This window comes from Canis lupus, chromosome 35 (genome assembly GCF_003254725.2).
Source record: "Canis lupus dingo isolate Sandy chromosome 35, ASM325472v2, whole genome shotgun sequence".
NCBI lineage: Eukaryota > Metazoa > Chordata > Mammalia > Carnivora > Canidae > Canis > Canis lupus.
In genome coordinates this window covers 25,044,732-25,331,192 of record NC_064277.1, presented here as the reverse complement: position 1 = coordinate 25,331,192, position 286,461 = coordinate 25,044,732, and the positions used below count along the sequence as shown (strand labels likewise).

Genomic DNA, 286,461 nt, shown 5'->3' with positions numbered 1-286,461 from the left:
TCTGACACTGTCTGCCTGGAGTTAAGGGTCAGATTCCATAAGTTAAAGGCTCAGTCCTACTAGACTACCCCACTTCAGACACAAATTGCAAGTTTCAAGCTATTGTCCGTGCTTCTGACTGGCTAATTATAAATCAGGGTTCCAATAGCCCCACCTCATATTCCATAATTTGCTAGAAGACTCAAGAACTCAGGAAAACAGATATGCTTACCAATTTATTACATAATAAAGGATATGGAAAAGGATACAGATAAACAACCAGATGAAGAGATACATAGGGCAAAGTCTAGAAGGGTTCCAGCACAGGAGCTTCTATCTGTCCCTGTGCAGTTGAGGATACACCAGCGTCCCAGCACCTGCATGGGTTCACCAACCCAGAAGCTCCCCCAAACTCATATGTCAGTGATCTTTATTGAGGTTTCATTAATCAATTATTAAGTCAATCTTAAGCCCCCTCCTTTCCCTGGAGGATGGGTGGTGAGGTAGAAAAGTTCCACGCTTGTAGTCATTGCTCAGTATTTCTGGTGGCCAGCTCCCATCTAAAGCCACTGTGGAGCCCACACTTGTCTCATTAGAACTAAAGTCCTAGGAAATTCCAAAGGATTTTAGAACTCTGTGTCAGGGACTGGGTTCAAGTCCAAGCATTAGAATAAAAGATATTCCTTGTACCTCTATCACTCAGGAAATTACAAAAATTTGGGGGAGCTTTGGCCAGAAGTCAGGGACAAAGATTTTAAAATATGTATTTCTGGGATGCCTGGGTGGCTCAGCGGTTGAGCATCTGGCTTTGGCTCAGGGCATGATCCCACAGTCCCCGGATTGAGTCCCACATCCAGCTCCCTGCATGGAGCCTGCTTCTCCCTCTTCCTACGTCTCTGCCTCTCTCTCTGTGTCTCTCATAAATAAATAAAATCTTTTTTAAAAAAGAGTATATTTTAAAAATAAAAATATGTATTTATTATATTATAGTATCATGTTAATAAATATGATTACAAAAATATGATTACATTGCTTTATGCACTCAGTACAAAAAATACTTTATTAATAAAAGCTTTAAAAAGAACTACAACAGGAGAAAATATATACAGTAAAATAAACCTGAAACACCTGGGTGGCTCAGTCACTTGACTGACTCTTGGTTTCAGCTCAAGTCATGGTCTCATGGGTCATGAGATCAAGTCCTGCCTGGGGCTCTGTGCTCAGTGGAAAGTCTGCTTGAAGATTCTCTCTCTTCCTCTCCATCTGCCCCTCTCCCCACTTGCATGCACTTTTTTTCTAAAATAAATAAATAAATCTTTAAAAAAATGTATGGAGTTTAGAATCCTGAATATGTAACCAATCAATTCAGCAGGAAAAAAACAAATATCAATGGAAATGGAAAAATATATTAATTGTGATTCACAGATAAGAAAATTCTATTAGCCAATAAAATATTTGAAGATTCTCAAATTCAAAGTTAGTCAATGTGATGCAAATTCAAACAATAACTTACCATATTTCACCTATGAAAATGAATTGCACTGGCACTGTGGGGTATATTTTAGAAGGGATTGCATGTTAACATCATGTAGAAGGCAGAGTTCAGTCTTCCTGTTGACATATGGTATGAAGTAATCAATAAATGGGAATAAAAGAAAAGGGACAGTCTAAGAGATATTTCAACAATATAATTGAAAATCCTTGATGTGTGCTGGTAATAGAGAAGACAGAATAGTTAATTGTTGCATAATAAAAGAAATGCTGTTCTCCAACATCTAACTTAGCTATTCAATGGTTAACTTGCAGTAATATAGGAAGAAAGTGTATTTTTCCAGAAGAGAAGTAACCTACCTCATGGTACTCTACATGGAAAATATAATGAGCTTCAATATACTCCAGAGAAGTATTACAAAGATTATTCATTTGAAACTAAAAGAAAATATAATAATTGAGCTTAAATATACTCCAGAGAAGTATGGGAAAGATTTAGTCATTTGAAACTAAAAGAAATAATGTACACACACTAAAGGAAAGCCCAGGAAGAGATGAGAGTTGACAAAACTGAAAAAGCAAAAAAATAAAAAAAGCAGAGTGATCCTAGAAATGAAGAATAAAATATGATCTTACTACTTCTTCCTTAGCTATTTGAAACTATGAATTTCATGTAAGCACTGATTTAGAAAAATCCCAGAAAATAATATTTAGTATCTTGTCAGTAGTTTCTACATGTTTTATAATTGGTAAAATGAATACATTCATAGCCTTTGTAGAAAATTCTAGCCACGGCTTATGTCTGTTTGCTTTTAAAATTTGCTATTAGGTTTTACTTCTGATCGTGATCAGAAAATTATGCCTTTAATATTCCTGCTTTTTAGAATTAATTGAAATGTTCTTTCTGGTCTAAGACATGGGCACTTCTGGCAAATGCTCTGTTTTAACCTGTAAATTTTTAAATAAATTTTCATTTAGAACAGTTTTAGATTTACAGAAATATTGTAAAGATATTACAGAGAGTTTCCAAATAGCTAATATCCTGTTTCCCCTATTACAAACATATTAGTATGGTATATTTGTCCCAATTAAGAAGCCCATATTGATACATTGTTATTATCTAATGTCCATGTTTTCCTTAGTTTTACCTAATGTCCTTTTTCGGGTCTGTGATCTTATCCGGCACACCACACTATTTAGTGGTATGTTTATATCTAGTCATCATATTGCCTTAGGACTTTTTTTGGCTCTGAATTTCTCAGATTTTCCTTGTTTTTGATGACCTTCATAGTTTGGAGGGCTTCTGTCCCTCAATTTATATTTGTCTGTTTTTTTCCTTATAATTAGACTGAGATTATATGTTTCTGGGAGGAAACACATTCAGATAAAGTGCCATTCTCACAAAATCCTATCAAGGGCACATACTATTGACATGACTTACTCTGTCAATGTTGCTCTGAATCACCTGGCTGAAGTGTATTTGTCAGATTTCTCCACTATAAAGTTATCCTTTTTACCACTGTTTGCATAACTTCCGTACACTTTGGGAGGAGATCATGATGTGAATATCAGAGTTAGAGTTGTGGATCCACCTCCTTGAGGGTGGAGTATTTACATAAACTATTCAGAATTTTTCTGCATGACACCTATGTCTATTCTCCTCATGTATTTACTGCTCATTTATTTATATCAATATGGATCACATATTTATTTTATACTTTGGTTTATAACTCAGTACATTTTATTTATTTTTTTGCTCAAATTGCTACAGCATTGGCCACTAGGAGTTCTTTCAGTTGCCTGCCATGTCACTTTGATACACTCCTCCCATCATTGTCTTGTCTTTAAGTACTTCTTTACTTTCTGGTACTATAAAATGCTCCAAGGTTATCTTGTATATTCCCTTCCTTAGTTCCAAAATTGGCTATTTTCTTCAGAAATCTCAGGTTCCTTTTATTGAAGACAAGTGTTAGGAATCAGGACGTGAGTGAGTTTTGCTCACAGTCCTTGGGACATTAATGCTTCTAGACACTCTGAGTTGAGAGAACAAATATATGTGTGTTATTATCTGGTTTTGGTATGAGGGTAATGCTGGCCTTATAGAATGAGTTAGGAAGTTTTTCTACTTCTTATAATTTTCTAGAGGAGGTTGTGGAAGATGAGTATGAGTTTGTTAAGTGTTTTGTAGAATTTACCATGTAGCTAGTGGGGTCTGGTGCTTTATTCTTTAGGAAAGTATTAATCATTGATTCGATTGTATTAATAGAAATAGTTATTCTTTAGAAATTACCTATTTATCCATATCTGAGTTTTGTTAATTTGTTCTTTCAAGGAATTGGTCCATTTCATCTAGTTTATCAAATTCATGGCTAAGTCTTAATTCATAGGGGAGAATCCACGGTGGCAGAAGAGTTGGAGACTCTTAGTTTTATCTGGTCCCAGGAACACAGCCAGATAGCTATTAAATCATTCTGAACACCTGTGAACTCAACCATAGGTCTAAGAAAAGAATAGCTGCAACTTTACAAAAAGAAAAATGACCACTTTCCCACTTTCTGAAAGGTAGGAGGTCCTGAGAAGTTAATCTGAGGCAATATATAGGAAGATAATAGGGTGTGAGAGGGGGCCTCCATAAGCTGGCTATGGAAAGTGATATAGCAGTGAAGCACAAAATCAGAACTTTTAAAAGTCTGCTCCAATTAGAGACATCCCAGCCTGAAAGGTGCTCAGGCAGTGAAGCAGGGACAGAACCCTATGTGGGACATTGTGGTCTCAGGATCCTTGGAGTCACAGGACAGAGGGTACCTGAGTGTGGCAGAGGTCCGAAGCATCAGAGTTCCCAGGCATTGGAGCAGGGAAGCTAGCTGCAATCAGCCAGCCCAGGAGTGGGCTCTCAGCTCGGGGTTGCCACAAACCTCGAACTTCAGGACAGTTGGCACAACTGCTCTCGGAGCGGAAGCCCAACAAGTGGCAGAACTGGTGAGACACCCCCTTCCTTCCTGGAGAGAAACAGCGAAGGAGTGGGTCACAGAAGTCTGCAGGGTTTGGAAACTCCAAACAGGATAGCATGCCTTAGATAGAAATGCTCAGTCACAAGCTGGGTGAGCATGGAGTGCAGATGGAGACCAGGGAGACAGGAGTGACTGATTGCTTTCTCCTGAGGGTGCTCTGAGGAGTGGGGCCCAGAGCTTTTGGTTCTGGGGCTGGAGCTTGGGAGGCCGCCATTTTCAGTCCCATCCTCTAAAGCTGCATGGAAACCCTTCAGAGAACAAAAGCCACATAAAGCAATCCAGAGCAGATTATTAGCCTGGCTCACTGGCAAGGGTGGTGTAATTCTGCCCAGGGCAAAGACACTTGAGAATCAGTGCGACAGGACCCTCCCCCAGAAGATCAGCAAGAATATTCAGCCAAAACTAAGTTTACCAATCAGAGAGAACTGCAAAACTCCAGTTCTAGGGGAATACAGCAAATACAATTCATGATTTTTCCCTCCATGGTTCTTTAGTCTTTCAATTTTAAATATTTTTTCTTACCTTTTATTATTTATTTCAACTCTTTAAAAAATCATTTTTAATGTTCATTTTTACAGTTACATTCTATCCTTTCATAGTATTTATTTTGGTATATATAAGTTTTTCTTTATTTTTAATTTTGGGATACAGTTTCTTCTAAGAGACCAAAATATACCCAGAATCTAGTATATGACTCTGTTCTCTTCACCTGTTTGATCATATTTGCTCCTTTTTCTTCTCTTTTTTGTTTTGTTTCTTCTATTAGTTTTTTTGATTTTCACCTTTACAGTTACATGTTATTTTTTCAATGTATTTAATTTTATTTTTGTATATATTTTTCTTTCTGTACAATTTTGAGAAGAGTTTCTACTAAAAAAATGACCAATATACACTCAATATATAGTGTATTCCTCTGTTGTCTTCACATGTATGTTTATATTCTTTTTTCTCTTTTAATTTTCATTTTTACAGTTATATTCTATTGTTTCATTGTATTTAACTTTTATATAAATTTTTCTTTTGTAACAATTTTGATATTTAGTTTTCTTTTTTAAAGATTTTATTCATTTATTCATGAGAGACACACACAGAGAGAGAGGAAAAAACACAGGCAGAGGGAGAAACAGGCTCCATGCAGGGAGCCCAACATGGGACTCAATCCTGGGTCTCCAAGATCAGGCCCTGGGCTGAAGGCGACATTAAACCGCTGAGCTACTCGGGCTGCCCGATATTTAGTTTTCTAACAAATAAACCAAAATACACACAAGATCTAGTGTATTGCTCTGTTCTGTTCACCTGTCTGATTATATTCTCTTTTTTAAAAATTGTGTTCGTTTCAAGTCTCTTCTTATTTGTTTAGAGTATATTTCTTTGGGCTTGATGTTGCCATTTTACTATTTTGTTCTCTTGTTCATCTGTTCTTCTCTAGACAGAATGACAAGGTGGCAAAACTCACCTCATAAAGGAGAACAAGTGTCAACATTGACTATCAGGGAACTAATCAGTATGGATATAAGTAAGATGTCAGAACTAGAGTTCAGAATAATGATTATAAAGATACTAGCTGTGTTTGAAAAAAGCATAGAACACACTAGAAAACATTTTTCTAGAGAAATAAAAGAACTAAAGTCTAATCAAGTCAAAATCAAAAAGGCTATTAATGAGATGCAATCAAAATGGAGGCTCTAACTGCTAGGATAAATGAGGGAGAAGAGATAATTAGTGATACAGAAGACAAAATGATCAAGAATAAAGAAGCTGGGATCCCTGGGTGGTGCAGCGGTTTAGTGCCTGCCTTTGGCCCAGGGCGCGATCCTGGAGACCCGGGATCGAATCCCACGTCGGGCTCCCGGTGCATGGAGCCTGCTTCTCCCTCTGCCTGTGTCTCTGCCTCTCTCTCTCTCTCTGTGACTATCATAAAAAAAAAAAAAAGAATAAAGAAGCTGACAGAAGGAGAGATAAACAACTATGGGATCATGAGGGAAGAATTTGAGAGATAAGTGATACCATAAAGTGAAATAATATTAGAATAATTAGGATCTCAGAAGAAGAGGAAACAGAGAGAGAGAGAGAGAGAGAGAGAGAAGGTATTTTGGAGGATATTATAGCAGAGAACTTCTCTAATCTGGGGAAGCAAACAGACATTCAAGTCCAGGAAGCATAGAGAACCCCCCTCAAAATCAACACCTCAACATATAATAGTGAAATTTGCAAATGTCAGAGACAAAGAGAAAATCCTGAAAGCCTGTTGGGACAAGAGGTTCATAACCTACAAGGATAGAAACATTAGACTGGCAGCAGACCTAACCACAGAGACCTGGAAGGCCAGAAAGGACTGGCGTAGATTAGATATAGATATAGATGATATAGATAGATATAGATATAGATATAGATATAGATATAGATATAGATATAGATAGTTAGAGTGTTAATGAGAAAAATACGCAGTCAAGAGTATTTTATCCAGCTAGGATGTCATTAAAAATAGAAGGAGAGATAAAAAGCTTCCAAGACAAACAGAAACTAAAAGAATTTGTGATCACTAAACCAGCCCTGCAAGAAATATTGAAAGGGACACTTTAAGTGAAGAGAGAGCCCAAAAGTAACATAGAACAGAAAGAAACAGAGACAATCTACAGAAACAGTGACTCTACAGATAATACAATGACACTAAATTCATATCTTTCAATAGTTACTCTGAATATAAATGGACTAAATGCCCCAATCAAAAGACACAGGGTATCAGACTGGCTAAAAAAAGCAAGACCCATTGATATGCTGTCTGCAAGAGACTCATTTTAGACCCAAAGCACCTCTGGATTGAAAGTGAGGGGGTGGAAAATCATTTTTCATGCTTATGGACAGAAAGTTGGGGTAGCAATCATATCAGATATATTTTAAACCAAGACTATATTAAGAGATGAAGAAGGACACTATATCATAATTAAAGGGTCTGTCCAACAGGAAGATCTAACAACTGTAAATATTTATGCCTCTAACATGGAAACAGCCAATTCTATAAGCCAATTAATAACCAAATTAAAGAAATACATCAATAATAATACAGTAATAGTAGGAGACTTTAGCACCCCACTCATAGCAATGGACAGGGCTTCCAAGCAGATGATCAACAAGGAAACAAGGGCTATGAATCACATACTGAATCAGATGGACTTCACAGATATATTCAGAGCATTCCATCCTAAAGCAACAGAATACACATTCTTCTTGAGTGCACATGGAACAGTCTCCAGAATAGATCATATTCTGGGTCACAAACCAGGTCTCCACTAGTATCAAAAGACTAGGATCGGGGATCCCTGGGTGGCACAGTGGTTTAGCGCCTGCCTTTGGCCCAGGGCGTGATCCTGGAGACCCGGGATCGAGTCCCACGTCGGGCTCCTGGTGTATGGAGCCTGATTCTCCCTCTGCCTGTGTCTCTGCCTCTCTCTCTCTCTCTCTCTCTCTGTGACTATCATAAATAAATAATAAAAAAATTAAAAAAAAGACTAGGATCATTCTCTGCATATTTTTGGACCACAATGCTTTGAAACTGGACCTTAATCACATGAGGAAATTTGGAAAGAACTCAAATACATGGAGTGGAGGCTAAAGAGCATCCTACTAAAGAATGAATGGGTCAACCAGGAAATTAAAGAATTTAAAATGTCATGGAAACAAATGAAAATGAAAACACAACTATTCAAAATCTTTGGGATGCAGCAAAGGCGGTCCTAAGAGGGAATTATATGACAATACAAGCCATTCTCAAGAAACAAGAAGGGTCTCAAACACACAACCTAACCTTACATTTAAAGGAGCTGGAGATAGAACAGCAAATAAAGCCTAAACCCAGCAGGAGAAGAGAATTCATAAAGATTAGAGCATCAATCAATGAAATAGAAACCAAAAGAAGAGTAAAACAGATCAATGAAACTAGGAACTGGTTCTTTGAAAGAATTAGTAAGATCCACAAACCTCTGGCCAGACTTATCAAAAAAGAAAAGAGAAATGATCCAAATAAATAAAATCACAAATAAAAGAGGAGAGATCACAACCGACACTGAAGAAATACATATGATTAGCAACTATGTGCCAACAAATAGGTAATCTGGAAGAAATGGATGCATTCCTAGAGATGTATAAACTTCCAAAACTAAAACAGCAAAAAATAGAAAGCCCGAACAGCTCATAATCAGCAAGGAAATTGAGGCCATAATAAAAAATCTCCCAACAAATAAGAGTCCAAGGCCAGAGGGCACCTGGGTGGATCAGTGGTTGAGTGTCAGCCTTTAGCTCAGGTCTTGATCCTGGGGTCCTAGGATCAGACTCCCTGTGGGAAGCCCACTTCTCCCTCTGCCTATGTCACTACCTCTTTCTCTCTGTGTGTCTTTCATCAATCAATCAATCAATCAATCAATCAATAAAATCTTAAAAAAAAATGTCCAAGGCCAAATGGCTTCCCAAGGGAATTCTACCAAACATTTATTTTAAAAAATATTTTATTTATTTATTTATTTATTTATTTATTTATTTATTTATTTGAGACAGAGAGAGACAGAGACACGGGCAGAGGGAGAAGCAGGCTCCATCCAGGGAGGCTGACGTGGGGCTCGACCCCTGGTCCCCAGGATCAGGCACTGGGCTGAAGGTAGCGCCAAACCGCTAAGCCACTGGGGCTGCCCCTCTACCAAACATTTAAAGAAGAATTAATACCTATTCTTCTGAAGCTGTGTAAAAATAGAAATGGAAGGAAAACTTCCAAACTTGTTCTCTGAGACCAGTATTACCTTGATACCCAAAACAGACAAAGACCCCATCATAAAAGAGCATTACAGACCAATATTCCTGACAAACATGGGTGCCAAAATTCTCACCAAGATACTAGCCAATAGAATGCAACGATACATTAAAGGGATTATTCACTGTGACCAGGTGGAATTTATTCCTGGGCTGCAATGGAGGTTCAATATCTGCAAATCAATTAATGTGATACCTCACATTAATAAAAAGAAAGGACAGGAGCCACATGATTCTCTCAATTGATGCAGAAAAAGTATTTGACAAACTACAGCATCCTTTCTTGATTAAAGCTGTCCACAGTGTAGGGATAAAGGGAAGATACTTCAATATCATAAAGCCATCTATGAAAAACTCATATGGGATATCATTCTCAATGGGGAAAAACTGAGAACTTTTCCCTTAAGGTTAGGAACACAGCAGGAATGTCCACTATCACCAATGTTATTCAACATAAAACTAGAAGTCCTAGCCTCAGCAATCAGACAACAAAAGAAATAAAATCATCCAAATTGGCAAAGAAGAAGTCAAACTCTCACTCTTTGCAGATGACATGAAACTCTATTTGGAAAACCCAAGAGACTCCACCCCAAACTTGCTGGAACTCAAACAAGAATTCAGCAAAGTGGGATCCCTGGGTGGCGCAGCGGTTTGGCGCCTGCCTTTGGCCCAGGGCGTGATCCTGGAGACCCGGGATCGAATCCCATATCAGGCTCCCGATGCATGGAGCCTGCTTCTCCCTCTGCCTGTGTCTCTGCCTCTCTCTCTCTCTCTCTCTCTCTGACTATCATAAGTAAATAAATAAAAATTAAAAAAAAGAAAAAAAAAGAATTCAGCAAAGTGGCAGGATATATATCAAAGCACAGAAATTAGTTGCATTTCTGTACACTGAGACAGAAGAAAGAGAAATTAAGGAGTCAGTACCATTTACGATTCCACCCAAAACCACAAGATATCTAGGAATAAACCTAATCAAAGAGGCAAAGGATCTGCACTCAGAGAACTATAGAACCCTCATGAAAGAAACTGAGGAAGACACAAAAAAGTGGAATAATATTCCATAGTCATGGATTGGAAGAACAAATATTGTTGAAATGTCTATGCTACCCAGAGCAATCTATACATTCAATGCAATTCCTATTAAAATACTATTAGTTTATTTCCCAGAGTTGGAACAAATAATCCTAAAATTTTCATGGAACCAGAAAAGACTGGGAATAGCAAAAAAAAAAAAATGTTGAAAAAGAAAATCAAACTAGTGGCATCACAACTTCAGATTCAAGTTCTATTACAAAGCTGTAATCATCAAGACAGTGTGGTACTAGCACCAAAACAGACAAATAGATCAATGGAACAGAATAGAGAACCCAGAAATGGACCTTCAATTCTATGGTCAACTAATCTTTAATGGTCAACTAATCTTTAACAAAATAGGAAAGAACATCCAGTGGAAAAAAGACAGAGTCCTCAACAAATGGTGTTGGGAAAATTGGACAGCCACACGCAGAAGAGTGGAACTGGACCATTCTCTTATACCATACATAAAAAATAAACACAAAATGAATGAAAGACCTAAATGTGAGACCAGAACCCATTAAAATCCTAGAGGAGAACACAGGCATCAACCTTTGTGACCTTGGTCACAGCAACTTATTAGACATGTCTCCAAAGGCAAGGGAAACAGGCAAAAATGAACTATTGGGACTTCATCAGGATAAAAAGCTTTTGCACGGCAAAGAAAACAGTCAATAAAACGAAATGATTATGGACAGAATGGGAAAAGATATTTGCAAATGACATATCAGATAAAGAGCTAATATACATGATCTGTAATGAGCATATCAAACTCAACATCCAAGGAATGAATAATTCAATCAAGAAATGAGCACGAGACATGAACAGACATTTCTCCAAAGAGGACATACAAATCACCAACAGACACATGAAAAAATGCTCCACATAAATGCTCCAAAGCAGGGAAATACAAACCAAAACCACAATTAGATACCACCTCACACCAGTCAGAATGGCTAAAATTAACAAATCAAGAAATTACAGATGTTGGCAAGGAGGTGGAAAAAGGGGAACCCTCTTACACTGTTGGTGGGAATGCAAGGTGGTGCAGCCACTCTGGAAAACAGCATGGAGGTTCCTCAAAAAGTTGAAAATAGAGCTATTCTATGACCCAATTGTACTACTGGATCTTTTCCCTAAAGAAGCAAATCTGATCAGAACAGGCACATGTACCCCAACATCTTTGGCAACAATATCCATAGTCGGACTATGGAAAGAACCCAAATGTCCAACAACAGATGAATGCATAAAGAAGATGTTGTATATATACACACAATGGAATGCTACTCAACCATCAAAAAAAAAAAATCTTGCCATTTGCAATGACATTGATGGAACTAGAGAATATTATGTGAAAATTAGAAAAAGTGAAATTAGAGAAAGATAGTTATATAATCTCACTTACATGTGGAATTCAAGAAAAAAAGAGGAAAAAATAAAGCAAGTTGAAATCAGAAAGGGAGACAAATCATAAGAGACTCTTAATCATAGGAAACAAACAGGGTTGCTGGAAAGGAGTGGGGTGGAAGGACGGGGTAACTAGGTGATGAGCATTAAGGAGGGCCTGTGATGTGATGAGCACTTGATATTATATAAGGTATAAGACTGAGGAATCACTGACCTCTACCTCTGAAAACAATAATACATTGTATATTAATTAATTGAATTTAAATAAAAATAAATATTTTTTTTAAAAAAAGACTTGTTCATAGTATTCCTTTATTACCCATTTAAGGTCCCTGAGGTCAGTGCTCATGACCCCTCTTTCATTTCTGATTTTGGCAACTCATTTTTCTCTCTCTCTCTCTTTCTGTGTAGTCTGACAGGAAGTTCATCAATTTTATTGATTCAGGCTTTGATTTCATTAATCTTTCTGCATTGTTTTCGTGTTTTCAATTTCCTTGGTTTGTACTCTAATTTTTCTTTTCTGCTGGTTGCTTTTAGCCTGTAGCATTTAAACTTATAAATTGGATCCACATTTTATTTTATTTAAAGAGTTATTTATTTTAGAGAGAGCATGAGTAGGAGGGGCAGAGGAATAAGGAGAGAGAATCTCAAGCAGACTCCATGTTAAGCATGGAGCCTGACACAGGATTCAATCTCATGATCCTGAGATCATGGCCTGAGTTTAAATCAAAAGTTGGTTGCTTAACCAAATGTGCCACCTAGGTGCCCCTGGATCCACATTTTAAATTATTGGATATCTCTCTTTACTTAGTTTTGTCTGTTTAATTTGTTAATGACTGTGCAAGTTCAATTTAATTTTCTTACTGAAAATGTTTTCATATTACTTTCTTTTAAATTCTTGTAGTGTAGCTAATGATAGATTGATGCTAAATAATTTCATGGGACATCTGTATTGTATATAGAAAATATATACAATATACACTCATTATGGGATGGCTGGGTGGCATGGTTGATCAAGTGCCTGACTCTTGGTTTTTGCTCAGGTCATTATCTCAGGGTCATGAGATCAAGCCCTATGTGGGGCTCCACGCTCAGTGGGAAGTCTGCTTGAGATTCTTTCCCTCCCTCCTTTCCCTCCCCCTGTTTTCTGTCTCTAAAATAAATAAATAAACCTTTAAAAAAAGAAAGAAAGAAAATCCCTTTGTTATCTTGTTCAATATTTTGAATCTTTTTTTTTAAGATTTTATTTTATTTGTTCATGAGAGACACACACACAGACAGAGAGAGGCAGAGACATAGGCAGAGGGAGAAGCGAGCCTGATGTGGGACTTGATCCCAGACTCCGGGATCATGCTCTGAGCCGAAGACAGATGCTCAACTGCTGAGCCACCCATGTGTCCCAATATTTTGAATCTTAATTTAAACTTCTCTGCAGCAATATTTGAACTCATTATAAATTTTGCATATGTTTGATGTGCCTTTGAAATGGTTTAAGGTCAATCTGTGTCATTTCATTGAGAAACTGGAGAAGATTCATGGAAAGTTATTAGTTTAACATCTTATCTCTGTACTTTTTTTTAAAAAGATTTTATTTATTTATTTATGAGAGACAGAGAGGCAGAGACACAGGCAGAGGGAGAACCAGGCTCCATGTAGGGAGCCTGATGTGGGACTCGATTCTGGGACTACAGGATCACAACCTGAGCCAAAGGCAGATGCCTAACCACTGAGCCACCCAGGCATCCCTTATCTCTGTTCTTAACCTCAAAATATTCATCCTACCTGCCAGAGCTAACTTTTGGAACCAGCAGACAGATGGCTTGAGTGAGATTTTAGGCTCTCTTAGAAATCCAGATCATGTACCTTGAGGGCTTTGTCTCTAGAAGTCAGTAAAATGAGAAAAAATTTAGTGACCCCTAGATCCGATCCTAAAAAGATGTCAACTCTCAGATATAAATTTACTGGTGCTCAAACCCATATGTTAGGAGTGTCTCCACACTGCAATTGAAGTGATATTTACAGATGCATTATTATCATGTTATCCCTGGGCAGATAGCATCTCACGGCTTTCTGTTATACTTGAAATATAAACTCCTTAACATGTCTTCTGAGTCCTGTGTGTTGTGATTCTTACCTACTCCCCCAACGTCACCTCTCTCCCCACTGCATCCACACTACCAATGTCCAAGTTCTTTGACAAGTAAACCTTTTTCCCTCCTCCTCTTCTTGAAACCTATTTTTCTCTAAAACTGTACTCATTTTCTGTCTGCTTCTTTAGCTGAATGATACCACCTTATCCTTTAAGGACTTATGAAGAGAACTCACAGACCCAGAGCACAATGGTGTTTAGGAATGTGAACTCTAGATCCAGGTGGCATGGAGTCAAATACATCTCTGCCACCTAGTTGTGGGGTCATGGTATACTTAACCTTTCTATGCCAGTTTTTCCACCTGCAAAAATATAAATAAGAGGAACTAAGTCATATATTTTTTTTGTGAGGATTAAATAATTCAATATATGAAGAGCTTAGAACAATTCCTGGCATGTAGTACACTCACATGTTAGCTATTAGTACTATTGTTGTTATGGTAAATTGTACCTATGGACTTGTATGTGAATTTGTGCTTACTGTTTTCTCCCATACTGCTCTAGTAGTTCCCAGAGAGCAGAGAATGTGATCATTGCTCTGGAGTGTCTTTAGCAGCATCTAATAAATTAATAGTTGCTAAATGACTTAATTAACATTAGAGTCATGAAATGATTTTGGCTTTCCTACATCAGTTAATATTCTGCAAGATAACTGTTATGAGACTATGCGAGGTGAAAAGTTGTAGACGATGACAAGGATGAAATTACTGGGGATTTTTCTACTTAACACCAAATAATTTATTCAATCTGGTAAGAGGTTATTAATTAAAACACTGGCTTTCAGCTATTAAACCAGAAGGACTAATAGGATCAGTACTTTTCAGGAATATGGTGGAGATATGGTTCTCTCAGTTACACCTGAGTGTGATCCTGCAGGCACTTCAGAAACTATAAAGGGATTGGGATTAATTACAATTTGGCTTCAAAATAAGAAATGTAGAGTTAAAAAATTCCCATTTACTAAGACTGATTACTTCTTACAACCTGAAATATATATGACATTTAGAGAGGCACTGTCAAAAAAAGACACTTCTGTGACCCCACTAGTCAATAGCAAGCTGCTTTACATCCTCATTCTCACTGACTAATATCAGAACACCAAAAACTATTTGTGCGGGAAGTACCAAAGCCATAATTTTCTGTTCCTGCATTAAACTGGGTCCAGACACACTTTGCACCCCCATTTTATTTATTTTATTTTGTTGTTGTTGTTTAGGTTTTCTTTTCATATCACAAATCTAACTCTGCAATCTTGCTAGACTTGTAGAGGAGTAAAGAAAATATGGTTATATTTTCTTGTGTTAGAAATAACACAAAGGATATAGGATGTTTCAAGGAGATGGAGATGAAGGGGTGCTCTCCTGAGCTACAGAAGGAATAGTCTGGTGGTCGAGATAAAACACAAGTCAAATTTATTTGGTTTGTCCACAGTCAGTAATGGTGATCTTCTTGCTGATCTTGCCATTCCTGGACCCAAAGCACTCCACGGCTTCCACAATATTTCTGCCATCTCATACCTTGCCAAAGACCACACACTTGCCATCACACTTAGTCTTGGCAATACAGGTGAGAAACTGGGAGACATTCATGTTGGGTCCAATGTCGGTGATGGACAAGATGCCAAGACCGTAGGCTTCAAGATGGAATTCTCATCATTAACTTCTCCCCACAGATGGAGTTGCTGCCAGTGCCATTATGGTGTGTGAAGTCACCACCCTGGCACATAAATCCTGAAATAATCCTGTGAAAGCAGTAATCTTTACAGTCAAATCCTTTCTCTCCAGTGCTCAGAGCACAAAAGTTTTCTTTTCTTTTCTTTTTTTTAAAGATTTTATTTATTTATTTGAGAGAGAGAAAGCATGAGTAGAGGGGAGGGGCAGAAGGAGAGGGAGCAACAGTCTCCCAGCTGAGTATGGAGCCCCACTGGAGACTCCTCCCAGGGCCCTGAGATCATGACCTAAGCCAAAGTCAGACAATTAACAGACTGAGCCACCTAGGTGCCCCAAAGCACAAAAGTTTTCTGCTGTTTTTGGAATTTATCTGTTAACGAACAGCAGCATCTGCAAGGCTCCAATCCTTATTTTAAACAACACCGAGACCAAGCAATAATAAGTTAGCTGCTTGATCCAGGAAATAACAACTAAACAGCTTACTTATCAAGGTTTCCTTCAAGACTTTTGCCTTGCTATGCGCACCAATCCAAAGCTACTATTTTTAAGCTCTGCCCAAACTCAACCCACTCTCTGTTTTGCAAAGTTCACCTCATAATCACATCCCAGGCCTGAAAACTTTATAAATATCCCCCCTAATTTTTCCCTTTTGAGACACCAATAGCACTGTCAAGAGAGTATTTTCCATTTCTTTGATGGGTGTGATAAGTTCAGCTTACTTGATCAGCAGCTGTGAATGGTGGTCTTTCAGGGATTTGACACTGAGTAGATACAGTGTAAGTTTTTGGTGAGCAGACACATTAATTCTTATTGAATATATGCCTAGGGATAAATTTTGTGGTCAGAGAATAGGCATATGATATCTTGTCAAGTAATGGCCTCCTCCCTAAATCCATGTCTTATAGTTCCCCCACATATTAGCTATGTGAGTAGCTTCGGCCAGTGGGACATTATAAACATGACATTAGTGGAAATTTGAAAAGTGAGTGTCCTTTTGTAACACAGATGCCATATGAAGAAGCCTGGGTTAGTTTGTTGAAGACATATAATCAACAGCCATCACTAGACATATGAGTGAAATCATTTTAGAATATCTGGTCCCAGATGAGCCATAATACTGTAGTGTCATTACCCAGTCTTGTCTTCCCTGAACAAGGCTAGTTGGAAGAATCATCTGGCTGAACTCAGCTCAGGTAGCTGATGCAGGAAATCATAAACAAAGAATTACTGTTTTAAGCCACTAAACTTTGAGATGGTTAGTTAATATGGCAATAGATAACTGATATGGTATATACTAACTTTAATGGAAACTGCCAAACAGCTTTCTGAAACGGTTGTACCATTTCAACACTCTCATTTAGCATTAGAGGAGAGTTCAAGTTGCTTCACATTCTCACCAACACTTGGTGTTGTTCTCCTTGTGTTTTTAGCCATTATTCGTAGGATCTTATTGCACTTTTTTGGATGAGTACTGAGTTGAGCACCTCTTCATACATTTGCTAGCCATTTAGATCTCTTTCTGTGAAGTTCTTGTTCAGGTTAATTGCCCATTGAAAAAAATGTCAATATTTTTCTTTTTAGTATTGATGCTGGAGTTCTTTCTAGTTTAGGAGTCTATCAGGTACATGGAAGGGAAGTATTTTCTCCAGTACTCAGTGGCATGCCCTTCGCTGTTCTCAACAGTGTCTTTTAATGATCGGAAGTTTTAAATTTTGATGAATTCTAACTTATTTTTTTCATATATTGTTAGTACTTCTTATATCCTGTTGAAGTCTTCATTTACCAAGGCTATGAAGACATTTTTCTATGTTCTCTTTTCCAAGCTTGTAGTAGGGTGTCATCATGATGTTCACCAATTTTTTCTTCCCCATGTACATATAATGCCATTCCCCTAATAATATATGCACATACTGCCATTTCCCCCCTTGAATCTGGATTGGCTGGCCTACTGGCTCACCTGACCAGTAGTATGCTGTGAAAGTAGACATTCTGGAACTTTGGAGTTTTGGTCATAAAAAGTTTTAAAGCTTACACCATTTTTTTAAAAAAGATTTTATTTATTTATTCCTGAGAGACACAGAGAGAAAGAGGCAGAGACAAGGGAGAGGGAGAAGCAGGCTCCATTCAGGGAGTCCGACGTGGGACTGGATCCTGGGTCTCCAGGATCACGCTGAAGGCGGCGCTAAACCGCTGAGCCACCCGGACTGCCCCCACCATGTTTTTTTTTTTTGGAACATTCACACTAGAGGAAGCCAGCAGGCATGTTAGAAGTCTACCCTGAGACTACTTGGTAGAGAAGGAGCGCTCCCAGTATTTCAACCATTGCAGACAAAACACCGGGCAGGAAAGTGAAACGGCATATTGAATATTTTGTCCCCGAAAGATGCTACATGAAGAAGAAAAGAGGCTCCACATATGGTCCCATTTGAGCTGTGACAGCCATTTCTTACCTTTTAAGCCATCCCCACTGAGGTCCCACACATCATAAAACAGAAATGAGTGTTCCTGGAAGTCCTGTCTCAACCAAAACTGACAAGTGGCTGTGGCTCAGGGCTACTCTAGAGTGGTGTTGCATTTAGGGTGGGTTATTACTGGGTCATTCGTGGTATCACCTTTTATATTTGTTACTATATTCTTGTTGAACCCTAGGGAAAATTTGGGCAGGGCCTATTGTGTCTTGTGCCTCTCCCACTGGACTTACAAGTCTAGTATTTCTATTTTTTTTCACAGAACTGATATTACACTAATAAAGATAATGTAGTATGAGTTTTCAGAAAAGAAGACTTTCCTCAAAAATGTACAGCACCCGGTGGCTTAGTTGGTTAAGCATCCAGTTTCAGCTCAGGTTGTAATCTCAGGGTCTTGAGATCAAGTCTTGCCTCAGGATCTCCTCTCAGGGAGGAGTATGCTTCTCCCCCTTTCCTGCTATCCTCCCCCATGCTCTCTTTCTAAATAAATAAGTATATCTCTTAACAAGAAATGTGCTGTTCCTCAAACAAAGATAATATTTGTTATTCCTCAAATAATCCAGGAAGTTTCCAGGGCTCAAATGTTTCTAATGATTAATTTAGTCTGACTGTATTGTTTCCTGACACTATTATGATATGATCATGTTGGGATGTTTGCTATCAGTCCATAGTATGAAAGGCACCTTACCACATTTTATAGAATTTTTATGTGGAGATTAAAACAGGAAAACTAAATTAGCTAATATCATTACTGTTAAATAATATTAGTAAAGTTTATAAACAAGTATAGATTCAAAGTGGAAATAATTTGGCAATAACTTTGAATCCTTCCAAAGCCATTTTAGGGCAACTTAACCATTTGTTCAGAGTTTTGATGATTTAAGGAGGAAGAGTCAAAATCTGGGAGTTACCCCTGTTCTGTGAGGCCAAACAACTGCACACCCTGGGGGGCGATAGGCCCACAGTCAGCCCTCCATCCTGGGGTGACTCACTCTCCCTTCCCACTACACATGGTCCTCCCTCACTGGCTGCTCTTTTCAACCACATACACTTTCAAACATCTGCACAATCAGCTTGCCTTTTAACAGTTAAAGCAAGCTATTACATTAATGCAAATACAGTATTAATAACTGTTTAAACAACCCCCTTAAATTTATAGAATAATTCATATTTTACAGCTAAATAACTAGGAGTCAAATAGGTTAAGTAGCATAAGCAAGGATACACATTTAAACTATGACAGAGTTGGGATTCAATTCTAACTTTCAGTAACTAGTCTATGCTCTTTCCACTGCTCTTTATTGAAGGAAAAAAAAAGTTAAAGACTTGAAGGGAAAGGAAAAGGGTATTTTCTGAAATCCAGGGCTAAGTCTGGATCCTAACAATTACTGTATACACCATGAGAAATTAATGATTAGTGTCTATTCAGAAGGCGAAATGTTTTCCTAATTTTTAGGACATCTGATAATTTCATGGAAACCTGTATCCAACCTCTGAAAAGGGTATCACTGCATACAAATGGGGAATCAAACTGAGGTATTTATTCTATGTTAACTAACTGGAATTAAAATAAAAACTTAAAAAGATCGAAAAAATAAACTAAGGTGTCTAAAGATTAAACAGCTTAATCATAAGATGTTTGAATCGAATATAAAATTAATTCCATCTGGACTAATGTTTGCAGTGATTCGGAAGTCACTTTTGGGCATAATGTGTAGATTAGATTATGCTTCTAAGTCAGAAAATGTTATAGTGATGAAATCTTTATATACTCTTGGATAACACAGGTTTGACCTATATGGGTTCACTCACACAGATTTTTTTTTATAAATACAATTCAGTGCTGCTAATGTATTTTCTCTTCCTTAAGATTTTCTTTTTTTTCCTTAAGATTTTCTTAATAATATTTTCTTTTCTTTAGCTTATTTTACTGTGAGAATAAGTATAAAATACATGTAACATACAAGATATGTGTTAATGGACTATTTATATTATTGGTAAGGTTTCTGGTTAGCAGTATACTATTCATAGTCAGCTTTTAAGGAAGTCAAAAGTTATGCGCAGATTTTCAACTCCATCAGGGTGTCGGTGGTCCTAAGCCCCACATTGTTCAAGGGTCGACTGTATTGTCTACTCACAGTCTGAGAGGTTTCTGCACTAACAGGGTCAGAAATTCTCATTTGTGCATCATAACATATCGATAATTACTCCCTTGACGGAATTAATTTGTTCAGCCTCAAAAGAATTAGGGCTAGCGCTAATATTTTACATGGGATTCAGGATCCTACAGTATAATACATTTCAAATATATATGATTTGCAGTTATTAACCAACATTCATCAGCAAATGAATGCAATAAATTTATTTTGCCAAAATATATCAAGCAACGTTTTTTATTCACCTGTACAAGAATAAATATATCATCTGTGTCTTGTTTTTAAGCAAAAGTTGATGAAATTAAAGAGAAACATAGTTTCACAGTCGTAGCTGTATATTTTCATATATATATTAATTGCTTTCTCAGTATTTGGTAGAAATAGAAAAAAAAAACAGTAATGACACAGATGTTCTGAACACTATCAACCATCTTGACCTAAATGATACTGATGTCACAGGCCACCTTGGCAGAGAATTGTCCTCAGAACGTAACTGCAGCTTGTTTTCACTACGGCAAGTTTCAAGGGGAGGTCTCTGGGAAGAAGAAAGGCCTCGTAGCACCTTCAAACCTGCACAACGGACACCTTCCTTTCCTGCAACAGTTGTCAAAAGAAATGGCAACCTCAGTGGGCACACTGTCTGGTGGGTGGTAACCATCCAGAACTTTCATGAAGATGCCTGTGTGAAGTCTCTAAGAAATCATCTGACTAAAAATTTTCATAGGAATTCAACATTTTTGTTATCTTGGGTAAGCACATATTTGATGTCATAGAATAATGAAACTTCTCATTTTACTTTTCTATGATTGTCTCTATCGGGACTCTTTAGATAACGTTTATAAAGAAGCTTGCCATATTCCCCTAACATAAGGCATAATTTGCATGGCAATAACACTAGTTAACACATTAAAAATTATCGCAGAAAAAATATGGTAGAAAGATTATGGTAGAGACAGATTTTTTGCTTTTCAGATAGCCAATCAATTCTGGACTTTCAGAACTATCAATTACACAAAGCAAAATAAAAAAAATGTTTTCTTCATAAAGAAGAAAATACTGGCATTGTTAACAAAAAGAATTGGAAAGAAGTTACTTTTTAGGCTTACAAAGTAAGTATATTTTTTAACTTAAATTTTATTATCAACTGCAACTGATAATTTCACACAAAATGGATGTGAAAAGTCTTTGGAGTTTTGTAAGCCCTCCCTACATTGATAAATATTATTTTTAATAAGCTGATATTCTTCTATTATGAATTCACTGTTTTGAATGGTTATTTTTTAAATTATCCTCTAAGACAATAAAATACATAAATGAAAAGAAATTTGAATTTATCTTAAAAAAAAAACCCACTTCTAAAGATAGTAAAAACTGAGATCCAACAGAAGAATTACTTTGGTATCAAAAGTATATTGTGGTACCAAAAGATAGTATATTGTGATAGAGTATGTGGTTTCTTGTGAAAAATCTTGAATATGTCTACAGGGAGTACACCAGGAATGAGAGGAAGATCATACATGATAAAAAAATTCATATAATTTATTTTATAATCAGTGTATGACACTCATTCCATATTCACATTTGTTCTGTTATACCTCTTTAAATTACTTCAGCTGGATGTTGGACCTCTCGAAACAAAATAAGCCTTTTTCTTTTTGATTCTGTCTTAAGAATACTCCCAATAAATTATGTCAAGACAGGGACTCCTGTGTAGCTCAGTCGGTTAAGTGTCTGCCTTCAGCTCAGGCCATGATCTCAGGGTCCTGGGATGGAGGTCTGCTTCAGCTCCCTGCTCAGCAGGGAGTCTGCTTCTCCCTCTCCCTCTGCCCACCCTCCTTTCCCTCTCTTTTCCCCTCCCTGTGCTCATGCTCTGTCTCAAATAAATAAATAAAAATTAAAAAAAATTATGTCAAGACCAATATTGTGTACAATACAGATTATGCAAAATAAATGTGCCTTTTAAGATATTAAGTCACCATTGATATTTTCTTAAATACAAAAGAAAAAGAAGTATAGAAGTGGAGGCTATTTTTTAATCACCAGATCTGTAACACATATTATGGGATGCTACAGCACCACAAGAGTAGAATTCTAAGCATTACCTAACTTAAATCTCCAGTGTTGAGAAATGATGTATGCAACTCTGCACCAAAGGCAAAAGTAATATTCATTTAAGGTATTTCTTACCTGCATATTGTTAAAAGTAATTTCCACTTTCAATGTAAAATTCCTATTCTATAAATATAATCCTTCCCACTCACATTCACAAAGATCATCTTATAACTTTCCAGCATATCTATGATTTGTAAACATTTTATTACACTCATATTTACAGAAGCTTTAAAAAAATACTGTCACTGGTGGAGCACCAACCAGTTGGTTAAGTGCCAACTCTTGATTCTGGCTCCGGTCATGATCTCAGAGTCCTGAGACTGAGCTCTGTGCTGGGTGTGGAGCCTGTTTAAGATTCTCTTTCTCCCTCTGCCACTTCCCCACTTGTGTGTGTGTGTGTGTGCGCCACGCGCACACACTCTCTTTCTCTTAAAAATGTATTTTCACTGGTTTTGATAGTCTATTAACAATTGGAAATGAATAACAAATAAGCAATAATGAAATGGGGCCTTTGAAGGCATTGTACAGAAGAAAATCAATTCAATGAGGAGGGGAAAGATACCTTTGTTAAGTCAATCTAAAGAGGTTTAAAATTCTGAACTGTTGTTACTGTCCAAACTCTAGACCATGGCAGAATGCATGGTAATTCCCCTCAAGTTTATGATTCCTATGTAGGAAAAGAAAATATTTTCTTCTCTAAAAGTTGGGGATGATTTTTGATACATATAGAGATTTCTCAATGGCTTTTTCTCATCTCTTACCATAGAGCTTACATTGAATTAAGAAAAAAATTATAGGGGCAGCCTGGGTGGCTCAGCGGTTTAGCGCAGCCTCCAGCCCAGGGCGTGATCCTGGAGATCTGGGATCGAGTCCCACGTCGGGCTCCCTGCATGGTGCCTGCTTCTCCCTCTCCCTGTGTCTCTGCCTCTCTCTCTCACTCTCTCTCTCTCTCTGTGTCTCTCATAAATGAATGAATAAAATCTTTAAAAAAAATTATAAAACATTTGACAACAAATGTAAATTCAGGCAGTATGTTGTGATAGATCCACTTGTAATGTTGAAGAACAGACAGAACTAGTGCATCAAAGTGAAGGATTGATTTCTGAATGTAATTAATCAGTTAAAATTAATAAGCATCCGAAACTATTACTGCTTGCTTACTATCTACAAGGCATTTTAATAACAACTTAATACATGAAATGGTGCTAAAAAAGGATTAAAAATATAGTAGCCTTGTGATCAAGGAACTTACATACTAATAGACATATAAATATAGTAATATTAACTAGAAAAACTGTCATTTCAGTGTATAAAAATGCAACTGGTAAAGAGGAGGGACAGAACATTTTTAAATCAAGGAGACTCAGATAATTTTACAAATATTATGTGAATTTAAGCTAACCACTGGAGCATGGGACATATTTGGACAGAGGATTTGCATGAGCACTGTGGAAAGGGGTGATGTCATGGTATTAACGGTCAAAGAAAAATGAGTTTCTGAAAGGTAGAATTCTCTTATAGGGTCTACAGCATCTCCAGCATGCTGGGAGGACTATACAAGTAGATAAAGAAAACAGGGCTGGGGTTGATTATTAATTAGGTGACCTGTACATGCATTATACATTCAGTAGCAAAAGCTGCGTTATTCAGTGGATAACAGCTAAGGTGCAGACTTGTACACACCACTTCTGAACCCCACTTATCTTCCGTGTGACCTGGATTAATTTACATGGGATCTATACCATAGTTTTGTCACATAAAAAAATCAATATGAAAATATTTATATCCTTTTATTAAGAGTTTTGAGACTATAGACTTAGTTTTATAACATAAATAAGATATATGGTTTACTTTGTAGGGGAAAATATATGCTTCAGTAGAAAATTATGCATTGTCTAGACTCTAGAGGTACCTTTGAGTTATCTGATTCTTATTCTGTGTAAATGATATATATTATTATTAATTGTAAATTATAGATGATAAGCTGAAAGCAATAGAAAATAACTCTTGTCAATGACATGTGAACTCAGTTCTGTTAAGTTGAAATGGAACTGGTTTCTCTCCCCATAGCAAAAGAAGCAATTTTTTTGTCTCCTTTTGCACATTCATTTCAACATTCCTTCACTTCTTACAAATTTATTCTTTTTGACTTTTAATTTTTATAAGGTTTAAAAAAAATAATCTCCACACTCAACTTGGGATTCCAACTCCCAACCTTGAGATCAAGAATTATAGGCTCCACTGACTGAGCCAGCCAGATATCCCTTGACTTTTTTTTAAAGCTGGTTATTAAGTTTGCCTGATTCCTTTATTAATTGAGCCGAATAAAATATTTAACACATGTTTATTTTATATCTACATGAAAATCTTTTCACTGTTCTTCTAAGACTTAATTCTTTTTTACTAAATATTATTTTGCTAAGATAGGTCCATATTTTGCGTGGCTATGGTTGGTTCCTGTTGACTCTGGATACACTTCAGGGCATTTATCCATATTTTTAAAAACCCAAGCATTTGACACATGGGTTAATTTTATTATAAGCACTAAAAAAAAAAAAAAAAAAAAAAAAAAAAGCACTAAGTAAATAGCAGTGTTTGAAAAAAAAAAATCACCTAGGACTGCATAACTAGTAGCACATTGTTGCTCCTGCTCATTGTTGCCTCCCCAAAACCTTTTTCAGTGCCCCTTTTACCTCTTTATTCCTTAAGGTGTATATGAGTGGATTCAACATAGGAGTCACTAGGTTGTAGAAGAGGGTGAGAAACTTGCCTTGGTCCTGAGAGGAGCTGTTTCCTGGCTGCATGTACATATAAATGATGCTCCCATAGAATAAGGAGACCACGGTGAGGTGGGAGCTGCAGGTATTGAATGCCTTCCAGCGGCCAGCAGCAGACTTGATCTTCAGCACTGCTGCAGTGATATAGCCATAGGACAGGAGAATAAGAACGAGGGGCAGGAGGACGATGAGAATGGCAAAGGTAAAGGCCAGCATTTCTACTGCACGGGCGTCCACACAAGCCATCTTAATCAGTGCTGGCATTTCACAGAGGAAGTGATTGATCCGGAGCCGGCCACATCTGGGAAGAGTCATTGTGAGTGGGGACATGACGATGGCATTGACCAGTCCGCTCCCCCAGGCCACAGCCACCAGTCGTAAACACAGCTGGGGGTGCATAATGACCAGATAGTGGAGGGGTTTGCAGACTGCAGCATAGCGGTCATAGGCCATCACAGCCAGGAGGATGCACTCAATGCTCCCCACAGAAAGGAAGGAGAAAAGCTGGACCACACAGCCAGCATAGCTGATGGTCTTGTCAGGGCCCCAGAGGTTCACCAGCATCTGTGGGATACAACTAGTACTGAAGCAGAGATCTAGAAAGGAAAGATTGGCCAGAAAGAAGTACATTGGGGTATGAAGTCGAGAGTCTAATATACACACAAGGATTATGGTTGAATTTCCCAACACAGCTACTGTATACAGAGTAAAATTTACTATGAAGAGCACTAGCTCCAGCTTGGGACGATCAGAGAAGCCCACTAAAATAAAACCATACTCTGAGCTGCCATTGGATTTTTCCATGGTCTTCCTTTCACATCGTCTGTATACCTGGTAAGAATAAAATGAATACTTGATCTATATTTTATGAAAGCCAATGAATGTTAGGAATATTAAGGAACAGATAAGCCATCAAGTCTAGCAACCCATTCTATACTAGGATAGCTTCTGCCCAGCTACATAAACCATTCATCATTTGTTCAAACACAAAACACAAATTATTTTACTGTTGGGAAATTCCAACTTATAATCATCATCCTTTTTATTAAGTAGGAATTTTTTCCTTCATTCATAAGTATTTCAACTTTATTGACTATACATCATTTCTAATCTCTCTTTATGCAACAGCCATTTAAATATTTTCAACTCAACTAAACTAAATTTTCTTTAGGCCAAGAAGTTGAATTTCCCACAACGATTCTCCCTATAACAGGTTATCAAGTCTGTTTTCAGCTTGTAATTATCTTCCACATACCCTCAATGTTGACAAATGACCTTCTGGAACTGCGACAACCAGGGCTAAGTTCAGTATCCAAGATGAGATTTGAAAAACACAAAATACAGGGAAACCAGTGCCTATCATGAGTTGGATATTTTTTTTCAAAGATTTTATATGTTTATTAGAGAGAGAGAGCACAAGCAGGGGGAGGTACAGAGGAAGAGGGAGAAGCAGACTCCCCACTGAGCACATAGCTGGATGTGGGCTCCATCCAAGGACCCTGAGATCATGACCCGACCTGAAGTCAGACATTCAACCAACTGAGCCACCCACATGCTCTGGATGTTATATTCTTACTAAGATGCCAAAAGTTGGGATGCCTGGGTGGCTCAGGCGTGGCTCTCTGCCTTCGGTTGAGGGTGCGGCCTGGAGTCCCGGATGGAGTGCCACATCTGGCTCCCTGCATGGAGCCTGCTTCTCCCTCTGCCTATGTCTCTGCCTCTCTCTGTGTGTGTCTGTAATGAATAAATAAATAAAATCTTAAAAAAAATAAATAAATAAAATCTTAAAAAGAAAAAAGATGCCAAAAGTCTGCAGTTACTTCATAGTGTCAATGTTATCTTTTTACTTAGGTTATAATTGGATCTACTAAATATTCACTTATTCCTATGAAATGCTGTCAACTCGGATCTCTTTCATTCATTTCTTTGAAAGAAAAAGACCTTCTGAAGTGTAGAATTCCAGGATCAGGGAAGATATTGTGTCCAGTAATAAAATGGCAACTTTGGGTATATTTGTCTTCTGGTAGTCTTTTAGAAACATCAAAACAACATGATTAGCTTGCAGAAGAGAGATGGGTAGCAATAGGAAGGAATGGAGAAAGAAGGAAGGAGACTGTAGCACGCAGAAAAAAATTAAATAGTAAATTGAAAAAGATTGACCCTAATATGGCTAACAAGAATAAGGAGATAAGGTTCATAAAAAACAGACTCATAGTTGGAATAGAAGATCCTAGGATAATTATGACCCAACAATGAAAGGGAGACAAGTATGAAAATAGCAGAATAGCAGAAGGAAGGAAATAAATGGAATTCAGACCACATTGACTGAAGCAAAAATAAGAAGACTAAAATTATTAAATGGACATGATAAAATATCTACTCTGTTGTGTGATCTAGAGAATCTAGGGCTGCTTCAATTAGTAATAATATATTCAACTAGTAAGCTGGAAAAAAATAAAGAGTAGAACACAAATTGTGTGTTGTTGTCACAAATGTTTTAATTTTCAAATAAAATACTTACCTTGGGTGAAAACTTCTCAACTTTAAAGTTCTTACAGTAAATTTATTTTCCACAGCCAAATACATTATACCAGAGTAAAAGAAAGTTTTCTTAGTTTTCTCTAATCATTTAGGCTTACCTGGCTGTAACTTTCCCAAGGGATTTAGGGAGAATACGTAGTAATGTTTTTTCCTCAGCTTGGGATTTGTTACTTGGGATTTTGTGGAAGATTGTGCAGTTAATATAAGTGGAAAATAACAATGGGGTGATGTGAGACGAATGCACCAGAAATCATAGAGAAGTAGTTACAAAGATCTCAAGTTGTCCAGAGAAGGGATGACATGCAAGCCCTGAACTGATTTGCATGTGTTACATTCTAGTTTCTTCCTGAAGAGATGTAAAAGCTGTGTGATTTTTTTCCCAATGATTTGACTAAAGTGATAGAATAATGGTATATCCTTGCCTCAGAGGAAAAGTAAAATGGAGTAATTTCCATAGGGTAGTTAAATTATAGAGAAAAGAGGCAATTGCAATAGGAAACTAGCATTAGCATCCTTTCCTCTCTGCCCACCATTTGGGGAAAATACCCAGCCTTCAGAAGACTTTCAGGAGCCTTTAACCAAAACCCAAGGCAAAGACTTCCTGCTGACCCCAGAAGATAACCAACACAGATTTGAATGCTCTTATAGATCCAGATAGAAAAAAAATGGAGGACTAATTTCTTAGCATCAAATACAGTGCCTAGAGGTTGGCATAGCATGTTTCCTTGTTGAGATCACAGGGACTGCGTACTCCTTTGGGTAATTAGCAGGGCTGCAGAAGACACTAGAATATATTCTTAGGAGAAATCTTGGAATAACACCAGATGATTAGAAATCAAAACTCTTAGATTATTTTCTTGGTTTCTATTTGGAGTCATATCCTCAAAATTTGATCTTTTATTTTTGTAGTTAACTATTTCTGATGTTTAGTGGGGCAAAAAAACTTCAGGTTTGGCAATATAGAGCAATTATGAGCAGCTTTTGAACACCTCTTTATCCTTAAAGTGAGATTTAGTCTGTTTTCTGAGGAAAAAAAATTTAAAGTCTAATTTCTTTCCATCTTAATATAATTTTCAAAAGGATAACACAAAAGAGTATGTCAAGTTTCCCTCTGTCACTTGATTTGTAATTTTTATTTTCACTTAGATTGGTTAAAGTTCTTGGAATATAGTAAACATAAAATAAATATTTGGAATTTGATCAATTGATACTCTTTAAATTATATTCAAACAAAAAATAGAAACCACACAGATTACCCTTGGGAGAAAGTAAAATTGCCCCCAAGAAACTCCAAAATGATAACATCACCTCTTGCAACCAGTGAAATCAAGGACTAGAGAGAGTCTTCTAAGAGTGATGATAGCCTAAGAGTAACCATGAATCATATTCCCTGATGTGACGTATTCCAGCTTATACATTTTCCCCAAACTGCTGTTATTTGAAACTCATGACTAACCCTTAAAAACTCACTTCCAAAGCAAAACAGAGATATAAGTTATCTGGGTTTAAAATGGTATTTTATAGTTATAAAAATAATAATGATGTAAAAAAAATGTAAGAACCAAGTGTTAGAGCTGATGGACCAGCCGCAATGATAAGTCCTAGACTAGGCCTGCTAATCGTTTTTGAAAACAGAGCAAAATAGCCACAACACATATTTGGAACAAAGCAAATATTTTTAGTATCAAAGGGCTTTTCCAACAAATAACTTTTTCAGATGAGATGATATTTGACTGCATAAGACAATGGGAAAAGGCTGAGATAAAATGTAGTAAAATTGTAATTCACACAATCCCAAAATACATAAAACTTTTTCAACCTTATTTATAACTAAATAAATACAAATGAAAATAATGAGATATTTTCAGTTTGGTAGTATTCTATCAGTGAGGATGTGAGAAGATGGCACTCATATGCTCTATGTGGGAATGTAAATCAGGCTTAAATTTTTGGAGGACAGTTTTACGAAATTTAAATTTGGCAAATGCAACAAAAGTCTTTGACTCACTAATTCCAATTCCAATCCTAATTTATTATTAGGATTGCTTCCATAGATGTGTAAAGATATATAGCTACATCTATCTATATATATATCAGTTACCTTGTGGCTAAAAAAGGAAACAGACAAAATCTCCATTGACTGAATTAAATAAATGTTTGCACTGTTGTAAAATAAATAACATAAAAATTACACACAAAATGTGGTGTGTGTGTTGATATTACTATCAATATAGAATTGATATGAAGTTGATATGGAAACAAAAATAAAATATATAAAGTGTATTCCAAGTATATGTTAAATATTTTAAATATATTTATTAAGTATATTGACTATATAGAATTATATTAAATATAAAATCTATTTTAAGACATGTTAAAATTAATAAAATTATTAAAATATAATTATGTTAAATATAGGAAATATATTACACTTAAATTTTTTTTTCAGAATTTCAGAAATAGTGCATTCTCACTTCTATGCTTCCATAAATATGCAAAGATAATTGGTGTTTGAGGAGATGGATTTTCAATCTTCATTTTTTAAAATAAAAAAATGTTAACATGTAACTATATAACTGCATGAAAATGTAACATATAATCATGGTTATGTTCTTTTAAACATTTAAAAGAGTTAAATAAAATTTTGGAAGTGAATAAAAATAATTCAATTTGAGTTTAATATTTAGGTTTGACTCCAGAACAATCTTAACCTCACAAAGAATACGTATCTTTGCCTTTCACTCCTAAAGCATGAACATTATTGTGATTGGCTGCATGCCCATTTTACAGACCTCGTGATTCCATCTTTGTGACACAGAATCACACAGACCCAGGGCACTCCAGCTGCTGAGATTTATGACTCGCAGTAATGTAGCTGTATAATTACATTTAGCTCTCCATCATTCCTTACAGCACCCTGGAATTTGGTAGGAGATAAATTATTTTGCCTCTTTCACAAGTTGACATTTAGGTAGAGAAAACAAATATTTTTCAAAATCAAAGCAACAAAAATGATTTGTAGCACTGAGACCAAATCATAATTCAGATAAAATCTAGCAGTTTCTACTGGATATTTGCCTAATCCCTCTAAATTAAATTTCACTTTGCTTCTGCGGGCTCAGATGGAACCTGGAAACATAGCATTACCGTAAGTGTTTTTGTACAAACTAGTAGTTTTTTAAAAACACAAATTTCTATTTTTTCAGGGTAATAACGTGAATAAATATGGAAGAAATCAGACATAATAATAATACATTGTTTCCATAAATATTTTACAGGTCTTTATAGGAACATAAAACTGATGAATCTAAATAACTAAGAAGAAAATGCAGGGTTTTTAGTCTTCTGGTTTTTTTCTCTTTTCCCTGTCTTCTAAGCAAAAATAAACTATAATTGCCTACTATTTCACTGAGCAAGTGACTTTTTTACTGTGATAGTTATGTTCTAAAGGGGATGAGAAAGAAAGATTGAATTGTAGACTGGGAGAACTGAAGAATGGAGAATGTTTGAATCTGTTGAAAAAAGCGGTTTTTCTTAGTCCATTTCTGCTTTCTGGTAAAATTGAAATATGGCTACATTTACTCATGTGATTCCCTCTGGACGACTGGAGAATCTTAAGGGATTCTGGATGATGAGGTCCATGAACAACATTTAAAACTAGAGCGGGTGGGAGAGCAATTTTCAACTTCTATAGTTTTTATAAAAGTTAGAAGGAAGAACAAGACCCTGGAGAGCTCATTACAAAGATCCTTAGACTAGGGTGACAATGATATCATCTCTAGGCCTTCAGGGATCAGCTCTTGGAGAATAGAACTGATTGTCATGTTCTCCCCCATGCTGTGTGCAGCTATTAAAAAGTTTCCAATGAGTTTCATTATAATTCACAGAATGGAGCAATCTCTAGGGTTATCTGCCTTAGCGGAGAAACAATCAAGAACTGTCTGCAGTGGAGAGCTAAGCTGAGTCAGCCCCTGTCCCCGTGGGGTTCCTAGTTGTACAGTTGCTGCTCAGAGCTACTCGGCAGCCCCAGGGATTTGCTTAACAATGTTATTCACACTTGAACTTTCAAAACACCAAATCTCAACTTTCCCAACATAACTGGAATAATCATCCCCTCACTTCTGGATGGCATTTTGTTGAGCAGAGATTTACTAGGAGTATCTAGGAGAGCTTTCTCTATCAGTGACTTTTTTGTTGTTCTATAATTACTCTTCTGTTGTTCTATAATTTAAGTTCCCATAAAAACTTGTAATGCAGGATTACTCTGGGAATGCAATAAACTTTTATTTATCAAACATTTGTAGTCATTGTGAAAGACACATGGTGTATGAATAAATTTTATGCATCTGCCCTTAAGGAGACTACAATCCAAAGGAAGGTAAGAATGAGGAAGTTATAATATTGTGTCAAAGTTATTATCCTATTCAAGACAGAAAAAAAGATAAACATTGGCTTATTGATTCTATTGTGTTGTTAATTGCTCATTATTTTCCCATTCTACCATATTTCTCTTTCCTTTGGTATTATATTCACTGCCTCCTTCCCAATGCCTAGCAAAGTGTTAGCACGTAATAGTAATTCAATAAATAATATGTAAATATATCAATTAGTCTATAAGGTGATAGTAAATATAATATGTTGAAGACTTGCTGTCTTTTACAATGAACATTTTGTAACAACAAAAAAAGCACAGGTAGGGCAACCTGGGTGGCTCAGCAGTTGAGCTCTGCCTTCAGCCCAGGGCCTGATCCTGGAGACCCGGGATCGAGTCCCATGGCGGGCTCCCTTTATGGAGCCTGCTTCTCCCTCTGCCTGTGTCTCGGCCTCTCTCTCTCTCTGTCTCTCATGAAGAAATAAATAAAATCGGGGTCCCTGGGTGGCGCAGCGGTTTAGCGCCTGTCTTTGGCCCAGGGCGTGATCCTGGAGACCCAGGATCGAATCCCACATCCGGCTCCTGGTGCATGGAGCCTGCTTCTCCCTCTGCCTGTGTCTTTGCCTCTCTCTCTCTTTCTCTGTGACTATCATAAATAAATGAAAATTTAAAAAAAATTAAAAATAAAATCTTAAAAAAAAAGCACAGGTAGTTTTTGATAGAGTAGATTAGAAATGGTGACATCTGATTGTCTTTTACCTTCATGCATCTCCATTTACCATAAGTAAATATTTCTGTTTATTTACAACTATGTACATGTAGTTAAATAATAATAAATAACATATAGTTAAATAATAAAAATGGTAAGTGGAAACAGATGATATGTATAGTAAAATTGAAGATTCACATATATAAAGTCCCAGAAATTCCATAACTATGGAATTGCACCTATGCTCAAGAGATAGATACAACAATGTTGATAACAGCTTTATTTGTCACAGATGATTGAACAGCATTTAATTGAATATCAATTGGAGATTAATACATGGCAGTCCACTCATACAAAGGAATATACCACAGTATAGAAAACGAATCAAAATGGAGGAATCTCATGTGACATTAAATGAAAGTGAAGAAAGTTTTGGTATTGGTTGATTATTGATTGCATGTAAACAGTAGAAAAAGAACTGACTTGTGGGTGCTGCTTGAAATTCTGGTTTGACCAACTGAATCTTCTCTATAATCTCAGTTTCAAACATCTCCCTCATAAGCAAAACCTCTTATTTTTCCAGCTGACTTTATCTTGAAATCTACTTCTAATTATCCTTCAACCACTCCAATCCTTTGGTCTACTTTTTTTTTCTTCTTCCTTCCTGTCCTCTTTCTTTCTTCACCAAAATTTGCAATATCAAAACTTTGGTTATGTTCAACTCTCTACCAACTGCCTACCTCTCTTAATGTAGTTCAGTATGACTGGAGAAAACTCTATCTTGCTTCTAATCCACAACGACACTGATGATTTACTTCAAGTCAATCCTCAGTGCTGCTGGGAGATTGTGCCCTACTTCCTTAATCCTGTACCTCCCACTGACACATCTCCTAGTTCCTCAAACCACCAACGCCTCCTCGCTCACTCTCACTCTCATAGTTTATGAACTTTGCATGTAGTTTTCCTGAAAAAAAAATCAAGGCAATCAGTAGAGAACTTTAGATTTCTCTTTAGTGACCGCCTCTAACACCTGCTGACGTCATGCCCTCCTTCCTGTAACTGCAAATGAACACTAATTGTCAAAGCAAAGCCAGCCCCTCCATGAGTTCATTATGTTCCATTCTGCCACATCTGCTCAGGAGTATAACTCCAGAAATTTGCTTATCCTTCTATATCATCAAGTTCTCACTTTTTACTATGTCATTCCCAGGAAGAAACCAATATACCATTAATTCTAACACCTTAAAAAAAACTTCAGCCCCACTTTCCCCACCAGGTACATTTTTATATGACTTATTCCTCTTCACAGAAAAATTTCTCAAACTCTATTTATCCCATTCTTTTTAAAACCTACTGTAGTGAGGATGCCTAGAAAGGGGAACCCTCTTACACTGTGGTGGGAATGCAAGCTGGTACAGCCACTCAGGAAAACGGTATGGAGTTTCCTCAAAAAGTTGAAAACAGAGCTACCCAACTACCCAGCAATTGCACTACTGGGTATTTACTCCAAAGATACAAATGTAGTGATCTGAAGGAGCACCTACACCCCAATGTTTATAGCAGCAATGTCCACTGTGGAAAGAGCCCAGATGTCTGTTGACAGATGAACAGATCAAGAAGATATGGTACATATACACAATGGAAAGCTACTCAGCCCCCAGGAAAACATGAAATCTTTCCATTGCAACAATGTGGTGGAACTCAAGGGTATTATTCCAAGTGAAATAAGTCAATCAGAGAAAGACAATGATCATATGATCTCACTCATTTGTGGAATTTAGGAAACAAAACAGAGGATCATAGGGGAAGAGAGGAAAAAACAAGACGAAATCAGAGGGAGACAAACCATAAGACTCTTAATCATAGGAAACAAACCGAGGATTGCTGGAGGGGAGAAGGGAGGGAATGGATTAACTGGGTGATGGGCATGAAGGAGGGTACGTGATGTGATGAGCACTGGGTATTACATAAGACTGATGAATCACCGAACTCTACCTCTGAAACTAATAATACATTACAATACAATGTTAATTAATTGAATTTAAATATAAAAAAGGAACAAAAAAGAACAAAGAAAAAAATGTTTTTAAAGAGATTCATTATATTTGAGAAATAAAGTTTAAAAATATTTTATAATTGGATATATATTTTATTGAGATATAATTTATATGTAATAAAGTTACAAATCTCAAATGAAAAAAAAAACCTGTAGTCTGAAATTGGACCCCACTGCTATACAGAAACCGTTTTTGTGAATGCCCCAAATTGCCTCCAATTTGCCAAATACAATGGTGAATTTTGATCCTTTTTTTTTTTTAAATCTAGGAATTTTTATTTTATTTTTAATTTTTTATTTATTTATGATAGTCACAGAGAGAGAGAGAGGCACAGAGACACAGGCAGAGGGAGAAGCAGGCTCCATGCACCGGGAGCCCGATGTGGGATTCGATCCTGGGTCTCCAGGATCGCGCCCTGGGCCAAAGGCAGACGCCAAACCGCTGCACCACCCAGGGATCCCAATTTTGATCCTTATTTGGGCTAATGTTATCTCTCTCCTTTTTATACATTTGATTGGCACCAGAGAACAGATACATGAGTAATAAGGGTCACTGGGAAGAATGCAATAATTCAATTTAAAAATGTGCAGAGGATCTGAATAGACATTTCTCCAAAGAAGACATCCAGCTGACAGACATATGAAAAGATGCTCAACATCACTAATCCTCAGGAAAATGCAAATCAAACCCACAATGAGATACCACCTCATGCCTGTCAGAATGGCTAAAATCCAGGAGACAAGAAATAAGAAGTGTTGGTGAGGTTGTGGAGAAAAAGGAACACTTGTGCACTGTTGCGGGGAATGTAAATTGATGCAACCACTCTGGAAAACAGTATGGGAGTTCCTCAAAAAGTTAGAAATACCGTATGATTCAATAATGCCACTGTTGGGTATTTACACAGGGAAAATGAAAACACTGACTCAAAAAGATATATGCACCCTTATGTTTATTGAAACATTATTTACAACAACCAAGACATGGAAGCAACCTAAGTGTGTATCAGTAGATGAATGGATAGGAAAATGTGATACATATACACAATGGAATATTACACAGTCATAAAAAGATGAGATCATGCCATTTGAGACAATATGGAGGGACTTAGAGGGTATTTATGCTAGATGAAATAAATCAGACTGAGAAAGACAAATACCATATGATTCCATTCATAAATGGAATCTTAAAAAGTGAATAAACAAATAAAAAGCAGAATCAGAATAATAAATACAGAGAATAAACTGGTGGTTTCCAGAGGGGAGGGTTGGGGGTTGGGCAAAATGGGAGAAGGGGAGTAGGAGATACAGGCTTCCAGTTATAGAGTAAGTCACGGGAATAAAGAGTAGAGAATAAGGAGTACAGTCAGTGATACTATAATAATCATGTACTGGGACAGATGGCAGCTACTTTATGGTGAACATAACATAATGTATACACTTGTCAAATCACTAAGTTGTACACCTGAAACTAGTGTAACATTGTGTGTCAACTATACTCAAATAAAAAAGAAAACAAAGAACCCCAAACTACATTTTCCTTAAAAATGGTTGGGATTACAAAATTAATTTCTCAGAATTGTAAAAACAAAAACAAACAAATAAACAGGAGATGAAGTTAGTTTAATACGTTTAATTCTAATTAAATCCATATTCTAAATGAATACACATAAAGAGTTATATATATTTTTAATAATAGCCTATGGAATTTCCCTATAAATCATTTTCTACCAGTACAAAATTATATGACAGGATAAAATCAAATTTCAATTTTGATTTCTTTTCTATGTCCTTATAATTTATCAAGTTTCACTGACATTGGCTTTGAAACACATATTTGCTTCTAGTTATTTGACATATCCTTTATTAGGACCTTTTGAAATGAATTCATTTTCACTGAGGAAAGTATTATGTGTTCAATATACTCTATTAGTATTTTGCTTCCATTTACTCTTTTAATGATATTTATTTCTAATAGAAAAGAGAGAACTGAAATTGGAACTTGCCAATAATGCAGGTTTATTTCTTTCATCAGGTAGCATTATATTATGGCAAAAATATATGCTGTTACTGCAAGCTTTTTTTTGTTGTTGTTGTTACTGCAAGTTTTAAGAAGAAACAAACAAATGTATTTTTCAGTTACTGTATTCCTCATATGTATAATGTATTGGTGGAAGAAAACAAGGAGAAAAGCAACATAATTAAATAACTATAATGTAAATGAATCACTCAACCACCAAGAAACCCAACTAAAAATGTAAGCACATGCTACTTCCCTGGCACATGGATGAACGTCTCAAGGAGACATGATGAACATGCAATGAGATGGTTATTGTGCAAAGTGTATGAAATAAGAAATCATTAAAATAACCACAAGCCATGCTATTTTAAAATCTAGGCTGTAAGTGTTTTGGGGTTTAAGAGATAATAATAAAGGGGTGGGCATGATGGCGGAGGAGTAGGGTCCCCAAAGCACCTGTCCCCACCAACTTACCTAGATAACTTACAAATCATCCTGAAAACCTATGAATTCGACCTGAGATTTAAAGAGAGAACAGTTGGAACGCTACAGACAGAAGGGTTTTCGCTTTTAACAAGGTAGGAAGGCAGAAAAAACAGAAAAAAAAGAATCAAGTGGGGGAAGGACCCCATGAGGAGCTGGGCTAAGACCAGGCAGTGAAAGCCTCTGGGACAGGAAAGCCCAGGCCCGGAGAAGCAGGAACTTTAAAAATCCGCATCAGATTCTTCCTGGATGGAAAGGCGCTTAGCAAGGAATTCGAGCCGAATCGCAGGAGGGGCAGTGGAGCCTCCAGGTTCCCAGGGTCACTAACAGAGGAAGCGCGCCCCCCGGGGGAGAGCGCACCACAGACCCGGGCGGATCTCGGTAAAGGGCCGCAGCGTGCACCCGGCGGGGCCTCGGGAGAAGCTCAGGTGGCGGCTCCGGGAGGAGGGGGCTGCGCCCTGCTGCCTTCGGGAGCTACAGCTGGGAGCGCGATTCCAACAGCACAGGCCCTGGATCCCAGGGTGCCGGGGAAACAGTCGGCAATCCTGCGCTCCCCCCGGGACAGGCAGAGACAGGGAGGGCACAGGAAAGCGAGGACTCTCCTGCTGCCCAGGGCCCTGCGGGCTATACAGATCAGCACCCCCTGCCCCTGCAGCATCTAGGCCCCTGCGGACTGGGAGACTGCGGTAGTTACTGCAGAAGCTGACTCCAGAGCTGGAGAGCTGGCCGCCCGGAGTGGTGGTGTTCCTCCTTGTGTCACCTGTGCCTGGGACAGATCGGGGCCACCAGGGAACAGAGGCCTCACAGGATAAACAGCTCCCACTGAGTCCGGCACCAGCGGGGGGCAGGGCAGCTCCCCCAGGTGCACACACCTGAGAATCAACACAGCAGGCCCCTCCCCCAGAAGGCCAGTTGGAAGGAACTGGGGAAGAGCAACTTCTTGACCGAGCACCGCTGGAAAGCTCCAGGGGAAGTCGAGGGATTTACAGTATATAGAACCAGAGGGTACCCCTCCTTTTTTTTTTTCTTCCTTTTTCCAGTACAACTCGTTTTTATATCAGACTGTAAATTTCCAATTTTTTTCTCTTTTCCCACCTTAACTACAATATTTTACCACCTCTTCATTTTTAAGATTCTTCCTTTTTGACTTTCATATTTCTACAGGTCCTAAATATATTTTTCACTTCTAGATTCCCTTCAACATACTCAACTTAATTTTGGGAGATATACAAGATATGTTTTTTGTTTGTTTGTTTTGTGTTTTTTGTTTTCTCTGCCTCATTTTGTTCTACAATGGCAGAAGTTACTACCTTCTAAAACATGACCAGCATGCACCCAGAACCAAGTGGTATACCATGCAAGTTCATTCTGTGAGATTCCTCATTCCCATTCTGCCCTCCTCTTTTATCTCATTTATGTTTTGGTGGTCAATGTTGGGGCTTCTACAAGTATTTCTGGTTTATATAAATTTGGGGCTGAGCATCTTCAATATACAGAACTTAATATACTCAGAAACAAGAGGATCACCCTCTAGAGCCCCTTGGGTAGACTACTTTCTTCCTCCACTACAACTTCTTCACCACCATCTCTCAGTACCCCCCCTTTTTTTCTTTTCTTCTCCTTTTTTTCCCTTTTTTTTTTCCTCTTCTTCTTTAGGATTCCTGGACTTTTATTTTTTAATAAAATTTGTTTGTTTTATTTTTTAAATAAAATTTGTTGTTTTATTTTTTTAATAAAATGTGTTTATTTTATTGTTTAGTAAAATTTGTTTTAAATTTGTTTTTCACTTTAGTGGTCCTTTTGTTTTATTTTGTTCTGATCTTTTTTTTCAATTTCTGGTCTCTGACCTCAACAGAATCCTCTAGGTTGAAATTTACTTAGGTCTTGGTTGATAGTCTTGATGCAACCTACTCATACAGCCACTCTGCACTGAGAAAAATGACTAGAAAGAAGAACTCACCACAAAAGAAAGAATCGAAACAGTACTCTCTGTCACAGAGTTACAGAGTTAGGATTACAATTCAATGTCAGAAAGCCAATTCAGAAACACAATTATAAAGCTACTGGTGGCTCTGGAAAAAAGCATAAAGGAATCAAGAGACTTCATGACTGCAGAATTTAGATGTAATGAGGCTGGAATTAAATATCAATTAAATGAGATGCAATCCAAACTGGAGGTCCTAACGATGAGGGTTAATGAAGTAGAAGAAAGAGTGAGTGACATAGAAGACAAGTTGATGGCAAGGAAGGAAGCTGAGGAAAAAAGAGGAAAACAATTAAAAGACCATGAGGAAAGGATAAGGGAAATACATGACAGCCTCAGAAGGAAAAATCTACATATAATTGGGGTTCCACAGGGCACTGAGAGGGACAGAGGGCCACAAAGCATATTTGAACAAATCATAGCTGACAACTTCCCTAATTTGGGTAGGGAAACAGGCATTCAGATCCAGGAGATAGAGAGGTCCCCACCTAAAATCAATAAAAACTATTCAACACCTCAACATTTAATAGTGAAACCTGCAAATTCCAAAGATAAAGAGAAAATCCTTAAAACAGCAAGAGACAAGAGATCCCTAACTTATATGGGGAGAAATATTAGATTAACAGCAGACCTCTCCACAGAGACCTGGCAGGCCAGAAAGGGCTGGCAGGATATATTCAGGGTCCTAAATGAGAAGAACATGTAGCCAAGAATACTTTATCCAGGAAAGCTCTTATTCAGAATGAGGCAGAAACTGAAACTGAAAGAATATGTGACCACCAAACCAGCTTTGCAAGAAATATTAAGGGGGACTCTGTAAGAGAAAGAGGAAGCCCAGGGCAGCCCTGGTGGCTCAGTGGTTTGGTGCTGCCTTTGGTCCAGGGCATGATCATGGAGACCTGGGATTGAGTCCCACATCAGGCTTCCTGCATGGAGCCTGCTTCTCTCCCTCTCCCTCTGCCTGTGTCTCTGCCTGTCTCTCTCTCTCTCTCTCTCTCTGTCTGTCTTTCTCTCTGTCTGTCATGAATAAATAAATAAAATCTTAAAAAAGAAAAAGAGGAAGCCCAAAGAAATAATCCACAAAAAGCGGACTGAATAGGGATTATGATGACACTAAATTCATATCTTTCAGTAGTAACTCTGAATGTGAATGGGCTAAATGAGCCCATAAAAAGACGCAGGGTTTCAGACTGGATAAAAAACCAAGACCCATCTATTTGCTGTCTACAAGAGACTCATTTTAGACAGAAGGACACCTACAGCCTGAAAATGAAAGGGTGAGAACATTTACCATTCAAATGGTCCTCAAAAGAAAGCTGGGACAGCAATCCTCATATCAGATGAATTAAAGTCTATCCCAAAGACTGTAGTAAGACATGAAGAGGGACACTATATCATACTTAAAGGATCTATCCAACAAGAGGACATAATAATCATGAATATTTATGCCCCTAATGTGGGAGCTGCCAAGTATATCAATCAATTAATAACCAAAAACCTGGAAGCCTGGAAAGTAAAGACATACTTAGATAATAATACACTAATACTGGGGGACTTCAACACAGCACTTTCTGCAAATGACAGATATCCTAAGCACAGCATCTCCAAAGAAACAAGAGCCTTTTTTTTTTTTTTTTTAGATTTTATTTATTTATTCATGAGAGGCACAGAGAGAGAGGCAGAGAAACAGGCAGAGGGAGAAGCAGACTCCATGCAGGGAGCCTGACGTGGGACTCGATCCTGGGTCTCCAGTGTCATACCCTGGGCTGAAGGCGGACCGCTGGGCCACTGGGACTGCCCGAAACAACAGCTTTAAATGATACACTGGACCAGATGGCTTTTACAGATATTTACAGGACTTTACATCCAAAAGCAATTGAATACACATTCTTCTCAAGTGCACATGGAACTTTTTCCAGAAGAGACCACATACCAGATCACAAATCAGATCTCAACTGATACCAAAGGACTGGGATTGTCCCCTGCATATTTTCACACCATAATGCTTTGAAGCTTGAACTCAATCCCAAGAAGAAATTTGGAAGAAACAAAAACAAGTGGAGGTTAAAGAGCATCTTGCTAAAAGATGAAAGGGTCAACCAGGAAATTAGAGAATAATTAAAAAGATTCATGGAAACTAGTGAAAATGAAGACACAACCGTTCAAAATCTTTGGGATAGAGCAAAAGCAGTCCTAAGAGGGACATGGCAATACAAGCATCCCTCAAAAAATTGGAAAAAACTCAAATACACAAGCTAACCTTGCATCTAAAGGAACTGGAGAATGAACAGCAAATAAAATCTACACCAAGCAGAAGAAGAGAGTTGATAAGAATTCAAGCAGAAATCCATGAAATAGAGACCAGAAGAACTGTAGAACAGATCAACAAAACCAGGAGATGGTTTTTTGAGGAAATTAATAAGATAGATAAAACATTAGCCAGTCTTATTAAAAACAAAAGGAAACTCAAAGTAATTAAACCACGAATGAAAAAGGAGAGATCATAACCAATACCAAGGAAATACAAACGATTTAAAAAACACATTATGAGCACCTATACACCAATAAATTAGGCAATCTAGAAGAAATGGACACATATTTGGAAAACCACAAACTATCAAAACTGGAATAGGAAGAAATAGAAAACCCGAACAGGCCAATAACCAGGGAGGAAATGGAAGGAGACATCAAAAACCTCCCAAGACACAAAAGTCCAGGGCCAGATGGCTTTCCAGGGGAATTCTATCAAATGTTTAAAGAAGAAACTGTACCTATTCTACTAAAGCTGTTCTGAAAGATAGAAAGGGAGGGAATACCTCCAAACTCATTTTATGAGGCCAGCATCGCCTTAATTCCAAAACCAGACAAAGACCCCACCAAAAGGGAGGATTATGAGACCAATATCCCTGATGAACGCAGATGTAAAAATTCTCAACAAGTTACTAGCCAATAGGATCCAACAGTACATTAAGATTATTCACCATGACCAAGTGGGATTTATCCCTGGGATGCAAGGCTGGTTCAACACTTGTAAAGCAATCACCGTGATAAATCATATCAACAAGTGAAAAAACAAGAACCATATGATCCTCTCAATAGATGCAGAGAAAACATTTGACAAAATACAGCATCCATTCCTGGTCAAAACTCTTCAGAGTGTAGGAATAGAGGAAACATTCCTCAGCATCTTAAAAGCCATCTATGAAAAGCCTACAGCAAATATCATTCTCAGTGGGGAAACACTGAGAGCCTTTCCCCTAAGATCAAGAAGACAGGGATGTCCACTGTCACCACTGCTATTCAACATAGTACTAGAAGTCCTAGCCTCAGCAATCAGACAACAAAAAGAAATAAAATCATCCAAATTGGCAAAGAAGAAGTCAAACTCTCCCTCTTCGCCGATGACATGATCCTGTACCTAGAAAACTCAAAAGAGTCCACCCCAAGATTGCTAGAACTCTTACAGCAATTCAGCAGTGTGGCAGGATACAAAATCAATGCCCAGAAATCAGTGGCTTTTCTATACACTAACAATGAAACTGAAGAAAGAGAAATAAGGAATCAATCGCATTTGAAATTGCATCCAAAAGCATAAGATATGTAGGAGTAAACCTAACCAAAGAGGTAAAGGATCTATACCCTAGAAACTACAGAACACTTCTTAAAGAAATTGAAGAAAACACAAAGAGATGGAAAAATATTCCATGCTCATGGATTGGAAGAATTAATATTGTGAAAATGTCCATGCTATCCAGGGCAATTTACACATTCGATGCAATCCCTATCAAAATACCATGGACTTTCTTCAGAGTTGGAACAAATCATCTTAAGATTTGTGTGGAATCAGAAAAGACCCTGAATAGCCAGGGGAATACTGGAAAAGAAAACCAGAGCCGGGGTTATCACAATGCCGGATTTCAAGTTGTACTACAAAGCTGTGATCATCAAGACAGTGTGGTACTGGCACAAAAACAGACACATAGATCAATGGGACAGAATAGAGACCCCCAATGGGACAATGGGCCCTCGACTCTATGGTCAACTAATATTTGACAAAGCAGGAAAAACTATCCACTGGGAAAAGGATAGTCTCTTCAATAAATGGTGCTGGGAAAATTGGTCAGCCACGTGCAGAAGAATGAAACTAGACCATTCCTTTACACCATACACAGAGATAAACTCAAAACGGATGAACAATCTAAATATGAGACAAGAATACATCAAAATCCTAGAGGAGAACACAGGCAACACCCTTTTTGAACTTGGCCACAGCAACTTCTTGCAAGACACATCTATGAAGGGAAGGGAAACAAAAGCAAAAATGAATTATTGGAACTTAATCCAGATAAAGAGTTTCTGCATAGCAAAGGAAACAGTCAACAAGACTAAAAGACAACCTACAGAATGGGAGACGATATTTGCAAATGACGTATCAGATAAAGGGCTAGTATCCAAGATCTATAAAGAACTTCTCAAACTCCACAGCAAAGAAACAAACAATCCAATCATGAAATAGGCAAAAGACATGAACAGAAATTTCACCAAGGAAAACATAGACATGGCCAACAAGCACATGACAAATGCTCCACATCACTTGCCATCAGGGAAATACAAATCAAAACCACAATGAGATCCCACCTCATACCAATGAAAATGGGGAAAATTAACAAGACAGGAAACAACAAATGTTGGAGAGGATGTGGAGAAAGGGGAACCCTCTTGCACTGTTGGTGGGAATGTGAACTGGTACAGTCACTCTGGAAAACTGTGTGGAGGTTCCTCAAAGAGTTAAAAATAGATCTGCCCTACGACCCAGCAATTGCACTGCTGGGGATTTACCCCAAAGATACAGATGCAGTAAAATGGCAGGACACCTGCACCCCAATGTTTATAGCAGCAATGTCCACAATAACCAAACTGTGGAAGGAGCCTCCGGTGTCCCTTGCAAAATGAATGGATAAAGACGATGTAGTCTATATATATATATATACACAATGGAATATTACTCCGCCATTAGAAACGCCAAATACCCACCATTTGCTTCAACGTGGATGGAACTGGAGGGTATTATGCTGAGTAAAGTAAGTCAATCGGAGAAGGACAAATATTATATGGTCTCATTCATTTGGGGAATATAAAAAATAGTGAAAGGAAATAAAAGCGAAAGGAGAGAAAATGAGTGGGAAATATCAGTGAGGGTGACAGAACATGAGAGACTCCTAACTCTGGGAAATAAACAAGGGGTAGTGGAAAGGGAAGTGGGCAGGGGGATGGGGTGACTGGGTGACGGGCGTTGAGGAAGGCACTTGATGGGATGGGCACTGGTGTTATGCTATATGTTGGCAAATTGAACTCCAATAAAAACATATACAGAAAAAAGAGATAATAATACTGTTGATAATTGGGAGAATTATGAAAAAAAGTTTTCAAAGAAGTAAAAATTAACTAGGCCTGACAATACCTAGGATTTTTGATCTATAAAGGAAATAAAAATGGATGGTTTAATTTAGGAGGAAAACATGAATATAGAAACATAGCAAGTGAATGGAAGTCTGGGTGCAATTCCAGAAGAAAAATTATTGTGATTTTTATTATGTTGGTGCAGGAATGGTAGTGAAAATTTAAAGATAGGGTTGTGAGCCTCAGATCCAACTTTAAAGTGTTGTTTTGGGGGGTTTCAGTAAACTTCCTTTAACTATGTGGAAAAAAATAGTTTGTGTGTACTTGTGATATTTCCACAGCAAGGATTTCTGGCTTTTACCACATTCTCAGAAAGGCCTAGGTTCACCAAATTACACAAACATTAATGTAAAGTTTGAAGAAGTTGAAGTTACACAGTTTCTGGTCAACTGGAAGTCTAGTTCAATGAGTGTGTTTAGGCAACAGAACACTATTGTAACTTTCTGTCAAGGACATTTTATTTGAGGAAGATCATCATATACTGTCTGTGTAGGAATAATGAAAACAGGGCAACTTGAAGAGAAGTAAATTAGTAAGCCAAGAAAATATTAAGGGCTTACAAAGCTTATCATTTGTTTATCCCTTATTTCTTGATTAAGAAGACTCTGGCAATTAACCTTTTAAAGGCCTCCTTTACCTCTTTATTCCTAAGTGTGTATATAAGGGGATTCAGCATGGGTGCAATGATCCCTTAGAAGCGGGACACCATCTCTTCCCGGTCCTTGGAGTGATGGTGGTTGCAGGTACATGGAGATAGCTGTACCATAGAACAGTGACACCACAATCAGATGGGGACCACATGTCCCAAATGCTTTTTGTCTATCTTCAGCAGACTAGATTCTCAACACTACTTGTGCAATAAAAGCATGTGATAAAGGATGAGCGTCAGGGGTATCAGATAGAATAACACACTTACAAAGAATAGTTCACCCTCATTTACTGTCGTATCTACACAGGACAACTTGAGAAGAGCAGGGACTTCACAGAGAAAGTGATCAGCTGCCTCTGCCAGCTGGAGGCACAGCCTTTGGTGCATGATAACTGAATAATGGAGAGGCTGACAGATAGCCACAAACCTATCAAAGGACATGACAGCCACCAGAACACATTTAGTGGCCCCCAAAGCTAGAAACATGAAGAGTTGGGCCACACCTACCGTAACTAATTCCCTTTCTAGTGCTGTATAAATTTACCAGCATCTATGGAACTGTACTTGTGGTGTAGCTAAGGTCCAGGAGTGACAGATTGGCAAGAAATAAGTACATGGGGGTATGGAGTTTGGGGTTCAGCCATGACACTAGAATAATGGTCAGATTCCCAAAGATAGTCACTATGTAAGAAATGAAGAAGACCACAAAGAGTGGGAGCTTTAGCCATGGTTGATCTGAGAAACTTAAGAGGATGAACTCTTATTTACCCAATTCATGATCAATGCTTCAACTCTTCGTTTCCTGAAACACGAAAATTCAGGAAGTCAATGAACCCATATTTACTGACTATTTCAACTATTTCCAATCACTTTACTATATGTTTGAAGATATTTACAGAATAGAGATTGCTTGAAATGTGAAAAATATATAGTTAGAGATATTCATGATTAGGTATTTCTACAATTTAATCTTTCTATATCTGTATAGGCACTTCAAAGTGAAAGCCCAGGTGCACCTTGGGTAGTTCAGCCAGTTAATCCTCCAACTCTTTTTTTTTTTAATTTTTATTTATTTATGATAGTCACACACAGAGAGAAAGAGGCAGAGACACAGTCAGAGGGAGAAGCAGGCTCCATGCACTGGAAGCCCGACGTGGGATTCGATCCCGAGTCTCCAGGATCGAGCGCCCTGGGCCAAAGGCAGGCGCTAAACCGCTGCGCCACCCAGGGATCCCTCCTCCAACTCTTGATCTCAGCTCAGGTCTTGATCTTAGGATGCTGAGTTCAAGCCCCACATTGGGCTCTGCAGGTGCAGAGTCTACTTAAAAAAAAAAGAAGGAAGAAAAAAAAGAAAAGAAAAGAAGGCCAAAATTTAAGAATAAATACCCGATTTAAACAACTTAAATAAAATGTGTTCTTTGATTTTTTGGTCATTTTTGTTAATCTTTGTTTCCACCTCAATAGCTATTTTTACAAAGATTTGGTTATAATTCCTTCCATCCTATCTTTGCATTCTAATTTCTCCTCAATGCCATCGAGATAGCCTTATCACTGAAATAGTTAAAATTATTCAGACCATCCCCTAAAACTATGTAAGTAGGTTCTAGCAAGTCATCAGACATATTTTAAAAAAATGTCTATTTCATTTTAACACCTCACAGAATCAGAATAAAAAGACAATAACATGGAGTTTGCAGCCAGACAAACTTGCATTCAAGTCTCTACTAAATAAAGTCATTAGTTATATCATCACTGTTACCTCTGGTGAGTGAGAATGGAGAGAAAGTAAATCAGACTTTAATATTTATCTTTACTCCTGTTAATTTTTAGTAAACAAGTATATTAATACCTTTTATTAATAAAAATTGTTGTGTTATATAATAACTTTAAATGTCTCACTTACACTCTGGTTTTAGTATAAGGACCAACATTGCTTTAGACTTTAATACCATTAAAAATGTCTTAAATGAATTGAATCTTTTATTTATTAGTAGATCTTTAAAACTACTGAAAACTACTGAGTCTGAATTCAGGCTCTATATGAAGATTTTCTAAAGGCTGAGTATGGGGATAGTGGGCATCTTATTGGCAATAAATAAATAAATAAATAGCTCCTAATTATAGGAATTCTGAAAGAGGGCAAATGGAATCAGTAGAGATTTCATGACTTCACAATTTCCTTGAGTTACTCAAGTGTTGGAAAAAATTACCTCAGGTCCCTATAATTAAGGACAGCTTATGGCCTTGTGTACTGAGGGCTATTGCTGAGGTTTCTGTACCGGCAAGATTGCTAAGAGAACCCTTCCGTTCTCAGAAGTGTTCTTGTTTGGATGATCAGATTAGAAGGCCTCCCCAACTATAAGACTTAAGAGTAAATGTCTGTCTGTTCTTTAGGAGGAGTTTCTCCGAGGGCGCTGCATGTGTTTTCTCCTCTAGCCCAGACCAATGGACTTTCCTGACCGGCTGTCCATCTTGAATTCTCTCCCAAAACTCAGCGGAAACACTGCCTCTCCCGGAAGTCATCACTGAGCATGATAGCAGAGAGGGGAGTTCAATGCACTTCTCACCCTTTCACTCTGAGATACAGTAACTATAAAAGTAATAAATGTGTTTCTGTTATAATTGATAGAATGCATTGGTTGGTGTGTACTGTCACAGACAACGTCTCTCCATTGTCCTCAGCAGTAAGGACATGAGGAAGGAGTAGTAAAATACTGGAGAAGGCAGGATGGGGTAAGGATGGTGAGCAGAGGGCCATGCAGGAGAACAAAAGTGCTTGGGAGATTGTGATTCACCTAATTTGCACGTTCTGCTTTGCTCATTTTGGGGGCAAATTTTGTTCCGTTTCAAACTCCTGGTAACCTTGAAATATATCCATTCTAGAAGAGAGGGCTTCCTTTTTTAAAAAGTTGAAATATCATTTTGTATCTTAAGAAGTTCAGTAATTTGAATCGTTATTCTTTCCGCTAACATTAGATTGGAAGAATTTATTAGCAATGGAAACAATGAAGAAGTCCTCTGTGTCTCTGAAATCCTAGCAGGGAGGACACGACACAGAGCCAGAGATTCCTAGTCATGGCTGAAGCCTCAGAAGACCTCACAACCCGTGTCTCTGCTCCTGGGTGTGATTCTTCTTGCAGCATCTTCAGAGGACATTACTCTCATTTTGAGGAACAAATATTCATTCCCTTGGTCAACATAGAACATATTTAAACAATGTGAGACACAAAAGTAATCAACTACATTGGCTTTAAAAAGCCAATCAGGCTTTTTAAAAAGCAGCAGTTTAAAGGGGGCTGTTTTGACCCATAGAGCATTTGTCTATATGTTGCTCAGAATATTTCCCTTTATTTTGCTGAGATAAATATAAACTATTACCATCTGCTTGCCTGTGTATCGGTTGATGTTACATCCCTGGCTAAATGCTGGATTTTCTCACTCTGTGACTGCCCTGTGGGGATTCAGAATGATGAGGTTCAACAAAATCTTGGAAACCTTTTTTGAAATTGTGATGGTGGAGAGAGCATTGAAATAAGAAAGGTGATAAGAGTAGCTCAGTTGGTTGAGCATCTGCCTCTTGATTTTGGCTCAGGTCCTGATCTCAGGGTCATGAGTTCGAGTCCAGTCTCAGGGGTATGAGTCTGAGCCCCACATCGAGCTTTGCACTCACCTGGGGAGCCTGCTTCTCTCACCCCCTCAGTTCCTCCACCCACCTCATGTGCCTGCTCTCTCTCTAAAATAAATACATCTTAAAAGAAAAAAAAGAAAGAAAGATGACAAGAGTTGTCATTCTGATCCTACCACAAAGTCACTGAAAACTTAGCCAGCTGTTCAGTGGTTTTGGAAAGCAATTTATTTTTTATTTATTTATTTATTATTTTTTGGAAAGCAATTTAATTTGCAACATGGGCTTTTTCTGTTTTCCATGTAAAGTAAAAACTGTTGGGGTCTAAGTGCCCTCAAGTTATCATGCCTCTGTGGAAAGCTTGTACGGACTATACTGAACTGTCTTGCTACTAGAGTGTGAGGATAAATAATAGGAATAATTTATCAGGGCAACCTAGGGGCTCAGCAGTTTAGCGCCACCTTCAGCCCAGGTTGTGATCCTGGAGACCCGGGACTGAGTCCCGCGTTGGGCTCCCTGCGTGGAGCCTGCTTCTCCCTCTGCCTGTGTCTCTGCCTCTCTCTCTTGTGCTAGGTGTCTCTAATGAATAAATAAATAAAATCTTTAAAAAAATTATTTAAAGAAAGAATAAATTATTCACACAACATTGCAATCTGGTTTAGAATAGAGAGGAAAGTTTGTCATTCCCCTCTCCCTGCTCATTTCATGAAAGATTGACTCGGCAAAACACAAGTTAGGAAGCTCAGAGGACTTCTTTTCCTGAGCTAGTACATAGCACATTGAGGATTAGAACCAAGGACTGCTGTGCTCCAAAGTTTTAGTTTTCCATAGAGGTAACAAACATATGCAAAGTAGCACTATAAGCAAATAAATGGAATGAAGAAAGGGAGGCTTAGTCAGACTTTTGCAGTATAATGATAAAGTCCTTAAGATGAGTTTTCAGAACACTCAAATTGCAGCATGTTTTATAGAATAATTTCCAGAAAAGTGTTCTACATACCTCTGTATTAAGCATTAGAGATAGGATGACATGTGGGAGTGCTTGTCCAAAAAGCTTTGAATCCAAATAAAACCAAGTAGAAGCATGAGAGTCAAGCTCTTCATAAGCTCTTCATTTGTAAAGTGGGTATGACGAAGTTTGTCCAAGTCCTTCTCCTTCTTTTCCAGCAGTGAATTATGAGATCTCCATTAGGGATTAACTCAGAAAACATGAGAAAAGCAATAAAATATTGCAGGCAAGCAGATTGTGTTTTTCTGGCATCACAATGCAAAGTATTAAGCATTAACTGCTATTTTCAGAATTCTCCTCACCAGATTTGCAACATAAATGAGGATAGAGAATTTTATTGTTGGTGTGTGCTCTGGTTTATGAGGGAAGGCAACCCTATTCTTTGCTTTATGGTAATTGACCATGCAGCTAATGGGCAGAGAGGGAGAGCTCAGTGAAGCCAGTTCCATTTTTAGCTTAGATTTGCTCCACCATTACCCTCTCTCTGGAGACTATCTCCTAAGCTTTTTCCAAGATGAAAGAGAATGACGATGGGGACTAAACTACCTTATCAGATAGGCTTGAGTTTTGTGCCCTGAAACCTGGGGTTAATTTGCTTTTGTAAGCTACCAAGTGAGTTCTGTGAAGCAGCATGGAAAAGAAAACCATCTATTTGCTCTGAAATTCTGAGATCAGTAAAATAGACTTCTATTTAATCTACCACAGAAATACTTTTATTACCTTGATTTACATAAAGCAGTTTTATTTATCATACACCCAAATATTTCTACCTCTTCTTTCATAGATTTTTGCACTGGGTGTTGTATAGTGATGAATCACTGAATTCGGCACCTGAAACTAATTTTTTTCCACCTACAACTAATATTATACTGTATGTTAACTAGGTGGAATTTAAATAAAAGCTTGGAACTAAAAAGAGAAAAGATTTTTGCATTTCTAGGCTTAGTGAAGAAGTTCTCCCTCTGTTTAGTATAGTTTTATAGATTTGTTTTTGTAAGATTTAAAAAATGATTTATATTTTTCTATAGTGCCATCTATCCAGGATTTATTCTTATATGTTCTACTAAGTAGCTACATATCAATTTGTCAGAGGAGTAGACATTAAGTATTAAAATATAATTATGAAAAGTTTAGTACTTTAAAAAATTTTACAAAATCCATGAAGACATACAAATAACACAATAGAAAAAATACCAAATAATTTGAACATATAATTCAGAATAGCAAATCTATATGAGAAGATTTTAAATTCCCAAACAATCAGAGAAATATGTTGAAGTAATAGTAAGTCATTTACCAAATTGAAAAAAAAAAAAGTGTAACCAGTAGGAACTCCTATTCCTAATCCTGCTAAAAGGAAAAGGCTACTCTCACAAATTATGGGTAGAAATGTAAAGTATTACTAGATTTTTAGAAATAAATAGGACAGTTAATCTTGAAAATACACATACATTTATCTACCTAACAATATTAATCATGGAAATCTACTTGATGAAATAAAATTATCAGTATATAAAAGCATAGGAACAAGAACTTTTATTGTTGCAATGTTTGCAATAGCCAAAGATGGAGAAAAAAATTAGTTCCTCAATAGAGAATGGACTAATAATAAATCTGCACTAACACAATTCTAACTATATAAAACAATGGCTAAAATGCTCTAAATACAATTGTATGTATCGTATCCCTGTATGGGATTACATGAGAATGAGAATTCCTTCTTTCTGTTGAGGAAGGAAGAGGCATCAGGTAAAACAGGAAAGGAAAAAAAATAAGATTTAATTCACCAAAAATAATGGATAATAACTTAAATTCCTCAAACTAATAGCAGTGTTTACCTCTGAAAGTGAGAATGGGCATGAGGGTGGAATCATTTGGGGAAAAATAATGCTCATAATGCAGGCTATCCTTTTTCTTCCTACAAGTTCTTATAATAGTTAAGTAATTTAAATAAAGAAAATAGTATTTTATTTTTTTAAAAATTTTAAAGATTTTTATTTACTTATTTTCAAGATAGAGAGAGAGAGAGAGTGAGAGAGAGAGAGTGGGGGGGGGGCAGAGGGAGAGAGAGAATCTCCAACAGACCCATGCTGAACTTAGAGCCTACCATGGGGTTCAGTTTCACAACCCTGAGATCACAACCTGAGACAAAACCGAGAGTTCTATGCTTAACCAACTGAACCACCCACACACCCCAAGAGAATAGTATTTTAAAAAGAAAATTGAGGGCTAAACCAGTAAGAAAATCTGAATAAAAACAAATCTTTGGTTTACAGAATAGGCCAAGATAAATAAACTTAAAAATTTCAGTAGTCCTTAACAGGAAAATTATGAAATAATACCTATTTATCAAGGGCCTGGAAATAGAGAAGACCTGCAGAGTTTACTACTAACAAGAGTAGTATCTGGTGGGTGCTCACTGTCCTCACCAAAGCCCTCTAAAATAGCTACACCTTCATCTTTAGTTTGGTAATGTGGAAATAGAGAAGTTAAACAAACTTCCCCCAAGTTATGGAATCTGTTAGGAAACAAGAGATAAACAATGAAACATAACTGTGGTTCATTGAAATTTAGTTTCTCTTCTTGGCTAGTGCCAATCTCTCTCTCCACCTTTTGTTACCTTTATGTCCCAGAGGGCTGTTAATTGGCATAGTTCTCGCTCTCTTTTTTTTTAAGGAAAGAGTTCCCAGAATGCCATAATTTAGTGTATTAATTTCTGTCTATTCACTCTGTATGAGAATGGAACAGACCTGTGCACAGGGATACTCCAGTGACAGCCGACGTGAGTGAGATCCTTCAGTGCTAGATCCCAGGAAGAAGCAACCATGTTCAGGGGAATTGAGTACTGAGAATGGCAAACCTGTCATAGTGTATTAGGGAGCACCAAGTATTCAGTACCCCAGAGTCTCAGTAAGCACCTCAAGGCTTATGGGTCAGAGGCAGTTTCAAACTTAGAGATAATAAACTCAAAGCTCATTGCCAGGTGGTTATGGATTCTGAAGAACAGCATATGAGAAAAACATAGGGAGGTTCCTGCACTATTGCCACAATATGCATGGGTTTATGCTTGAATTAACGGTGGCTAGAAACATGCACATGATGGCAGGGGCTAGTTTAAAGTGTAAATCAAAGTAGGATATCCAAACTTCTTTCTTAAAGTTTCCTTTTTTAAGATGGAAAGGTCTTAGGATATCCTTAGGTTCAGCATGTAAAAGGCTCAGATTAAATTTGGAATATCTTTGCATTAGGTGGGTTCCCATGAACTAATATTACGACTCAAGCAAATCTTAATTACTGCCCTTGGGGTTATTGTTGGTTTGGCTCTGGTAGGGTTCAGGTGTGTAATCCTGGCATCTTATACAGGATGCTGGGTGTATGTAGGGTTAAGGGAGGGTATAGCTAGGCCTCCAAAAAAGTAAGGATTCAAGAATAGAGGCTAGATACAAATGCAGAGAAGAATTTGGAAGTAGTGTGAGAATGAGAACCTTACAGAGCTTAATGGCCTTAGAAACAGTATTCTATTCCAAAAAGTGGAAGCAGGAAAGGTCTTTCTTTAGTATATTCTATGTTACAAAAACACAACAAACACTTAGCACTCACTACATGCCAGGAACTGTTCTAGATGCTTTCAGGTATTAACTCATTTAAAATTAAAATAGTCCTTTGAGAATGGCAATATTACTATCCACATTTTACAAGTAAAGAAACTATGGTACAAAGAAGTTAACTCCACCATGGAGATGGGATTCCATTAATTCAAGAAGTCCATGTTCTTAAACACTTGACTGGGGAATCCACATAACCTCAAAATTAAGTTTACCTTTGACATATGTATACCAGATTTGAGGGAAGACAGAATACCATGGAGCAGCATATGTTTGAGAATTTATATATACCTTGTCCCAAATGGAGACTATCTGGTGCCAGTAGGCTACATGCTATGATACCATAGCAAAGGGCCATGGGGAAAATGCATGGTAACTGGCACAAGCCCTCCAGGACACCAGAACTTACCAGTGCTGACTGCTCTTTATTGGACATAGGCTATTATGATGATAGGAAAGGAGTCAACTAGAAGGAGCTTTTGAAAGCATAGACCACATGAAGAGGAGTTTTGTAAATCTTTCTTGGTGACTAGCATGAAGCTTCTATGTTCTCCTGAGTCTTTAATCTTTACTTCACTCCTGCAGAAGGCTACCACTGAATGAGAAGGGATTTAGGATGTATTTGGGGGGTTAATTCCAGCATATCTGGAATTGGCTTCAACTGTTTTACTGAAAAAAAGAGATGTACTACATGGCACTGACCCTGACCAAGACAGGAAATGTGTTGATTAAGAATGTTGCTATGCAATCATTGATAAAAGGAGAAACATAAGAACGAGAATGAGTTAGAAAAAGCAGGAAAGAATGTTCCAGCTAAAATGACAAAGACAAAGACAGTGAACAGTTGACCTGTATCAAAGAGAGAAAGATTAAATTGCAACAAGTCCCATAATATATTCCTTTCAGGTATTTAAGTGGTAGCTTATTCTATTAATTTAACATATTTGCAGTGTTAATAATAAGGTTGCAATGCCTTCTTCCTATTTCAGACTGAAAAGAAAAGCAGTCAGAAAACTTGCACAAGCCCCTGGCTCAAAGCTACCTGACATCAGCATCTGTGCTCATGCCCTTTGCCTTCCCTCAGACTGCTGTAAACTCTTGCTCCCATTCATGCCCAACTGTCCCCTTCTGTTCCTTTCCGCATCCTGTTCCTTTCCACCTATTCAAGGTAATCACTGTTGCATTTTTCTGTCTTCTAAATTTTACTGCTAGATCATTCCCTTTCCTGCAGTTTATAAACTTGTTTATAATTACTCTCTTTTCAAAAATAATTCTGGGAATCAAATAACTCTTTCATCCCTATGACTAACATCTGTTTCTCTATTTCTCTTCATTATTAGACTCCTAGGAGGATTTGACTGTGCTCATTGCCTGTATTTCACATCCATCTTTGTCTCTCATGGGAACTCTAACCAGAATCCCATCCCATCGCTCCACTGAAATATCTTTTTGCAGGTTTGCCCAGGAGGCCCGCATCACTACATTTGTTGGTCAATTTTCATTCCTAGTTTCACGTGACCATTTGCTGTATGTTAGATAGTTGACCAGTCATCCCTCTGGAAACACCTTCCGTTCTTACCAGGGTCACCAGTGCTCTTGATGTCTGTCCCACTCACTGTATATCCCTTTCTCTGGTTACTCTTCACCCTCCTGACTACATGTGCCTGCTGCTCCCTCTGCTGGAAGCCCTTTTCCCCAGAGAAGTGCATTGCTTCTCCACCAGGTCTTTGCCTAAACATATTTTCCAAGGTCTCCCCTCATCCTCCCCAATGAAAACTGTAGCCCTGCTGTGTTTCCCAGCTTCTGCCCCTGTCATGCTTATCTTCCTAACATTTAGAAATGTCATTATCGTTATGAGGTTTCGCAAATTTGTCCATTTTCTCTCTCATCCAGTAGAATGCAAGCTCAATACAGTGTGAATTTTTCATGTGTTTTGTTCCAGGACCCAGAACATTGCCTGGCACGATATATATTTGCAGAATAGGTGAATGAGAAGGAAAAATGTGAACAGTCAAAATATACAATAGGTTAAGGTTGTCTTCAGGGTCCCTGTACCACCCATCAAGACAGCAAGATGGAAAATGATCTGATAATCTGATAGATAAGCATTTATTGACCTATGATCTCCTAGCTCTTAATTTTTCTTAAAAGATTTTACTTCAAAAAAAAAAAGATTTTACTTATTTATTCATGAAAGACACAGAGATAGAGAGAGGCAGAGAGAGAGCAAGATTCTTTCAGGGAGCCCAATGCAGGACTCCATTCCAGGATACCTGGATCACAACCTGAGCCAAAGGCAGATGCTCAACTGCTGAACCACCCAGGTGCCTCCATAGCTCTTAATTTAATATCACAGTGGGTTTAAATACACACACACACACACACACACACACACACACAGAGGCATATATGCAATGTCTTTCTTTGGAGAAATTTTAAGCTCTAAGAGATATACAACTACATGGGGAACTGAATCCTGATGCTCATTTCTATCTAAACCTCTATCTACTTAGTGTAAAAGATCAGTCTGTAAGGATGAAGCATTAATTAGTGAAAGGAAGCATCTGTAGGTAATAAAAATGAAATATTTCTGTGTTTTTTATTATGGGGGGGTATTCTGTTATTCTCCTTCTATGGTAGGATAGGTAGAATATATTTGATTCTTCTAACTTTATGCCTAAATAAATAAATTAATGAAACCTTATAAAGTACTTCAAAAATTAGGTAACAGGTGGTGCTGGGCCATGACAATATTAATAAGGACATAGTCACCTTTATTTCCTCTTGAGGTCTGATGCTTATCATTCCCCATAACTGTAATAGTGATTTAAATTTTTTTTAGAGAAGAGTGTGAAGAAAACCATTTTGGGAGGGAAAGGGAAATTTTGAAGAGAATTAGTTGGAAATTCCATAGGTTGCTTCCAAAATTGCTATTTCTATAGTGATTTATACTCTCTCTATCTCTTGCCCCCATCCCAAGAGGTTATTGATTCTAAAATAACAAATATCTAAACAGCATAGAATTACATAAAAATTATTATAATCTTTTTCACCAGAGATTGATTTTTTAAAAGATTTTGTTTATTCATGAGAGACACAGAGAAAGAGAGAGAGAGAGGCAGAGACACACGAAGAGGGAGAAGCAGGCTCCATGGAGGGAGCCTGATGTGGGACTCCATCCCGGATCTCTAAATTGCTGAGCCACCGGGGCTGCCCCACCAGAGATTGATTTTAAAAGAGTTTTTGTTTACTTATAAGTACATAGAATGTTTTTGTGCCACTAGGACACATACTACAAATTGTTTTTTAGTGGAAGAAATGGAAAATGCCAAGCCATGGGTCTCCAGATTCTTTACTTCAGCTGTATTAATAATGCCCTTGACAAACATCATCATGGCTCAGTATCACCTTTTACTTAATTCATAAAGTAGGAAAAATCAACTATATTCTAATTATTCTACCTTCTTATGGGATTAACAGAATATTGTCTATAATCAAAACTCAGCCCATCCTAACCCATTCTAACAAGCCCTTATCTAAAATAAAATCTAGAGGAGGGGCAAGATGGCTGAAGAGTAGGGTCCCCAAGTCACCTGTCCCCACCAAATTACCTAGATAACCTTCACATCATCCTGAAAATCTACGAATTCGGCCTGAGATTTAAAGAGAGACCAGCTGGAATGCTACAGTGAGAAGAGTTCGCGATTCTATCAAAGTAGGAAGACGGGGGAAAAGAAATAAAGAAACAAAAGGCCTCCACGGGGGAGGGGCCCCGCGAGGAGCCGGGCTGAGGCCGGGGCGAGTGTCCCCAGGACAGGAGAGCCCCGTCCTGGAGGAGCAGGAGCTGCACCAACCTCCCCGGGGGAAAGGGGCTCCAGGGAGGTGGAGCAGGACCCAGGAGGGCGGGGATGCCCTCGGGCTCCCGGGGACACTAACAGACACCTGCGCCCCGGGAGAGTGCGCCGAGCTCCCTAAGGGCTGCAGCGCGCACGGCGGGACCCGGAGCAGCTCGGGGGGCTCGGGGGCGGCTCCGCGGAGGGGGCTGTGGGGCGGGAGCGCGAATCCACCAGCGCAGGCTCCGGAGCACAGGGCGCCGGGACACAGCCCAGGATCCGGCCTCCCCCCGGGACAGGCAGAGGCCGGGAGGGCCCAGGACAGCGAGGACGCTCCTGCCCCGAGCTGAGCAGATCAGCGGCCCCGCCCCGGAGCCTCCAGGCCCTGCAGACGGAGAGCTCCGGAGTTCCTGCGGGGGCTGAATCCAGGGCTCCAGAGCTGCAGCCGCCACTGGGGTTGGTCCTCCTGGGGCCTCACGGGGTAAACAACCCCCACTGAGCCCTGCAGCAGGCAGGGGCACAGCAGCTCCCCCAAGTGCTAACACCTGAAAATCAGCACAACAGGCCCCTCCCCCAGAAGACCAGCTAGAAGGACAAGTTCCAGGGGAAGTCAAGGGATTTAAAGTATACAGAAAAAGAAGATACTCCCCCGTGTTTTTTTTTTTCTTTTTCTTTTTCTTTTTTTCGTTTTTTTTGCTTTTTGATTTCTGTTTGCTTCCCCCACCCTTTTTTTCCTTATTTCTTTTTCTCTCTTTTTCTTCTCTTTTCTTTTTTTCTTCCTTTTTTCCTTTTTCTTTTTCTCTTTTCTTTCCTTCTTTCTCTCCTCTCTTTTTCTCCTTTTCCCAATACAACTTGTTTTTGGCCACTCTGCACTGAGCAAAATGACTAGAAGGAAAACCTCACCTCAAAAGAAAGAATCAGAAACAGTCCTCTCTCCCACAGAGTTACAAAATCTGGATTACAGTTCAATGTCAGAAAGCCAATTCAGAAGCACTATTATACAGCTACTGGTGGCTCTAGAAAAAAGCATAAAGGACTCAAGAGACTTCATGACTGCAGAATTTAGATCTAATCAGGCAGAAATTAAAAATCAATTGAAGGAGATGCAATCCAAACTAGAAGTCCTAACGACGAGGGTTAACGAGGTGGAAGAACAAGTGAGTGACATAGAAGACAAGTTGACGGCAAAGAGGGAAACTGAGGAAAAAAGAGACAAACAATTAAAAGACCCTGAGGATAGATTAAGGGAAATAAACGACAGCCTGAGGAAGAAAAACCTACGTTTAATTGGGGTTCCCGAGGGCGCCGAAAGGGACAGAGGGCCAGAATATGTATTTGAACAAATCATAGCTGAAAACTTTCCTAATCTGGGAAGGGAAACAGGCATTCAGATCCAGGAAATAGATCTCCCCCTAAAATCAATAAAAACCGTTCAACACCTCGACATCCAATAGTTAAGCTTGCAAATTCCAAAGATAAGGAGAAGATCCTTAAAGCAGCAAGAGACAAGAAATCCCTCACCTTTATGGGGAGGAGTATTAGGGTAACAGCAGACCTCTCCACAGAGACCTGGTAGGCCAGAAAGGGCTGGCAGGGTATATTCAGGGTCCTAAATGAGAAGAACATGCAACCAAGAATACTTTATCCAGCAAGGCTCTCATTCAAAATGGAAAGAGAGATAAAGAGCTTCCAAGACAGGCAGGAACTGAAAGAATATGTGACCTCCAAACCAGCTCTGCAAGAAATTGTAAGGGGGACTCTTAAAATTCCCCTTTAAGAAGAAGTTCAGTGGAACAATCCACAAAAACAAGGACTGAATAGATATCATGATGACCCTAAACTCATATATTTCAATAGTAACTCTGAACGTGAACAGGCTTAATGACCCCATCTTAAGGTGCAGGGTTTCAGACTGGATAAAAAGCAGGACCCATCTATTTGCTGTGTACAAGAGACTCATTCTAGACAGAAGGACACCTACAACCTGAAAATAAAAGGCTGGAGAACCATTTACCATTCAAATGGTCCTCAAAAGAAAGCAGGGGTAGCCATCCTTATATCAGATAAACTAAAATTTACCCAGAAGACTGTAGTGAGAGATGAAGAGGGACACTATCTCATACTTAAAGGATCTATCCAACAAGAGGACTTGACAATCCTCAATATATATGCCCCGAATGTGGGAGATGCCAAATATATAAACCAATTAATAACCAAAGAGAAGAAATACTTAGATAATAATACACTTATACTTGGTGACTTCAATCTAGCTCTTTCTATACTAGATAGGTCTTCTAAGCACAACATCTCCAAAGAAATGAGAGCTTTAAATGATACACTGGACCAGATGGATTTCACAGATATCTACAGAACTTTACATCCAAACTCAACTGAATACACATTCTGCTCAAGTGCACATGGAACTTTCTCCAGAATCGACCACATACTGGGTCACAAATCGGGTCTGAACCGATACCAAAAGATTGGGATCCTCCCCTGCATATTCTCAGACCATAATGCCTTGAAATTAGAACTAAATCACAACAAGAAGTTTGGAAAGACCTCAAACACGTGGAGGTTAAGGACTATCCCGGTAAAAGATGAAAGGGTCAACCAGGAAATTAAGGAAGAATTAAAAAGATTCATGGAAACTAATGAGAATGAAGATACAACCGTTCAAAATCTTTGGAATGCAGCAAAAGCAGTCCTAAGGGGAAAATACATCGCAATACAAGCATCCATTCAAAAACTGGAAAGAACTCAAATACAAAAGCTAACCTTACACATAAAGAAGCTAGAGAAAAAACAGTAAATAGATCCTACACCCAGCAGAAGAAGAGACTTAATTAAGATTCGAGCAGAACTCAACGAAATCAAGACCAGAAGAACTGTGGAACAGATCAACAGAACCAGGAGTTGGTTCTTTGAAAGAATTAATAAGATAGATAAACCATTAGCCAGCCTTATTAAAAAGGAGAGAGAAGACTCAAATTAATAAAATCATGAATGAGAAAGGAGAGATCACTACCAACACCAAGGAAATACAAACGATTTTAAAAACATATTATGAAGAGCTATACGCCAATAAATTAGGCAATCTAGAAGAAATGGACGCATTCCTGGAAAGCCACAAACTACCAAAACTGGAACAGGAAGAAATAGAAAACCTGAACAGGCCAATAACCAGGGAGGAAATTGAAGCAGTCATCAAAAACCTCCCAAGACACAAAAGTCCAGGGCCAGATGGCTTCCCAGGGGAATTCTATCAAACGTTTAAAGAAGAAACCATACCTATTCTACTAAAGCTGTTTGGAAAGGAAGAAAGAGATGGAGTACTTCCAAATTCGTTCTATGAGGCCAGCATCACCTTAATTCCAAAACCAGACAAAGACACCACCAAAAAGGAGAATTACAGACCAATATCCCTGATGAACATGGATGCAAAAATTCTCAACAAGATACTAGCCAATAGGATCCAACAGTACATTAAGAAAATTATTCACCATGACCAAGTAGGATTTATTCCCGGGACACAGGGCTGGTTCAACACCTTGTAAAACAATCAATGTGATTCATCATATCAGCAAGAGAAAAACCAAGAACCATATGATCCTCTCATTAGATGCAGAGAAAGCATTTGACAAAATACAGCATCCATTCCTGGTCAAAACTCTTCAGAGTGTAGGGATAGAGGGAACATTCCTCAACATCTTAAAAGCCATCTACCAAAAGCCCACAGCAAATATCATTCTCAATGGGGAAGCACTGGGAGCCTTTCCCCTAAGATCAGGAACAAGACAGGGATGTCCACTCTCACCACTGCTATTCAACATAGTACTGGAAGTCCTAGCCTCAGCAATCAGACAACAAAAAGACATTAAAGGCATTCAAATTGGCAAAGAAGAAGTCAAACTCTCCCTCTTCGCCGATGACATGATACTCTACATAGTAAACCCAAAAGCCTCCACCCCAAGATTGCTAGAACTCATACAGCAATTTGGTAGCGTGGCAGGATACAAAATCAATGCCCAGAAATCAGTGGCATTTCTATACACTAACAATGAGACTGAAGAAAGAGAAATTAAGGAGTCAATCCCATTTACAACTGCACCCAAAAGCATAAGCTACCTAGGAATAAACTTAACCAAAGAGGTAAAGGATCTATACCCTAAACACTATAGAACACTTCTGAAAGAAATTGAGGAAGACACAAAGAGATGGAAAAATATTCCATGCTCATGGATTGGCAGAATTAATATTGTGAAAATGTCAATGTTACCCAGGGCAATTTACGCATTTAATGCAATCCCTATCAAAATAACATGGACTTTCTTCAGAAAGTTAGAACAAATTATTTTTATATTTGTGTGGAATCAGAAAAGACCTCGAATAGCCAGGGGAATTTTAAAGAAGAAAACCATAACTGGGGGCATCACAATGCCAGATTTCAGGTTGTACTACAAAGCTGTAGTCATCAAGACAGTGTGGTACTGGCTCAAAAACAGACACATAGATCAATGGAACAGAAGAGAGAACCCAGAAGTGGACCCTGAACTTTATGGTCAACTAATATTCAATAAAGGAGGAAAGACTATCCATTGGAAGAAAGACAGTCTTTTCAATAAACGGTGTTGGGAAAATTGGACATCCACATGCAGAAGAATGTAGTGCTAGACCACTCTCTTGCACCATACACAAAGATAAACTCAAAATGGATGAAAGATCTAAAAAATGTGAGACAAGATTCCATCAAAATCCTAGAGGAGAACACAGGCAACACCCTTTTTGAACTCAGCCACAGTAACTTCTTGCAAGATACATCCACAAATGCAAAAGAAACAAAAGCAAAAATGAACTATTGGGACTTCATCAAGCTAAGAAGCTTTTGCACAGCAAAGGATACAGTCGACAAAACTACAAGACAACCTATCGAATGGGAGAAGATATTTGCAAATGACATATCAGATAAAGGGCTAGTTTCCAAGATCTATAAAGAACTTATTAAACTCAACACCCAAGAAACAAACAATCCAATCATGAAATGGGCAAAAGACATGAACAGAAATCTCACAGAGGAAGACATAGACATGGCCAACATGCACATGAGAAAATGCTCTGCATCACTTGCCATCAGGGAAATACAAATCAAAACCACAATGAGATCCCACCTCACACCAGTGCGAATGGGGAAAATTAACAAGGCAGGAAACCACAAATGTTGGAGAGGATGCGGAGAAAAGGGAACCCTCTTACACTGTTGGTGGGAATGTGAACTGGTGCAGCCACTCTGGAAAACTGTGTGGAGGTTCCTCAAAGAGTTAAAAATAGACCTGCCCTATGACCCAGCAATTGCACTGTTGGGGATTTACCCCAAAGATTCAGATGCAATGAAACGCCGGGACACCTGCACCCCGATGTTTATAGCAGCAATATCCACAGTAGCCAAACTGTGGAAGGAGCCTCGGTGTCCATCGAAAGATGAATGGATAAAGAAGATGTGGTTTATGTATACAATGGAATATTACTCAGCCATTAGAAATGACAAATACCCACCATTTGCTTCAACGTGGATGGAACTGGAGGGTATTATGCTGAGTGAATGAAGTAAGTCAATCAGAGAAGGACAAACATTGTATGTTCTCATTCATTTGGGGAATATAAATAATAGTGAAAGGGAATATAAGGGAAGGGAGAAGAAATGTGTGGGAAATACCAGAAAGGAAGACAGAACATAAAGACTGCTAACTCTGGGAAACGAACTAGGGGTGGTGTAAGGGGAGGAGGGCGGGGGGTGCGGGTGACTGGATGACGGGCACTGAGGGGGGCACTTGACGGAATGAGCACTGGGTGTTATTCTGTATGTTGGTAAATTGAACACCAATAAAAAATAAATGTATTATTAAAAAAATAAAATAAAATAGGATAATAAAATAAAATAAAATCTAATCTATCTGGACAAAGTACAAGAATTAGTGCTTACAAATAGGAAAATATGCACATTGTGTTTGAAAATGGTATTTTTTAGAACAATTTATGTAAGTATTTATTTAGGTATTTAGGTATTTGGTATTTTTTTCTGGAGCCTCTAGAGTAATTTGAACTTTATTAAAGATTTGAGAGAGCTTTAAAAAAAAATCAGTAAACCTATCTTTTATCCAATCCCTAATGATGCCACTGGCAACATCCCCACATTAAAAGTCCTTATTCACCACATTAAAAGTCCTTATTCATTAAAATTTATTCAAAAATTTTAACGTAACGTGTTTTCCCAGGTTATGAGATGGAATTTGTCCAATTGGTAATATTTCAGGTCTGAAGAAACCTGCCTGCCTTTAGGATTCATTCATTTAATACAAACTGTTCCAATCAACTCCCATTAGGCTGGCGAGAGACTGCAGTCATTGATATAAATGTGATTAAATCAACACACAAAGAACATCCAATCATAAAGACTCCAACAGTTCCCCAGAATTCATGTCATTTCCTCTCTGCCTCTGTCCATGATTATCCCGGTGACAGATGGGGAAAGTAGAGATTAATAAGTTTCAAACATTTTAAACAAAAGACCTTTGTCCGATTCATAGAAACTGAAAGTCAGATGGTGTTTCCAGAGGATGGGAGGAGGGGAGAATGAAGAGTTACCACTAATGGAATACAGCGTTTCAGTTTGGGAAGACAATATAATTCAGAAGATAGATGGTGGTGATGGCTGTACAACACTGTGAATGTACTTAATGCTACTGATGATGCCCTTAAGAAATGTTAAAATTATAAGCTTGATTTTGTGTATATTTTACTGAAATTAAAAAAAAGAAAACTAAAAAAAAGACCTTTTAGCTTTTTTTTTTTTTTTTTTTACAAATAAAGTACTAACAAGTATCGAATATGAGCAAGAAATTCTTCCACATAAAGCCTGCATCCTGATAGTCTGGCTGCATAACCTTCTTTATTCTCTTTTACCTGGAAGGTCAAACATAAATATCACTAAACTCAGTTATATCAATGATTAAAAATATGCAAGAGCCTGTTATGGATCCATATTGCAGTTTGGAGATACTAAGAGCTAGAAAATTGAACAATTTATTTTGTCTCTCATTCAGAAATTTGGCACCTAAATGTACATTTGAACTTTCTAGAAAAAAAAAAATACTTCTTTTTCACTTTTATGCTCATTCATTTCATATATGTTGAGGACTAACAATGTATACAGAAAATGGGTCAAAAGAAAATCCCAAAACTTTTGCTATACTTCTGTACCCCCCTTCCCTAGCACCTTCTTCATGGCTTCTTTAACATCCTTGTTTCTCAGTGTGTAGATCAGGGGGTTAACACTGGGAGTGACGATTGTGTAGAAGAGAGTGAGGAACTTGCCCTGGTGCTGGGAATAAGTGTTTGCTGGCTGGAGGTACATGTATATGATTGTGCCATAGAAGAGAGAGACAACAATTAGGTGGGAGCTGCACGTGTTAAAGGCTTTCTTTCGCCCTGTAGCTGACTTGATCCTAAATACCGCTCGTGCAATATACCCATAAGAGATGAGGATGAGGATGAGTGGTGTCAGGATGATAAAGATGGCCAAGGCAAATGCCAGTGCCTCGAGGCTCATGGTATCTACACAGGCCATGCCAATTAGTGCTGGCATCTCACAGAGAAAGTGGTTCACCCGCCTGTGCCCACAGCGGGGTAGCATCAATGTCTGGGGTGCCATTATGAGAGAATTGCCAAAGCCACTCAACCATGCCACTGAAGCCAGCTGCCCACAGAGTCGGGGGTGCATGATGACTGTGTAGTGCAGGGGTCTGCAGATTGCAGCATAGCGGTCATACGCCATCACAGCCAGGAGGACACACTCCACCCCTCCTAGAGCCAGGACGAAGTAGAGCTGGATGGCACAACCCAGATAGCTGATAGTCTTATCTGAGCCCCAAAGGTTGTAGAGCATCTGAGGGATGGTGCCCATGGTGAAACACAGGTCCAGGAATGAGAGGTTGGCCAAAAAGAAATACATCGGTGTGTGCAGCCGGGAATCCAGAGCAGAAAGTAAGATGATGGTCATATTGCCAAGAAGAGTCAGCCCGTAAAAAGTGAGGATGACCACAAAGAGGATTAGCTCTAGGTGGGGATGGTCAGAGAAGCCCACCAGGATGAAGCCTTCAAAAGAGCTTGTGTTGTGATTCTCCATCACCTCTCACCACGTATTACCTGTTAGGAGAAAGATGAGCATCTTTGAAGAGTATAGAGTGGTCCCTGGGGGGCTCAGTCAGTTAAGCGTCAGACTCTTGATTGCAACTCAGGTCATGATCTCAGGGTCATGGGATCGACCCCTGGACCTCCCTTCCTTGGGCTCCTTACTGGGCATGGAGCCTGCTTAAGATTTTCTCTCTCTCCCTCTGTCCCTCATCACCCCTTCCCCACTTGTATGAGCTCACTCACTCTCTCTTTCAAAAAGAGTGTAGCTATACTCCCTCAAAGTGGAATGACTGGTAAAATGGTAGAATGGAAGTGCTGAATATTTGGTTTAGGATTTCAATAAGTATTAAGTCATTATTTGCTCTGAGGAGTACGGTACTTAGAAGTTTTTCAGACTCATGGCTGTGATTATTTACTAACAGTTTGCATCACTCATTTCAGGTTTGCAAGATGTAAAAATTGCTTTCAAAATCTCATTATTTTACAAGGAAATAAAATTATCTACTTTTTCTTTTGTTAACGGAGAAGCATTGCGTGTAAACGATGGATAGGAAAAGTGGCTTGTATCTCTGCATCAGAGAACCAGGCTTGCTGTTAGGTAAAACCTTTCTTAACATTGTCTCATTAATACTGGGAAATCTAGAGTCCTATCCATGTGATCAAGCAAAATCTTAGGAAGAAGATGACCTTGTTACTATATATAGCTATACCTCTGATTCCATTGTATTCACTGGAGAATGACCCTAGCATATCTTCTGCCCCTCTACCCAATCCTATCCCCAACCTCTGTGATAGAATTATGTTTTGTATTACCAGGATATATTTTAACTCTGGGACTGGGTAACTTCTCTGAAGTTGGCCATGCTTCCTCTAAGGATGAGAAAGATAGACATAAACAATTGCCAGAACTCAATCCCAATGGAACTAATATCCAATTTTTTTTGATAGCCTCTTCTCTTATTCACTTTGTTCTCACAAAGAACTCACCTTCCAGAAAGCCTACATTGATTATTTTATTTATGTGTCTCTTACAATCCCATAAAACTGAAAGATACATCTTCTAGTACACTTCCAGTTATTAGGCAGTGGTTTCATGTACTAGGATGAGTGTATTGTTATAACGTAAGTTAACCAAAGGGAAGTCTCATTCTGACATGTTTGCACATTTTCCTAAGCAGTTAGTAAGAAGTGATGGAGTTATGACTCATTAAAAGGGACTGCATTATATCTCTCAGTTGCATCAGGGTGTAAAATACGGCCCCACTGTTCTAAGAACACTTTATCAAAATTAAATCATGAGTTCACCTGTTTTTCCAACAGCTTTAAGGTTGTGTACACTAAAACTTTGGCAGTGATTGGAAGTTGTAGGATTGTCAAGGCCATCACTCCAGAGGATGCAAGAAGCATCTCCAGTGGTCATGAGTGGATAGGATAACATGTAGGTGGATACACAATCCACTGATTAGATGACTGACAACCAACATTTAGAATCCAGCCAGCAATGGGGGCTCTTCTTCCACCTTCTGTAAATGGAAATTTAAAACATGCAATAGTTAAGAAAGAACATATATGTATATACAACTGAACAGGGTGGTGGGGTACTAACTGATAATAATGAAAGTCTCTAGAGAGGAAATTAGGTTAAAAACTGGCTTTCTCTGTAATGTTTTATTTCTTTAAAAATAGCTGGAAAGAAATATGACTATAAGGAATAGTGATTAATTGTGAATGATGAAGTATGTGTATTTCTTCTACTAGTCCTTGCAAATTTCTATGTATTTAAAATTTCACAAATTATGAGAAAAAATAAAATAACAGCGTGAACTACAAATCACTTAAATATTAATGTAGCTAATATATGGACCGCCTGAGCTAGGCACTAATGTTAATTACTTGACATTGTTTACCTCATCTTATTCTTAACACAGCTTCAAGAAGTTAGCAAGTTCATTATTCAATGTTACAGATTAAGCCACAGAGGCCAGGAGGGTGAAAAAACAAGCTGCTCCAGATGACACAGCTCGTGCATGGAGCCACCAGAACCCCGGTGGTTTCACACGGGAAATCACGCCATTACCTGGGCTCTAACTGTAGAGGTAGGCAACACAAAATTATGCCAAATCTGTCTATGAAAAAACTAAATAAGTTGTAAAATTGAGTGTGTAACTCAATTTTTTTTGGTTTGTTGCACAAAGTTTAATATAAAGAGTTTCATTGCTCATAAATTGAATAAGGCAGATAGCTGTCAAGGTATTACAGGCAAAACATAGACAAACAAGGCAATTTTTATTCAGAAAATGAGGAATAGTATTAAAAATGCCTGCCAAGATGTTTAATACTGCATATACTGGGCACAGAAACTGTCAGAATGAGCCTCCGCCTGGTGTCCTCTGTCCCTACTGGAAGGGAACGCAGGTGCCTGTGGTTGACACTGCCTGTCCCATAGCATGATTAAGATACTCAGCACTGTCCCTATGTCTGTGTAAATGTATACACCTGTATGTACGTGTATGAATGTCAACTATAAAATGGAGTACAAACCCAAGTTATTTTTTTTCTTGTTTCTCAAATCAACCAAACGACCCACAAAGCATGACATTATTCAATTAGGATTATTCTCACAAATTTTTCATTCTGATTCAAAGCTTTTTCGGTGGCTAAACCCTCCATTCATTGTCTGCCTTTATCACATCAATATTCAATGACATCTTTTTTTCCCCAAACTTTCCCTGCGTGAGGACTGCATTCCTACATTTCTGAACTTTAAATAACTAATGGCTGAGTCCTGTTTGCCAAGATTATTCTTTTACATGATATGTGAGTGTGTCTGTTCTTATTTAAACCTAGAAGAATGGCTTCTAAATACACAGCCATGATAGTTTTTCCCAAGAGCTATATGCATTAATTATTTAATTGTATAATGCAACGTATCACTTGTTGCATTTAAGTAAGTTTCCATCGTTATGGGAAACAAGATGAATTTGTATATCTTCTGTGACTTCTGGATCCTTGACCAGATAATTTCAGTTTCATAAGATTTTTAAAAATTGAACCAAATAATGCCCAATATCAACTGTTACCTAATTTGTTTATAAGGAGTCAGAATGGGGATTCATTGCTTATATTGTTTGGAGGGATAAATGGGCATGTCTCAGGGTTAAAAGAAGTGTTGGCACTTCATAGCTAGACAAGCTGCTTGTTCTGTGCCAAATGGAAGAGGAGGTAAATGCAAAGGACAAAAGCCCAGAAGAACATTTTAGAAATTTCCTACATTGACTCTCCATTTGGAGTTCAAAGTTTCAGTGTTAATATTCAACACTCACAATTACTGAGAGCTCATTATTCAATAGACTCTCGTGCAATGCAGGACCATTATCAGTATTTTTAGTCTCAAGATTTTCTAATTCAGTAGATTCGACTACTTTAAGGGTAAAAACTCCATTAGCTCTCTTTAGCTTCCTCATAGAATGAGTGAGGTTAAACCACAATCTTTAAGATTTGATCAAGTCTATGTAAAATATATAGACATTTATGCTGTGAATATTGGCATAATAACTCGAATTGCATGTGATTCAGTTGTAGTCTAAGGTGAAAAAAATAAACCAGACTGACTAGCTGGAGGCCAAGGTCACATTTCTTTCTGCACAGGATCATGAACTTACCAAATTTGGCTGCAGCCTCAAAAATGCCCTGTCCATGTTTCCTTGTCTTTCTTGGGACTTCACTTGGAAGACCAAGTGGGATGACCAGAGTGAAAATGAGAAGGAAAGATAGATGACATTTAGGAAATCTACAGGAAAGGGAAGCCAATAAAAGAGGTAAGACTCAAGCAGCAGGGAATCCTGATGGACCAAGAGAGGATGTGGATGAGCACACGGTCGTTATGCCACCTGAGGGCCCCCCAAATCCACATTCCCCCTCCCACCCAGATAAGGAGTACCTTGAAAGGAACTGGCTTGTCTCTGATGTACATTCGGTGTGGGAGCACTTAACGACCAAAGGATTCAAGTTTGAAAAGGAAGAAATTACAGGTTTCAGAGTTGTTATAGGATTGGGTACTTCCTTTTCTGCCTTACACTATGGAGTTAAACTTTCTTTAAAAAAAAAAAATCCCTTAACCAATTACCTCTAACAAGGGTTGGGAGAGCGTATGGTCTCAGAGGAAATACGCTTCCCAGTAACTCCTGCACCCCCCCCCCACACACACACCAGATTCACCCAAGGGACAGACTGAGAGGGGGTATCAAGTCTTCCTTGCTGCGTCTTATGATAATAAACATGAAGGCTCAGAGAGTGACCAGTTCACACTTTATTCAGAAAGGAACCTAGAATCAGTGAAAAGATGTGCCAGGATCTGTACGTGCCTCATTTGACTTTTGTGATATTTCTTGGTGCATGCAGTGTACAGATGTGCTACTCATAGTCCTTTACCATTTTGTTTATTCAAGATTAACTTTCTATGCAGTTATAAGGTCCATAACAATACAACTTATTTTGAGTATTTTTCATTTAAGACAGATCTATTAAGAGAAAGAAAAAAATTGTTTTTGACATGTAAAATTAACACAAAAACAAAAAAAGACCAAAAATATTAGAATAATTTCATTTCATTTTGCCTAATTTCGTGTAAAATTATTAAAATATCTCAAGAAAGTTACTATCTAACTGACAAATGATTTAACCGAATCATTAGACTAAATAGGTTTTGGTTTTTAAAAAAGACAAAAAATAGTAGTATGCATGTGCCATTTCAGATCCCTTTCCTATCTGTTACAGTCACAAGGTGAACAATATAGAAACAACTGCATTTCTATATTTAGCTGTCAAAGACTTCAAAGGAAGAGATTTTAATTGATCCACACGAGATACATTTAAAATAGCACTTATATTTTAATAACCATTACTATTAATATCTTATGGCTGACTATAGCCATCAATCACTTCTGAACACTCTGTCAAGTAGAAACAGAATGTAACTGGTCATTACCATGTCAAATACTATGTTTTAAATAAAAACTTTATTAAAGTCATATAGTATAATCTTAATACTTTTATCAGTAGAGATGGAATATGTTAGCTAGAAACAATGATAGCATTATCATCTTCATTAATTTATTACAAAGGGCATACAGTGATTTTTTTCTGTTAACAAATATTGAAATGCCTAGATAAGCAATCAAATCTAATCAATATTAATTCTATATTTGAGCAAACTTCTTGGCACAGTCAGATGAGCCATCCCCTGAGAGTTGCTTCTTAGTCTCAGATTCAGTTACTAGTTTGTACTACCATCTCAGTCAAAGACTGTCTCATGGAAACTGGGGAGAAGTATCTAGAGAATTTGATGCTGTCAAGAATTTCTTACCCTAAATAATGAGTCCCTCTGAGAAATGAAGGAGATGAGATCCTCAAAGGGTACTTAACTCCATGGGGGATGTGAAATTGTTAACGTTTTAGAAACAACCTTTAAATTTTTTTTTGCCACCTCACTTTTTTTTTCAAGTATACCCTTTTTTTTTTTTAAGATTTTTATTTATTTATTCATAAGAATACATAGAGAGGAGAGAGAGAGGCAGAGGGAGAAGCAGGCTCCATGCAGGGAGCCCGACATGGGACTCTATCCCAGGTCTCCAAGATCACACCCTGAGCTGTAGGCAGCACTAAACCGCTGAGCCACCAGGGCTGCCCTGCCACCTCACTTCTATTCCTTTACCTCACATCTGGCCAATCGCTACCTTTAACCATTACAAATACATTTAAATTTGTAGCTGACAGAAATGTTGTAGTTAAGGAAAGCCTTTTTCTATGAGATAAAATAATACAATCCAAGTATTATAAAAGACTAGAAGAGATGCTTCCCAGCATATTACCGTATGATGTAATATGTTCTAATATGACACCATAGAAAAAAGACTATAAGTCTATGTCAGTTATTTCCACCAAATGCAAGTACCTTTTTAAAAGTAATCTCTACACCCAACATGGGGCTTGAACTGATCACCCCAAGATTAAGAGTCACATGCTCTTCCGACTGAGCCAGCCAGATATCCCCCACCAAATGCAATTACCTTTAAACAAATCTCTTACTGTAACTGAATCTAACTTATTGTCACTGTAGGTTTTGTGGAAGCAAACAACAGATTATTTATAAAACTTTTATCATATGTATTCATAAAATTTGATGTTGAGTATCCATCACTTCTTTGAACTTTATTTCTCAAGTCTGTTTTTCTTGCTTTTTGCCTCATTGTGGTTTGTCTTAAAAGTATTAAAACATCACAGTTTTCCTGAGCCATCTCTTTCCCTGAATGCTCATATTCCTTAATTTTTTAAAAGATTTTATTTACTTATTAGTTAATGAGAGACACAGAGACATAGGTAGAGGGAGAAGCAGGACTCTATCCTAGGACCCTGGGATCATGCCCTGAGCCAAAGGCAACATTCAACTACTGAGCCACCCAGGCATCCCTCCTTAAGTTTTGAAGACTACCCATATCATCTTTCTTTCACCCTTTGGTCTTCTTTTCTTTTCTCTTTTTCCTCTTCTCTGGCCCTAGCCAGTAGATCATTAACTCTTATCTGATCTGCCACAAGAGCCTGTTCATTAATTACTCTCTAGAGTCTCGCTACTTAAAATTATTTTTCACTTTGCTACAAAAGGAGCCTTTCCAAAATATGGGTGTTATCATGCCAGTGCTTAAAGTCCTGAAGTGATTCTTATTGCCTATGGAAATACACATAAATTCCTTACTATTAATGTTGATTCTGGACCAGCATCCATTTCCAGCTCCATCTACAAGCTTTTCCGTTTATTTTACACTTCAGATGCATTAAGCTACTCACTATTTTCCTTAAACAATGACAAACCAAATCATCTCCGGAAAATAACTTGGAACAAAGAGGAAGGAGAATAGCCTTTAGAGACAGAATGGATCAAACTCTAGCTCAGAAACAAATTGATGCCTGCTTAAAAACTAGAAACTTCACTCACTATCACTGGGGAGAAAAATCACTTTGAAGAGTCTCTGTGAAAGTTAAATAAAGTGAGAATATTTTTTGTTTTAGTTCATGAGAGATACACAGAGAGAGGCAGAGACATAGGCAGAGGGAGAAACAGGCTCCCTCCCGGGAGCCTGATGCAGAACTCAATCCCAGGACCCCGGAATCACAACCTGAGCCAAAGATAGATAGATGCTCAACCACTGAGCCACCCAGGTGCCCCTAAGGTGAGAAATATTAAATATTTAGTGTTGTCCCTGACATAAAGTAGATCTTTGATAATGGTGTGACTATATGTCTCCTTGCTTATGATGCTCTTTCATATGGGAAATTCTATTTAATTTAATTCTATTAAATACAATACTAGGGCAGCCCTGGTGGCTCAGAGGTTTAGCGCCGCCTTCAGCCCAGGGTGTGGTCCTCGAGACCAGGCATTGAGTCCCATGTCGGGCTCCCTGCACGGAGCCTGCTTCTCCCTCTGCCTGTGTCTCTGCCTCTTTCTCTGTCTCTCTCTCTCTCTCTCTCTTTCTGTCTCTCATGAATAAATAAATAAAATCTTTTAAAAAAATACTAAAATCATCAAAGCTAGTTGAAATATACTCCTAGAAAATATTCTTATTGCTTTTTTTTTTAAACTTTTTTTTTATCTGGGTTCTGGAAGCTCTTTATTTTCGATTCTATTACATGTGTCCTGCACTTACTACACTCTATATTGGATTTTAGTTTATTTTAAAGAAAGCCTAAAGAGGCAGATTATTAAAGAGTAACTTCTTGGTTAAGAGGATAAAATAGAAAATTTAGAGTTTAGAAAAATGAGAGAATTGAGATGCTTGTTGTGGTTGTGTATAAGGGGACATGGTAGGAGAAGTAGAAGACAGTAAAGTAGGAGGAAAAAGGACACTTCACCTGATCTACTTAAAAGATATCACAAGAAACTCCTTTGATGGAAAATCACATCATCTAATGCCTTTTTGTGCATTTACACAAAGTTGAATATACAATAAAAATTACTAGACATGAAAAGAGGCAAGATCATATAATCAGTAATCAAGATTATTTTTAAAAGTCCATAGAAAGAGATAGCTAGATAACCCAGATCATGAAATTAGTAGATGAATATTTTAACACAACTGTGATTAGTTTGTTGAAAACTATGGACCAAAAAAAGCACTCTAAGGCAGCCCTGGTGGCTCAGCCGTTTAGCGCCGTCTTCAGCTCAGGGTGTAATCCTGGAGACCCGGGATGGAGTCCCCTGCCAGACTCCCCCCTGCATGGAGCCTGCTTCTCCCTCTGCCTGTGTCTCTGCCTCTCTGTCTCTGTGTCGCTCATGAATAAATAAACAAAACCTTAAAAAAAAAAAGAAAGATAAAAAAAAAAAGTACTCTGGAGAGTTTCACCAGAGACTAGAAATGTAAAAAAGAATAGAATGTACATTCTAGAAATGAATAGTAAAATAACTGAAAAAACTCAGAATTTAACATCATAACAGAGAAGCATTGACTAAAAGTAAAAAAAAGTCAACAATAACTATAATAGCAACAAGGAACAAGATGGGAACAAATTATGGATATAATCACATACAAGTCATACACAAATGGTTTAAGATACAAATTAGGGTATTAGAAAGAGAAGTGAGAAAGAATGGGGCAGAAGCAAAATACAAAGAGATAATTTGCTTAGAACTTTCTAAAACCAATAAAAAAAATGAACTAATATATTCGAGAATTTCAGACACTCTATAAAAGATAAACTAAAAAGATAAAACTGCATAAAGCTTTATTTTCTTAGGGGCACCTGAGTGGCTCAGTGGTTGAGCATCTGTCTCTGGCTGAGGTTGTGATCTTGAGGTCTTGGGATCGGGTCCCCCGGGAGCCTGCTTCTCCCTCTGCCTATGTCTCTGCCTCTCTGTCTGTATCTCTCATTAATAAATAAATAAAATATTTAAGGAAAAAAAAAGCTTTATTTTCCTAGACATGCTACCATAAGCATGAATCATGAAAGGAAAAAATCAATAAATTGGACGTCATTGAGATTGGAAACACTTGCTTTGTGAAAGTCCTTGTTAAGAGTGTAAAAGACTGGACAGCCCCGGTGGCTTGGCAGTTTAGCGCCCGCCATCAGCCTGGGGTGTGATCCTGGAGACCCAGAATCGAGTCCACAGTGGGCTTCCGGCATGGAGCCTGCTTAAGCACTCTCTCTGCCTGTGTCTCTGCCGTTCTCTCTCTCTCTCTAAAAAAAAAAAAAAAAAAAAAAAGCTTAAAACACAACCTATAGACAGGAAGAAAATATTTGCAAACCATTTATCTGACAAAAGACTCATAACTAGAATATACAAAGAACCCTCAAAACTAAACTGTAAAAAAACAAATAATACAACTTGAAAATGGGTGAAAAATATAACTGACATTTCACCGCAGAGGAAATAAGGATGGTGAATAAGTGCATGAAATTATGTTTAATATCACTAGCCATTTAGGGAAATGCCTTGGAGTCCTGTTAGATGATAAGACGATTGAGGTTCCTATGGTTTATAGCTATGGTATGGAGCTTGAGAGCTGAGTGAGGAAACTGGTAAAGGTATACTTTACTCCTTCCCTGTTGGTGTTATTAGTTCACTGAAATGAGCTTTAGAACAAATAGTCGCATTAGTAGGTACATGCCAGGAACCAGAAGCTGGTTCTTTCTTATAATAAAAAGGCCGAAACTTTAAGACCAATTACAATTAAAATCACTCTGCGATTAAGTTTAAAATAATCCATTTCTTTTACTGGACTCATTTGTCTACCCATAGGCCAAGCAAAAAATGTAAATACGGTCCAATACAATCTTTCTTGTCTTTAATAGAAGCACTATTCTCTGAAATCCTCCCAGAAAGTGATATGGATTTTGAGTAACAATATTTTCAACAGTAAATAATTCCTGGAACCTCCCTGTTGCCCTTCCAGCCATAGTGGCTGTTGCTCTGTGGATCAAGGAATCAGTGTGGAGATTGTTTCAGTTGTCGAGTACTTGTGGTCCACACATCCAGAATCAGGAAAAATGACTACAAACTGGATTTGTGGGCCCCCTGGATCCATAAGATACACCTAAATGAAAACAGTATATATCGTTAACTGCTTCAAATCTCAACACTCGGTGGTTGACTAAGTAATCAGAGTCTCCAGGGAGAAAAAAGATTAGCTCAGAGCTAAGATCCATTAATCCTAGAAAAGGGGAATTCCTTTCCCAAGTACACCATTATTAAGATAAGTGGTTGGAGGCACCATTGGAGAAATACAGAAGAAATACTCATAGTTCGGATTTGTGGTCTTATAGGAGATTTTTGCAGGATGCTGGCATCCTTATCAGTGTAATTCTCAATGCCAATTCTTACTTCCATGATACATGTAATGTCTTCTGGGCCATCTCACATTAAGGAAGTGAGTGATCCAACTGCACAAGATAAATCCATTTATATTCTAATGAATTTCTACCAAATTAAATGTACTTACTGCAGTATGACTTAGGTCAAATTCTAAAATAAGTAAGCATAAAACATTCTCAGTTATTCAAACTAGAAGATAAACTTCAAATCTATTATTAAATCCAGAGTGTTATAATCACCTCAATGTAAAATATTGTTCCTCTCCGGTCCATCACCCTCAGAAACTATTCCCACACATAGTTGCTAAGTTTCTAATAATAAAAATTAAAGCAACTTCCTTCAGTTCTTTTTTTTTTTTTTCCTCCTGCAGTTCTTTAAGTGAAAGCCATTACTCCCAAGGTTTCACTTACAATTGCTTCCCCAAGACACACTGATCTGATTCTTGGCAATGAGGGGATTTAAGAGTAGGGAATTAGAATTGTCATCCTTGAGAGCAGCTCCGGTGGCCCAGCGGTTTAGCGCCACCTTTGACCTGGGGTGTGATCCTGGAGACCCGCTATCCAGTCCCACGTCAGGGTCCCTGCATGGAGCCCGCTTCTCCCTCTGCCTATGTCTCTGCCTCTCTCTCTGTCTGTCAAATAAAGAAAATATTTAAAAAGGAAAGAAAGAAAGAAATGTCATCCTCTTGCAATTGCTTCAATTGAGATCTGCTCAACTGACTGCTTCATTAGAGAAGAAAGGAGAACCTATTTCTGCCCTGGATTTTAAGGGTTTAGATACACAGAATCATCTGAAACCACAAAACTCTCTCTTTCCAATTATCAGGGGCCCCATTATTTCCAAATAATCTCTAATGTTTCATTAAAAATATATCATGTAGGGCTCTGAACTGTGTTTACTCAGATCACTTCTAACAGCACTAACTTCTACTTCTCTAACTATGACACCGCTAGATGCCCAATAATTCAAATCAGATCTGATGCTAACAACACCAGATTAGCATCAGACTCCACAGGTTAAGGGGTTTAGTCCCCCAAGGCCACTCCCACTTCAGACACAAATAAAGATGGGGGCTGCCTATAACTTCTAACCAATTGGCTTTATTATTTTTATTAAAGACTTATTTGTTCATAGAGACAGAGAGAAAGAGGAGGACGAGAAGGAGGAGAGAGAGAGAGAGGCAGAGGGAGAAGCAGGGTCCCTGCAAGGAGCCTGACATGGGACTCGATCCTACGTCTCCAGGATCACGGCCTGGGCTGCAGGCCACGCTAAACCGCTGCGCCACCGGGGCAGTTCCCCAATTGGCTTTAAATTCAGGAGTTCCCACAACCCCCTCCACAGGTTTGATGATTTGCTAGAATGGTTCACAGAACTCAGAAAAGCAGCTTATCTACAATGACCGGTTTATAATGGACACAACTCAGGAACAATCGACTGGAAGAGATGTAGATGATGGTGTTTTGGAATGGGTGAGGTTGGTGGGGTGAGGTCCAGAACTGACAGCTAAGAAACAATTCTTGAGATGTCTTTGATGCAAAATGGTGGTTTTATTAAAGTGATAGGGAAACAGAAGACTAGCTGAGGATAAAACACATTGATAAGTCCTTGAAACAGGGAAAGGGTCATTTCTCTATGGACTCAACTGCCTCTATGTTCATACTTTGCTAAGGGCAGAAGGCAATCTTAACCCAATCCCCAGGAGCCCCAGGAGCCTGTAAGTCTATGTGAACATATAAAAATTCCTTTAGAGATTCCTTTATCTCTATACCCCAAGGTACAAGTTGGCGAACACTCCCCAACACATGGCCCACCGATACACATCTGAAGGGTCTCATAATTCAGGATTTATTAGACGGTAATAAGTGATCTTTTCCCAACAATAGCTAGCCCCATCAAGGGCCCAGAAACCTTGCTTCCAAAATTCCTAAGACAGTATGCTATCCCCAAACCTCTCCCCTCTCCCAGGTATATATATATATATATATAATCAGCCACCCCTCAGCCGCTCTTCCTGCTCACGGGTTCTGTCCTCCTGTTTTAATAAAATAACCATTTTGCACCAAAGACATCTCAAGAATTCTTTCTTGGTCATGGGCTCCAGACCTCACCCCACCAAACCTCACCAATATTCCAAAACTTAATCAAAAGCACAAGGACAGGATCCGTTGGGCAGAGAGAGCTGCTGCTGCCCTAGGCTTGTGAGATGTGGCTGATTATATATACCTGGGAGCTGGAGGAGATAACGAAAGGGGAGGTCTCCTTCTTCTTCTTCTTCTTCTTCTTCTTCTTCTTCTTCTTCTTCTTCTTCTTCTTCTTCTTCTTCTTCTTCTTCTTCTTCTTCTTCTTCTTCTCTTCTTCTTCTTCTTCTTCTTCTTCTTCTTCTTCTATTTTATTCATTTATTCATGAGAGACAGAGAGAGGCAGAGACATAGGCAAAGGGAGAAGCAAGCTCCTCAAGGGGAGCCTGATGTGGGATTCGATCCCGGGACCCCAGGATCATGACTTGAGCTGAAGACAGACGCTCACCCACCTAATGAGCCACCCAGGCGCCCATTTTTTTAAAATTGAAGTTCAATTTGCTAACATACAGTATAACACCCAGGGCTCATCTTATCAAGTGCCCTCCTCAGTGCCAGTCACCCAGCTACCCCATCCCCCACCCATCTACCCTTCCGCAACCTTTTGTTTGTTTCCCAGAGTTAGGAGTATATCAAGGTTTGTCTCCTTCTCTAATTTTTCCCACTCAATTCCCCTCCTTTCCCTTATCGGAAAAGGGAGGCTTTCTAAAGGACTTTCATATGCTAAAGAGGAACTACAAGATACTGGAGGCCTTGCCATTGTCTGAGTGAAGGTTGTTTTTCCCCTCTAGTGAGGCATCATCTCACTAGAGACAGTTGGGAGCTCCCTGGAGGAATGTCACCTGTATCCCACTCAGGAGTCAGGGGAGAGGGGGGACGTTGCAGGGTGTCAACTTGTGCTCTGTCCTTAGTTAACATTCTCTCTCATCAAGTATCTGACCTTCAAAGATATGGTGACCTAATTGTGGTTATCTAATTTGGGCCACAATCTGTAAAGACTGGGAAACATTAGAGAATGGGAAGTAGGTATGATGTGAAATGTTGGGGTTTGGGAGCGAACAGTCAAGAAAGAATTCTTGAGATGTCTTTGGTGCAAAAATGTGGTTCTATTAAAGCATGGGGACAAGACCCATGGACAGGGAGAGCTACCCTGGGGTCATGAGGAGTGGCCCATTATAAACTTTCAAGTTGGGAAGGGGTTAGGAATAGTGTAAGCCTCCCAGGTATTTTGGAAACAAGGTTTCCAGGACCTTGAGGGGCTTAGCTATTGTTAGTGAAACGAGAGCTCTCGGTTCTTGTCTCTCGGAGTTGAAGAATGAATCTCTCGGACAAAGGAGAGTGAGCAAAGCAATACAAGTTTATTAAGCAAGGGTACAGAGAAAGCTCTCAGAAGTGAGAGGGGTCCTGATAGGGTTGCCACTGCGGGCTTGTAGGGTTGGTCTTTTATTGAAGCCTAACCAGGGAACCTAAATCCTTTTAACAAATCCATTGATATCACCATTGAGTAAGGACTAGTGATAACATCGCTAATGACTTACTTCCTTTTTAGGGTCTGGTAATTCTTTGTTGGTCACAAAGAGCTGTTATAACAAGACCCCACCTCTGGCACCTGGGACATGATGGTCTGGTTTATTTATCTCTGGTTTACTTTCATCTCCACATTTTTTGGATTTTTTTGTGAGCCTGATTCCATGGCCTCTTCAGCCAGCCGAGCCCCATTTATCCCTAACTCATTAGAAATGGTCATTTATTACCGTCTAATAAAACCTTAGGCATGAGACCCTCTAGATGTACATCAGTGGGTCATATGCTTGGGGGATGACTGCCAGTATGTATTCTGCAGTGTAGAGAGAAAGGACGTTTCCAAAGGAATTTGTATATGCTAATTTTTATATGAGCAGACTTACTGGATACTGGGGGTCAGGCCAAGATTGTCTTTTAGCAAAGTATTAACATTGAGGCAGTTGAATCTGTAGAGGAATGTCACTCTGACTTTTTCAAGAACTTGGCTATGGGCTATAGGTAGTAAGGAAATTTCATAATTTCTCTTCTACCTTTGCTTCCCACATCAGAGGACTAGAACTTTTTTTTCAATAAAAGATTGTCCTACACCAATCTTTTATTTCTTGTCATTGTAGGGCTAAATATAAAATATAAGTTGCCTCAGAGAATGATCCTGTGGGTTTCTGAGTCAAATTCTAAATCAAGTTCATAGCCCTTTGTTGTGCAAGATTGTGAATCTGAGAAACCACCAAGGAGCCGACACCGATGCCAACACACGAGGGTTTATTTACAAGCTCGAGCTTGGGTCCAAGTATACCCAACACAGTGGAGCAGGGACTTGGACCCCAAGTGGGTTACAGCTGGTTTTTTTTATAGGCTAGTCTAGGGGATTTTCAGAAGGGGTGGAGGAATTTCTCAAGTTCTGTTTACATTCTGATGTGGGGCTTTCAAGGGCATTGAGCTCTGTTCTCATTCTAATATGGGACTTTCTACCATAGGTGTGGGCTCTGTTGTCTTTCTGATATGGGATTCTCTGACTAGGGCAATTCTGAGCTCTGTTGTCTTTCTGATATGAGATCCCCTGCCAAGGACATTCTGCAGTTTTTCCTGTAAAGTTCAGCTCTTATTCACAGGGGCCTAAGATGGCTGTACTTGTGCTAATGCTAAACTTGAGGTGGAATGGCCTTGATTTTTCTCGGCCTCCATACCCTTGTGATATCCTGCTCTAAGAAATGCTCCTGTCAAAAACACCTGAGTTTATTATGCTAATAAGGTGACTCTGCATGGGGTCTTGGAACTTCTGGATGAGTGCTGGTTGCTTGAGGCACCAGCCACAGGATTAGAGGGTTGGAAATTTCAGCCCTACATCCTGACCTCCAGAGAGGGGATTGAGTGGTCAACGATTTAATCAACTTTACCTAAAGGACGGAGGTTTGGAATTTCTGGATTGGTGAACAAATGGACAAGCTGGGAGAAAGCATGCCCAGAGAGCAAGGGGGAACTTGGCACTCCCCCACCTCTCAGTACTTTGCCCTATGTGATGAAGGAGCAGAAGGCCAACCCTGCAAACTGCATCCCCATATATGAGATAGGCTATGTGTGAAATTCCTCCTAGAAGCTCCCAATTGTGTTAATGTCTCGCCAGAAGAAAAAACAATCTTAACCTGACAATGGCAAAGTCTCCAGTATCTTGCAAGTTCTTTTGAAAATCTCTCTTTTCCTTACCTCCCCAAGCTCCCAAGTATATGATCAGCCTCCCCTCAAAACCTCAGGGTAGCAGCTCTCTCTGCCCATGGGTCCTATCCTCCTACTTTAATAAAACTGATGTAGAACAATGGGTTAGGGATAGATGGGGTTAGGCAGGGAAGGATAAGGGAAAGGCCCAGAGTTGGGCTCCCATAAATCCTAAGGACACCAAATGGTCCAGAGTCAGGCTCCTACCCATCCCAAGGAAACAGAGATAAGATAACAAAAACAGAGAAGAAAGTAAATTAGGCTCCCTAGCTCCTTGGAGTGTTAGGAAGTATCTCTCTTTGATTGAATCCCAGAGATTCACCAGACTCCAAAACAGCCATATGTCAATCACTTGAGACCGCACAAAGACATCTCAAGGCCTTGGGTTCCCTAGTTATGTTCCCAATAAAAGACCAGCCAAAAAGCCCTCAGTGGCAACCCTGTTGGGACCCCTCTCACTCCTGAGAGCTTTCTCCGTACCTGCTTAATAAACTTCTATCGCTTTACTCACTGCAAGATTCATTCTTCGACTCTGTGAGACAAGAACCAAACTCTCCTGTATCAAAACCACCATTTTGCATGAACGATGTCTCAGGAATTGTTTCTTGGTCCTTGGCTCTGGACCTCTCCCCACCAAACCCCATCTACATTCCAAAACTACATCATACTTGTGACTATTGCTGGTACCAATTACCATATCTAGAAGGCTTCCTAACTGCTAACAAAATAATTCCTTTTGGTTCACTTCAATAAAGGAGTTATCAGGAAGTTCTAGAAAATCCACACATTCAGCATGCTTTATGCTGAGCTTCCAGAAGCAACTCCCAGAACCACAGTACAGAACTGACATGGCAAGGGATCTGTCTGTGCTGCCTCACGCTGACTTTTCCTTAGAAAGACTCTGGGACCAGGGAACTGCTGCCAAAGTAACTAGAAAATTTTAGAACTATTTCTTTCTACTACAATTGGAAAACTGCTCTTGCTACTGACACGAAAGAGCTTGGTTCTTGTCTCATGGAGTCGAAGAATGAATCTCTTGGACAAAGCAAAGTGAGTTAAACCGATAGAAGTTTATTAAGCAAAAATACAGATAATACAGGTAACATGTTTAACAACTTACTTCTTTGGGGTCTGGTTATTCTTTTTTTTTTTTTTTTTAAGATTTTTATTTATTTATTCATGAGAGACATAGAGAGAGAGAGAGGGAGAGAGGCAGAGACACAGGCAGAAGGAGAAGCAGGCTCCATGCCGGGAGCCTGACATAGGACTTGATGCCGGGTCTCCAGGATCCTGCCCTGGGCTGAAGGCGGTGCTAAACCGCTGAGCCACTGGGGCTGCCTGGGGTCTGGTTATTTTTTGTTGATCACAGACGACTGTCATAAAAAAGATACCCTCCCCGCCCACACTTAGGGCAGGGTTGTCTGACTTGCTGCCTTATCTCTGATTTCTTTACACCTTAGCATTTTTGGGATTTTTGTGAGCCTGATTCCGTGGTCCCCTACCTATCTCTCCCTACCTAGCCCTACCTGTCTCCTACTCACTACTTTCAGTCCTGTGTTCGTAAACTGTTACAGGAGCAGATCCAGGTTTAGGGAGGCCTGAAGCTTACACAATCTTGGAGGTTCTCCTTAACAAAATAAATGCAGAATTATAAATAAAAATTAGATATAATAGTCAATATGTACTTAGAAAATAAATCACACAATTTACCTATTTCTAAAAGGAGATAAATATCATTATCATCCCTGAAGGTGATCAGAATATGCCACTCTAAAATATGTCAGTTTAAGGGGCACCAGACGGCTTAGAGAACTAATTGTCTGACTCTTAGTTTCAGCTCAGGTTAAGATTTTAGAGTTGTGAGATCAAGCCCCCATGTTGAGCCCCATGCTCAGCACAGTCTGCTTGTTTTTCTCTCCCTCTCCCTCTGCCCCTTCCCTACCACACTCCTCTTTCTCTCTGAAAGAAATAAGTTCTTAAAAAAAATAAAATATGTCGATTTGGCACAAAGTTTATTTTTAGCTGAAGACAAATAAGAATCAGCAGATTCAGGAAAAATTCCCTGCCTTCCCCTTTTTGCCTAAAACGAGGGTACAGAGCTGCTCTTATTGATAAAGTTTTGGAATATAGGTGAAGTCCGGAGCCGACAACCAAGTAAGAATTCTTGAGACGTCTTTGGGGCAAAATGGTAGTTTTATTAAAGCACAGGGACGAGACCCAGGGACAGGACCCGTGGGCAGGAAGAGCTGCTGCCCCAGGCCTGTGAGGGGTGGCTGACTATATCCCTGGGAGTTGGGGGAAGTAAGCAAAGGGAGATTTCAAAAGGATTTTCAGGTGCTAAAGAGGGCCTACATCGTACAGGAGGAGGCTTTGCCATTGTCAAATTAAAGATTGTTTTTCTCTTTAGCAAGGCATTAACATTAAGACAATTGGAAACTTCTTGAAGATTGTCACACATATCCCACCCTGGGTGCCGCTTGGTGGCTATCTGCTGTGCTTAGTTCGCAGCTAGTCCTGTTATGCATCATTATTACAGGGGACAGACTGAGCATTGAGATGAGTCTACATAAACCATTTTTTAAAAATTAAAATAGCCCTTATATTCCATCAGTTTTTTTCACGTACTTCTAGTCACTTCTCCACAGTTTATTGTCCCTTGAAACCCAAACATGTTTTCCTTCGTTAAAATAATATCTAAGCAATTGAGTCCACCTGCTTCTTTGAGTTTCACTTATTTTCTCTGAACTCTTATGCACTAAAATATTAATAAAAATTGTATGCCTTTTCCCCTATTAATCTGTCCTTTGTTAATTTAATGTACATGCCCTCAGTTACTGAACAGAAGAGGGTAGAGGAAAATAGTTTCCTCCCTGACATCACAACATCTATAAAAATAATATATCATTTTAAAATTAACTCCTGATACACATCTATGCCCTTTGTTCCTACTTTACAGGTGAGAACTCCTTAGTTACTTCTCCTTTTTTTTTTTTTTTTTTTTGGAGTGTAAAAATAATTTCATGTTACAATTTTCTACTGAGTCGGTTAAGTGTCTGCTTTTGGCTCAAGTCATGATCTCAGGGTTCTAGGGTTGAGTCCCATGTTGGGTTCCCTGTTCAGTGGGGAGTCTGCTTCTTCCTCTCCTTTCTTCTCCCCTCCCCCTCCTCATTCTGTCATTCTCTCTCTCTCTCTAATAAATACATTTTAAAAAATAAATAAATAGGGGATCCCTGGGTGGCTCAGCGATTTAGCGCCTGCCTTTGGCCCAGAGCGTGATCCTGGAGTCCCGGAATCGAGTCCTACGTGGGGCTGCCTGCATAGAGCCTGCTTCTCCCTCTGCCTGTGTCGCTGCCTGCCTCTCTCTGTGTGTCTCTCATGAATAAGTAAATAAAATATTTAAAAATAAATAAATAAGTAAATAAATAAATAAATAAATAAATACACAGGGATCCTTAAAGATAGGCCAAAACTTTCCAATATGGTAGCTCTGTCATGACTCAGTTTGGGCCCTACCAGGATGAATGTTCTCAACACCTCACTCTGCCTAGCAAAACAAAAGATGAGCCTTGTCTGCCAGAAGATAACATCATCTGGGGCTAATATGAAATCATAAGTTATAAATTATAATAATCTAGCTCTGTGCACGAATGGCTTAGAAGCAACATCTAGCAATTAGAATGCTAAGATGTTCCTAGTAATTTGCTGCAACTATAGTTATTCCTAAAACAGGTGACCCTTGAACAACAACGGGTTTGAAACATGTAGGGGGCAGCCTGGGTGGCTCAGCGGTTAAAGCGCCTGCCTTCTGCCCAGGGCGTGATCCTGGAGTCCCAGGATTGAGTCCTACATCAGGCTCCCTGCGTGGAGCCTGCTCCTCCCTCTGCCTGTGTCTCTGCCTCTCTCTCTCTCTCTCTGTGTCTATCATGAATAAATAAATAAAATCATTAAAAAAAAAAAAGAAACATGTAGGGTCCACTTAACCATGGATTCTTTTTCAATAAAATACGGTACAGTGCCGTAAATGTATTTTCTCCTTGTTATGATTTTTTAACATTTTCTTTTCACTAGCTTTTATTGTAAGAATACAGTGTATAATACATATAACATATAAAATATGTGTTAAGCGGCTGTTTATGTTATCAAGGCTTCTGGTCAACAGTGGGCTATTAGTGGTTAAATTTAGAGGGAGTCAAAAGTTATGTGTGGATTTTTGACTGGACATGGGTGGCACCCTTAACTTCTCACGTTGTTCAAGGACCAACTATATAATATATCTTCCATTAAAAAAATTTTGGATGGTCAGAGAATAACATAGAAAAAAAATTGTTACAGAAATTCTTCCCAAGCAAAAGAAGAATGCTATGCAAATAAGCAGATTCCTGAAAAAAGAAGGGAGTAAGATTCCTGGTAAGAAGGGAAGCATGTGACTCTGGGTAAAGTGCCAGAGGAAAAATAAAACAAAAATGAACTAAAGTGGGAGTTTCATATCATGCAACCAGTTTCTAACACGTTTTGTTTGGACCTCACCAAGCTTGCTTCAACATCTACATATCTATGGAGATAACGAATGGCTCTCATAGGGCAATCAATAGCAATAATCGCAGGATTATTGAGGAAATAATCCTTTCAAAGGACAGGGGGGCATCTGTCTCATGATAACTTCAGCAGAGCATTCCCCACTTTCAGGACCTGGATAAATGAGCATTTCTTGGTAATTTCTATGTTTAAGGATTTCTGAAACAATTTCAATTGGTATACACTTCATCCATTCTGCAGAATAAATATTTATTTTTATTTGTATTTTCTTTAGTCCTTTGCTTACTTTCTTTTTAAAATTGTAATTGTGTTCATTTAAATTAACAGTCTGTTAAAAAAATAAATAAATTACAGGCTGTTAAAAAAGTATTACAAAAAAATTCATACAGTAGTACAAATTTTCTCTAACCATCCCCATCCTTCCTTCTACCCAGAAGTAATCACAGGCTATTAATTTCGAAAAATGTTTAAATATATATAGAATCTTATTTGTTTTCTTTTCCATTTTCTCTTTCAGGCGCTTCCTCCTTTTCTTCCTCTACCAATTGCTCTCTGCCTATCTCTAGGTTACTAATGTGAACTACCTAAGAAATAGCCTTTGCTATTATTCTAGAGAAAAACAAATATACTTTCTTATAAAATCTCATACAGACAATACATTAAAAATCATATTTAAGGTGTTTTAAATCATTATTTTACAAAATTAGAACTATGTCATATGCATTGTTTGCATTTTTGTTTGCTCATTCAGCAATACCTCAGGAAAACATCTCCCAGCCATTTGTTAGAGCCATCATTGCTTATTGTAGATGGATGAATATTTCCCAATTTGTGGATATATTAATTATTTAGTGACTTTTCTATCAAAGGACCCTATATTTTTCTCCATCTTTGACCATGAAAACATTTCTACATCAAACATTAATGTTCATTTTTTTTTATATCATGTTTGATTTCTTTCTATGAGAGATATTCTGAGGGGTGACAGAACAGGGTTGAGAATATGTAGTTTTTAGAAGTCATTGCTTTATTTTTCCCCAGAAAGCCTTTAACACTTTGAATTTCCACTGGTAATCCATGAGTAGCCTTTTTTCTTTCATTCTCATTAGCAATAGAATTCAATTCTTCTTATGCTTCCAGGTAAGTGAGTCTGAAGAGTTTTACTATTGTTATTTTAATATATATTTCTCTGCTTGAGAATTTGGTCATATTTACTTATTATATTGGTCATTTGGACTTGCTTAATCTCTACATTGTTAATGCCTATAATTTGTTATTTTCCTATTGCTACTTGTAGTGGGGGACAGGTGGTTTCTTCAAATTTGTTAAAAGTTTGTGGTTTTGTCTACTTAATGGATCTTAATATTTTTTCAGAATTATATATATGTGTCTTCCAAATCTATTCACCTAGAGAAGAAATTGAAATGAGTCTGCATATTACGGTACATAAATAATAAATATATATTCTGGCTGGATTAAATATTATAATATAAAAATTAAATCTTACAAGATAATCTATGTAATCTTGAATTGAAGAAGAGTTTAGTAAGTAAGCCTAGAAATTTTAAAATCCATGAAAGATAAGGTGGATATATTGGCGTTATGTTAATTTTTAAAACTACTTTATGTAAAATGTATAACAAATCAAGCTAATAAACAATTTTCTTAAGATAAATTAAACAGAGGTCTATTTAGAGAATTTACAAATGGAATAAAGATTTCCTTCCTGATAGTAGTAATTGCATGCCTTTAGAGAACTCAATGAGTAGCTGACAGAAGTAAACAAATCCCAATTCAACAGCAAAAAATCAAACTTTCTTAGATACTCAAGTCCCCAGTTGCCATTACTTCTCTTTTAGGATAAGTTGAGGATTTGCTCTCTAGAGGAAGTTTGCTGAGCAAATCAAGAGCAAAGAGAAATACCACTTCAAAGATCTCTCTCTCTTTTCCCATTGGGTACATGGTTAATTACTATAAACTATGGGGGAAAAGTTTTGCAATTCAGTGTTTGAGATTTCTGCCAGAAACCAAAACAAATACCAATATTGATAAAGTACACCATACATACTTTTATCCATTTTGCAAAACTGGCTAGAAAACAGCCTCTGAAAATAATAACTGATGCCCTAATTCCAAGTGATTTGATGCCAGAACACTATATTCTGGTCATCTGTGATACTCCGTCCTTATCTTCTAGTTAACTTTGAATGCAAACCTCATGACTTATATGGAGTATAACTAAAAGAAGCTGAATGAATTTCATCAAAATCGGTTACACAACTAAACAACATATGAAGATGTCACCGTATCTGTGAATTTTAATTCTACTTAAATTCAAGCCTTCTTGGACACAAAGTTAAATTGATCTATCTCCAGTGCTTAAAATGGAGGTAAGTAGAATATATTTCAAAAAATTACTAAGTTTATTTTGTATTACTTGGTAATATATACCTAGTGACTATAATCCTATAATATACTTACATACTGAGTATAATATGACTTCTACTTAGTAAAACTTGAGTGTTCTAAGCACTCATTCCATAGATTGTTTATATTTCACATCTCAGCTAGAAATTATCTGCTAGAAAAATATGATTCATTCCACTTTAGCTTTTATTAACCTTTATATATAATGCTATTTTGAATATGTTTCTTTTCCGTTGGCTGTTTCTAAAATTCTCCTTCTGTTAACTTAGGTTTCAACTCACATGTGCTCCCTTCCCGATTCCCCTTGGTATCTCTCAAAATCAAAATGTTCTGTTTTCCTGCCCAATTGAATACTTGCCACTCAAAGTGAGAATGACATTACTCTGAGATGCTGCCAATATGGCTTTACTCAAAAGCAGAGGGATCTATTCCGTGATCTGTTAGGTATTAGCCAAAATGGCAAGCACCTGGCATATATGTAAACAGGAAATCAGGAGCATATCTGATATAAGTCCAGAGATGCAGGTAAGAACTTCCCAGGTTTTTGTTTGGTTGTTTTAGTTAATAACAAATACTTCAATCCTAACATTGAGAATATGAATCAGAATTTAAATCGCCTAAAACCTCTAGGAGGACTTAGTCAGCTCAGGTTAGATGGAGATACTGTTTTAGAGAAGAGTATGTTTCAGGAGAATCATTTGGCACAGCAGCACCGAACACAGATTGGCACGTGTGGGGAGGAAGTCTGTGAGACTGAGACTGGGAATGTGTGAAATAATGAATGTGTGAAAATAATGAATTTTGAGACAATAAAAGTATATTAGAGGGAAAATATACAGTGGCCTTGAAACGTAACTACCAGGCTTCCTAGGGTGTGACCTACGGTAGGAATATACTGAGGGAGCAAAGAAGGGAAGAAGACAGTCTAAAATTTTAGGAAGCATTCCATAAGACTTTATTTCATTAAGTAAAAAATTGTCCTGTGAATTGAAATTTATATTTAGCTTTACAAATTGGATGAGTTAGAATAGTTTATAAAGTTAACATTCAAAGCCACAGAGATGAGATGCATTTCCATACATTTTCATTTTTTGAAAGACGGACAAGCTTCCCTGCACTTCTTGACTTTTGTTTTCAAAAGTCATATATGCTCTGGGCCAGCTCTAGCTGGAGAGGAGAAGGGCAAGCTCTGAAGATTTGCTCCCTGTCATCCCCATGCTGTTCTTAAAACTTTCTACAATAGTTACCAAGCTCATATCTGTTTTGTGTTCTTGATGCTTTAGTATCCTTTAAAAGTATTTAATTATCTAGAACCGAGACAGGAAAGAAGGATGGTAAGACTTAAAATGAAAATGACATAGGCTACATTTAAGTTTTGTTTGACAGCCCTGAGCTAGATTTTAACTAATAAAACTGTATAGATTTTCCTTCCCCAAATATACTGCTGACACTTTCACAGCTTGGAATGGGGATTTTAGAGTAGAGCTGGAAGACAGTCCACTGACTCAATGTGCTTTACAGAACATGAATAAAACCTGAAAGAAATAATAAAGATAAAATAAGGTAAAAATACAAATCTGAAAATCAGAGTAATAACAAACCGATATGCAATTTATGCTGATACCTTCTGTTGGCCTGCAATTGGTTTTGGTGACATGCACGCACAAGTGCCTTCTTTTTGGGAAGGAGTCAACCCCAAGCATAGAGGCACAGAATCCAGACAGAAGGCTTATGCTGGGGACGCCTGAGTGGCTCGGAGGTTGAGCGTCTGCCTTTGGCTCAGGTCCTGATCCCTGGGTCCTGGGAGGGAGTACCACATCGGGCTCCCTGAAGGGAGCCTGCTTCTCCTTATGCCTCTCTTTTTCTCTGTGTGTCTCTCATAAATATATAAATGCAATCTTTAAAATAAAATAAATAATTTAAAAAAGAAAGGAAGAGAAATTGAATCAATGATATGGCATTATTTTGGAGACAAATACGATAATAAAAGGGATTTGTCATGAAAAGAATAACGTTTCCTGGAATATAGAAATGGTTTAAATTGTTTCAAGGTGTTTTCTTTGTGTTCATTCATGCAATATTGTCCATCTAATAACTGCTTTTCCCGGGGGGGAGGGCGGGGCGGGGGCAGGAAACCTTCTAAAAATACTAAATGATATTACAACTATTTAATCTAAAGATATGCTTTTAAGAGTGGATAAACCTTTGAGGTTACTATGTGTTTGGAAGATGAGGAAACATGTAAAAAAAAAATTGAGTAAAGGAGAATACAAGCATTTGGTACTCCGAAATCTATCAGGCTCCTTCTCATAATTACTTCTTGGCCCTTGTTCTTATTCCGTCTCTATTCCAATTGTCCTTGTGCCCTTTCTGACCACAGAAAGCCTGGGACAGTGTTACATAGGACAGAATGCACAAACAAGGAAGTTATAATATTGATGATAAAAGCAGTTTATCTTGTAGGTACTGAATCTCAGAGGAGGGGGGTCAGTGGATTAAGAAAGAATTCCATCGTGTAATCTTCCGCACAAAAGGCTGTTACCGTCTCTGGCTGAGCTCTCAAAGAAACATCAGGTCTAGGGCTGGCCAGCGAGGGCCGCTGACCTATGTGAAGGAGAAAATGACATCCCCTGTCCTCGGTGATGACATACCTCCTGTTTCACTCCTTGGTATCCTAGTGCAGGAGAATTTACACCTTGTCAAAGAGGGACACTTCTGAGAACGGAAGCTCCTTTCTTAGAGTCAGGACAGCAGGAGGGAACTCAGCAGTCCCAGGGAAACAGGCATTTCAGTCACCCCCAATTATATGGACTTAAAGAGATCTGTTCAACAGTGGTAGAATTCAAGGAAATTGTCAAGTATGTGAAATCTGTATTTCTTGGTGCCATTTTTACTATTTTGCCTGATCCTTCCATTCCTGGGAAACACTTTTTGGCCAATGAGATACAAAATACGCCTCCTTCCACCCCCACACACATCTTTTGGAGAAGCTCCTGGCAGATTAGACTTAATGTTAAGAAAGCATGAACAGTTAAAAAATTTTTTTATGAAAATTTGTACCCTCATGAAGATCAAAGTCTCAAACTAAAGCAAAGCCAGTCTGAGAGTAAAATATAGAGAGCAAATTGGTAAGTGGGAATATTTAAGAAAATATATCACAAGAGTAATGTCTGCTTATTAAAATCAGAACAAAAAACAGTTAAACTCACACATAAGGCCTGTTTTACTTTAACTCATCCCCATTTCCCAGGGGTAATGCTTTCTCCTGTGTTCTTCAAGGTAACTTTTAATTCATATAGTAGTACTTCTGTAGTGTCTGTGTATATTATATATAATGTATGTGATTATATATGTAAATTTATATTATATATACAATTTCTTTTTTAATTAATGTGATCATACTACATAAATGTTAAGTGAACTTTAAGTGAACTTTTTTCACTTAAAGATACATTTGAACATCATTTCATATCTATATCTGTGACTGTGTATTTCAACTTTATCAACTGAGAGCAAGAGAGGATATTTAGGGGGGAATAGTGTAATAGCATACATAAAACAAAGTTAAAACACACATTGCTAACATTTTGATGAACAAGAATAATAATGAAAAATTTCCATTCTGTTATTGATAAAATAATGAAATAATTTCAAAAATCCTGTTTTCTTTGGAATGAATCATTTTTAGTAGGTAGAATGGACATATTCACACCTCCAGGAAATGTGGGGCTCTGAGTAGCTTCTGTCCATCTACCATCCTTTCTGGAATATTTCTGTGTTTCTATGCAGGCACTATGCCAGCAGATGGTTACTACAATCCCTGTTATTCACAGCAGATGGTTACTACAATCCCTGTTATTTAGGTTGATGGTTTGGAGTTAAGGAGGAAATGGGAAGCTAGTTTTCAGTGGGTAACCTTAGGAAATTTAAAGTTCTAAAAACCATAAGTAATTCCTCTTTGAGCATCTCGGAGATCCAGAATCACTAAAGTTCCTTTTATCCACACTGCTCTGTTTCTGGGGGACAACATCCAGACTGAATGTTGTGCATCTGTGCCTCACAACAAAACAACTTAGAAAAGTATTATTATTTTCATACCACAAATGAAGATCATTTGTGGATCATTTTATCCTCTGAAGATCAGAGGATAAAAAACATTCCCAGGGTAATGGGACTCATTGGCAAGGTAGGATCCCAGGTCTGTCAGATTTCAAGTTCCTTATTATTAAAAAAATCCTGTATGAATTCTGAGCTTTTAAAAGTAAAAGGATGGGTGCCTGGGTGGCTCAGTCAGTTAAGTGTCTGCCTTTGGCCCAGGTCGTGATCCTAGGGTTCGGGGATTGAGTTCTGAGTAGGCTTCCCTGCTCAGTGGGAGCCTGCTACTCCCTCTCCCTGGCTTGTGCTCTCTTGAACACACACACTCTCTCAAATAAATAAATAAATAAATAAATAAATAAATAAATAAACCTCAAAAGAAAAGTAAAAGGATATAGATCCTTAAATTGTGTTTGATAACTTGTTGGATTCTGTCTACATTTTTTTTTTCAGATTGGGAAGGGTGAGATTGAAACAATTTTAACTCATTTTCACAAACAAAGAATCTCATTGGCATTAAGGAGAAATTAGAATAAATTCCAATGTCAAGAACTATGCCAACATTTTTTTTTTAAGATTTTATTCATTTATTTACTTATTTACTTATTTAAGAGTGAGTCAAGGGGGATCCCTGGGTGGCTCAGCGGTTTAGCGCCTGCCTTTGGCCCAGGGCGCGATCCTGGTGTCTCGGGATCGAGCCCCGCGTCGGGCTCCCTGCATGGAGCCTGCTTCTCCCTCTGCCTGTGTCTCTGCCTGCCTCTCTCTCTCTCTATGTCTATCATGAATAAAAAATAAATAAATCTTAAAAAAAAAAGAAAAAAAAAGAGTGAGTCAAGGGAGGGGCAGAGGCAAGGAAGAGAATCTCAAGCAGACTAAGCAGACTTTGAATGTGGATCCTGATGCTGGGCTTCATCTCATAATCCTGAGATCATGACCTGAGCCTGAGTCCTGAGCCAAAATCAGAAGTCAGACTTTTTTTTTAAATGATAGAGAGAGAGAGAGAGAGAGAGAGAGAGAGAGAGAGAGGCAGAGACACAGGCAGAGGGAGAAGCAGGCTCCATGCACTGGGAGCCCGACGTGGGATTCGATCCTGGGTCTCCAGGATCGCGCCCTGGGCCAAAGGCAGGCGCCAAACCGCTGCGCCACCCAGGGATCCCCAAAACTCAGACTATTAACCCACTGAGCCACCCTCGTGCCCCAGAACTATGCCAGCTTCTACCTACTAGTAGGTATTGAGGCAGAAAGAAATAGAATAACAAACTTGCAAAATGACAAAAGCTCAAAGGATACCTTCCATGAATATAGCAACTAATGATACACTTTAAAGATTTTGAAATTCATTTTGTTAGTACACTGTTACAAATACAGAAACACTTTTGAAATAGTTGGAAAGGTATTTATATTTTTATCAATACATTTTTTGCATTTTTAATACCACCGGTCTATAATTTATGTAAATTATTTACAAAATGATTGTTACCAACTGGCAGTAAATAAATTTATTTGCATTTATTAACTTACTGAATTTTTATATTTCAGGGAACAAAATGCTAAACCATTTAACATGAACCAGGTAAATGAAAGCATCCCACAGGAGTTCATCCTCTTAGGTTTCTCAGATCGACCATGGCTAGAGCTCCCACTCTTTGTGGTCTTCCTGGTTTCCTATATCTTGACTATCTTTGGCAATCTGACAATAATTCTTGTGTCTTATCTGGACCCCAAACTCCATACCCCTATGTACTTTTTTCTTACCAATCTGTCGCTCCTGGACCTTTGCTATACCACAAGTACAGTTCCACAGATGCTGGTAAACATATGCAGCACCAGGAAGGTGATTAGTTATGGTGGCTGTGTGGCCCAGCTCTTCATTTTCCTGGCCTTGGGTTCCACTGAATGTCTTCTCTTGGCTGTCATGTCTTTTGATAGGTTTGTAGCTATTTGTCGGCCTCTCTATTACTCAGTTATCATGCACCAAAGGCTGTGCCTCCAGCTGGCGGCTGCATCCTGGCTCAGTGGCTTTGGCAACTCAGTGTTGCAATCCACCTGGACCCTTCAGATGCCTCTCTGTGGCCATAGAGAAGTAGATCACTTCTTTTGTGAAGTCCCTGCTCTGCTCAAGTTGTCCTGTGTAGACACAACAGCAAACGAGGCTGAACTATTCTTTATCAGTGTGCTGTTCCTTCTAATACCTGTAACGTTCATCCTTATATCTTATGGTTTTATTGTCCAAGCAGTGTTGAGGATTCAGTCAGCCAAAGGCCGGCGAAAAGCGTTTGGCACCTGTGGCTCCCATCTAATTGTGGTGTCACTGTTTTATGGCACTGCTATCTACATGTATCTGCAACCACCATCACCCAACTCAAAGGACCGGGGGAAGATGGTGTCCCTCTTCTATGGAATCATCACACCCATGTTGAACCCCCTTATATACACACTAAGAAACAAAGATGTAAAGGGAGCATTTAGGAGGTTGATTCTGAGGATCTTCTTAATCAAGAAATAGGAATGCCCAAATGATAGGCCTTCTGAAAGACTTGAGGTTTATGCATTTTAATAATTTGTCTACAAGTTGCCTTATTCTCACTACTCTTAGAAAGAGCTATTATAGTGATCTTCCTCAAATAAAATGTCATTGATAGAAAATTTATTTCATTTCTATTTCCCAAACCTCTCAGGTTTTCTAAGGTCTGGGTGACAAGGGGCTAGAAATTTGCATGTCTAACGAATGCCTAGGTAATGCTGATCAGGGGACCACACTTTAAAGACTGGTGGGCTAATATTTAAAATAAATAAATTTTGCTAAGTTCCTATCTTTTTTCTCCATCGGTGAGAGATGTAATTAAAAAAGAAAATGGAAGCAAGACACTAAAAGAATAAAGTATGAGAGGAAATTCCCCAAAGAAAATACAGTTGTATTTTGAAGTCTAAATAAATAATATGGGGGCAGCCTGGGTGGCTCAGTGGTTTAGGGCCGCCTTCAGCCCAGGTTGTGATCCTGGAGACTAGAGATCGTGTCTCACGTCAGGCTCCTTCTCCCTCTGCCTGTGTCTCTGCCTCTCTCTCTGTGTGTCTCTCATGAATAAAAAAAAAAAAAATATATATATAATATATACTGGACTACCAGAGATAAATTTTGATATGATCTCAAATTTGATGTCAGTGACCTTTAAAAGAATTGTGAAGAATAGCAGTGAAATTAGAGTGATGGAAATTGAGGCATTTTGTGTTTTTGAAGATGAGCCGCTAATTGACTCAATACATGATATAATGGCAAACTTTAATACAATTTATACAAAATATATATACAAATATTTACTATCAGTTTGTGATTATTTTAAAGGATATATTTATATTAAAATATATTAATAAGTATATGATATATATTTATTATCTAAATACATATTATTTAATATATTATTTTATGTAATATATCACTTATTACCTTAAATAATGAGTAATATTTAATATATATACTAGTTGATATATTTAATATATAAGTTGATGTATTTAATACATTATTTAAATTATATACTATAAATAATTAGAATCCATTCTGGTTTCATTTAGAACAATAAATACTAAACTAACAGTCTATTTTACTAGACTGTTATTGTTAGAGAATGTTATATACATATAACGTATCTCGATTTCTGAGTAGAATTTGCACACTTCTCACAGTTTGTATAATATGGAGCGGTAATGACTAAGATGGTAAAGTAATCCTATTTGCTCCTATTTGTGGGGTGACCCCATTGGATGGGAGTCCAGCAGCACCGGCAGTGAAAGGATATACCCAGGGCAGAACGAAGTTTATTGAATATACTGCAAGGGAGTAGTAGGGCAGGACAGCAAAGCAGAGACTGTCTGCCACAAGGCAGTCCTGAGGACCCACAATTACAGGGCAGAATGAGGGAGGTATAGGGATGTATGGAATGTTCCCTTTTTTATTAACTGTGCCTGGTTGGAAGTAGCCCAACCAGGTTGTTGGTTAGTTAGGGCCTATGGCTATTTTGAATGAGCCTATTGGCATTCAGCTCAGGGGTCATCAAGCCTCTTGTCTAAAAGTGGCATTTACACTATCTGCTTGTAAAACCTCCCTTAAAAGGTGATTACTAAAACCCTACCGCTCTGGAAGGAAAGCACTGTTGTCCTATGAATTATATTCACTTGTCCTACTAGAATATGGACTTAATGGGACACCTGGGTAGCTCAGTGGTTGAGCGCCTGCCTTCAGCTCGGGGCGTGATCTGGGGTCCCTGGATACAGTCCCACATCGGGCTCCCTGTGAGGAGCCTGCTTCTCCCTCTGCCCGTGTCTCTGCCTCTCTCTCTCTGTGTCTCTCATGAATAAATAAATAAAATCTTAAAAAAACAGAATATGCACTTATCAATAATTTGTATGAACTTAAAGATGATAGGCTTCTTAGATTAAAAGTGACACCAAACTGAGAGAAATCATAATTGATAATAACTGATAATTCTATGGAAATCAGAAATAAAAATAAAAGAAGCCATAAATAAATGGATGAAATTGAACATAAATTAATGCAGAGGTATTTACTTCATATTATATACTACAGGATAGTGGGAACATGAGCAGCAATGAGATCTATAAAGTCACAAGTGGGAACATACCATCAATAAAGCATGCAATGATTGGCATCATTTCCCGGACTCCCCTTTGAAGGGATACATTATGAGACTAAGATACTTCTACGGAACCATGATGTGGAGGGCAAAAGCACTGACACCCCAAGAGGGCCACTTTGTCATATTGATTATTTTAAATAAAAGTTACTTAAGAGGCAGTCTGTGCAAGGACACTCTGACCCTCCTCTGTCCCCTGAAAGCAGAAAATGAATCTCCCAGAAAGTTAACCTCCCTGTATCAGGGCACATAGAGAGACAGCTTTCTGACCAGAGATGGGCCAAGAAGGCTGTATAAGCAATTCTTGTTACATCTCCCTAATTACTACCTGAGCCCAGATTCTGTTTAGAATTCCTCACTATTTGAGCTCCCAAAGTTAAGTTTTCTTTGTCCTGTCAAATCCTCACAGATTTATCGTCTCTTTGTCTAAAATGTATAAATGCTGCCTGCCTTGGTCATTTCTTCAGGGCCTCAATTTCATAATTGGGCCTCTAGGTGCACTTAATAAAATGTAGGTTTTTGATGTTGTTTTTTTTCCCTCTTGTGTGAATCTGTCTCCCATTGATTTAATTCTTGGTCCAGCTGGAAGACTTTCAGGGTAGAGATGACTTTTTACTTCTCTTGTTAGCTCTCTCCCAGAAAAGGACTTCAAACAGTGGATTTGCATATTCTTTACCTGCCATCCTTCCAGTAAGGAAGACACACTACTAAGAATCATCAACAAGCGGGGTATACTGTATACTGAATAAGCATGTATATTTGTGCTAATACAATATTTCTAATGTAAAGAGTGGGTATAAGTGTAAGATAGTAAATATGACAGTGTGATTATGTCTGTGTTTAACTTACACACAAATACACAAATTCAATTGTCTAATTACTATCTGTATGACTCTAGTGTTATTCACCTTTTAAAAACTATATCAAGGGGCACCTGGATGGCTCAGTCAGTTGAATGTCTGCCCTTCAGGTCATGTCATGATTTCCGGTCCTGGGATCCAGTCACACATGGGGCTCCCTGCTCAGAGGGTAGCCTCCTTCTCCCTCCCCCCTTTAAAATACATTTTATTTTATTTTTCTTAAGATTTTATTTATTTATTCATGACACACACACACACACACACACACACACACACACACGGAGGCGGGGGCAGGGAGGCAGAGACAGGCAGAGGGAGAAGCCGGCTTTGTGCAGGGAGCCCGATGTGGGACTTGATCCTAAGACTGGATCCTGGGACTCTAGGATCACACCCTGAGCTGGAGGCAGATACTCAACCAGTGAGCCACCCAGGCTTCCTCTGAAATAAATTTTAAAAAGCTCACAGGTGCTTACCAACAGCACCATCCAGGCACCGTGGTGTGAGATTCTTGAGGCTGTTTATTGGTCAGGAGATAAGTCTTGGTGTTCTGTACATCATGTACTTATGGGAAATGAGTCTCTAGGGGCTTATGTTCCCTTCCTCTAAAGATGTTTGTAGGAGAGTCTCCATTTCATATCCTCCAGTTCCATTTTAGATAGAAATCCTTTCACAGGGACAAGACTTTGAATGTCACCACTGGCCAAGAAAGGTCTTGGGAATTTTGAGGACAAAGATGCATATTCCCTGACCTCTGAGATTTTCATTTCCACTTCCCTGTCCATCAGCTTCCCTCCTTAGATGAGCCTCCTTCACATTTGTGAATGCACTGTCTTCGACCTTGAGCCCATGTCTCTCTCTCCTAGAGAAGCTTCCTACTTAACATCCAAGAGGTGGCAAACATTTCCTCCACATTTTTACAACAGACCTGATTCTCACTGGATTGTCCCTGTAAGAGTGTCAGCGTCACCGTCCCCACGCTCAGCCTTGCTCTATGGCCTCTAGTTTCTGAAGTCTCACCAGAACGGGGAGACTTGCAAGGAGGTTTGCAGCCACTTCCTAGATCCACAGGAGGCAAGAATTGTCCTTTAAAGTCATACCCTCTCTGTACCTTGAAGAGCAGAATGATCAATCTCTAGAAACATTGATCAGTGGAGAAGGCACAAACTTAAATCTGCATAACAACCATATGCTTGTTTACATTGCCTGAAAATTTCCCAGGACTGCCTCCCCTCTGGGTCCCAAACATGGATCATGTCTTTAGCTGGAGACGTATTTAAAGGCAGTGACTTGAGACCAGGTTCTCCTGGGTCTCTCCCAAGTATACAGGAGGTATCCATGTTAGTATGCTTGTTTATTTTTCTCCTGTTAATCTACCTTTATTACAGTGGTGTCTCAGCCAAGAACCTAGAAGGGTAGAAGCTATGAAAATTAATAAAAGGAAATATCTTCAATGGAGTCAGAAGGCCAGGTGAGGGAGCTCTCATGCTCAGCGCTGTCAGTTGCAGATGCAATAGAAAGACATAGACCTTGAGGGTGGATGCTGCTTTACCGCGCTCCACCCCTAAGAGCCCAATGAGACACTATCATAATTCAGCCAATGAAAAGCCAGGACACTTTGAAATCTGTTTGCTCCAATGGACTTTTAGTTTAGCACAGCTTTTCCCAGTTCCCCTGATCCTCTAAGAAAGTGTGTTCATCTCCTTTGCCTATGGCTTTGACTGTCCCAGATTGCAAGTCTCTGGCTATGGCTCAGTGAATCTATTTTCGCTGGTAAAATAACTGGCAGTTATATTTTTAAGCTTAACAGGGGGAAATGATTTTTCCTATCCTGCATATAGCACAGCAGTGAGGCCGTGGTGAAGTGAATAAGGGAGAGAGGCATGGGAGACAGATTAGAGGTTGAGGTATGGAGAGGATCAGAATGTGCCAGCCAACATATGCCATATTAGCATATAGATTATTTTCAGCTGAAGGCAATTAAGACTCAAAAGAGGCAGAAAGAAACCTTCTTGGAGCCTCCTTATGTGACAGAAAGCAGAAAATTCTGAGAAATGATGACTGCCAGAAATCCCTTCTCTGGAGAATGTTTATAGATATGAGGCAGATGGAAAGTTGGCACCAAGGTGAGTCTGTACAAACAAACCTTACTAACATAAGCCTTCTCTTATATTAATTTCCTTACATATTTCCTTCCCTCAATTCATGCTCCCAGAAGCTAAACCCCTTTGTCCTTTGTCAGGTCATTTCTCCACAATTTTTCACTCTTTGGTAAAATAGAATATCAGCTTCCAAGTCTAACGGCTTCCTTGAATTTTTTATTTCTTTCCCGTGGAGTACCCATACACATAAAGTTGAAAATAAAATCAGTATGCTTTTTCTCCCATTAATGTCTTTCATCAGTTTAGTTGACACGTCCCAGCAACTGAATTTAAGAGAGTAGAGGAAAAGTTTCCTCCCCTACAGGAAGGATGGGTCACTGTAGGATTTGTTTTTTATGATGGGTAAGACAATTTGAATAGAGGAGGGACAATAATACCAACAGGGCAGAAGGAGAGCATTAGCAGCATTTGTAATAATCGAGGTAAGAGATGCTAGTTGCATGGACCAGGTTGTAATGATAGAGGAGGTGGTGAGCAGTGGTGAAATTCTGGGTATTGTTAAATGATAAAAATTCAGCGGAATAAATATGAAGATCTAATTAGCTTCATCAGATAAGTCGTGAATTGGGCAGCATCCCATCTAGCAGGTAGAGCTCCACTGAGCTAAATTAAAGAAAGGTTTTTCAAAAGTAAAAATGAAGTATTAGGACTTCATCAAGATAAAAAAAACTTATGCACAGCAAAGGAAACAATCAACAAAACTAACAGATAACCTGTGGAGTGGGAGAAGATATTTGCAAAGGACATATCTGATAAAGGGTTAGCATCCAAAATGTATAAAGAACTTACAAAACTGAACCCCCCCAAAACAAATAAGTTTTTAAGTTTTTGTTCTTAACCCAGTTAAGAAATGGGTAGAAGACATGAATTGACACTTTTCCTAAGAAGACAGCCCAATGGCTAACAGACACATGAAAAGATCCTCAACATCACTGATTATTGGGGAAATGCAAATCAAAACTGCAATGAGATAGCAATTCACAGCAGTCAGAATGGCTAAAATTAACCACACAAGAAACAACAGGTATCGATGAGGATGCAGAGAAAGGGGAACCCTCTTGCACTGTTGGTAGGTATGTAAACTGGTGCAGCCACTCTGGAAAACAGTATGAAGGTTCTCAAAAACTTAAAAATAGAGCTACTCTATGACCCAGCAATTGCACTACCAGGTACCCAAAGGATAGAAAAATACTGATTCAAAGGGATACATGCACCCCGATGTCTATAGCAGCATTATCAGCAATAGCCAAACTACAGAGAACACCCAAATGTCATTGACACCCAAATGTCATTGACTGATGAATGGAAAAAGAAGATGTGGTTTATATGCACAATGGAATATTACTCAGCCATCAAAAAGAAAGAAATCTTGCCATTTGCAATGACGTGGATGGAATTAGAGTGTATTATGCTCAGCGAAATAAGTCAGAGAAAGACAAAGACCATATGATTTCACTAATATGTGGAATTTAAGTAAGAAAACAGATGAACAGGGATGCCTGGGTGGGTCAGAGTTTGAGCATCTGTTCTCGGCTCAAGGTGTGATCCTGGGGTCCTGGGATCGAGTTCCACATTGGGCTTCCCGCGGGGAGCCTGCTTCTCCCTCTGCCTGTGTCTCTGCCTCTCTCTCTCTCTGTGTCTCTCATGAATAAATAAATAAAATCTTAAAAAAAAAAAAAGAAAACAGATGAACATATGGGAAGGGGGAGATGAAGAGAGGGAAACATGTCATAAGAGACTCTTAGCAATAGATAACAAACTGAGGGGTGATGGAGGGAGGTGGGTGTGGGATGGTCTAAGTGGGTGATGGGCATTAAGGAGGCAACTGTTGTGATGAGCATAATTGTATGTAAGTGATGAATCACTAAATTCTAGTGATTCTCCAGAATTCTCCAGAAACCAATATCACACTGTATGTTAACTAAACTTTAAATTAAAAGAAAACTAAAGAAAGGTTTATAAAGGTGGAGAGAGGCCATTAAAGGAATTTATTAGCAAGTAATGCATTGTTTAGGCAAGGGCGCCCTCCTAAGGGGAGTGGAAGAGAATCTATCAGTAAATCCCTGGTATTGACCAGGTAATCCCATGTTAACTGGTCAAAGGTTATGTTCCTGGAGAGTAAAATTGCAATTAGATTAGGTATTACGTCTTGGTTTCCAGACTTGGGCCTTTAGCCTCAGTGATGGCATTTGGGGCCTGTGGTGGTTGTTTTTTAAACAGTCAAATTGGCTTTATTAAGTGATTCATGGATTGGGCAGCATCCTGCCGGCCAAGTCGATGGGAGTTCTGGGGAGGTGTACAAAATGGGAGGCTTCTACAGGAACGAGGGTGGGCTAGGTAAGTTATTAAGCAAAAGAAAATATTGTTTCAGGCAAGTTCCTTAAGGGGAAAAGCAGAGAGTTCTATCCTGAAAATTACTTTATTTTGCTTTGGGGTCAGGAATGGAGCAGTCCCAGGCCCCAGAATACCTCACTGGTGCTGACCAGAAAGTTCCTGATTGATTGGGTGAGAATGCATTTCTGGGGGAGGTCAAAACTGCAGTTGGGTTCGGTATTAAGTCCAGGTTTGGTGACTTGGCCTAAAGGCCACCATTTGGGGCCCGTGGTTTTCTTTTTAATAATGTATTTTGAAATAAGAGCTGGCACCGTCTACTGATAGATTAGACATGCCTGTAAGAGAGAGGAGTCAGAACTAATTCTGGTTTCCAGATATTCTTTCCTCGAGTCTGTGGGAATGATGTGAAGGAGAGCAGAACATGCCACTCCAAAATTCACCACTTTGACACATTTTTTTTTTTCGAAATTAAAGATACTTGAGAAACAACCAGTGCAAGGATAGTCTGACCCTGCTTGTCTCCCTGAAAACAGGACTTAAGTCTCCCATGTGCAAGGTACCCTCCCTGTACCAGAAAGTAGAATATAAAATTATCACTAGAAATAGGGAATTTAGGGCTGTTAAAAAGAAAACCGCAGTTGAGGGATAGTAGAATAATCCATACCAAATCAACTGATTTTTGTGTTTTTTTTTTTTTTTTTTTTTTTTTTTTGAGAAAAAGCAGACCCAGAAACTAAAAACAGAGCAGAAGTCAACGTTTTGTAAAGGCAATTTACATTTAGAAGAGAAATCTCCATTTGCATGGGTGACTCCCTCTTTATACTGGGAAGAGAGTGATAACTCCAAATTACTAGCAATTCTATCAAGGAAGAAGGCACCAGACTTAAATCTGTGTAACAACTTCACTGTGCCTTGCCTGGTAACTTCCTACAACTGCCTCTTTCCCACTCTCACCCAACATCTTTAGCTGAAGATGGTATTTAAATGGGTGGCTTGGGCCATTCTGGGGGGCTTTTCTAAGTACGGGTCTCTCCTATGTATTCAGCAGGTGTACTTGTCATTAAACTTGCCCGTTTTTTCTTGTTCATCTCTTTTGTATGGGGAGAGGGGTGTCTTCAGCCAAGAGCAATGAAGAATAGGAGAAAAGTTGTTTTCCTCCCCTACAGAGTCTTTATCAATAGGGATAGAGAGAAAAATCAAATTGAGAATAACAAAGTATGTTTGCTATGTTTGTCTTGTCAGTTCTTCACAGATTTATTGTTTCTTTGTCTGAAAGGTACAAAGCTGTCTGCTTTGCTCAGTTCTTTGAGTCTCATGTTTTTATGGGGCTCCTGTACTAGGAGGTTAAACTTGTTTTTCTCGTGTGAATCTGTCAATTGGATTATTAGGCCAGCCAAAGAACTGATGAAGGAGGAAGGGACATGTATCCACATCTACGGCTGCAGTCCTGGCTCCTGCCTAGTAGGAGAAAAAATTGCTATCTCTCAGTTTTTCAGTAGAAGTTCTTGCTTTCAAGGAGACTAGGTCAACATGGGTATGTGCCCATTTAGACCCAAGACCATATAGCCGGGGGCGGGGGGGGGAGGGGGGAGGAACTGTACTTGAGTAGCTGACTCCTGGCTTTCTGAAACAATCCCAGCAAGCAGGGCATGGCAGGGCCCATGTGTGATTCTTTTAAGTCTGGCACCACCTGAGCATTTGCTACAAATGTCAATTCTTGTGCCCACCAGCAATCTACTGAATTGGCATCTCTAGAGTGAGTGGCCCAGCCATCTGTGTCTAATAAGCCCTCCGGGTGATTCCCACGCATGCTGAAGTTTGAGAGCCACTGGCTTAAACTAATTGGGAGATCCTGAGATTGGACCTATTGTCAGTTCGAAGAGGCAAAAGTAGAGTGATGAGGAGTCAGCCAATACTGTGCCCTGCAAGGGTGTACTACAATACCATGCTGGAGAATGCAAATACATCCATCTACTCAACTGATAAATACTGAGCATCTAGTTGTTGCCTCTATGATTTCAGAAGTTAGAGATGTAGCAGTAAGTAAGCTAAACATGCCAAATCTCTGTTTGGAGCATCTCATCTGGTAAGTGTCAGAAGATTGAAAAAAAAAAAAAAAAGAAGAATGGTGTGTCACAAGGAACGCAATGTGTGAGAAAAAACACAAAGCCAGAAAGAGGGGTAGAACGTGTGTGTTTTTCTAGGGTGTTGCTGTGTTATGTAGAGTATTCTGGAAAGGCCTCAGTGATAAAGATGATGTATAGTTTCCCCTGAAAGACACGCCTAAGGAGGGCAGAGACTGAGGAGAGGAGAGACTGGATAACTATTTGAGGGGAGAGCTCGGTGGTCATAAGGAAGAGACGCTAAACATGCATTTTGGGCTTGTGCTTGGAGGCTTCTGAGGAATTCCATAATTCTTCATGGTTGGAACACAGTGAAGAAGCTGGAGTAGGAACAGATGAGGGGTGCATGTGTGTGCATGTGTGTGTGTGTGTGTGTGTGTGTGTGTATAACAGACACATAGGGCCTTACGCATGATTTAAGGAATTCAGGTTTATCTATACCTAGTTACACATTCTCTCTTCATCTCCTTGCCCCCAACCTAAGCTGAAAGCTGGTTGGGGGCAGGGAGAGGCTGTGGTTCCTGAGAGGGGAGCTGTCTGACTGAATGAATGTATGGTCCAGTATGGTCCTTAAGAAGGAACCCCTTCCACGTAAAAGAGGGAGTGCCCCCTGGGGCTCATCCTAAGCCCAATATGGGAAATCAATTGCAAATACATGTGGGCACGTGCAGGCTTCTAGGGAGGATGTGGGGGTCTTTCAGCACATTCTCACAGATCTGTGAGCCCACATGTGAAGGACCCCATTCCCACCCTAAGGAAAGATGGCCAGAAGCAGGAGACTTTGGGCTTTGAACAAGGGTGAGATTTTAAAGGTGTGTGTAACTTGGGAGTCTGGCCCTGTGTTTGCACTCAAAGTTGGCAAAATCTCCCTGAAAAAAAAAAAAAAAAAAAAAAGACAGAAGGGCAGCTCCGGTGGTTCAGCGGTTTAGCGCCGCCTTCAGCCCACGGTGTGATCCTGGAGACCTGGGGTCCAGTCCCGAGTCCCACGTCGGGCTCCCTGCATGGAGCCTGCTTCTCCCTCTGCCTGTGTCTCTGCCTCCCCCCGTTTTCTGTATCTCTCATTAATAAACAAGTTAAAAAAATCTTTAAAAAGAAAAAGGTTGTAGAAAAATCTGTGCTTCAAAGGGAAATTTTGGAATACCCTTCTGCATCATCCGGTTCTGATCCAAGGACTCTGCAAACTGTAGAACCAAACGATAGAAAATAATTCGTGTCTATAGACATGCAAATTAATTGCGTCTCCTGATTGGACATCTCCTTCCTCCCCAGCCCGCTGCCCCCAGCGGAAAAGCCAGTTTTACCCCTATTTACACATTCACGTCAATAATCGTGATCAATATCACATCAATATTCCTTTGATTTCTCCTTTGACCTGGTAGTAGCATCTCCTCCGTTCTTTCATTGAGGAGCCGAAAAGCGGTTCATTTTTTTTTTAATTTTTTTTAATTTTTTTTAATTTTTTAATTTTTTTATTTTTAGCGGTTCATTTTTATAGTCGTACGAGAGTTGTGATTGTACCTGTTTTGTTGTTTTTATGCTTTTGAAAATTACCCTCCATTAAGAGGTCTGTGTGTGCTCGCTTTGACTGGAAGGAGTCTAGCGTCACCTGCATAACCATAGCAACTGAAGCGTGCCTAATCCCCAGCCTTGCTGTTCTAGAGGCGGCCAGCAGAGGGCGGTACCGGGCCCCTCCCTGCGCGGTCCCCAAGGGTCAGACCGCGCTGGAGTCACCGCGTGCCCAGGGGTCGCCGCCGAGCGCCCGAGGGTTCCCACCGCATCTCCCCCGGCCCGCCTGCCTACGTCGCGGAATTTGCAACGCAGGTGAGCTTTTCCTGAAAGGAGGGGAAGAAGGGGCAGGTGTGTTAGGATCCGTGAGCAACAGCAGGTGACAGCACTTCCAGCAGTGGCGCTGCCCGCCTGCCAGGAGGCATTGGTGGTTCAGTGGTAGAATTCTCGCCTGCCACGCGGGAGGCCCGGGTTCGATTCCCGGCCAATGCACAGGCCTTTCGAGTTTTCTTTTCTTGCAGTCCTTTCAAATTATTTCGGAATTGCTCCCGTGGAGTAGTAGGATACCTCCCTCGTCCAGTGTCTGAGCTTTCATATCCATTGTGGGACTTTAAGACGAGACGCGGAGGAGCTTCCACTTAAGTCAGTGGGTCAGGCTGGCGACTGCTCTTTCCCGACAGGAACATCGAATTTTCTGCTTTCAGAGTATGTGCCCTGGATTCATTCTCTCGTTGGGAATATGGGTAAAACCAAACTATAGACTTTGCGGGGGAAAAAAAATTAGGATAAAGGTGGCAACTAGAGGAAATAAAATAAAGGGACTGCTTAAAACGGACTCCGTCAGTGGAGCAGAGTGGCGCAGCGGGAGCGTGCTGGGCCCATAACCCAGAGGTCGATGGATCGAAACCATCCTCTGCTAAGCTGGCTGTAGTTTTGTTTTGATTTTCAACGCTCCCCCCTCCCCCCCCCCATTGGATGCATTTAGAACAAATCCTGTCTCTGCGTTTCTAACTAAGGTTCTGCAACTTTTGGACGAAATTCATGTACCAACCAGGAATTTCTAACTAAGTAATGTCAGGTTCCCCATGTGGAGAGCAGAGGATTCATTTTAACCCATCAGTGGAAAGGTCACCATCTCTACCTACTACCGTATTGTGAACCAGACGTAAGTTTCGAGTTCAAAAATCACCGTATAGGGCTAGTCTCAGCTTTAGAGATTCAGTTAAGGGCAGTTTGGAGTATTTAAAATAGCAACTTCCCCAGCAATCTCCCCCACCTCCCCATCCCGGCTCTGTTTTCCTTCTTAGCACTTAGCCCTACCTGCTGTATGGTATATTTTATAGTATATATTTTCTCTCCCCTGAAATGTAAATTCACAAGAACAGAGTTTTTGGTTTTTTTGTCTGTTTTGCCACTGTGGTTGTTGTAGTATCTAGAATACTACCTGGCACATCTTAAGTACTGGTGATTTTGTAAGTATGTTAAAAGTTGCAATTTCTAATACAGCAAACACCAGTATTTGAGTTTTCTCCACCTTATTTTACCTTTTAAAAAATTATGGAAGAATACAAAAATAACCACACACGATTATTTAATATTATGGCATATTCACTAGAAATCTCTATATTTAAAATAAAAAAAAGCCCACAAAAACTGAACCACTCTTTTTACCCATAGTCCCAAACCTAGTATCTTTCTCAGGGCAAGCCTGCAAGAATTTGCTGTGCTTCTCTCCCATTCTTGTTGTTGAATGAATGATTTTTATTTTTGAAGAGTGGCAGTAGCAGCTGGATAGTAGATCTCGAGTCTCCTGATTCCTCAAAGTATTCATCTTCAATTGTAGTCCTCACTTGGCAGCTTTGAATTAAAGTCCTATATCAATGCTGACTATTGAGATTTCCAAAGCACAGGATTTCACAGAGGCCTGGAAGTTCCTTGCATGAAGCTATATTCCTCTTGCAGAGCTCAAATCTGATGAGCTTTGGAGGAGGACAAGGAGACGGAGGCCAGCTCATTCTTCCCCACCTTCCTTTCCACACTCGTCACCTGGAATCATCTGCACTTTATTGATATCTACCACTTACATTCTATCTCTATCAAGCTATAAAATAGCCTAATGATTTAAGCGCAAGCAAAGATGCACTGCTCTGCAGATGAGGTAATGTGGAAGCGACCACATGGCACCAATGACTGGCGCCCTGGTATGCTTTCCTTCACTTCCAAGTAGCTAGTAATTTATTCTGACAACTCATACCTCTCTTAGTAATAATCCCCCTTTTCCTTCTCCATGTCAACATTTCATTCTCAGGCCTGCTTCTATCGGTGGGTACCAACTAGTGGAATGCCAGCACCAAGGCTTGAAAACCCAGACCTTTTTTAGTGCAGGTGAGGGAAATCCCCTTTGCAGCTGCAGAGGAATAGATCCTATAGGGCTTCATAAAATGGACCTGGCCACGGATATTTCTGGTGAAGAATTTTCAAAGACATCGACTTCAGATTGCTATGACCTCTGAAAGTCACATTTAAATTCTAGGTCTGCACATGATTGCCTTTCTCTTTTTTATTTATTTTTTAATTTTCCTTTTTTAATTTAAATTTTTAGTCAATAACATACGGTGCAGTATTGGTTTCTGGTGTCTTTCTCTAAAAATAGTCATAAGATGCTAACTAACTGGAATCTTCTTTTTTCCTTCAAGACTTTTACATTATGATATTTCTTTGTTCAATCTGAAGACAATATGGTTCTTAACTCTTCTATATGCATGAAGGTAAAGTAAAACAAAATAAAATCAGTGATTCACTACATAGTTGATTTAAACAGCATGTGAGTCTGTATCTCATTTAAATAGACAGTAGAAAACAAGGAGCTAAAAAGAGAAAGAAAGAAGCTGGGTCCAGGGAACAAGGTGGGCCATTTGCAGAAGGGAGTCCTGCTGAGAGAAGGGGTGGAGCTGTTTAAGATTCTTGTGGCCTCTACGGTCTCCTTCCTTTCACAAGACAGGAGAGATGGAGAGCACTAAAAGAAAACAGAGAAAATGTTGAGACTGATGGAAGAAAAGTAGGTAGAGGAGAATGTATCCCAGTAAGATAAATCTCCCATTAGAGGTACATGGGTTTATTTACCCAGGTAGCTATTAAATCCATAGTAAATACCTCCAAATACCCCTTTCCACTTTTATTTCACTGCTAGTAGTAGCTTGAAGAAATGGTAATTTTTCTTTTAGTTTACTTCTTTTTCCATTTACTTAAATAGGACAAAATAGCTGGGGGTGCCTGCTGTGTGCAAGACCTGGTGCTCTGCCCCAAGCAGATGAACAGATTCTTTTCAGTGGAAGATTTAGGAAGCTGGGGAGATCTGGGCATGTGCTCTGGGCTTTGGTGGCAGAAGTACACGGGACAGCTTGTCAGGGACATAGAAATCTTCATTAATGCCCAGAGATCTCCAATTGCGAACTTAAGGGTTTGATGAAGAATGCAGATATTTCTTTTAGTCTGTCTGCACCACGTCATACATTTTTTATTAGCTGCTGCCTATATTGAAAATTTAGAACATTCCATACTAAAGTGCATATCTTCTCAAAAAATTTAAAGAGTTGCTGTCCAGGGTTTGCAGCAGGGCAATGATGAGGTGAAACCCCTCACATGGCCTCATTTGCTTCAGGTATCTGACATTCCAACTGGTCCCTTTCATGGGGCAGATGCTAGCTGGCAGTTTTTTCAACATCCTCGTGCAACGGTTGTTCTTACAGCAGCATTAAGAGAACAGAAATATGCTATTAAAACAAGGAAAATGAAATTTGGTGCCAAAAGCCTATGTTGCTTCAATTAAAAATTGCAAAGAGCACCTTTTTTTGTGGACAAGGCCTGGTTTCTAGCATCCAGCCAGTTTCGCTCTTATGGGGTGGGCCCTTGTGAATATTTGACTTTAAATCTCTGGTTAGGTGGACAGCACGACTGTCTTTAGCTGCAGCTTGAGCTAAAGGGAAGTATTTTATGAAAGATAATTTGGAATAGAAGGCTGAGAGTAAAATGACCTTATGTGCTGTTATGGATTGAATTGTGTTCGCTCAAAATTCATAGTTGAGCCCTAACCCCAGTGTGACATGGCCTTTAAGAGGTAATTAAAGTTAGATGAAATCATAAGGAGGATCCTAATCCAATAGCACTAATGTTCTTAGAAGAGACTCCAGAGGTGTGCAAACACCGAAATGGGCCACATGAGGACACAGGTGCAAGCCAAGAAGGGGAGCCAACCCTGCTCACACCTGGATCTTGGACTTGTAGCCCCCAGAACCACGAGGAAATGAGTATTTATTTATTTATTTATTTATTTATGATTGTATTTATTTATTCATGAGAGACACAGAGAGAGGCAGAGAGAGGCAGAGACACAGGCAGAGGGAGAAGCAGGCTCCATGCAGGGAGCCCGACGTGGGACTCGATCCTGGGTTTCCGGGATCATGCCCTGGACTGAAGGCGGCGCTAAACCGCTAAATTACCCGGGCTGTCCGTGTAGGTTATTTAAACCAGCCAAGTAAATGGTATTTTGTTGTGGCAACACCAGAAAGCTAATGCAAGCATTTTGATCGGATGTTTGGATTTGGTTAGGCAGTAAAAGTGTCAAAGGAGGGCTAAGACAAACATTTGGAAACAAAGACTACCTGCAAAGAGAGCAAGAGTAAAACTTGGGGGAAGCACGCATATTTAAAAGGACAGAGGGAACTGCAAAATGACCAAGGTTACCAAGTTTATACTGACCTGTTCATGATGGAAAAAGTACAATTTAGTTACATGTAATCATATTCGTAAATGCTGAGGTGTCTTCAAAGGGCAGCTCAGCAAAATCAGGGGTATGAGTTCCATCAGGTGTTTTGGTTTACAGGAAACATTAAAACATTTATTACTTTCAGGACCAGAAATTGAGAGTGCATAACCCTCTTTATACCTCATTTCTTAAAAATTGTAGGGAGTATTTTGATTTTTCTTTGGCAGCTTTGACCAGATGGCAATAATCACCATGACTTTTGCTCTCCTCTTGGGCTTTCTCGCTGTCGTGTGCACGAGTGACTGTTGGAGAAACTCAGTTAAATCCAGTGGTTAAAGAGAGACAGAACTAGTGACTGTACCTACCTACAGCTCACGGCTGTCCCCAGGACTTTGAACTTCTGAGGAGAGCCATTTAGGCAGGTTCATTGGAACCTGGAGACAATCTTCGACCGCTGCCTCCGCCTCTTGCCGCACGATGGCAGAAGAGGACAACGAATCCTAACGCACCACTCTGGGTTTCTCAAGGATGGAAGAGGAAAGAAAAAAAATCAACCCCGGAAAAAGCAAAGACAAGAGGGGAGGAGTAGGATGCCGAGGACTTCAGGAACACGATTAAGTTAGGGAACTGCCCTCCATGGAGCAGGGTTGCTTACCGGAGGGATCTGCCGCCAATCCTCCAGGCTCAGTATCCGGGGATTCCTTGATGAAGCGTAATCAAAGGCGAAATTTCTATTGCGGCAGAGCACAAAACTGAAACCCTCTTCCCAAAGAGCGTCAAAGAACCCGTACTAAATTTGCATTGATAGTGAGCCTAAATAAACGCTTACCCAATGTTTTACCAGCGATCTCCTCTCTCTCAACCTAGCCCCAAACAGTTACACTGCAGGCGAAATGCACCAGCTGCTTTCTCTGCGAGTGTAGATGGCTCTGAAAAGAGCCTTTGGGTTGGATGGTGCCTCGGAGCGCGCTCACTTGGAGCTGGTGTACTTGGTGACGGCCTTGGTGCCCTCGGACACGGCGTGCTTGGCCAGCTCCCCGGGCAGCAGCAGGCGCACGGCCGTCTGGATCTCCCTGGACGTGATGGTCGAGCGCTTGTTGTAATGCGCCAGGCGCGACGCCTCGCCCGCGATGCGCTCGAAGATGTCGTTGACGAACGAGTTCATGATGCCCATGGCCTTGGACGAGATGCCCGTGTCGGGGTGCACCTGCTTCAGCACCTTGTACACGTACACCGAGTAGCTCTCCTTGCGGCTGCGCTTGCGCTTCTTGCCGTCCTTCTTCTGCGCCTTGGTCACCGCCTTCTTGGAGCCCTTCTTCGGGGCCGGCGCGGACTTGGCGGGCTCGGGCATGGTGACCGGCAGGAAAGCAAAGTGAACCAGGGCAACGCACCTCTTCAATTATAATGACTTATGCAAAGGAGACGGGGAGGGTCGCTGGCGATTGGAGATTACCTTGGGTGACATCACGTCACAGTTTGACCCAATCAAGATAGTCACTCTACGGAGTTGCGTTTCCATTGGTCTAAATTGAAATGAAATGTTAGCCAATCTTATAACAACCTTTTCGCGCCCAGGAGAAGCTATAAAAAGTGCATTTCTGGACGTGGGGCTCTAGCCACCCTTAACAAACGCTATTAGTAACTCACTATGTCGGGACGCGGGAAGCAGGGCGGCAAGGCTCGCGCCAAGGCCAAGACGCGCTCGTCGCGCGCCGGGCTCCAGTTCCCGGTGGGCCGCGTCCACCGCCTGCTCCGCAAGGGCAACTACTCGGAGCGGGTCGGGGCGGGCGCGCCGGTGTACCTGGCGGCCGTGCTGGAGTACCTGACGGCCGAGATCCTGGAGCTGGCGGGCAACGCGGCCCGCGACAACAAGAAGACGCGCATCATCCCGCGCCACCTGCAGCTGGCCATCCGCAACGACGAGGAGCTCAACAAGCTGCTGGGCCGCGTGACCATCGCGCAGGGCGGCGTCCTGCCCAACATCCAGGCCGTGCTGCTGCCCAAGAAGACCGAGAGCCACCACAAGGCCAAGGGCAAGTAAGGTTTCGAGGGCAACAATTCAAACCAAAGGCTCTTTTCAGAGCCACCCACTACTTCTGAGGAAGAACCTGAACACTTTTGAAACTTTAACCACCGATAACCTAAGTGTTAGGGACAATACCTAGTCTCCCTTTTGACTTGGCCATTTCTGGTAAAAGTCCTTCCAACTCCGTTTGTTCAACTATAGAGCCATGAAACCACGTTTACTGTAATCTATTTGATAGCATCAAAGTAAGTTAATAATTTCTAACACCTATCAACCTCTCACCACAGTAGGCAGGGCAAAGGAAAGATTTGGTGCTCCAGGCGGCTTCCACACCAGTCTTAAAACTTGTTCAAAAACAACAACAAAAAGTAATAAAACGCTTTTGTTCTAGGTCTCCATACCACCACTAAAAGTAGGTCTTGGGACCCCTGGGTGGCTCAGAGGTTGAGCATCTGCCTTCAGCTCAGGGCGTGATCCCCGAATTCAGAATGGAGGCCTGCATCAGGCTCCTTGCGAGGAGAATGTTTCTCCCTCTGCCTATGTCTCTGCTACTCTGTCTCATAAATAAATACCTAAAATCTTTAAAATAAATAAAAGTTGGTCTTAATAATGCTCTCATGAAACTGAACTTTTTATTTATTATTTATGATAGTCACAGAGAGAGAGAGGCAGAGACACAGGCAGAGGGAGAAGCAGGCTCCATGCACCGGGAGCCCGATGTGGGATTCGATTCCGGGTCTCAGGATCGCGCCCTGGGCCAAAGGCAGGCTCTAAACCGCTGCGCCACCCAGGGACCCCAATTTTATCCCATATTATACCCAAAGGGGGAAAGGCTGAAATTAAAATGCATTTTTTTTAAGGACAATTTTGGCGCTGACTTCCAAAATTCCAGGTCCGATTCCCTTTCACTGGCGAAATCTTAACGTTTTGGTTGAGAACAGTAGACAGGGTGGAGGAAAGTAGTTTTTTTCCTATAAAAATAGGGAATATGACTAAAATCATTAGTATGGAAAACAAAGCCGTTTGGGAGACCATAGGACTCCAATGAGGATTGGATTAAGAACCAATCAGGTTACTTCCTCGACAGTTGTGACCAATCAGGAGGGGATTGTCCGTATAAAGTCTGGTCCCGGCAGCAACTCTCCAGTTGCCGGGTTTCGCAGTACAAGCACCAGCCCATGGCTCGCACGAAGCAGACGGCGCGCAAGTCGACGGGCGGCAAGGCCCCGCGCAAGCAGCTGGCCACCAAGGCGGCCCGCAAGAGCGCGCCGGCCACCGGCGGCGTCAAGAAGCCGCACCGCTACCGGCCCGGCACGGTGGCCCTGCGCGAGATCCGGCGCTACCAGAAGTCCACGGAGCTGCTGATCCGCAAGCTGCCGTTCCAGCGCCTGGTGCGCGAGATCGCGCAGGACTTCAAGACCGACCTGCGCTTCCAGAGCTCGGCCGTCATGGCGCTGCAGGAGGCGTGCGAGGCCTACCTGGTGGGGCTCTTCGAGGACACCAACCTCTGCGCCATCCACGCCAAGCGCGTCACCATCATGCCCAAGGACATCCAGCTGGCGCGCCGCATCCGCGGGGAGAGGGCGTAAACGGTCTTTCCAAAGCTTGTCCCTCCCAAAGGCTCTTTTCAGAGCCACTTTCATTTTCACCGAGAGCGGCTGTTGTACTCCTGGGCTGGGTGTTCCTTGAAGTGCGAACCTAGTGAAAGGTCCTGCGAGCGCCACCGGAGCGCTGTAACCTGGTCTTCAGCAACCACCGCATCCTGTTTCCTGTATGTAGAACTTGTCATTTGGGAAGGCCACGCCTTGTCTATATACGTTAACTACTATGGAAGCAGTTGCCGAATAGCTAGTTTTTAACGGCTATAGTCTGCAGACTCTCCCCCCCCCCCTCCCCCGGCCTTGATCCCTTGGGTAGTCCAAACGTAAAGTGTTTCGCAGCAAAGGGACTTAACCACCTTCTCACCAAATAAGAGGAGATTCAGCATAAACACTGGTACCTTCCGCCCCCACATCTGATACAGTCAGGCTGGGAGCAGAGTTGTCCTTCCCTTCTGGCATATAACCACAGCATGGCAGAAGGGCACGTTGCAGGTTCTATTCTAGTTCTACTTGTTCCATAGAGAAAATGCTTTGAGTTGTCCAGGTTCCCAAGAGGTGTGGAGTGCCTCTAAGCTGAACTCCGGCAGTGCTGGTATCCTGTCTAGGATCTAGCAGGTGTGCAGGCCTCACATTTTCTTATTGACACTCAATTTCTTTTATACAACTCCAAAAATTTGCCTGCAGTCATAGCTCTCTTTACCAATAAAATGAGCTAGTGTTAAGACCATTTCTTATGAGAATTGACTTTCTCATTGTTTAGCATTAACATCTGGTAACTATAGGATAAGGCTCTGAAATGTTCATTTTCCTTCACACCCATTCTAAACTACAATACTGTAAAATCGGTGAATTGGCCCTCACTCTGGGTCTTATTTGCCAGCTTCCAGGAGCCTGGTAATATAGAGTATGCATGAGGAGCAAACTGCAGGCAGCATGATTTCAATACCTGGTTGCTCAAGACTGGACTCCCAACAACCTGACAATAGTGACTTCCCTGGAGTACAACCACAGAGACCATTTGGGTGGTAATAACCCTTCTCTACTCGAGCTTTCCTGTAAACATTGTCCCTTAGAGGACAACATATTTCTATGAAATACTCAGAAGTGTTCCCTTCAAATCACGTGTGAACCTAAGTCTAAAAGTCATAAATTTTGCCCCACTGGGACACCTGGGTGGCTCAGTGGTTGTGTCTGCCTTTGGCTCAGGGTGTGGTCCCGGGGTCTGGAAGGAGTCCCACATCGTGCTCCTGCAAAGAGCCTGCTTTTCCCTCTGCCTGTGCCTCTGCCTCTCTGTCTCTCATGAATAAATAAAATCTTTAAAAAAATAATAAATTTTTGCCCCACTTTCTCTCCCCATATAATATACATGTCCTAAGGCCAAGATTTTTCTCGTTGTGTTTACTCTTGTATCCCTAAAACAGTAAAGTTTGACTTAACAGCAGGTGCTCATTAAATTCTAGTTGAGTGAATGTGTTGCTGATTAACTGTCTTTTAGACACAAGACAGTTCCCTGTCAGCCATAGGTAGTCACTGAGTGCTTACCACTATGTGCATTATACCTTTCATCCTAGATGTACATCATCACCACTATTTATCATGCCCATGGTGAGCAGATAAAATACAACAACAATTATATAAAGCTTTACAGTTTCCAAAATATCTTTACTTACCTTTTGTATGTGAAATTGACAACAGCGGGGTTTAAACAGGGCCTATCACCGCTCCCTCACTAGCTCTAGAAAAGCTTATCTTCTCCCAAAGTATCCAATAATAGGGGACAAAGTTGGTCAATTTGTTTAGGATTCTTTCAATAAACCCTAAGATGGAAGATCTGGATAAGCATCCAATGGCTGCAGGAAAATAAAGGGGAATTACTGTGGGGGTGGGTGTTGAGGGGGAGCTAGGGGCAGAAAAACCTGTTTTCCTTTAAGTGAAAAGACCAGGGCAGAAGCTAGGTTGTTATGTTTCCCGGCTCCTCAGAAAGGGCATCTACTGGAATTGGGAGTCTGTACATCAGTGAAGATATATCCTATTTGAAGGCTAAGTTTGGACAGAGAAAAGGTGGTTTTAGGACATGTTCAAAAATTCTTTGATATTCTTACTTTCAAAAAATGGAGCCAATTCTTCTCCTCTGGAGTTGGGGCTGGACTTAGGTACGGGCTTCTAAGGAACAGGACAAAGCAAATGGCATAAAGTCAAAGTGATAGAGAGCTGTTTTGGAGGCTAGGTCACAGAGGGTGGTGTTTCCTCCTTGTTTTCTCTCCCTCTCTCTCTCAGGCCACTTGCTCTGGTGGCTTCTGGCTGACTTGTTGGGAGGATACTCAGGCACCCCTGTGGAGAGACCCACATGATCCCAAACCAACAGTCCTTTTCCAACAGTCTGTGAAGAACTACCAGTACCTATGGGAGTGAACCATGTCCAGCCCCAGCCAATCCTCAGGTGACCATGGTCCCTGCAGTCACCTTGACTCTTGATAGACCGTGAACCAGATCACCCACCTAAGCCATTCTCTGTTTTCCAAACTTCCGAAGCTGTGTGAAATAACAAATTTGTTGTTTTAAGCTGCTAAGTTGCTTTTTGGGGGGAGGGGGCAGTAATTCATTATACAACAATGAATAACAGCAATAGAAGGAAAAAAAAGAGGAATAGTAAAGAGTCACCCAATGGACTCCATTAGTCTAGATGGGATGACCACATCCCACAGCTCTTTCCCTCACCATTAGGGCGTCTGAACTCACAGGAACTTCCTTTGGCCTTGTCCCATTAGCGGCAAGGTTTTCTTCTGTTGCTATCCAGACAGGCTGGAGACCAGCTTTGTGGTGCTGATTTAGAGAGGCTGATATCTTTGGTTGCTCAGGTAGGGCTGCTTTGAAGGGGTGCACCTGGTATGCACCTCTAGCTAAAGACTCCACTCAGTTACCCGACCGCCCCCACTTCCCCTTGAGGTACCATTTCTAATGGTCAGTTATACTAGTCACCAGTTGAGATTTGGGAAATGATCCAATTTGATCAGTCACACATTAGCAAGTCATGTCATTTCTGCTAATGGCCAGTCTTATTTCCTGGAAGATTTCTCTTAGTTTCTGCCTCACCAGGTAAAGTTTTCTATACCTGTCTTTCAATTCTGGACAGTACTTGGAGCACAGGAATGATTTTTGTTTAGGAGGCAGGGAAGATATTGAAAAAATTAGATGAGAACAGATGCTTCTACAACTGCTCACTCCCCAGTTGCTCCAAAGGATAGAAGCCCTGAGAGGATATCAAATAGAAGAGCAAGAAAAGTTCCCAAGAATTCATCAGAAATGGAGCTTAGGGGGTGAGTACACTCTGCAGTGGGACATGCTGTCAAAAGATTCCCACAGACATGGTTCTCATTGTGAAAGAGGTCTTAAATATAAAAAATGAATTTTTAAATATCTCTTTGCCAATAATAAGGTTTCTTATCTGGACAAGATTAGAAATGGTGTACTTCCATAGATGGAAACTGGTAGAACGTGCGTTTAAAATTTTTCTCCTGAAAACAGCATTTATAGGAATGATAGTTCTGTGTAAGAAAATATGCCTTTAGTGTATTAATTTATTGCCTATCCTGAAAGAAAGAAAAATCTGGTTTTCAGTGGAGATAATTGAATGGCTGGCAATTATATGAAGAATTTTTAAACTTCACTTGGTAATCAGATAAATGCAAATTAAAATAATGAAATACTGGGTAACACCTCTCAGATTGGTAAAAATCAGAAAGCTGGATATAATCATGTGTTGCTCTGGAAGTGGAGAAACATATTTTCATGTGGCGGTTTGTTTACTCTGGTTTTACACAAGACATTTTGAAGAACTGTTTAATTTACTTAGTAAAATTGAGTGTGCCCAGTTCTATGTCCCAAGGAAATTCTCCTACAAACCCATAAGAGGACATATCAAGAATATTCATCAAGGTGCTATTTGTGAAAGAAAAAGGTAGAGACAAATTAAGGGCATGAATAAGTAAAATGTAGTGGATGAATTCTAAGAAATACTTTCTTCTAAGATCAATCAAGAGACAAGTAAATGGCAAAAACAAGAGCTGAACCAAAGGTTCAACCTTGCTATTATCATTCAGTTCATACTTGGACACTTGTGCCAGGATCTCCAACAGATTTTCCAGCTTTACTTACAAATAGCTCGAATAACCACCAAAACCAAAGGCACCAAATCTGAGTACTTTTTAAGCATGATTTACAGAACACTAGTGTCTTGGTCTGTTTGGGTTGCTATAACAGAATGCCACAGACTGGGTGGCTTATAAACAACATATATTCTCATCGTTCTGGAGGCTTCAAGTCCATGATCAAGGCTTTGTCAAATTTAGTGTCTGGTGAGAAGTCACTTCCTGGTTCATAGATGGCCATCTCACTGTGTTCTCACACAATGGATCACTGGGGTCTCTTTCAGGAGAGCCCCACACTTATGACCCATTCAGGAGGGCCCCCACACTTATGACCTAAGCACCTCTCAGTATTCCCACTTCCCATTACCATCACATTAGAGGTCAGGTTCAACATACGAATTTTGCATGAACACAAACATTCAGTCTATAGCAACCAGTTCACTTTCAAAAAGTAGAAGCTTAGGAACTGTGTCTTAGCCTCTACCCCTTGTTTTAAAGCCAGGAGGGCTAGGGGATCCCTACATAAGAAGCCCTCACCCCTCACCTCACCTCGATTCTTATGTTCTCAATAACAACCCTGGAGATATTATAAGGTGAGATGAATGAAAGTTTCTGGCAAAATTGTTTGGTGCATTTACATGCATGAAAACCAGCTAAATGAAGGCAAGTTTAGAAAACAATGTAAAGATCATCACTGATTACATGAGAGTAAGAAATTACAGAAACAAGGTAGGGTATTAGGTAAAACAAGAAATGCCAGGCATGAAATCTCTTGTATACTGGAGAATACATTCGAGTTGGGAGTTTCAGAAGAAAGCACAGGTTTCCTGTGATAAAAGAGTTTCGAAAATTACTTTTCAAGCCATGAGCAGACAAGACTATGGCTTGGTGACCCTAGAAAAGAGGGTGGGGGAAGAGGAAGAGGCAAGGGAGGACATTGGATCCTGCATCTTGTAGACTTCTTCAGTTGGTCTTAATGGCACATGGAGACATGAGAAGCTGAAGGGAGCTGTATGGATGAGAGCAGGGATGATAGTTCCTCATAGTTGGGGCAAGGAAAGAGGGAAACTCTATACTACCACATCTTGTATTTAAGATTCTGAGTTGGTAAAAGGCTAATATATGTGGAAGGGTAAGATAGTATAGAGTGGAAGAAAAGATTTGAGAGTATAAGTTCACAGAGTGGAAAAAAATCCAAAAAGCTAGTGGTGTTTTGGATTACTGTATAGGTGACTGTGTTTGTATGTGAATGTGAATGCATTTTGGGGACAGGAGAGATGGGAATCAGAAGGGATACTAATTATTAGAAGGTAAACTAATTTTGAATGAAGAACAATAAAAAAGTAAAAAAATATGTTAAACAACCTACTGGCCAACTCCAAAGCCTTAACCAAAACAAACAACACAAAATCAGGGTTCCACGAAATGAATATGTGGCAAATTAAATTGAAAATATAACGATATTGAAAAGGATAGAGGCCTACATTTGTAATTAAGACCATTAAATTTTGTCAGCCACAGAGGTGTGGATCAGTAAGCAACTTTCAGAACCAGAACACTGGAAAGGCAAGTACACCTCACTTATTCACCTGATTAAAGGGGAAGGGAATTTCACGAACTTTAAAACAGTCAACGTTTTTCTTGGAAAATATCTCATAATGTGAGAGGGAAAAAAACCTCTCTGTATTTATCCCAATTATTCACCAAGAAATTATTGGACAGCTCAAGTCAATCAGCCTAATTGTATGCTGAGAAAGACCAATAACAACAAAAAGAATTTTAATAGTTTTATTAATTAATTTAATGTAAATGAAAGGAAAAATCTAAACCCTTTTTAAGCTAAAAAAAAAAAAAAATCTACAGGCAGTGCTTGTTCCCTCCATGCAACTGGGAGAAGAGAATGAAGAAAGTATCTATTTAACAGAGAAGTACCCCTTTGAGAAACAGATGTGAATGTAAATATTTTCAGGGCAGAGCACTGGCAAATGCAATGAAATCAAATTACAGATCTTTCAGAGCATGCTATCTTCACCGGATGAAGTTGCAAGGGAAAGATTGCAATTGTCCTACCAGCAGATAGAGATTTTGTCTTCAAGTTTAGCGTTTAGATTCCATTTTCAAACAGCAATAGAAAAAAGAAAAAATGATGAGCAGGATGAGCTCAGTGAAAAATGGATTAACTCATAGAACATGGACACCTAATTTTTCAATTTACGGTAATTACGGAGTTTACAATATACTTGGTAGCCGATGCCTATAATAAAATTAGGTATTTGTTCAAGGACTAAATAATCACACACCTTTGAAATAGACCGTATAAACCTAGCAGTAGTTGGAAGACAAGCCAGCACCAGAGGGAGGTCATTCCAAACAGCTAGAGTCATGGAAACCAACCAACACTCTGGTCTTCCCAAGTTGTCTGTTTTCTTTTTTTCCTGGAGTCAAGTCGTTCCTAGTTTCTTCATTCTGTGTTTTATTTGTAAATTAAAGGCAGAGTTTCTGGGTGCGATCCCCCAGTTGAACAAAGGACTGAGGGTGCGGGGAGGAAGGAGCTCTGAAAGGCCTGATGGGCCTCTGCTCGGCTATCCAAGGAAACCTATAGGGGTGGGGTAAAAGGTGACCTTCCTTCTCAAACAGCTTTAGAAACCTGGGGTTTCTAACCCTGATGAGATTGGTCAGAGCTTCCCAAAATATGTGGCAGGGGGATAGGGGAAAGGGAAAGAAGGCAGAATGAGTGAAAAATAGAGAAGCTACCTGAAGACAGGTAAGGTTCGCCCCCACTCAGAGGCAGGAAGTGCAGCGAGTCCCGGGCTCACTGGGGTCCTGCAAAAAGCACGCTGCATCCATCCCTAAACGCCCCAGTGACTGCAGCCGCAGTTCTGGAGAGGGGCCACCCCATTCCAGCAGCTACATGTCACGACAATGCTAAGCGAAAACAAACAAACAAACAAAAAAACCCACACAGCAAAGCTTGGCGCAGACATCCTACAACCCTACAGCAGCGGGTAGGCGCAAAGAACTGCAGAACTTTCCATCAGGCATCCAGTTTAAAAGGATGAGTTTAAGCACAGCCTTTCGCATTGGTCCTGAAAACATGGGCAGGCCTCTGGCTCGGAACCTCCCTGAGCGGATGGAGCTGGCCTTCCGTGTTCCCAAACAGGTCCGTCACACTGCTATATAAGCTGTTACTGCGAAGGGTTGGAAGGTCTTGCATTCTCGTTTGCTGCTATGTCTGGTCGCGGCAAGGGCGGGAAGGGGCTGGGCAAGGGCGGCGCCAAGCGCCACCGCAAGGTGCTGCGCGACAACATCCAGGGCATCACCAAGCCCGCCATCCGGCGGCTGGCCCGGCGCGGCGGCGTCAAGCGCATCTCGGGCCTCATCTACGAGGAGACCCGCGGGGTGCTCAAGGTGTTCCTGGAGAACGTGATCCGGGACGCCGTCACCTACACGGAGCACGCCAAGCGCAAGACGGTCACGGCCATGGACGTGGTCTACGCGCTCAAGCGCCAGGGCCGCACCCTCTACGGCTTCGGCGGCTGAGCCTCACCCAGGCCGATAACCAAACAAAAGGTCCTTCTCAGGGCCACCCACGAAGTCTGCTAAAGAGCTGTAGACCTAAAAGTTTCTTTCCAGAGTGCCTACACTCAAACCAGATAAACCGTAATACTCGCAAATTAGGTCCACGTGAATGCTGATCGGACCTAACAATAGCATCTCTGCACCTCCCATCTCCCAGCAGTTCCAGAAACTACGAAAACCTCTGGTCTACTAGGAGTCTATACTGCTAGAGACCATTGCGCTAATTGCCAAGCCTATTTACTATGTTTTGACTAAGCTACAGTTTGCTCGCCCAGGTTTTAAAAAGCTGAGGGACGCCTGGGGGTCTCCATGGTTGAGCTGCCTTAGGCTCGGCGTGATCCGAGGTCCTGGAATCCAGTTCGGCTTTGGGCTCTCCGTGGGGAGCCTGCTTCTCCCTTTACCTATGTCTCTACCTCTATCTCATGAATAAAATAAAACCTTAAAAGTACAGAAATTAAAAGCTGAGTGATTCTTAGGTTCGTCTGACCATTCTGACAACATAGTGACTAAAATTTCAAAGCCCAGCAATGCCTCCACTTAGTCTCCTTTAGTTTTCTGTATCAAGAATGCAATCCTAACGCCTTTTATTTAAAATAGTGGAAAGAAGGCACTTTCGGATTCTCAAGACTACAGTTGAAAGAATTTTGATGAATCCTAGACACTTTAAATAAAAGCATTTCCTTTGTCCATTATCCTAGAGACCTTATGCGGGAGGGCGGGAAAATGCTTCCTGTCCTTAGGAGATTGAACCAAGAACCAATTCTGTGCGTGGGGTGGGGCCGGAGGCTGCCGTCCAATCAGGTCACGAGGGTTGCTATATATACTGGGACGCAGGGTTCTCGGTCCCGCAGTGTTCAGTAGTGATCTCCACTTGGTCATGGCTCGCACGAAGCAGACGGCGCGCAAGTCGACGGGCGGCAAGGCCCCGCGCAAGCAGCTGGCCACCAAGGCGGCCCGCAAGAGCGCGCCGGCCACCGGCGGCGTCAAGAAGCCGCACCGCTACCGGCCCGGCACGGTGGCCCTGCGCGAGATCCGGCGCTACCAGAAGTCCACGGAGCTGCTGATCCGCAAGCTGCCGTTCCAGCGCCTGGTGCGCGAGATCGCGCAGGACTTCAAGACCGACCTGCGCTTCCAGAGCTCGGCCGTCATGGCGCTGCAGGAGGCGTGCGAGGCCTACCTGGTGGGGCTCTTCGAGGACACCAACCTCTGCGCCATCCACGCCAAGCGCGTCACCATCATGCCCAAGGACATCCAGCTGGCGCGCCGCATCCGCGGGGAAAGAGCTTAAGTTTCTTAGTGTTCTCCAAATAACGCCACCCCCCAAAGGCTCTTTTCAGAGCCCCTACATGGTCCCCCAAAAGTGCTGTTGAACAGAAGATTACGTCATGGCCCCGTGAGAAAACTCGGGAAGTTTTCGAAAGGTATTGTGGACTCCGTGCCCTGCCAGCACTGCATACAGGAGCACTGGAGATCCATCATCTAAGCCTATTTTGCACAGGCAGACCCTCGAATTGGGCGCTGCGGGAAGCAGTTGGTGGATAAGAATTTGTAAAGTGACCCAATAGTATATAAATTAAGTCTGGGCAAAGGAAGTGGAAGTTTTACGTCGAAATTTAAGAAAACTTGTTCGGTTTCTGTGGATCGTTACGTAAATGGCAAGTACAGTTGACTTTTGCCAAATGATCCCAATGCTCCTACTAAAGAAAATTTCATCTTCCTGGCCTTTCCTGTGATGTGAAGGCCTAAAACGATAATTGATTGCCATACGTGTTTGATTTTCCAGTATTTCAGTGTTCAGAGGATGCTCTTGGGCTTTTGCATATGTGACTATTGTGGAAAATGGACTAACAATCACCTAGATGTTAACCCTGTAGGCTGTCTATAAAATAAGCTCACAGTAGCCCTAAAAATGTTTAAAATTTGCCTGTCTAAAGATGTACTACTCAGTCTGAAATTGGGTTCTCGAAAAAAAAATTTTTTTTCAAGTAGAGGTTCAAACGGAATTAAATCATTTTTTAAAGCTGTTACAGGTTTCCACACTTAAAATCCGGAGTTTCCTAACAATTTGGCTGTATTACTTTCGTCCAGTTATTTTAAGATTTTAAAGTCTTGTGCTTTTCACACGAGTATCATTGACTCATTTTGCTTCTTTTGACTTCAAATCCTACCTAAATCCAGGAGGTAGGAATTTTTCTCTGGAGGTTTTTTTTTTTTTTTTTTTTTTAATCAGATCAGTTCAGCCATCTGGGCCTTAAATTTCCCCTATATTCATGTTTGTCCTTTCAGAAAGGTTCATATCTCATCTGCTGGCACCTAAAGCGTTTTGGAATGCCTGGGGATTGAGGAACTGACCCAAGGGGCCAGAACCTCTCCTTTTAAAAGGTGGGTTTTCTTTTTCTTTCTTTTCTTTTCTTTTCTTTTTTTTTTCTTTTTTTTTTGATTTTATTAATTCTTTCATGAGAGACACGGAGAGGCAGAGGAGCAGGCTCCATGCAGGGAGCCTGAGGTGAAATCGATCCCCGGATTCCAGAATCAACGCCCTGGGCTGAAGGCAGGTACTCAACCCCTCGAGCCACCCAGGCATCCCCCATATTACAGATCCGTTAGTGATTCTTTAGTTGTAGGGACTATTTGATGCTGCCTCTTAAAAGCTTCAAAAATTGTTTTCTCCCCATTCCTTTTAGGATTTTCCCATCATAATAGAGCTGAGGCAGGTGTTCTAGGTTCAAACCTCAGAGCTGGGAATTACTAGCCTTTGGCTAGTTACTCATCCTTTCCCTGGGTATCAGCTTGTATCACTGTGAAATATGGCAAATGAATTAAAACCGTTGAGCATTCTTAGATTAGTTTCTGGCATGTAGTGAATGCTCACTGAGTGTTAGCCTTTACTACACCTCTATCCAGTCACTTAAGCATGGAGGTCCCCACCACCACCATGTCCACTGTGATCTGAAAGGTTTGTGGTTGAAATAGTGGTACATGCTTGGTTAAAACATTTGTCTTGTTAAGATCTTTTCTTTGATTCTTCGTTTGCATTGTTCTGAAAGAGGCAGGCTTGTTAGCAATATGCCATAATCTATGTAGAGAAGTCAAAAACATAGAAAAATGGCCAAATTGCAAATATTTGGGCTTTGCAGGCCAAAAATGGTCTGTCATTTTTTTTCTAACACAATTTTAAAAATATAAAAACCACATTTAGTTTGAAAGCCATGCACAACAGGACACTGTCCAGATTTGGCCTTCATTAACTATAGTTTCAACTCCAGGAGTTCCTTGGAGGGAAATACGTTGATGACTTTAAACTTCCTTACAGTTTTTCACAGGGAAGAACTAAGTGAGTGTTGACTGCAGTAGAGATTTTAGTCATCATTAGACCTTCCTAATCAGCCAGTAAGAAAATCCTGTCCATTCCCTACACCAGCCTCTTCCCAAATAAGTAGCAAAGTTACCCACCCTCCATTCCAACCTCATGGTTATTTCTTCAGTTATCTTGGGTGTTGTATTCTTTTTTTTTTTTTTTTTTAAGATTTTATTTATTCATGAGAGACACCTAGAGAGAGGCAAAATTAGGCAGAGGGAGAAGCAGGCTCCCTCTGGGGAGCCTGATGTAGGACTCAATCCCAGGATCACGTCATGAGCCTGAGCCACCCAGGCTTCCCGGATGTTGTATTCTTGGCTACTTCTGAGTGTCTATAACTTGTATTCCTTCAATTGCCAATCCAGTCTTCTCATAGTCAGTAGCCACCTATTTCTCTGAAATAAGGTCTCTCCTAGCTCATACACACAATAATGCTCACATTACAGAAAGGTGTTTCTGACAGCGCACTTTATTACATATTGATGGAGATAAGGACTTTGAATTGGGAAGTATTGGGAAGAGTACCTTGGAAGTCTGACAGAGTCCCATGTCACCTACAGTCTGTGTTTTTGAGGACTCCTGAAGCCCTTGAATACTTCCAGCAGGTTTGAGGTTTTCCTCCAGCACTTTATCTGTGCTAAGCATCTTTCCCATTTATTATAATGGATTTGCCTAATACTAAAGGTAGAAAGCATCTCAATAAAAAACATATCAAATTTAAGTTTTAATTCAAATTCAGGTCATTGGATCCTCAAGCCAAAGCTATTCCTCCTCCTCCTGCTGCAAGGTAGATATCATTCTGGCTACTAAACTTTCCCAAACAGCCAAAGACATTCTCTAAAGACATTGGGCGTGTGAAAACTCCCAGGAGGCAGAACTGGCTTTTGAAGGAGGATCTATGTGGTTAATTTGGGGCTACAGGCAAGCTGCTGCCCTCCCTCTGTGTTACTAACTACAGTTTATTCCCAAACCGAGAACCTGTGTCTTTCCTCTTACAAAAATCAAAGTGCAGACCTAGGGACATTTTTTAACATGTCCACTTGATACTTAGTAGAACTTACTGCAACTTTGAACTAACTACCATAATGCCTTAAACCCAGTGGATTCCTATGAAAAACTGAAAAGATTTAAAAAGAAAAATCTTTCATCTGTTGTACATGATTCATGAAAACACGAATCCGCATGTGAACCTAGAGACTGTTTTCTTCCTTGAGAGCTTCAACACGTCAAATTCTGTATAATAATTTTCAGTATTTAATCAGATTTTGGGAGCTAACAAACACAATTTGGGAGTCCAACCGCGAAGGGCGGCTGCCTGAGGGCAGTGGATTGGACGCTCCACCAATCACAGAGCAGCACCGGCTTATATAAGCCCCTGGCCGGAGTCAGGCAGCATTGCAAGACCTGCTCTTTCGTTTTTCCGGTTCTCTTCCTGCAGCGGCTTCTGCTCTCGGCCATGTCGGAAACTGCTCCCGCTGAGACGGCTGTCCCGGCGCCGGTGGAGAAGTCACCTGCCAAAAAGAAGGCCACCAAGAAGGCAGCGGGCAGTGGCGCTGCGAAGCGCAAGGCGTCCGGGCCCCCGGTGTCCGAGCTCATCACCAAGGCGGTGGCCGCGTCCAAGGAGCGCAACGGCCTCTCCTTGGCCGCGCTCAAGAAGGCGCTGGCGGCCGCCGGCTACGACGTGGAGAAGAACAACAGCCGCATCAAGCTGGGCCTCAAGAGCCTGGTGAGCAAGGGGACCCTGGTGCAGACCAAGGGCACCGGCGCCTCGGGCTCCTTCAAGCTCAACAAGAAGGCGGCCTCCGGGGAGGCCAAGCCCAAGGCCAGGAAGGCGGGCGCGGCCAGAGCCAAGAAGCCCTCCGGGGCCACTCCTAAGAAACCCAAGAAAGCGGCGGGGGCGAAGAAAGCCGTGAAGAAGACCCCCAAGAAGGCCAAGAAGCCTGCAGCCGCCGGTGTCAAAAAAGTAGCAAAGAGCCCTAAGAAAGTTAAAACGTCTGCCAAGCCTAAGAAGGCGGCCAAGAGTCCTGCCAAGCCCAAGGCGGTGAAGCCCAAGGCCGCCAAGCCAAAGGCTGCGAAGCCAAAGGCCGCGAAGCCCAAACCTGCCAAGGCCAAGAAGGCGGCCCCGAAAAAGAAGTAGGAAGTTTTTGCCCCTTGAAAAAGCCGACAAAGCCCCAAAGGCTCTTTTCAGAGCCACCCAGGTTTTTTTAAAAACAGCTGTACACTTAGACACAAACCTTGGTAATGGTTATGTAGCTTAATATAAGGTATTTTGGAAAACCCTGCGCTGTGTGCGGTCGAACCAATTGGTTCGGTGCTACAACTGTGGTCCCACCGTTTCCCAGGGAATATTTTGGTTTGGGAGTTTTTTACTATAGAAGTCTAATTCTTTTCCTCCTAGCCTTAAAGCAGCACGGCCTGGATGTTGGGCAGGACGCCGCCCTGCGCGATGGTCACGCGGCCCAGCAGCTTGTTGAGCTCCTCGTCGTTGCGGATGGCCAGCTGCAGGTGGCGCGGGATGATGCGCGTCTTCTTGTTGTCGCGGGCCGCGTTGCCCGCCAGCTCCAGGATCTCGGCCGTCAGGTACTCCAGCACGGCCGCCAGGTACACCGGCGCGCCCGCCCCGACCCGCTCCGCGTAGTTGCCCTTGCGGAGCAGGCGGTGGACGCGGCCCACCGGGAACTGGAGCCCGGCGCGCGACGAGCGCGTCTTGGCCTTGGCGCGAGCCTTGCCGCCCTGCTTCCCGCGACCTGACATGATGACAGACAACAGTGACTAGGATCGGAACAGATGGAGACCAAGTTTCAGTATTTATTATAGTCCTTACTGGGCGCCAAAATGAAGCTGTCCTATTGGCTGAACTTCGACTTTCATTAGAACCAATGCAATTCTGGTTTTCAAATACCCTTATTTTGATTGGATAGCTACAGGATGCTATCCAGAATTTACCACAAATCACTAGAGTTTAATCTCCTTCGCGTGAGGCTGTGAGTAAAGACTGCACGTAGTAACTGTTATTCTTTCCCCTTTTGGCTTTTGTTGGAGGGGAGTGGAGGTGTTGGGGAGGGGAGGGTTAGTTATTTTCCACCATGTCAAAGCAGTCAAGTTTAAGAAGTACACCAGGTCCAAGTGAGCCCGCCAGCGGAAAAGGTATTCGTCAGACACCCAAAGGCTTTTTTTTTTTTTAAGAGCCATCCACACTTTCCAAAGAAAACTAATACTGCCTTTACCCTGACTTAGAGTTAGGCAAAAGCACATTTTCATCTGAAGGCTTTTGTACACACTCTAATTTTGCACAGAGTTACATTTTGGCCTTGTATGTTTTCAATAGGATCTAGCCTTTTTTTTTTTTTTTTTTTTTTATGTTGCAAACATCAAACACTCCAAATTAATTTTATTGTGCATATTTCATTTAACATCCAAATTCTAAGAGTCATCCATGGAGTTAATTACTGAGAAAACTGCAAATTTAAGGTGAAAATGAAAAATAACCCTGAACTTGCAGTGAAAATCTTATTGTCAGAGCTTCAGTTTTTCTCCCTTTAGGTTATACCACCATTTTCCAGTCACCAACACCACTTCCTTTAGGGTAGAATGCTCTATGAATCACATAAATTGATTTAAAGGAAATTTACCAAGTCACATTCCCTTTCACTTGTTTTGTAACATCAGTGCTAGTTACCTACTTGCTACCTTACTCTAGGACTACATTTGCACAAAATAACCTGAATGGTGTTGGGATAAAGATGGATAAAGAGGAAAATGAGAACTAAAATTAATCACCTCTTTTCATCAGTTAAGGATGAAGATTGCTAATCCAGGCTGTACATCCGTGGTTGAATTTTTCTACTGGTTTACTCTGTACACGAGTCCTGGGGAAACAAGGTCCTCCACACTCCTCCACCTCTACATCTTTTCAATGAAGTTCCACAAAGATGGGAAATGATCTTGCTTCATATTCATCACTCATATTTTCAAGTCCTCTATTTCTGGTCACTGATTTTCACATGGCTAAGTCTCATTTTATGTTAGAATATACATTTTATGAAAAATAGCTATATTTTTCAAAATAACAATTTATTTATTTTTTAAAAGATTTAAAAAAAAAGATTTTTTTTTATTTATTCATGAGTGACATACAGAGAGAGAGAGAGAGGCAGAGAAACAGGCAGAGGGAGAAGCAGGCTCCATGCAGGGAGCCTGACATGGGACCTGATCCTGGGACTACAGGACCAGGCCCTGGGCGGAACGCAGGTGCCAAACTGCTGAGCCATCCAGGGATCCCCTAAAATAACAAAATATAGAAGAGGGGCAATGTTTTACATTTTGTAAATATCTTTAATATCAGGTTAATAGAAGACAGTTGGATTCTTGCACAGTATTTGTTTCTGCATTCAATCTGTTGCTATATAATTGTCAAGTGAAAAACAGTAGAAAAACTAATTAAGTTTAAGTTTCAGGATTATTATGCAAATAAATTTAGCCTCACAGACTCCTCAAAAGGATCTCAGAAACCCCCATGGATTCCCAGATCGTATTTTGAGAATCACTACCTTTTGGACAAAAAGAAAGCAAACATTTTTTATTTAATAACCATAGTGTTAGTGGTACTGTTGGGGATGCCTTTGGCAGAAGCTGAGCCACAGGATAATTTGAGAATTCCTTGCAAATCAGTTTGCATTCCCAATGAGTGTCATTAAAATGAAATTTGCTCTCCTGAAATGAAATTTCAGTGAATGAGAAAGCATCAGTGAGTTTCTCAGGGAGCTCTTTTTTGAGCCCTGATCTATAGCATCGCAGGAGCTGCAGCTTTCCTGGGTAAGCAGAGCAAAACTCCCAAGAGTACAAGGAGGGAAACTTACTCTGGATGTGATGCTGACCTCAGAAATACAGGTGCAAGACCTGAGGAAAGAGGAATCATGAGACACACAGTGTCTGATTCAGCTCATCACAGGATTTGTTCCAATTGATTATCATCATGGATTCATGGCTGTTTACATGCTGAATCCATTCCAGTTGACAGCTAACTTGTTCTGTTTGTTTAATTTTGATTCTCACATTAGCACTACTTAATCATGGGGGTTCTTTCATGCTTTCGGGCCGACCCTTTCTTTTGACTGTTACTGTTAGTCCAGAAATCTGAGGTGGTCCTTGCTTCCTGTCAGTATCACGCCTTGGACCCATTAACTCAAAACTTGTAATCAATTCCTCTTCGAGGACTTTTGGTTCTTGAATAAAGACCAAAATCTCCATCTCAGGTTTATGTTAGGGAGTTCTCTGTGAGCACTGTTGCACCTGCCTAACTCTGGGGACCTCAGGACTACTTTAATGGCAGATGCTGTGTCAAAGGCTAAGTGCATGTTACCCTTTCCACTGAAAGTCCTTTATCTTGGACCAGAATAATTTTTTTTTCAGAATAATTTTTTTTTTTAATCTAACTCACTTTTCTTCCTGAGCTAATAGCTTCATTCTTCTCTGCCAACAAAAGACATTGCCTTACTAAGGTTAATTTACCAGATTTGAGGTTCCCAATCTAAATAATGTATTTTACAAAACAATATAATTAAAAATTTAGAAGCACTCGGTGGACTCTTATCTAGGTATGTATTAAAACAACATTCATAATACTTTACTAATTTTAATATTCTACTTTTGGAAGAATCATATATAGTCCACAGAATAATTATGAGGATGCTGTGAGAGTGCTCCCTTTTTGCGTGTATAGTTCCAAATGGTGCTCCGGTCATTATCATCTGTATACCACTTATTTGAAAAGAATATGGAATTTTATTTTTTCTGAATATGGAATTTTATTTTTTCTAACATTCTCACTTCAAGAGGGTGCCAAAAAATAGGTCATTGTTCAGTTTCTGATTATTCCATTAATTCCATTAAATACAATATAAATTAAAATATATGTAAAATGTGTATTACATGTATAATTTATTTCAGGATATGTATGTATGTATGTATTAATGTATGTATATAGTGTATTTGAGCTCATAGAATATATGTTAAAAATCTCAAAGGATTGGATGTATCTGTACTCTCCATCTCACTGCTGTTCTTAGATCAGGAGTGAAATAATCAGAAACTGAACAGCCAATGCATTTGAATTTTTTGGCATCCCCTTGGAGTAAAAGTATTTGAAACATTAAGATAGAATATATTTTACTGTAAACGTGTATAAATAACACATATTTTATATGTATATATAACATTTGCACAAATATATATATATACATTTTTACATACTATATACACACTCATTTTATGACATAATTGTTTAAATTGAAAGCAGTATTAAGTTTCAGTTACTTGAAGGTAAATATAAATAATTGTATATGGCCAAATATAAATACTTTAATATTTACTAATACATTAATGTTCTATTAGTTTATTTTCAAGATATGAGTTTAAAATTTTGGGGGAATAAAACTAAGTTAAAATAAAGCTACAGTGCAATCTAATTAATATCAAGAATTCTTTTTTGAAATTCCAGTGTTATATTTATACGATGGTACCCCTCAACTTTGAGTGGAAGAATTTATAGTTCTATATTCTCAAAACACTTTCACAAGGACCAACTAGCAAAAACCACTAGTATGTTTGGTTTACAAGACATTTTAAGTGCAACTCCATAGTCACATCACATGTACATATTTCTAATATTAATTGGGGTGTCCTTCATAGTTGTTTCTTAGAAAATTATCATTATTGAACAGCTTTATGCAACAACTGAATATTTGCTTGAATAGTCCATGCCTATATTCTCACTTTTATACTCTATATTGTTTTCACAATGAAAGTAGATGTGATATAAAAAGTCATTTTTGAAAAATTAAAACACACCCCAAAACTTTCATTAATTAGTGGATTATTTTTCTTCATTCTAAACATCTGAGGAAATCATCTGGGAATGATTTTTTCTTTGTTATGTTATAACAGTACATTAAAATTATTCTTTTTCTTTTTAAGATTTTATTTATTTGAGAGAGCACAGCAAGGGGAAGGATGGAGAGAGAGGAAGGAGACCCCTCCCCATAGGTGAATAATAGTGTATGCAGCCTTTTCAGATTGGCTTCTTTCACTTTGTAATATGCATTTAATGTTCCTCCATGTCTTTTCCTGGTTTGATAGCTCATTTCTTTTTAGCACTGAATGTTATCATTGTCTGGGATGTATCAGTTTATTTACCCATTCACCTACTGAAGGACACCTTGGTCACCGCCAAGTTTTGATAATTCCAAATAAAGCTAATATATATGTCCTAGTGCAAGTTTTGTGTGTACATAAGTTTTCAACTCCTTTGGGTAGAATATCCAAGAATGTAATTGCAGGATTGTATGCATAGTTTTCTAAGAATTGCCAAACTGTCTCCCAAGGTGTAAGACACTTCCATTTTGCTTTCCCACCAGCAGTGAGTGAGGGCTCATCTTGCTCCACATCCTCACCAGCATTTGGTGTTTTGAGCGTGCCAGATTTTGACCTTTCTAATTGGTGGGTAGTGGTGTGATCTTTACCTTTTCATTTTTATTTTTGTCAATGATGATGGCAATCTATAATGTTACTTCATTGTTATTTATTCCTTCCTTGAGACGTTTATTATCATTTTTCAAATAATTTCTTAAAAAGCTCTGGAAAGTTTCAGACTTGTCTGTAAATCTGTTACTATTTGACTTTATATCTCTTTCAAAGGCTTTTAATTTCTTCTCTCTTAGATTCCTTCGTGCAAAATTCAGCTGGGCAATGAAGGAGAAATTTCCTCTGCTTTTGCCTTGTAGCAGTAAATCTCCTAGCAATAGTGATAGTCAAAGAGAGAAGACTTAGTTTTGTTGAAATGTGTTTAATAGACTAAGAAAGGTAAGCCACAGCACAAAGAAACCTCTTACAGAAGAGAAATAAGTAACTGACAAAATCCTAAATGCCAGAAGGAAACTTAAAAATCATCTTGTTAAACCCTGATCTTATTTACAGTTGAGCAATTGGAAGCTAGAGAGGTCAAATGGCAAGCCCACTGTCACACCAGAATCCAGGTCCCTGAGGATCCTCTCCAGTACTTGCATGTGTGTGTGTGTGTGTAAGCACAAGCGTGCTCATGTAAAACACAGAATTCAGGAAAAGCAGGAGAGGAAAGAGAGGATAATTTATCCATCCAGTATAAATTTATTGTTCTTTGCCAGGGATAGACCCACAAATGCCATGGACTATACACATATTTACTTTTGTAGATTAACAATTTTATTATAAAAGACAAATATGTTTTTAGTTAGTAAGATCAAGTCTAAAACCTATAAGATATTTCAAGTATAGATACATAGTAAATAGAGCATATGTTGTTAAATAGAGATCGTAGAGATGAAAGAGTCCAGAGATCTTCTGGAGGCACTAAATAACATATGAGATGGTAAATATTTGGCATTCACTGACACAAGGGTCACATAAAGCCCTCATTCAGTATATAGGCGGCCTTAAGTCAGCCTGGCTTTGGGCACACCAGGAGTTCAGTAACAAACATAAAACCTATGTCTGTGTAGCAGAGTCTGCGGCGAGCTTCAGGTGTGGCCAGGTGCGCTAGCCTGTGGCTGTCCTGAATCTGTCCTGCGTCTGTCACGCAGGCTGATGGCACTGAGAGGAGAGATGAGAGGTACAAGAGTTTTATACACACTGGATTCAATAGCATGGCTCTCAACCCATTTGTCCACTAAACTATTAACTTGCTCCTTTCTTTCCTCCTTGCTTCTTGCGTGTCTGATTTCATAAGCTGTGAACTGAGCATTTTTAAATGCAGTCCAAGAGCCTTCCTATGCTGTGTCCACTGGGAAAGCTTGCGTGGTGCTGTGCTTAGAGGCTCCCAGAGCCTCCATAATTTCTTGCATGATGTCAGTAAGGATGCCATGTGGTAGCAAAACCACGGAAGAGGTACATGTGGGCAGCAAATGTAGGAGGCAAGAAAGGATTGTGGGAGCATCACAGTCAGAGGGAAGGGAAGTGCCAGAGCTCCTAGGCCCACAGGTTCATTGTGTCTGAGGAGGAACAGCAAGGGGATCAGAGGGTGGTGGGAGCAGAGGAAGCTTCGTGGGACCCAGGGGTGGCAGGCCTAGGACAGCCCTGGGCCAAAGCACACAACACCTTGGAGACCATGGTAAGGGCTTTGAAGTCAGGAAGCTGATGAGACTAAGGTTCAAAGGAATCCCTGGGCTGCAGAGGGGATGCAGAGTCAGAGCACAGGGCTGGGAGCACACACCCCAGCTAGAAGCTGCTTCCATGAGTAGGGGAAAAGAGGTGGGGTGTGGAATAGGACTGTTGTGGGGGCAGGGGCAGGGGGAGTGTGAGGGACTCTGGGTCTGCATCCATCTATCCCTCAGTCACTGCCACAGGTGACTTCTTCCCCAAATTTATCACTCTGCACACTTCTGCCAAATTAAAAATCTAAAACGTCACGAGCCTCATTAAAAACCCTTTCCAAACAGTGCTTCTCTTTCTGCACAAATGAATCCAGACTCATTACCCTTGGTGCTGTGTGGTTAGAGCTCTGAATGGTGGTGTCTGCTATGAAGAATTTGCCCATCTCCCTTGGAACACAGCACACTAGATCATGATCACGATGCATCAAGTCTAAATCTCCTTCAGTTGTCGTATATTAGGACATATGTCTTTTAGGACAATGACCATGTTTTTTTGCATTGCGTATTTCCCCAAGGACACACTCAATGACAACTGATCCCCTTCTTCCATCCCACCCCCTGTTCCCCAAAGACACATTAATTTTCATTTCTTTCCTTCTAGGCTGGTACAACATGTCAGTAAGAAGGACAGGAAAACAGGAAATAAAAACAGGTTTGGGGATAGCTTATCCCAGGACAAGCAGGGGCAGCGTGTGCCTTGTCTTTCCCAGAGCATGTTCTCACTCCACATCTAACTCCAGGAAGGGGAGTTCTTCACCATCACTGACCAATTTTACAGAGAGAGGATATGTCTGTGTATCAGGCAGTGTTGGTAACCAGGGGAGGGAGGCTAGAGGTCTCTGCAATGAGATCACTGTTGTAAAGGCCTCCCTAGGAGGTGGCTGTGGGGAGTTCATTCTTTCTCTGGGATCATCATATCTCTGTGTCATATTTTGAGGAGAGTTAAGTTTCCATGTGTTCTCAAGGTCTAAGGTCATATAGCCAGTGTCAGTGGATTCCAGAGAGGTGGACTAATACTCATATTTCAATGTCCTGCTGTGCCTTTTCTGTTCATTGGGATAAAGCTGAGTCTAAGTCTCATGGCTTCTGCCTTAGTTCAAAGCCAGTGGACTGGTGTGCCTACAGATACAAAGCTGGTCAGACTGTCAGCAAATGGAGAGAACTTCTGGGTTAGGGAAGCTCTCCCCCTCATCTCAGCACTAAGGCTCCCTGCTTGTTCACACATCCACAGGTCAGATGCTGGCAACACAAGGACTTAGGAACTGTTCAACTAGACACATGGACCAATTGGCTTACCCAGGGCTGATACCTTGCTAGGTCTTTTCTTCTGCAATGGACACATCAGCATTGCAGACTATTTCTGAGCACATTCCAGCATTCTTGGATGCCTTCCAGCTGCTCTCACCTTTAACATTTCCATTATGTAGCTTCTGTAATGAAAATGATCAGTGTCTGCATTGTCACAGAACAATAGTGGCCCTTAGAGAACATTCTAGAAAACAGGCAACCTGTTTCTAGGCTGTCCCAGTGCTGGGGGAAGGTGCATTGCTGACATTTAGGAAAAGACCAGGGATGCTAGATGTCCCACAAAGAACTGGTTCAAGTGTCTCAGTAAATCTGAAGGCAAAAGAACCTGTTAATCAATCCTAGAACCTGACTCCTTTAAAAAGAAGCATGTGTGTGTTTGTGTGTAGTTCAATAGGCACTGAGGTTTCCCAGAATGCATTTTATAAATTGAGGTTGTAGTTTGCTCTTTTCATATGTCCCCCAAGAATTATTGGCATTTTCTGAAAAAAGAAAAGAAAGTCACATCATTGAGAGTAAGTCTATTAATGGTGTCTGATCATCTGAGTCAATCCTTGTTGCTTTCAGGATGATTCTATATGTAGGTTCTGTAATGACTGATTTTGTGCATCAACTTGACCAGGCCTGGGTTACCCAGATACTTAGTCAAACATCATTCTGGGTGTTTCTGTAAAGGGGGGGTGGGGGTGGGGGTTGGATGACATCAAAACATTTAAATTGGTAGACTTAATTGTAAAGCAGATTTTTGCCCCGAATGTGGGTGGGCCTTATTCTATCAGTTGAAATCAGGAATGAAATGAAAAGGCTGTCTTTCCCCCTAATAAGAACTACTCATGTCTGGCTGATTTTGAACTGAGATGTTGGCTTTTTTCCTGCCTTTGAATTTAGACTGAGACATGAGCCTGCCTGGGTCTCAAAGCTGCTGGCATCCAGACAGAAACTATGCCATTGGCTGCCCTGGATCTTTCATTTGCCAAGATCTCTCATTTGCCAACTCACCCTATAGATCTTGGCCTTGTCAGTCTCCTAATCACATGAACTGGTTCCTTATAAGAAATCTCTCAATATATATATATGCACATCTACCCTATTGGTTTTATTTCTCACTAATACAGGCAAATACCCAACTTCTAATTTATGTTTTTGAGTGTAGGACCCAAGAATGTATATGTTGAAATTATCTCCTTTATTGTTAGAACAATTGTCTCTTATTTATTTATTTTTTAGTTTATTTATTCATGAGACACACACACACACACACAGACACACACAGAGGCAGAGACACAGGCAGAGGGAGAAGTAGGCTCCATGCAGGTAGCCTGACGTGGGACTCGATCCTGGGTCTCCAGGAACACGCCCTGGGCTGAAGGCTGCACTAAACCCCTGAGCCACTCAGGCTGCCCAATTATCTCTTATTTTGTGTTTACACAACAGTTATGGTGTTTACTGACTATAAAAAAAATTTTGTATGCATTTAAGTATTAATGAGTGTTTAAAAATGTAACTTCTTAGTGGTCTGGAAAAGGGGCACTAGAAACATTTGACTTGGGAATGTTGGAGATGATAGGTATGGGAACTCCTGCTTTTCATAAATTAGACCCCCCAAATGTAACTTGTTTGTTTATTAAGCGACACAAGCACAGACATCATAGCATGTCAATAAACACAGGTTACAACCCCTCTGCTACTCTCAGTGGTGGCAGCAGGCCCTGGACTAAGCCTCTGCCCTTGTGCCTTGAAATGTGAAGGTCTTCCCAAAATTAATATCCTTGGAATTCTAGCATTCCCTTATAGGTTTTCATAATTTCTCCATCAAAAAGAATTGCTTTATTTATTTTTTTATTTATGGAGACAGAGAGAGAGAGAGAGAGGCAGAGACAGAGGCAGAGGGAGAAGCAGGCTCCCTGCAGGAGCCCAGTGTGGGACTCTATCCCAGAACTCCAGGATCATGCTGTGAGTCCAAGACAGATGCTTAACAGCTGAGCCACAGGTGTCCCAAGAGTTGCTTATTTTCGATGTAGATGCAGACCTTTGGTTGAGGCACTTGTTTTATTCTTCCTTCAGTAGGAATTCTGGCACACCTGACAAGTCTGCAGGGGGCGGGGTCTTGATCCATCTTGTCTACCGTGCCCAGGTCCTAGCCTTGTTCTTTGCACTGAAAAGGCCCTCAATAAACTCAAGTTAAGCTGAAGCAGTCCTCTTCATTGCCCCCTAGGAATACTTACATTTATGTTCAACTCTGCAGGAGTTGATAGAAATTTTTTATCCTTATTCAAATCTGGACAAAAATTTTCCTTGTGCATTTTAATTGTGGGTTGTTGTTGTTGTTGTTGATTTTAATACCACACATCTGCTTTACTCGTGAAGCCTCCCAAGAGGCTGATATGGTGACAACATCAGAAAAGGCAAGCCTCTGAAATAGAAGTTAAATAGAAGTGAAGAGGTATCAGGAAGTGGTTAAACTAGTCACCTACAGAAATTATACACAGTTGAGATGGTTTGGACAGTTATGGATGACGAGATGAGATGTGTTTTCCACATCAAAGAAACTAAAATGTAACTAAGATAAGTTGTGGTCAAATTAATTTCATGTGTCCAATGCAGCTTCCTAACTCAAGGATGGCAAAGTGTATGGAATCTGGAAAGGAGTGAAAACAGAGTTAAGCTTTGTCAGTACCTATTTATTGTTCAACCTCCACGGAAGGGAATTTTCAATGAAGAAAAGATGAATTTCTCTAGGCTGGACAAAGGCCGTGTTCAAGTAACTGACTTTGGGAAAAAAATCTCTCCTTTACAACAAGACTCTCTCATCTATTTTGATGTTCCAATCTGTTCCTTTTGTGTTCTCAAAACTGTTCTTTAGGGAAAAAAATGACAAAAAATATCTGGTGCCAATCGTGTGACTTATTGAAACTACCAGCTATTCCAGTATCAAATAGTAAAGTGTATCATAGTAAAGTGACATCCAGGTTTGGCTGAGCTCAAGTCAATTTCCCAAGGCTGTTCAGCAATGACATAAACCAAGATACTTTGAACAACAAAAAGTTAGATGCCCAGATCACCAAAGCACAAATAACCCATAAAATCTAGCTTTGGTTTCTTTTTTACTTTTTCTCTTAGGAATTTTCAGTTTCTAAATACTGTAGTATAATGGATTGATATGCAAATATTTGTCTATTCTGCACAGATTTCAGCCACTCCCTCCCCATATCTTTCCAGACATCTTTCCCGCTGAAAACTGTGAGTCATTCAGGCGGTCCCTAATAGCCAAAACATGCCTCTACCTATACCTTTATCTGTATCTGTAATGTTATCTATACCTGTATCCACACACACATATGTTCTCCAGGCCCAAGATAGATATGTGGTTAGCTAATTTAATCCTTCTCAATCCTATCTTCCAATCCCTCCCCTGGGCTTTTTATCTGCCAACTCCCTCACTTTGTAAAACAAAGAAATGTCAGAATTTCCTGTTGATTCTCTGCATTAATGGTTTAGTGGACAAGATCAAAGGCTTATATGCTCAGAAAAGTAAAGAACCAAATATATAGTGAATTTACTATCATCTTAAGAAATGATGGAAGGAGAGAAGATATATATATTTAAACAGTATAACTTTTCTAATAAAATTGAGGGAGGGATGTACACACATACATATACATGAATACAGAAAACACAAAATACGCACACTCGTGTGTGTATCTCCTCAAACACACTGTCACAAAGATAGTGAAAAGCTGAGTAGACAGAAAGTTCACCAAGAGCTGGAGAAGGTGGGTTGCTGACTTAATTGTAGCCCAAATCTTGAATTTTCTAAATTCACAGGCCTTTTTAATGGCCTGTCAGTCTTTTTTCTCCAGCTCTTTGAAAGAAATTCTGTCTATAGAAACACTGTAAGATTTGGAATTCTCCTTTATAAGATTTCCTTTATGACAAAGTAGATGATGCTTGGAACTTTTTTTTTTTTTTTTAAGATTTTTTTAAGACAGAGAGAGAAATAGAGGCAGAGACACAGGCAGAGGGAGAAGCAGGGTCCATGCAGGGAGCCCGACGTGGGACTCGATCCCTGGTCCCCAGGACCACACACCCTGGGAGGAAGGCAGGCGCTAAACCGCTGAGCCACCCGGGGATTCCCCCTTGGAACTTGTTTTCATGCAAGGGTTCTCTCCCTACTATATTTTTCAGCACATTTGATACAGAAAGTGAATATATGTAACATACAACTTAAGTATAAAACAAATTGCATCAAACACCCACAATAGAACTTCTAGCACTAAATCTAGAATGTTGGCAACAATTTGTATTTACCTCTGGTCTTGTCTACATCCTCTTGCTGTGACTGTCGCTGAGGCATCCACTTCCTAATTCTCAAAAACTCATTCATGAAGCTCTTAAAGAAGCTGTTTGAATAATACACTTACATGTGCTTCTCTATATACTTAAATGAAATATATTTTAGAGCTGTATAAAGTGGCATCATCTATGAACCTTCTGAAACTTAGGTTTCTGAAATTCATCCAACTACAACTGTGTATTTTTTTTTTATTTTTTTTTTACAACTGTGTATTTTAATCTTTTTTTTCTTGCTATATGGACTCCTACTGAGTAAACGTATCTCAATAGATTTGTTGATTCTTTTGGCCATGAATATGCGGTTGCCTTTCCTATTTTGCTACTTAGCAGAGTGCTGGTCCATCCTTCTGTGTCCTGTTCAGTGCCTGCAGAATACTCTCAGGTAAACACCTCGGAGTAGAATGCTGTCATGGGAGCACTGGAATTGGATAAAGGGTATTATTTAAAAACTTCAGCAAATACAATTCAGTGTAGAAGTGTTTCCACCCCGATTCCCGGCAAGGACCAAAATACTTTCAAATGTGCGGGTCCTGAGAGCTTAAAATGGAGAGAGGGATTTTGACCTCCTGAGTTGGGGGAGAAGGAACAGCGCTTCCCTTGCCCTTCTAGTTTTCTTTTTAAATGTTTCCCAATAGCAACACGAAATGCAAGTGACACGGAAAGAAAATACAGAAGGGCTTCTGACCAGGAAAGGTAGGAGAGAGTGCAATCCTTCCCACGAAGAGGAATTTCACTCAGAGAAAAGAAGCAGTGGTGCAGTGGCACCGCCTCCCGCATAGCCACGCTGCCCACCCTTACCCCATTAGGACAGACGCGGGAAGGGAAGCCGGTGCCTTTGAAACTGCCGCGCAGCGTCTGGATTGGACATCCCCAACCAACGTGGCATATGACTGAAGCCTGAGGACATTTTGAATTGGGAGTTTCTCCATTTCCCCACCCCCCTGCTGTCTTTCTAACCTAGTATGTGGCAAATACAAACTCAAGGGGACAGCCAGCACCATCCCCCTTCCCCAAAGAAACATAAGTGAATACAAACGATTTGTGCAGTCCTTAGCCTGTGCTCAGTGCTTCCTAAAACACACCTTACATTTAGGGACAGAGCGCTGGAGGCATTATTATAACTTTTTGCCAGGTTGACATTGTCAAAGGTGACCAGCTTTTACTGTGGAGACAAGAAATACTTTCTTACTCGATTTGTGTTAATGAACGTGATCCTCCCTGAGCGAAACCCATATAAATACATCTCCAGCGTTCCTTAAGCTTATCATACATTGTAATTAATTTCCAGTCGAGTGAAAACGTGGAATTCACATACTGTTTCTTCACAGCGAAGGAACACCCGGAGTAAAGAAGTGCCAGTTCTCTTTAGATCACAGAGTGGCTCTGAAAAGAGCCTTTTGGGTGTGTGCGGAGTCTTACCGATTGCTCTGCCGCAGGCGGACTCACTTGGCGCTGGTGTACTTGGTGACGGCCTTGGTGCCCTCGGACACGGCGTGCTTGGCCAGCTCCCCGGGCAGCAGCAGGCGCACGGCCGTCTGGATCTCCCTGGACGTGATGGTCGAGCGCTTGTTGTAATGCGCCAGGCGCGACGCCTCGCCCGCGATGCGCTCGAAGATGTCGTTGACGAACGAGTTCATGATGCCCATGGCCTTGGACGAGATGCCCGTGTCGGGGTGCACCTGCTTCAGCACCTTGTACACGTACACCGAGTAGCTCTCCTTGCGGCTGCGCTTGCGCTTCTTGCCGTCCTTCTTCTGCGCCTTGGTCACCGCCTTCTTGGAGCCCTTCTTCGGGGCCGGCGCGGACTTGGCGGGCTCGGGCATGGCCGAGAGCAGCCGATAATGGACTTGAAAATACCAGGAAGAAGAGTGTGAGGCTCTAAGCGTCCTCTTTATTCACAGCTTCTTAAACAGAGGAGGCAGTGAGTCAAACCCTGTACCTCATTGGTGAATTCTGTAAACGTCATGTACTAATTCTGTTCAATCAAAAAAAGTGTAGTTGAAAACCAGAATTGCATTGGTTTGGGTGAAACTGTAATTTTAGCCAATGGCACAGCTTCATTTTTGTGCCCAATAGAGACTATAAGTAGGGCACCTCTGGTTGCTTCAACTCTCACCCTATTCTGGTTTGCCCCTTTTTCTCCGTCATGTCGGGTCGGGGAAAGCAGGGCGGCAAGGCTCGCGCCAAGGCCAAGACGCGCTCGTCGCGGGCCGGGCTCCAGTTCCCGGTGGGCCGCGTCCACCGCCTGCTCCGCAAGGGCAACTACGCGGAGCGGGTCGGGGCGGGCGCGCCGGTGTACCTGGCGGCCGTGCTGGAGTACCTGACGGCCGAGATCCTGGAGCTGGCGGGCAACGCGGCCCGCGACAACAAGAAGACGCGCATCATCCCGCGCCACCTGCAGCTGGCCATCCGCAACGACGAGGAGCTCAACAAGCTGCTGGGCCGCGTGACCATCGCGCAGGGCGGCGTCCTGCCCAACATCCAGGCCGTGCTGCTGCCCAAGAAGACCGAGAGCCACCACAAGGCCAAGGGCAAGTAGATCTGGCAGTTTCCACCTGCCCAAGCCAAAAGGCTCTTTTCAGAGCCACCCACTTAATGAACCAAAGGAGCTGTGCCTTTAAGCCATTGTTGGCATAGCAAGGTTTAAATACTGACCTGCAAAAAAGGAAAGAGGTTGCCTAAGGTATTTGTGAATCTGTCACTTGACCGGAGAGTCCCTAAACTGAAGTCTTTTGAAGAAAAAAGACTTGCTTTAATGAACCCACGTGAGCAAAATTTGGGTATTCTTGATTTTTTTTTTAAACATTTTTTTTGTATTTCAGTTCTTTGCAAGTGTTTCTTAATTTCTTTTTTAAAGATTTTATTTATTTATTCATGATAGACTTCGAGAGAGAGGCAGAGAGACACAGGCAGAGGGAGAAGCAGGCTCCATACTGGCAGCCCGACGTGGGACTCGATTCCAGGACTCCAGGATTGCGCCCTGGGCCAAAGGCAGGCACTAAACCGCTGAGCCACCCAGGGATCCCCTTATTCTTGATTTCTCTGCAGGATCAAATGTCCGTCTGCGACATAAACTTGGCGTCCTGTTACTGGGCTACAGCAAGACCTGAGGCCTCAGGGTTAGTTAGATCCCTAGCACTTGGCGGCCTCCGAAAAACAGCCCAAGGAAGCTGGGCTGGGAACTTCCAGCCTTTCAGACAGATAGGAAGAAATCCTGTAGGATCTGTGCTGCAACAGCCACAGCCTAAACTGCACAAAAGGGAATCTCATTGCTGAGTGGTGGGAGGGTATTCTCGCATCCGCCTCTCCGTGTGGAGGGAGAGCTGATTCTATCCTCTTAAAAGTTTGCTTTGCTGCCCTCCAGTCTTTGTCTGGTCTGCCTCTTCATTCCTCCTAGCGGTGTGACCACAGATGGCGGGCACCAGAAAACTGAGATAAAAAAATTCTGAACCATTTTCTTGGGGGCTCCTCTGGGATCTCTGGTGGTCACCATGGGCATCTGAGTAGTGGGCAGCAAGTCCCTCCCTCTGTTACAGTCCTCAACATGATGGGCACTCCGGAATCGCGGGGCTGCTGCTCTCAAGTCTTTGGTGATAGGTTCCCACTGACCCCTTCTCTAAGGGAAGGGATACACAAAGCTAGGAAAGGCCCCCAAGGGATCGTATTCCCAGTTCACTCCCAGTACCCTGATATGGTGAGGAATGGCTTTCTGCCTCTGCCTTCCTGTCTGGTGGCATCTGAGTCCTACTCCTTCACCTGTTACCCGATCAGGTAGAGAGAGCATCTAGGCTGACTAGGAGCGCAGGGCAGGTGGCGTCCCCCAGGGATCAGGCCCAGAACATGTTAGAAATAGCACCCCCGCCCACACACACACCCTTAATCCCCTCATTGGGGTCACACTGGCAGTGTTGACCTGCTGCCTTCCAGCCACTAAACATGTTTGCTCTTTTTGTGTGACAGAATGCTATATCCCTGCACCTTATGGATCAAGCTTGCTTGACATCCATGAGGGACTACCGTCAGAATACATGGGACCATTTTGTTACACTTGGCAAGGGGCATGCCCCTTTGCTCAACTATGACCATCCTAAAACGGACCCCGGTCTGGCTGGAATGCATCGGGGTAGGTATTGCTGAGAAGGGAAGGGCAACAGGCATCCACCCTGGCAGTTTATCCCTTCCCTGGTGGCCTGCTCTGTCCTTCCAGAAATTGGCCTTTGTTAACCTCTTAAAATGGGTTTGTCAAACAGAACAATGGTCTTATGCCCGTCATGCCAACTCTTAACGGGCCAGAAGTCTGGCACATCCATCCACCACTAATGGAGTCTTCCTGGGTCACAGCCAGTATCCTTTGAATCCTGTGGCTGGGAAACCCAGAGGTAATAAGAGTCAGGAAAAGTGGGGTCACTTCCTGGAGTAGGGTCAAGCCTGGGCAGAAGCAACCGCAGCCCGGGCTGCTAGTTGCATGGACAGCCAGGACATTGCATCAGGAAGAAGTCCTCCTGATTAGCCATGAGGAGCTGAGGCAAGGGATGCCTTCTCCTCTCTGTTGTAGATGGGCATTTGCAAGTCCCTGACCAAAACCAGTACTCCTTGGGATGCTTCCTGAATAACTGGAACAGTTTGACCTGCAAACCTGAAACAAAAGGTGACTTATTCTCTTTCGTTCCAAGGCATGGCACAATAGAAATTGGAGGAGGGGACATGGCGGACTGAGGGAAGTATCGATTATAATACCCTTCTACAATTGCACTTGTTTGGCAAACATGAGGGAAAATGGGGAGAAGTGCCCTCTGGACAATATTTCTGGGCCTTAAAGGAAAATAAGGGCATGTGTCAGCAAAGCAGTATTGGCGAAGCCTGCTGGCTGCTCTCTCTTATGGCTGGACCCTGGGGGTAAAGGAACAGAGGATACCACCCCCACTCCAAAGGGAGACAAGCATATGGAGTCTGCAGAGGATTTTCCACCCCAGCTCAGTCTTCCCTAAGGTCTCAATCACTTGATCCAGATTTAAGATCAGGTCCCCTGACCTATCCTGAACCCCGTACTGATGCTTGGGGGCTCTCTCTCTTGCAAGAAAATGTAGTACCTGGAAGAGGACCAAGGGGAGGTGCTGCTCTGCCCCAGGAGCAGGTGTCCTTTTTGTTCCAAGCCCAGAGACAAAGGGGGACTTGGGAAATTTTCCAAAAACCCAGATAAATTTATAGAAGCCTTCCAAAATCTCACTTATGTGTTTGAATTAACCTGGAAGGATGTAATGCTCCTGTGAAATCAAGCTCTCTCTGAGGCAGAGAGGCATAGAGTCCTGGCCACTGCTGACAGATTTGGGGACGAACAGCTAATTAATCATCAGGACACAGGTGGGCCCCTGAGGGACTTCCAGTTACCCTGGAGCCCAAGTTGTCCCTGCCTAAGAACCCAGTTGGGACTCTGACGATCCCCTCAGAAATTGGTACCTTGGTCACTTCCAGGCCTGTGGCCTAGACAAATTTAAGAGGTCAAAGGTTAAACCTCTAAATTATGCCAAGCTGTCTATTGTTACCCAAACTCAAGAGAAAAACCTGACAGCCTTCTTAAGGAGGTTGATAGAATCTATCTCCCCCCATTCTTCTGAAGCTAAGATTTTTTTCAAAGACAAATTTGTGACCCAATCAGCCCCAGATCTTCAGAAAAAGCTGCAAAAGTTGGCTGTGGCCCTGAGGGGACCTCGAAGAGCTTTTTGAGCTGCTAACCGGGTGTCTAACAACTAGGGCCCAGAGGGGAGTAAGGAACAAGAAAGAGGCTAAGAAAGTAGTACAGGCCCTCATTGCGCCCTTATGAGCCATTACCAACACAGTCCCCGGAGACACTGGTACCGGATGCCACCTCTGTGGCCATCCAGGGCCCTGGAAATCTGAATACCCTCGAGGATCTCAATCTATGAGGTTCAGACAACCAGCACCCTGACAGGGTCTGATGGAACCCAGGGCTCTTCCCGGTGGCTCCCCCAGAATAACTTGCCATTATGAACCCAGAGCCTCAGGTAATTCTAGAGATAGAGGAAAAGCCAGTTAATTTTGTTTCACCTTTTCTGTCCTACTCTCTGCCCTGGGACAACTCTCCTCTCAGCATTGTTGGTAAGGGCATCACTGGACAGCCCATAACCAGATTTTTTTTTCTCTCCTGCTGGGATGCACCTGAGGAGAGCTAATTTTCTCTCACTCCTTCTGAATAATGCCTGAGAGCTTCACACCTCTTAGTAAGAGATATTGGGAACTCCCATATTAATGGCCCCTGGACAGACTAGCCACTGCCTCCCCTTAACATAGACTGATGTTAATCTCCAGGTGTGGGCAATTCAGGGAGAATTGGGTCCAGCCTTAACTGAGGTGCCTGTTCACATACACCCTAAAGACCCGACAATCTTCCCCTGTCAGAAACACTACCCACTAAGACCAGAAGCAAAGGAGGGCCTGATAAAAATTAAAAATAATCTAAAGCAGCAGGGCCTCTTAAAAGAATGCAGCAGCCCATGTAACACCCCAACTTTGGGGGGGGTACAAAAATGCAATAGGGAGCGAGATTGGTACAAGAGCTCTGCATTATTAATGAGGCTGTGATCCCCATTCATCGTGCAGTCCCCAACCCTTGCACCCTCGGCTCAAATTCCCTCAGGTAAAAGCTGGCTTGTAGTCCTAGGCTTAAAATATGCCTTCTTTTGTATTCCCCTTTATGTGGATTCTGTTTCTGTTTACATTTGAGGACTCCATGAATCCATCCACCCAGTTAACATGGACAGTTTTACTTCAAGGATTCCAGGATAGTCTGCATTTATGTGGACAGGCCCTGTCCTGACATCTCAGAATTTTCAGCTGCAGACAATATGGGGGTAGTCTCCTGCTATGTGCTCCCTTCTGAGCTGATCATACAAGCTGACACCCAAAAACTCTACATTTTCTGGATACAAGGGGGTATAAGGTCTCTCAACCTGAGGATCAATTATGTGAGACATCTGTCTAATATCTGGGTCTAGTTCCTTCGGAGGGAACAAGGAGACCAGGAGAGGATAGGATATGGCCCATTGCCTCTCCCCAAACCCTTAAGCAGTTGAAAGGTTTTGGGGGCATAACTGGGTATTGTCACTTATGGATACCAGGATATGGGGAAATAGCATGACCTCTTTACCAGTTGATCAAGGACATGCAGGCAGCTGGAACCTGCTTATTAATATGGAGCCCAGAGTCAGAAAGGGCTTTGGAAAAAAACTCATAGATGCATTGCTCAGTGTCCCCGAGCCTTCCTACAGAGAGATCTTACAATTTAGATGTGACTGAAAAGAAGGGAATGGTCTTGTCATTCTAACCCAGGCTAGGAGCTAACTGCACAGCCAGCAAAAAGCTCGACCTGGTGGCTTGTGGCCACCCCTGCTCTTTTAATCCCAAGGCTACAAAATTAACTTTGGGACAGGATCTTACTGTATACATCCCCCATAATATTCAAGGTGTCCTATTTTTTTTTAATTAACTGCTTTTTTTTTTTTTTTTTTTATGATAGTCACAGAGAGAGAGGCAGAGACACAGGCAGAGGGAGAAGCAGGCTCCGTGCACTGTGAGTCCAACGTGGGATTCGATCCCGGGTCACCAGGATCGCGCCCTGGGCCAAAGGCAGGCACCAAACCCCTGTGCCACCCAGGGATTCCCACAAGGTGTCCTATTAACTGATAGTGACCACTGGCTCACGGAGAGCCGCCTTCTGCAGTACAGGCACTCTTACTGGAAGGTTCACTCATGCAAATAAAAACTTGCTCCACTTCAAACTCCACCATCGGGAGGAGGGTACAGAGCCAGCACACGACTCAACAAATTGTAGCTCCAACCTATGCTGCTTGGGAGAACCTCCAGGAAATCCCACTGTAGACCCTTTCCAGAGTGGACCCTATTCACCAACAGAAGCTAATTTGTTGAGCACGGCACCTGAAAGGCTAGGTACTCCATGGTTGCTTTGCCACTTTACTCAAAACAATACAAAGCAATCCCTTCCTATCTGGACCAAACGCCCAACTGACTAAACTAACAGCCCTCAACACAGCTTTGGAGTGCAGTAGAAACACAAGGGTAAACATCTAAACTGACTCCAAATACTCCTTCCTGGTTTTGCATGCCATGACACTATCTGGAAAGAGAGGCATTTCTTAGCTGCCTCTGGTTCCCCCCTTAAATAAAATCAAGAAATCAGCTGGTTCTTACAGGCCGTACCTCACCAGGAGAGGTAGCAGTGAGACACTGCAAGGGGCACCAAAGAGGAACAGGTGAGGTATTGGAAGGGAATAGGTTGTCTGATGCTGCAGCAAAATCTGTCTCCAGGTCCTCAGCTGCCCCTGTTGTTGCCTCGCTAATTTGGCATGGCTTCAGAACCCAGGAAAAACCTTGCCACTCCATGGAGAAAAAGCAACGGGCCTCAGAAGGAGATGGTACCCCTTGGCCTACAGGCTGCTCCAGCAGAGGATGGTAGGCTCAGCTACCCACCGCTAACCAATGGAAAGCTTTGGAAAAACCCTATATCAAACCTTCCATCTGGGACAGGATAAAACCTTGCAGAGACCACAAGTTTTTTACAGGAGAAAACCTGAATAAAACCATTAAACACATTTTAAAGATTTGTGAAGTCTGCCAAAACTAACTAACTAACTAAATAAATAACCCGTTCTGTCATCCACAAATCCCAAGGCATACAGTGAGTGGGGAGCTACTCTGAGGGAGATTGGTGAACGGATTTCACACATGTGCCTTGGAGCCCAAGGATACAAATGCCTCCTGGTTTGGGTAGATGCCGTCACACACTGGATGGAGGCCTTCCCCGCAGAACCACAGAGACCTCAGGTGGTAAAGACTCTGACGAATGAAATCATCCCCCCTTTGGACTTCCTTGGTCAAAGTGATAAGGACTCCTCCTTTAAGTCCCAGGTAGTAGAGTATCCAAGGCTTTGGGAATTCACTGTCACTCATACTATGGTGGATACCCCGATCCTTGGAAAATGTAGAAAGCACTAATGAGGTTATTAAACAACACCTCAGAAAGCCAGCACAAGAGGGGCACCTGGGTGGCTCGGTTGAGGTTCTGCCATTGACTCAGGTCGTGATCCCGGGGTCCAGGGATCGAGTCCTGCATCGGGCTCCCTGCATGGAGCCTGCTTCTCCCTCTGCCTGTGTCTCTGCCTCTGTGTGTCTCTCATGAATAAATAAATAAAATCTTGAAAGAAAGAAAGAAAGAAAGAAAGAAAGAAAGAAAGAAAGAAAGAAAGAAAGAAAGAAGACACCTAGCACAAGAAACAAGTCAGAATTGGGTGTCTCTCTCCCTATTGCCTCACTCCAGATTAGAAACACTCCTGCAGAAAGGGGCTCCAGCCCCTCTGAGGTCTCTTATGGGAGACCCATCCTTGTAATTAAATGAGCTGCTGGTAGATAAGGGAGTCTTTGATTTGGTAAATTGTGTCATCTCTCTGGCAAAGTCTCAGTGAAGCTCTTCGGGGGCTTTGCCCCCAGCTCCAAGACAACCAACTTTCCCTCTTTCATCCCAGGGGCCTACTTAGCTCCAGTCAAGACTATGCCCCTGCTCCCACCTCGGGCCACATGTCATAAAATAATCCAAAACGTGGGTGTAGGGAGCTCCAGTACTCAGGCAGCAAGTAAACTGCTTGGCAGGCATGACCTTCCAAAACCACTGAGCCCTGGACCTCCTGACCTCCTGACCTCCCAGGCAGGGGTCACCTGTACCTTCCTCCTGGGAAGAATGCTGCTTTTATATTAACAACACAGGTTAGATGGTCACTCATTTAGAGTCCTCAGATAACCTGGTGACCCAAATAGAGGATCTCTCCTCGTGGTGGGCGCCCGTTAGTGCCAACTCTGATTCTGGTGATGGCCATTTCACCTTAGTCATCTTCCTCCTGCTTTTTGGATCTTATGTTCTAAATCCCCATATCTGATTTATTTCTCTTTTCTCATTTAGAGTCCATCAGGCAACAGACAGTACTGTCTATGCAGCCACAGATGGAGACAGCCCCTACCTATGATAGGGACCTCTGGACAGAGTGCTGAGGAAGCGCTGTGCCTCCCCAGCAGGAAGCAGTCATGGATCCCTGGAAGGGCAGTGGGGAGCTACCTGATGGGAGTGGGAACAGGGCAGGGGCAGGCAGAGAGGACTACAGTAAGGACCAGCGGCCCCAAGGGTAAGATCTATATCGCAGCTGCTTGGCCTCCTGGAAAAACCACAGAGAAAAAAAACCCAAGAGGGCTGGGCTTGGGGAGGTAGCCTCACTGGAATACTGTCCCTATCAAAGACACAGAAATCCTTCAGGGTCCCCACTGAAAGAATCCCTGTTAAGCTGCACAAAAAGCAATCTCCTCTCATTGCTGGGGGTGAGGTTTGTGTGTGTGTGTGTGTGTGTGTGTGTGTGTGTGTGTGTGTCGGTATTCTTCTTGGATCCACCCTCTGTGTGGAGAGTTGATTCTAGCCTCTTAATAAAACTTTGCTTTGCTGCTTCCCACTGTGTCTGGTCTCCCTCTTCATTCCTTCAAGACACATGACCGGGGTCTGCAGACACCAGACAGCTGAGATCAGAAAAAATCCTGAAACACTATTAATGTAGGAAAAGATGTTAAGGTTCAAGCCAACGGCCCAGAAAGAATTCTTGAGATGTCTTTGGTGCAAAAAAGGCGGTTTTATGAAAGCACGGGGACAGGACCCATGGGCAGAATGAACTCCCCTGGGGTCATGAACAGTGGCCCATGGTATACTTTCAAGTTGGGAGGGGGTCAGGGATAGCACAAGTCTTTCAGGAATTTTGGAAGCAAGGTTCCCAGGACGTTGAGGGGGCTAGCTGTTGTTAGGAAAGGATCATTTATTACCATCTAATAAAACCTGAGTCATGAGACCTTTCAGATGTGCATCAGTGGGTCATACACAAGGGGGATGACTGCTAATATGTATCTTGGGGGATTTATAGAGATAAAGCAGATTTCTAAAGGAATTTGTATAGATTAAAGCAGACTTACAGGATCCTGGGGGTCGGGCTAAGATTGCCTTATGAGGGGCAGCCCGGGTGGCTCAGCGGTTAGTGCCGCCTTCAGCCCACGGCTGAAGATCCTGGAGACCAGGGATCAAGTCCCATGTTGGGCTCCCTGCATGGAGCCTGCTTCTCCCTCTGCCTGTGTCTCTGCCCCCTCTCTCTCCTTCTGTGTCTCTCATGAATAAATAAATAAAATCTTTTTTAAAAAAGATTGCCTTATGACCTTAGCAAAGTATTAACATCGAGGCAGCTGAATTCCTAGAAATATGACAAGTCCTGTTTCAAGGACTTGTCAGTGGACAGTAGGTAGCAAGGAAATTGCATAATTTTTCTTTTGCCTTTTTTCCTGCATCACTATGACTGACCTCCTTTCCCTTTTCTCCTAATTCAACTGAATCTTACTGAATAGGACATCACATTTTTAACTTAATTATATGGGGACCCAATCAGTTATGATGCTGCCAACTTCTGCCACTGGTCTCCCCACCATCACACCCCGCTCATCATCAAGTCACTAGAGAGGGCCTTCATTCCTCTCCACCCATGCACACATCAGTTAATGTTTACTTCTTACCCATGAATTTCTTAATTAAAATCAGATTCTGTGGCATTTCTACTCTGTTGTAATAAATTTATTTTCTGAGTCTTGAAATATCTGTGTGTCTTCTAGGTAAATCTGAACTGCAATCACGTGCAAAGACAGAATAAGTGACCACAACAATCACAAATAGGAAGTAACTGTTACCTTGAAAAGCATTTCTTTTTAATGTATTTTATTATTTGATGTCAGAGGACCCAAATTCTGATTTCAGTAAATCTGACCATTCAGTTGTCTCCTCTTAAAATGTCACCTGCATTATCTGAGTTTGTAAATTTTGAATAGCAATTTCTCTTAGAAATATAAATGTCATGTAGAGTAATACAGCTCCAAGGAAAGCCTATGAGTTCTTCCTATTTTTAATAATAAAATAGGTGCTTTTTATTATTGATGTTGATGATGTGACATGGTTCAGAACAAATCTAGAATGAGCCACTTTGACATGTGGATTATTTTGAGATGAAGACAATTAGGCTCAAAATACTCAGGAAGAGATTTTTACCTCCACTCTCAACTGCCTAAAAGAATTTAAGAGATGATCACCAGAGATAACTACAAAGTATGAGCCAAGTGTGGTAAGATGAAGGGAGCTCAGTAGGACCTGTTCCTTCCAATTTCTCCCATGTCTGTGTCTCTGCAAGGCCTGGCAAACCTTCCTTTGCTAAACATTTGCTTTTCCATCTTCCTATGAACTGTCTTCCTTCCTTTTGAAGTCCCAGGCCTTACTCCCTTCTTAGCTCTGTAGCATAGAGGCCTCAACTGAGTGTTGGGGAGCCTCTCCTGTCTTTGTGGGTCTCCTGCATGAATGAAATTGAACATTTTTCTCTTGTTAATCTGTCCTATGTCAACTTAATTAATAGACCATCCAAAGAACCTAGAAGGGAAGAGAGGACAAGTTTTTTTTGCCCCAACAGATGAAATTACCAGTACTTGCTTTACTGCATTGTTTGTATTCCTCACAAGAACTACCACATTGTTAAATTGTTATTCAAATTATATTATTGGTGTGGTTTTGATTAATCAAATCAATGAACCCATAATCAAATGACTGACAAATAGATATACATTTTTGTTTTGAGTAAAATATCCAGATATGATACATCATTGCTAATAATTCCCTGTTAATTGAATTTTTTTGTTGATCAATTATAGCTCCAAAGTCACTGGACAAAGAGTGTACTATTATGACTTACATAATTAGAAAAATAATTTAAACTTTTTAAAATGGAGATAACGTTTCAACAAGTTTTGATTTAAAAAATTCAGATATTTGTAATTGCAATTAGATCCAGAAGAACAAATTAGAACTTGATAGTTTACACTCTGAAGTTATTTTCATAGGAGATAAAGTTCCATTTTAGTGGTAGAAGATTAATGGGAAAAAAAGTTTTTTTAAACTGAAGTGATTGACAGAGGGAAAGTGTATGTAAGCTTTCTTTCTGGAGTTGGTCTTCTGTTAATTTCTCTCTCTGCAGACTCTATGAAAGCACTTAAAAGTGTCTTCCCAAATTAGGTATCTTTAGTATCTTATCCAGTAGTTGATAAAGTCCCTTAGAGAGTGGGTTTGATTCTTATTTGCATCTTCCTCAACATTAGTTCAATGAAAACATCATAAAATATGGTCAATATATTGTGTTAATTTTATAATAATAAAAACCATATAACATAGGTAAGTGGTGTAAAATAAAAATGAGAAGGGGTGTAGCTCAGTTGGTGAAGCATTTGCCTTCATGCCTCCGGTCATGATCATGGGATTGAGCCCCACATCAGGATTCCTTCTCAGTGAGGAGTCTGCTTCTGCTTCTCCCCATGGTTGTGTGCCCTTAATAAATAACTAAAATCTTTTTTTAAAAAATAATAAAATAAAAAGAAAAAAGATGTTGAAAGTTAAACAAGGATGAGATCACATGGTGGAAAACAGGGATTGTTAAGTGAGCAACTTCAAAGCAGTCAACCTAGTGGAAGCAGCATAAAGAAGAGCAGAGTCCAAGAAGCAATGATCAGCTTGAAAGACTTAAGTCACCTTTTCAGTTCATGATATTAATTTATCTGGAAAAAGGCTGTTCTGGATGACATTATTACTTTGTCTATCAACTATTACCCAGTCTATCAACAACCTCACATTTAAATAAACACTACTGATGTCAAAGAGTGTTAGTTACCTGGTGGAATAATGAGACAGCCTCAGCGACTTGTGGCAGCAGTGGTTTGGAAGGTGGGGACTCTGGGCAAGGGGCTAACTACAAGAGCAGAGAATCACGGATCACCCAACCATGACAAATTTCTGAGGCTCTCAAACTAACTTTCCTCTAATTTTTTTTTCTGTTTTTTTATAAATCTCTCAACTTACAGACTTTTATATATGCTTACTATTTAAATTGTTTCTATGAAAATACTAGTTTTCCGGGGGTAGTGGTAGTGTTTCAGGAGGGGGTTTTGGTAAAGAGGGAATAGCAATGAGTCCTTTGCTGTGATTATCCATCACATATTTTTAGCTGTGAGGATACTAATTGGAAGTTATTTCAAAACACAATACATGATAAAGATGTACATACATATCTAAGAAATTGGAACAGAAGAATAAAGTAACAAATGTTTATTTTGTTCAGGGTAATAAATATTAAAAATACATTTTAACCAAAAATGAATGTCCATAAAAATCTATTGAAGGAGAACAGATTTTGCCACCCCAAAATATCCTCTTTGGCATAAGGATCTTTTTTATTTTTAAGATTTTATTTATTTAAGAGAGAGATCACAGAGGGAAAAGCAGACTCCCACTGAGCAGGGACCCCAATGTGGGGCTTGATTCCAGGACCCTAAGATCATGACCTGAGGCTAAGGCAGACACTTAACCGACTAAACTACCTAGGAGCCCCTAGCATAAGGATTATTTTGAGTTAAAAGAAGTCAAAACGGGAACCCTGGGTGGCGCAGCGGTTTAGCGCCTGCCTTTGGCCCAGGGCACGATCCTGGACACCCGGGATTGAGTCCCACATCAGGCTCCCGGTGCATGGATCCTGCTTCTCCCTCTGCCTATGTCTCTGCCTCTCTCTCTCTCTCTCTCTCTCTGTGACTATCATAAATAAGTAAAAATAATAAAAAAAAAAAAGCAGTCAAAACTTAGCAGATTCAGGAAACCCCCTTTAATTTCACCCTCAACTGCTTAAATTTACATTGGAAAGGGGGCCTGAACCAGGAAAAGAGCTATTATCAGACATACCTTTTAACCTAAGAAACGTATCCACATAATCGAGCAAACTTTTATTTTCCAAACATCTCTCTCCTGCCTGTGAAAGCTCTTCCTTCTCTTTGTACTACCAGACCCTTTCACTTTTCCCTAGTTTAGGATGGTATATAAGACTCAATTAACAGACTTAGACTTTTATGAGGCTTCCATACATATGAAGTTTGTTTTATTCCTGTTAGTCTGTCTCATATCAATATAATTGTTAGATCAGCCAAAGAACTTAGAAGGGAAGAAGGGAAATATTCCTCCCCACATACTATAAATGCATACTTAAGATAAATATGGATTCTGTTAATCCTTTAATAACATGTAGCAAAAATAAATATTAGTTATGTAACATTTTATATATAATGTAGCATGTTTTAAATCCATGTTTATTAAAGTAAAAATATTTTAAAGTATTATATAACTATAAAATATTTTAAATTTAGTACTAAAAATAGAATTAGGGATGCCTGTGTGGCTCAGCAGTTGGGCATCTGTCTTTGGCTCAGGGCATGATCCCGGGGTCCTGGAATTGAGTCCCACGTTGGGCTTCCTGCATGGAGCCTGCTTCTCTCTGCCTATGTCTCTGCCTCTCTCTCTCTCTCTCTCTCTGTTTCTCTCATGAATAAATAAATAAAATCTTTTTTTTAAATTTCTTTTTATAGTATACAGAAACATATTCTGTATACTCAATATTTTATGTAAATTATCTCCATTAATTTTTTTTTTGAAAGAGAGTGATAGGCAGGGAAGGGGCAGAGGGAGACAGAGAATCACAAGTAGGCTCCACACTCAGCACAGAGTCAAACACATGGCTTGATCTCACAATCCTGAGATCATGATCTGAGCTGTCAGATGCTATGGATTGAGCCAGCCAGGTGCCCTTCATTAGTTCTTACAATAATGCTATGAGGTAAGTATTGTTACTAATTCCACTCTAGATTAGTAAAGATTTAGAAGATATAAGCAAGTGCCCAAAATCTGATTGATAGAGGAGATACAATTTAAAACCAAATTTTTCTAACTCTTGTTTCAGCTATTGTTTCTAAAACACGCAACTGAATGACTCACATTATTACAGGAGTTTACAAAATTGTATCAGTGTCAAAAATTTCAGAGTATGATCCCATATCTGTTCTTTAAAAATAAAATTCAATGTATGCCAAAAATATCATTCCATGTTAAATATTGTATGAAAACCAAATTTTTATTTTAGTCATTAAAAATTAAAATGCTTAAAAGCAACCCAAAGTACCAAATTTTTAGATTTAAGTACTTGACTTTTGCAGGGTTTGTATTGTATTCTAATTAATTTATAGTTAATGCAATTACGATCAAACGCTCAAAGGGCTTTTTTCCCAAACTACTACAATGATTCTAAATTTACCCCCCCCCAAAGAAATCTTGTGAAACTACATCAGAAACTTTTGAAAACAAATAATAAATAATGCAGTACCAAACTATGACCTGTAATACAACTACAACTTAAAATACTGATGTAAAAAAAAAAAAAAAAAAAAAAAAAGATGTAGTAAAAAGAATAGTTGGGGGGGGGATAAATTCCCCTCTACCCTTCTAGGTGCTGTGATTCCCCCCACCGTAAAAAAAAAAAAAAACTAATGAGAAAAACAAACTGCAGTTTAATAACATGTACACCTCCTGTACACGTGGGAGATACTCTGAAGAACTGAGTAAAACTCCCTGAAAAAGCCGAAGCCACCACCTTGAACACTGTCTTCAGCTCCAAGATGGTGTAGGAGGGGAGTGAGCAGGGAGGGGGGCACGTATGGGCCACCAGGAAACGGGTGGGGAACAGGTTGTCACGCAGAATGAAGTCTGGGCCTTCTCCCACGGACAAGACTCCGATGACCGACTTTCTTCTTCTGGTGCAGAGAGGGACACACTTCCCCACTGAGGTCTCCTTCCTACATGGAAAATGTCCCTAAGAGTGACTTCTACTCTGGTTTCAGAGACTCTCCTGTGTACGGCATTTCTTAAAAATAATCCGCTCAGGGCAGCCCCGGTGGCTCAGCGGTTTAGCGCCGCCTGCAGCCCGGGGTGTGGTCCTGGAGACCTGGGATCGGGTCCCGCGTCCGGCTCCCTGCATGGAGCCTGCTTCTCCCTCTGCCTGTGTCTCTGTCTCTCTCTTATTCCCTGTGTCTTTAATAAATAAATAAAATCTTAAAAAAAAAAAAATCTGCTCGAAAACAGTCTATGCCAAAGATCCCATTTTGGGGTGCCATACTCTGCTCCCCTTCCTACCAAAGTGGCCCATTTTGCGGCGGCAGGTCTTATCTTGGGGTGGCCTCTGGGGGTACCCTTCCCAGCTAACAATTACTCCGATGGAGACGAGGACGTGCAGGACTGTTGGACACGGGAAGCCCCTAATCGCATTCCGCTGAGTAAGGAGGGGAGGCTGCAGAAGCGCACAGCCCTGGGCTGCGGAACCCGCCGAGCTCGGCGGCGAGCGCCCGGCTCCGTCTCTCACGGGACGGTCCCGGGAGCGCGGCCCGAGGGGGCGGAGCCCGAGGAGGGGCCGAAGCCCCGCTTCCCGCCCGCGCCCTCAGTTCTCAACGAGGTCCGACGCCTGCTTATAATTACTCCCGGCGGAGGCGCAGGCCCAGCGCCGGGAGGTCGTCGCACAGAGCGCTTGTGCCATGTCTGGTCGCGGCAAGGGCGGGAAGGGGCTGGGCAAGGGCGGCGCCAAGCGCCACCGCAAGGTGCTGCGCGACAACATCCAGGGCATCACCAAGCCCGCCATCCGGCGGCTGGCCCGGCGCGGCGGCGTCAAGCGCATCTCGGGCCTCATCTACGAGGAGACCCGCGGGGTGCTCAAGGTGTTCCTGGAGAACGTGATCCGGGACGCCGTCACCTACACGGAGCACGCCAAGCGCAAGACGGTCACGGCCATGGACGTGGTCTACGCGCTCAAGCGCCAGGGCCGCACCCTCTACGGCTTTGGGGGCTGAGCTCCGCATCCGTTGCCTAAACCAAAGGCCCTTTTCAGGGCCTCCATCCTTTCATCTGAGGAGTTGCGATGCTGGTTTAGTTCTAGCTTGTGGAAAAAGGAGTTTGGCCTTGAAGTATCTGTTTCCGTCCTTGTGTTTACCGATCCTTAGTTCTTGGAGAAAGCGCTAGTCCTAAATTTTACATGGTTTCCCCCGGGTTTGTTTTTGAAGTTGTATTAGGTTTTCTGTATTTAACATTTGACGTTTAAATCTTTTAAGCGGGGGCAGCCCGGGTGGCTCAGCGGTTTAACGCCGCCCTCAGCCCAGGGCATGATCCTGAAGATACACGATCGAGTCCCATGTTGGGTTCCCTGCCTGGAGCCTGCTTCTCTCTGCCTGTGTCTCTACCTCTGTGTCTCATGAATGAATAAGTAAAATCTTAAAAAATAGGTCTTTAAGCGGAATTTTAATACAATACTAATCTTGCCTGACATTGGAAGGAGGAAAGGCACCTGGCACCTCAGCTGGAGTTTGCGAGAAGGCACATTTCAGTGTATACGAGGCCTTAAAGCTTAATCACAATTTAGTGACCTCTATTCTGGTGCCATCTGTCCTCTGCTTAAATGAGCTTAACTGGAGAGCAAGTCATGACGAGCCATACTTTGCTTGTCTCCCTTCTAAGAGACCAAGCATGTGATTAGCCCCGGGCTTCAGACCTGGTTTCCACTGGGAGCAGAGACTGGAAGCCTGTAGAAGACTTGATGCTGGTCAATACCTACAGAACAGCTGGTGAGGGTGGGATGCAATAAAAAGGCATTTCAGGGCACCCCCGGTGGCGCAGCGGTTTAGCGCCGCCTGCAGCCCGGGGTCTGATCCTGGGGACCCGGGATCCGGTCCCGCGTCAGGCTCCCTGTATGGAGCCTGCTTCTCCCTCTGCCTGCGTCTCTGCCTCTCAGTCTCTCTCTCTCTCTGAATAAATAAATTTAAAAAAAAAAAAAAGGCATTTCAGCTAAATAAGGGAAACGGTTGCAACACAAATGTTACCATGAATGAAGGCAGCTCCTAACCCAGGAGAGCTACTAAAAAGAGATCCTTAGTACAAAGTACAAAAGGAGTCAAACTCGAGATTAGGACGTAAATCCAGACCGATTCTTAAAGTAGTTTTAGGATTCTCCCAGAGAAGATCTTAAAAACTAGAGAAAGATCCCAAAATCAAAGGTGAAGACTTGGGTGTTGGTAAGAAGCTTTGCTAATGCAGATACATAGATTGAAGTAGTCATTGCCCACATGCATATAAAGAGAATAAGCAATGATGACATATATACATTTTAAAGCTGAAGTTAAAAACTCAACACCTTCTTGCCTCACCAAGATTTAACCCTTGTAAGGTCAGATGTTAAATGTGCATCTAGCCCGTCTACCAGAGCTGGTAGGGTCCTCAAGGACCCTAGAGGCATCTCTGAAATACAGTGGTGCCTTTCTTAATGATGGTAATCTCCTGTTTTCCTGAGAAGACCTGGGCCTAACTTCAGCTAACATAGAACTCCAAATTGCAAAACCTGCAGTATTTTGAATGCTTTGTGTTCACTTAGCTCTCCGACAGAGTGAGATTTCTTTTTTGTCTGCTATTCCTGTAGCAGACTGCATGATATGTATCACATTCTGATTTAATGCTTATTCAATAATGAAACTTTTCTATTTCTAGTACCTTTGTGGAGCAATTTTCTGAGATGGGAGATCTTTTTTTAAAATTATATTTCCCCAACACGTTCTGAGGGTCAATTAGGCATTTGTAGCTTTCCATTAATTTCTTGAATAATTTTGATAAAAGTCAATTCTTAGAAAAAAAATTTAAAAAAGCTCTAGGTATTCTGTACATTATTTATAAATTGCTATAAAAATAGCAATTTTTATAGCTAATATTCTAGTACTTGTCTTTAGACATCTATGACTTATATTCATAGCCTGATTTAATGAAACTTTGAAAACTTCTTGATAATATCTTTCCTAAATCCAGGTCCTAAATTTTGAATAACGAAACCTTTAATGTATTACATCTGAACTACTTTTGTAGTTTCCCAAGTGACCACTGGGCCACTCATACTTTCTCATTTCATGAGAAAAGACATACTTTGTATTTGTGATTAGCCATATACAATTGTAGAACTGTTGTGTTATATATCTCACAATAGGAAAAAAGAGAGTAAATAAAAAATATTCATCCCTGTTGCAATCAGATAAAATGCTTCTAATATAAATGTGTAACAATCATACTATTTAAGTTGGATAAAACATACTTATATTTGCTTAAACAGAACAATGTTACTGTAACTGTAACTGAGTTGTTTGTTTTTTTTTTTTTTAAGATTTTATTTTTATTCATGAGAGACACAGAGAGAGGCTTAGACATAGGCAGGCTCCATGCAGGGAGCCCAATGTGGGACTCCATCCTGAGACTCCAGGATCATGCCCTGGGTTGAAGGCAGGTGCTCAACTGCTGAGCCACCCAGGCGTCCCTGTAACTGAGTTTTTATTGGCAATCACCAATGACACATTCATGATTTGTCCATTATAAACACCTAATGAATGCCAACTATGATCATCATCCTTAAAAGACCAAAACATCTTTATTCACTTTAAATTTTAAAAGTTCTCTATTCTTTGGGGTAAGTGATGGAGACAAGTAATAGGCCATTAATTGTCCCTCCGAGCTAATAGACCAGTGACCTCCTTGACTTGACAAGCCAGGTCTCATTTTGCTCATGGAGAAGATTATAATTAAAGTTAAAAATTGTCATTTTTCCTATGACAATTCTTTCTGAATTATTGTCTGAACATTTTTCCAACTGCATCAGGCAGACTCTCCATTAAGACATCTCTTGCAAGATTAGCAGAGGTAGAAACGTTTCTCCAGTGTCCAGTTTTACAAAGGAACCTATGCTGAACGCCAACAAGCTCTAAAAGCCCTTTCACAGGACCTACCTCCTTGAGCAAATTCTTGCACGAACTTAAAGATACCGAACCAACTCAGGGGAAACTTTTGGCTATAGGGTTGGTTGACAGGACTAGCAACCTGTGCAAGTGACAGTGACATGGCCCACAGCGCTGTGGCCACACAGACCAGCGAGAGCTCTGCACCGCAGGGCGTGTGCGCAACGCAAGCACTACAAGCCAGTGTCACGGCTCCTTGGGTGAGGGTGGGGGGGGGGGGCGGGAAAAGGGCCTTTGTGTTTAGGGAGGACAACGGTCCGGAGCTCAGCCGCCGAAGCCGTAGAGGGTGCGGCCCTGGCGCTTGAGCGCGTAGACCACGTCCATGGCCGTGACCGTCTTGCGCTTGGCGTGCTCCGTGTAGGTGACGGCGTCCCGGATCACGTTCTCCAGGAACACCTTGAGCACCCCGCGGGTCTCCTCGTAGATGAGGCCCGAGATGCGCTTGACGCCGCCGCGCCGGGCCAGCCGCCGGATGGCGGGCTTGGTGATGCCCTGGATGTTGTCGCGCAGCACCTTGCGGTGGCGCTTGGCGCCGCCCTTGCCCAGCCCCTTCCCGCCCTTGCCGCGACCCAACGAGCTGAGAGACTAGTGCACAACGTCCCGTCCCTTCTCCAGCGCTGCAGGCTTTTCTACCTCTGCTAGAGGACCGAACTGAGAAGCTAAGATGAAAGTGCCACTGCGTGGGAGAGGGAAGGCAAACCAAACCAAACAAAAAACAAAACAGGCTTAGGTTTCCTTGTACTGGGTTTGTTTTGTACCTCCTAACTATTCTGTTACCCTGTTAAAGCTTTAAAAATTGCTTTTGAATGCTAATGCCAAACGCGAATGTTGTTAGAAATACCAAAAAAGGACAAGCAATAAAATAACCTTTTCTCCCACCACACAAAGAACAGTTACTACTGCTAGCTAATTTGATATTTTGGTGAACAGATAAATGCACATATTTTTTCAAAGAAAATTCACACAATGCTATGTATGGTGTCTCGGAACTTCTTTACGCTATATTTTAATCAATTCCCCTTCTCTAAGGACACAAAAAAGTTGCTCTTAATACCTGTTAGTCCTTCTTAAGAATTCACTACGGTATACCTTAACCAATTACCTAGCAATTCCTTAACAAGCCACATATGTAAAATAATTCTTTTCTGTACTGAAGTACGGACGTACAGATGTATCACTTTTTTTTAAAAGAATTTTATTTATTTATTCATTAGAGACACACACAGAGAGAAAGAGAGAGAGAGAGAGAGAGAGAGGCAGAGACTCAGGCAGAGGGAGAAGCAGGCAGATTCTATGCAGGGAGCCTGTCCCGGGTCTCCAGGAGCCTGTCCCGGGTCTCCAGGATAACACCCTGGGATGAAGGCGGCATGAAACCACTGAGCCATCTGGGCTGCCCAGATGTACCACTTTTAACACAATATTGGAACTGTAGGGGGTGAGGGCAGGCCATCCTAAGAGTGGTTGCTTTGACATGAAGGTATTAAAATCCAGCAAATTCTGGAAAAGTTTTTACCCCCTCCACAACTGCCTAAAAGGTAATTAGATAGAACACCTGGTCCAGGAAGAGAGTCATCACAGCAGATAATTGTATTATGCTATGAGCTAGGTGCAGACCATGGGGAGGACCAAGGCCTGTTTGTCTGAGTGCCTGCAAATATTTGTGTACCAGACAATTACTCTTCCTGTGAATTACATTGCTTCCCTTTGAAGTCCCAGGCCCCAGACTCTTTCTCCTTAGCTCAGAAAGACATACATACTTCACATTTTGCTTGACAGTCTTTGAAATTTCATGTCTGTATGGATTGCCTGTACAACTGAATTTGATTTTCTCCTGTTAATCTGTCTCATGCCAATGTGATTCTTGGCCTGGTTACAAAGACTTAGAAAGGGACAGGATATCTATGCTCCCTGACAGAACTATTCCTAAAAATTCTATTCTCTTCTATAGTTTAATCAGCTTCCTTTACCAAAGGAAATCTATTCTCCATTGAATCTTTGGAAAATTTACATTAGAGAACATGAAAAAAAAAAAAAGGTGATTGTTTATGCCTGTGTAATACTCCATCGTAAATAGTTTCTATGATACATTTTAAACAAAATCTCTAGTATTTAACAAAACGTGCTTTCTATTGTTTTCTATTTTAAAAGAGCGTTCTGTACATAAGTTATTTCCTGAGGATAACCTAGAATTGAAATGCCTTGTCAGAGAGGATGTAGATTTTGTGGTATTTAATTAATATTACTACATTTTCCACCAAATTCTTACCACATTCGCCTGTGCCAGCAATAACTGTTGTGCATATACATTCACTGTCACTGATACAACACCAAAAAGAGGCATATGTTGAAATGCTCTATTCTGCTCCCTTTCAAAATATTGTAACTTCTTTCAGGTTTATTTATTTATTTTTCTTCTTCTTTCAGGTTTAAAGAAAGAATGCACCCCCTTTGGAATTTTTTTCACAATTGCATTGCACTTTTTAAGTGCAGGAAAATGGACATATTTAAAAGAATGAGTTCTACATCTTTGTATATTGTAGGAGCTAGAAAATTTTCCTTCATTTCCTTCTAGATTCTCTGGCTGATCTACTACTTAAAGTGACAGGAGACAAATTCATAGAAGAAAAACATTTAATTTTGTCAGTTCAGAAGCCCTGTAAAAAATAATACTTAAAGGCAGTCAAAGAATGAAGGTTTCTATGCTATCTCCGGCTAAGGAATGGGAGAGGGGACTACAAAGAGAAGCGAAATTCATAGCGAGAGAAGAGATGTTTAGCAATTGCACATGTGCCCTGAGGAGCTGAGATCTCACATGAAAAAGTTCCATCTTATAAGAATTCCCTCTCTGTTATCAACCCGTCACCTAAATTCTTTCAAGCAGTTAGGGGAAGGGCAGAATTTCCTTCTGACCTATGGTATTTTCAGGTGACATTAATTCAAAATTGTCCACGTGTCAGTGGCATTTGGGGGAGCCTTGTTTGTTTGTTTGTTTGTTTATTTGAGACAGAGAGAGAGACAGAGGCAGAGACACAGGCAGAGGGAGAAGCAGACCCCATGTAGGGAGCCTGATGTGGGACAAGATCCCGGATCTCCTGCAGAGCCACCCAAGGATTGGGGAGCTCTGTTCTGAAACTCTTCACTGTCCTATCCGCTGGGTTTGAACTTGGGCCTGGCTCGCAGCAGAGGGGCAATAAGTATTTGTTGGATGAACTGTAAGGGAATGGAACATTCTCTGCCTTCTTTGGATCTCTGCCTATGAGTTAAACTGACAGAAGATATTAATTAATTAATATCCGTAATAGGAAAAAAAGCATACACATTTTATCAAAGTTTTGCATGTTACATGGATGCCTTCAGGAGAGAAGGAAGTCCCAAAGCAACTAATCAGGGGGAATTTCATGTCTTTTAGACAAAGATGCATTTGTGAAGATGTGACAAGACAAAGTGGTTTGAGCTTGGGGTAGTAAACCGAAGAAACAGCAAGGTTTTTTTTTTTTTTTTTTCCTGTGACCCTGCATCTAAATACCTGGTCTCTGGTTATAAGAAGGCCTCCCCTCCTCAGGGTACAGGGCTGGCCCCTTCCCCAGGATAGGTTTATCTCCAGCTTTCAGGGAAGGGCTGAGCAGGGTGGGGGAGGTTCCTGTGACCTTCCCACTTCTGCAGTTTTCTCAAACTCTTTTAAGCTTTAGATATTCAGTATATGCCTAGCTGCTGTATTATGGGGGCAACAAGTCAGAATGAACCTGGCAAATCACTTTTCCTCCCACGCCCACCTTCTGAAACCACTTTGTTGAATAGTGACTTGGCACAGCTGAAAGCCAGACACTCTAGCCTGGCCTCCTTCACCCCTGTGAGTCAGTCTGCAGCAAGGCCTAACCCTTCTGCTCCCTTTCCCCTTAACTCCCTTCACATCCCCTCCTCCCCTCTTCCTCTTCCTGATCTCTGCCTCACCTAGTTCAGACCCTCACCCCTGGCTGCTCTTTCCAACCTTTTCACCTGGATCTCACCTCCTTTCAAGCTGCTCTCAACTGGGCCACCAGAATAAGGATTCTGAATCAGACATTTTACAAGATTTTAAAATTCTGTGGTCTCGTAGATAAACTTTCTAAATCTTTTCAAAGTGTACAAAGCTCCTCAGTATAGCAAGGTTTGCTACCCCCCTTCTACAGAGCTTTCCACATTCATCCCCAGCCATTCCAGCCTCTAGCCATGCTGAAGAATTTCTAAGTCCAGGGCACTCTGCCTGGAGCAGACTTCCCCTCCCAGCTACAAGACCTTATTCAGTCAGTAGGCTCCATTTCATTCACTTCCCAGTTTCTTTTTAGAGTCCGTATTTTCTTAACTGTTTCTTCTGAAAATGCTAGGACTTTCCCATTGCAGATACATTCCTTAGCAGAGGCACTCAAGGCCAGTTGGCAGAATAAATGTAAGATTGAAGAATAGTGGATGCACTGCGTAAGCAAATGTCAAAGTTAGCCTTAAGTACACTGGCTACATGTATTTTGTTCTTGCAATCCTCTCTGCAAGTCCTTACTCTTAAGCAAAGGTAATAATGGTAGATCTTCCTGGATTTCCAGCAGCTAGTGCAACACAGCACCCATACCAGACCTGCCTTTAATTTTGGCTTTCCCTGTCAGAGGCAGCAGACTTGCCGGCCAATGAAGATATGGTGCATTATTGGGAATAGGATTTTAAAGAGAACTGAAGAGACAGAGAAGTAAAAGAAATATTTTCACCTCTTCACTCAGCCCATGAGAAAGAACTCCGGTTTAATTTTCAAATCTTACTGGTCACATCGCTAATACCCCTTTCACAATGCTTAGAATCGTAATGGGAGATGGTGGGCCCCGTGTGGATACCCCACCCAGAGATATGCGGAGAGCTAGGATGCCTAGGACTTCCTCCGTTAACACGGTGGTTCAGGACTTGCAAATATTTCTGCAGCCCAAAGATCCGGGGAGTTGTTAGCTTGGATATGAATACGTGGAATAGTATTAAAAACCAACTGGAAATCACTTGTAAGATTTATATTCATGAGAGAAGCAGACACAGGGAGAGGGAGAAGCAGGCTCCATGCAGTGAGCCTGATGCAGAACTCAATCCCAGAACCCCAGATCACGTCCTGGACAGAAGACAGGCGCTAAACTGCTGAGCCACCCAGGGACCCCCGCAAATGGAAATTAGACTGAAATACACAAAGCTAACTAGAACTCTACACTTTACCTATAGCTATGGACATCCAAAAGATTGATGTGCATTCCTACTGTGGCCGAATCCGAGCAGCGGAACAGCTTTCTTAGTAAGTGTGGACGGCTCTAAAAAAAGCCGGTTGGCCATAGGTCTATGTCTGTCAGGACCGTTCTTTCAGCCGCTGGCAGACTCACTTGGAGCTGGTGTACTTGGTGACGGCCTTGGTGCCCTCGGACACGGCGTGCTTGGCCAGCTCCCCGGGCAGCAGCAGGCGCACGGCCGTCTGGATCTCCCTGGACGTGATGGTCGAGCGCTTGTTGTAATGCGCCAGGCGCGACGCCTCGCCCGCGATGCGCTCGAAGATGTCGTTGACGAACGAGTTCATGATGCCCATGGCCTTGGACGAGATGCCCGTGTCGGGGTGCACCTGCTTCAGCACCTTGTACACGTACACCGAGTAGCTCTCCTTGCGGCTGCGCTTGCGCTTCTTGCCGTCCTTCTTCTGCGCCTTGGTCACCGCCTTCTTGGAGCCCTTCTTCGGGGCCGGCGCGGACTTGGCGGGCTCGGGCATGGTGACCGGCAGGAAAGCAAAGTGAACCAGGGCAACGCACCTCTTCAATTATAATGATTTATGCAAAGGAGACGGGGAGGGTCGCTGGTGATTGGAGAGTACCTTGGGTGACATCACGTCACAGTTTGACCCAATCAAGATGGTCACTCTACGGAGTTGCGTTTCCATTGGTCTAAATTGAAATGAAATGTTAGCCAATCTTATAACAACCTTTTCGCGCCCAGGAGAAGCTATAAAAAGTGCATTTCTGAACGTGGGGCTCTAGCCACCCTTAACAAACGCTATTAGTAACTCACTATGTCGGGACGCGGGAAGCAGGGCGGCAAGGCTCGCGCCAAGGCCAAGACGCGCTCGTCGCGGGCCGGGCTCCAGTTCCCGGTGGGCCGCGTCCACCGCCTGCTCCGCAAGGGCAACTACGCGGAGCGGGTCGGGGCGGGCGCGCCGGTGTACCTGGCGGCCGTGCTGGAGTACCTGACGGCCGAGATCCTGGAGCTGGCGGGCAACGCGGCCCGCGACAACAAGAAGACGCGCATCATCCCGCGCCACCTGCAGCTGGCCATCCGCAACGACGAGGAGCTCAACAAGCTGCTGGGCAAAGTCACCATCGCGCAGGGCGGCGTCTTGCCCAACATCCAGGCCGTGCTGCTGCCCAAGAAGACCGAGAGCCACCACAAAGCCAAATGAGGGGCAAAGTAGGGAATGTCACAAAACAAAGGCTCTTTTCAGAGCCATCTCTATAGTCATAAAAAGATGACACTTGCTTTATCTGGACTATATTGTACCGATAAGGATGATTTGGGGCAGAGGTTCCAGGCCTAGGTCATCTTTAACCCTTGGTCACGCTTCAGTTATTGTAGCCAAGGTCCGTCTCCCTTTGCTTTTAGTTTCCTACAATGGCAGCGTGATTATTGGCAGGTGAGCCTACTTGCGAAACAGGGTAAAGACCCTCCGACCTTACCACTTTCCCTGAAAGCCGGAAGTAATAAGCCCACATGAAAAATACCCTCCCTATACTAAAAGGTAAAAAGACATCCTTGTCACCAGAGCGAAATGGTCTCTAAAGGCTAGGGAGTTCTAGAAACAAACCTTGTTAATTTTTAACCTAATCTGTCTCAGCTCAAATTCTGCTTATATTTCCTTATCAGTCAGGGCTTGTAAGTACCTGTTTTCCTTATTTTGTCAAGTCCTCACAAATTTGTCTAAGGTACAAAAACTCCCTCAGTCGTTTCTTTGGGGTTGAAATTTTCAGTGGGCCTATCCATGTGATAAAATGTGCATTTCCTCCTGTTAAATCTGTCTCATGTCAATTCCTTAAACCAGGTAGGGTAGAAGAGTACCAGAAGGGCAGAAGAAAAACATGTTTTCCTTCCCTACAGTATTTAGAATACTTTGCCAGCAAATTGACATTTGTGAACTAAATAGACTATAATTTCAAAGTCATTTATATTGAATATGCAACAACAATAAATTAACCTAAGTCCATATCTGGAAATTAGTTGTAGATTGCTTATGGGTGACCAGTTTTACTCTCAAAGCAACTTTGGGAGGATGCAGGAGTGGTTTCCATAAATGGTACCCAGAAACCCATTAGGGTTGTCAGCAGGAAGATAGTAAATGTATCTTTAAAAATTGCCTTTAAAGAATAATGTTTGAAATGACATGCTTACTAAGAGTGTTCAAGTATAATTTATAGTATCTAATTATCCACATTACTGCCTGACATCACATTGCCAAATGAGATGTCCAATATCGCAGTACAAGCTTGGCTGTAACAAGGATGATACTGAATGCCATTAACTTGATTCCAAATTTTGATTATGGAGACGCACAGTTTGAAACAAACAACAACAAAAATAAGAACACCTTTGAAAAGTCAAAAGCTGCTTTGAGAATAGTGAGGTAAAAGATCCTGGTAGTTGTCCACATTTCTTTATGGGCAAAGCAAGATCCTTTTATTCTAGGGCTCCTCAGAAAGAATATTTCTTCCACTTACTAGTACTGCCATCTCAAGAAATGGAGGGACAAAGACTATTTCTTGTTTCCTCTTTCATTAAATCGTAATATATTTCTATTTCTACAATTTTTTATTTCATATTCAAGTACAATGCATTAAGGACATGGCAGTAAGACATTGCTTAGCCAAAAGAAAAACAATCTAATGGGAAGAATCACACAAAAGCAAATAATTACAACATAATGTAGCAAGAGAAGTAAGCAGAGGATATTAGGAGGGCACAGAGGAGGAGTGAGATCTGTGAGCAGAAACATCTGATCTGAGGGTTCAAGGGAATTGGGAATTAGAAGGATGGTAATGTTAGCAGAGAATGAGCATCATCAGTCTCATGGCTTATAGGTTCAAGCAAATGACACAGTTTAATACTGGCAATAAAGTGGAGATGCAGAGATTGCAAGACAGGATGGGGAGCCAGAAGGGATCTGTAGGCCTGTCCCTTGGTTTTAAATATTATTCATATACTAATGACTCCCAAATCTTTATGGTCATCCCAGACTTATCTCCTGCACTCAGTGTGCATATTCATGATATTCTTGTATATCATCAGGAAACTCTAAATGCCTATCTCAGACTGATCAATGCCATCACTACTTCAGTGAGCCTTACATTAGCAGATGGCCCCACCATCTATACATTAGCACAAGCCAAAATTATCTGTGCCATCCCTATAGCAAAACAAGTCCTGGTACTGTGTGATGAAAGCAACTTGAAAGGCCAGAGTTTAGGTTGAAGGCCACAAGATGTCAGTTTAGCATATTGTTTTGAGAGACATGGAGCATCCAAAATCACATTAACTAGAACTACTCACTGCTCCTAAATAAATCTTCATATATTTAAAATTGAAAGACTAATTTGGAGAATTATGTTTACTGCAAACCTCTAGATGGGCCTCTGCCCAGCCAGCAAGACTTTATTGATCAGTGGAACTGGGACTTCTTTTGTGGGACTTTAGCTTTATCAGCTCAGAAGGAAGATTGCTTATTCTCAATACCAAGGTGCTTAGAAATTGGCCTTGGATTGGATCACCACAGCCACCAAGTGTGCGCTAGGGAGTGGAGGGCACTGCTTCCATCCAAATTTATTCCACCCGCTCGAGATTAAGGCAGATTACAGAGGACATGATACTTTTTGCTGGTAGGCTATAGGACATTTTTAATCTGCAAAATATTAGCATCATCCTAACTTTCGGATGTGGCAATCACAGGTCCTATTTACCATGAAGTCACTTACATAAAGGCAACTAGTGTCATGGTCAATGGTTTAACAGCAGCTGTGATCTTTCTTTTCTATTTCTAAAGTACAATGTAATCTCGAAATTCCCACCTACCTCCTAAGAGGGAGACAGGATTTACAGGTGGTCTTCTCTACCGTTCTGTGGGATAGAGTAGAGCAAACAGGACAAGACAGGTGACAGGTGAAGTTGACTAAGATTATAAAACTGGAGCAGGAATCTGCTTAGACAAAGGAAAACCCTTAGAAGTAATTTTACAACACTAATCAGACAAGACTAAAATGCCAACCTGGGACTTGTCAGAGGAAATTGCCGCACCACGGATCACAGGGAAACAGGCCTTTTCATCGTGCATGTGGCGGCTCTGAAAAGAGCCTTTGAAAAGGAGTGGGCGAGCTCACGGCTCAGGCCCTCTCCCCGCGGATGCGGCGCGCCAGCTGGATGTCCTTGGGCATGATGGTGACGCGCTTGGCGTGGATGGCGCAGAGGTTGGTGTCCTCGAAGAGCCCCACCAGGTAGGCCTCGCACGCCTCCTGCAGCGCCATGACGGCCGAGCTCTGGAAGCGCAGGTCGGTCTTGAAGTCCTGCGCGATCTCGCGCACCAGGCGCTGGAACGGCAGCTTGCGGATCAGCAGCTCCGTGGACTTCTGGTAGCGCCGGATCTCGCGCAGGGCCACCGTGCCGGGCCGGTAGCGGTGCGGCTTCTTGACGCCGCCGGTGGCCGGCGCGCTCTTGCGGGCCGCCTTGGTGGCCAGCTGCTTGCGCGGGGCCTTGCCGCCCGTCGACTTGCGCGCCGTCTGCTTCGTGCGAGCCATGGCTTGGATACTCCGTGCAGGTTAGGAGGGAGCCAGTCATGGTATTTATAGTGAGAGTCAGACGCTGATTGGACAAAAGGGAACCGGCTATAAAACCAGTAACCGGATTGGTTAAGGGCTCGAAATTTTTAGGGTGCCTCAAATGCCCTGATAACACTCGCCCGTGACCTCAATATATTTTTCCTGTCTGCTTTATATTAGGAGATTTCCAGTAGAAATCAATTCGAGCTACCTAAGAATAAATTTTTTAGGATCCACATTAGAACAAAGTAAAACGAGGAGAAATTATTTTAAGTAATGCTTTAACCCAATACAGCCAAAACACTCATTTTGACATGTGGTCAACAGTTGTTAGATATTTTACATTCCTTTTTATTTTATACGAACTCTGCGGAATCCAGCGCGTATTTTAACGTGTTTTGCGCTTCTTGAATCAAACTAGTCCCACGCACAGTGATTACTAGCCACAATTGGCTAGTGGCTACCACACAGGACAGCTCAACTCTATACCCTCTTCCCCCAATTTGTTATCCTTTGAACACTTAAAGATTTGTTTTTATTTTTCCGTAAGAAAAATCTAATTTGTATGTGAACAATCAAAGGCTAGTAACTTCAGAGAAACATACTTACATGAACTTATTTTCAGGTGATGTAAACCAATCCTATTGTAGTAGACTTCAATTTTCTGCTCTCCTGGAAATTCAGAATGCTAATAGAAACCTACTGTCTTTTTATTTTTTATTAATTTGGGAACGGAGGGACTGGCTCTGCCATAGGTACGAAGCATTATATATCTGTAATTTAACAGAATTACTTGTAATCCCTTTGTCTTGAAGAATCTAATTGCGTACCACCAGGAATCTATATAGGGCTAAACTAAGGCACTCCAATACTTCTCATTAGCAACTGCCAAAACTGTAGGTTCCTTGCATGGCATGACGTATCTGATGCCTCTGAACTAGAAGTCACCACGGCAGGCAATTAGAGAATCTAAATCCATTCATGTATCATCAAAACCTTTAAGTCACAATAAAAAGACCAAGAAAGACACTTTTAAAGGAAGAATGATCATTGGTTCATCAGGTACCTGTTGACATCTCAAATATTTAAGGATGATTAAAATTTCAATTTAGCAATGTGAAAACAGGCCAGATTAGGTCTCAGAAATCACTAAAGTCTCTAAAAATAGCTTTGGCTTGGAATGGAGGTTTTGGGTTAATCTCTGTACGTTCAGGTCTTCAATTAGAACTAGAACTAGAAAACAAGGTTTTGAAACTGCTGTTTGCCCTCAAAAGAACTCCATCACCAGAACTTCTTTGTGAAGCTGAAAAAGCACACCAGTATCGAAGAGTTCACAAGCTCCTGCATATAATCCGTTTACCTAGTTCTGACGAACCAAGACAGGTTTTTGGAATACTCCATACACGAAGTTTAATGACCATCAAGAAAGGATTTTGGAAACCTTAGCCCTTACAATAGAAGTTTCATCAAATTGCCCTCCCCTAATCCAAGTTGGGAGATTGACGAAAAGCGCTGTTTGATTCTTAGGAATCTCTCAAGTGTTCAGCTCTTTACAGAAAGCCTTAGGTGGCTCTTAAAAGAGCCTTTGGTTTGACTAGAAGTTCTGCAGGGCAAATCAATCCAGAGATCTACTTCCCCTTGGCCTTGTGGTGGCTCTCGGTCTTCTTGGGCAGCAGCACGGCCTGGATGTTGGGCAAGACGCCGCCCTGCGCGATGGTGACTTTGCCCAGCAGCTTGTTGAGCTCCTCGTCGTTGCGGATGGCCAGCTGCAGGTGGCGCGGGATGATGCGCGTCTTCTTGTTGTCGCGGGCCGCGTTGCCCGCCAGCTCCAGGATCTCGGCCGTCAGGTACTCCAGCACGGCCGCCAGGTACACCGGCGCGCCCGCCCCGACCCGCTCCGCGTAGTTGCCCTTGCGGAGCAGGCGGTGGACGCGGCCCACCGGGAACTGGAGCCCGGCCCGCGACGAGCGCGTCTTGGCCTTGGCGCGAGCCTTGCCGCCCTGCTTCCCGCGTCCCGACATCAGGCACCTAAGTACACTGCAAGTGGTTGCAAAAGCGAAAGCCGAGTCCAGCACCTTTTATAGCCCCTGTTGGGCGCGAAAAAGAAGGTTTTGCATTGGTTACGGTTGCGGCTTTATCTTAACCAATGGAAACGCAACTTTCGGATTCTCGCGTTTTGATTGGGCAGAACTAGTTTCTGACGTTAGTTTGAATAGTCACCAATCAGACACAGGACTTTAGCTGACACCTTATTTGCATGAGAGGTTCTATATGAAAGGGACCAGCGGCACTTTGCTCCCACGACACTTGTTTTTGTCTTTTTTGAGGAAGGTCTGTGTTGTCTCCATCATGCCCGAGCCCGCCAAGTCCGCGCCGGCCCCGAAGAAGGGCTCCAAGAAGGCGGTGACCAAGGCGCAGAAGAAGGACGGCAAGAAGCGCAAGCGCAGCCGCAAGGAGAGCTACTCGGTGTACGTGTACAAGGTGCTGAAGCAGGTGCACCCCGACACGGGCATCTCGTCCAAGGCCATGGGCATCATGAACTCGTTCGTCAACGACATCTTCGAGCGCATCGCGGGCGAGGCGTCGCGCCTGGCGCATTACAACAAGCGCTCGACCATCACGTCCAGGGAGATCCAGACGGCCGTGCGCCTGCTGCTGCCCGGGGAGCTGGCCAAGCACGCCGTGTCCGAGGGCACCAAGGCCGTCACCAAGTACACCAGCTCCAAGTGAGCGCGCTCCGAGGCACCATCCAACCCAAAGGCTCTTTTCAGAGCCACTTAATTTCGTTAAGAAAGAGGTGTTTCGCTTTGCCCTTACAAAAGTATAGAAGAGTAGGTTACGGCGTCCCGTGCCCCGTCCTGCAGGAACATCCTGAGACCCCACGGGTCTGAGGCCGGGATGTGCGCTTGACGCCGCCCGGCTGAATGGAGGGCTCGGGCTGATCTTGGCACTTGGTACCACCCTTCCCGGTCCCTTCACTAAGTGCCACAGCTGAACCTGATGTTGACGGTGTAGACAAATCCTAAGGACAAAAAAGCCGGGGCGCTCAAGAGAGCGGGGAGACCAGTGTTTTCCTTGACCCTTTCGGAACAAATTGTAAACTAGAGCAGCGCAGGCGGGAAAGCCTCAGCCCTTTTTTGTTTAAAAAAAAAAAATTATTCATGAGAGACACAGAGGCAGAGACACACAGAGGAAGAAGCAGGCTCCATGCAAGGAGCCCGACGGGACTGGATTCTGGGACTCCAGGATCACGCCCTGGACCCAGGGTGGCGCTAAACCGCTGAGCCACCCGCCTGCCCACCCCCCCCCCTTTTTTTTTTTTTTGCCTCCGCCCTCTTGTCCTACCTCCTTCCTGCTTGCAAACAAAGGCGGCGGGAGGGAGGGAGGTTCGAGCGGAAGCTTCTCGGGAGTCGCTGAGGCAGTGTGAAGGTGACGCAGTCTTTGTGCTGCCCTTGCACACACAAAGGGAAAGGGAAAAGGGTGACGTGGATTCAGGTATGAATGTTTTAGGCAAGACAAATATGTTGGTGCATGTGCGTCTCCGCTTGCTGCTTGCCAAACTGCAGATGCGAAACAAGGTACTGGAATGGGAAGATCGGCCTCTGGTTTCAGCTCCACCACTTGCTGTGTGACCAGAGGTATGTTGATTGATCTGTAGAATATAGCAAACTCACGGTGTACCATGTGGCATGTTACGGTGCTTAGGGCATGTTAACTTCTTAGAACAGTTTTATGAAGTAGGTACAGTCATCTCCGTCTCTCAAGTAAGGTAAACAGAAGGAACTTACCCAAGGTCACACAGCAAGAAACTAGAGTGAATGGGATTTCGGCTGCCAAATCTGAATCCATCCCCCTAGTATAGGATCTACTGCCTGTTTTAGGTCATATTGCCCACCTATGTGAGAATAGAAAGTGCAAATGAAGCCCGAAAACAGACCTTTGCTTTTATCAAAGTCACTCTTACATGGTAACTACTATTTATTCAAGTTGATTGGTCATTAAATAAGTTCCTAGGGCCCTGCTAAGGTCTCAGCCCAACTAGGCCACTTCTTGGCTCTGGGTCTTGCAGCAAACTACATAAGGCATGGGTCTCCATATCTTTCCTCCATAAAATGGGAATAACTTAAAGATTACAACGGTAAATTTAAAGCGAGTTTATAGCTTAGTGTCTCAATGTTTATTTGTCTTTTTCCCCTCACATCTTTTCATATGTTTTAGAATCACATGAAATAATAAATGTGAAGACCTATTATTAGAATAAGAAAGCATTTTGCTACAGGAAAGCCAGTAAATCAGTTGTACTCTGGACAAAACCCTATTTATGATCCTCTGCTAACCTGTTGCATTAAAGGTATTAACAAAACTGCAATAATATTTATGTTACTCTCCGATTTCCAGAAGAAATCTCTGTAATAGTAGATCAAGTCAAAGTGATCAATAAAAGTTAACTATGTCTACTTTGCCTTCCAATAATCTTCAGTGACTTTACTAGAAAATAAGATGCCAAAGTGGGTTTTAAAATGTTTATCTTGCTGCCCTCTGTGGGACCCAAGAAATTCAGAAAATGTCCTCCACCCCTGGCCCCTAGATAAGCACACCCTGCAGCCTGTAGCCCAAGTCAGTTCCAGGAAAAACTGCAGAGCATGCCCCATATCTGAATGAGGAACTAAGAGCTTGAGAAACTCCCCCACCCTTACTGGAAATCCCCTAGACCAGCCCCTAAAAATCCACCTGTAACCCACCTCAGGGTCCAAGTCCCTGCTCCGCTGTGACGGGTATACTTGGACCAAAGCTCGAGCTTGCTAATAAACCCTCGTGTGCTTGCATCAGTGTCGGCTCCTTGGTGGTTTCTCGGATTCGCAATCTTGAGCACAACATTTGGGGGCTTGTCCGGGATCCGAGAGACCCCCAGGACCTCACCCAGAGGGTCCCACACCTGGTAAGTGCACTCAACTTTTCTACCTTTTGCACGCATATTTTCTGAGAGCTCCATGCTGTATTTCTACCTGTAGGAATTCCAGACAATTAGGTCGACATTGGCTTAGGCAGACGCGCTGGTCGACGGGGGTCTTGGGAGACGTCCCTTGCCCCTGCCAGAAGGACGAAATCCTCATCTGTGAGGAGGGCCAACTGCCATTACGGACAGCCAGCCCTTCAGGTTACTTTCTGTTTTGTCTCCGTGGCCGCATTGGAACGTTTGTCTGTGTTACTGTGTCCTTGTTAATCGTCATAACTCTCTGTGCCTTGGTGTGGACTGGGGACATAATGTGGCAGACCAAACCACCCCCCCACCCCCACCCCCACCCCCAACCCCCGTCTCTTAGGCTCTCCCACTTCTTGGAGGTTAGGAGAAAAGCTCATAATCTGAGCACAGACATACGGAGAGGGAAATTTCAAACTTCTTGCATGTCAGAATGGCCAACCTTTGACGTGGGATGGCCCCAAGAAGGAACTTTACCTACCTATTATCTTACAGGTTAAGGCCTTGATCTTCAGGGACAAACCGGATGGCCACTCTGACCAGGTGCCCTACATCCTGATCTGGCAGGACATGATCGAGAACCCCCTCCTTGGCTAAAACCATTTTTACCTCCCAAAGCAGGACCTACCAAGATTCTAGCCCTGCGGAAAGCGGAGAAGGAGACTGACTCTAAGATCAAAACGCCCCTTTATTGGGTCTTGCAGGATTCCTCTCCGGAGGACCTGATCCTCCCGCTGTCCTACTGGGCACCCCCTCCCCCTTCCGCCCCTCCATTGGAGGCACCGGGGGCTGCAGAAGGGGCGCCACCCCTCCCTGACGAGGGAGTCCCTGTGCACGCTAGCCGCAGGGACATGCTGATGGACCCACCGGCAGGCCCACCTCCAAATGTGGGGCCAGCCGACTCCACCTCCCTTCCCCTCTGCGCCATGGGGCCTCCCGAGACTGGAGAACAACCAATGCTATATTGGCCGTTCTCCATCAGTGATTTATCTAATTGGAGAACCCAAAATGCAAAGTTCTCTGATGACCCGAAAGATCTAATCGGCCTTTTAAATACTGTTCTCTTTACCCAGCCTACTTGGGAGGACTGCCAACAGCTCTTGCAGGTTCTCTTCACCACCGAAGAGAGAGAACGAACTCAGGCGGAAGCCCAGAAGTCTGTCCTGGGAGAGGACAGACAGCCAACTCAAAACCCAGACCTTATAAACGCTGCCTTCCCCTTATCCTGCCCTACCTGGGACTACAACTCAGCTGAAGGTAAGGAGAGACTCCGGGTCCACCGCCAGACTCTAATGGCAGGTCTCCAGCCTGCCGCGTGCAAACCTACCAATCTGGCCAAGGTCTATGATGTAAGACAGGGTAAGGATGAGAGTTCAGCAGCCCTCTTAGAGAGAATCATAGAGGCTTTTAGGCAGTACAACCCTATGAACCCATAAGCCCCAGAAACAAAGGCCACAATTATCATGGCTTTTGTTAACCAGGCCGCTCTAACAATTACAGGCCAGTCCAGGACTTAAGGGAGGTCAACCAGCGAGTAGAGGATATGCACCCTACGGTCCCAAACCCATACACCCTCCTTTCCACCTTGCCTCCAGGAAAAATTGGTATACGGTATTAGATTTAAAAGACGCCTTTTTCAGCCTGACTTTAGCACCCAAGAGCCAAGACCTTTTCACCTTTGAATGGACGGACCCCAGAAAGGCATCAATGGCCAGCTCACCTGGACTACCACAAGGATTCAAAAATTCACCGACCATCTTCGATGAGGCTTTACACGAAGACTTGGGTGAGTTCCGTTCCGAACACCCTCATTTGACCTTATTGCATTATGTAGATGATATCCTGTTGGTGACAGAGGACCGGGACACATGCCTGCGAGGCACCAAGGACTTGCTCCAGACAATAGCAGCTCTGGGATACCAGGCCTCAGCTAAAAAAGCCCAGATCTGCAGAGCAGAGGTGAGCTACCTAGGGTACAAATTAAAGGATGGACAAAGATGGTTGACAGATGCATGGAAGTAAACCGTCCTAAGGATCCCACAGCTGCAACCCATCCGCCAGGTATGTGAATTCCTGGGGTCAGCAGGGTTCTGTCGATTATGGATTCTGGGTTTTGCCGAGATGGCCAGACCCCTCTATGAGGCCACCAAGCACCAGCAAAATTTTGAATGGACAGAGGCCATGAACAAAGTCTTTAATGACCTTAAACAGGCCTTGCTGTCTGCCGCAGCTCTGGGTTGCCCAACCTAACCAAGCCCTTCTACCTGTATGTGGATGAGAAATACGGGTTGCAAAAGGGGTCCTTGTCCAGTACATAGGTCCCTGGAAGAGACCCATAGACTATCTCTCCAAAAAGCTGGACACGGTGGCCACTAGATGGCCCCCATGCTTAAAAATTATTGCCGCGGTGGCCACTATGGTCAAGGACACAGACAAACTGGCCATGGGGCAAGAACTACATGTTACCACCCCACATGCTATTGAAGGGGTACTCAAACAGCCCCCAGACAGCTGGATCAGCAATGCCCATCTGACCCATTATCAGAGCCTACTGCTAAACCTCACCAGAATTTTATTCAAGCCACCGACAACCCTGAATCCGGCAACGCTACTCCCTAACCCAGACTGGGACCCCCCTCTGCATGACTGTGAAGAAATTTTGGCACAGGTGCACGGAATCAGAGCTGATCTCCAGGACCAGCCACTGCCGAATGCGGATGCCACCTGGTACATGGACGGCAGCAGTTGCGGAGAAGGAATCAGATACGTGGGGGCAGCCGTAACCACGGAAACAGAGACCGTCTGGGCAGAGCCATTGGCAGCCGGAACATCGGCTCAACGGGCAGAACTGACCACACTGGCCAAGGCGCTGACCATGGGAGAAGGTAAATGAATCAACATCTACACCGACAGCAGGTACGCCTTCGCCACCGCTCACATCCACGGAGCCCTTTACAGAGAGAAAGGGCTTCTGACAGCAGAGGGAGAGACTATTAAAAATAAAACAGAGATTCTTGAACTCCTGAGGGCCCTCTGGCTGCCAAGGCACTAGCTATCATCCATTGTCCAGGACACCAGAGAGCAGACACACCAGTAGCCGGGGGAAACCAGCTAGCCGATTCAAAAGCAAAGGAGGTGGCCCTTTTTCGGTGACTCAGATCTTAACAACCACGCTACCTGATCCGGGGGCACCGACCCTGCTGGACACCCCCAACTATACTGATGCTGACTTACACTGGATCAAACGCTTGCCTATGACCCAGTGCTTGCGTGGCTGGTGAAGGGCCACAGACTCCAGCATCATCCTGCCAGAGGAACTAGGACGGCGAGTCCTATCCAAGATGCATCGGAGTACTCATATGGGAACAAGGAAGATGGAAGACCTCATACGACATGCAAAGATCACTATTACAGACTCTCAAGCAAAGATAGAGCAGATTGTGGCAAGCTGCCATGCATGCCAGCTAACCAACGCTACCGCCCATGGGTCTAACCACGGAACCTGACTCAGGGGAGACCGCACAGGAGCATACTGGGGAGTAGATTTCACTGAGGTAAGGCCTGGAAGGTATGGATACAAGTACTTGCTAGTTTTTATAGATACCTCTTCAGGGTGGACAGAGGCGTTCCTCACCAAACACGAAACAGCACATATCGTGACCAAAAAGCTGCTGGAGGACATTCTGCCACGGTATGGATTTCCTTCCAGGATCAGATCCAACAATGGACCAGGGTTCATTTTTAAGGTAACACAGAGAGTAGCACAAATACTGGGGGCAGATTGGAAATTACATTGTGGTTACAGACCCCAGAGCTCTGGTCAAGTAGAAAGGATGAATAGGACATTAAAAGAGACCTTAACTAAATTAGCCTTGGAGACCGGCGGGGTCTGGGTGAATCTCCTCCCCTTTGCCCTATATAGGGTGAGGAACTCACCATATAAGATGGGACTGACTCCCTATGAAATCATGTTTGGTATACCCCCACTTATCATTCCTACCCTGAAACCCAAAGTGCTTGCTGAGTTCAATGACCAAAAACTTCTTTTCTCCCTCCAAATGTTACAAAGAGCCCATGAGCAGCTATGGACTAAGTTGAGGGCCCTCTACGAGACTGGGCCACCCCCTGACCCCCATCAGTATCGACCAGGCAATTGGGTATACTTGCGGGATCAACAGCAGACACTCCAACCTCGCTGGAAAGGACCCTACATTGTGATCATGACCACTCCCACCGCTCTCAAGGTCCACGGAATAACTCCCTGGGTCCACTACACCCACGTCCAGCCAGCTGATCCACATGCTGTCCTTAAGGACTTTGTTCCAGAATGGAAGAGTCAGCCTGACAAGGACAATCCCCTAAAGCTAAGACTGAGTCGTTCCCACTTACCCTGCTAATATTACTTGCACTGTATCCCCTCGCGGCTGAAACTAACCCCCACTCACCATAAAATCTGACATGGATAGTTCATAACACAGCCACGGGAGAAATTTTAAATGTCAAGATCGGGTTGCATCCACCCGGGACTTGGTTTCCCTCTTTAATTTTTGACTTAGTTAAACTCCTTCAACTGACCTGGGACAGGGCTTTCATTAGTCAGCACCATTTTTATGGCTGCCTGGGACACACCAGGAAAAAGGCCCAACAATGTGGGGGCGCCAGCAGTTACTATTGCTCCTCATGGAACTGCATCTCCACTGGCCACACCTGGTGGGATCCCCCAATAAGGGATGACCTGATATCAGTCAAACTAATTGGCCCTATAGGCCAATGCTCTAAAATAGGCTCTAAACACAGCAAGGATACCTGCAATCTGGTAAACATTACCTTCACTCCTAAAGGACAGGCAGAGACAAGTTGGAATACTGGATGCTTTTGAGGAATAAGACTTTATGAAAAAACCAGAATCTTCCCCAGAGATCTCGGGGCGATATTTGGAATCAGACTTGAGCAGCGACCCACTGCTCGGGGTTAGACCCCCGACTAACCCAATTGCCTTAGGTCCAAACAATTTGCTAGTGCCTCCTCAGGCAATATCTACAGCACCCCTTTGAATTCATCCCACAACCCCTCCAGTTGAGGCACCCCAGTCCCGGCTCGCCTTCCCGTGCACCCCACTCCCCTGCCCCTCAACCCCTCTCAACACCCTCTTTGGGCCCTGGTGTCCCAGACTTACAAATTCCTCAACACAACTAAACCCAATCTAACCCAATCCTGCTGGCTGTGCTATGACATCCGGCCCCCCTTCTATGAAGGAATTGCAATAATGGGTCAACATAACACAACCACGGACCCTAATGCTTGCATGTGGAACCAAAAGCCTGGTTGGTAGTAAAGGCCTCACCTTACAATCCATGTCAAGCCAGGAGCTCTGCATAGGCACTCCTCCACGCCACTACCAGATTCTGTGCAATGTTACACAGCCTATAAACAGTACCGGGTATCATCTACCGCCCCAAGACAGTTGGTGGGCCTGTTCCAAGGGATTAACTCCCTGCGCTCACGGACAGGTTATAAACAGAACTGGGGGCTTCTGTGTGCTGGTTCAACTACTCCCTAGAATCGTCTACCATTCAGATGAGCAGGTACTTCAATGGATGGACCTGGGTACCCACGGGTAAAATAAATGAGAGCCCATCTCTGCTGTCACCATCGCCACCCTACTAGGAATTGGTTTGGCTGGTGCAGGAACAGGTATTGCCTCACTGGCCACTCAGGCTTCCCACTACAGTAGCCTTAGGGCTGCCATTGATGTAGACATAGAGCACATAGAGACCTCCATTTCCCACCTCCAAGGATCTTTAACATCTTTATCTGAAGTGGTGCTCCAAAACAGGAGGGGGTTAGACCTAATTTTTCTACAGCAAGGGGGAATCTGTGCTGCCCTGAACCAAGAATGCTGTTTCTACACTGACCACTCAGGGATAGTCCGAGAATCGATGGCAACGGTCAGGGAAGGACTGGCAGGTGAAAACGAGAGCGAGAGCAGCAACAGGGGTGGTTCAAATCCTGGTTCGATCATTCCCCCTGGCTAACTACCCTATTGTCCTCCCTAGCCGGCCCCCTCATCCTCCTCCTCCTCCTTCTGACCTTTGGACCCTGCCTCATTAATAGACTAGTGGCTTTTGTCAGGGACCGGGTTAACACCGTTCAACCCCTGGTGCTAAGGCAACAATACCAACCACTGAACTTTCAGGACCCATGATTGGGTCCTGCATTGGGTTCCTCTGAAAAAGGGGGGAATGTGGGACCCAAGAAATTCAAAAAATGTCCCCCACCCCTGGCCCCTAGATAAGCACGCCCTGCAGCCTGTAGCCCAAGTCAGTTCCAAGAAAAACTGCAGAGCATGCCCCATATCTGAATGAGGAACTAAGAGCTTGAGAAACTCCCCCACCCTTACTGGAAATCCCCTAGACCAGCCCCTAAAAATCCACCTGTAACCCACCTCAGGGTCCAAGTCCCTGCTCTGCTGTGATGGGTATACTTGGACCAAAGCTCGAGCTTGCTAATAAACCCTCGTGTGCTTGCATCAGTGTCGGCTCCTTGGTGGTTTCTTGGATTCGCGATCTTGGGCACAACACCCCCCAAACCCAACTGTATTTACTAAACTGTTCTTCCATCCAGTTAACTAGCATTTTATTTAGCATTTACTATTCACTATAGGGCAGCCCCTGTATGTTGGGTTAGGAATGGAAATTCTTGATAAGACTCTGTGATCTTAATTTCCAGTCACCACTGCTGGCCCTGAAAATAGGTAAAACCTCCATGGAGGAAAATCTGGCAATGTCTCTCAAAATGATGCATATATTTTTTCACCCAAAAACCATACCTCTGGGATTGTACCATTCTTGAATATGTACAAAATGGCATATGACAGGGATTTGCAGCAGCCAGTTTGTAGTACAAAAGACTAGGAGCAATCTGAGTGATCAACACCAGGAATGAATTACAGTGCATTATTCTATCTGATGGTAAAACCAAATGAAAATGCTCTTTTTCATAATAACAGTAGCTAGTATTTCTTGCTTACTGGGTAACATCCAAGTTATTGCCAGGTAATGTCCTAACAGATTCCTTAGATACATCCAGTTATTTAATCTTTATAACAATGAGTTAAATTACTATAAGGCCTGTTTTATAGATTATAAAACAGGGATTCAGAGAGGTTGAGTACATTGCCTGAGGTTGCACAGCTAATAAGTAGTGAAAATATAATTTTTTAAAAAAAATCTAGCTTCAGAATCTATTTTTGTAATCACTGTGTATTATCAGGCCTCTCCAGGTATAGCTATGTGATGATTTCCAAGATCTATTGGCAAATGCAAAAACTAAGGTTCAGGATATTGTGCAAGAAACCTTTGTACATGTATGTTTATGCAATTGTAAAATATCTCTTGAAGGATACTAGATAAACTGCCATGGATGAAGGGAGGATCTTTTCAAGTAATTTTTATGCTCTTTGAATTTTAAATCATGTATGCATTGACAATAAATGAATGAACAAATAAACAAATCTAAGAATCTCCTTGCTCAAATATTGATAAAACACACATAATAAATAACTCAATAAAGATGTGTATGGAAAGCCCCAGGAGCACAGGATAGATAATATTCCCAGTAGGGGTGGAGGTAGTACAAAACAGTATTCTAGGCAGGTGAAGTAAGAAAGTGGGTATGACATTCAAGGAATCAGTAATAGTTGGTGGGGTTAAAGTCTACAAGGATAGGCAGAATGGAGCAGCCCAAGGAGCTGAGCAGTGAGTCTCATAGAATGTTTTACCTGGAGCTGCATTCTGTACTTGGGGCAGCCTTCATAAAATGATGACAGGATCTCACGATTAAATAACTAGGTATGAATTGTGAAGAGCTTATCAAGTCAGATTATAGAATATGCAAAATTCTAGAGACCACTATAACAGTGTGGGGTTATTTAAGTGAAGCAGACTCTCAAATTATTTATTAAATTAATCCAGCATTCAAAGGATTTCTTTGCTTCATGAGCATGAAGGAAACAAACAAAAGATCACTGGTCTATTTTGGAACTAGTAGAAGAATCTTACAAGTTTTTTTTTTTTTTTTTAATCAGTTGAAAGACTTGATATACAACATTGTTAACCTTTGTAGCATATGATCAAACAAGCCAGTGGATCGGAGATACACACTGCAGGGCTACCTGTCTAAGATCTGTGCAACAAAATCTAGCCTTTGGAAGTCCTAGGAGACCTCTTACCAATCAAATGACACTCCTCTGCTTTTTAAACTGGGAAAAAACGACTGCGTGGCAGCTTTGAACACTGGCACAGAACTCCATATTGGACAGACAACGTGGTACGCAGACAGGGCCCCACAGTACAGGCTTGAGTTTATATTTTACACAAAGAAATAGAAAAGAGGTTGAAGAGGATTTTATTTCATACAAGAGAATTGGGGCATGTAGTACCCTTTGACAGGAATTTGTCTTCTACCATCCTGGAGGTCCTTCTTTAGAATGTACTTATTGGCTTATTGTCAGTAATAAAGATATTCTTTGGTTTTTCTTTCTATATGTTTAGTATAGAAAAATCTGCATCTTCTTTCGTGCAAGTTTTTTTTTCCCCTAAATTGCTTTCCTTTAATCTCACATTTTCCTCTATGAACTTCAGTCTGTCTCAGAACATGTTGATAGGCTAAGAACTGTAACAAAAGTCTGAATAATCCATAGAGCTTGAGACCATGTGTATAACAGAAAAATAATTAAGCCTGATGCATTTAGGGAAGAAGAATACAGACATTCTTGCAAATTCCAGCTATAAGTCACGCAACTCACTGGAGAGTCAGTAATTTTACCTCTATGTAAGGGAAATTAATTTACTTAATCATAAAATAGGACCATCTATTATATGGCAGGTACTAGCCTAGCATGGAGGAGACAGGGTATGTCTCCGCCTCCTCCTTTTATCACAGTGATAAAAGCCTGTGAAAGTTCCTGTGGCACGCTGAAGGGAGAAATAAGCCAGACAATAAAAAATAAATTAATAAAACCTATAAAATATCAGCTCCTTGATGAAGCATTTTGTGTAAAACAAAGCAAGGGGGTGGATAAGGAGTTGGGAATCGCAACTTGAAGGAAGGACCGAAGACAGGGCCCTGCCGTGGCATCAGGGGCATCAGGTGCTGAGAGAATCACCAGCTGGGGGAAGCTGCTCTGATGGAAGGACCCTGCTCAGCTCCCTGCTTAGCACGTTCTGCGAACTGCAAGAGAGCCTGGTGTGGTTGTGCAAAGGGAGCAATGAGGGGAGAGGTTTTGAGCTTCTCGCATCTGCCTCTTTCTGAGTCCAATTTAATTCTTGATTTGAGCCTCAGAATCCTGTAGGTTCTCTAAAGCGCTGAAGATAAGCCCGCAAAGTCAGAGAAGATGCCCACCCCCAGGACCTAGATCTAGGAAAACGAATGACATTCTTGTAAAACTCTCCCTAAAGAGGTGAGCCCTAGAAGAGTACTCTTGTTCCCAGCCATACCCCCCATCCCAAGACAGAGTCTGGAACGACACTGAGGGATTGACGCCCCAACAGATATCTTCTTAATGCAGTAACAATACATTGTGCTTAGAGGATGTCCTTAGTCATCTACTTCATATGTTTAACTTTTTACATTTCATCTCACTCTTGCAGACTCCAAGGCTAACAATTTTGTAAACAAATCATCATTTCTGGAAATATGTAACAAGATTTTTTTAAAAGATTTTATTAATTTATTTATTCACGAGAGACACAGACAGGGAGTAAGTAAGCAGGATCCATATTGGGTGTCAACTGTGTAACTTGATCCCGGGACCGGGGATCATGCCCTGAGCCAAAGGCAGACCCTCAACCGCTGAGCCACCCAGGTGTCCCTATATAACAAGATCTTAAATAGGCCCCTACAAAGGCATGAACACCGATGTTCATTAATGTATTACTTATGGTGACAAAAACATTGAGGAGTCATATTATTGAGAAATGCTGAGGGAGTAGAGAGGGATAATTCTTGTTTCTAGAGGGTTATTTTGTTTTGTTTTGTTGTTTTTTGGTTACTGTTACTGCATAATAAGCCAGCCCAAAATTTGGTGCCATAAAACAAACATTGTGCTATATTCATGGGCTCCGTGGTCAGAATGCCCTCCAGGATGTCTGGAGCCTGAAGTGGGAGTTTCCTGATGTGAGGTGACTCTTGGGGATGGCTACTGAGGGCTAGAACCATCTGTAGGCATTTTCACTCACATGTCTGTCAATACTGTCTGCTTGGACTGCCAGCAGGAGCATTACCATGTGGTATGGGCTTCTTACCAGTGTGGTGGCAAAAGAGGGCTCAGACTGCTCAGGTGGTAGCTTAGGATTCCCAGAGGTGAGTCTCCCAGAACACCCACCCAGAAGCTGGGACCTCCCACAGCTGAATAAAAGTTAAAATCCTAACAAGGGCCTACAGTGCCCTGTCCGCTGTGTATGTGATGATTCCGTACCCATAGAAGGGTACAAAGGCCCCTGAAAACCAGATGAAACATACAAGGTCATTTTACAAAAGCTGTGCAATTGGAAGGATAACTTTGTCTCAGGCTGTCCTGGGTGTCTTAGGACTTCCAGCCTCTGGGTAAAAGCCATTTGGCTTCCAGCCTCTAGGTAAAAGCCTCCATCCACTAAGACGACTGAAACACTCACACATTTTCAAAATACCCTGCAAGGGGTGGTACAATTTTAACGGAAAAAAGAGAAAAAAAATTTTTTTAAGGGTAGTGTTTGGGGGTGTAGTGCCTCAGTGATGAATTTTTATCAGAAGGGTTACCTGCCAAGCCACCACAGCCACTGGCCCCATGGTGTAATGGTTAGCACTCTGGACTTTGAATCCAGCGATCCGAGTTCAAATCTCGGTGGGACCTTCATGAGTTTTCTTAGCAATTTTTTTTCATTTTATTTCCTGCAATCTCATCTCTTCAAACTAGCATTTTTTCCCCTGTAATCCAGCTAATCTGGCAGCCCTAACAAGCAATAATATTACCAAAATCTGAGCCCACCTGCTGGAGCAAGACCTAATGCAGAAACCAGCACATGGAGAGGCAGCCGCCACTCCTGTAAGCTGTGCCCAGATCTGGGTTGGGGGTGGGGGGAGGAGAAAGGGGTAGGGGGGAAGGGGGGGAGTGGAGACTTGTGTCTCCCACATCTGCCCTTGGCTTGGTTCCTAGAAAGGAATTTGTGTGTGTGCACAAAAAAGAACTTCTGTTTTAAAAAGAATGGCCACGTTGCTATAAGGCTGGAATAGGAAGTCTAAGAAGTTGTAAGTACCTGATTCCAGCACGATGAGCACGGAGGGGTTCTGCTCGCCCTCACGGCGCTGCCTTCTGCGGGGAACACTCTCAGAGGATGGATTCAAGCCCCGCGGGCAGAGCAAATGACCACCCCAGTACCACCTAGCTGCAAATTCCCGAGCTTCTTTCTCCATCTTGAAATGCCTCTGCCCTTGAGTTGGCACCAACAGCAGGTGCCACCCGTGGCCTAGCTGCCCACAGTGTCACCTTAGAGATTCTCCGACGGGACAAGCCTTTCCACTTTGCCGGGGTGCCCGACTACACTTCGGTGACTGCTGCCTTGCCCTGGCCACATCTCCAGCCTCATTCGTCTCTGTTCCTACCCTAACATACCCTCCCTTCTCATTAGCTTCTAGTCACCACCCAGGGTAAACTTATTTCTCCATTTCCCCTTCTCTTCTCATTTTTTATCTGTTTTTGCCCTCCTCTCTGCCCTCACGTTATGAGGTCTAATTCTCTATCCATTGCTCGAATATTGACTTAGACCTTCCAGCCCTTCTCGCTGAGATCATCGTAGGCTCCCTTTATCTGGGCTTAAGTGTCTCCTCCACGTTTCCTCAAGACTCGAAAATCCCCTTCTCATACCTGTCCTAATAGCTTGTTTAATAAGCCCTCCCTCCTGTTCAAGATCCCCCTCTCTCCTAGGGAGGGATCACTCCTGTGGCCTGTTCATCTGTTGCTTCTTAGCCCCACGGTCCCTGGCTCAGGTCAGGAGTTCATAAAGCCTTGCTGAGTGCACAGCCTTTTCACCTAATCTGCTCTGATCAACCCAGAGCCCAGAGTAGCTCTTGTGCATGCTTGGTTCCAAACCGTTCTGCTCTGCTTCCCAGATTTCTTCTGACTCCTTTTGCTTCAATGACCCTAAATCAACACCCACGTGAAAAACGAGCTTTGCCCAAGACTGCAGCACAAGTCTCCTTGGAGGTGAATGTCAAACATGACCTTTTTTAAAAAGAATTTATTTATTTGAGAAAGAGAGTCTGTAAGCCGGGGGTGGGGGTGAGGAGGGTGGAGGAGCAGAGGGGAAGCAGACTCCCTGCTGAGCAGCGAGCCCAGACCAGGGGCTCATTCCCCTGACCCAGACGTCATGATCTGATCCAAAACCAAGAGTCTGATGCCCATCTGTGGGAGCCACCCAAGCATCCCAACCATGACTCGTCTTAATGCCACTCAGTAGCTAAAGAGATGCTGGGTGGGAGGATGCATCACTGAATTTTGCACATTTGGGCTGATAATTCACCTCAGGAAGAAAGGCTCCTTTCACTGCATACCTGCCCAGTCATCCCGAGGTCTGCACATGCTGGTTTTGATAACCTGTTGGTGTAAGGAGCCCATTGCCTGTCCAGGGTCTAGCTTCTGGAAAGCACTAACTGCACATTTGTGATTTAGTTGAAGATATTTGAGTGCTGCACACGACACAAGATTTGGGGCTGAAGATGCCCCTATTTCCTTTCTGAGAGCTCAGGAAGGAGACATTGGCTTGTGAACTGTGGCTTCCTGGGCTCGTCCTCATGCTCAGCCTTGACTCTGGTCCCAGCTCATCAGAGGGTAGGAAGGAGGCCCTCAGGAGGTTGCCCCAGAGGAGCACAGGTCGGCTGCTGCGCAGGTCAGGGCACCTTCAGAACCTCACAGGGTCAAGGCCATTGGAACAGTTTTTCCCTTTGGTGATCCACCCAGTGTACTCATCTCTGACTAGTTTTGTCAAGGAACGAAAAATCCACGGAGCTTTCCCAGCGCAGGTTTAAAAGTATTTCCTTTTCCTTATCTCTGCCAGGTTTTGACAGTTTGGAATAAGCCGTAGAGGATTTTTACCGTCTCTCCTGAGGATCCCCTACCGCCTGTGCGCAAACATCCTACACCTGTTCTAGCTTGAGGGCAATGCCCAGCCCAGCGTTCCAGAAAAGACCCGACTGTCCAGTAAGGGCCGCTCTGCAGAACTCCCTTGGCAGGAGAATCCCGTCAGAAGCCAGGTGTGTGCAGGGAGAGCTGCGTGTTGCGGACTTTGGTCGCCCGGGTTCGGGGTGTTGGGGCTGTTCCGTTTCGCAGCGTTTTGCGGTCCGTGTCCGCCAGAGCGCGCGCAGTCCTCGTCCCGCAAGGCCGCGGGGACCGGGAATCCCCGGAGGCAGACGCCCCGCCCCGTGCCCGCGAACCCCGCAGGCGGGAACCTGCCCATTCCTCCTCGCGGTCCCGCCTCCGCGGGCTGCTAATCCTGCGAGGGCACCCGGAGCGCCCACGCTGCCCAAGTGGCCGCGGCCCTAGCTCCTACGCCGGGTGCAGTCGCGCCGCGGACGCCCGGGAGGCCCCCAGGTAGCGAGCCCGGGCGCCGGGTCAGGACGCCGCTCCGCATCCTGCCGGACTTGCCCCCGCTCTTCTCCCCTGCACACAGGGGGGTTCCGGGGCCTCCCCTGCCCCCCCGTCCGTCAGGCAGGAGGACGCCGGTCGCGGGGCTGGCGCGGGAGCGCTCAGAGCGCCCCCACCCCGACCCGAGGGGGCCCAGGGCCACGGGGACCTACTCCACCTGGCGCCCCCCAACAGGTGCCCCAGGGCCTCGGGGATGCTCCTGCCGCCCCGCGGTCGGAGCACTCGTACTTGCGGGACACCAGCGTGCGTCGCGGCCTCGGTGAAACCGTTCGGTGCGGCGTCCGCAGGGACCTCTACCTCCTTAGTTAAGACGGTTGTGCGCGCGAGGAACAGCAGCTGATGCAACAGTGAAGGATCTGCCCCCGGTGTCTCCGGGGGCCCCCATCTCGCAGGGCGGCCCTGGGCCTGAGGTCAGGGAACCACAGAAGCACCTGCCCCAAGGCCTGCACCTGGCTCAGGGCTCCTCTCCGTCGCGGCCTCACCTGTTTTACCGGGCACCCAGTTCGGGAACCGCTTGGGATTCGGGGGTGGGTGGAGGGAGGATTCCTGACGTTTGGGGGTCAGGGCGCTGCAGTAAGACTCTGGGGCAGAGGGTGTGCGACAGGTAACCGCCCATGACTTAATCCTAGAGGAGGAAACGCGAAGGGTGCTTGTGTGTACCTTTTGGGCAAAAAGGCCAGGGGACTCGAGGTAGAAAAACTATGTCATGTAGGAATTAGTAAGTGTTGTGGGCAGGTTAGCCCTATGGTGTAATGGTCAGCACTTTGGACTCTGAACCCAGTGATCTAAGTTCAGATTTCTGTGGGACCTTACTGTGATCTTTTAAAATTCCATTCCTAGCTCCTTTGGGGAAACTGATCATTTTCCACCTTTACCAAACCCTTTCCATTCCAGCCCCTATAAATTTCCATCTACAGACGCAAGACCTAAATAGAAGGGGGTGGGGGGGGAGTCCTGTCTCTTTCACTAACTTCCAATACAATTTTCTCTTTCATATACGATATGCTTATGAAAAATTATATATTTACTTTTTATTGATTGCATGCTATCAAATTTAAAAACAAACCAGAAGAAAACACTTAAAATAGAAAGACAAACACTTGAAATAACTAAAAATCGTATCTCAATTTTTATGTTTTTCTGTTTTAGACTAGTATGATAGGGTAATTAGTCACATCCTTTAGGCATAAAAATGCAATATTTGGGGATATAATTCTGTGACAGTTATAGAATAGAAATACTTTCAAAAGAGGAAGAAGAATTCATGAATGTTTTTCAACTGTTAAAGCATGCCATATTTTTTTAAATTGAGGTATAATTAATATATAACATTCCTTTCAGGTGTACAACATAAAGATTTGATATTCATACATATTGTGAAATGATCACCACAGTAAATCTAGTTAATGTCCATTACCATACATAGTTACAATCATTTTATTTACTTGTGATGAGAACTTTTCAGATCTCCTCTCTTAGCAACTTTCAAATACGCAATACAGTGTTATTTATGATAGTCACCTGATGTACATTACATCCCCAGACTTATTTCTATTGTAATGGGAAGTTTGTACCTTTTGACCCTGTTCATCCATTTTGCCACCTTCTGCCTCCACAGCCACCAATTTGTTCTCTGTACCTATGAGCTCTTTTGTCTGTTTTTGTTTTTGATTCCACATACAAATGAGATCATATGGTATTTGTCTTTCTCTGTCCTGCTTGTTTCACTAGTATATTTTTAGAGAATGCTAGTGCATATCAAATTGTTAGAGCTTCTAGTTTCCAATGGACAAAATCCAGTCATTGATGAGTCTTTCTTAATATACAAATTTTACCATATGCTAGCAGTTACATTCTTTGGAGTGATTTGAATTTATGAGGAAACATTTTAGGACATCACTGGAAAGCAATGTGTGAAAGCACAAAAATACTGTGGCAATTCATAAAGACTCCAAGGAATTAAAATTGCTTGAAGACACAGTTCTTGGTTAAAACAATGAAATAATGGGCCAGCTCCCTCCATCATCTCTGTCAGACTGGTTCATTTCTAATTTTCAGGTGGATGTTTTCCTTGTTTGTGTACTTTGATTTAAGGGGATGTAAGATGGTTTATTATGATTTTGTAAGCTTTCATTGAAGAGTATTTTTATTAAGCTTCTGTTGCTCAAAGATGCAATAATTTCCAAGTAAGTTTTTCTGACTTAAACAGTGTGTTTGGTTAATTCATATTTTGTATTTAAGTCACAAATCTATGTGGAACCTAATTTTTTCCATGGTTGAGAGGTAAATGTCCACGTTAGTGTTCTTCTATAGGCAAAGTTAATTGCACCATCAGAATTTATTTTAAAATCATCTTTGCCTGCTGAATTGATATACTTTGTCGTATGTTAATTGCCATGTATCCTTGTATCCATTTTTTTAATATATCTATCCCCCCCCCATGTATACTTCTGACAATGCTAAAATGTTCTGATGTTCTTTTAATCCACTTAAATTCCCTTGGAGCATTTTTCCCTTTAGAGTATTTGAAATTTTCAGGTACAGGGGAATAAGACAAAGAGGGGGAGGCTGGAGATTCAGCTTCTGGTAAAGAACTGAGGACAAGTAGGGTGCTGGTGAGCATATGAATGGACTAGCTCTGGGGCAGAGAATTGGAGGGGCTGGATTCCAGTGCTTTGGATCTCTTAGTTTCATAAAGACACTGGTGCCACTGAACACGGTAGTTTCCTTGGTGAACCTGGCAGGCTTTGAAGAGATCCACAAGTCATAGAAGGGCTTCGGTGTTTGTTTGAGGATGTTTGGAATATGATAAAGCTCATTGTCTGCACAAATCAAGCCAAGGGTCCGAAGGACATTTTTTATTTTCATGATCCATGCCTCCAGGACAGTCTGTGACCCTCTTATTTTCTCTCTTCCATGATTCCCTGTTCCTTGTCTATTTCTGTGACAAGCCTCCATTTTTTTCCTGATTATCTTCCCTGCCTACCTTGAAGTAAACTGAGGTACTGACCCTTGCTCTTTCTGAGCTACACTGAAGGACTGCATTTAAGATCTGAAACTGTCCTAAGCACATGAACAGCCTCAAGCTTCTCTGCACCTGGGTGCAGCTAGAGATGTACAAATTGGGTGGCGGCGTCAAATCCTGAAATCACACACTAATTAAATTAATTTTAATTTTATAAAAAATTAAATTTTTATAATATGTGTGAATCAAAGCATATATCTGCTCCATGTGGGAAACTCAAGAGGCTTCATTCCAAGCCAGATACATCTGACACAGAGCTTTAGGAATGACACAGCTGGAGAATGATGAGCAAGTCCAGCATGATCCTTGCTTTCTCTGGGTGAGCTCTCAAAATGTTCCACTCATTTCCACAGACAGGAACTCCTTCAAAGTACAGGCACTGCAGCAGTATATAGACCCCTGCAGCTATGAGCTGAGTGTACATCACCAAGTGCAGAAGGACAAGTGTGGTTCTTCCTCTTTAGGCTGATGGCCCAGAGGAGCATGGACTGGAAGCTTGTCCTCCAGGTGAATTCAGCCACTACCATGCAAACAATGGTTCAGTTTCCCCCTTTCAGTGGCCACTTCTTCTTTGGGGTCAATGAAGGAGAAAGACTCAATGGATATTTCAGAACAGGCAGAGCAGATTAGGGACCAGCAGAGAAAGTGAGCCATGTTGGGTTCCAGTGAGGATCAAGTCAGGGTAGACTCCAGGTCCTGTGGCTGGCACGTGGTTATGAACTCACCTGCTGCCCCAGGCGCTGTGCTAGTCCGTGGGCACTCTGCAGATAACGAGGCCTCAGGACTGGTCCCTGCACAGGGGAGCTTGCAGGCAGAGAACTAAGGCAGGTGAAGTGAGGGCAGGGTGAGGAGAGCTCAAGAGTGTGGCGGGTAAAAATGAAAGTGTGCAGCTTGAGGAGGAAAGAATTTCACCATAGCTGGTGCCTGGAAGACCAGTGCCATTGTGGAAGGAGAAGCAGAGGTTGGGGCAGCAGCATCCAGGTGTAAAAGGCTCCTCAGAGAATTCTCTCCTTGCTTACCAGTCTGCAGTCCATATTCTAGTTTAAGCAAGAGTCCTCCTTTTTCTCTACTATCAATCATCAATGTGAATTCACAGAATCTTCCCCCTCCACCAATGGTTTATGCTTCATTATTGCCCTTAACTACATTGGTATTGAGATTTACCCATATTTAGCCAGCCTTCAAGCTGGCTTCTGTGTCCTTGGGACATACCATCGTCATACTTTCTGGCTTAACCAATCATTGCAGACTTGACTCCTGTCTACCCCGTCCTAGCCCTGAAGTCAGCTGTTTCTCAGAGATACCCAGGTGTCTTTCAGCAGGGAAAGGGACTAGAGACCAACATTTGGGAGCTTAGTATACTAATTGCGTCTATGATGTCTGTCTCTTAGTCCTTTTGATGGAAAGATCTAGGAAATGCATGTGCATTCATGTGCATGTACATTCATATCTTTCTATGTTCTTATGCACATGCATATGTATGCACATATCCATATATGTACCTGTGTTAGGAATCATGAGCTCACGCCGATACCTCCAACTCCAATCTGTCTCTGCAGTATTCTTTCTTGCATTCCCTTATTCCATATTTGTATATGTCCCCTCTCCCACCCTGCGACCCCTAACTCCAGCAACATCGGCATGCTGACCCACCTGTTTTCTGGAGTCCTAGGGTAGTTTCAGAATGCCTTTGGCCATCCACTACAAAAACCCCTCTACTTTTTTTTTTTTCCAAAACCCCTCTACTAAAGAGAGTTGAAGAGTTGTTTGAAGTTCCCCACACCTCCCACCCCCACCTCCCTGGCTAAGAGTAAAAGTGAACCCTCAGAAGCCATGCTCATAAATTACATTCTTTTCCTTTCTGTGTCATTATGATGATGGAATAGAGTTCAGTTCACCTGCTTTCAGTTTTGCTTTTCTTTCTTCCACTTCCCATCCTTGTTGATTTTATATTAATTTTTGAAAATATGGAACATTGACATGCTTTCAAAAAGTAAAAGTTTGCCAAAAAGTATACTCAGAGAAATGTTCTCCCCATATTCCTTTAAACTCAATCCCCCACAACTATTACTACCCTCTGGTTTTCCTAACTCCCCTTCTTTCTTAAAAAAAATTGTAGCATAGTGTAATGTTCATCTGCACACACCCTCCCACACACACACACTTAACAACATCTCCTGGAAGTCACTCTATGTCTTTTATGTAGCTGCCTAGCACTTTTCCTTTGGGTCCATATGTCACTGGTCATTCAACCCATCTTCTGAGACTGGACATTGAAAGCTAGTTAACATGCTTTTAGGGGGTAAGCAAGCAAAATAAACTGGAGATTGTTGGTCTTGCCAAACAGGAACATCTTCACCACTAAACTGAGTGAACAAACCAGGTCTACCACATGCACATTTGGATTAATATTTTTGCTTTTGACATCTTGCTCTGTGAATTCCCATTGTATAGAAGAATTTCTATTTTCTTGTCACACTCTAGGCACTCATTTAAAGTATTTTGACTGCTAATTTTCTCTCAACTTCTTCTGCAAATGTATCAGGAAGACTACTATTTTTCTTCTTTATTTGTCCATGGAATTTAATGCACAAAATGTTTCACTTTAATGTATTCCAATGTTTTCTACCATTTCACATTTTAGCTTCTTTGCTTCTTGTTTTTCTCATAACATTCCAAGAATCCAGTTCCTGAGGGTATGGACTCCAAAAGATACTTCCCAGTTAGTGTACATAAATTGCTTTGGAGAAGAATTTGCAGCCCGTCACCATCAACTTGAAATGAATATAATAAAATCATGCAAAGACATAGACAAAAGAGTGAAAGAAACCCCCACCCAAGCAAAAAGGCAGTATAAATGTACAGTAACCAATGGTCTCAGGCAAAAGTAAGGTTTTTCCTTTAAGTGTAAGAAACTGTGCAAGGAAATATAGTCATGTCACCTCAAAATATATTCTATTTATTGGAAGGTTAATTAACCTGTTGGAAGCAAACATAGTTTGTCACCTTCCCTTTATGTCTTCTTGAGGTAAGATTTGCTTCTACTTTGAAATGAGCGAGAATTAGGGAGAAAGGAGGTAGATACCGCACATTTCTAGAAATCAGGTACAACGTCAGAGCTGAATTCTAGTAAGCGGCAAGCCCTTACTTTCTGAGGCCCTCCCCCTCCAGACTCGGGGATCAAAAACATTTAGCAGAGGATGGTTTCGATCCATCGACCTCTGGGTTATGGGCCCAGCACGCTCCCGCTGCGCCACTCTGCTCCTTGGGGAGGATGTAGGCTCTTACCATTTACCATATGAAGGATCGGCCCCTCCACCCGCGTTTCACACCATCCCGATTTTCCCTTCTGCGCTGGCCCCGGGCCTCGGCCTCCGCAGGGCCGCCCCCTCCAGGAAATCAGCCGTGCTTCCCGGAGCCGCTCTGCGCCAGTCCCAACAGGAGCCCTCCGGCGCCCCGCCCCTTCTGCCCCTGCGCCCCCAGACCCCCACTCCTGCAGTCCCCCGCCCCCCCCGCCCCCCCGCACCGCCTTCCTCTGCTCTGTCATTAGCTCCTGGTGCTCCCCGCCCTCCGCGAGCACTTGACCGGTCCCCGCGCGCAGGGGGTGTGGGTGGCGGGTACTCTGGAAGGGGAGGGGAAACCATCTTCTCTGTACCCTCGGAAGTCCTTGGCTGGGAACTCTGTGACGAGAAAAGTTTATGAAGGTGTACACATCCTGCACCTCCTGCACCCACCGAGGGCCTGAGGTGCGCGGGGGACAGGGGAGGCCAGGCCCGGAAGCAGGAGGACGCAGGTCACACAGATGCAAGCTGGTGCCTTCTCCCTCCGAAGGGTCGAAAGCCCTGTTGACCTCAGTTCTTTGATGGATCTAAGAAAATGTATTAATTTTTAGTTTGTTTAGCCTTTTTCTCATTATGAGGACTGGAGTGACAATTTCTAAACAACTCATATGCTGGATGGGAAACAAGAAGTCCTCCAATTGGCTTTAAAATACTTCTGTCTTATCAAAGACATGTGTGTAGCTTGAGTGCTTCTTGGCCATTCCTTCCTCTAAATTAATGACCCCTGGCAACACTGTGGAATGAATTAACTAAATGGATGAATTACCATGAGACCCTGAGTGGTTTCTGAGCAGTATGTATCTGCCCATCTATACTGTTTAGTAGTAAAAATTTATTATTTCCATCTGGATTTTCAGGCAAAGGGCATGGAAGGAGTGTTAATGGTCAAGACTGGTCAAGTAACTAGACTGTGCCTATGAGAGTTTGTAAGACCGCTTCATCGGGAGCAGACTTTGGGCCTCCTGGTACCAATGCAGGCAGACTGCTCCCACGGACCCAGATTGGGGTCCCACAGAACCAGCCAAGAGAGTCCTTTGCTTCATGCAAGATAGAAATCAAACATGAGCCAGAGAAAGTGAACACAGTTTGAAGAGGCAGGGTAAGCATCAGAACCGTACTCAAATAAGACAGAGATGTTGGAATTATCAGACCCAGAATTTAGAACAACTATGATAAATCTGCTAAGAGCGTTCATGGATAATATGCAAGAACAGATATGGCAATGTTAGGAGAGAGAGAGAGGGAAAGTGTATGAAAGGACCAAAAAGGATGCTAGATGTTAAAGGCACTGTAGTGGAAATGAAGAACATCTCTAATGGGCTTATCAGCAAACTGGACACTGCTGAGCAAAGAATCTCTGAGCATGAGAATATCTCAATAGAAAACTGAAAAGCAAAGGGGGAAAAAAAGACCAAAGAAAAGAGAACATAATATCCCAGAACCATAATAGGCATAATGGAACAGAAAAGATATTTGAGCAGAAAAGAACAGAAAAAATATTTGAAATAATGACTGAATAATTTCCCAGATTAATGTCAGATACCAAATTACAGATCCAGGAAGCCCAGAGAGCACCAAACAGGATAAATGCCAAAAAAATTATGCCTAGATGCATCATTTTCAAACTACAGAAAACAAAAATAAAGAAAACATTCCTGAGAGCTGCTAGAGGGGGAAAAAATTACCTACAGAGGAGCAAAGAGAAAACTCAGAAATTATGCAAGCAAGGAAAGTGGAGTGAAATCGTTAGTGTTGAAAAACTCACCAATCTAGACTTCTGCACCCTATGAAATTATCCCTAAAAAGTGAAGAAGAAAGAAAGACTTACCCAGACAAAATATTGAGACAATTTGTTGCCAGTGGACCTGTCTTGCAAGAAATATTAAAAGAAATTCTTTAGAAGGAAATGATATAGATCAAAATTGTGGATCTATGTGTGAACGAGCATCAGAGAAGGCATAAATGAAGGTAAAATAAAAACTTTATATTTTTTATTCTAAATTGATCTGACTGGTAACAGGTGGTAAAAAATAGTAATCCCTACAACATATTTCCTTTTGTCTATGTGTGTATGTATGCATATATTTGTTTATGTATCAATGAAATGAATGGCAACAACTGATACAGGGAACAGGATGGAGGAATTAGAATCATTTTGCTATTATAAGATACTCATACTACCTTAGAAATGGCACAAGGTTATTTGAAAGTAGGCTTGGGTTAGTTCTAAATGTATATTGCAAATTCTAGTACTACCACTAAAAAAAGTAAAAAAAGAAGTATGACTGATATGCTAAGAAAGGAGAGAAAGTGAAATAATAAAAAATGCTCAGTTAAAGCCACAAAAGACAGAAAAAGAGTAGAAGACAAAAAAGAATGAAAAACAAAGGCAACAAATAGAAAATTGTAACAACTATGGTTAATAGTAATCCAGCTCTATCAGGAATCACTTTAAATGTCAATGGCCGAAATACACCAATTAAAAGACAGAAATTGTCAGAGTGGACTGAGAAACAAGACTAAAATATATGTTGTCTACAAGAAACTCACTTTAAATACAAGGACATATATAGACTGAAGGCAAATGAATGGAGAAAGGTATACCATGTTAACACAACGAAGTAAAATGAAAGCAGGAGTAACTATATTAATTTCAGCAGAGCCAACTTCAGACCAAGGAAAATTATGAGGGCTAGAATGGAGCATTATAGAATAATAAAGGGTTCTATTCTCTCTTACAAAATCAGCATCTCCAGCTTATTCAACAACAACAAAACACGCATTCTTAAACTCACATGGAACATTCACCAAGGTAGACCACATTCTGGGCAGTAAAACACTCTTTAGCACATTTAACAGGATTGAAATCATACAATGTCTGCTCTCAGACCACAGTGGAATTAAAGTAGACATAATAACGGAGAGATGGCTGGAAAATCCCCAAATATATGGAGACTAAACCACACACTCCTAAATAACACATGGGTCAAAGAAAAATTCTCAGGAAAAATTTTTAAATATTTTGAATTAAATAACAATGAAAATATAACATCAAAAAAATTTTGATACAGTGAAAGAAATGCTTATAGGGAAATTTATAGCATTGAATGCATATATTTGAAAAGTGAAAGATCTGAAATGAATCATCTAAGCTTCCATCCTAGGAAAGTAGAAAAAGAGGACCTAATTATCCAAAGTAAGCAGAAAAAAACAAAAAAAAAAAAGAAAAAATTAGGGCAGAAATTAGAAACAGGAAATCGATGAAACCAAAGCCTGTTCTTTGAAAAGATCAATAAAGTCAATAAAATCAATCAGCCTCTCTCACAAGGGAGAAGGGAGAGGACACAAATTAGTGCTATCAGAATTGAAAGATGGGACATCACTACAGATGCCATGCATATTAAGAAGGTAATAAAGGATTGTTATGAACAATCTTTATGCCCACAGTTTGGATAACCTAGATGAAATGGACCAATTGAAATTGTGAAGACAAATTTGCCAAACCATACACAAGAAGAAAGAAGTAATCTGAATAGGCCTATATATATATTTTAAAAATTTGATAATTATTAACATTCCAAACAGGAATTTCAGGCCAGATAAGTTCATGGTGAATTCTTCCAAACATTTAAGGAAGAAATTATACCAATTCTCTATGATCTCTATTATACCAATCATAGAGAATCTCTATGATTCTCTCCTTAAAAGAGGACTGAAAAATGTATTCTAAGATAGCCCTGGTGGCTTAGCGGTTTAGCGCCCCCTTTCAGCCCAGGGTGTGATCCTGGAGGCCGAGGATCAAGTCCCAAGTCAGGCTCCCAGCATGGAGCCTACTTCTTCCTCTGCCTGTCTCTCTCTCCTTTCTGTGTGTCTCTAATAAATAAATAAATAATCTTAAAAAAAATGTATTCTATAAGGTCAGCATTACCCTAATACCAACATCAAACAAAGACTTTACAGGAAAAGAGGGCTACAGACCACCATCATTGACAGATGCAAAACTCCTCAGCAAAATAATAGCAAATTTAATCCAATGGCATATAGAAATATTCCAGGTGTGCCAGGCTGGTTCAACATTCACAATCACTTAATGTAATCCATCACACCAACAGGCTGATTGAGAAAAAGAACATGATCAGATCAAAAGATGTAGAAAAAGCATTGAACAAAATCCAGCTCCCTTTCATGATAAGAACTCTCAGTAAATGTCTGTGCCTTCTACTCCATTTTGCTGTGAACCTCAAACATCTCTTTAAAAAAACAAACAAAAAACCCACAACTCTAATAAAAAATAATACATATATTAGAAAAGAGAATGATTTCTGTTTGTGGAATTTTATGAAAGAAAGTGAAGTCTTGAATTTCAAGCTTTGCAGAGGATAGACTGAGGGCCATGTCTTGGAGTGGTGTGGAAAGCAGGGAAGAGCTAGCAGGAGCCCCAATTGGGAACTCATAAAGCATAGAGAGGGCAGCCATTCATAGACTTTGGAGGTAAATTCAGCAGAGTCTGGCAATCATTTCCATGCTGGGGGAGAGGGGGGAAAGGAATTCTGAGGGAGGCCCAAGGACAAGTTCCAGCACCTCCATAGGGCCTTCACGAAGTAAGGTGCAGGTTTGGTCAGTGCCAGTATGTCTGAGATTATTGTGATGCTGGTCATGCTATTAGCATAAGGCTCATAGAACTAAAATGCTTAAAATTATCTAGGAGGTGGATACCACCTAACCTTGGTGTGGCGGTTGTTTCAGATCCATTTTTAAAATGTAGTTGCAGACAATGACCCCATAACAACTCCAAGTAGAGAGAAGACCCCAGGGCTTCAGGAACCAACACCCATGAGTACAGGAGCCTAAGGGGGAGCTGCCCGGCGACTAGGTTGGTGGAAACACACGTGCCCTGCAGCCAGTTAGCTTTTCTTTCTCTCCCATGTGGAGGTGGTACAGTTTCACAGCAACACCTCTCACCCTTTCTGACCCAGCATCCTGTTCACATCAGTGGTATCCAGCACACAGTCCTGTCCCTCCCTCACCCAAGTGACAAAGTTCTGGTGAGGCGCCAGGACAAGTTGTCTGTGTGCCCTGCCACCAAGGCCAGGTGACATATTTAATGGCACCTGGAAGGAGGAGTTGTTTAAGAAAAGAACATGAGCCAGAAAATTTTTTCAGTTGGAGAGGACTTTTGAACCAAATTGGTTCCCACAGATCTTGTTTGTATAGTGTAACATTCCCTCATTGGTGTCTTCAAGTTCTCTTCTAAGAGTACCTGGTATCATCGACCATCACTTTGGATTCCATTCCACTTTTAGGTGTCCTTTAAAATCCAGTCTTTGGGCAAGAAAAGTTGCACTCCCAGAGAGGGTTGGCTTCGTGGCGGGCAAGCTGTGCATTTGCACCAGGCCAGACACTTGACTTAATGCTCTGCCGTTGCTGGTTGGAAAATCTTAGTAATCTTTAAAAAAAAAGCCCTGTGTTTTCATTTTGCACTAGGCCCACAGGTTATGTAGCAAATTCTTCTCACAAAAGCTCACAAAAGGAGCAATCATCCGATTCCACTGCTCCTTACAGGGAGGAGCAAGAAGGTGAGCACAAGGCCACCCTCTACTTGACAACAAGTGTGCCCGTTACTGAGAGTGAGGGGATGCACCGCTAGAATGGAATACTTTAAGACACGCCCTAGGATATCAAAAGAAAAAGACCCACTAAACCATGAAAACTTTATTCTAGGGTTTAATGAATGTTTTCCAGCCTTTTATTTAATCTGAGTACTTCAGGCCTTGTTGGCCTCCAGTTTCTTGTCAGGCTTCTTGTTTTCTGTTGTGTTTTGTTTTGGTACGTTTCATCACTAATCATGCTTTTTACTCTTTCAAGATTCCATCGTGTAGCTCTACTTTTCAAGATATTCAGTGATGGCCTAGAATGCAGAATCATGGAAGGAGGAGGAATAGCATAGCACTCAGTTTTTACAATATGCACATTTTATCTTTCTTTCTTGCCTAATTCTTCTGAATTATATTAAAAGTCAAATGTTAAGTGAAAAAATGCAAGTTTCTTAGGAAATCTGGAGAGTAGCTACAAAAGTTTAAAATTAGAAAAGTGTAGCTCAAGTCTAGCTCACAGCATAGACTGCTAATTCGTGCTGAATATGTCTCTAACTCTTCTACAAAGTGCCCCAGGCAGGTAGACTGGTTGTCTGTGTTTCTATCAGATTTAAATCCACATTTCCATAAAACCTCTAAAAGAAAAGCCCCACTGGGGTTTGAACCCAGAATCTCCTATTTATTAGGCAGGTGCTTTAACCAACTAAGCCACAGAGCCTTATAATCCATCCTATTTTATCATGCCTTAATCTGTGTTTTATTTCTGTCATTTCTTGAGGATTTAACAAGAAGGTGAACCTGGACCACAGTCAGAACCAAAGAACACTCTGTGTGGAATGAGAACTCTGCGGAGAAGCCCATCTTGCTTGGTTCTGAGACCCATCGCATCCCCTCAGACCCACAGGAAGCCTGCCTTTCCAACTCTGTGGGTGAGTGCTATTGGAAACCAGACCCAGGCTTTTGACCTCCAATGATTTTGTCTCTCCCACATGCCAAAATGTACTCCCTCTCTCCAAATCTGATTTATTTATAATATCAATGCTAGGATGGCATCATCTAAACCAGGTAAAGGCTCAGATGAAGTTCCTTGCATGAGAATGCTCAAGTAGGATTCTTCATAACTTGAGTACCTGTGTATTAAGGTATAAGTCATATGTCTTCCAACGGACAAGCACAGGAGGCATAGGGTAAACTGTACATGCTCCCATTCAGAAAGAACAAAAACAGGGGACACGCTGATGCATAGCAATTCTAGAATCCAGTGGGTGCATGATGCTACTTGATTAGGGCTCAGTAGTTCTCAGACATGTTTTCCTGGACTCTTGGCTTCACCCTGAGGATCAACCATCCTGTGGATACGAAATTTCTCTTACTCACTGAGTCATCCTCCTGGCCTACTTCCTTCTCATAGAGTCTGGGAGGTTCAAGGTCCTCTTTCCATTTCACGCTGTCCTCTATCCCTTTCAGTTCAAGCTTTCAGTATCTGACAACTGTGCTCTTTACACCCCCGTGACTTCATAAAGGCCATTGGAGCTTATTCCTTTAGATTTGGAGTCAGCAAACTATGACCTACAGGCCAAATCTGGCCATCTACCTGTCTTTATAAAGCTTTACTGGACTGCAGCCACACTTACTTTTTTCATATTATCTGTGGCTGCTTTCTTGCTACAACCACAGATCTGACTAGTTCTGACAGCGACCATGTGGTGCACAAAGCCTAAAATATTTACTGTTAGGCCCCTTCAAGAAAAAGCTTTCCAACGTCTGTATGAAATCAAAGCTGCACTCGCAAACCTGATGAACAGAAGCCCATGTCTACCTTGGCTTCCTATGAGGCTGCTGGCAGACCACAGCCTTAGGACTTGTGGTTTTGTGGCAGAGGATATGTAGGGCATGTCCTGAAGAGCCTTAGAGGTTTGTTTTTCCGTTTAGAGATCACCTTAACTCACTGGGGAATGCCAACAAAGGTCTTACCATCACACCTTTGGCTTCATCTTTAGGCCACATTTTCTGACACTGCTCTGGACTTAATCCTTGCCTGAAAGTCATTTCTTAATTTTAGCCTTTATTTTCATCTGGAACGGCTGGAAATAATAAACAGCTTTTCTTTCAAACCCTGTTTTGGCTCATTTGTATGTAACAGATATTCCCTTACCTTAAATCTTCCATCTCACATTTTCCCACAAACAGCAAGAAAGGCTAAGCAAGCTGTCACAGTTTGGTCCAGAAGTCTCTTTAGTTAAATCAGCCAGCTCATAGGTTTGTTTTCTGCATTCCAGAATATTGCAGGCATAGTGTTTGTAAATTCTCTACTGATTCATTAAGAACCCCTTTTCTTCCAAGTTCAGATAACATTTTCCCTGGGGTCCACATGTCCCATCGGTGACTGACCCATAAACCTTGTTGGGATGTGTTCACACCTAAGCTTAGACCTTTTTACGGACTCCCCCACTACCCCATAAATTATGATGTCTCTTGGGACAGCTGCTGAGCGCTATTTCCAGCACTTTACAAGCAGCTCACCTTTTTACCAAGGGCTCTTTTTCCAGAATCATGGAATTGTAACCCCACTTGATCATGAATCAGTATTCCTGAAGGTACAAGAAAGCCCCTCTGCCAACACCAGAGGCTCTCTCTGCAGCTGTCTCCTCTCTGGTATTGCTTCATTTTTGCTTACTGCATTGGCTTCCCTGAAATGCTATCTTTGTGTCCCCCAATTCAGTGACACTGCCTGGCTCGGAATTCCCCCTAGGTATGCCTCAGAAACTGCCTCCAGGCACCAAGCTGAAGTTTGCATTTACACTGCCTAAGAGTGAAAAAGCAAAGTTTTTTCCAATTTCAAAAGTCCTCATACAACTATTGTGACTAATTTCCCTTCGTGTGAACTCTGAGCTTGTGTAGAATGGGAACATTCTGCACTTGGATACAAAGTGCTCCAGAAGGACATCCTCAATGCCACATCCCACCAGCAGGATAGGAGGGTTCTTTAATTCCCAGTCCTCCAATAATTGATTTTTCTCAGTTTTTTACTTTTTACTAATGGCGGTAGAGTACTGTCTCTTTTTACTTTTTATTTCTGTGCTTAATGATTTTGGAAATTTTTGCACAATATTTGTCAGCCTCCATTCATCTCTCTCCTAAATTGCTTGTCCTATCCTTTGTCCATTTCATTTTGATCTTGCTGCTTTTGGTGGCCTCCTATTATACCATCTATCTATTTGGCCCCTGCTATTTGGGGACAATTTAAATATACTCTCCCATGATCACATTTATCTATTATATTTCTGTTATGTCATTTGTTTAACATATTCTTCATTTTAGTGGAAGCAAATACTAGAATTGTATTTCTTTGTCAGTCGTGCTTTTGAAGTTTTTAAAAGTTCTCCGCTCACTGGCACATGAGGATATTCTCCTTCATATACTTCTAGTAGCTTTATTTTTTGCTTTCACATTTAAGAAACTTATTAGCTGATTCTACTATGTAGCCCACATGAAGAACAACGGTAATGGAATATTTTTGGAATCATCTGTGTCTGTTTATACTTGATGGCTTCTGTCTCGGATCTGTTTTGTTGTAGAAGCCTGGAGTCATGTCCAACCCCAGTGCCTGCCCAGTTCTCACCCCAGCTCTGAGAGATCTGGGTTTCTTTCAGAGCTTGGAAGGTGCAGGACTCTCCTAGGCTGTAGCTGCTTTCAAGGAGTTGACCCTAGCTCTGGCAAGAGACAGAACCCAGAGCTGCCCACAACAAGGACTGGAGGAGGCCATTGCTTGTACATGAATTTATCAAGCAAAGAGAAAGATCTGGATGTGAACCCAGCCAGTCGGAACATTCAAAATAAGGGCTGGGCTCCTTCATCGACTGATTCTGGGAAGAGTCATCATCAGACCCTGTTTGCTTGTCCTGTTCCAGCAGACATGTCTCATGTTGCCCTGCTTTCCCTCCACTACCTGGGGGACATGTCACACACTCGGTGTTCAATGTCGTTGTATAAATTCATTACGTTCCAGCCTGTGCTCCAGGATTTTATTTCAGCTCCGTGTCCTCCAGAGACCCTGAATGTCCCATAGGGAGCTTCTTTCATGGATTCGTAAATTCCCCCATGACAACTTTTAGCACACTTGACTGAATGTAGTCAGCACAGTTGAGGTGAGTCCCCTGAGAGTGCCTGGCAGAATTCAGGTTCTAGGGACCCCCCACGTCGGAGTTGGGGCGGGGGGCGGGGGCTCTTACTGTCTGCGGCCCACACCCAGCTCGCTGTGCTCCTCTGGGAACTCCTGGGCTGCCAGGGTCAGCGTCCGGTCATTACAATCCAAGTCACGAATTTGAACTGCTTTTGTGTCCACTGCGGACTTCCAAATGTCCCCGCAGGGCAGGCTGGTTTCCCGCGTGTCCCTTGGGGCCCGGCCCTGCTGCCTCCAGCGCTGGGCGGTCGGGAGACCCGGCTGGACGAGAGCGGGAAAAGCAGGGCCTCTTCCGGGAGGATTGGGGCGGCGCCTGCAGGGAGCAGAGGAAGCAGGTGCACCCCTGCGGGGCTTTCTGCTACTCTTTGTCCCTCCTCCACGCATTTTTCTTTCTGTATCAAATAAAAACAGCGATTTCTCTGAAGCACGGGCGGTGACCTAGCCCGGGGAGCTCGGGAAGCCTGGGCGTTTTCTGAAAGCACAAAAAATGTGCTGTGTTTCCTCTTTCAAAACCCTCCTCGTGCAATTCCACAGAAACAAGTCCTTCGGTATTTCGTGCACGGCACAAATACACTAGTTCCGATAAAAAAATAATTGCAAAGAGTCTGTGCCCAGCCACCGGGATGGCCGAGTGGTTAAGGCGTTGGACTTAAGATCCAATGGGCATGTGCCCGCGTGGGTTCGAACCCCACTCCCGGTAGAGCAAGTTTTCGTCTCGGCAGCCCTTCCTGGGGGGAGGCTGGCCTCCTGGGACGCGCGTCCCGCTTTTCTGGCCCTCCGCAAAAACATTATCCTTTCTTGCCTTCAGGCAGTAGTACCTGCGTGAGCTCTTTTTTGCCCCAACCCCATCAAATTGCCAACATAAGGAAGACAAGTCGACAGTCTTCCTAATGAGATTGATACTCCAGCCCTTGGGTTCCAGGGGAATGGAACCTTGGAGGCTTTGGCCTTGAGGCCACAGGAAAGGAGCCCTCCTCCGTGGCCCCTGTGAAGCGAGAACTACCTGCCAGGGGATTCTTACTGCTTCCAAAGGTGGTTCTCAGAACGATGCTGGGGCTGCCCCTCCAGCTGGCTCCGGAAAGCAGAATTGAACCTGCACCAGCACAACATGAGTGTTTTGAAATATAAAAATGCTCCCTCGGTGCAGTTTCCTTTTGCCTTTCTCCAGTGAATGTTGTTGAGCATCTTTCTGTTTATGAGCCACCAGTATTTCCTATTCTGTGTACTCATTTTTTTCTATTAGCTGTTAGGTCTTTCTCTTATGATTTGTAGGAGCTCTTGAAATATGAATCAATGAAGCCTTATTCTGATATGTCACAGATATATGACATATATGATATGTCCACTTTGTTATTTGCCTTAGATCTTGGCAACAATTTGGGACTATGCAGCTTGAGTGGTCATTCTCTTGGTTCTATTCTGACTTACACATACCTTCCCCACTACAAGGTCAACAAGTGTTGACAGAGGAATGCCATGCTTTCTTCTAGAATGTCCATGATTTCTTTTTTGTATTTAGATCTTTGATTTATCTGATTTTTCCTGTGTTTTAATATGTGAGATATATATCTAACTCTACCTTATTTCCAGAAGACTGCCAGTAATCCCAACACCATATTTTTTTAAAGATTTATTTATTTATGATAGACATAGAGAGAGAGGGTCAGAAACACAGGAGGAGGGACAAGCAGGCTCCATGCCGGGAGCCCGACGCGGGACTCGATCCCGGGACTCCAGGATCGCGCCCTGGGCCAAAGGCAGGCGCTACATCGCCGAGCCACACAGGGATCCCCCCCAACACCATATTTTTAATTTAAATTCAACCTAATTAGCTTAGAGTGTATTATTAGTTTCAGAGGCAGAGGTCAGTGGTTCATCAGTTGCATAGAACATGTGTGTGTTCATCATATCACATGCCCTCCTTCATGCTCATCACCCAGTTACCCAATCCCCCACCTGTCTCCTCTCCACCAACCCTGTTTGTTTCCTAGAGTTCAGTGTCTCTTATGATTTGCCTCCCTCTCTGATTTCATCTTATTTTATTTTTCCTTCCCTTCTCCTATGTTCATCTGTTTTGTTTCTTAAATTCAACATATGAGTGAAATCATATGGTATTTGTCTATCTCTAACTGACTTATTTCGCTTATATCATCTACTTCCATTCAGGTCATTGCAAATGGTAAGATTTCATTCTTTTGATGGCTGAGTTATATATATATATATATATATATATATATATATATATATATATATATATATATATCTTGATCCATGCATCTGTTGATGGGCATCTGGGCTCTTTTCATAGTTCGACTATTACAGACATTACTGCTATGAACATTAGGATGCATGTGCCCCTTTGGATCACTATGTTTGTATTCTTTGAATAAATAGTGAGTAGTGCAATTAATTGCTGGGTAATAGGGTAGCTCTATTTTAACTTTCTGAAACCTCCATACTGTTTTCCACAGTGGCTGTACTAGCTTGCATTCCCACCAACAGTGCAACAAGATTCCCCTTTTTCCAAATCCTCTCCAACATCTGTTGTTTCCTGACTTGTTAATAATAGCTATTCTGAGTGGTGTGAAGCTGTATCTCATTCGGGTTTTGATTTGCATTTCCCTGATGATGAGTGATGTTGAACATTTTTTTGTGTCTGTTGGCCGTTTGTGTGTCTCCTTTGGAGAAATGTCTGTTCATGTCTTCTGCTCAATTCTTGATTGGACTTTTTGATTTTTGCATGTTGAGTTTGATAAGTTGTTTATAGTTTGGATACTAGCCCTTTATCTGGTATGTCATTTGCACACATCTCCCATTCTGTAGGTTGTCTTTTCCTTTGCTGTGCAGAAGCTTTTTATCTTGAAGTCTGAATAGTTCATTATGCTTTTGTTTCCCTTGCTTTCAAAAACATGTCTAGCAAGAAGTTGCTGTGGCCGAGGTCAAAGAGGTTCTCCTCTAGGATTTTGATGAATTCCTGTCTCACATTTAGGTCTTTCATCCATTTTGAGTTCATTTTTGTGTATGGTTCTAGAGAGTGGTCCAGTTTCATCGTTTTGCATACTAATGCTGTGTTAGCATGGGGAGACCCCCATTGATTGAAATGCCAGACCACTAAATTCTGGTTCTCTCTAACATGTATAGGACCAGATAATTTGAAAGACTGAACTTTGGAACTCGACAACCAGTGTTCTAATTCTGGCTTTCCCACTGACTCTGAATCTTGATTTTTTTCTTTGTCAGATGGAGGTAATAATCCTTACTTCATGAAACACAGTTGTAAGGATTAAGTACCTGGTAAATTTAGAAGTCTCTTTGCCACTATGTAGGTTAGTCCCTTTGCCCCTTAGAAGAAACTCACACTCTTCTTTTATAGCAGTCCTTAACAGAAACCTTGAAATCAGATTAAAAATCAGATAAAAATTTGTCCTGATAGTTAAATTGCTTCTATGTTTTGAGGCCAAACACTGAGATTCCACATTTGAATCTCAGTGATTCCACATTGAATCTCTGATCCTGGGGACAGCTCAATGGATCATTTACATGAGCGGCCTTGGATTTCAAGTCTGAGCCTTGAGCTTCATGTTTGCTCCTGGCCTTTCTGGGCAGAAGGAAGGAAGTTCCTCCAAGAGTTCATCTGTCTCTTCACAATCAGAAATAAGTTGGTTTGAGGGACAGCTGGGTTGCTCAGTGGTTGAGCGTCTGCTTTTGGCTCAGAGTGTGATCCCAGGGGTCCTGGGATTGAGTCCCACATCCAGTTCCCTGCAGGAAGCCTGCCTCTCCCTTTGCCTAAGTCTCTGCCTCTCTCTGTGTGTCTCTCGTTAATAAAGAAATAAAATCTTAAAAGAAAAAAAGAAAGAAGTTGGTTTGACAAGACTCAATTCCCATGGCGAGGCAAGACTCATCCCTACCAAGGTGGGTTTTATCATCTTTTTCTTTCCTGTGGATCAGGGGAAGAGAGAGAGGATGAGTGGAAGTAGAGGGTTTATTTTTTTCTGGAATGAGACTTCAGATGGTAAAGATTTTACCCAAATTGAAATTTGCTAAAGAGAAAAAATGCAGAAGTCTCTGAGTGGTCAGTAGGAGATGTTCAGACTGCCATGCCAATGGCACTAATGTCCAGATTCTATCCATATAGAAGTTATCCCAAGTCATATTTCCTCACCAGAGTCAACTAATCTGAAACTACCATTCCACACCTATCTCTGCCACTGGGAAGTTCTGTACCTGTTGTATCAAGTGTCTGATTTTATTAAATTCCTCCAATCGTCAGTGATACTGGCAATTTCTACTCAACTCTAACCTCTGTTGTTTCTTGAGACAGGCAGAATTTTATGACGGCTCCCAAGGTGCCCTCCCTTGCTGTATAAGCCCTGTAAAATCCTGTATAGGTAGTAATTTTCATCTAATACATAATTAGCAATAGCTACCAATTCATCCCTTAAACTAATTTTTTTCAACATCCATTTTGATATTGGGAATGCAACACTGAGGGGGTAAAAAACTTTTTCTCTTCCCTCCCAGGCTTTCTGGGTAGAGGAAGAGACTCACAGGTATCTGTTATTTTCAACTCAAGGGGGAAAAATGAGACTACTTGGATGGTTTTGTCTTCATACCGAAATTGTAAAGCCCGCCACACTCCTACCACCTCACTCTGGGCCGTCCTGTTTTTACTGGTTTGTATTAGTCAGCCTTCCCAGAGAAGAAGAACCAATAGGATGGAATATATATCTTGGCTCCTGTGATTAGAGAGGCTGATAGTTTTCAGATCTGCAGGCAACAACCAGGAGAGCCAGGAGACCGATGGTGTACTTCCAGTCGGAAGACCAGCTGGCTTGAGACTCAGGAAGAGCCAGTGTTTCAGACTGAGGCTGAAGGCAGGAATAAAGTGATGTCACAGCTCAAAGGCAGTCAGGTAGGACAAGTTCCCTCTTCAGGGGATGGCCAGCCAGTTTTTCTATTCAGATCTTCAACTGATTGGATGAGGCCTACCCACATTAGAGAGGAAGATGGTTTACTCAGTCTACTGATTTAAATGTTAAACACCCCAAAACACCTTGACAGAAACACCCAGAATCGTATTTAACCAAATATCCAGGAACCCCATGGCTCAGTCAAGTTGACACATAAAATTAACCATCATATGTGTAAGAGAAAATATGCTCTAAACATAAGGAATAATAGTCTTCACCACTCTTAGCACAGGAAGAATGAAAAAACAATGCAATATGTATATTTTTGCAGGAGTAGTATATTCACATGGCTCCAAAATGAGAAAGTATTAGAAGGTAAACTGAGAAGACTGGGGTCTCCCTCCCCGCATCTCTCCAGTTTTCACCAGCACCTTTCCCTTAGTTTCTTATGCAGCCTTCTTGACTTTTTAAAATATTTGCAAATATGAACATAATCTTAGTTTACCTACCTTTTTACATAAAAGGTAAAATATTTACCCATTGTTCTGAGCTCTGTTTTTCATTTAATAGATTTTGGAGGGACGCCTGGGTGGTTCAGTGGTTGAGGGTCTGCCTTTGGCTCAGGGCGTGATCCCAGGATTTCGGGATTGAGTCCCACATCAGGCTCCTGCGGGGAGCCTGCTTCTCCCTCTGCCTATGTCTCTGCCTCTCTCTCTGTCTTTCATGAATAAATAAATAAATAATTTTAAAAATAGATTTTGGAGATCTCTATTTTATCAGTACTTAGCCTGCAAATAGCTTTGCATACTGCACAAGTGTGGCTTATTTTCAAATGAGTATATCCAACCAGGAAGGAGTTGGATCTGAAACTTTCCCACTGCCCTCTAGAGAAGGGGATGAGAACAAAGTGCAGGTTTATTGGGATAGAGGGAAAAGGAGGATATGACATCCTTTCTTTTTTTTTCTTTTCTCTTAGGGACAAAATATTTTCTGCCTGAAGCAATACAGTGCCCAAAGATACTTGAAGTAGTTTGGAAGGAGCTGGTGATCAAGAAAAACTATATATTCACCCAACAAATACTTGAAATGAACAAATACATTCTTCAGAATGTAATAATTAGTTATTTTTTAGTAAAGATATTCAAGACATAGAATTCAGTAAAAAAGAGGTATAGAATTCAGTAAAGAAAAATGGGGCACAAAAATGTTTTCCCAGGATGATAATCCTTTTTAAAAATGTATACACATATGTATATAAATATATATATATAATAAAATGTGCTTAACAGTGTTGACTTTGGAATGTGGGAATATATATTTATTTTTCTTAGCCATATTTTTGTGTGTTTTAACACTTATATAACACTTATATAATTAAAAAGAGGAGAAAAATAAAGAAGTAATGAAAAAAATCAATCCTTTGGATCTTTTTTTAAAAATTAGTTTCAGGGGCAGAATTCAGTGGCTCATTACTCATATAACACCCAGTGCTCATCACATCACATGTCCTCCTTCATGCCCATCACCAAGTACCCCATCCCTCCACCTCATCCCCTCCAGCGACCTTCAGTTTATTTCCTACATTAAGAGTCTCTTGCAGTTTGTCTCCCTCTCTGATTTCATCTTATTTTTCCTTCCCTTCCCCTAGAATCCTGTTTTGTTTCTTAAATTCCACATATGACTGAGATCAGATGATAATTGTCTTTCTAGCATTATACCCTCTAGTTCTATCCACGCTGTTGCAAATGTTTAGCTTTCAATCCTTTGGCTCTTTATACCAAAGATATACCCAGCACAATGGAGAAAAGATGAAATACTTTAAACCTTGATAAAGAATCTCTTGCCTTGACTTCGTAGGGTTGACGCTCAGGGTTCCTTACATAGGATAGGAATAGGCTGGCCTACAGTCCATATATGGTATTAGTGATGAGGAGTGTCAAAATGATAGAAACGTACAATTAATATTCTGGTTTATCATCAGAATTCTATGAATTCAATAGCCTAGACAGGAGGATACCTACAAAAGTGGTCACTCCCTGGTGAAAAGATAAGTTTGTTCTTCAGGGGCTATGGAGTATAATAGTTCAGAACAAGGTCTTTGGAACAGATTTCCTAAATCTAGTTAAGTCTGCCCTTTATCTGAGACCTTCATACGGGAAAAGTTCATGGACACATGGACATGGCAGCCCAAAAATCTTGTCTCACAGTTCTGGCTTTGCCACATATTCTCCCCTGAGACACAGTGTCTTCATTATTTAGAGATAATAGCCCCTATTCCACTGAATTGTGAGGAGACTCTCTCTCTCTCTCTCTCTCTCTCTCACACACACACACACACACACTGTATATAGTGCAGTGCCTCGTAAGTAGTAAGTGCTCAGTATATATCCGTTCCTTTGCCCCTTAAAAGAAAAGCATTATCTTCCTTTATAAACTGTCCTTAATGAAAATGTTCCTGGTTAATTTCTGTAGCTTTTAAAATTGTCTAGAATTTCTCACTTCTCTAAACCTGTATCATCAACCTCTATCAGTCAAACACCTGTGTTAGATATTCTCTGTGGAACAGGCAACATGTCACCGTAGACTGCCTCCAGCTTGGCAGTCTGACCTTGGTCCCTAGGACCCCTCTGCTGTACTTTTCCTCAGCAATGGCTCTGTATGTGGTGGGGCTAAATGGTTACTGCCCTTCTAGTGACATCAGATGACCAGCTACCAGAGTGAGGAAGAAAACCTCACCCCCAAATATAGAAACTCTGCAGACCAGCAACATTTACTGAAATAACACCGTGGGAGAAAATGACTGGCTGCAACACTTCCAGAGGGAAGAGGGTTTTGTCAAAACTTAAACTTCACAGATGGGGAAAGGGCTTTGTTAAGGACAATGAAATACGCCCATAAAACAGGCACCTATGTAATCTAGGGCTGAAACACAAGACCACCCTTCTGCTTCCTCTGCACACACAATTCTACCCCCTTCACTTCCTCTGCCATGAAACATACCTGTGGTCCTGGGATCCAGAAAGATAAATGAATAAAACAAGGGGAAGAAGTCTATCCTTTCCAGAATCATTGACACTGCCTTTAGGGTGAGTGGCTGAAAAATCCCTGTGTGGAGGGTGGAGAGTCTTCTTATTTTTACACCTTCTGCTTGGTTTTAGGCTCAGTTTTGTGTCCTCTGGTAAGATGGTTTCCATGTAGTGTGGTCGAGATTTTAAAACTCCAACAGCTCCCAAACACTGGGAATTGTGAAGGCAGAGAGCTCCTAAGAAAAGAACTATACTGATGATTCTGGTGAGGACAATCTCTCATTTTCAGAGAGCATAACAGGCCCAGAGGCTAAAGTGTGGGTTACCCATACACATTTTTGTTATCACCTCATAACACATGGTCCCAGCTGACTTCCTGGACATGTGACCTGGGCAGAGACACAGGGCCCTGTACTCAAAAGAGCCTCAGACTTGTTTTAATGCTCTGGCGTCATTGTCCTGAAATTGCTAATTTTTAAACAAGACACTCTACATCTTCATTTTGCACTGGGCCTCACAATTATGTAACTGGTCCTACATGTTGTCTTCTATTTTCCATTGTCAAGAAAAGGAAATGATTCTTTCTGATATACTGTATTCTGCCCCTTGTTCAAGGTATGTTTGGTGCAGAGAGATGGCTTCTCAATCTCAATTTTGGGGTTTATATTGCAAAACTGAATTACAGAAAGAAATCAAGAAAGAACAAAAACAATTTTTTTAAAGATTTTATTTATCTATTCATGAGAAATAGAGAGAGAGGCAGAGACATAGGCAGAAGGAGAAGCAGGATCCCTGTGGGGAGCCCGATGTGGGACTCAATCCCAAGACCCCAGGATCACGACCTGAGCCAAAGGCAGACGCTCAACCTGAGCCACCAGCTGCCCCAAGAACAAAATTTTTAATATAGGTTACTGGACAGTAGGAAGAAGTCACGGACAAGCATCATAAGAGACACCCATGCCCAGAAACCAAAGAGGAAAAGGAGAAAGATAATTGGTTGTTGATATACTTCCACATGTTTGAGACTATAAGACAAAAGAAAGGGGAGATTAAAGAAATGAGCTTGATCCACTTCATATTCGTCAGTCAGAATCTAGTGATCACGCACCAGACAGTAGAAACATGGCAGAGCTGGACACGTTTATGAAGTCAAGGAAACTTACAGATGAGTTTTTGTGAATCAGGTCCCTAAGACACTTCCAAAACTTGCATGTAGTGAATAAATAATGAGAGGAACACAAAGTACCTGTTGACCCAAGAAAGGGGAGAGACAGGCCTCCTGATTAGCCTATGCCAGTACTCTAAGGTTTGAGTATAGGGCCATGATCGATGAACCAAAATCATGTCATTGTGACTGCCCCTCATTGTTGTTCTGCCTCCTTTGAGACTATGTGTTTCTCCTAGATTGTTCTTTTCCTTTGCACTCTCCTGGACAGTTTTTTAAAAGCCAGTCAAGTGAAAATTCCACCCCACCCAAAGCCAAGACATTCCGAGGTCATTCCTGCCTCTTCTTACCTGTGATAATGAAGATAAAAGCACAGGGAACCTACTGTTTCCAGGTCTCTGCAAATAACTGAGGGAAGGTCAGCAACAAAAAGTCAAAGCAGAATTAGAGAAGGGCCCCAATCATGGAAATATCACCTGGTATGGAGTAGGCTAGAACCAGGGAAAAATAATAGGAGAGAGTCTGAGAAGTTCTTCCTTTTTTAGGGTCCACTCCCCAGTTTTCGAAGTCCCCAGGTATGCAGGGAGCACAGCACATGCTGGTGGGTATCACTAGGAAGAAGTGGGTTGAGGAGAGGTAAAAGCGTGAGGCTGCGTAAACCAGGACTCACTGCACTTGTGTTTGGGCTCCTTGCACATTTTCCTACCGCAGTCTGCGAGGAGCGCATTGACGAGGACTTTGAGACCCCCAGGCAGTTCTATTTCCACCCAGGAGGAGACAAAGAAATACCGGCTCACCAGGGTGGTAGCCAGGAAATGACAAGTGAGGATCATGTCTGTTCTGTTTCTTCATCCTAAAGCACCAAGGAAAGGCATCAACCTAAGAAAAGGAAGAGGTAGGGAGGAGTGTCCCCAGACCCTCCAAATTTACTCCTCATCCTTCAAGACAAATCCTAATGATGCTTCATTCCTAACTTTCTTAAATCTCCCATTCTAGTGTCAATATCCTCTCTACAGTGTAACTCCTTAACAAGTACTGGATGCCCACAGTGTGTCACACCTGAAGTTCTGTAATATTGCCTTCTAATGTCTCTCCCAGGCTCCAGCGATTATCCCCCACTCCATTCCAGACTCCATACTAATAGCCCCTACCCCCAAGAACTGTCAGGTTCTCCCCCTGCTTGGAAGCTCCCTAACATCTCCCTGAGCACATCTAACGTAATCCTTTGAGTGACATCCAAGCCCTTCCTTAATCTAGCTTCAACCTATCTTTCCAGCTTTATTTCCCTCCAAAGACTCAACCTCTCTGCCAAAAAAGTTCGCTACACTGTTTCCCGAATTCTGTATAAACAAGAGTTCCTTGAATGGGCTCCATTTAAAACTCTATCTCATTGTCCACTAAGTACTATCCAAATATCTCTTATTCATTCAATAGATAAATGTCTCAACCACCTACTGTGATGCCTATACTGTTCTAGGTGCCTGATGCTGGTTTGCAAACAAATAGGGTTACCATATGGAGTTGTTCCTAGAGTGGTACAAACCTTTGCCCTGCTCATCACCATCTACTAAGTTCTCCTGCTTCCCTCTTCTCATCAGCCAGTATAAATCTATCTTTGAAGGCCCAAGCTTGGGTTGGAAGCTTACCCAACCACAATGTCGAAACTGTGTTCACCCTGTGTGGATAGAGGGGACAATGACTAACTGCCCCATTTCATATTCAGTCATGTATCACTTCAAGCAAGGAGGCTGGCACAATGGCTGGAGTGGAGTGTGAGGGGAGAGTACAGAGGTCAGAAAGGAGATGGAAATCAGATTAAGATCCCTCAGGTAACAGCAAAGAATTTGTTGTTTATTCTGAGAAGCCATTGGAACAGAGACATAAGATCAGACTCATATTTCTATGGATTCACTCAGTTGCTATATTACGATTAGACTATAGGGCACAGGTTTAGGCAAGGAACTCAGTAGTGACCATAGTAGTGATGCTATATGAGACGATGGTGGTTTGGAGCATGTTCTTAGTTGAAGAGGACATTAGAAGTCTCACACTGGGCTTACTTTGCAGATAGAACCACTGAATGATGGATTCTACATGTGGTAGGAGATAAACAGGAGTCAGGAACAGCCTCAAGGTTTTTGGAGTCAGATCTGTAAAGTTTGAGTTGATCTTTACGGATATGGCTAAAACCAAGCTGGAGGCAGTGAGGAGTGAGCAGCAGTTTGATTTTAGACATGTTACATTTGATATGCCTTTCAGATATCCAAAGAAGATGTTAGGTAATTGTATATACTAGCATGGGGATTAGGAAAGAGGTCCAGGCTAAAGATACAGGATTTCGATTTGAGAAAGATTCACAATACATGAGAATTACTACTGAGAGTAAATGAGTTTCAGTGTGGCCCAAAGAAAGAAGTGGTCCTAGGACTGATCTCTAAGGCTTTCCAGGATTTAGAGACCCAGAGATGATAAGCATCCCACAAAGAGGACTGGGAAGAAGTCCCAGAATCCAAGAGAAGAAAATGTTTCAAGGAGGAAATGTCTGTGTCAAATGTCATCCATCCAAAAGCCATCAGGTGAGGAATGAAAACTGATCACCAGTTCATCAATGAGAAGGCCACTGCAACCTTGACAAAAGCTCTTTTAGTGGAACATAGGTAGAGCCTATCAAAAAGAAGAGGATGTCCCAAGGAAGAACAGACAGAGGAGAGGTGGGTGTAGTAACAATGATGGGGATGTTCTCTTTGAAGAGTTTGCAGAAAAAGCAAAGAGGCTGTAGCTAGAGGAAAATATGAGATCAGAAGCTCTTTTGTTTTTAACATGCAGGAGAGATACTGATAATTGAGAGGTCAACATTCCTACAGCTGGCCACAGAGGAGAGAATAAGCAAATTCTGCAGAGTAATTAGGAAGAGTGGTAGAATATATACCAGTAAGCTGATAGATGAGGCAATGAGAATGTGTGGGAGATGTCTTCTGATTGCTTCTATTTTCTCAAAGGAATAAAAGGCAAAGTCATAGCTGAGGTGAGCATGGGATAGGAGGTACTGGAGATCTGTGGAGAGGTGAAAAGTTACCTGGAATGGGCTGGGGAATGCTGGGATCACATGGCAGCACGAAAAGCTCACTCAAACTTTATGTCATGAATTTACAAGCTGGATGAGTTAGTCTGCCTTTTTTTTTTTTTTTTTTAACAGTTTTATTCACCTGTATGGGTGTAGGCAATGAATAAATAAGTATGCAGACTTTTAGAAGGGTTAGCATTTTATACAAGTACTGAGGAAGGAAACGGGTTGAGGGCATGGGCAAGAGAGTGGCTGCAATGGTGAGCCATGGAATCTTGTTTGGTCAGGAGGGAAATGAGGGTGTGAAGGGGGATGGCCAAGACTGTAGGGACATTGGACACATATTTGGTACTAATTTTATACTTTTTGCTTGTAGTATTAGAAAAAGAAAGTAATGGATTGAAAAACTTCCAGTTAAAAATATTCACAAACATGTACAATCTAAATATAAGATGTATTTATTACTGCGAGCTGACGTAAAAGAACTTGGAAAGCACTGGTCTAAGTTTGGGCCACATGAAGGGGTTGAAAGGAGACTGGAAACAAGATACCTGCATGAGGGATTAGGGAATTGGGAGGTCAAGGGTACTGGAAAAATCACCTTCCTGGATACTAACATTACCAAGAATTATGATAGGAGTAGTCCCAGAGAGTGAGAGTGCTCTGAGGGCTTAAATTTCCAAGGAATGAGGGGAATCATTCCAGCAGTCTGTAGATGGCAACAAAAATAAGGGAGAGTGGTCAAGTCTAGGAGAAAAGCTTCAAGGCTAGGCAGTTTCATGGAGGAGGGAGGACAAAGGAGTCCAGAAGAGGCAATGAGAAATACGAGGGAAACCTACCCATCTCCAGGCCCAGTGGTAACAAAGGGTAGGGAAGAAAAAGCAGCCACTAGTCAGGAGGATGACAAGGCCAGCAGGGTCAACAGGAGAACCAGATTTCAGTTAGACTAAGAATATGAAATAACAGTCAGAGACTGAGAATACAGGCAATTTATCCTGCCTGCTCATTGGTGGGACCACTTAGTGACATCATAAAAGTGGGAAAATTCTTATGCACCAAGGGTATGATTCAATCTGCCTTTGCTCACACAGCAAATGTTTTCAGCTTGCTTCCTTTTAGCGCTCAACACAAAGCCATCCTTTGTGTCTTTCCCCCACCCACCTTTTATTTTTGCTGTAGAAGGAAGAACCCCTATGCTCAGGAACAAAGTCCAGAGGCGCCTAAGAGAGAGGTCAGTGTCGCTGAGTGAGTGGCAAGCAGCTGAACAATTCTGGGCTGGGGGAGGGGAGTGGTGTAATAACATTAGGGTGTGGGGAAGACTTCTAGAGCCCCTGAACTGTGGGCGGGTGGATAGCATGACAGGCCATTCACTTTGCCAGCTTCTCTCTCTCCCCACTAGGCAAATGAGATTCAGGCCTCCAAAAAATACAAGGCTGAGGAAACAACAGTATCTCTTAAGTGTCCATCCTACCATGTTAGCAGTTCTGTGCAAGAGTAACTTACAACTAATATTCAGTTCTTTGCTCAAGGGCCACCTCTACTCTCCACCCCATATGAGAGAGCAATCCTTTCTCTGTGTATTTGGCTTTATTTTTCTTCATAGCTCTTATCTATCAGAGATACTATTCTTTGTTTCCTCCCACTAGCCCATAAGGTCCCTTGCAGAGACCTTATCTGTTGTCCCATTGCCTACAACAGTCTGGCATGTAGTCACCTGTAATATTTGTTGAATGATGAGCCCATCACAGAAAAATGGCACCAGTGCTCAGTAAATGATAAGTCATGAGTGGAATATTCAAATTTGGAATGGTCAAGTGCTAGAGCTCCTTTATCACAGAACTAGCTAAACTTGCAGGACTGTCACAGCACTTTCAGGAAGTAGTCACTGGAATTATGGTGCTGGCAGGGATAAAAGTTCACCAAGAACACTTGGGCCGTACTCTAAGAGCTGGTTGATTGGTCAAGGTACACTGAGAAAAATAGATCAGTGATATCTCTGGAGCAAGATGTGATGTAGGAAGCCCTGGATCTCCTTATTTCCACAAAGACACCAATTTAGCAACAATTCATGGACAAACTCCCTTTCTGAGAAATCAAAAACTAAAAGGCCTCTGCATCCCAGGTAAACACAAAATTTGACTTGCCCAAACTGGTAGATTTGGGTCACACTCTTGCTGATTCTGCATGGATATTCATCATCATCAACACACCTCGATTAATGGGATATACCACATTAGCTGAATAAAGGATAAAAATCACAAGATCATCTCACTAGGTGCAGAAAAAGCATTTGACAAGATTTGGCAACCTCTCACAATAAAAAACTGTCAACAAACTAAGTATAGAAGGATGTACCTAAACATAATTTAAGGCCAAATATGAGCCCACAGCTAACATCACTCTCAAAGGTGAATAAGTGAAAGCTTTTCCTTTAAGATCAGAAACAAGGCAAAGATGCCCACTCTTGCCACTTTCATTCATCGTAGTACTAGAAGCCCCAGTCAGAGCAATTAGGCAAGAAAGAGTGGGCAAATCAGAAATGAAGAAGTAAAATCATCCCTGTTTACAGCTGACATGACCTTATAGAGAGAAAAATCTTAAAGACTCCATTTTAAAAACTTAGAATAAAGGAATCCAGTAAAATTACAGGATATGAAATCAGCCCCCCAAAATCATTTGCACTTCTATACACTAACAACAAACTATTCAAAAAGGAAATTAGGAAAACAATCCCACTTATATAATACTACAAAAAAGAATAAAATACTTAGGAATGAACTTAACTAAGGAAATAAAACACTTGTACACTGAAAACTACAAAACACTGATGAAGCAAAGAAGTCACAAACAGACTTCCCATTGGGTGGAAACCTTAATCTATCCACACCACCCAAAGAGATCTACAGAGCCAATACAGTTCCTATCAAAATCTCAAAGGCATTTTTTACAGAAATAGAAAAAACAATTCTATAATTCATACAGAAGCACAAAGGACCCTGAATGGTCAGCTCGATCTTAAGAACAAAGCCAGAGGCATCACACTTCCTGATTTCAAAAATATTACAGATACAGTAATTAAGAGTATAGTAATGGCATAAAAAATACACATGACCAAAGAACAGAGTGGAGAACCCAGAAATAAATCCATGCATTTATGGTCAACTGATCTTCAAAAAGAACACAAGATGGAGAAAGGATAGTGTATTCCACACATGGTGATGGAAAACTGAATACTGACACACAAAAGAATGAAACTGGACCCTTATTCTATACCATATGTAAACAAACAAAATATATTAAAGACTTGTATGTAAGGTCTGAAATTGCAGAACTGCTACAAGAAAACATAGCAGGAAAGATAAATCATGCTTCATGATACTGGTCCTGGCAATGATTTCATGGATAACACACCAAGAACACAGGCAGCAAAAGCTGAAACTGTCAAGTGGGATGACATCATATTAAAAACCTTCTGCACAGCAAAGGAAACCATCAACAGAGTGAAGAGGAAACCTACAGAATGGGAGAAGATATTTGCAAACCAGGTGTCTGATAAGGGATAATCTTCTATACAGGGAACTGTATAACTCAATAGCAATAAACAAAACCAAAAAACTAACAGTTCAATAAAAAATTGGAGTAAGACTTGAACAGACATTTCTCCAAAGAAGATATGTATGTAAATGGCCCACAGGTACATAAAAAGTGTCATTAATCATCAGGGGAATACACATCAAAACCACAATGAGATGCCACCTCATACCTGTGATGATGGTTATTATTAAAAAAAAAAAAAAAGACAAAAAAAAAGACAACAGTGTTGGTAAAGATGTAGAGAAAACAGCTTTGCATCCATCCTGTTGGCAGGAATGAAGTGGTGCAGCACTTATGAAAACAGTATAGAGTTTCTTCAAAACATCAGAAACAGAACTATTATGCTCCAGCCTTCCCCCTTTGGGTATTTATCCAAAAGAAATGAAGTCAGGATCTGGAAGAGATCTTAGCATTTCCACGTTCACTGCAACAATGTTCAGAATAGCCATGATGTGAACACAACCTAGATGTTCAACTGGATAAAGAAAACATGGTTTTATACATACAATGCAATATTATTCAGCCTTAAACAAAGAATGGAATTCAGCAATATTCAACAACATGGATGAACCTTGATGATATAACACTGAGTCAGGTCACTACAGAAGGACAAATACTGTATGATTCCACTTCTTTGAGATATCTAACACAGTCAAATTCACAGAAGCAAAGAATGGAATGGGGGTTGCCAGGGGCTGGGGACAACATATGGAGTTACTAATCAACAGGCACAGTTTCAGTCAAGGAGGATGAATAAGCTCTGGAGATCTGCTGAACAACACTCTACCTAAGTCACTGATAATCTACTGTACATTTAAAAATTTGTTAAAAGGGTAGATCTCACAACAAAAAAAAAAAAAAAAAAAGAGAAAAACTAATCAGTGAAGTTATAGGTAAGAGAAGAAAAGCAATTTAATGCAGACACAGGAGAAATTACAGGATATGGAGCCAGCAAAGAATGAAAAAACAGGCTGAATACCTGTGATTCTAAACTCATTCTTCCCTGGTATGGAGTACACAGAAGCTCCCTTCTGAGAATGAGCCCCAGAGTTCTAAAGTAGGGATGCCTGGGTGGCTCAGCGGTTGGGCGTCTGCCTTTGGCTCAGGGCGTGATCCTGGGACCCACATTGGGCTCCCTGCATGGAGTCTGCTTCTCCCTCTGCTTGTTTCTCTGCTTCTCTCTGTGTGTCTCTCACGAATAAATAAATAGAATCTTAAAAAAAAAAAAAAAAAGAGAGAGAGAGAGAGAGTCTTAAAGTAGCACAAAGGCTAATCTCTTGGAACTCAAGAACTTGGCTGTGACTATTGCTACCAGGACAAGGTATCTACTGAATTTAGGACATATTCAGAGTACTTGAATATTTACCTAAAAATACATGAAGAAAAGTTGAAGTTGACCCAAGATACTCAAATAATCCCTTCTCAGAAGTATATATTGACACTGTGAGTACAACTGGCAACCTGCAGCTTAGCTCCACATTCTTTGCAGATATACCCACTTTTCAAGTAAGAAACTTAAACTGAAATAATCTATTCATTTGAATTTTGTAGAACATGATGATGATTCTAAGGGATATCTCCTAATATCATTTAGTTTTCAAAATGAGGTATGTGCATTCCTGGAAATACATGGATACACTTTTAAAGGAATCCACTTGCTGATCTTGAGCTTCCACGTAGACTCATTAGTTATGACTGATCTGCCTCAAACTGTCTGCTTTCCCACTTACCCTTTTGTCATAATCCCTCTCCCCGACTAAGGAAAGAGGAGTTAACTCTCAACTATCCCAAGTCACACCCTTTGTATTGCCCCAAGACAAAAAGCCTCCTCAAAGCATCTGATAAAAGGGATCTAAAATAATGTCAGTGAGCAAGTGAATGGCCTTCTGCACCTCAGGGGCTTTCTATTACATTTACTTTCAACAAAAAGAATGCCTAACTCAGTTGTCAACAAGAGATTAACAAATTTTGTAATACATACTTGTGATTTTGGCATGTAATACAGGAGTCTGAAAAATTAGAATTGCATTCTTATTTCAAAAATCCTTGAACTCCTATCTACCTCTGTAAACTAATATAATCTCTCATATCTATAATGAAAATACACATAATATTGATGTTGAACTTGTCTCTTTCTTGCAATAAGGAATATTTATCCACCGATACGTGAATTAGAAAATCTTAGTCACATCCATCCCATTAAGAGATACATTTGTAATTCAATATTAGTTTATCTGCTAACTTATCAAAATACATAATACATTCACAATGATTTGATTTTAACTAATACAAATTATAATAACTTAATACAGAAAACAAATTCACTCTGAAACCGGTTTCAGTCCCTGAAACTTAAAAAAAAATGAAATTCAATGTTTAGACTTTTTTGTTGCAGAAAAATATGACAGAATAGACCAAAAACAGCCATGTTAAAGAGAATTTATTTTTGTGGGGTAGGGGAATGAAAATGCAAGTTCAGGTAGAAAAGAGGATGTAAAATTTCAAATGTTGGAGGAAAATTATGTTTTTTAAAATACTAATCAGTATGGTACTTAAGATTCCACTGGATAGAGAAGGGATAGAACATATTTTTAACTGTCACAATTTGCAACATATAGGAAATCACATTCTGTACCATTGTTTAAACTTATGATGTAAGATTTTATATGCTAATCTAGAAACATGCAGAGGGATACATTATTTTTCAAAAGCATATGCCTTCAAATTCTGGAGACCACTTCTCTAGCGTAGTTCTCAACTATTGATGCATTGATGCAATGCAGTCGTTATAGACACAGAATCAGTAGTTCATCTTACTGATTGTAGGACTTTGGATGACTTAAATTCAGTCTACTTACCTGTAAAATGGGGACAGTACCCAGTCTACAGAGATCAACCTATCAAACTTCAGTATACATCAAAATCACCTGGAAGGGTTCTTAAAACAGACTGCTGGGTCCCTACTGCCAGAGTTTCTGATTCAGGTCTGAGGCCAGGAACCCAAATTTGCACTTCCAAGAAGATTCCAGGTAATGCTCATGCTGTTGGCTCAGGGACCACAGTTTTAAGAACTTTTGGTCTATCTCATAAGGTCATTATGAGGTCTTAAGAGTTAATACATCAAGTGGTTAGAACTGCACTGGCACAGAACAGACGCTGATGTTTACCAGCAGATATCATCAGTCAGGATTGGACTTACTGCAACAGAAAAGTCTACTCCAGTGGGTTACACAGAAAGGAGTGAGCATGTCACTTAAGAAGAGGTCCTGAGGTAAAGCATCCAGGGCTGCCCCGCTGTTCAAGAATGTCATGAAGCTCCCAGGCACCTCCTGTCTTCCTGCTTAACTGTCTTTGTCCTGCAGCTTTCATCACCACAGACGCATAACAGGCGCATAACAGGAATCTTGTCTGCGTTCCAGCTAGGAGAGAAGAAAGTTCAGGGTAAGGAGCTGACGGAGCATGCTAGCCAAGACACCCTGGACTTTTTATAAAGGCTTTATTTAATAATTTATTATTTTTAGAGAAGTCACTTCCTTTAGAAACAGGTTTCTAGAAGCCCCTCACAAGTGATTTTCACTTGAATCTCGTCAGACCCAGGTCACATGCCAGCCACTCCAACTATAAGGGAGTCAGGGAAAGGAAGAATTTTTGGCTCTCTAGCTATTATGGTGAAAGACACCAAAGAAGAAAGGGATTTGGATAGAAAATATACAGCATCAGCCTGTAGACATTGCACTGGTGATTAATTCAACGTCCAGCCCCTCTCCCCTTGTTGGAGGTCAGGGGTAAAGCTGTAAGTTCCAATCCTCTAATCTCAAAATTGGTTCCTAACTATATTTTTTAGAGCTTTCCCCCCCAAAATCACTTTATTAACATAAACTCAGATGTGGTTGAAAGGGGTTTGTAATAAATAACAAGAGATACTCTTTTCACATTTATCACTCTAAAGTTACTCCAGGAACCAAAACGTAAACAGCAAATATTACAACAAAAGATGCCCCTCTTACTCTAGTCTCTTAGGAAATTATAAAGATTTTGGGAGCTATGAGCCAAGAACCATGCATAAAGATCAAAATACATACTTATTTTATTATCATAATAAAGTTTATTCATAAATACACAAGCTATTATACCAAGATGGAAATTTCTTATGATACAGAATAAAGTGTAAAAAGGTAACATATAAGAAAGAGTGAAAATCAGGGATCCCTGGGTGGCGCAGCGGTTTGGCGCCTGCCTTTGGCCCAGGGCGCGATCCTGGAGACCCGGGATCGAATCCCACATCAGGCTCCCGGTCCATGGAGCCTGCTTCTGTCTCTGCCTCTCTCTCTCTCTCTCTCTGTGACTATCATAAATAGTTTAAAAAAAAAAGAGTGAAAATCAGAACATAGATTTGTATTTGCTTGTATTTTCACCAAGAAATTCTGGAAACCCTGCTAAACACACTATCAAAAATGGTTACCTGTGTGCTGTGGTGGGAAGGGAACAGCGAGAGTAGGAGGTCAGGTAGGAGTGAGACATTACTGGGTACCTTCCTTAGTATTTTGATTTTGAACCACATGAATATGTTTTTTAAAAGGTAAATATATAAGTAAATAAAGGCATTTCAAAAAATGAGAGACTACAGAAGAAGCACCCCTACTGGCTCAAAAAAAAAAAAAAAAAAGATACAGGCTCTGATGTCAATCAAATGCGAATTCAAGCCCTTGGTGCTGCTACTTACTGGCTATATGACCCTGGACTATTTACCTCTGATGTCAATCAAATGCGAATTCAAGCCCTTGGTGCTGCTACTTACTGGCTATATGACCCTGGACTATTTACCTCTGATGTCAATCAAATGCGAATTCAAGCCCTTGGTGCTGCTACTTACTGGCTATGTGACCCTGGACTATTTACCAAGTTAAACTCTCTGAGCCCCAGGTTTACACAATGCAACAAAACATCTGTAAAGCTGCGTAGTAGTAGCTGGCACAGGATTCCTCCACGTGTGTTGTTCTATTGCAACAGACAGAACAAAGAGGGAGAGGAGGGGGAAGAGAGGAGGGCGAGGAGGAGAACGGGGAGGGGGGGAGAAGGAACCGCACGTCTGGGATCTGGCGTCACCTGCACACCAACTCCGCCGAACCTCTGCAGTGTCCACGTGGTTCTGAGGGAGAGGCAGCCTGCTGAGGGACACGCGCTGCTCCGGTGTGAAGCCCGTCTGAAGACCGCCTGCCCCCTCCCTACCCCGGCCCGCGACATGACCCCTCTCCTACCTACCTGCTGCCCAGCATTGCCGGCGCACCGCACAGGGCCCCGACGGGTGTGCCTCCCCGGGAAGGGGCTCCAGAAGCTGCGGCTCTCCTGAGCGGTGGACTCTGGCAGCGCGAACCCCTCCGCCCGTCGTCCCCCTCCCCCCAGCCGGCAGAGGCACCGCCAGGGACCGCCCACCGCCCGCAAGGCCAGGCCGTGCCTAACGCGCCCGGGCCCGGGGCGTCTTCCCGCCCTCGCGTCCACCCGGTTCCCTCCCGAAGCAGACGTACGTTTCCGGACACGTCTCCCACGTCCCGCCTCCGTCGGGCTGCAGGCTCCGAAGTCTGGCCGCGCCGAGCCGCCTCCTCGCCTGCAGCCGGGGCCTGGGCCTCCGGACAGCGGGAGACGACGTCCCACCCCACGGGAGCTCCGGCCGCAGGAAGCCGGCCCGGGCCCGCGCGGGGGGAGGGGGAGGAGGGGGCGGAGTCCCCCTCGGGGGCGTCACTTCCGGTCCGCCCCGGAAACTCGGGAGGTTTCTGAGCCTCGGATTGGTTCTCGAGGTGACCGCTCCACGGCGCCCTCCACCGGCGCCCTCCACCTGCCCTGGAGACGAGCTGGGAGGGGTTCGGATTGGACGGAGAGGCTTGCGTACAAATACACCATAGCAGGAGGAATCCGATAACCACATCCAACAGTTTGAATAATTACCAACTCTCAGCAGTTTTATTCATCTATAGCCCTAGCCCTCCTTCCCCTCATTCATTGAAGTCTCAGTCGTGAATCATCCATGACTTTAGCACGGCCAGTGCTGGGGTAAGGCAAGTGAGCACTTGCTCAGGCACAAAACTTAGAAGCGTTACCAAAAAGCTTAGCAAACGAGATAATATTTTAAAACGAAAAAAAAAAAATATATATATATATATATATATTTTAAAACGATATTTTTTAAACATAAAAATCAATGCAAAAGATCCGTGATGAATACAGTATCAAAGTCTTTCACAGGGAATCAGTATTACTGATTTTTCCTTTTGCCTCAGGCTCCATAGAACTGGCGCAAGGCTAATGCTTAAGTATGTATCTTTAAAAGATAAGGAAAAAATTAAAATAAAATAAATAAAAATAAAAGATAAGGACTCTTAAAAAAACATAATCACAATACAATGATCACATCTGAAAAATAAGGTCAGGTATTCAATTACTGTTCAAATTTTGCCCCTTGTTTTATATATTTTATAAATGTGTTCTATAATTATATATAAATATTATAATCTGTATACGATAGAATATATTATAAACACATATATATAAATTACACATACACTTTTTAAAAAACAAGTCTTTGGACATATATGTCTCTTAAGTTCTTTGAATCTATAGTTTCTCTGTCCTTTTATTTGTAGAAGAAACTTGAGGTTTTCCACAGTCTGAATTGTGCTTCCCAGGGAATTTCAAGAATGCACACATCAGAAAACCCCAGTCTCTCACACCAGCGAAGAGGAGCAAAAATAATTTTTCCTTCTACCTTTCTGAGTTCTCGAGGTGGGCCCCTGTAACATAAGACGAATTAAAAGCAAAACATGCAATTTTATTTACCATGTTTGATGTAACACAGGAGCCCACATAAGTAAATGACCCAAAGAAGCAGAGTTGCACATGCAACTAAACTGGACAAAGAGCAGTAAAATCAGGAAAATGGGATGAAGCGATGGGGCTGGGGGTAGGGTAGTTAATCTGGTGAAGTTACTAGGAAGATAAGCGTTAATTAGGTTTGTTTGTACAGATTTTTCTGATCCTCAACTTCCTATCCTTGAGAATAAGAAGGTGACTTTTCTCCTAGTATAAGGAAGACTTCTTTCACATGGGAATTCTATCTCCTACTTTTAAAAATAAGAAGAAAGGCAGGAGTGTTTTTCTTCTCTCTACTGCTTTTCCAAAGCCTTGAGCTCAAAATGATCATTGTGCCAAAGTGGCATATTTGGGGCTGGCACATTCTGCAACTCTTCACCATCTTCTTCCTTATTTCTTAATGGCAAAGCCCACAGATCAGCCAACCTACCTAACAGAAGCAGAATTTTCAGCTGGACCACTAGAAGCTAGAGATTGTTCATAGACTGGAATGGCCAGGGGAGGCCAGAGCACAACAACTTTTCCTTGACAGCTTCCTCCAGCCACACTGGTCATTTATCTTCACAGTATTGCAAGTTCACTTGGTTTTAGGCCTTTGCAGTTGCTCTAATGGTGGAGAGGAAGAATTTCCTTTACCCTTCAAGTTTCTTCTAGCTGGTCTAAGAATCAAATTTACACGAGACAGATCCACAGGAGGAAAAACCCCAACATTTAACTAGGTACACATAGGGACCCAGTAATGAACAGAATTAAAAGCTTTTTCCACAAAGAAAGAAATCTTTGTTAAAATTGTACATAATTTCCTTTAATCATGAGCAGTTTGGGAGTCCATATTCAGGCCTCTAAATGTGATATGGCTCAAGAAAAAAAGTGCTTTGTTCACATTAGAGAAAATTAAGGATATTATTTCCACTACCTTCTTTCCTGAGTTGGAAAAGCCTGCACTTTGTACGATGTTGAGAAATTTCCAGGTTCAACTCCTGGCTGGCAGGACCAACTCATTTGAAAATAAGCTTTAATTTTAACGGTATACAAAGTAGAAATTGCAATCAGAAATACTCAAGATATACTAAGAGAAAGTGCAAGTGCAAAACAATGAGTAAATACTTATGCATCTTTTGTGTGAAAAAGAATAATAATCAATATACATATATACGTATGTACACACCGGGAGTCCACCTGAGGGGCAGGACCCACAACAGACAGGTGTGTGGGTCCTTGTACACCCCCAACCCCACACTTACCATTCCCGTCCTGGAATAGGGCAAAATCAAGAGTAGCTTGGCTCGGGGAATTGAACCCACAATCCTGGAGCTAGTGGCAACATGCTCTAACCAACTGAGCGAACCGGCTAGGACACGGGAGGAATTTTGTTAATGGCACTGAAAGAGCATTGCTTTCTTGACGTTTCTCTTGAGAAAAAGGGAAGAGTGTACTCTCCGCGTCCTTCCCCTCTGGGGGTTAGGTGGGGAAGAAGAGGACGGAAGCATTCCACACTCTGCCTCAAGGTGTCATGCTTTTTCCGGGAAAACCTAAGAAGATCCAGTCCTGCTCCTGGGGACGGCTTGCGGCAGTCAGCTCTGCCCGGACGCTGGGAACCCGGGACCCTGCAGCCAGCCCCCATGTCCCCCACGTCCCCCACGCCCCCCACCCCAGGAGGCCGCCGCGGAGAGCCGCAGGCCTGGAGCTGCAGTGCAGCTCACCGGACGCGTGGTGGCGCCCGAGCGCGGAGCCGGCGCCGGCGGGGACACCAGGACCGCCGGGCCGCGTCGGAGGAGCCGCTGACCGGGTCGGGAGCCCCCTGCCACCCAGAACCGTGACGAGGTATGTGGGAGGCAGGGAGTATGACGTGGTCTGGCCTCGGAGAATCGCGGGGACTGAGAGAGGAGGAGGCGAGGCCCGGGGCGGGCAGGATACCCGGCGGGACGCGCGCGCTCTGCAGCAGGTGACGGGCCCGCGGCCAAGTGGGCTCGGCTCGCCTCTCCTTGCCAGCTTCTGCCTCTCCTCGCGTCCCACCACGCCTCTTCCTCAGGTAGGGCTGCTAGTATGCTCAGGAAATGATCGGTCTGTGCACACTCTAAAAGCCTTTTCCCTCCCTGTGCAAGTACAGGCGTGCACATGCATCTGCGTATTATCCTGTCTTCTTGGGATGCGCACTAGAGTCCCTAAGATGTTTAGTACTTGATATGCACATTGTTTATTCCCTAGAAAAACATGTTCTTTGACTAGCTAAAACTGCCATTTAGTTTCTGACCTCCCATTTCAGGCATTTGCTTTTAATACCATGAATTATTCTTCTGGTCCGTTAGCACGTTTTAACTAACTTTACACATGGATTGAACCAACCAGTAAGTATCTTCATGCTTTTGGGGCTTGCGGGTTTTCTGTTGTTTTTGTTTTTGTTTTGATGGTTCTGTGGTGAAAATTCTGTAAGTTCATAAGGTAGAATATTAAAGTTACTATCGCTCTTGTTTTACCAGGGCACCAGCTATGGTAAGTGATTTGGGAGTCTGGGCCACATTCAGACTTACCTTGACCCTTGGAGATGGAAGTGAGCATCAGTCACTTGCCTTTTGTCACAGGTCAGTTCCCTGGGAAACAGGGAGATGATCTTGTGTGCAGTTTTATTGGGAATGCTCTTAGAATCAACAAATAGGAAAGGGTAAGTAAGGGAAGCCACCTTAGAAGGAGGCAGAAGTTGAGGTTGATGGGGTTTAACAGAAGCCTCAAGCTGATCTCAGGGATATTTGAGCCTGGAATGGCCCTTCAGAAATGTCCTGCGTTGAAACAAATAGGAGAGGGAGGCCTTTATTTTCTTCCATCAACCAGTCTTGAAATTGAGCACCCCCAGTAGTGGGTTTAAATTTGAACAAGGTGCCTCTTCTGTTGAGGACAGTTTCCAGACACCAACCCAGTTGTGAGCCATTGGCAGTCAACATTTCTGAGGTTGAAAAATGAGCGACAGCATCAGGAGCACCATATGACAGTTGCAAACATGCCCTCACAGTTCTTTTGGCAATCATGTATCAGACATGTGCTCATCTTTGACCAGTAACGTATCCTTTTCCACACTAATAGCAGAGAGAACAGGTGTCATTAAAACAAAATGATGGTTAGAAGAAAGTCAATTCATTTGTCCTTTTGGGTTCGAAAAAGGTCTCTGTCCCTGCCACCAGAGTTTATAGCCTTGAGTTTAGTGGTTTCACATTGAAACACTGACCCAAGAAGGGACAGTCATCTCAATCCAGTCCCTATGTTCATCCTCCCAAAAGAACATTCTTCTTTGGTTTTGATCAAAGCATGTCTATTCTTTTTTGTTTTGAAGCATCTAGTGAATTAGTTACTAAAGTCATTATACTTGATGGGTATGAAATCATACTCAAAGAAGATACAAGTAAGAACATTATTGTGTCTGGCTCCGTGGCTTAGCTGGTTAAAGCGCCTGTCTAGTAAACAGGAGATCCTGGGTTCGAATCCCAGTGGGGCCTGTTCTGCTTTCTTCCTAGCTTTTGTGATTTTTTTTTAACCCCTGTACTTTCTCTGGGTGAATAGGAACCAACTTGAACTTAGATAGGATGAATCTTGTGATATTCAGGGCCTTTGGAGAAGCATTCCCAATACCTATACCAAGAGTGATTTAAGGACTCAGGGTATTTGTCCTAAACATGATATTTGCAGTGGGTGAGGCTATAGCCAACCCAGCTGAGGTTTGCCCCTTAGCCCTAGCTTTTGAGATCAGGTAACAGAGATTCAACCACTTTGATAACATGCCCTTTCAGATATTTTTTGCCTTACCAAGAAATTACTGATTACTAAGAAGGGATTAATAACTTTGTCAATTGTTGAGCATCTGAGAATGCAGAAGTGTTAGAAGACTAATATTTTTAAAAACTCCTTAAAGTGGCTTTGAATCTAATGGATGACATCATGTAACTTAGGAAGAGTTGCGTAGTTAACAGTACTAAATGACAAAAAGTGACTACTCTGTAAGACAATTTTAACCATGTCCTGGACATTCAGTTTTGCCTTTGCTGAAGGGAGTTCTCTAATTGAAATACTATTTCTTTCTAGACATAAGTTATTTTTTATTCAAATTGCCTCCCCTTTAGGCCAGCTATGTGGTTCTTTCTTCTTCACATCCAGCTATTCATTGGTTAAGTTGGGCCCTGGGTAGTTTGGTGAATTCATTTGAATGAAATGTGCATTAAAAAGTGAAAGGTAAAGTATGGTGAGGATGAGAAATGTCAGGGAAAGAAAAGTGGTTAGGAAATATATCCACTTAGTGTATAACCAGGAAACTTTAGGTATGAAATGAATTTGGTGATGACCACACTGTGGATAACTACTTCCAGAAATCATTACTTTGCAGACGCAGCTGAGATCATCTGGATTCATCTGTCCCTGTTACCTGTTACCACACTTCTCCTCTGTATTGGGATTGCTTAGTGCTGAGTCTGTGTCTACAATTCCACATGAAGAGTGCACCAAACTCAGGAGTATCGAACACTCTCAGATGGTTCAGTTTTAAGTTCTTGAGTCTTATACCTACACCATGATTGCAACTGAAAGAATCTCAAGTGTCTTGGCTTTCTAGGGCTGATGTTCACATCTTGAGTCATTGTAGAGTCTCTGGAATTAATCCTTCATCCTTCAGAATTTCTTCAACTCTAAACATCTTGGCTGCCTGGCTGGAGCTGATCTCCCCAAATATCCACATGTAAGACAGATCTCTCCATAGCTTCAAACTCATATTTCCATTTCCACTTGGATTTCATAGAGACACCACCAACACAATGCACCAAAAATTCAACTGACATCAGTCCCGTTGGAAACCTGTGGTTAACCTTGATTCTTCCCACCTTGGGAAGCCTTGTTGACTTTGCCTTCAACATGTGTAAGATGTCTTTCCCTTCTATCCTTCTATTGGTCCCTAGTTGGATCTTCAATATCTCTTCTTGTCCGTAACCTATAAGAGCCTCCTCTAGTTCCCTTGTCTTCAAAATTGGCCATCAAAGCATTCTCAATACAGCGAAGTTTATGGCTTAAAATATAAAACATCTTTTCCTCCTTAAAATTTCCCAGTTTTTAACCTTCTCTTTCTTTTCCTAACATATATGTCTAACCATACATATTTCCCTCTAAGCACTGTTCTAGTTGCATGTTGTCCTTTCATTCTTTTAGTTAGAATATTTTCTAGTTTTGATTATACTTTTACTTTGATTTGTGGGTTAGTTAGAAGTGTGATGCTGAAGTTTCCCTATATCTGAGAATTTTCTATTTATCTTTTTGTTATTGACTTCTAGTTTAATTCTGTTATCAGAAAATATTTTTTTAATTATTTTAATCCTTTAAAAAGTTTTGAGACTTGCTTGATGGTTCTGTTTTGGTGAATTTTTCATGTGAACTTGAAAATAATGTGTATTCTGCATTAGTTACGTAGTGTCGTATAAGTGCTAACTAGGTTAAGTTGATTAATTATTAGCTATGGTTCAAATCTTCTGTATCCAACTTATTTCCCCTTTTCTTTCAGCTTCTCATCACCTACTCAAACGGGCCTTTAAAATCACCAACCATAGTTGTGGTTGTTCTATTTCTTGTTTGATTTTCTCAGTTTTGTTTCATAAAAATTAATAATTCTTGGTGAATTAATCATTTTATAGTTATTGAATGTTTTTCTTTATCTTTGGTCTTTTTACCTTGGGGTCTATTCTGTCTGATATTGATATATCCACACCAGCTTTCTAATGGTTGGTGTTTTCAAGGTATATCTTCCCTCACCATACTACTTACAACCTGTCATCTTTAATCCTGTTATGTGTCTCCTGTAAGCAGGGTACCATTGACTCCTGTTTTTCTTTGTTTTATTTTACTATTTAGCCTGCCAATCTCTGCCTTTTAATTATGTATATATCTCATTTACATTAATGCAATTATTGATATTTGGATTTAAGTTCATCATCAAGTTACTTGTTTTCCATTTATCCCACTTTTTTGTTCCTTTTTTTCTGCTTTTCTTTGAATTAATATTTATTATTCCATTTAACCTTTGTTTGGCCTAAAATGCATTATCTTTTCCCTCCAGCTGCTGTTAAGATTTTTTTAATCTTTGGTTTTCAATCATTTCAATATAATTTGGGTAGTTATGATTTTCTTCATAGTTATCCTGGCTGCCATTTGCTGAGTTTATTGAATCAATGAGTTGATGTGACTTTTTTTCATTGATCTGTGTCCTTAAGATTAGTACATTTTAATTATGTAAATTACACTTTGATTTAAAAAAAAAAGAAATCTTCACTGATGACATCTACACTCCAAAATTAATGGTTAGGCTCCAACTCCTCTCCTCATATTCAGGTTAAAATATACCTTCCCTTCTTTGGAAGGTACATCCCATGTTTTCTCTGACCTGGCCCACATATTCTCATTTAATCTCATTTATTTCCATGCCCTGCTTCAAATCCTTGGATATCCTGCTGTTACCAACATCATGCCCACTCCATTCAGTTCCCAATGACAAAGCCCCCTTTCTAACTCTCTGCATCATACTTCCATTGTTCTCTATTAATCTTTGAAGTCTTAGATCTGGTGTCATTTTCTCTAGAGGGCCTTCAAGGGCACTGGGGTAGCCTCCAATTTTCCGGTTGTCCTAAACAGGCTTCTCTGAACATTATGGTAGATATATTTGGCGAATGCATTTCTACTGGTAAGATAGTGTTAACTTCATCAAAAGAAATCCTTCCAGGAAAAAGACATGGGGCATCAAGACATATTTACTTTTATCTAAATGCTCATCTTACATCTGGTTTCTGTAGTGTAGTGGCTATCACATTTGCCTAACATGCAAAAGGTTCCTGGATTGAAACCAGGCAGAAACACGTGTCCTTCTTGCTTCTGTATTTGTTTCCTTTAGGACATGAACTGGTCCTTTCTTTTGGGGTCTCACACATAAAAACAAACACAAATATTTGCCGCCCTGAAATATGCCACGTTAGCTTAAGAATGATGTTGAGCTGAGAGCATTTGAGGAAGAGCAAGCAGGAAGGGCTCTCTGAGGAAAAGCAGGGCATCCCTGTCTGGTTGTGAAGGTGTTGCCTCCCAGTTCTCCTACCAGAGAAACAAATCCTGCTAAAATAACCCAGCTTCCACTAGTTTCCCCATATATTTACCTTCCCATAAAATGTTCCCCCTACAAGTCCAAACTCTCCTTTTCTTTGTCTACCCACTTCCCTTTGTATCACCCTTTACTAAAATGATTTAAAAGCTTTCAATTCTAACTTCTTTGGGTTCTCTTCTCTTTTCTGTGAAGCCTTCATGCATGTAAAATTAAAATAAAAAATATACACATTGACAATATTTGTAAACTTTTTCTCCTGCTACACTGTCCTTTGTTAGTTGAACTCATATTCCCCAGAATAGAGGAAGAATTCTTCCTCCTTACATATGGAAATTGTGAGAAGATCAGGGCTTTGGGTAATTTGAATAAAATACACACATATCCAAAAAGATGTTAAGGAATAGCATGTAATGTGGAGCCAGGAGTACTTGCATTTGAACCATAATTCACATGGTTTCACACAAAATAAATAAGTTACATGGTGTGTTAAAGGATCATGAGCAGTACGGAGAAAAATAAAGCAAAGAATGAGGAGAAGCACTGGAATGAGGGAAGTGTATGACTTAGATATAATGTTCAGACTGGGTTTCCTGATATGTTGATATTTGAGAAAACACCTGAAGTAGGTAAGGGGCTGGGTCATACATATATCTAAGCAAGAATATCCCAGCAGAGGGAACAGTCAGTGCAAAGTCCCTGAAACAGTAATGTGCCTGATATATGCCATGAAGAACAAGAAGGCCAACAGCAAGTGCAGCAGAGTAAGCAAGGGGCACAGTGGGAGAAAAGAGATCTTGGGCAGCTCAGCAGCCTAAGTGGGGCCTTTGGCATTTACTCTGATGAAATGAAGAGACGTTGTTGAGTTTTAAGCAAAGTTGTGCTCCAAGTGTGTTGGGTTCAAAAAGATCTCTCTGGTTGCTCATCACTGAATAAGCCTGGAAAGGGTGGAAGAAGGAGAACCTATTAGGAGATTTTTGCAACAGCCCATGTTAGAGATGAAGGTGTCATGGTCCAGGGTGATAGTAGTTGGGTGGTGAGAAGTTTTTTTGGATCTAGATGCATTTTGAGTGGAGAGAATTCATGAATTCCTTCACATAGGTGGAATGAAATAATAATAGAAGTCAAAAGGTATTGCCAAGATTTTTGCCCAAATATCTGAAAAGTTGAAAATGCCATTAAATGAAATATGTAAAGCTGGGGTTGGAGAAGGTTTTGAGGGGACACTGAGGCATCAGTTATCCTAACAGTGTGAATAATGACACATACTTGCCTTCTATGTCACAAGTAAAGGCTGTAAGAGAGGGGCTGTGATGGCCGAGTGGTTAAGGCGTTGGACTCGAAATCCAATGGGGTCTCCCCGCGCAGGTTCAAATCCTGCTCACAGCGTTGCTCTTTTTAGTGTGGTGACCACATCTTGAGGCTTCTGCAAAATTGGATGGCTCCCCGCCCAACATTGCAGAAAAAGCTCTTAGGCGGAAATTCTAGTTTATAACTCAAATCTTTTAGGAGGGCGGGCGCAAACTGGTTATGAGCTCCATCAATTTCTTCCACTGTCTGGGCATCTGTGAACTGCAAAACTCCATCTCTCACTGTCCACGAGCTGCGGACTGGAGCAACTTGAAAACACTGGCTGCGAAGAGGTGAAGTTGTTAAGTCTGGAAAGTGCCTGATCCCAGCAGCAAAGAGCACAGGAAATTTGGGGGAATAGATGCCCTTTCCGATTATAGAGAGCCAGCAGCTCCTGAAAGACATTCTCAGGAAGCAATCTTTAGTGTTTGTACTGACATCAAAGGCTGGTGGAAAGCCATAAAAAATTTAGGACAATACTCCATCATATTTGCCACACACTCTTGAAAGCACTTTTTACAAAGGAGGAAGTTGAGGCACAGAGAGGATATATTTTGACTTTTGACTTTGCCTTTTCAAGCCCATGTGAAACCTCCTCTCCTCAGCGGACTAAACCTCTTTTTATAAGCACTTCTTCATTTTCAGCTATTTTGTCTCCTTTGAAGAGCTAAGTAGAATTTAAGCCAATTTTGTATTTGTTTTTAAATGAGTTCCTGGTCTCCAAGTTTCTTTGTCAAATGCGATTCTTAAAATGCATACTTCTATTGAATTCTTCCCTCCTCGTTGCATTACATGTTTATTGCAATGTTGTGGGCAGATGAATATTATGGGTGGGGGAGGGCGGTAATAAAGAGCTAAAAACTAGGCACAGATATATAAGGAGTGAAGAGAGAAGTGAAAACTGAGTCCATGGAGATTTGTTCAAGCAAAACAGCAAAACAGCTACTAAGCCCCAAACAAATTTCCAATGCATACAGTCAGAAAATAAGTGAAGATTGACCTGTTTTCAATGAGAACATTTTATGTAAATATACATCATGCAAGCAAGTCTCAGAATAAATTATTATTTCCCAGAATTGGCACAGTTTTTGTTCCTAATCCCTGTCTAAATTAAAAAAAAAAAAAACAAAAACAAAACACACAACCACTAATTTGTTATGAATTGTGTATACTAATGGAAAATACTAGTATTGATAGCATCACAGCGGGTGTGGGCCAGTGGCGCAATGGATAACGCATCTGACTACGGATCAGAAGATTCTAGGTTCGACTCCTGGCTGGCTCGCTGACCTTGTTTTTCTTTTCCCACTTTCTAGGTACTTTTTTTTTTTTTTTTTTTTTTTAACAAACCATTGAAGCAATCATTAAAGTCCTTCGAACACAGTTTCCTGGGCCTGATCTTTCACTTTCAGGGATGCTCTCCTACATCAGCTGTCAGTCGAGTCCAAAAGAGACGTCAGAAGCGTCAAAGCAACGATCCTCTAAGATTTTCTTCTTTTATCTCTTCTTGAAGTAGGGATAGGAGATTGGCTGACAATGACCATTTGAAGGAAGGTTTGAAAATCAAAGAAGCTCTTAAGAAAAATTACCAAAAACTTTTCTTCCAGTATCTTCTCCGTAGATATTTTTTTCCTGTTGCAGAGAGTCCTCACTGCAGAGGTCTCTCCTGCGTAGCTCCTCCCTCGCCACCAGCAAAGAGAAAGATGACAGACATCCCCCGGGGAAATGTGCAGTCAAGGAAAGTCCAGCTGCGGGAACATTGGAGCGAGCGGCCAGCTTGATCCTGAAGGCCGCGGTGGCCACTCCTCCCCTACGTGTCCCCCACGTGCCCGGCCGAGCTTCCATCGGGGCAGAGGCCCTCGGGGGACAGAGAACCCACAGGGATCCCTTGTTTTGCAAAGGTAAACAGCCAGGGAAAAGACGGGAGTGTAAGGAAGATCTGGGAGGTGGCAGTTTTAGGGATGCCTCTCGGAACAGACCTGCCTCCTCTAGTGCGTCGAGGGCGTGCGTAGAGACTGCCAAGTGGGGAATATTCCTCAAACCAACCCAAAAGATCGTGTTCCTATGTGGCCCGGCCTCCGAATGTGTAGCTTGTCTAGTCGGCGTGCATCGCAGGTGAACTGCAGTCATCGCGTGCGCCCTTCGGGTACGGAGACCAAACCAGAAAAAGGTGCGCAGCCTTGCGCGGCGCACTCGGTGCGGTGTCAGCACAGGTAACGGGGAGGGAGGGTTCGCGATGGGAGGGAGGAACCGAGCACAGACCAGACGGGAACACAGCCCGTGCCCCGCTGCTCCGGCCTACCCCTCACTGGCAGCGTATGCCTCCTTTTCTTTCTCTACTGGAACTTCTTTGACGCGCCCCAATAATACTGTCTCCTGACTTTCACTATAAACTAAGCAGGCATATTTCGAAAACTCTTCTCAATGCCCTCTTTGCTAAAATACGACCGCCTGGCTCCCACGTTACTCCCTCGTTTCTTCGGTAAAGACTTCCTCGCAGGTGTGTTACTTTGTATTAAAAACAAGCAAAGCGAGAAGAAAATACATCCCCTTTTCATTGAGAAGGAGAATGTCTGAATTCTCCATTCTGAGCGGTGTGATTTGGGGTCATAGGTAGTCTGGGTTGGGCAGGCAGGAGGCCAAAACAGCACTTCATGTGGCCCGTACGGGGATCGAACCCGCGACCTTGGCGTTATTAGCACCACGCTCTCACCAACTGAGCTAACCGGCCACCTGCAAACCAGCCCTTTAAAAAACTAATGTTCCTCTACATTTTTGTTTGTCTAAAACTAAGGGAGAATTTCTTCTCTTCTTCCTTCTAAGGAGAACTTCAAACCATATTCACAGACTGTAATGAGTCTACATTCATTCAGTTCTTCGGATATGGAGCAAAAAACCCACGAAGGAACTTTTGTGCAGGGGCTGAGTCTAGTCTATTGGCGAAGAGTGCCCTGCGGTCGGATTTCCAGTTGTTGGTGAAGGGGGTCTCCCTTTTTAGAAGCATGTCTGCAGCACTGGATCACATATGGCACACGTCTCTTCCTGGACTCCTAACGTGATGACCCATTAAAGTCGGTACGTTCAAGGCGAGGAAACGAAGAGGAGCGGTGCAGGAAAGGACGGGGTGACTCGCGTGGCGGAAGACTCGCAGACACCTGCATGACGTCATCAGCATTGCGGTCCCGCGCTGTACCGCCCCCCCCACACCCCCCCACACACACCTCCGCAGCACCAGCCACACTCTAAGTTGGGGTAACTCGTAGTTCTGTTTGGGGGTGGCAGAAAAGGGTCGCGGAGGTTTGCAGAGGACCAGGTGGCGGCGGCGCCGGCCGAGTGGTAAAGTTCTCACCCAACTGCAAGTTCTATGCGTCACTCAGGTTGCGGGGTGCGAGCGGAGGGACCCCGGCCCTGGGCGGGGAGGCCCGAGTCGGGCAGGTGCGCTCTGCGCTGCGCAGGAAGCTTACCAGCTGCACCACCGACGGCAGGGGGGGCGGCACCTGCGGCGCTTCAGGACGCGCCCCTCCACGCGTTCCTGGCGTGGTTCATCTTTCCAACTTTCTTGCTGACTCAAGCCTAGCAAAATTTTCAGCGAATCTTTGGAGCTAAGGGAATCAGCAAGTAATGACTTTTGTTGGTTTAGAAGCCGACGACGGCGCAGGAGAGAAGCTTGAGCCTCCAGTGTCCACTCCGGAATGTTCAAGATCCAAGGCGCGAGGCCAGCGAGGTTTCCCCCTTAACATTCCCCCGGTCCTCCGAGGTTCCGGTCCCAGGTGCAGGGCCACCCCAGGAAAGGGCGCTCTCGGAGCCGGTCGCGCTCAGCTCATCCCCAACCGTGTCACCGACCCCGAGGTCCGCAGGCAAAGCCACTGCGGCGCACTTCGCTTGCTTTCTGTACCTCTCAACCCCAAAAGGATTGCTCGGACTCCCTCCTCCTCCGGACCAGCGGAGTTCCCGCGTGGCCGACCTCCCTGACTTTAACGACTTCGCCCTAGGGTTTCAGGTAGGACCATGAGCTCCCGGGCCTCGCTGTCCTGAAAAACCAGCAACTTGCCGGTTGCCAGAACCTACGATGTAGCTCTGTTGTCCTCACTCCACCCCCGCCTTCAGACTGAGGGACCGAGATCCAATAACTGTATTTTTCTGTAGGCTGCTTTCGAAAGAAATATTGTGCATGAACATTACTTGTAGTGATTCTTGATCAAAAGAGGGGCTCATTAAAAGATTTGACCTTTAACATTATACAATAGTACAGAGTGAATCTTCATTGATTTTAGACTCCAGCTACCCCCAAATCCTCCTCGGAGGCCACCGGAGCACCTGGTTTCTTGTTTATCCTCCCCCAAATATTCTATACATAGTCAAGCATACCTTTAATATCTCCACCTGCCATCATTGGCAATACACAAGGGAACATCCGCCGCAAATGTCTTGTAAGAGAATTTCAAATTATGTATGGTATAATCCAGATTAGAGTCTATTAATTATCCAACACTGTTTCAGGAAAAATAATAATTCAATATTAACAATTCTTATTACATTTTATAGCATATACATATGTATATATACATCATCACATATCTTAATAAATGCTACTAAAATTCAGTTTATGTTTATGCTATCATTCTTGCCTTTCATCACAGTAGAATGACACACTACGCCTTTCCCCACAGCTGAAAATCACCAAAATGCTGTATATAAGCAAGACTTTACAGGATTCAAAGTGCTGACAATAATGTAAGGATCTGTAAGGCTGAACACTAAGTGAAGAAAGAGAGGTAATTAAGTGAAGAATTGAAAATGCCCATGTGTGATACTTATAAATGCATTTAATAACACCTAAGTGCTCTGAAAAAGGCACTGGAGAAGTTTACTGTCTTTATCTCAAGGAATTGCTGGAAGCAGTAGAATTGCATTTTGCCAAAGAATTTACAAAAGCCCTTTCTTTCCATGATGCGGTTAAAAGTCTGTAGCTCCTTTCTACATAAATAGCACTGTGGCCTCAACTTTTTTGAAGGGGATTGACATTTGGTATGGGTGGGTCTTCACGGTTTACGCAGCCAGTCAGTAAACCGGAAGGTAAACTACGTTTGCAAAAGGATTGTGGGCACCCGCTGAGGGGGGAGGGGGGGACCTTTAGATCTTCAGGCTAACGCTCTCTCAACTGAGCTACCTCAGCTAACCCTGGGGAACATTTCTTGTCAATTACTCTTGAAATAACTTCCTCTGAACAGCCTATTTTCTTTTTTGTATGCTACATTTCAGGAAAAATAAATAAAGTCTTGTTTTCTGCAAATGTAACATTTTGCCCATTTCAAAAATAATTGTACCAACATAAAAATTAGACAACGGGAAACATATTCGAAGTTTCCTGAGTATTATAGGAAGAACAACAACAACAGTAACAAACAGGTTAAAGAAAATTTTATATATGGTTTCTTAGGATATGAATTAGACTGCCATAGGGCTGTGGTGATTCAGAGCTTCCTGCTAGAAGAATTCAAGACAACGTCATTTGGAATAAATTCTAGTTTGGACCTCAAATTTTTATTCTTTTAAAAGTTATTTTTATTCCTTTTCCCTGTCGTTCTATTGAGGTATAAATTACATACAGTAAAGTACGCAAGTCTTAAGTGCACAGCTTGATGATTTCTACAAGTTTACATCGCTGTGTGACCATGTCAGTTTCCTTAGGATCCCTCTCCTTTGCTATACTCCCAAAGTTAGCCACTGATCTGAATTCTCATTATATGTGCTGTCATTTATTTTGTAGCTTCATATACATTAAATCAACTTGAATCTGCATTCTTCTATCTGACTTCTGTAGCTCAATATTGTCTTTGAGATTCATCTGTGTTTTTAATCTGTGAAAACAGTTTCTTCCTTTCATCAACTTCCATTTGGTAATACCACAATGTACTTGTTCATTCTAATGCTGATGGGAATTTGATTTCCAGTTCTAGGTTACAAAAATTGTGGAACCTTCTTGTGCATAGTTTTAGGTGAACATAAGTGCTCAACTATCAGATAAATAGATACATACATAGGTAGATACAGAGATACAGAGATAAATGAATGAAATTGCTGGGGCATAGGATATATGTATGTTTGACTTTATTAGAGGTTGCTAAACCATTTTCCAAAATGAACATATTAATGTACACTATTAACATCGATGTATGAGGCTTCTGGTCACTTCACAGACTAGCCAACACAGGATATCATCAGCCATTTTAATTTTGGTTATTCAGGCCATGATGTAGTGGAGGTTCTTTGTGATTTTTAACTTGTATTTTTTTTATGACAATGATATTATTTTATTATCAAAGGGAGGAGAAAAGATATTTTTTGTGTTTCTCTGTATTTTTAAAGATATTTTACATTATGGGGCTATTATTTGGATAATCGAAAAAATTAATAATTTAGCATATCCTATATCAAAAATTATATGAGCTATTCGCAGTATATTCCTCCTGTATAATGCAAAATGTTATAGTATTTAGGTATGGACAAGGTCAAACACAAATCATTCCTTCTTTGCTCAAACCTGCAGATAAGGCCAAACACTGTCACTCCCAGCTGAGTTCTTGGTCTTTGTCACATTAGTGATTAGCTAAGATGAAACCTGTTTGTCTCTGTTTCCCCTGGTTCAATGATTCCAGAAGGACTCAGTGGACTTAGCATATAGTTGTCTTCACAGCTATTCTTTATTATAGCAAAAGAATACAGAACAGAGTCAGCAAAGGGAAAAGGGTCATAGGGGAAAGTCTGGCGGAAAGTAGGTACAGGTCACACAGGAGGGGCTTAATTCCTTCAACCAAGAATTGTGACAACACATGAACAATGTCCACCAGGGAAGTTGACTAAAGACTTGCTTCCCAAGATATTTAGGGGAGGCTGCCTAGCATATATCAAAACTCCAGATGCAGAAAGAAAACAGATGTTCAGCACGAACTATATGGTTTCCGTGAACAGCTTAGGCACAGCAAGCCATTCCTGTCATCTTGGAACTCTCTTCTTAAAATCTTAATTCCTAGGGGTGCCTGGGTGGCTCAGTGGGCTAAGCATCTGCTTTCAGCTCAATCATGATCCCAGGAATCCTGGGACTGAGCCAGGCATTGGACTCCCTGTTCATGGGGAGCCTGCTTCTTTCGCCCTCTTCCCCCTCTTTGTGCTCTCTCTAATAAATAAATAAAATCTTAAAAAAAAAAAAAGTTCTTAGTTCCCAGGTGCCAACGAAGGGCCAACCTTGCAAGTAGGCCTTTCTAAGGAGAACAGTCTCAGGGCTGCGATGTTAACTCTTTCTGTAGCAACCCCCTTGAAAGTGGCTAGATATACAAATGGACACTTCCCATTCATCTGATCAAAGTTTCTCCAGTGCAAAACAATTCCAAATACTTCATCTGGAAGTTGTGTTCTATTTCCTGTAAAAGTCTAAGGCAAACTACCCAGCAGAGGACACTGATCCTTCGATCTGGAGTGCTCTCCCCTTTGCAAGAGCCTAAATAAAGTTTATGTTCTCATCTATCTGGTTTTGTCTTTGACAATTTGGTGTCCTGAGTCATACAGAAGTAAAAGTCCAGCTGGGACACTGTCTCATCCACCCAGACACTGAGTCCTCCCAAGCCTCCTGTGCTCCTTTTCTGGTGGGATCCTACAGTGAGCCCAGTGCCTGATCCAGATGCTCCTGACATTCATCTGTGGTAGCTTGGTAAGGATTTCCTCCTCAAATCAAATCCTAATGTCATTCATACCTAAAAGCAGCTGGGATTTCCCAGGGAGCTTCTAGGAAATCAGCAAAGACTTGCTCTTTAATATTATAAAAGGAGAGGTGTTAGAAATAATTAAATTTATTTGCTATATTGATCAGTTTCATGAGAAACATTGTCAAATCAGAATGTTTAGGGGACACCTGGGTGGCTCAGCAGTTGAGTGTCTGCCTTCCACTCAGGTCGTGATCCTGGGGGAGAGGGGGCAGGTTCGGGGATCGAGTCCTGCATGGAGTCCTGCATAGAGTCTGGCATCAGGCTCTCTGTGGGGAACCTGCTTTTCCCTCTATGTCTGTGCCTCTTTCTTTGTGTCTCCCATGAATAAATAAATAAAATATTTTTTAAAAAAAGGAAAAGAAAAGATGTTTAGCCCTCTACCTGGAGTTAGTCAAACAGCAAAGTATGAGGGCACAGTCCCCTAGACTTCCCTCCCTTCTGGCACTATTTGCAAGTTTTGAGGATTCCCCAAAATGCCTTTGGGTTTGATAATTTGCTAGAAGTAGTCACAGAGCTCATCAAAGCTATTCTACTCACTGGGTACAGCTTACTACAGGGAAAAGACACAGACTTAAATCAGCCAAAAGAAAATACACATAGGGCAGATTCAAAATGAAACTTCTGTTGTCCTCTAGTTAAGCTACCCTCCTGGCATCGATGTATGACAATACAGGGTATTGTCAGCTCAGGAACTTCACCTAAGCTTCCATGTCCAGAGTTTTTATTGGGGGCTTCATTATCATAAGCAATCGATCACCCATGTGCCAGGCTGACTGGTAGAGTCACAAAGCCCTCACCTGTAATCACATGGTTGGTATCTCCAACACGACTACAATATGTGGCCAGACCCACCCCAAAAATATATCCTACTATTAGGTATGACATAAATCATTTCCCAGGAGCTGAAGCAAAGGCCAAACCTCACTTTGGGCACAGTCCAATTTTTCACCACATGAATTGGGATGGGTTCCTCTCCATACACTCACCCAGAATGGTGTCTGGCAAAGAAGAGAATATAGATAATTCTATTTTTTAAAATTTTATTTATTTATTCACGAGAGACACAGAGAAAGAGGCAGAGACATAGGCAGAGGGAGAAGCAGGCTCCATGCAGGGAGCCTAATGTGGGACTTGATCCCAGGGCCCCAGGGCTACACTCTGAGCAGAAGGCGGACGCTCACCCACTGAGCCACCCAGGCATCCCAATAATTCTATTTTTGGAAGAAACTAACAACATTGATAAAACAAAGGAAATTTTCAACTTTTCATATTTGTGGACCATTCTCCTGGGCTCCCGGGGAAGCTATACTCTAACATTTACCAAGGTTAAAATGACTCAGCAAAACCTCTATTTCTGCCCTGACCACATATTGTATACCTGCTTCATTAAAAATAATAACCAAAGAAGAGCTTTCCAAGCATAAAGATAAGAAAAATTTAAAAACCTCCTTGGTTCCCATTAAAGCCATACAGCCTCACACATACTAAAAACATGAGATGAAGTCTGTAACTTTCTGGAATGCTCTTCACCATGATGATTCTGTAATTTTTTAAAATGTAGAAAACATATATAACCCTGTACCAAATGTTCCCTCCCTGGAACACTCTCTTCTTTGTGAAGATTGTGTATCCTGTGTGGCTCACCTAACTTGGGCTTAAATTAAACTCTTTTCTTTCTCTTTAAAATGTTTTAAAAAGCTTGTTAAATTTGAGAGGACAATACAAAGCAATGACCCATTCAGGGGGGAATTGAGTGGCACGGAGATAGGACTAGGGAGGACCTTTATATCTACAAATATTTGGAACCAGAGGAATAGATTATCTAGGCAAAAAACAAAAAGTTAAAATTAGCAAAATTATTATATGAAATATAATTTGGATGTGATGAAAGACACAAAAGTAAGGCATATTTGTGTAATGGATAAAATCACTTCAGAGCTTTATAAGGACATGGATCTTTTCAGTTTGCACCAGAAATAGAAATGGAAACTGGGGACAAATAAACAAATAGTCAAAATTGTTAGACCCAAAAGGTCAAAATTGTTAGAAAAGTTTCTTATTCAACAATTTAAAATTCTGCCATTCCATAAATAGTTTTAAAAAATGATTAGACACAGGCTGATGTGTTGGTTAAGCATTGGTTAAGTGCTGGACTCTTGGTTTTCCTTAGGTCCTGATCTCAGGGTCCTAGGATCGAGCCCCATGTCTAGCTCTGCTCAGCGTGGAGTCTGCTTGGAATTCTCTCTCTCTTTCTCCTTCTGCCTCCCTGTTCTCTGTCTCTCTCTCTAATAAATAAAATATTTTTGGGACACCTGGGTGGCTCAGTAGTTGAGTGTCTGCCTTCAGCTCAGGGCATGATCCTGGTCCTGGGATCAAGTCCCATATGGTGATCCCTGCGTGGAGCCTGCTTCTCCCTCTGCCTGTGTCTCTGCCTCTGTCTGTGTGTCTCTCATGAATAAATAAATAAAATCTTTAAAGTAAATAAAATATTTTTAAAAAATTTATTGGACACATATGAAGAGGGAAATCTTTAAAGTAGAATTTCTGGAAAAAAAAAAGTAGAATCTCTGGCCCCTTCTGATGGCAGTGTGAGTTCTTGGGGAGAGGACTCTACGCGGACTCTAAGACAGACTCATTACCAATTCTACTTATCAGCTGATCATGTATATGAATCTTCATTTGGCAGAAGTATATGTCAACTCTAGAAAAGCCCTGAGTTGTAGTGTTTGAAATATTCAGTATTTTCACCTGGAACAACCAAAAGAAACACCTTTTTTCCTCCTCATCATTGCCATCCAAACCACTTCAATTTTTCCTCCTTCCTTTGTTATCTTCCTCTTCTCTCCCCAAAATTCTGAGTTGACGCTACTATACTGTTTTGAGACTCTATGAATATTTCTGAGAATTTTCATAATGGACCACATAATTAAAAGTTTAAAAACTTGTCCTTGATAAGTGAACTAGTAGGAAAGATGGTTGTGTATATAAATACATCTTTTTTACAATGAGATAAATGTGAATTTAGTGTTGCAAATTCTCTATTAGTAAGAAAGAAAAAACCATCAGATTTTTTTTCTGAGCTGTGATGAATGAGCAGGAATCTGTTGTGTAGACCAGATGATAAGAGCCTTGTAGGTAGAGAAAGGAATCAAATTGGCCACAGCTACTCATGCTCTTTTTTTTCCACCCTGCCAAATCCCTTCTCTAACCTGTGACTTCATCTTCATATTCTTTAGTGAAAGAAACTGCAAGACAAAACAAAACACTCTTGTTAATATTGTTTATCTCTTAGTATCTACGTTTAACCTTCATTTTGCTAAAATAAATGAATTAAGCCAATAAATCAAAAGAAACTCTCATCCTAAGGGGTTGTGGGGGAGACAGAGGGAGCAAAGGAGCAGAGAGCTCCATGACAGTGGACAGTTCACTGAGAGGTACAATCTACTCAGAATCAGGAATTGAGTGGGGTAAAAAAGAAACAAAAGCACTTAAAATACAGTCCTTGTTCCCCCTGTCCCCCCCAGGAGCAGAAGATCCCATAAGGGAGGGAGTGAAGCTAAGAGAGGCCCAAGCTAACACATCATGGACCTGGCAGAGCAGGCAAAGCTCACAGGAGAAGCCGGGAGGTGCAGCTGCATGGTCACCAGTGGAGAAGTGTATGCAAAGAGAGAGAAATGAGCCAGGGCAAATGAGGGTATTTCTCAAGGCATAGAGGCCTTTAGGGATATGGACTGTGAGCAAGGAAATCTTGCGAGACATTAGGAGGTAAGAGAGGATCAAGAAAACTCAGTAACAGGTAAATATGGGGAGCAGAGAGAAGAAGCCAAGAATCCAAAATGAATCTCTGCCACAGATTGGCACAGCATTATACTAAGTAAAAGAAGTCTAACACACAAAAAGGCCCACAAACTGTATAGTCCCATGTACACAAAATTCTAGAAAAGGCAACATGATAGCAATGGACAGCAGATCAATGGTGGCCAGGAACAGGTGTGCAAGAAAGGATGGACTACAGAGGGAAGGAGGAAACTCTAGGAGGACTGTCTTGTTCTCATCTTGAACCTGGTGGAGTAAACACATGCTTTGTGAATACTCTGGCAAAGTAGGGGATCCTCAAGGATGTCCACATGACAAGCCCCAAACCTGGGAATGTGCTGCTTCACATGACAAAAGGGATTCTGCAGATGTGCTTAAGTTTAGGCATCTGGGTGGCTCCATGGGTTAAGTGTCTGCCTTCTGTCCAGATCATGATCCTGGAGTCCTGGGATCGAGCATCTGAGTCATTGCGGGGGGGCAGGGGGGAATCCCTGCTCAACAAGGAATCTGCTCCCTCACTCTGCTCATGCTGTATCTCACTCTCTCTCAAATAAGTAAATAAAATATTTAAATTAAAATAAATAAATAAAAAGTTCAGGATCTTAAAATATGGAGATCATTCTTGGTTATCCAGAGGGTCCGATATAACCATAGAGTCCTTAAAAGGTGGAAAAGAGGTATTAGAGTCAGAAAAGATGTGACAACAGAAGCAAAGATCAAAGTCATTCACTTGCTGGCTTTGGAGATGGAAGGTGGCTAAGAGCCAAGGAATGTGGGCAGGCTGTAGCAGGTGGAACAGGCAAGGAAAGCTCTCCCCCAGAGCTTCCAGAAGACCACAGCCCAGCCAGCAGCCTGATTTCAGTGCAGTGAAAGCCCCTTTAGACTTCTGGCCTGTAGAACTGCAAGACAACAATTTTGTGCTATTTTAAGCCACTAACTTGGTGAAAATCTTACTAAAAAGGAGACATTAGAAAGAAAACTCCCTCATTGTTTTCTGTTTTGAACAACTCCACAGAAGTTGGTGTGATCAGAGTCGTAAAATCAAGAGACAGCCCAGCCTTTGATAGGTTGGAGACCGGGAGAGCAAACAGCTGTAACCCCCGGGGACACTTCCATCCCCTGGCTGTTCTACTTTCACACTGTTTCCTCAAACATTGTGTGGTCATTGCATCAGGTATTAGCTTTTTTAAAATTATGGAAGAGTCTCTTCTGTTGAAAAATATGCTGGCATGAGCTCTTTTCTTCATTCTTCTCTGACTCTGCTTCTGGGGCCACACCCCCAGCTAAGCCTTTGTGTTTGTTCCTCCCTCTGCCTGACCCTGAGGAACCCCATCACTGTGTGTATCCAAGACTTTCTTCTGACCTCCCCGCCTCTGCCTAATGCCACTTGCCCGGAGAGGCCATCCAAACAACCCTGCATGTAACTGCACTCCCATCACATATCCTGGTATCTCCTCTGCCTCCCATCCCGTTTTATTTTTCTCTATAAAACTTCATCTACTTGTATATTCACTTTTTATTGGTCACTGTGGATTTCTCCCTACTAGAACTTAGCATCCAGAGCACAGAGGCTTCATCTTTTTATGCAGTCTCGACATCTAGGATGGACCTGGCAAGAAATATGGACCTGGCGCTGCATATTTGCTAGGTAACTGCATTTGTGAGAAAGAGCACAGGAGAGGGAGTGGATTTAGGCTAGATGATTTTCTCACATGTTGATGGGACAGCCCCGCGGGGATTTCGGTCAGAAAAGCGCAGCTGGTCAGCAGGATGCCTGGCTCTGGGTTCAAATGGGAGAACGGGGTGGGAGAGAAATAATTCAGTCATCAGTATTTGCAGAGGGGCTGTAATTAGGGGCACGCATGGAATACAAAGAATACGTAGATCATTAGCCAAGAGGAAAGCTGGACACGGAACTGTCGGGAATATCATATTTAAGGAACAGAGGAGGGCCCCAGAGACAGAATAAATCCAGTGAGAAAAAAAATAAAAATAAAAAATAAAAAATAAAATAAATCCAGTGAGAGAATGGAAGGAAGCAGAATAACCTTGAGTCATTTATTTCGGAGGTAGCGTCAGAATGAATGTTGTTTATTTTCTGACGAAGAAAGATACAAACCCAGCACCCACCCCCCTCCTGGGCCGATGTTCACTGCTGGAGGCTGGATTATGTGGCTCAAATCACATAAGACTTCACAGGTGGAATTCAGCAACCTCAACGCGGCTTGTGGCATCAGAGCAAAGCTTCTCCTTCCCGGCCGAGGTGGTGGTGCTGCGGGGGTAGGGGTGGGGGTGGGGGGAGGGAGGTGGGGGTGAGGGCGGGGAGGGGGGCTCCCCTACAAAGCTGCGCCCCGGGAGCGCACGAAGCCGCAGAGCGCAGGACCCAGGCTCTCCGCTCGCCGGCTCAGTTCCCAGCGAGCTCAGGATTTCTTGAAGAAAGGAGAGGGGAAAGGATGAGGGGGCTTCCTTGGAAGCTGTGCACGGCTGTAAGGTCGGAGGAGGAGAAGGAGAACCTGCTTGGGTAATTCCATTTGCTTCCTTCTGGTCTGTGGTTTCTTCCCGTTCGAAAACTCTCAAATGTCCTCCTTCATCGTGGGAACATCCGCGGGCTCAGCGTGGAAAATAAAAAAAATCCTTTTTCTCTGGAGGGGAGGGCAAAATGCATTCGTAGAAAAGGAATCTGAAATCGCGAAGGGAAGAAAACATGCTCCAGGTGAGGCTCGAACTCACAACCTCGGCATCACCCGCACATATACTGCTGTATAAGTACCGCGCGCTAACCGATTGCGCCACTGGAGCATGCTTTCTCCGGAGGGCCGGCGCGCGCTCTACAGAGCCTCGGGCTGGCCGCGCCGTCCGCGCGCCGCCTCCGGGAGCGCGCCGAGCCCCGAGGCCGCCCCCCGCCCCTGCCGCTCGCCCGCGCCGCCGCGAGCGCTCCCAGCCAGCCCGCGCGGTCCCGGCGCCTCGCTCCCTCCTGGAAGAGGGAGGCGCCTCGTCCTCTACGCCTCCGGGGACCCAGGCCCGCGCCGCCTTGGGGAGCCCCGAGCTGCCGCCGAGGAGGGAGGGCGCGCGGACTCCCGCTCCTTCCCGCCTTCCCTGCGAGAAGGGAACGATGCCCGTGGAAGACCCGAGCCATTTGGCCGAGGCGCGGCCTCCCGGCGCCCAGCCGGCTGCTCGCGGATGCTCCCACTGCACCCGGGACCCCGAGCAGCCCAATCCGCCAGCCCTGGCCCCGCGCGTCCCCAGGCCGCGCAACCCGCAGGCTGCGCACCCCCTTCCCCAGGGCCTCCCGAGGCCGCCCGAAAACCGCGTCCCAGGTCGGAGCCCTCTGCCCCGGCGTCTCTTGCAGGAAACCTGCTAGAGTCGTAATGACCCATCAATTGTGCGGCCTGCTAGGGCGGCCAAGGCCGTGAGCCCTACCCCCACCTCCGCTCCTCCACCTGTTTCGATCCTGCAGGTTCCATGCAGATAGTGTACCTCTGCGACGCCGTGCCCACCCGTGACCCTCTTCCCCTCCTGGGGCCTCTCATTAGAAAGGCCAGTTGTGTGCGCTTTTTTGTTTGCTTGAGTATTTGATTTTGCCTGGGGAAATTGCAGCTTTCAGAGTACACATACCCACACGCGCACATACACGCACATCTGGGCTTTTATGGAATAATTCTCATGAAGTAGAAGGAAAATTGTCTAAAGAGGGGAATAGCCTGCCTATTCTTGACCACATAATGCCTCACACACAGGACTGCAGGTAATAGAGCAGCGTCCAGGCTTCTCCTTCCAGACATACGAAAAAGTCAGCGAGGAGAGAGAAGGTGCCTCGGTGTCTGTTGCACTGCTGTACGCCTATCATTCCCTGTGTATTAACACCTGAACATGAGGAGCAGGGAGAAGCACCATAAGCTTCTTGGCAGATGACCACCTCAGCAGAGAATTCCCTCCAGACCCAGCAATTGCACTGTTGGGGATTTACCCCAAAGATACAGATGCAGTGAAAACGCCGGGACACCTGCACCCCGATGTTCATAGCAGCAATGTCCACAATAGCCAAACTGTGGAAGGAGCCTCGGTGTCCATCGGAAGATGAATGGATAAAGAAGATGTGGTTTATGTATACAATGGAATATTCCTCAGCCATTAGAAACGACAAATACCCACCATTTGCTTCGATGTGGATGGAACTGGAGGGTATTATGCTGAGTGAAGTAAGTCAATCAGAGAAGGACAAACATTTATGGTCTCATTCATCTGGGGAATATAAATAATAGTGAAAGGGAATATAAGGGAAGGGAGAAGAAGTGTGTGGGAAATATCAGAAAGGGAGACAGAACATAAAGACTCCTAACTCTGGGAAACAAACTAGGGGTAGTGGAAGGGGAGGAGGGTGGGGGGTGGGGGTGAATGGGTGACAGGCACTGAGGGGGGCACTTGACGGGATGAGCACTGGGTGTTATTCTGTATGTTGGTAAACTGAACACCAATAAAAATAAATTTATTATAAAAAAAAAAAGAGAGAGAATTCCCTCCAACATCCTCAGCATGCAGTCCTAGGGAGAGAGACCAAGTTGGCCTGAACTTCTAGAGGTCATCCCATCTAATTAACAGCCATAGCAATGGCCCCTGGTCTAGAGCTTACCAGTGGCCAGGCACTGTTCTAAGTGATTTATGCAAATCTCATAACAACACTCATGGTGGGTGTTTGAAGTCTGGAGCTAGAGAAGAATCAATATCTAGGGAATGCTTGTTCTTAAGGGATGAAAACTTGACGTCACTCCCAGTATAACTGGCTATTAAACTGCCTTTCATCAGAGAAGACAAGTCTGTGACATACTATAGGCATTAAAGCATGAAATCATGTTCATGGAGGAAAAAGGAGAAAGCTAAAAACTTGGAATAATTCATGTTAAAAAATAATAACCATCTTCTGACCTCTGTCTGCACTTCCATGGAAGCCTGGTCTGTTTGGACTACATCATGGGCTCCCTGCCCTCTGACTTCAGCTGGAATTTAATTATGCGAGCACTAGAAGGAGACCAGAATGAGAGAGCACACAGAGGTTGGAGGGTTCATTTTTTCTGCGTTCTTTTCTGGGGGTCAACTCTGTCTAGTTCATCAGAGTGGACCTTTCCATAGTCCAATAGCAGCTCCTTTCCTCCCTCCTTCAGGCCCTCGGGGTGCTAAGCAGCTGATACCAGTAGCCTTCTACTCCATCCTTCCCCAGCCTGCCCACACCTTTATTAAATAGCCCCTTTCTGAAATCCTCCAAAAAATATCCCATTGTGAAGGCATCTTCTGTACCCTCTTGATTTCCTGATTGCTAGAAACTATGATGGAATTGACAATTATGAATGACTGGCAGGAGTTTGGGAGATAGTATATAATATTATGTTTTGAATGGGAGGGGCAATAATATAGAAATAAACATATTTTTGTAATTGATGGGATTCAGAACATGCTACTCCAAAATATGGCACCTGGGCAAATTAAATATTTTAAGCTGAAAGAGTTTGAGAAAATGTGAGAAGCAGGAAGATCACTGTGACTCACCCCCTGCCCTTCTCCGCCCAAGCAGGTCATAAAACTTGTGTGAGAGGTACCCTGAGAAAAGGAGTATCCTTATGTCCAAAGACAAAGGGACTCCAAGAAGAATCCAAACAAACAGTTCCTCCTGGTTTACTAGAACTTACCTTGTACCCTTTGTATCATATTTCTCCACAACCATCCAATCTTCGTCAAACTGAGCATGAAAATACTCAGCTTTAACCACTCCCTCAGGGTTTCATTTCCTTATGAAGGCTCCCATCTCACTTAAACCTTTTATCGAGTAAACATTTATGCTTTCCTCTTGATAATCTGTCTTTGTGACTTTAATTTTCAGACCCAGTCAGGGACCCTAAGACAGTCAGGGAAAACTTTTTCCCTTTCCTATGTGATAGTGATCCAAATACAGGGAAACCACTGGATCTTTAACCTAATTTTCAAGAAAACGGTGGAGTTTTGGTAATGACTGAAATGTCCTATTAAAGTCATCTCAGACAGAACTATAGAGAATGCTCAAATTCTGTCTCAAAAAGATGATTCTGAAGAATCTATGATTCCAGGCTCTCATCATTCTGCTCTGGAAAGAATCTGATATGGCTGGGCTCCATGTGCCACTTGAGAAAAATGATGTCTCTTTATAACCTGAGGAAAATGCCATTTACCTTAGTGTATTTTCTCTCCACAGATCTCTAAAACCATACTAATAACATGAAAATGCTGAAATAGCATTTTAAAGATCTATTTATTCGTTTTAGAGAGAGAACAAGCATGAGGGGGGTAGGGGTAGAGGGAAAAGGAGAGAAATCCTCAAAGCAAACTCCTTGTTGAGCATGGAGCCCAAAGTTGGGGCTCAATCTCAGGACCCCGAGATCATGATGTGAGCTTAAATCAAGAGGTAGTGGCTTGGAGTGCCTAGGTGGCTCAGTTGGTTAGGCATCTGCCTTTGGCTTGGGTTATGATCCCGAGGCCCTAGGATTGAGCCCCATGTCACACTTTCTGCTCAGTAGAGTCTGCTTCTTCTCCCTCTGTGGTCCCCTGCTTGTATTCTTTCTCTCTCTCTCTCTCCCTCTGTCAAATAAATTATTAAAAAAAAAAAAAAGTCAGTGGCTCAACTGACTGAGCAACCCAGGTGCCCCTGAAATAGCATTTTAAACATCTCAGGAACTGGCTGCTATGTGCTTCTGGAGCATAAAACTCTCCAACACCTTTCACTCCGTATTTTTTAGAACCTCCGTATTTTTTAGAACCAGCCTAACTTCTCAACCTCGGAAGAACTGGAAAATTGCCTAAAACCATACCCATGAATAGTTCCCACCCCCAGAGATTGAGTTTATTGGTTTGGGATAGATCCCAGAAACCCATATTAAAAAAACAACAACAACAAAAAATTCCTAGTTGGTTATAATAATCATAGATGCTTCCTGTCTCTTAATCTAAGGAAACAAATAAAAATAAGGAAAAAAATATGGATTTCTCGTGCTCAACTGGAAAAAAGGCTAAAGTTATACATATGTTTTAAAAGGGTCACCCAAAGAATGAATAATTTTAGAGCACCAATGCAAAAGACAAGTTCAAGAATTAAAGCCAATGGCCAGGTTCTCTCTGTACACACCCCCAGGGTACTTCATAGAATGGGTTTATTAGGCAAAACCTGAAAACAGTCATTAGTATTCTCCAATTTGGAAACAGGTAGATTGGCAGGGGCACATGGGGGCTGCAGCCCAGGAAAAACTTATACAATATCCTTCTAGACTGCAAACCCATCTCCCCCATCACCAATAAGGTGTACTTCCACAAGATGAAAGAACTGCCAAACCTCACTCTTTTCCCATCCTCTCTGCAGGATAAAGTTAAGAGAATCTTTGAGGTAGAATTATCCAGAATAACCCCCTAGAATACCTTGGCAGGTCACAAAGAACAATGGAAAATAACACAGAAATGTGGGTCAGTTACCAAAAAAGATGCCCAGAATGTCTATAGCCCCCTCCAGCACTGGGGAGAGAGCAGCGGCATGTACAAGACCAAGAGAACCCTAAGATTGTCTCTGTGTGTGTGTGTGTGTGTGTGTGTCTTTTTCTTTCTCGGTCACTCTGTTCTCTCCTCCCTCTCTCAGTCTCTCTCTGCTCACCTCCTTCTCCTTCCTCCTCTCTCTCCTTCCTCATAAGGATGATGAGGGTGGAAGTAGGGAGAGGCAGGACTGGTGGAGAAATATGGTCCTAAAACTAATTCTCTCTGACAACCTCAAACTAACCAATTTCACCCCTATCAGAAAAACAGCCTAAAACTGACAAGTTAGTTTGCCCCTGTTAGGGCACTTTAAACAACACTTCAAAGACTCATTGTATCTATCAGAGTTCTTAGCCATATATGGCCAAACCCAGCTCTGCAGTAAGTAGGTAAGAAATTCACCAAAGAATCCAAGAATGCCTGAGAAGGTCAGAGGACCCGGCACAGAGGCTATATAACCACGAACACCCCAAATCACCCTAGAGAACAGCTCCCCAGTCGTTACTGTGGGACTTCAGGATGAAGTTTTTCTGAGAAAGAAACCCATTTTCTGACACTCTCAGCAGCATGGATGTCTTGCACAATGTGCTTTTCTTTGTCCACAGCTCCTGGATGGAAGCCTGAAGTGGGTGAATCCGGTGGGTGGCAGCTAGGTCACATGCTTATTATGCTCTGGCTGCAGAAACAAAATGAATTTAACAGAACTGAATGACAATGATGATTGTAGTGCAAAGACAAAAAAGTGAGCTGTAAAGATCATCTTACAGCATTAACAGAGGAGAAGCAACAAGCAGAGGAGTCTGACCCCCTGTTCCCCCAAACCAAATCCATGACAAAACAAGCTGAGTGAAAGTTTCATAGACTCCAAAGGAAAAAGACAAACACATAAAAGGTAATGGAGATCTAAAGAAAGTCAGCAACCAGTGTCTGAAGTAGAAAAAAAATTAAGTGAAACAAGAAATAAAATCTCAATAAAAATATTTGTGAATGTGCATAAAGAAAACCATCTTCCGGGAAAAACAGATATCAAATCCACCAAAACAGAGATACATTCTCATAGTTACCAAACTTCAAAATACAGAAAGAAAGCACATGACCAACAGGGTGGGGTTGAGGTGGGGGAAGGGGGCAGAAACCAGATCATGTGTCTCCAGTGACATTAAGTGCAGTTAAAATATAATCTTATGAACACCTTGTGTGAGTGTCCCCAGCATCTGGAAATGCAAGTGAGAGATCCAACCATTTGAAAAGTTAGTACCTTCTCAGTAAATCTACTGAGTATCCCCTTTGGGCCAAATAACTGGCTAAAGGGTCAAACCAGGAGCGGGGGGGATGGTTGGACCACATAGGGAGATGACCATCCCAGAATAAATAAATTATAACTAGGTGAGATCTGTCTCGTTGTTCAGCATGTTTTCATGGATGGTACTATATAGATGAAATAAAATTGATTTTGAGATAAGAGAGACATTATTCTAGACATCCTGCAGGTGTGTTTTGGTCACTTTTAGTTACAGGTAAATGTAGGCTCAGAACCTAGAAATTTCACATCATGAAACAAGAAGAAATAAAATAATTAAGTGTTTGAGACACAATTTTGGGAAAAGAACAATGAAAGAACTGAGGCAGGCATCAGAAAGGAATTAAAATAGTTGAAAACAAAATTTAAAAAGGATAAAATGTGATCCCAAAGATTATTTTTAGGAAAAAGAAAAGAAGAGAAAAATACATAGATAACATATAAAAAGATAAAATATGTATTTAAAAAAATAGATAATTCAGTTATTAAAAATAAGAACGTAAAACTGGGAATTACAACATACAAAATTTCTTAGAAGAAATTTTTAAAAATCATCAAAGAGTTCTTTGTCTAATTTAACACCAAAATTGAGAACTTGGACAAAACTGGTAGTTTTCGAGGACAACAGGCATTATCGATGAGGGCTAGCTGAGAACAAGGCACGAGCCAGTGGCAGCAAAGTGACAAGCCCTTGAAACAGGCAGAGGGACATTCCTCTACAGACTCAACTGCCTCAATGTTCATACTTTGCTAAGGGCAGAAGGCAATCCTAGCCCGACCTCAGGAGCCTGTAAGTCTACTTGAACATATAAAAATTCCTTTAGAAATGTCCTTTATCTCTAAACCTCCAAGATACGTTCTGGCGATCATCCCCCAAGCACATGGCCAACCAGTATCCATCTGAAGGGTCTCATGACTCAGGTTTTATCAGAAGGTAATAAGTGACCTTTCCCAACAACAGCTGCCCCCCCTCAAGGTCCTGGGAACCTTGCTTCCAAAATTCCTTAGAGAACAAGCTCTCCTCAAACCCCTCCCAACTCCCACGTATATAATCAGCCTCCCCTCAGCTCTTCCTGCCCACGGGTCCTGTCCCCTGGTCTCGTCCCCGTGCTTTAATAAAACCACCATTTTGCTCCAAAGATGTCTCAAGAATTTTTTCTTGGTCGTGGGCTCTGGACTTCACCCCACCAAACCTCACCGATATTCCAAAACTTCATCATTACTAAGGCTGATTCAGCGGAAGCCAGAAGCCACGGAGGTTCATGCCCCCGGGGGCAGTTAGACTTGTCAGAGTCAGGCCTCAGCTGCCCCAGGCCCAGATGGTTTCACAGGAGAAAGCCTTTCACATCCTCACAGATCACACGTGTGTAATGATACTGCAGGAGAGGAAAACCTGTCTAGGTCCTGCGACAGCATGAGGAGGAAATTGACATAAAACATGGAGGGGAGAAAAATGGAGTCTTAGTTATGTATGTATGCACGGGAGTTCACAGATATTTGAGACTTCCATACCATCCTGGGGTAACAGAGAAATAGGGATTTGGAGTTTCTGAGTCTGGGAGACAAATTCTGGGAAGATACAGGAAGAAATGCATGTGAGTTAATGTCACCTTGTGCCGAGGAAGAGTGTCTCCCAGGATAAATTTGTCCCTGGGGATAGCTCTCTTCTTGGTACAGATACTTTTCCTAACAGCAGGTTTCCCCTGGAGGTGTAAGTTTCCTTTACAAAGGGGGATGTTTATTCTGTATTTTAGGCAGTTAGGGGCATGGTGGGGGGGTGGTCAGTGAAGAGCTTTTCCTGCCTCTACTGGTTCTCCTGTTCATTAAAAATAATGCATATGCAAAGTGGCATATTTGGGGGTGTAATGTTTTGAATCCTTTTAATATTCAAATACGTAAATCATAGCATCCTACAGGAAGAAGTCCCTTTGTTTTTTTATTTTATTAACACCAGTAGTACTCTGATATCAGCAACAGATAAAAGTAACATAATAAAAGAGCATCAGTACAGGAATCCTCTGTACTTTCTGATGTATGAAAGACTTAGGGTTTGAAGCCAATGGCCAAGAAAAAATCCTTGAGACGTCTTTGGTGCAAAAAGGTGGTTTTATTAAAGCAGGACAGGGCTCAGTGGGCAGGAAGAACTGCACCGGGGTGACGAACAGTGGCCCAAGATATACTTTCAAATTGGGAGGGGGTCAGGGAGAGTGTAAATCTCAAGAATTTTGGAAACAAGCTTTCCATGACCTTGAGGGGGCTGCCTATTGTTGGGAAGAAGTCATTTATTATTATCTAATAAAACCTGAGTCATGAGACCCTTCAGACATATATTGGTGTCGGTGTGTCATGTGCTTGGGGGATGATTTCCAACACATATCTTGGGGGTTTAGAGATAATGGAAGTTTCCAGAAAATTTTTTATAAGTTAAAGTAGACTTACAGGATCCTGGGGGTTGGGCTAAGATAGCCTTTTGCTTTTAGCGAAGCATTAACATGGAGGCAGCTGAGCTCCTAGAGGAATGTCCTTCTGCCTGTTTCAAGGACTTGTCAATGGGCTGTAGGTAGTTTGGAAATTTAATAATTTTTCTTCTGCCTTTGTTTACCACATCACTTTCTGCTCATTTTTCTGAAAAATCTAAAGCTAGTCTAAAAAATAAAGTTTGTTAATTAAAAAAAAAAAACACAAATTAAGTTTGCTTTGTAAAGTAAGGAAAATGATTTCCCCTCTGACTCTGAGTGCTCGACCAGAGATCCCTAATTGTAAACAATTAGCAAAAGAAAGACAATAGAAGCTCCTATACGTACAACAGATACAGCTGTATCACCTGGTCACTTCCAACTCCAGCCTAAACACCATCTGTAGTTAAAGATGAAAAAGAGAAAGGTGCCGGGAGGCTAGTTTTGAAGAAGTTATCAGGAAAAGCTAGATAAACATGGATCATGGTTGTCATGTCAAGTAAAGTCGTGCCTTCTCGTTTGATAATGTTATATGGAGCCCAAGGTTGGCTGCCTATCCCTGGAAGATCATTAAGCAAGAGAGGAATTTTGCTTGGAAAGGACTTGGAGCTTTATTCAGGAAGCCAGCCAACTGGGGAGGAGGCAAACGCTTCTCCAAAAGCCCACTCCTGCGTTTCTGCCTGGCCTAGGGGTTTTTAAAGGATTTAGGATAGTACATCAACGATGGAGTGCAGAGGCCCGCAACATTTCTCACTTCTGTGCACACTCCATGATGCCACAGACATCATTTCAGGGAAGGAGTTCGGTTCCTGGGTTCCCGTTTGGTGGACAAGATCTACAGAAACACAAAAGGAGATTAGTAAAATCATCTGTGTGACCTGAAAAAGAAAAATGTTCTGCTAAAAACTTGCTAGGCTATTCCAATAGCTGGGACTACTTCAGACAGCCTGGCTGGCCTCTGCGGCCTGGGAAAGTTCTGGTCCTTCTCTCCTCAAGGCCAGCAGTCTACAGATCTCAAAGAGAGAAAATTAGTTTTGTTATAGATCCAAGGCCCCTGGTCAGCGAGTAAAGAGTGTTAGGGCAGCCTGGATGGCTCAGCGGTTTAGTGCCACCTTCAGCCCAGGCATGATCCTGGAGATGGGGAATCGTTGGGCTGTGTGAAGCCTGCTTCTCCTTCTGCCTGTGTCTCTGCCCCCCCCCCCTCTCTCTCCTCTGTGTCTCTCATGAATAAATAAATAAAATCTTTAAAAAAAAAAAAAGTGAGTTGACTTGAACCTAGCAAACCCTTAACATCAGTTGTAGGGCTGTCAGAAATAGATTTTCTCATGATTTAAAGTCATCCTTCTCTGTCCAGTACAAAAAAAGAGACACAAATGGAGATTTCCTTTATAAATTACCCTTAAAAAAGGGTAACTTCTACTCTGTTTTTAGAGCTTCTTCTGTGTCCGCTTTTTATCAAAAATAACCAGCTCAAAATAATCCTAATGCCAAAGAGGCATATTCTGGTGTGGAACATTCTGCTACCCTTCAGTTTACTAAATACCATTGCGATAGGTATTCACAAACAAATCTAACAGTACACTTTCTAAGTGTACTTGCAAAAAAACCAAGGTGATCATTTCAATATTAAAATTAGTCCAGTACTAGGGCACCTGGGTGGCTCAGTCGGTTGAGTGTCTGCCTTTGGCTCAGGTCAATATCTCAGGGTCTTGGGATGGAGTCTCTCAGCAGAGACTTCGCTTCTCCCTCTGCCGCTACCCCTGCTCATGCTTTCTCACTCTTGATCTCTCTCTCTCTCTCAATCTCTCTCTCAAATAATGAAATAAAATATTTTTAAAAGAAAGTAAAATTGATTTAATACTACATTATTCATTAATGCAATTTGCCAACTATAGGTCAAATGAAAAAAGTTACATGGTCTTGAGGGTGTACGCCAAATATGGAGTAGGTAAATTCAGCATACTTTTTTGAATAAAAACAAGCTCTTAAAAATAACTCTGGAAAAAAAAGAGAAAAAAAAAAAGAAAAAAAAATAACTCTGGATGGATATGTAGGGCCTAGGGCAGGCTGCTCCAAGTGGGCCACTTTGGCATAAAGATTATTTTGAGTTAAAAGACATCAATACCCTACAGATTTAGGAAAAGCTCTTTACCATCCTCTCAACTGGCTAAAAAGAATATAGGTAGAGGTCCTGCTCTGGGAAGAGATCTGTCACCAGGGATAACTACGTTATGGTATGAACTAGGTATAGTGGACAGGGAGCCACCTAGCAAGGTCCTCTATGTCTATTGTTTCTAAGTGGCCTAGCAAACATTTATTTGTTTACATAAATAAACATTGACTCTTTTTCATCTTCCTATGACTTGCATTTCTTCCCTTTGAGTCCCTGACCCCTACTCCCTGGTTGAGGATGACAGATAAGCCTCACTTCGCCTGTTTTTAGAATTTCCATGTTTGTGTGAATTCCCTGTACATATGTTATTACATTTGATTTTCTCCTGTTAATCTGTTTCATGTCAATTTGATTCTTACTCCAGTTGGAAGGACCTTGAAATTCCAGGAAATTCTTATTTCCCAACAGATATATGATTAAAATGTCATGTAGGTGCACAGTGGAGTGCCCTGTTTTGTGTTCTGGGGGATGCGCTGCAGGGATGGGGATGGTGGGTTATCTTCTGGCCTCTGTATCCCTTATTGGACAGCCTAGGACCCCTGGGCCCCTTCACTCAGTACTTGGTGGACCACCATCATGCCCTCTTGCACAATAAGTATTGACTTTTCTGGCTGACTTATGTGGGACAGTCCTGGCTGACTCATGTGGGACAGTCCTTGGATGCCATGGTTTTGTGCATGTCTAAAGGCATCATGAATGGTTTAGCTCAGCTACTCTGATGCCCACAAGCTTTCCTATTTAGGGTAGCATCTCTCTCCATCCTGATGTCTTACAGACTGAAACACCAAAATCAAAGAAGATATCCAAAACCTTTCTCTACATTTTAACGTTCAACTTCACTGGTATGGTTTGTTTGTTTTTGTTTGTTTGTTTGTGAGGGTAAGGGATTTGAATTTACTTGATCTTCTATTTTACAGTAATTTACGATCCTCTAGTCATTCATTGTTTTTTCACATGTTCTGGTTGAAGTCAATTAGGTAATAGGAAAGCATTTAAGCTTTCCAATTCTGCAGATTACCCTATCTGGCAGAGGGTTTCCTGCTACATTCTTGAGATCCTTGGCACAATTAGTGTTCTTTCCATCGTCTGGTTTAAGCCATGTACTAAAAATTCTTTTTTTTTTTTCATTTATTTATGATAGTCACACAGAGAGAGAGAGAGGCAGAGACACAGGCAGAGGGAGAAGCAGGCTCCATGCACCGGGAGCCTGACGTGGGATTCGATGCCGGGTCTCCAGGATCGCGCCCTGGGCCAAAGGCAGGCGCTAAACCGCTGCGCCACCCAGGGATCCCCATGTACTAAAAATTCTAATTGGTATAACTTTGCGTCCACCATCAGACTTAAACACCTTACCCTTATCACCCCATGTTATCTCTCTTCTCCCCCAATTTTTTCCATCTTTCTGAACTGAGACAGACACAGCAGTTTGACACATGCTAGGTACCTGTGATGCAGGATCTTACCATCTCAAACTACCATTTCTTACACCAACAAAGAGAAGGAAGATAAGCAAGTGCCTGGGATGGGCCAGACTGAGCAGTAACATCAAGACACAAAGGTCCGGCTGAGTACCCAGAAGAGAGGATCCGATCCTTGCCAGTGGGAAGCAATCCTTCTGTCCACAAGGCCCTGCAGACACAGCACTCTAGTGGGCAGGGGTCTGATGGACACTCTAAAATTGCTCCTTCTGGCCAGGATCACATCTTAGCTCCCCGTCCCCAGCACCTGTCCCATTGCCTTGCACACAGGAGTCCATCAGTGCTTTCTGAACAAAGGACAGAAATTCTGATTCCACTTTCCACTTATTCCGTATATTCCATGTTTTCTATGAAAACTGCAGAACTAGGACACCCGGGTGGCTCCACTTACTCAAACAGACAGTCCTGTGAGTTAGAGATTCTAACTGGACACTAGTTACTACCTCTCCTTTTACTATGACTGACGAGGGCAGGAGGGTCATCAACGCTGTCCCCTGACCCTAGCAGAAGACGCTGTCACCTCCAAGAGCCACTAGGTTTCCTTTCCTGAGGGACCACCTGCCTGTTCTCTAGGGACTAGACCTTATTTTCTTTCTATGATACAGTGAGGCATATCATCTGTTTTAAGCAAATATTTATGAGACACAGCCCCCTCCTCAAAAAAAGAGACCCTGAATAAAAATACAACCCTGAGGGGCACCTGGGTGGCTCAATGGTTGAACATCTGCATTTGGCTCAGGTTGTGATCCGGGGTCCTGGGATCGAGTCCCACATAGAGCTCCCCACAGGGAGCCTGCTTCTCCCTCTGCCTATGTCTCTGCCTCTCTCTGTATGTCTCTCATGAAGAAATAAGTAAAATCTTAAAAAAAAAAAAAAAAAGTATAATCCTGAAAGGAACTGAGTTGGACTATGGTCTCTGGTGGAGATCAATTTCTACAAGTAAATTTCAGTCTTTCTTGTTTTTCTTGTGATTAGGGGTTGCTTTTTGGTAAGGAAAAAGATTTTTAATCATAGAGTTAAACATCGTGGAAGTCCAGCCCAGATGTTTAATAAGCATGGTCCTCTCGAAAGAGAACTAGTAATGACAATAATATTGACGGTGACAGTGATGAAGTTTTAGAATATAGATGAGATCCAGAGCAGACAACCAAGAAAGAATTCTTGAGACATCTTTGGTGGTTTTATTAAAGCACAGGGATAGGACCCATGGGCAGGAAGAGCTGCTGTCCCCAGGCCTGTGAGGGGTGGCTGATTATATACCTGGGAGTTGGGAGGGGTTTGAGGAGAGCGTGTTCTCTAAGGAATTTTGGAAGCAAGGTTCCTAGGACCTTGAGGGGGCTAGCTGTTGTTGGGGAAAGGTCACTTATTACTGTCTAATAAAACCTGAGTCATGAGACCCTTAGAAGGATATCGGTGGGCCATGTATTTGGGGGATAATCGCCAACATGTTTCTTGGGGGCTTAGAGTTAAAGGAAATTTATTTTTTAAAAAAAGATTTCATTTATTTATTCATGAGAGACACAGAGAGAAAGAGAGGCAGAGATACTGGCAGAGGGAGAAACAGGCTCCACGCAGGAAGCCTGATGTGGGACTCGATCCTGGGTCCCCAGGGCTGAAGGCAGCACCAAACCACTGAGCCACCCAGGCTGCCCAGATAAAGGAAGTTTCTAAAGGAATTTTTATATGTTCAAGTAGACTTACAGCCCCCTGAGGGTCGGGCTAATATTGCTTTCTGCTTTTAGCAAAGTATGAACATCGAGGCAGTTGAGTCTGTAGAGGAATGTCCCTTTACCTGTTTCAAGGACTTGTCAATGTGCTCTCCACGCTTGTGACTTGTCCTCAGCTAGACCTGTGTTCCCCTGTCAACAGCAAGCATTAACTTGAACAAAATTCTATGAATTCTCAAAAAATAAAATACATAAAGTATCATGTGTATTTTGAACACTGCTTTTGAGGAGTCATCCTATGTTACTAAAAGACCCATTCACTCAAGGCAGAACTTAGAAATTTATGTTCTCAGTCTCCCTGGAACTCGGAGTGTAGCAATTGATCTAGATTTTCCCCCAATAGACACTTATTAAGAGACTGTGATTAGGAGGATAATAATGAGAGGAAGGAACATTGGATAGATTTTGTTGATTTTTTTCCAGGATGTTGATGGAGACACATTGGTTGTCAGAGCAGGCAGTTAATTAGGCCTACTAACCTAATGGGATGCCTGGAGGCCAGCAAGGAGGAGGCAGTGGCCAGCTGTGGGGAAGGTCCAGGCCTGTCCTGGCAGCACTCTATGAGGAGCCGGATCATACCAGACAGACCCCAGATGGCAGAGCCACCACAGGAACCCCCCTGGTCAAGTAAGGAAAAAAAGGCTCAAAACCCTCTTACCAAGAAATCCCTGCTTCAAGTAATGAATATGCCACCCCCTTGTTAACAGCTGTCAACAAAAGGAACCCAAACCCCAGGGGAGCAGCTCTCTTGAGCTCACCCACTCTCGCATCTCAAGAATGTACTTTCGTTTTAATAAATTTTCTGGTTTGTATCACCATACACTGTGCTGTGTCTGTCCTCAAATTCTTTCCCTTGAAGAGACCAAGAGCATTAAGCACCATCTTTGGGGCGGGATGGGTGGAGGCCTCAGGGCCTGGGATAGCCCTGCTTCACCAGGCAGCAGTGTTGCTTTCGGGAAGAGGTGGGGCTCCGTGTCTAGTCTTGGCAGGAGCAGGTGCCAGGGGGAAGACCTGGTGGCAGTGGCCTTGGGATATCTACTTAGGCAGCCCCGTGATGTATTTTGGACATCCGTCTCCAAGCCTGACTCTCGGGATATCCATATACTTGGTATGTTAAAGGAAGAATTTTGGAACATTAGAGGATAAATAAGCTCTCCTATAAATATGAAAAGAACATATGTCTGTAGAGGAGAAAAAAGTTTTCCTTGCCACCCATGAAGTCCCAGGCTGGGTCTAAAAATTAAAACGAGGAAGATAGATGAACAGGAGAAGAGCACACAGACCTTACTGAATTTTTTACACGTACATGGGAGCCTTCATCAGAGAAAGAAGACCCCGGGTGACCAGGGGAGGAAGCTTTTGTAGCATTAGACAAAGCGACAATAATTTGCAGAGAACTGACAAGACAAGGGGTTGGTGTTAGAGGTGGTAAACGGCTGGCTTAGCAATACTTGTTTGCACAGATTTCTTAGCCCCCAGCTCCCCAGTGCTGGGGATGAGAATGTGGTCATCCTCCCAGTTTGTGACCTGTTTCAGGGAAGAAGGGCAAGGAGACATCAGAATGATCCCCCTGCTTCTGTGTTATCTCAGATTCCTTCAGCTTAACACACTCAATATGCCAATGTGCAATATTCTGGGATAATGTATTCTGAACCCCATCACTTCAAGTATTTTCACTAACCCATTAATTTATGAGGGAACCATTAACTAAGGAGTAAGATATTATAATTGGTTCAAAAGATAATTCAAAGTAACACACAGATACAGTCAGGTAAGAAATGCTGGAAAGAATTTACAAATGACACCAGCATTGGCAGACTGCTGACCTCCTACCTAGCTCATTGTCAATGGCATTGCACCAGCCGTAAAGTGTATTTCTACACACAGAAGTGATCTGCGTTACCGTTAGTTTTCTACCCTTTAATTTCTTTCTCCACAGTTATAAGAAAGCTTACCTACCAAGGAACAAAACCCCACCTGCTGGGTAGGAGGCCCCAGAATCCAGTTGACGAAGGGATTGCTAATCCCTTTTGCCTTTTTAAAGTCTTCTATTATAAGATGTTCAATTTTTTTAAATAATTTTTTAAAATTTTTATTTATTTATGATAGTCACACAGAGAGAGAGAGAGGCAGAGACACAGGCAGAAGCAGGCTCCATGCACCGGGAGACCGACGTGGGACTCGATCCCGGGTCTCCAGGACCGCGCCCTGGGCCAAAGGCAGGCGCCAAACCGCTGCGCCACCCAGGGATCCCCAAGATGTTCAATTTTTAAAATAAATTCCATTTCATTTTAAACAAACTAAAGCAGCTTCCGGTGTTAGTTTTTTTTTTTGCAATCTAGAACTCTGGCTTATAAAATTTCTTAAAACAAATGTTGACTCTACTTTTTTTTTTAATATAAATTTATTTTTTATTGGTGTTCAATTTGCCAACATATAGAATAACACTCAGTGCTCATCCCATCAAGTGCCCCCCTCAGTGCCTGTAACCCAGTCACCCCCACCCCCTGCCCACCTCTCTTTCTACCACCCCTAGTTCGTTTCCCAGAGTTCGACTCTACTTAATAGGAAAATATCATCAGTTATATTAAGCACTGAATAATCCAGCACCAGAAGTTTACTACCTCAGCTGAGCTAAAAGTACCAGCAGGAAGAACCTTCGGGCTCCCTCACAGTGCCTCGGCAAACCAGCTCGGGAGACCTTTCCTCCTCATTTCCTGATGAAAACTCAGGTAGATCCATCTTTTCCCGGTCTCCGCTCAGACTGACAAAGACTCCAGTGTGGCCTTGACCCAGGCCTTGTCCTTGGCTTGCCTCACCCAATTTAGCAAGGATCTTGCAGTCATCCTAGTAAGAATCCTCGCAGCCTCAATCAAGGTGCAAGGTAGTCAGCCTTTGTCCTTGACAATCTCAGTGAGTGCCTGTCTTTCACAAGAATCCTGTTAACCCGGTTCTGCAAGAATCCTTGTTTGAAGCCTGTCTGTCCATCCCCCTTCCGTAGGACCCCTCACCCTGCTCAGGGCTGTAATGCTCCAGCTCTCTTGGCTGTATTTGGAGTTGAGTTGTCTCTCTCCCCATTACGATGGTCCGAGGAAAACCTCATCATTTTTAATGATGCAGGCAAGCTGGGTCCTGGGACCCAGAAGGGGGTCTGGAGGGCCAACCAACAGAGTCCTTGGCTTTGAGCAGGATAGAGATCAAACAGGAGCCAGAAGGAAAGGAAAGCAGAGCTTACTGAATACTGTAAGTGATAGAGTATAGCAGACTGTCTGGAAGACAGGAAGGAGAGTGAGTCTTGTCATCACTGGGATTAGGGACTTGCGTTGGAAAGAGGTTCCAGGGTTCCTTAAGGCTAGTGACAGGTTGACAGTAAGTGTGATCCTGTAAGTCACGGAAGGGGGGGGGGGAGGACTGATGCCGTTAGCCAAGGTCTGTTGGAAGCTAATATCCTGGAACACGTTCGATGGAGATCTGGCTCCTCTTACGTGTTACCAGGTGTATGGGGGCCTAGGAGGAAACTCAGAATGATGAACTTTCTTGCCTCCCCCTTGGAGTGGGAACAGAGCTTCTTCGGTTTACTGAGATGCAAGGGGAAATACCGAATGTGAGTAAATCGGGGCCTTGCAGAGAGAGCAGAAACCGAGCCTTCCCAACAATGGAGTCCCTCTGAGGTAATTTTTGAAGATAGGTGAGGTTGGTGGGGTAAGATCCAGAGGGAACGACCAAAGAAAGAATTCTGGAGATGTGTTTGGTGCACCATGGTGCTTTTATGAAAGCCTGGGGACAGGACCTGAGGGCAGGAAGAGCTGCAGTCCCAGGCTTGGGAGGGGAGGCTGATTATATACCTGGGAGTTGGGGGAGGTAAGGAAAGGGGAGGTTTTACAGGCACTTTCATATGCTACAGATACTGGAGGCCTCGCCATTGTCAAGTTAAGGTGGTTTTTCCCTCTAGCAAAGCATTCATGTGAAGGCAGTTGGAAGCTTCCTGGAGCAAGATGACACTCCACCTGCTTCAAGTGAGTGTAAACGGCCTGCAGGTTATAAGGACATTTAATTTATCTACATTTTCTTCTGGAAGCTAGGTTATTGATAAAAAATGCTTTGTTCTTGTAAATTACTAAGACATTTGTAAACTGAGGTAAGACTCCTGTAAGTCAACTATGTGTTTTCCCGCCAGGAGCACCCGAGAAAGGACACACACAACATCCTACCTGGGGGTAGGGGTGGTTGGTTTGTGGGGCGTCAGCTTCTGCTTTGTCCTCAGCTGACCTTCTACTCTCTTATCACTTTCAAGGTCCCCATGTCTTTAACAAGTGTCACAATAATCTCTGCAACAATACTAACAACTGGTCTTATTTTCCAGTACAGTATAACGTCAAATCTTAAAATTCTCACCAAATGTAAAACTCTCTCTTTTCCCAGCTCAGGCCTTCCTAGGCTCCTGAAGCTGCCACGGGTGAGAAGGTTCTCCTGTCTTTTGTCTTCTGAGTGGTCCCTCCTCACTCCCGCAGCCAAGATCAGGCTGCATGGAGCAGGGGTGGGGGAGGTCACAGCAGAGGAAAGAAGAGGGAAGGGAGGACAAAAAGCCACTTGTTGCTGGTCCCGAGTGCGGTCCTCTCCTGGCTTTAAAAGGACTCGGGCACAGAAGTGGCCCACAGCAGTGAGGCAGTGTGAGGCCATGGGAAGGAAGCCCGCCTCCCTGAGGAAACTCCTGGCTCACTTGCAGCAATGGTCCTCCCGACCTGGCTCTGGCTCGTCTGTGTGCACCCGCTCAGACTCTGTCCTCCCGCTGGTCCCCCCCCTCCCCGTCCTGCACACGCTCCTTCCCACTGGAGGGTCCGTCAGTCCCTCACTGGAAGTACCGCCGCTGTCACCAGGAAGCACTCACCGTTTCCTGATGGGGGGCGGAATGCTACCCTCTCTGTATCTCACTCCTCACTCTGCCGTCAGAGCAGCTGCTCAGACTCTTGATTCTAGATGGTTTTTTAGCCATCAACCTGGAAGTTTTCTGAACTTTGGGGATTCTTTATGGAGACTCATCCCGTAGTCATGACGGTCATTAACTCAATTTCCAGCCCTCTCCCCTTCCTGGAGGATGGAGGGAAGAGTGTGCAGCTGGAAATTCCAAGCTCCTGACTGAGGCTCAGTCTTCTGGTGACGAGCCCCCACCCAGGAGCCCACCCAGGAGCCCACCCCATTAGAACAAAAGACATTCCTGTCACCGAAGAAGTTCCAGGGGACTTAAGAGCTTTGTGCCAGAAACCGGAGTCAAAGACCAAATATGAGGGCAAAAGACACTCCTAATGCTCTTATGACTACAAGGGTTTTAGGATCTTTGTGCCAGAAACCAGGGACAGAGGCTAAGATGTATATGCAATTGATCCTTGAACAACATGGGTCTAAATTGCATGGATCCACGTATATGCAGATATTTTTCAATAAATACAGCACAATATTGTAAATGTATTGTGTCTTCCTTGTGATTTCTTTCTTTCTTCTTTTTAAAAAATATTTTATTTATTTATTCATGAGAGACACAGAGAGATAGAGAGGCAGAGACATAGGCAGAGGGAGAAGCAGGCTCCCTGTGGGGAGTGCGATGCAGGACTCAATCCCAGGACCCCAGGATCATGCCCTGAGCTGAAGGCAGATGCTCAACCACTGAGCCATCCAGGCATAGTACTCTTCCTTCTCCTTCCCCTTTCCCTTCCCCTCCTCCTCCTCCTTCTTTTTTAGATAATTAGATAATCTCTATGCCCAACATGGGAGTTGAATTCACAGCCCCAAGATTAAGAGTTGCATGCTCTACTGCTGGAAACTGTCAGGCACTCCTGCGATTTTCTTAATAAAATTTCTCTAGCTTACTTTAAGAGTACAGTATACAAAATAGGTGTCAATTCACTTGAGTAAGGGACAGGCAGGGCTAGGTAGGGAGAGGTACGTAGGGGGCCTTGAAATCAGGCTCACAAAACAAAGTCCCAAAAATTCTGAGATGTCAGGAAACAAGAGATAAGGGAACAAACTGGGCCACCCTGCCCTCCATATGGGTAGGAAAGATGTTTTTTATGACAGTTGCCTGAGACCAACAAAGAATAACTGGACCAAAAAGGAAAAGGAAGCCATTAAGGATGGTATTGATGAAGTTTTGGAATATAGGTGAGGCCCTGAGCCAACGACCAAGAAAGAATTCTTGAGATGTCTTTGGTGCAAAAATGGTGGTTTTATTAAAGCATGGGTACAGGACCTGGACACAAGAAGAGCTCCTGCCTGGGGCCTGTGACAGGTGGCAGATTAAATACCTGGGAGTTGGGAGGGCTTTGAGGAGAGCGTACTCTCTAAGGAATTTTGGTAGCAAGGTTTCCAGGACCTTGAGGGGGCTAGCTTTGTTGGGAAAAGGTCACTTGTTACTATCTAATAAAACCCAAGTCATGGGGATCCCTGGGTGGCTTAACGGTTTAGTGCCTGCGTTCGGCCCAGTGCATGATCCTGGAGACCTGGGATCCAGTCCCACGTTGGGCTCCCTGCATGGAGCCTGCTTCTCCCTCTGCCTGTCTCTCTGCTTCTCTCTCTCATGAATAAATAAATAAAATCTTTAAAAAAAAAAAAAAAAACTAAGTCGTGAGACCCTTCAGTGGGCCATGTGCTTGGGGGATGATTGCCAACACGTAGCTTGGGAGTTTAGAGATAAAGGAAATTTCTAAAGGAATTTTTATATATTAAAGTAGACTTAACAGGCTCCTGAGGGTTGGGCTAAAATTGCCTTTTGCCCTTAGCCTGAGGGTTGGGCTAAAATTGCCTTTTGCCCTTATATGAACATTGAGGATGTTGAGTCCACAGAGGAATGTCCCTTTCCCTGTCTCAAGGACTTGTCAATGTGCTTTATCCTCAGCTAGTCCTCTGTTCCCTCATCAGTATCACCTGGCCTTACTCAAATCAGGACATCACAAGAATGATAAGGCCACAGGCTCCCTGGTCAGTTCTAAATAAAAAATCAGTGTGGACCCATGCTGGCAACCCCGTGGGGACCCCTCTCACTTCTAAGAGCTTTCTCTGTATCCTCACTTAATAAACTTCTATCACTTTACTCACTCTCCTTTGTCTGCGAGATTCATTCTTCAACTCTCTGAGACAAGAACCTAGCTCTCCTGCTTCAGACCGTTTATGTTATAGGTAAGGCTTCTGGTCAACAGTAGGGTATTAGTAGGTAAGTTTTGGGGGATTCAAAAGTTGCATTTTTTTTTTACTACATGGGGATCGGTGCCCTAACCTCCCACATTGTACAAGAGTCAACTATATATATATATATAATATTGTATTATATGTAAAACTTTACACAGCAGACCTCTATAGTACCCAATCTGGTACTAAAATGAAACCCATAAAGAAAACCCAGGGAGTTCATCACTATGCCATTCTTTGGGTCGCAAGGTCTCTTGATCTTCTGCCTTTTGCACACCTTTCAGAGTCTTCTTACATTTTGTCTCACATGTAATGCCTAAGATTTGTAGCTGTACTTTGTGGAAGGAATAAGGAGACATGTGTCTATTCCATCTATGGAAGTCATGTTCCTTTCAATCTATTAGTTTTTATATTTCATTTTTCTTCAGCCCCATGAGTAAGAGTAAGAGTTTATTGTGAAGATGGAATCTAGAAATCAGAGAATCATCAAAGTCACAGTTTTTAGATTTGACCTCAGGCACCAGGAAGGGGAGATGGGTAGTAGGATATCCAGATACATGTACGGGGAAAACAAAGTTTGCTTATCAGGACTGTCTATCCAATGGATGCTTGAGATATTTGCCACTCACTGCCATCATCAATGGAATGCCTCTCTCTCTGTCTTTCCCTCCCTCTTCCACTCTCTTTCTTAGCAATAAAGAAAAATATCACACCTAAAAATAAACGTGACAACAAAAGTAATAGCCATTCCTCCAAAACAAGTCACGTTAATGAGACATTTTATATCAAAACAGGTGTTTAATTTGCCCAGTGTGCTGCATTTTTTCATCTAATTCATTTATATTTCCTAAGCATTCATTACATTTAACATTTCTTAAATTAAAATAATATACATTCTTTAATTCATTCTGGAAATATTTACCAATTGCTTAATAGGTGCTGGACATTAGTGTAGAAGCTATGGATATATGATCATATCCAACAAACAAAAATACCTGTGCTCAGCTCTCCTGTACTCTAATATGGAACACAGACGCTATAGGAGATAAATCACTAAAACATATGTTCTATTATATTTTGGTAAGTATATAAGTGTTAATAGTAAGCAGAGAAGAGAGACATTAATGTTGGAGGATAGTGAAATATTAGATGGAATAGCCAAAGAAGACATCCCTGAGAAAAGTGGAGAGTGCAGACTTCAAAGAAATGAAAATATGCACTATAAGGAAATTTGTAGTCTGAGCATACCAGGTGGGGATGTAACCCCTATAAGCACTCTGAAATAGAAGACTGTTGGTTTGCTCCAAGTGGAGCAGTAAGGATGCTAAGACTGCAGCAGCAGAATCAGGGGAAAGCAATACGAGAGCAGAGAAGCAATGTAGACTATACTGGATTCTGTAATCGGGGTGCCTATTGTTCTCATGTGATGATTAATAATGCTGTTTTCATGCTCACAAGAGTCCCAGTTTGATTAATAGTGGTCATCATGATTGTAGCAAGGACTTTGATTTTTACTCCAATGGAGTTTGTTGTTGGATGGTTTGAGCAGGTGAATGAGTGGATGACACGATCCCTCATGCTTCATTAGCATAACTCTGATTGCTCCACTGGAGTGAGGTGAGGAGGGGCAAGAGCAGAGGGAGAGAGATGGGTCAGGAGGCACTGAAATCACCCAAATGAAAATGATAGTGGCCTGAACCAGAGTGATGGGGGGGGGAGGTGGTGGCAAGTGGTTCAATTTTGAAGTAGAAAATTTTGAAGTTGATGAATTGAGCATGAAAGAAGAGTTCAGGATCATTACAAGGTATCCTTTAATAAAATTCTTATTTTAAAATCATTTTGGATTAGATTGAAGTTTGCAAATTGTATTTGCAAACAAAGATTTCCAACTACTCTTCATCCAGAGTCACCAAATGTTAGCTGTTTATCATATTTGCTTTATAATTTTCTCCATCTTGATATATATGTATGAATGTGTGTATGCATATGTAGCATAATTATTATATTTCTATCTTAAACTACCTGAGAGGAAGCAGCAGACATGATTTTTCCTTTACCCATAAATATTTCAAACAGTGTATATTTCTTGGAAGAAAGAAAGAAATTCTCTTACCTAATCATAACACAATTGTATAATAAAAGCAGAACATTAAAGTTGATACAATGCTATTATCTTACTTACAAGTCTTATTTAAATTTATCCCAATTTAGTAATGTCTGTTGAAGCAAAAAAGAAAAAAGAAGAAAAAAAAAGTGTCTGGCCCAGGATTATGTGTGATGCTTAGTTGTCATGCAATTTTAGTTCTTATTCTGGCCAGAGATTTTTCTCATCACCCCCTGCTCCACTAGACTGTTGTCTTTAGGAGATTATCAGAGCACTCTGAAGCTCAGCTGCATCATGCAGCTTCCTGTTCAGAGAACAACTTTTGAACAGATGCTATTCTGAACTGAGAAAGAAAAATCCTGGCATATTATTATATTATATTATATTATATTATATTATAAATTATATTATATTACATTATATTATATTATATACTCACCACACTCTGGTTACATTTCTTTAGCTGGGCTTCGTTCAACAAACCTTCACTGAGCACAGACCCTAGTCTTTGCAAGGCTCTGAGATACAATAGCAAGTAAGATAGGATTCTTGGGTGCGCAGGAGTTTAGAGTCCACTAGGTAAGTGTGATAAAATCAATAATTATAATTTCTTTAGGCCTACAGTGACTAAACTAATCAAGACTCAATACAAATTAGCTGATCTCCTGGCTTATATTGACATTAATTGTATTGGTAGCGCTTCAAGGTTTCCTACACCTGAATTTCAGGTTTCACCAATAATTTAAAGATGGTGTAGCAGCTCTATTCCCATGTTTTATGACGAATTTCAGTTATATTAGCAGTAATTTTCTGAGAGTGCAGAATATAGATTTGGTAAATTCGTTTCTAGTTTCAGGTTTTGGTGTCAAAGCAAGATTCCTTCTGCCAAATATAGGGGGGAAAAAGGCCGAGAGTAGGAGGCCCCAGTGAGATTCGAACTCACGACCCCTGGTTTACGAGACCAGTGCTCTAACCCCTGAGCTACGGAGCCCCGGTGGGTTGGGCTCTAACTCCCTGTCCTAAAGCTGATTATACAAAAATTCAGTTTTCTGTTTTTGTTTCTGAGAATCTGATGTTCCATCCTTTTCGATTTCCCCCGTCACAGTTTTAACATCAAAAAGGCTGCCCGGGACTCGGCTCCGACAAGCGACCCCACAAAGTAAGGAGGCGGGATGAGGAAGGAAACCTCAGGAAAGGGCAGGTCTGCCGACCCCAGGCAGCGCAGTTGCAGCCGAATCGCTCTCCTTCCCACCTCCATGGCTGGGGTGCCGGCGTCTGTAGAAACAGTAGCTATCTTAAATACAAACCCTAACACCTCGACTGCTGGCGAATACAAGCCACTGATTAAAACGACTCAGAAAAATAATATTCACGGGGTGGGAAGTGGGGAGTCTACTGCGCGTCTGCCCCAACTCTGGATTCGGCTCCGGGTGCTGCAGAGGAGAGGCGGTGCGACCCTGCAGTGGCGGGCGGCTAGCTCGGCAGAGGGACCCACTGGGTCAAACAACCGTGGTCACACACAGGCATGATGATGCCCTTGTGACCCGGAGTGTCACAAACGCACCTGATAGGAAAACTAAGCAAAACAAGGAGTTGTCTATTGAGGTTGAGAGTGAGGGCAGTGAATCTTACCTGTTGAGAGTGAGGGCAGTGAATCTTAAAAGTGATAATCTTATCACTTATTCATCAGGGTTTTCCTGAACTTCTTAGGATTAAAAATGGGCCTGCTGTAGCCTGGAAGAGCCAGTGTGTTCGGATTCTCCAAAATCCAAAACCTCCTTGCATCAGGGACCCTATCGACTGAGACTGTTTATCACCCGAGTTTCAAAGAGGGGGATTGCAGGCCCAAGGAGGATTATGAAGTTTCAACAAGCCTGTGATTTGCAGATTTTTTTCAGATTTCATCTCATATTTAGGTATGGTGTTCACCTCCTGTTTCTAGCACCTAAAGAAATGTATGACCTCTGTGAAATACAGGTCTGTTAGGTTCAGAGGAATCATTTGGACTTTGTGTGTGTGTTTTATGTTTTCACCATCCTAAATGATCTCACAGGGCTCTCTTTCTTCCCCTGTCTGCAGAGACAAAGGCTTCTGATACTCCAGTGCACTCATTCAATCTAGAATTTCCTAGCACGTGAGCAATCCTTACACTGTGGAGCATACCTCTCTGGCTTATGGAACTCTCAGTAGTTAAGAGACTGTCTGGCATGCAGTTCAAATCTCTACCACGTCAGGCTCATCTGGCAAACTATTTTACCTACAAATACAGCTACATTGCAAATGCTTTTGCAGTTCTGCAAGGGCCTGCAAAGACCCACAGTTCTGGAAGGGTAGCAGCCCAGGTAGCTAGTTCACTTTCTCCCAACTTCAATCTCCAGAAGTCAGTAGAACCTTGCATGGAACTCATACATGGGACCTCAGAGGGAGGAAGCCAGGGCTGACCTCCAGGTTCTGATTAAATGAGGCATGGTCTCTTCATAAGCATGAATGAACAGTCTTTAAAAAGAGGGAAGGGGTGGTGAGAGCACCAGAAATGAAGAAGAGAATACAGTTGGGAGGGAGACAGGAAGGACGGGAATTAAGAGAGGATAGGCACCTGCTCCCACCTGTGACCTTGCCCCATGCCAAATCACCAAATCTGTAGGCAATAGTCCCAAAGACACCCCGAACCGCTCCTCTCCCAGGCCTGAGTCTCTGGTTGTGACTCTGAATTTTGGTCCAGTTTTCCACTTACAGACACCACACTAAGGCACTACATGTCTATACAGAATACCATGCATTATAAAACAATACTAGACTAATTTTCTTTGTATTTGGCTTAGCTTTACTGAGGATGAATGTGATTTGAGGAGTCGAATGATTCAGAATTCAGTAAATGTAGGACCAGCCTTTGACTCTGTGATGCTAACCTAGACAATTAACTTATCCCTACTGTTTATTGTCACTAATTTCCATCTCCTTCTAAGGCAGGAAATCTTTGCCTCATTGGTATTTGTTTTAGCAAAGGTTTTCAGAACACGCATTGGATTGATCTCCAAATTTTGGGCTATGTTCAAGAGGGGACATCTGAGACCTCTACCTCACTCTTCTTACTATCTCCCATCTGCCAGTGTCTTCCATTGCCGAATCCAGACAGGAGCTGGGAGGCAAGAGAGCCCGACTGATGCAGGGCAGAAAAGCAGGACAGAGAACATGTCTGGATGGGCAAATGGAGAATGATCAACGCACTGCTGTTGCACTGTAGCGATAGGGTTTGTGTAGAGTTGGTTGAGTCTTGAACTTCCATCTTGTATGAACTTTGGATAATGGGGTAGGTTGAAGCTTGAGCAGCTGATAAGTAATATTTATTTCTAAACAATTTTTATCATCCCATAATGGGAGTACAGCTATTGCAAGGAGGAATATGAATATGTTTGCCACTAACTGACATGCAGTGAGGAAGAAGTCATGAAGTATAGGTTCTTCCCAGTAGATGCATCCCAGCGAGACTGGTATGTGAAAGGCAGCTCTCTGCCAGATAAAGCTGAGGAGGCGTCTGGTTCTGGAGAAAATGTAGTGGAGCTTCTGGTTTCAGGCAATAGCTCAGTTCATTCCAAAGGGCCAGCAACTATGGCTGCAATGTAGGGATATTTCCTGACTCCCTTAGTCCTGCTGGAGGGGTAATCACCTCTGCTTCTCTTTGAGACTCTATGATCTATATAATAATATTTTGGAAGTCTCATTTTGATTATACTGGTAGAATGAATTCTCTTTTTAAAATGCACAATCCTGCCCTACACTTCAGTGCTGGAATGCTCTTGCTCTTCTAATACCAGTGATGTGCCAATCAGGAACCATTATTGATTGGTCCACAGAGAGGTAAGCTTATTCCAGAATATAATTAAATACACTCCTCCCTTCACCAAGGATCTTCACTACAAACAATCAACAGAATTAAACTGGAAATGAGTCCAAAGGGCATGGGAGGGATGTTCCCTGGCAAAAAAGCCAGGAATTCTATGCTGGTTCCAGGAAGAGTCAGGACAGAAGAATACATTTGGTTCACCAAGCCCACCTGTATGGGAAATCTGGAGCTAGGGTACAGAAAGGGAATGAAGTGTACCCTAGTGCTGAGAAGGTGATGGAACCTCCAGTGCAAGGCTGGTGGGAGAAAGGTGGCTAGATCTGTCTTCCACAAATCTCTAGCTCCCAGATTTACACACCACCCCCGCCCCACCCCAGTTCATGCTTCTTCATAAGCGGCAACTAATCTAGAATAGAGAGAAACCATTAGCCCAAGAAGCCTGGATAGGACATGAGCAACAAACATCTGAAAAGAAATAGAAACTCTAAGCTTCCTCCTAAAGAACAACAAAGAACCCAAAGTTATCAGTGCATTCAGAATAAAAACACAGAAAAACAGATTGGAGCAAGAGTTAGCAAACTCGTCCAGTAAAGGGCCGGTAAAGATAAATATTTGAGGCTTTCCGGGCCTGTAGTCTCAGTCAAACTTCTCAGCTCCTCCACTGTAGCTCAGAAACAGTCATAGGTAACAGAGATGCAAATAAACGTGGCTGTGTTCTTCCAGCACTTTATTTATGACACCGAAATTAGAATTTCATATAATTTTCACAGCTCCCAAAATAGTCTTTCAATATTTTCAAACATCTTAAAATGCCATATTTTAGCTCACAGGCCATGCAAAAATGGGCAGTGTGTGGGATTTGGCCAGTGGGGTACTTTGTTGACCCTGGAATAGAATACAACATAGACTGGCAAATACAGGTGTATGCAACATCTCAAAGTCTGGTTTAACATTTGAGCACCATTATTTGCATTTCTTTTCTTCCCGTTTTTCTCTTTTTCCTTCAATTGCAATATATTATATTTGCCATTATCGTTGCCCCAGCTACTAGGCTGCATAACAAATTACCCCCAAAATAAAGGGGTAATTCAAACAATTACTACATGGGTTTTATTTTATATATATAAATACATATATGTATATAAATACATATATATAAAATAAAACATATATGATAAATTATATGTCATTTTTGCAGAACTCTGACCAATCGCTTGTGTGGGTGCCACACAGTAGTGTGGCTGGAAGCCAGGGCTGGAGTCTGAGTGCCCCCTGACTCCCAAGTTGGCTGAGGTGCCGCCTGACATCTTTCTGGGACCTGACCAAAGGTTTTACAGGTGCATCCTTGGCTTCATCTTTAGATCATGTTTTCCTGATGTTTTCCCAGAAGCCTTTCTTAATTGTTATGTTGCCTGTGATCTGGAGAGGCTGGCAACCAGGAACAGTTTTATGGCTGAATATCCAGCAGGTCATGGTTCCTTTATAACGAACAATCCTTTCTTTAGTGTATCGCTCTCGTTTCTCCTGTTACCATAGGTGTCTGGGAGAAGCCGGGTGACACCTTCACAACCTTGCCTGGACATGTCCTTGACTGAATCCCCAAATTCATTAGGTACATTTTCCACTTTTCACATGAGTACACTAATGATGTATCTAAATTTCCTGCCATCAGATGTGAGATAACAGTGTTCTCCTTCTCTTCAGCTTTTTTTTTTTAAAGAGATTTTATTTTTAGATATTTTAAGATACAAAATCATATTAAAAGTTAATGGCTTAACTTACACAATTGTCATTTTTTCTGTCACAGACTTGGTTAGGAATTTGGGCAGAATACAGCTTGTCCTGATTTCTGGAGACCCAGCTGGAAAACTCTAAGGCTGGGGGCAGGAAATCATCTGCTGGCTATGGGCTGGAGACCTCAGCTCCTCTCTACAGGGTCTGTCCCTGTGGCCTCGCCTGGGCTTTCTTGCAGCATGGTGGGCTGGGCTCTGAGGACAAACGTTCCCAGAGAAAGCTGTTGGGAGCTCTTGTGAGCTAGCACTGAGAGTCCCACAGCATCAATTCCAGCCCATCACAGATCTATCCAGATGCAATAAGAGGGAACTTGGATCCCTACCTCTGGAAGGAAATGTGTCAAAATCATTTTAAAGGAAGAGTATGTGGGATGAAATATGTTGGTATGGCCATTTTCAGAAAATACAATCTGTCACTGGCTTTCTTATGGCTGGACTCAGATTTCACTCATCCAATTTCCCCTGAACTTGTAAAGAAAAACTTGAGAAAATAAATTAATAATAAAGAGGCATTTGGAAATATTCCACCCAGGAGGTCATGAAATATTGACTGTGCTGTGCAGGAACCAATCTATCAAAGACAATTGGATTATGGCATATTTTCAGCTGCGATTCCATATTCACAATACATTTTATTAATATTCATTTTCAAGTATATTTTAAACCTATACTCAGTTTTCATTTCACAGAAAATATATACATAGACCTCAAACTGGTATTATAGGTAGTATTATGCAAAAATTCAACATTTGCATATATCAAAATAAACAATTTTGTATTCTGTTGTAATTGCACTGCTGAAATATAGTCACATTAAAAAGAATAACATCTACAAATAACCTAATTTTGAAGAAAGATATTTCCCATTCAATGCTAGAGTCACAGATGAAGAAATTAAAATTAATTTTATATTAGATTTTAAAGTGATGTCTACAAATTTAAGTGTCCTGTAGATTTAGACCCTTGCAGTCTAATTATAGAAGCCTGTTGATACTCCTATTTACTGGAATTTTACACTGCTTCTCTCCTTCACAGTTTAACCCTAGAATGAATACTAGTCGCAACAGGGTTCTTTTGCTTCTTTTGACTACTTCACTTTCACAGTCACCGAAACATTTTTTTTTTTCAGCCATAAAAGCCATTATGTTTCGGAATAATTACTTGCCAAGGTGGGTCATTTTGCCGAAAAGCATCTGAGAGCTCTAGAGAAAGGAGGGCGGGATTATCCTGCAGCGCCCAAGGACCCCGCGGGCCAGGGGACAGGGATGGTTCCCGAACTGGGTGCCGAAGTCAAAGATGAAACGGTGCTGCCGGCTGTGGATTCAAATCTGGATCGGTTGAGAACGAGGAGAAACGCCTCCAAATCCACTGAACGGATCTCTAGATTCCGGCCCCCTGGGTCCAGGGCAGTGGGGACCATGCTAGTTCACCGAGTCTCCATGGCCCTGGAGCAGCCTCGGGCTGGGCTACAGAATGGGGGTCCGAGTCGCAAAGAACACGGCGACCTGCAGTCCCAGGTGCGGGCGCTACAAGGACAGAGGTCCCAGGTGAGGTCGCTGCGGGGACAGAGGCCCCGCTGCGGGGCCGGCGGGGCCGGGGGTGGGGGGAGACCAGCAGGGGCGCCCCCAGCGCGCCGGCACCCTGATCTCCAGGCCTGTAGGAACGGCTCGGGTCGGCGCTGACGCCGCGCTCCTGCCCGCCTTCCTGCGCTCAGAGTTCAGAACGCTCGCCCAGGCCGCCGGGCCCAGGGATGAGGGCTTTCCGGGCTGCAGGCGCGAAGCAGGAGCGCAGAAGCCTAAGCGCCTGCAGGACGGGACTCGCCAGGGGCCGCGCCGCAGTGTCAGGATGGCCGAGTGGTCTAAGGCGCCAGACTCAAGCGGAGGCTTCCTGCGCCGGGACTTCTGGTCTCCGGATGGAGGCGTGGGTTCGAATCCCACTTCTGACACTTCCACTTTTGTTCCTCCTTAACACCCCCGGAGATTTCTGGCCTCGACTGGCTTCCAGTGAATGAAAAGTCCCTAACTCGAGAATCCCGGGATGCTTTCAGGGACATTTGGACGCAACCCCCAGCGCCATTAGAGCTCCCCTCTTCCCAGAAGAAAAAGCCATTATCAACGTGTAGACCAGTCAGTTTTTAGTATGGAGAGAATGACTGAAATCTTCACTACTTTTTTCATCAGCGAAAAAGAATCAATTATAAAGCTCTGTCCAAGTTTTCTATGCTAACTGTAAGCCTGAGAAGGAAGCCCTTCACAGTGATGACACTTGAAAATGTCTAGGTCAGCAATAGCGGAGAAATGGCCATGCTCTTAAAATAAACTAAATCGATAGCTCCCTCTGAGATTTTATCTCATGATGATGTGATTTAGACGTCTTTCGTTTTTTGAAGGTAAAAAAATATATATATATAGGGGATCCCGGGGTGGCTCAGCGGTTTAGCACCTGCCTTTGGCCCAGGACGTGATCCTGAGGTCCAGGAATCGAGTCCTGCATCAGGCTCCCTGCATGGAGTCTGCTTCTCCCTCTGCCTCTCCCTCTCTCTCTCTCTCTCTCTCTCTCTTTCATGAATAAATAAACAAACCCTTTTTTAAAAAAATGCATTGTATGAAGTTTACAAAGGCTAAAATCTTGGTCTTAAAATTAAGATCTTAGATATTTGCAGTTTTGCTTTTAAATGAGTTTGTCTTCCTGTATCATATAGCTTTTGAATGGCTATTCAGCAGTGCCTGTGCCTCTCCTGGGGATGCACATAGTGAAATTCCAGCTCAGCTCCATGGCTGGCCTTGCCTAATATAGTCTCTGTAGCATTTTTTTTCTTTTTTCAAAATTGAGATACATTTCACACAATGTTGTGTAAATTTAAGATGCACAACATACTTCTGTCTGGTCACGTGATTATCATTGCTTCTAGTGCTGAGAGCAGTTAAGATCTAGTCTCTTGATAAGTTTTACGTTTATAAGCACAATCTTGTTGTCCATAATCATTATATTGTGTATTAGGTTTTCAGGAACTACTACATATCTCTGCTACCTTATTATGTACTAGTTGCAAAGATGTACCTTAGAATAATATCTCTCCCATTCCCCCACTCCCACCTCTGGCTATCCACCATTTTACTTTGCTTTCACTATTTTTAAAAAAAATTCCACATTCCACATATAAGAGATATTATGTAGTACTTGTCTTTCTCTGACTTATTTCACTTAGCCTAATATTCTCAGAGATCCCCCATGTTGATCCAAATGGCAGAATTTCCTCTTTTCTCATAGCTAAATACCATTCTATATATATACACATATAAAATTTTATATCTATATCTATATTCTATATATAATTGGAGAGTATTTATAGTGATATATATAATTTCATATATATACTATATATCATATATATATGTATACAAATGTATCTTACATCTTTATCCATTCATCCATTGATGACAAAGGTTGCTTCCATATTTTGGCCTATCATGAATAATACTGCAATAAACATGGGAGTGCATATGTCTGAATACTGTTTTTATTTCCTTTAAATAAATACCCAGAAGTGGGATTTCTGTATCATATGATAGTTCTATTTTTAATTTTTAAAGGAACCTCCATAATGTTTTCCACAGTGGCTGCACCAGTTTACACTCCCACCAACAGTATACCAGGGTTTCCTTTTCTCCACATCCTCCTGAACACTTGTTATCACTTGTCTTCTTGATGATAGCTCTTCAGACAGGTATGAGGTGATACCTCATTGTGGGTTTGATTTGCATTGCCTTGACAGTTAATGATAAGGAGCATCTTTTCATGTACCTTCTGTCCATTGGAATGTCTTCCTTGGCAAAAATGTCTATTTAATTCCTCTGCTCATTTAAGTATCAGATTGCTATTTTGTTATTAAGTTGTATGAATTCTTTACAAATTTTTAATATTAACCCCTTATTCAATACTTGATTTGCAAAATTTTTCTCCTATTCTGTAGGTTGTCTTTTTATTCTGTTGACTGTTTCTTTTGTTGTGAAGGAGAATAGCTTTTTTTCTAAAGAATAATATTAAACACTTTACAGAGGATCTATATGTTGATGGAGATGAAAGGGTTTGATACCAGGCATGACAAGGAAAAACAATCTATCAAAGTACAACTGAGAGTGATCTTTTATGGACTAATCACAAAGTGAGTCATGGACAGCCAGGTGTGATTAATTTATTTCTTTGAGGGCGCCTCGGTGGCTCAGTCAGTTAAGCATCTGCCTTCGGCTCAGGTCATGATCCCAAGGCCTCAGATTGAGGCCCATGTGGGGCTCCCTGCTCACGGAGAGCCTGCTTCTCCCTCTCCCCCTGCTTATGCTTGCTCTCACTATCTCTCTCTCTCTCTCAAACAAATAAAATCTTTTTAAAAATTTTACTTCTTTGAATTCAAAGCCTCCCTTTCCCTTCCAAAGATGATTCCATTCCATTTCTTACAGTCTCCTTCTCACTTCTACAAATTTATAACCACCTACCACTCCTTTTGCTCTACCTTTCCTCTGAAATAATGAAATTGTAAATTATTTTTCTCCATATCTCCATTTTTATCTTTTTCAATCATTGTTCTGAGTTGGGACTGTTTGTTTTTCTGTTACTGGTTTTACTTTCTATGTGTCAAAATATCCACAGTATATTTTGGCCTAGACAGAGAAATGTAAAAAGTAAAATAAAATAAAAATCCTTTTGCAGTTTGCTTCCCTTTGTAAAGTACCAATACCTGCTTAATACAAGGAGCATGGGCCTCTGAGGTTCCCTCTGGCCAGGAAACTGTTATAGAGCTCAATGGGAATGTGGAAGTGATGATCTTAGTATTTGCCCCCTTCCCCAAATATACTAAACCTGGATGTACTAAAGGTTGTACCAAACCTGGATGATGGCAACATAAGGTATTTTGATACAACTTTTAAATTCAAAAGGTAAAGCCAGAACATGAGGGGCATCCGGGTGGCTCAGTGGTTGAGCATCTGCCTTTGGCTCAGGTCATGGTCCCAGGGTCCTGGGATCAGTCCCACATCCAGCTCCCCCAAGGGAGCCTGCTTCTCCCTCTGCTGATGTCTCTGCCTCTCTCTGTGTGTCTGTCATGAATAAATAAAATCTAAAAAAGATTTAAAAAAAAACAGAAAATGTATATATTAACTCTTACAGTGGATCTTTCTCACTAACATAAAAACACAAATGCTGCAAATTGATTTTACTGTTGTATTATTGATTCTCTTTTGCTTCTTTCAGTTTCTCTCTGTGGGGAAAAGGAGTGAATTTCCCAGTAATTTTGTCACCACTCCAACCAGTCTTAAGGATTAACCTGATTCAAGCTTATGCTGACCTAAGTCTATAGCAGAAATCACGTACTTTCCTTGGGATCTGCAGACCACTGGCTTGAGGAGTGAAGGACCAGGCTTTTCCAGAAGACAAGGCCTGGCTGTCTTCAAGAACAGCTGCCTCCAGTCCAGCAAGTCTGTGCAGGGTCACGTCCACATATGTAGCAGTCTGGGCAACCACTTCTCCTACGTGTAGTCTCCTCTCTATCCCCATGCCTGCCCCTTCACTGCCCTCTGCTTCACCTGGACAGAGCAACTGTCTCTGAGACATTAGCCCACCATCTTCCCAGGTTGCTGGCTTCTTGACTAAAGCCACTTTTCCCTTCCCACCATCATTTGTCTCTGACTACTGATTTTTCAGCAGCTTGCAGCCAGCCTGACTTGGGAACCAGTTCTCTAGTAACAGTTTCCCCAGTGGAAAAGCCTTGGACAGATGTGTGGGAGCCTCTTCGCCTGAGCTACCACCCAAAAAAGCCTACGTCTTACACCGGCTCGTAGTCAGGCCTTCACTTTCCCGCAGCCAGGAAGACAATGTAGCATCTTCCTCCTGACCAGAGAATCTGGCTGATGTCTCTCTCAGCAAGGGGAGGCCTTTCTGGTTACCTTGTATCTTTGTTGTGTTGTGCTTGTTTTTAAGATGAGTTCCCAGGTTTTGGGTTTTGTTAAGTTCACCAAGGTTGGCAGAGCAAGGCATGATCTTCCCGTGGAAATTGTTGCCACCTTCTTCTCCAGGAAGAGGGGTCACCGGTGGCTCCAAGATGGTTAAATGTGCCCGAAGGACTGTGGACACACGCAGGTTCTCTAGTGGAGGATTTTCATTTGTCGGCTGTGGGTTGGGGTATGAGAGATGCCCTTGATGTACTGCGAGCAGGATGAGGATTTGCGTGGAGGGGCCTGGTCAGGGGAGGGTGCTGCCCTGGTAGGGGAGATTGAGATGGGGCTTTGGGAGAGGGGGGGCGGGGAGGGGAGCGGGAGGAGTCTGGAGGGGGAGGACTGAGACCTAGGACCAAAAGATGAACACGTTTGAGGAGTTTGGCAAGAACAAAACAGCTCCGTCAGAAGTGGGATTTGAACCCACACCTCTGTAC

At 42.0% G+C, this 286,461-nt stretch overlaps 18 protein-coding genes, 5 long non-coding RNA genes, 14 other non-coding genes and 1 pseudogene across 42 annotated transcripts in view; 19 read left to right on the top strand and 19 right to left on the bottom strand.

Annotated features, from left to right (window-relative positions):
• Positions 1-22,262: 22,262 nt before the first annotated feature.
• Positions 22,263-25,898, bottom strand: LOC112674431 (putative olfactory receptor 2W6). The gene is made up of 2 exons (XM_025470897.1): positions 24,990-25,898; positions 22,263-22,307 (listed from the first exon to the last, which is right to left on the bottom strand). Exons 1-2 carry the CDS (start codon positions 25,896-25,898, stop codon positions 22,263-22,265), a joined length of 954 nt encoding a protein of 317 aa, XP_025326682.1.
• A 19,401-nt stretch (positions 25,899-45,299) lies between these two features.
• On the bottom strand, positions 45,300-46,142 carry LOC112674369 (olfactory receptor 2B6-like; annotated as a pseudogene).
• Positions 46,143-64,680: 18,538 nt separating this feature from the next.
• Positions 64,681-65,619, bottom strand: LOC112674366 (putative olfactory receptor 2W6). Its single transcript, XM_025470836.1, has one exon. The coding sequence runs from the start codon at positions 65,617-65,619 to the stop codon at positions 64,681-64,683; it is 939 nt and encodes a 312-aa protein (XP_025326621.1).
• A 28,308-nt stretch (positions 65,620-93,927) lies between these two features.
• Positions 93,928-94,869, top strand: LOC112674365 (olfactory receptor 2B2). The gene has a single exon (XM_025470835.3). The coding sequence runs from the start codon at positions 93,928-93,930 to the stop codon at positions 94,867-94,869; it is 942 nt and encodes a 313-aa protein (XP_025326620.3).
• An 11,546-nt stretch (positions 94,870-106,415) lies between these two features.
• On the top strand, positions 106,416-106,486 carry TRNAG-GCC (transfer RNA glycine (anticodon GCC)). The gene has a single exon. It is a non-coding gene; the product is annotated as a tRNA-Gly (tRNA).
• Positions 106,487-106,841: 355 nt separating this feature from the next.
• TRNAM-CAU (transfer RNA methionine (anticodon CAU)) lies at positions 106,842-106,913 on the top strand. Its single transcript has one exon. It is a non-coding gene; the product is annotated as a tRNA-Met (tRNA).
• A 655-nt stretch (positions 106,914-107,568) lies between these two features.
• LOC112674392 (histone H2B type 1-C/E/F/G/I) lies at positions 107,569-112,159 on the bottom strand. Its single transcript, XM_049106004.1, has one exon. The coding sequence runs from the start codon at positions 112,108-112,110 to the stop codon at positions 111,730-111,732; it is 381 nt and encodes a 126-aa protein (XP_048961961.1). The 5' UTR covers positions 112,111-112,159; the 3' UTR covers positions 107,569-111,729.
• Positions 112,160-112,369: 210 nt separating this feature from the next.
• Positions 112,370-113,170, top strand: LOC112674386 (histone H2A type 1-B). Its single transcript, XM_025470860.3, has one exon. It carries the CDS (start codon positions 112,408-112,410, stop codon positions 112,798-112,800), a length of 393 nt encoding a protein of 130 aa, XP_025326645.1. The 5' UTR covers positions 112,370-112,407; the 3' UTR covers positions 112,801-113,170.
• Positions 113,171-113,908: 738 nt separating this feature from the next.
• LOC112674382 (histone H3.1) lies at positions 113,909-114,400 on the top strand. Its single transcript, XM_049105918.1, has one exon. The coding sequence runs from the start codon at positions 113,964-113,966 to the stop codon at positions 114,372-114,374; it is 411 nt and encodes a 136-aa protein (XP_048961875.1). The 5' UTR covers positions 113,909-113,963; the 3' UTR covers positions 114,375-114,400.
• Positions 114,401-121,742: 7,342 nt separating this feature from the next.
• Positions 121,743-158,164, top strand: LOC112674402 (uncharacterized). Its single transcript, XM_025470887.3, is given in 3 exon segments — positions 121,743-122,085; positions 122,975-123,323; positions 157,841-158,164. Coding segments are annotated over 3 exon segments (996 nt in total). The 5' UTR covers positions 121,743-121,762.
• H1-5 (H1.5 linker histone, cluster member) lies at positions 126,864-127,683 on the top strand. Its single transcript, XM_025470845.3, has one exon. It carries the CDS (start codon positions 126,928-126,930, stop codon positions 127,606-127,608), a length of 681 nt encoding a protein of 226 aa, XP_025326630.1. The 5' UTR covers positions 126,864-126,927; the 3' UTR covers positions 127,609-127,683.
• LOC112674396 (histone H2A type 1-E-like) lies at positions 127,853-128,258 on the bottom strand. Its single transcript, XM_025470879.3, has one exon. It carries the CDS (start codon positions 128,223-128,225, stop codon positions 127,872-127,874), a length of 354 nt encoding a protein of 117 aa, XP_025326664.1. The 5' UTR covers positions 128,226-128,258; the 3' UTR covers positions 127,853-127,871.
• On the bottom strand, positions 137,784-142,220 carry LOC112674391 (histone H2B type 1-K). 2 transcript variants are annotated; one of them, XR_003145399.3, is made up of 3 exons: positions 141,734-142,220; positions 140,270-140,361; positions 137,784-138,374 (listed from the first exon to the last, which is right to left on the bottom strand). XR_003145399.3 is itself a non-coding variant. In XM_025470874.3 (2 exons), exon 1 carries the CDS (start codon positions 142,135-142,137, stop codon positions 141,757-141,759), a length of 381 nt encoding a protein of 126 aa, XP_025326659.1. In that variant the 5' UTR covers positions 142,138-142,220; the 3' UTR covers positions 137,784-138,374; positions 141,734-141,756. The 2 variants fall into 2 exon arrangements, 1 of the variants encoding a protein (XP_025326659.1); XM_025470874.3 differs by lacking the exon at positions 140,270-140,361.
• Positions 137,784-166,947, bottom strand: LOC112674393 (histone H2B type 1-C/E/F/G/I). The gene is made up of 2 exons (XM_035710642.2): positions 166,358-166,947; positions 137,784-138,374 (listed from the first exon to the last, which is right to left on the bottom strand). Exon 1 carries the CDS (start codon positions 166,893-166,895, stop codon positions 166,515-166,517), a length of 381 nt encoding a protein of 126 aa, XP_035566535.1. The 5' UTR covers positions 166,896-166,947; the 3' UTR covers positions 137,784-138,374; positions 166,358-166,514.
• LOC112674381 (histone H3.1) lies at positions 137,784-171,009 on the bottom strand. Its single transcript, XM_049105917.1, has 2 exons — positions 170,430-171,009; positions 137,784-138,374 (listed from the first exon to the last, which is right to left on the bottom strand). The coding sequence occupies exon 1, from the start codon at positions 170,953-170,955 to the stop codon at positions 170,545-170,547; it is 411 nt and encodes a 136-aa protein (XP_048961874.1). The 5' UTR covers positions 170,956-171,009; the 3' UTR covers positions 137,784-138,374; positions 170,430-170,544.
• Positions 142,416-150,837, top strand: LOC112674383 (histone H2A type 1-E). 2 transcript variants are annotated; one of them, XM_049105919.1, is made up of 3 exons: positions 142,416-143,433; positions 144,275-144,437; positions 147,849-150,837. In XM_049105919.1, exon 1 carries the CDS (start codon positions 142,461-142,463, stop codon positions 142,851-142,853), a length of 393 nt encoding a protein of 130 aa, XP_048961876.1. In that variant the 5' UTR covers positions 142,416-142,460; the 3' UTR covers positions 142,854-143,433; positions 144,275-144,437; positions 147,849-150,837. The 2 variants fall into 2 exon arrangements, with proteins under 2 accessions (XP_048961876.1, XP_025326642.1); XM_025470857.3 differs by having other exon boundaries at positions 144,275-150,837.
• On the bottom strand, positions 161,367-163,475 carry LOC112674430 (histone H4-like). The gene is made up of 2 exons (XM_025470896.2): positions 163,401-163,475; positions 161,367-161,719 (listed from the first exon to the last, which is right to left on the bottom strand). The coding sequence occupies exons 1-2, from the start codon at positions 163,473-163,475 to the stop codon at positions 161,399-161,401; spliced, it is 396 nt and encodes a 131-aa protein (XP_025326681.1). The 3' UTR covers positions 161,367-161,398.
• LOC112674389 (histone H2A type 1-H) lies at positions 167,141-167,621 on the top strand. Its single transcript, XM_025470862.3, has one exon. It carries the CDS (start codon positions 167,193-167,195, stop codon positions 167,577-167,579), a length of 387 nt encoding a protein of 128 aa, XP_025326647.1. The 5' UTR covers positions 167,141-167,192; the 3' UTR covers positions 167,580-167,621.
• A 679-nt stretch (positions 171,010-171,688) lies between the features above and the next one.
• Positions 171,689-173,066, bottom strand: LOC112674385 (histone H2A type 1). Its single transcript, XM_025470859.3, has one exon. The coding sequence runs from the start codon at positions 172,995-172,997 to the stop codon at positions 172,605-172,607; it is 393 nt and encodes a 130-aa protein (XP_025326644.1). The 5' UTR covers positions 172,998-173,066; the 3' UTR covers positions 171,689-172,604.
• Positions 173,067-173,247: 181 nt separating this feature from the next.
• Positions 173,248-174,066, top strand: LOC112674379 (histone H2B type 1-C/E/F/G/I). Its single transcript, XM_025470852.3, has one exon. The coding sequence runs from the start codon at positions 173,248-173,250 to the stop codon at positions 173,704-173,706; it is 459 nt and encodes a 152-aa protein (XP_025326637.2). The 3' UTR covers positions 173,707-174,066.
• A 12,710-nt stretch (positions 174,067-186,776) lies between these two features.
• On the top strand, positions 186,777-186,848 carry TRNAQ-UUG (transfer RNA glutamine (anticodon UUG)). Its single transcript has one exon. It is a non-coding gene; the product is annotated as a tRNA-Gln (tRNA).
• A 1,235-nt stretch (positions 186,849-188,083) lies between these two features.
• LOC118353425 (uncharacterized) lies at positions 188,084-212,069 on the top strand. Of its 4 annotated transcripts, XR_004812332.2 has the most exons (4): positions 188,084-188,198; positions 189,049-189,244; positions 202,374-202,524; positions 211,665-212,069. It is a non-coding gene; the product is annotated as an uncharacterized LOC118353425 (long non-coding RNA). The 4 variants fall into 4 exon arrangements; XR_004812331.2 differs by lacking the exons at positions 188,084-188,198; positions 189,049-189,244 and adding an exon at positions 189,459-189,581; XR_004812333.2 differs by lacking the exons at positions 188,084-188,198; positions 189,049-189,244 and adding an exon at positions 189,763-190,045.
• TRNAM-CAU (transfer RNA methionine (anticodon CAU)) lies at positions 195,852-195,923 on the bottom strand. The gene has a single exon. It is a non-coding gene; the product is annotated as a tRNA-Met (tRNA).
• Positions 200,004-206,051, bottom strand: LOC112674410 (uncharacterized). The gene is made up of 2 exons (XR_003145410.3): positions 202,973-206,051; positions 200,004-201,909 (listed from the first exon to the last, which is right to left on the bottom strand). It is a non-coding gene; the product is annotated as an uncharacterized LOC112674410 (long non-coding RNA).
• TRNAI-AAU (transfer RNA isoleucine (anticodon AAU)) lies at positions 202,240-202,313 on the bottom strand. The gene has a single exon. It is a non-coding gene; the product is annotated as a tRNA-Ile (tRNA).
• Positions 206,396-206,478, top strand: TRNAL-UAA (transfer RNA leucine (anticodon UAA)). The gene has a single exon. It is a non-coding gene; the product is annotated as a tRNA-Leu (tRNA).
• On the bottom strand, positions 207,987-214,369 carry LOC125754367 (uncharacterized). The gene is made up of 2 exons (XR_007408351.1): positions 213,689-214,369; positions 207,987-210,763 (listed from the first exon to the last, which is right to left on the bottom strand). It is a non-coding gene; the product is annotated as an uncharacterized LOC125754367 (long non-coding RNA).
• Positions 214,370-223,960: 9,591 nt separating this feature from the next.
• On the bottom strand, positions 223,961-227,460 carry LOC125754394 (wiskott-Aldrich syndrome protein homolog). The gene is made up of 2 exons (XM_049106025.1): positions 227,063-227,460; positions 223,961-224,956 (listed from the first exon to the last, which is right to left on the bottom strand). The coding sequence occupies exons 1-2, from the start codon at positions 227,458-227,460 to the stop codon at positions 224,845-224,847; spliced, it is 510 nt and encodes a 169-aa protein (XP_048961982.1). The 3' UTR covers positions 223,961-224,844.
• A 2,783-nt stretch (positions 227,461-230,243) lies between these two features.
• Positions 230,244-239,679, top strand: LOC112674416 (uncharacterized). The gene is made up of 3 exons (XR_003145419.3): positions 230,244-230,749; positions 230,882-230,983; positions 232,771-239,679. It is a non-coding gene; the product is annotated as an uncharacterized LOC112674416 (long non-coding RNA).
• On the top strand, positions 231,816-231,889 carry TRNAT-AGU (transfer RNA threonine (anticodon AGU)). Its single transcript has one exon. It is a non-coding gene; the product is annotated as a tRNA-Thr (tRNA).
• Positions 235,204-235,276, top strand: TRNAV-AAC (transfer RNA valine (anticodon AAC)). The gene has a single exon. It is a non-coding gene; the product is annotated as a tRNA-Val (tRNA).
• On the top strand, positions 236,820-236,901 carry TRNAS-CGA (transfer RNA serine (anticodon CGA)). Its single transcript has one exon. It is a non-coding gene; the product is annotated as a tRNA-Ser (tRNA).
• Positions 238,075-238,147, top strand: TRNAR-ACG (transfer RNA arginine (anticodon ACG)). The gene has a single exon. It is a non-coding gene; the product is annotated as a tRNA-Arg (tRNA).
• Positions 239,520-239,593, bottom strand: TRNAI-AAU (transfer RNA isoleucine (anticodon AAU)). Its single transcript has one exon. It is a non-coding gene; the product is annotated as a tRNA-Ile (tRNA).
• An 11,467-nt stretch (positions 239,680-251,146) lies between the features above and the next one.
• On the bottom strand, positions 251,147-251,240 carry TRNAI-UAU (transfer RNA isoleucine (anticodon UAU)). Its single transcript has 2 exons — positions 251,203-251,240; positions 251,147-251,182 (listed from the first exon to the last, which is right to left on the bottom strand). It is a non-coding gene; the product is annotated as a tRNA-Ile (tRNA).
• A 24,078-nt stretch (positions 251,241-275,318) lies between these two features.
• On the bottom strand, positions 275,319-275,391 carry TRNAT-CGU (transfer RNA threonine (anticodon CGU)). Its single transcript has one exon. It is a non-coding gene; the product is annotated as a tRNA-Thr (tRNA).
• Positions 275,392-281,876: 6,485 nt separating this feature from the next.
• TRNAL-CAA (transfer RNA leucine (anticodon CAA)) lies at positions 281,877-281,982 on the top strand. The gene is made up of 2 exons: positions 281,877-281,914; positions 281,937-281,982. It is a non-coding gene; the product is annotated as a tRNA-Leu (tRNA).
• Positions 281,983-283,174: 1,192 nt separating this feature from the next.
• The window catches only part of LOC118353430 (uncharacterized), a 7,000-nt gene continuing 3,713 nt past the window's right edge, over positions 283,175-286,461 (bottom strand). The window contains exon 3 of the long non-coding RNA XR_004812340.2: positions 283,175-286,199. This is a non-coding gene — a long non-coding RNA (uncharacterized LOC118353430). The remainder of the gene's footprint in view (positions 286,200-286,461) is intronic.

Excerpts from the sequence above, each read along its gene's own strand:
- LOC112674385 (XM_025470859.3), bottom strand. The coding sequence starts at position 172,997 with ATGTCGGGACGCGGGAAGCAGGGCGGCAAGGCTCGCGCCAAGGCCAAG.
- LOC112674365 (XM_025470835.3), top strand. The coding sequence starts at position 93,928 with ATGAACCAGGTAAATGAAAGCATCCCACAGGAGTTCATCCTCTTAGGT.
- LOC112674389 (XM_025470862.3), top strand. The coding sequence starts at position 167,193 with ATGTCGGGACGCGGGAAGCAGGGCGGCAAGGCTCGCGCCAAGGCCAAG.
- LOC112674383 (XM_049105919.1), top strand. The coding sequence starts at position 142,461 with ATGTCGGGTCGGGGAAAGCAGGGCGGCAAGGCTCGCGCCAAGGCCAAG.
- LOC125754394 (XM_049106025.1), bottom strand. The coding sequence starts at position 227,460 with ATGTGGTTATCGGATTCCTCCTGCTATGGTGTATTTGTACGCAAGCCT. Across the intron at positions 224,957-227,062 it reads TGGGAGACGTGTCCGGAAAC|CTGGAACGCAGACAAGATTC; the intron begins GTACGTCTGCTT and ends CTTCTCTCCTAG.
- LOC112674381 (XM_049105917.1), bottom strand. The coding sequence starts at position 170,955 with ATGGCTCGCACGAAGCAGACGGCGCGCAAGTCGACGGGCGGCAAGGCC.
- LOC112674431 (XM_025470897.1), bottom strand. The coding sequence starts at position 25,898 with ATGGAAAAATCCAATGGCAGCTCAGAGTATGGTTTTATTTTAGTGGGC. Across the intron at positions 22,308-24,989 it reads TAAAAGGGGCACTGAAAAAG|GTAATGCTTAGAATTCTACT; the intron begins GTTTTGGGGAGG and ends GATTTAAGTTAG.
- H1-5 (XM_025470845.3), top strand. The coding sequence starts at position 126,928 with ATGTCGGAAACTGCTCCCGCTGAGACGGCTGTCCCGGCGCCGGTGGAG.
- LOC112674393 (XM_035710642.2), bottom strand. The coding sequence starts at position 166,895 with ATGCCCGAGCCCGCCAAGTCCGCGCCGGCCCCGAAGAAGGGCTCCAAG.
- LOC112674366 (XM_025470836.1), bottom strand. The coding sequence starts at position 65,619 with ATGGAGAATCACAACACAAGCTCTTTTGAAGGCTTCATCCTGGTGGGC.
- LOC112674430 (XM_025470896.2), bottom strand. The coding sequence starts at position 163,475 with ATGCCTCTTTTTGGTGTTGTATCAGTGACAGTGAATGTATATGCACAA. Across the intron at positions 161,720-163,400 it reads TGCTGGCACAGGCGAATGTG|TCTCTCAGCTCGTTGGGTCG; the intron begins GTAAGAATTTGG and ends GTTGTGCACTAG.
- LOC112674396 (XM_025470879.3), bottom strand. The coding sequence starts at position 128,225 with ATGTCAGGTCGCGGGAAGCAGGGCGGCAAGGCTCGCGCCAAGGCCAAG.
- LOC112674392 (XM_049106004.1), bottom strand. The coding sequence starts at position 112,110 with ATGCCCGAGCCCGCCAAGTCCGCGCCGGCCCCGAAGAAGGGCTCCAAG.
- LOC112674386 (XM_025470860.3), top strand. The coding sequence starts at position 112,408 with ATGTCGGGACGCGGGAAGCAGGGCGGCAAGGCTCGCGCCAAGGCCAAG.
- LOC112674391 (XM_025470874.3), bottom strand. The coding sequence starts at position 142,137 with ATGCCCGAGCCCGCCAAGTCCGCGCCGGCCCCGAAGAAGGGCTCCAAG.
- LOC112674379 (XM_025470852.3), top strand. The coding sequence starts at position 173,248 with ATGAAAGGGACCAGCGGCACTTTGCTCCCACGACACTTGTTTTTGTCT.
- LOC112674382 (XM_049105918.1), top strand. The coding sequence starts at position 113,964 with ATGGCTCGCACGAAGCAGACGGCGCGCAAGTCGACGGGCGGCAAGGCC.